General features: G+C 41.7%; 4 protein-coding genes across 5 annotated transcripts; all 4 read right to left on the reverse strand.

Annotated features, from left to right (window-relative positions):
* Nucleotides 1-67,544: 67,544 nt before the first annotated feature.
* On the reverse strand, nt 67,545-177,849 carry kiaa1549la (KIAA1549-like a). Its single transcript, XM_041939241.1, has 24 exons — nt 177,603-177,849; nt 137,828-138,568; nt 135,064-135,885; nt 134,249-134,364; nt 129,386-129,608; nt 127,358-127,491; nt 126,254-126,422; nt 117,963-118,022; nt 116,823-116,983; nt 114,643-114,814; nt 110,673-110,833; nt 108,113-108,148; nt 101,788-101,981; nt 87,628-87,773; nt 81,374-81,498; nt 79,915-80,135; nt 78,315-78,461; nt 76,604-76,846; nt 76,151-76,319; nt 74,299-74,396; nt 72,440-72,585; nt 72,201-72,355; nt 72,016-72,088; nt 67,545-71,043 (listed from the first exon to the last, which is right to left on the reverse strand). Exons 1-23 carry the CDS (start codon nt 177,847-177,849, stop codon nt 72,059-72,061), a joined length of 4,716 nt encoding a protein of 1,571 aa, XP_041795175.1. The 3' UTR covers nt 67,545-71,043; nt 72,016-72,058.
* A 4,334-nt stretch (nt 177,850-182,183) lies between these two features.
* LOC121607605 (homeodomain-interacting protein kinase 3-like) lies at nt 182,184-214,685 on the reverse strand. 2 transcript variants are annotated; one of them, XM_041938510.1, is made up of 18 exons: nt 214,343-214,685; nt 209,528-210,564; nt 209,030-209,221; nt 208,707-208,888; nt 199,411-199,534; nt 194,919-195,038; nt 194,231-194,317; nt 193,804-193,988; nt 193,439-193,604; nt 192,685-192,808; nt 192,340-192,434; nt 192,010-192,161; nt 191,414-191,575; nt 190,956-191,327; nt 190,499-190,660; nt 190,129-190,400; nt 187,560-187,714; nt 182,184-186,848 (listed from the first exon to the last, which is right to left on the reverse strand). In XM_041938510.1, exons 2-18 carry the CDS (start codon nt 210,560-210,562, stop codon nt 186,285-186,287), a joined length of 4,149 nt encoding a protein of 1,382 aa, XP_041794444.1. In that variant the 5' UTR covers nt 210,563-210,564; nt 214,343-214,685; the 3' UTR covers nt 182,184-186,284. The 2 variants fall into 2 exon arrangements, with proteins under 2 accessions (XP_041794444.1, XP_041794443.1); XM_041938509.1 differs by having other exon boundaries at nt 192,010-192,164.
* Nucleotides 214,686-220,121: 5,436 nt separating this feature from the next.
* Nucleotides 220,122-227,495, reverse strand: tcp11l1 (t-complex 11, testis-specific-like 1). The gene is made up of 10 exons (XM_041939093.1): nt 227,231-227,495; nt 226,704-226,853; nt 225,049-225,163; nt 224,824-224,944; nt 224,363-224,583; nt 223,915-224,051; nt 223,162-223,340; nt 222,776-222,957; nt 222,065-222,237; nt 220,122-221,958 (listed from the first exon to the last, which is right to left on the reverse strand). The coding sequence occupies exons 2-10, from the start codon at nt 226,843-226,845 to the stop codon at nt 221,747-221,749; spliced, it is 1,482 nt and encodes a 493-aa protein (XP_041795027.1). The 5' UTR covers nt 226,846-226,853; nt 227,231-227,495; the 3' UTR covers nt 220,122-221,746.
* A 13,115-nt stretch (nt 227,496-240,610) lies between these two features.
* LOC121607380 (keratin, type I cytoskeletal 13-like) lies at nt 240,611-244,596 on the reverse strand. Its single transcript, XM_041938125.1, has 7 exons — nt 244,171-244,596; nt 242,465-242,547; nt 242,165-242,321; nt 241,931-242,092; nt 241,462-241,587; nt 241,065-241,285; nt 240,611-240,701 (listed from the first exon to the last, which is right to left on the reverse strand). Exons 1-7 carry the CDS (start codon nt 244,579-244,581, stop codon nt 240,611-240,613), a joined length of 1,251 nt encoding a protein of 416 aa, XP_041794059.1. The 5' UTR covers nt 244,582-244,596.
* Between the last annotated feature and the right edge of the window lie 2,515 nt (nt 244,597-247,111).

Below are 247,111 nucleotides of genomic sequence, written 5' to 3' on the forward strand. Positions count from 1 at the left end.
TTGTTGAACAGTGAAATAAGAAACTTGAAGGATTTAATGGTCTCTGTTATGGTCTCAGGATTTGTTTCTGTATGTCGATAAACTCCTCTAAAATCCCACAATACTGCCTAAAAAAGGCACCGTCACAAAGCCTATGAGAGTCATTTTTCTTATTTGATGGCATGCTATTTGAACATGAGTTTTGCAATGACGTTCCTCACTGTAATATAGGATTTCTGTGTTATTCATTTAACAGTGGACGGCTCAGAGCCACGTGGCCATCTGAGATAAATGAGATCTATATATCAAATTAAAGCACTTGATGAAATCCACTGTATCTAATACTGAAAGCACTTTGGCTAAAGTTGAATTAAGTGGAAACACAGTGAAAGCAGAGGAAGGTGTAAGTAAATTGGCTCTCTTGTATAAAGTTAGTTGAAATGACATTTGTAAACTTTTGGCCTCGAGGCCGAGCACCAAACTCTGTTATCTCTGTTTCGTTGAGGAGGCATCCATCAGTCGTGTCATCGTGTTTCTTGTTAAAGACGAGCACGCTGAGGAGCACGGGCACGCTCGCTCGCATGCACACACATTCACGTGCACGTTATGGCCACACACACCAACGACATGCTGCCAGACAATCGCTGATTGTATCACTGAACAGATAAGGGAACATCAAGCAGGTGCAATCAGCCCTGATCACCAAATATGATTACAACAGATTGTGTGTGTGTGTGTGATGAACATGTGTCTGTTTGTATTTGCACATGCATGAGTGCGTCATTATTCAGCACTTTGTAGTCATATTGCAGTTTTGTTGCAAACAATCTAAACATCTCATGACAAACAACTTAAAGCTGCACTGATCAGTATATTTGGAACATCAGTGGATCAAGAAACAGCGTATGTGCAAAGTGAAAGATGTCATTCGTAGAAATGAATCCACAAAGAATTGTCATTCAGTTCATTAGATTTTCCCCTCACCATTTTAATTTTACTGTTTTGCTGTTTTGGATCAGTCTCGCCACTTTCATCAACCTGCTTTTTAGCCAGAGCAGCATCAGGCAGCTGCATTCAGCAAAAAATGCTGATGTACCCACCATACACAACCGCAGCAGCACCAAACATCAGACTGACAGGGTCAGTGTCGAGCTGGCTAACATGGTGGAGCATTTAGCCGCTAAAGAGCCAGATATTTCCCTCAGGAGTTGGTGGAGACAAAAACAGAGCAACAAGAAGAATGAATATTGGACTTGCATCCATCGAAACACCTAACTACTGTAAGTAGGCAACTGCTTCTCGCAGTCCTAATAAATAAATTGTGTCTGTGTGACGCTTTAAGCCCACTGATCTCATTGTCTCTGCACTGTGGCATTCAGATGGTTAAGGTGCATTACATGTATCTTCAACATCCATTGCAGATCTCTGTTGCATGTCATACACCCCTCTCATCCATTCTTTCCTGTCAGTTTTTCAATAAAGGCCAAAAAATAATGATTTTTTTTCTGCATTTTTAAAAAAATGATAACTTTGAACTCTTGTGTAATTACTGTTACACCTAACATGACCAATCATGCAACCCAGTATTCACAAACTAACTGTGACAGTTATAAGGTATATGTAAATGACAAAAACTGATTATTGGCATGCAACCTAATCTGACCCACTGTTAAAGCAAGGTGTGCACTGTTTTACTGCATAATTCGAGGAGCTGTACAGACTGTGGTGACTGATGGTTTCATGAATGAGCTTTGAGTTAAATGAGATGGAAAAGATTTGGAGTTGGCCGCGCGCGAGCAAAATCGAATTCTTGTGGAACTGTGGAAGATGATGACATGCCAATGACATAGCGGTCTGCCCCACTGAAAAGACGTGACGCACACAGTCCCACATCACGGTCAGCTTCTTTCCTCCCCGCTGTCTCCTCTAAACGGGGTGCGGCCCTGTCCGCTGGAAGTCACCGGCCCGAAACGGCTGATGGCCATGCAACAGTGTGTCTGCCAACAAATTATAGGAAGTGAACGCCTATTATAAAGTGTCAGTCTGCTGCGTTTATTCTAAATTATTTTAAAGCATGAAGCATAATTTCCAGGCGCTCGTACCTCCTGAAGCTAAATGAATCATTCATGACAAATTGGTGGAGATGTAACAGTGTGAAAGCATGTATATGGATATTTCTTTCATGCAGTCCCCATGCATGGACATCTCTGTTCCGTTTCCAAATCCTCACTGCACTGACACTCACCACAAATTTCTGCTTCTGTCAATCAAATTTAACAAGCTATAGAGTGGGTGAGGTGGTGTTGCGGGGGGGAGTTGGGGGAGGCTGTGTTAGTGGCAGCCCTCAGAATGAGACAGGAAAAAGAGTGGAAGTCAAGAGATTCAGATTCAGTGGAGTGACAGAGAACTGAATTAAAGTAACTGCAGGTAGAGCAGCGGATAATGACACCAGGCTGTGTTCTCCGTGTATTTACGGAGCCAAAGGACTCACTTCATGTTGTTCACGTCTTCTGATCGCCAATTAAGGGCTGCCAGGAGCGAAACGCAACACGATTGAGTCGCTTTATGGTATTGGAATAAATATTAAGTGGGCATGGGGAAAATAATCACCCAGCTCACAGTTCTAATGAGAAGAAAGAGCAATGTTTCAGATGGAGTTCAACCTCATCAAATCTTGAAGCAGCATCAGCCGTGTCTGTCGCCCCACAGAACAAAATAATTGAGCTGACATTTGGAGAGGGAGCAGGCCATCAGCTTCTCTGTGTTCCTCCCGCCGTCCTTTCACCTCCAACTACTCTACGGGTCTATTAATTCTATTCTGACTGCATGTTAATTTCTTCCACTTTCCCATCCTCTTCCTCGTTTCGTCTCACTCTTCTGCTACATGCTCCTATCAGCACCCATCATATGGATGTTTGTCGGCGGTTCCATCTGTCCACCACTTTGGTCCACACTGACGTATCTAAACTATACTGCAGTGCTTTGTTTTGTAACTAAATACCTAATGGTGTCCCCATCAGCTCCAGCCGCGGGCTACATGTTAGCTGGCGAACATGCTTAATTAAGATGATCAACATTGTAAACTTTGTATCTGCTAAACGTCAGTATTTCAGCATTGTCTTTGTGAGCATGTTAGCATGTAGCTCACTCGTAGCACCACCGTGCCTCAGTACAGCTCTTTTGGAACAGATTTTATGGCAATCTGTCCAGTAGTTAATGAGACATTTCACTCAAAACCACAAATGTAATCTTCATGCTGGTGCTAGAGAAAAAGTTTCATGGCAATACAGTCCAAAAAATGTTGAGATATTTTGATTTGGACCAAAGTAGTGGACAGACTGACTGACCAGCAATGACCACCACCTTTCTATCCGCTGCACTGTTAGCATGGTTTAAAAGAGAAGCAGAACAATATGATAAATGTTTTTTTAAACATTTAAAGCTAAACCTGCCCTGTCAACTGCTCTTTGGCTGTGGTAAGTCCTGCCTAAAGCCTCATGAGCACAAAAACTGTCGGCTCGGCTGACTGGCACATGTGCTGTGTCTCAGCAAAAATTGCATCACCTCATTGACAAATGTCATTATCGTCAGCTTCTTCACTGTGTTTCTTCAGGACTGAGTATCACCGGACTGGCTGTTGCTCAACTCTGAATACAGCACAGCCGTGTCTGGAGCATTGCTTTGACTGGCTCTGGTCAGACTTTGCATGATAACAGAAATACTGTTGAATTAATCAGACTCCATGAAAGTATTTCTTTGCTTACTTTGATCCTGTTTTCTTCCGTATTCTCCTTTTTTCTTTCTTTCCCCTCTTTCAGAGCCTCTCATTCCCACTTTTCTCTCCACTCTTAAAGTTTCAGGGCACGATAAAGGTTAAAAGCCATGTTTTTCATCTGGTTACAGATTTAATGAGATCTTCCAAAATCTATTCAATGCTGTATATTAACAAAAATATACTGCATGCATCTAGTCAGTCTGAACAACAAAGTAGTGAAAGGCATCAGTCTGAATAAAATGCTGAAATGCAGTGATTTGCCACTTTGGAGAAATGAATTTAGATGTTTGGTGTAATCATGAGAAGGAAGAGCACAGAAAGTCATGAAGCAAAACATGCTTTTTCAAGTGGAAGCAGGTTTAATGAATAAATGAATACTTTTGAAGGAAAACATTCAGAGTAAATTCATGTTGTTTCAAAGAGTAGGTTAATCAAAATGACAAACAAAAACATTTTATACAACATGATATATAAATAATAGAACTGACAAAGAAATTCAACAGGAAAAAAAGTGTCCTCGCTGGTCTGACATAAGCTGGATCATCTGCAACAGGCCATCTGGTTGGTCCTCAAGTATCCACAAAAACTGGTAAATCTGCCTTTAGCTTTAATGTCTAAAGATGCTGGAACATCCCACCTGATCATGTTAGGTGTGCTCCAATGCTGTCATCTCTCAAATCTTCTGACAAATCTTCTTCACTTGTTTTTCACTTGTTTTATTGGTTTTTATTTATACTTCACGCTTCATGTTTTTCTGGTGACTTAATACGTTTTGTGATTACATTTGATTTTACTATTACTATGATGACTTCTTGTGTGCTTGTACTTTTGTATTATTTGTATAACATTCTGCCATGAACTGGCTGTTGGACCATTGGATGTTGGTCACTGTCTCAAATCCTCATTGGATACTATGCAGAGACTCATAAACTGTCCTTGTGTCCATGATGTCAGTGCAGTAAGAGACACTCATCAAGAAATAAGAGATCCTATAGACCCTTTTACATATTGAAATCATAGTCTTCGAAAATTCATTTGAAAAAAAGCTTCTAATCTAAAACACACTCAACAAAATTTAATTCAGTTTTAAAGGTCCGGTGTGTAGGATGTAGTTGCATCCAGCAGCGGGGTTGTAGATTTCAACCAACAATACCCCTCGCCTCTCCCCTCCCCTTCCAAGCTGCCATTCTCTGGATTGTCCACTCAGGGCTCCTGTAGAAACATGCAACGTTGTGGATTTCATGGAAGCGGACCTTCTCCCTCTGTGCATAGAAAGAGCTGCAGTTAACCAAAACGTGAGTCTTAGTCGCAAGTGATTAAACACTAATGAAACTTCTGATTATTCTCTATTATATTCAATATCTGCCGATAGGTATCTGCACGCTGGACCTTTAATAAATGCACGGCTGACCTGCAAATCACCAGAACCACGCTGCGTGGTCTGTGCTGTAATCAGCTGCAACAACAAACAAAAAGAAACAGAGAGCAAAGTCCACAAGCCTCCGCTCATGGAATTAATGTCACTTTAATTCATCTCCATTTTAGTTGCCCTGCAGAGTTTCCTTGCAAACAAACAAAAGTTGTGTTTATATTCAGTGGGACTCACCCAATCTCAGTGTGTACCCTTGAGGTCTTACAAATGCGTTGAGTGTCTTTCCTTCCTCAAAACACATTTGCAAAACTGATCGTCTATCCTAAAGTTTGAAGCCTGTATTGATTACATCTGTGTTGACTCGTCGGTGCGTTTCTTTAAGCATTCCCACCACCTGTCGATCAGTGGAATAGTGTGAAATAGTGAATCATCCACGCAAGTGAGCATGGACCCAGGCAAAAAAAAAAAAAAAAAAAAAAAATGCTCCCCAGAGCTACAGGAGGTCAGAAACTGCATTTTAACCAGGGACCAGAACAGACCAGAAAGCATGCCCTGATCTCAGGCCAGCTGGGCTACTCTGCATGATTCCTGACTGGAATCCACTTTCATGTGTTTCATGTGAATACACTGCAAGAATTCATGGGCTGCAATTATGTTACTTTATAATCAAAGACTAGCAACTGATGCCAGTTAGGGTCTAAGTACTAAGCGGAGCTTTTGCTTGCTTCATCTCTTGGAGGGAGTGATTTCCAGCTGCGATCAACCCAAGCACTTCTGCTGTCAATGTCATGTGAAAATGTGCTCAGCAGCACCACACATAAACGAGCAGTAAGTCGGCGTGGTGGAGCTGTGGCAGCCACATGAGTGTATGTCATGTCTCGCCGTGTCTGTTGACGTGTCTGTTCACAGTGTCATGTCTTGTTATGCACTTCCTGTTGTATTGTGAAACCCTAACTCTCCTCTCGTTTCAGACCCTTGACTTCCTGGTGTTCTTCCCGCCTGTCTGATTGTCTGCCCCGCCCTGATTGTCTCCACCTGTTCATTGTTACCTCGTGTATATATAGCCTGCGTCTCCCTTAGTCCTGTGCCAGATCGTCTTGTGCGTTATGTGCCCTTTGTGATCGTCAGTCCCAGTCATAGCTAAACCCAGAGTCTTGTCTTGTCCTTTTGTATTTTGAACCTCAGCGCCTTTTGTTATTTGCCTTTTTGCCTTAGTCGCCTTTTGTTGCCTGTTTTTGGAAATAACTATTTTTCTTAATAAACCAACCTGTTGAGCTCTCCTTTCGTTTCATCTGTGTTCTGCCTGTGAGTCCTGAAGCCCTGACAGCCCTACGGGCTTATCAGTGTACCTGAAGAGAAGGTTGTGTACACCTAGATGAATATAAGTGGACGTTACTTGTCACCTGACAGCAGATTTCTCAGTATCTGTCATTTTTTTATTCACAACTACTTGTTGAGAACTTTTTGGTATTTTTGATGATTTTTGACTGACCACTAAAAGAAAGTCACAGTGAAATAAAAGCAAATCTTTCTGACATTAACATTCACGCTCTTGTTGCAGCTCACGGCCAAGCTGACATCCTTAGAATGTCACCACAGTACTTCCTGATGTCGGATGAACTTTTGATCTTTGCACCACTTGAAATAATAGCATGAATTATTGAAAACAGTCAGTGGTAAAATGGAGCTGTTCAACTGGTGGGTCGGTGTCTCTGGAGTTCGTTTGGCTGCAGGTTTGTCTACGTAGAAAAGTGCCGCTGAGTTCGTCCAGGTGGAACTGACAAGAATATATAAATGGAAAAGTTCGTGACACCACATTCTAAAAAGCTGTGTGTACTTCATCAGCATAACTATAGCTGACACACACAGAGCCGGACATTTGGACACATACACATGTGTAGCACCTTTTCTGTCTTTCTCTAACATACAAGCACCCACACAATTAGATGTACAACTGCGGCTCCACATCTCACCTAAAAATAATCTATATTTTCTGCTAGAATGCATGTAAAGATTTTGCCACAGCAAAGGCTAACAGCATGTAATTGGTTTATGGGATGCAAGGCAACGTCTGTCGCAGTTCATTTAAAGGTTTCACAATCCATTGTTGCAGGGAAAGCAGAAATTTCCTCAGTGTGGCTGGGATCATTGCATGATGAATGGATGGAGAAATTACCTCAAGCAAAAACAAGAAAGTAGGCTTAAACAGAAGCAGAGACTTCAAAAGAAAACATTGTAGGGGTGTCTCTGACGAACATGTTGCAAATACGCTGCAGTTGTATTTCATAATGAAACCGAGTCATGTGCCAATATTAAAATGTGATTTTGTTTCTTAATTTGCAATGATGTTTCAGGCCAGAGTCCATGAGAGGCACTGCATGCTATAAAACAACTAACTTTGCTCGTCTCATTGTGGATTGTTGTGTTATCGACAAAACTCAGCTCCTACGCATGTCTCCTCTAATATTTCTTGATTTGGAAGCCAGGCTGAGTCTCTTTATCAGACAAATGTTGCAGCAGCATCATCCCGAGGGGGACAGATTCTGGAGAGCGATGCTTGAAAATAATTTGAAAAAGGACTGGGTCAGCAATCTGTGTAAGAGGAAGGAAACTTTCCTCAAGTTGGCTTTTTCTCCCTCACGCCCTGTTAGAGAAAAACACTGACTGGAAAGTAGCTGTAAGAGCTAACTGGCAGCTGCTTTGAGGCACTGCAGAGGTACAGTCAGGTCAGTGGGTCAGCAAATGCCCTCTATTTCACATCAATTACATCTGTGCACAAAACTGGCTAAATCTTTATATTTGGATGACATAGACTGGCCTTTACAGTCAGTTGTGTCATTAGTATCACTGTGTATGTACAGGGCAGTATCGGCCATGTTAGTTAGTGCTTTCAGCCTCTTACCCGCTGTCATTTCATTTTTGTTCACCTGGCTAGCCACGCCCACCTGTCCACTCACCTGATCCTTATTCCCAATCAGCCCAGTATTTAAGCTGATCTCCCACACTCACTCATGGCCTGATTGTTCTTTGCATCAATGCAAGACTCTCCAGCTTTCGCTGTTGGTCTGACCTCTTGTTACTGAACCTGCCTGACTTTGACTATGCCTGATCTCCAGTTCCCCGGTAAAGACATGATTCTTCTGTCTCTGACCGCGAGTTTTGCCCCGAACTTCCTGGTTTTTCATCTGCCTGTGCTTGTTTGCCGTGTGCTTCACCAAAGACTTAAAGGGACTCTGAAATTTTGTGTTTTGCAGCATCAAGCATATAGAAAGACATTACATCCAAACGATACTTTATACTGTGTTGAGATTAAAATCTGTAAGAGCAATCTCTGTGTATTGGTTGTACTGCATTTGGGTCCTAAACTCACCTGTTACAACATTTTGTTATCACAATTAGAAAACAGCCGGAAAAGATGATGATGATGATGATGCTTGTGTAAGAAATACTGAAGTAAAGCTTCATGGGCTTTTCAAGAGTTTTTCCAACTATTACTTTCAGTCTGACAAGCACCTTCTGGACATGGATATCCCTAGCATAGTATCCCAAGGACTTTTCTCCTTTATTGGATATACGTAACAAGGAGGAAAGAAAAATGAGGGTGGATGGCATGCAGTCTGAGACCTGAGTTCCCATCCTGTCAATTAACATTAGCCTTTTTGTTAACCGTGAACACAATCTTTCCCTAATCCCAACCACGTTGTCGGCGCCATGCGCAGATATTGCAGAAGGCAACATTTAGTGTATTCTGATGTTCTGCAGAATTGTCCACCTGAATTGTCCACATTTTTGTTTGCAGATTTGAAATCCCATGATGCAAGAGAGACTAAATTTCTAAATGTATTCAAAATGGATGTTTGTGGAGCTATAAACTGAGTAGATCTCACAGAAATATTGTAGTTGAAATGTGTAATAGTTCAAACTGATCCTCTGCAGGTATGTATTTTTAAAAAATATATAAAAGACTATTCTTTGAATTTGTATCTGGTATTGTTTTATACAAAAAGAAGTTCAATAACCCAGTCAAAAATTTGTAGAATTACTCCTCCTCATTCTCCCTCACTGTGGAAATCCAACTTTGTGTTGTTTGAAAGTGTTTGAAAAGACTAACTGCTGCACAGACTGCTCAACAGTCTCCTTCTTGACTGAAAAGTCCATTATTTGTGTATGTGCTGTTTCACATCTCCTCATCACGCCTGTGGAAGTTGCATATTTGACCATCATCGCCTTCCAAACTAGCTGTGATGTCGCAAAACCTGCAAGTTCACACCTGTCTGATTTAAGGTGAGCGCAGAGAGCAGATGAATGTGAAAAGTGTCTAGTGTCAAACTCTGCACATCCGTCATTCTGTGCAGTGAGGCTCAAACAGTGAAGTGAAGTAGCAATGAGGAAAACACATTTCGCATGGAGGGAGACTTTAAACTTTGGATTTGACATTTTGCAAAATATGTGAATCATACGAACCAATTCAGTGGAGATCCTCCTTGCCTATGGGCAAAAACTTCACCACTCAAAGTGACAGGTGAGGACATGGATCTCTGTGATAGCGAGTTCTTACAGGATTGAAACTGCTTTTACTGTTTGAGAATAAGGTGAAAATATTCTCTCTTTCTATTTGGGTGAAGAGTTGTCGCATTGTTGTATTCCTCTTGATAATTGAGTGGAAAAGAGAAACAGCTATCAAACTGAGGTGTACAAGATGTTATGCCTTAAAGAATAGATCATTGCATTAGTCGACAGCATACTAAAAGACCTGTCTGAGTTATAAGATTATAGACCTATTCCTGGTATTTACCACAATATTTATCCTACATGACAAGGTCATGGTATTATTTTATTCATTTTAATGGCACGTTTTATCTGTGGGTCAAAACTGCACAGATTTGAGTCCATCAAGGACTATTGAGAGGCTGTAGTTGGGATTTTGGAAATACTGAAATAATTGTCAGTCTGTGCCTGCCCTGGATATTCATGGTGCCCAGAGGATGATATCTGATGAGCTGACCTTTCATCATCAGGTCTAAATTTCCCCCTCACCGGGGGGGATGTGTTTTAGGTGACTACATGACCTTTCCTATAGTGTCACCATCAGCTTTTTACTTGAACCCAAGAAATATCTAATAAATGTCAAACGAGCAGATGAACCCTTTGCATTTTTGACACTGTAAACAGTCACTACCACCGGGCCAAAAAGGCCAGCTTTGCATTCAGGATCTCTTACAATCAAATAAGTGGATTACTATGAAATTTACACTCATGTTCCCATCAGAATAAACGATCATGGTTTTAATGATCATAATACTCCATCATGGCCACCATGAGAAGGAGAAAAATTCTCGGTGTGTTGTTTGTTCACATTCATATTGTTCTCTATAATGAACACTGGGGCTTGTAGGAGGTGCTAGCAGGGTTGTAGCCTTGTCTCACTGCTACACCAGCTGTTGCCCCTCTTGCTGTTGGCCATTATAGTCTCACAAGGCCATTAATTGGCAGTCCTTCACCGTGATTAAAGGACAATTGTTCGCCAGTGGCAGCCCAGCATTGCCTACAGGTGATGTGCTTGTAGTGGCAGCAGATGGTGGCATGTGTTGGCTTTGCTCCTGCTGTTGTCTTGGCTAATGAATAGAGTGTGTCAGCTTATTATAGAGGGAAACCAAACCTGCACTATTGTATGACTCAACCTCACCAGACGCCCAGAAATACACAGAAAAATCAACTTTGTTTTGCTAACAAAATCCTGAAAGATCAATCAACTGCGTAATGACAGAACAATCTAATTACCAGTTTTTCCATGGCATGACAACATGAGAATATTGCTTAATTTTGATTATTTGCTTATTATTTTTCTTTCTTTTTAACCAATTTCAGCCCCATTTTGACGAGTGGCTCTGGAGAATGCGATGTCTTTTGGTCAGCCACAACTCTGGACCAGAGTGAACACTGTTTGATGATAAGTGGTTCCCACAGAATGAATTGTAATGACTCTGAGCATCCTCCTCCTCCATCCTTTTTGTGTTGCATCACCATTACTTTGACATTTGGGAATTTAAGTGAAATGTCAAAAACTACTGGATGCTTTGGAGTAATATGTGGTACAGACACTCATTCTGCCCTCAGGATGAATTTCTAATAACTTTGGTGATCCCCCAATCATCTAGTGCCATCTCCAGGCCAGACACTTCCATTTGTCCAATACTTTATGACCAAATACCTGCAAAAACAATGACATTCTCGTTCGCCTCAGACGTACTTTGTGTTTAGTACTAGTGCACCGCTGTGCCTTGACGGAGCCTCACAGAGGTGCCATAATGTACACTCATGTTGAATGTAACCTTCTCCACCTACCTCTGCTTTCATTCATACCATCACTATCCATGCAGTATTATACATATTTTAAGGGCCTTTAGACTTGAACTGGTTTCATGCTTGTTTAATTTTTAACCAATTTCCTAATGCTTGTAAACATTTATCAAGGGAGCACAGCCTTTTAGCATAACCCTTTAAAAAAGTACACGTCCTCCGATTGCCTTCTGCACTTTTTTGCTAAATCGTTTATCAGCTTGCAATGAACCTGAGGAATGCCACAGATACGATGTTCCATTTGTAAGATGATTTTTTTTTAGACCCCAAGGTGTACGTTGCAGCGTGGCAGCCAGATACTAATGTTTTTAAAGGTTTGTGGGAACATTAAAGTCCTTGAAGATCCCATTTAAAGTCCCCGCATGTGTGTGTATGTGAGTGTGTTTAGACGCTGAAGTATTTGCAGCCTTTCCTGAAGCACATACTGGCTGTCCTTTATTACCTCTGTAAGGGGCCTAAGGCCTTCCAGGCTTACAGCATTTACAATAGCTGTGCAGCACTAAATTGCCTGGCGTCGTCCCTAAGCAAACTCATCCCTTTTGCTGCATGCATTATCATATTTCTAAATCCACCTGATACACTTTGGGAACTAATTGACCACTTTCTGTGGAAATGAAGCAACAAGGACAAACAGGGACCCCCTCATCTAATTTCCGTCAACACTTTCGTTACGGCCTCAAGAATGCATACACACATGCTCGTCCACGCGCACACACGGAGCTGCCAAAGCCGCATAGAGTTTAAAACTCAAATTGTCTAAATTCCCTGGTGAGCAGACTCCCCTCATATGTATGTTAATGAATCACTGTCTCAGCAAAACATACCCTCAGCGGCAGGAGAGTTTAAAGACCAGAGGCTCTGAATGAACCTCACCGTCCCGAGAGATTCCTCTTTCTGTGCCGTCCTGATGTCTTTTTAACACAGGTTTTTTTCATTCCTCAAGTCACTATTTGCAACAACAAGCTTTGTGCACACTAACTGCCTCAGGCATTGCTTATATACATATGTTTGTTGGTGTGTGAGCTTTGTCTTCAATGTGACTGACACCTGACACTGTAAGCGGCAGATTTTGCATAACGCTGGCTAAGCACATTGTGATCTTATCATTTGTTGAAGAAAGTTTTGGGCAGACTTGTTATCAACAGGAATAAAGCGCCTGCTTTGTTATTTCACACATTCAAATGGATGCAGACAGGAAAGCATAATGTGACACTTCCTAATAGTGTCCTCAGGCGACCAGCGGAGCCTACCTGCCCGTCGCCCTGGCCTGGCTCAGACACAAGTTTCATGAAGTGACTCAAACTTCTCTCCTGTTCAGTTTACTGTGGATTCAAATCAATTCAAGGCTCTGGTGCAATGCTCTAAACAGAATATGGTCCCTACATAAGTAAAAAACTATACTTGACAATTCAAGTCTCTCTTAGTCTCACATTCAGATTGGAGTATGGCCTCAAACAAAGCTTTTTTCATGCTGATAGGATTCCAGCTTAGACTTGGATATGTCACATGTGCACATTAAAGCTGCACTAATCAATATCTTATGAAAGCAATGCATCAAATGACTGTGTAAGTGTAAATGGTTGCTGGTAGTAACAAACCCACAGAGAATTATCACTCAGCCTTTGTAGTGTAATCCCCTTGGCTCTATTGAGCTTTTAACTTTTTCCCTCTAATAAATGAAATATTGAACCCCCCCCCACACACACACACACAAACACTTCTTTCACGTACATTACAAGGAACAGTGCAGAGGGTGTGCATGCAGCTCGTGGGTTTTGGGTCCTTTCCGAGAAAACCAAGAGAAATGGTAGGAAATACCCAGACAAACACAATATCAAGGTTTAAATAAGCTGTGTAAGCCGGCGTGGTCATTTGACTGCTCGTGTTTCTGCTGCACGTCACCATGGTTCCACAGGCCAAACAACAACAACAACAACAAGTCATCCTTTAATATCGTGACTGGAATATTTGATCACACAGCAATCCCTTTAAGGTATGGGACGAAGTTTGTGGATTTTACTTTTAAATGCATGAGCTTCATGCAAGTGATTTATTTTTAATTAGTGACAAACACAGCAGGAAAAATAAGGGGGAAAAAAGGAGAGGGCAAGAAAAAAGAAGCATCAGACAGGAAATTAATTCAGCTTGATTAAGTGATTGTTTATGAGCGACGAGAACCATTAAGTAGAATATTGTTTTCCCCACAATTCCTTTTAAACAGCCCTTGTCTTTACACATTGCTTCATATCCTGCTGCACAGCTGTTGTTTGTCACAACGCTTCAAAAGCTTCAGATTAAGCAAGTGTGTGTTTGACTAAGACTTTGGGTATCCATTGCTACAGATGGATCTCTTTAGATGTGCACTTCCTCTATACCAAGACAAAAGACTTGATTTCCATCTTGCTTCGTTAAAATGCTTGTTGTTTGTCTTGTCTGTGGATGATTGCGCAGCACACTCATCCTCATATAGAGAGGATCAGTATCAAGACTGGTTTGTTACTGGTGATGAAGGCCTATCTGACACCGGAGTATTTCCTGGTCTTTCTGTTCCATCACTGTCCACCATAATACAGTCAGGGATAATTGATGGCTCTGCTTCAGTCTGTTCTTCAGAAGGCTGCTGGATACTCTCTCTGTGGCAAAACTGAGGAATTAAGAATTACATCTTTGAACTTCAAATTGTGTCCCCTTTTCCCTAAAACACAGAATAACAATCCCAACTTAATACATTTGTAGGTGTCACTTCTGCAAATGTGATTTGAGTAACTAAGAAGCTCAAGAGCTTATCTTATCGTTTCATGCTCCATATTGTGGTCTGTCGGCTGGCTGCTGGGAGACAACATTGCTTGGGAGCTTCATTACAGTAAAACTGCATTGTGCAATGTTTACTGTCCTTACAGTAAGCAGGAAATGGCCGTGCCTCATTATCACTTTGGTCATTACATTTGTATTTTAAAAGCAAAGAAACTTGAAAATGAGAGGTGTTGAAATTGTATGTGCTGTAGAGCGTATCATCAATCTATTATTATCTGCTTTAGATTTCTCACATTTGGGTAAGCTTATCTGCACTCTCGCCTCTCTTGAAAAAGTTGAGAAAGAGAAAGGCAGTCAGAGACAGTAAAAACCAGTAAAATGAAGGAGGGTGGTTACAGTATGATGGCACAGAGAACAGGGTCACATGGGGTCTGCTAAAGCCCTGAGGTGGAGATAAACCTGCCCTGTCAGGAATGAACATCCCCTCAGCGTTCTGAGATGAAAGTGATGGATGGTACTTGAGCCAATACCGTGACTCTTGTCTGTAAACATCTGCAGGGCAACACTAAGGCTCTACTAATCAATATTTTTATGTTAAGGATGGATCAAATGACTATGTGCAGCGTGAAAGGGTCGCTTGCAGTGATGAAGAGTTATTACCCAATCTATGGTCCCCTTCAGCAATACTGAACTTTTTAGCTTCTTTTACCTCTTTATTTTGGCTGTACCGGCCAGCACATATGCTGCCATCAATCTTGTTTCCACACATAAAATAGGCAATATTTACATGAACAACATTCTGTATGGTGTTAAATATGCAGCTACAGCTCAAGATTGATGGATGTCAAAGTAACACAACACGCCATCTGGCATGCTTTTCATGTGCAACCATCCCACTGTCAGGGAAGAAAGTGTAATAGTCACAAAATTTAATCTTTATCATGTATACGGAAATGAAGGTTGCATTTTTTTTCATAACACTCAGCATAACTTTCAAACTAATAAGGATGAATGAAGTGTAAAGATCATCATAGTGCATGTAGAGAGGTGGCCAGGATGGATGAAACACAGGAGTTTCACACAGGAGACTGGGGTTTGATTCCTGTATGAAACCTGTGTGTGAATAATCTTTTCCAAAACCTGACCAAGTGGTTATGGTGCCTAATGCAAACCTGATGAAACTGCAACTGTTACCTAAAATGTTTCTCAGTAAGCTTTATTTTGAAAGTCTAAATGGACATGTCATACTTCTTATTGTAAACTTGACTGTGGAATGAACGCGGCAGTGAGCATGGCGCAGGCACCCAAGATACTTCCAACTTCCAAATTCATTAATCCTATAGATTAAATTTGGTGGCTATTTTATGAACTGCTGTGAGCAAGAAAAAGCTAGTGCCGGAGATTTATCATGGTGCATAAAGCTCGAGGAAATGCAGATTCAGCTCAGCCCAGCTCAGCAAACTTGAGCTGGCCAAAAGAAAAATATCTGGATGTACAGTGAAAGCTACTTGGCTTACAGCTTTTCTTGGATAGGGGCAGCTAGCTGTCATATGCTGGAATGCCTTGGGCAAGTTACTTTGAAAATTTAATATATTAAATACACATAGTTACATCCATTTGACAGTAATAAGTTACTTTACAAGATTACTGTCTCACACAAACAATACTGTCTCATTTCAATATAAGGAACCACATGAAGTCAGGAAGAAGTTGGCCATCATTTTACAACCTTTACCCAGCCATTAACCAATTAACAACCATTGCTGTGGTAACAAAAGTAAAAGGCCTAGTAATGAAGGTGAAGGAGCAAAATCCAGATGCTAATTTAAGTGACTGTATCTTAAGTCAAATATTTATCTGCAGAAAAACTGCTGACTTCTTGCATTACTTCTACATAATTTCAATGATCATAAATGTCATTTCATTTATTTTATTTATTTTGTTAGATTGTTTAAATCAATTCGTATCGCATCATCGATAATTTTGTCGTTTTTTAGTTGACAGGGTGGAGGTGTATGAATGCTTTGAGAGTGGGCATAGTAGGGTGCCTTGAAAAAAAAATGTTTGTGAAGGGACGACTTGGCACAAAAACATTTGGAAACCACTTATGCTAGTGTATTATCCTTCCTGAAAAACAACCAAAAAAAATCTACCAACACATATTTTGTATAATTACAGCTGCAGAAATAAGAAATTCAAGAGAAGATGATTAAAGTAAAAACAAAACAATTAACACCAACCGGCATGAAAAATTGCCTGCAAAACTACAGCAGTGAGTCACGCCGAACTCCCTCCGGCATTCAGGAATCGTGTCCACAGGCTAACAGGCACTGAGTCCGCTGTCTTAGTCTAGTACATGAACGACTCTGACGAGCCCTGAAGCCCTCAAGCAGTCTCTTTGGTATTTCTCTGCTTGTACAGGAAGTGTGGGAGGCAGTGAATACGTGTGAGCGCTGGTATGAGGAGCAGCCGAGCCCAGTAGGGTCGAGCACAGTCGAGTTTAAACAATCTCAGCAGCGGGTGCGAACAGCTATGGTAAGCCCCAAGAGAAAAACTTGTCAGTCAGTAACCACCCACACTGCTTAAAGCACACAGGTTGTGTGCTCCCATGATCGCTGGCAAGTAATTTGAGAATACATGAAGTCCCAGCAGGTGGGACAGAGCCAGAGACTTTTACTTTTTACTTTGAGTGTGTACTGCAGCTGCTTCTGCAAAGTACATACTGTTGCACACCGTATGCATCCTGTATGTACACTGTATGTATACAGTTGCGTATAATATGCATAGAGTATGCATACAATGATTTTGTATGAACCCCTCTGTCAATGGCTCTGTCAATATGATGATCCTCTGCGCAGAAGATTGCGGGTCAGACCGGATGCTGTAGGACATGTTGGTATTGTTGGCATGCCACATTTGACATAGGCCACTACATACTGGAACATGTTAAATCTTTTTCTGGCCTACTAAATAGTGTGATAGTAAGGCTACTGGAATGCAGGATCGTCTGTATCGGCCTCAGAGCAGGAGGTTGTGTCTATTTCCTGAAAGCAGTACTGTACGATGCAGACCAAGCACATATCAAACTGGATAAAGCTTCAGTAGAAAAGATTTATTCATTGATTTTTTGTTAGCAGTAGCTGTAGCTGTAAAGCGTTTAAAAGCCAGCGATGTGCAGCCCACTTAGCACCACAACAGTAACCAGATAAAACAGCAACTAATGTGTGTGGCTTTGTGTCTGGACACGTGTGTTTGAATGAGTAAATCAAGTGACTCACTTGCCCCAGAATCACAATTCTACAACGTATAAGGAATCACAATGACAGTACACCTATGCTAATGTTTTCTTCTTCTCCAGAGAGCACATTGCGGAGGGTGATTGCATAAAAGAACACAATGTGCAGCAGATAACCTTAAAAAAAACATGAAATAAATAAACAACCCCTGAGACAAGCATTTATTAGAAAAGCTTTAGTGGTGTAATATTCCACATTCAGGACCTGACAAAAATATTAAAGAAAGTACTTTGGCATCACTGTGGACAACAAAAACACTGTTTGTCTTTGTCTCATACTTGAACCACATTGACCATGTATTCCTGACGAAGTAAACCAAAAACCAATTACAGCTCCAATTATTTTTGTTCTCATAAAAGCAACAATAAACACACACACATACACACACAGACGCACAGGAAACTAATATAAACCCAATCCCCTGTCAGTGGAATAATGAGACACTGACACACAGTACACTTGTCGACACCTCCCATCCAGTGTTATTTTTGTCATTCTTTAATGATGCTTCTTACGGTGCAGTTGAAACACAATGTGCCGGCTGCGAGTAATTTAGCCTGGTTTGTTAATCCAGATTAATTCTATTAGGAAGAGGAAGTGTTTTCCTGTCTTGTTTCAAAACAGGCCTGAAGTATATTTCCCGTATAGCCTCAGTTCAGAAATGAGATTCTGTCTTCCTACAGTATGAAGGCTCCTGTATTGTTTTTTTTTTTTAGAGAGAGGAGGGTCTCTGTGGCAGTGGGCTTTGTAAGTGAAGCTGATGTCAAACCAGCCCCTCACTTCCTGAATACTTGATGAAATGTCAGCGTAGCGTGAATGTCTTTTTTGAATGTGTGATAATGTCGGCTATCATCCAACTGTTCTCCGTTTTCGTCTTATTCAAGCTCTCTCTGAACGCTCTTGCAAAAACTCAAATGGGTATTTGGCAAAGTGTCAAAGCCCTCAACAATTCTCACTGTCCGACATTCGATCAAGCGAGGTGTTGCTAGGTTACGGCGCTGAGATGCTGAGAGTAAAGTGGACATCCAGCGGTCACCTCTTATAAAGGACCTGTCACATCGAAATTCTATAATTGTGGAAATATGCAAATAGGACTTAAACGTATGTGGGAAAAGAGCTCCAGTGCATCCATATGTTTGTAGCCCCTGTAGGTCAAAATAGGAAATCAATCATCATTACAGAAAACTTGGCAATAGCTGTCAATGAGCGTGGATTTGCACATTCAATATTGTATCAAGCCAGCTGCCAAAGGTTTTTCTCTCAACCTTTCTTTCTATTTCTTATTTTCTTTTTTCCTCTCCTCTCATTTGGTTTGTTTCCTGCTGAGTTTACGTGACCTTGACATGATGAACCTCAGCGTGAGGCCTCGGTCGGCACAGGTTGTTGCAAACCAGCAGCTCTCCTGCTGTTGAGCGGTGAGCAACAGACGAACTGATTCTGTCATTCTGACAAAGAATAAAGTGACAAGATAATTAGTGCCATAAATACTGGATGAGATCTGCACATTTCAGACGGCGGCAGTGCAAATATCAAATCAGATCAAATGACGTTTGACAGACATAGACATGCGAGTGGAAGTTATTTGCATTACTTGTGTATTCCCTCCTTAATCCCTGTGTAAAATTGAAAAAAAAAAATCCATCAAATTTCAAAAAGTAAAACTGAAGAACAGTTAAAAGTTCATCAACATGCACCACGAAAAACTGAAACAAACACAGTGTCATATATTCTGATCCAGTGGTTATATATAAGCTAAACATCAGCTATGATTCATTTTTGCTAAACTTCATTCACCTCCTCCTTTACTCCTCATCCGTTCTCTATTCAGACCACTAACATTTTAAGAATGTTGCATCTAATGGTTGTTAGACTTGCATTTGTTCATGTAAAAATAGCCTTTAACTGGATAATGTTAAAAACTAATGTCTTCTTCTGCCCCACACTTCTGTCAGACTCCTCAGTCAGAGGGTGTATAGGACCTCTTATTGCATCAGCACTCATACACTTTCATTTGGTAGAACAGGCTCTGCTCCTTCAGGTGCTTCAGTGAATCCAAGCTGCACGTTGACCACAGCGAGCCCCTCCAGGGCTGAGCAGAGACAAACCGACAAATATCACTCAGATGTAGGACACGCAAAATGCACAAAGCGAGAGATGCCATCACTAAACATGACAGTAAGAAATGAGAGCAGGAGGAGCGTGGTTGGTGGACAGAGACATCAATCGCAGCAACCAGAGCAGCAGCTGCAAGCAGTATTTTAAATCTATTTTTCAACACAGTTCAGGCTTGGTCATTTTTTATCACACTTTTATCAAGTAGATAAATTAAAATGAATGTAATTCAAGCTTTACAATTGGAACTATCATGTACAGTAGTATATAACATTAGCACTTATTAGTAAAAAAGTACAAAAGTCATTGAAGATACCACAAACAAACCTCTGGACAACCACAAAATGGGCAAGGTATAATACACTGTTGGTAACCATAGCAACCATACCTTGGCTCCATGCTGCATTATCAGTCAGCTCTACACTACCTGCCTGACACCGACAACAACCCCAACAAACAAATGCAGCAATCTGCTGGAAGACACAGTGGAGTATTTAGCCACTAAAGGAACAGATATTTCCAGCTAATGGAGCCCAAAACAAACTGAAAGGAGAGCGAACATTGGACTTAATGTTTGTCATGTGGGCGGACACACAACTTCAAATGAATGCTAATGTTGCTCCATGTCTGCTGGATATTTATGCAGGTGATTGTTTGTTAGCCATAACAACTTTACTATGGTGATAATACCCTATGTTAGTCTGTTAACAGCCTGTTTACACTGTCATGGACTGTTAATGAGGTGCTATACTGACTGAACACACACTTAAAGAATGGGATCATTTGGACAAAGCTAACACAGTAAGTGCTTACTGTATAAGTGCAATAATGCAATTGGAATATAAGATGCAAAAATAAGTGGCAAGGAGTGTGCACATACTGACAATAAGCTGGTAAAGCATACATAAGCAGTAGTGCATCAGTGCACTGATTTGTGATTCTTTGTCTGCTTTCAACAAGTAATCAGAACCCTAAATCTGACAAAAAAAAGCCTTTTTGAAAGTGTTTTATTTCATATCCGCTCAACAATTTACAAACGTCATGCCAAGTTACAGCCTCCGTTAACAAGTCTTCTTACTTCGTCTCCGTCTCCACACTCTTCCAGGCCTCATGTGGTCTTTCTGTTCCTCTTCGTCCACGTTAATGAGCTCCTCGTGCTGTGCGCTCTGATTTACACACCGCGTTGCTTAGGGCTGAGGCAGCACAATTCTTGCCCATCTCCACCGTTTCTGCTCAATAAAACAAGAATAACACTACAAATATTCATCCCAACATTTTAGCCATTATGGAAAAAGAGCGAGGGAGGGAGGAAGAAAGACAGAAGATGGGAGAGGGACAGTGAAAGAGAGATAAATGGGAGAGTTCATTATCCATTATGAATGACTACCTCGGTGCTTCCCTCTATTCAAAATGATTTTTATAGCATCACAGAGTGCTGACGCCGTAAAAATGTGTTGTGTGTCTTGAATGTGCAGGGCCAGTTTTTGAGGTGGTGATGTCCTTTGTGTTCGCTCAGTGAGCCCACCGAGCAGGCGTTTCCCATAGGCGCTGCCGGGCAAAACAGCAGCGCCAGAGCCCGAAAAACAAAGCAGGCCGCTTGTTTTTGCCCGCTGAACACAGGTTGAATTGAAATGTGTAATGGATCATGTTAATATTACAAAGCGGGTCTTCAAACGCTGGCACATAAACACTTGTGTTAACATGTACACTCATCTGCTGAGGGTGGCAGCCTGTGCAGTAACCACATGGAGAGGAATGATGATCCTTCAAGATAATGAGCCATTGATGACAGGAGCCAGAGGCTTCACTAGGAACACTGTCACTGTGTGTGTGTGTGTGTGTAGAGGTCTTTCCTCCTTCCTATCTTCCCTGTTCACACAGACGATCATGAGCTTGAGGGCAGTGACAGCGAGTTTCACCTTTCTACAGCCAACACACATTGTTGGTATGGATTATGTCTTCAACAATGACAGATTTGTATTTTCTATTCACTGATGGTACGGACTACATTTTGCAATGTGTAGGGTGGAGTAGGCTGAATCACATGTAGCCATACAGATGTGTTTCTTATGGAGAAGCAGGAAATGTGATTACCATCTCTGTTTTCTAATAAAAGGCAACTGTTCCACACAGAATGACAGAAGAATGGAGTACGTCTCCAGCCATGCTCGCAGCTGAATGATTCGGTATGGTGCTGTGAGCTAAATGCTAAAGTCAGCATGCTGACGCTAAGCAGATATAATGCTTAGCATGTTACCGTGATAGAATTTTCTGTTGCTCGGCTGTCTCCTAGTGGGGACCTCAGGGTCGCGGTCAGGTAAAGGGGTCGTCTTCAGGCCGGCTCGGAATCCAGGTGAAGGGAGAGGTCTGTTTTGCTCTGCTGGAGTACAATGCAGCTGTTGGGTTGTTTGGGGAGACCGGCGTCCTTCGGATAGGGAGAGAAGCCCTGTTGCTGAGGCGACCAAGGGCATAGTGTGCTGTCCTCCAGACATTGCGGGGTAGACTGTCAGGTTCGAGTGTGTTGATGGAGAGGTGGTGGTGCTTGCAACGTGAGATTGGGAGCGTGGACGAGCGTAGCTTCTTGTTTAACGTATGGAGAGCCAATCAATTGATTGCACATAATCTTAGAGCCTGAAGAATGACCGTAATTGGGCATGAACCAGATCTCACACTTCCAGCTAGGATAAAGGACTGATCACGGGAAGCGTCCCTCAGAATTGAGGTGGCAACAGTGTTCACACTGGCAGCTTTTGGTTCAGTCTCACAGCTCACATTGTGATGGCTTTCAGGTGCAGCAGGCAGCTGTTTTCAGTGATAAAGTTCAGATAAACCAACTGTACACTTCTTGCTCAGCGCCAAACAGCAGACAGACAAAGTTAGCAACCAGCTGGAGAACATAACGGAGCATTTAACAGCGAAAGAGGCAGATATTTCCCTCTGGAGTTGGTGGAGAACAATATGAATGTTGGAGATTCATCAGGAGTCCAGAAACATGACACTAAACTAACGATAATGTTACTCCACATCTGCTGGATGTCTCAATAGGCAACTATTTACTCGGAAGTCTGCCATACGAACTTAAAAGAAGATTAATGTCTCTGTTGTGTTCACAGCTTTTCTGCATTTAATTGCAAGTCTTTAAAGTTATAAAGAACTAGGAAGCTTTGAATGGCAGTTATCGGCTTACCATCTTGAAATGAGTAATTAAAGATAAATTATTCATTTAAGTAAACATATTTCCCATTAGGTTTTCATCAAATCATGTCCTGGTTGCCAAAACCCAGATAAGGCCTGATGCTATCTGGAATAACTCCAGTGTGGGAGACTGACAGCATGTGCAAGTCTTATCCAGGTTTGGTTTTTTTGTTTTTTCATCACTCACAGGTGGGCAAGTGAGTAAAACGAAAAATATAATGATAAATAATGCAATGATAATCAAGCTAAATTGAAAGTGAATAAGGGAAAGCCAAACAGACCATCTAATGAACTAAAGCGGATTCATCCTCAGCTGGACACGCGCAAATTAAAACAATGTGTCCCCACGATTAGAAAGCTAGAGACTAAAAATGATTTTTGCTCTCTGAGATATAAATAACCTTTAATGTTGCATGTAGACATCATATCCAGATGTTAAAAATCATGTTAAAAAAAAGCTTAAAACTGGAATACTGGTATCGAAAGATGCATTTTTAAAAGTAATTTGTTGATTTAAGTGAAACACTGCTGTTAAATGAATGAAGCAATCAATCCCTCCAGCCGAACCCCCACTGTTATTATTCTGTAAGACTGAGAGCTTTTGCTTTTCATCCAAGCATGAGGCGAGAAAGCTTTCTTTCTGCTGAGAACAGGTGGTGAGGTGATGATTCGATCAATTTTCAGTGTGTTCACTCAGTTAGCATACTGCAATATGGAGGCGCATAAATGTTAATTAGCTAAAAATTGTTGGCAACGATGCAAACACCCTACGCAGGTGCTGTCGTTGTAAGAGAGAAGGCAGGTGTTAGCTGAGCTCAGGCTCACTTATTTTCTGCTTGATCGACAAATGTCTGTGAGGAGCTTATCATCAGGGTAGATGGAGTTCAGCGCAGTAAATGACCGGTTTCTGCAGAAGCCGGGATGTCTTCTTTTCGCTGTAAGCATTTGGTTTCAGTTATCTTGTTTTTCGCGGCTTTGAAGCCAGGGGCAATAGGCTTTTGTTCACTGTACAGAATGCCAAATGAGTTCAAATGTACTGAGGAAAAATCACCAGCAGCAGCACATTTCTTGTTTTCTGGTTCACACTGGAGCTACTGGTTCCAGCTGCCTCTGATAAAACATGACACCTGTTTTAATCCACGTGTTAACAATTGATTTATCATAGATAGATAGATAGATAGATAGATAGATAGATATACTTTATTTATCCCAAGCTGGGAAATTGCAGTGCAGCAGCAGCATTACACACAGTGAAATAAGTGAAAAAAGACTATAAAGAACAAACTATACATAATAAAAATATAAAAATAGCGAGCAGTAAAAAGATTATATACATAACAAAATAATAAAATAGCCAAATAGTAAACAGTAGTAAAAAGTATTGCACAAAAGGAATATCAAATGCAAATGGCAGCGAAAATTAAGTGTACCGCGACTGTAAGAACAAACTATATATAATAAAATATCGAAATAGCAAGCAGTAAAAAATTATATACATAATAATAAAATATCGAAAGCAAACAGTAGTGGTAAGAAGTATTGTATTATTATTATTATTATTATTATTATTTTCAGCTGTTTTTGTACAGTGTAATAGCATGTGGAAGGAAAGATTTCCTGTATCTGTCCCTTCGACAGCGGAGCTGTAGCAGCCTGTGGGAGAAGGTGCTCCGCTGTCTGTCCACTGTGTGATGGAGAGGGTGCTGATCATTGTCCATGATGGATAGCAGTTTATTCAGCGTCCTCCTCTCCACCACAGTCTCAAAAGACTCAAGTCTGAGTCCGAGTACAGAGCCAGCCTTCTTGATGATCTTATCAAGTCTGTTGGTGTCGCTGGCTCTGATGCTGCTGCCCCAACAAACAACAGCAAAGAAGATGGCGCTGGCAACAACAGACTGGTAGAAGATCTCCAACATTTTGCTGCACACGTTGAAGGATCTCAGTTTCCTCAGGAAGTAGAGTCTGCTCATCCCCTTCTTGTACACAGTCTCTGTGTTGGATTTCCAGTCAAGTCTGTTGTCGATCACCACACCAAGGTATTTGTAGTCCTCCACCTCCTCCACAACCTCCCCTTTGATCCGTAGTGGCTGTGAAGGCGTCTTCTTCCTCCTGAAGTCGATCACCATCTCTCTGGTCTTGCTGATGTTCAGCCTCAGGTGGTTCTGTTCGGACCACTCGACAAAGTTGTCTATCAGTGTCCTGTACTCCCCTTCCTCTCCCTCTCTTATACACCCGACAACAGCTGAGTCATCAGAGAACTTCTGCAGGTGACATGACTCAGAGTTGTACTTAAAGTCAGTGGTGTATAAGGTGAAGAGGAAGGGAGAAAGCACAGTCCCCTGCGGAGCTCCTGTATCACTGACCACCACATCAGACAGCCCGCTGCCCAGACGGACAAACTGTGGCCGGCCTGTCAAGTAGTCATTAATCCAGGAGATCACTGCGTCGTTAACACCCATCCCCCGCAGCTTCTCACCCAATAGCAGAGGTTGAATGGTGTTGAAGGCACTGGAGTTGAAGTTCGGCCATCAGGTGTTGTATTAGAATGACAGCAGTAATTTTTGCCTTACTATAGTAGTAATAGTAGTGGTCATACATGTTAGGTGACAGACTTTCAAAGAATTGTTCTGAATCAAAACAAAAAGTTTAATGTTCTCAAACCTAACAGAGATAATTCTTAATAATTGCAGCCATGATTGATTGCATTAATTAAAATCACAGTTGCCTCTTTTTAACACACCAGAAGATGAGTGTGAGGTTTTTTCAGTCGACAATAAGAGACATCTAAAAAAAATTTAAAAGATTTTGACTCACGACAGTTTAACGATGATTACAGTGATTATATTTCTCAGGGACTTCACTACTTTCTCTGCAATTACCAGAAAAGGCTGTTCAGTCTGCAGGCTTTAGCATGAACACTGTTAAATACAAATGATTTGTGCTTCAAAGCTTTATTTTCACGAAAACATGCACATGGAGGACGTTGTCATGGCCTCGCGGTGTTGTATGAGTTTCCATTATGTGTCTCAACAATCCCAGACAGCAGGTCTCTTAAGCTCAGAAACCAATAGGCCAATTAAACTCTTTTTTTTAACCAAGGCTTTTTTCTGAGCCGAGGCTCCATGACATGAAAATTCCCCGGGTTCAAAGCAAGTCAAAGCCTAAATGTTTAACCAAATCCCCCCTGCTGTGTGTGTGTGTGCCACAGGATTTGTTTAAACATGCACACAATCTGAATTCAGTAACTCCTAAAAACAAGGGCTGAGCCTAAACTGATAATGAACATTTGGAAGCAGAGTGGGGTTGTTGACAGAACATGTCTTGGTCCTAATCCATCAATCAGCCGTCTCCTTCTGATTTCCCCACAGAGCAGATACTGATTGAGTTAAATCTCTCACAGTCCATCTCCTCTCCTCCTCCTCTTCCTCCCTTTACTCTGACTGTCCACAGACGTGCACTCACTACATCTGTAAATGAATCTGATGCAACAATATGATCCCAGGTAGGGAGCAGCTCTTACTCCTCTCCTTAATGCCACATAAAGGTCTCGGCTGATGTACGACGCTCCCTTAAAAGCCTCGTCAGCTCTGGAAGCAGAAGACCAAAGAACATCCCTCTGTGCTAAATGTGAAAGATGTTAACTTTTTTCTGAATAGTTAGAGGCTCTTTAAGTAACTTTTAGTCTTTTTTTTTTTTTTTAAAGACAGGGAAATAAAAAAAAGCCTGTCTTGGTAGAAAATGTGATCAAAACAAATGAGAGACGAGAGCATGGGCTTTGATCTGCTAAGGTATTAGAGCTCACAAAACAGATCTCAGCACTTTATCTGTCAGGCGCAGGGAAAATGTGGTGGTGCAGTGCTTAGAGCACAAGTACAGTGTGAGGTCTCGGTTTTACTGTTTGATTCAGCAGCAAAAAAGCTCTGATAAAGCTGCGGCAGGCGACCAGCTCAGCACCAGACAGCAGACAGACACAGTTAGCAGCCAGCTGGTGAACATGGTGGAGCATGTAGCAGTGAAAGAGCGCAATGCTTTTCTCAGGAGGCCACAGCAGCCTGAAATAAGAAAATGTTAGACTGGCATTCGTAAGGTTGCCAGAAACATGACTCAGATACATGCTAATGTGGTTCATTGTGCTGGCTGTGTAAACAGGCAACGCATTTGTCATAGAGGGCTGAAATCCTGACATCGCCTCTGGGGTGACCTTTGTTCCACTAGGTAATATCCAGTTAGCATATCGGTCATTGTTTTTTCCTTTCCTTTACTAACAGTATTGAAAGATAAATGAGTTGATCTCATTCCAGGGTCAGACTACATGAACCTAGCTCAATTTTGAGACCATTTTGTTGTGGCCCACGAATTACCGGCATGATGGCCGACTACGAACGACAACACGTCTTTACCCATGTAGTGTGACAGGCTAAACAACCGTCATGCAGCATCTCGGACGCCCCACAAAAAGTCCAGCATGTCAGAATTTTTTGTCTTGGCACGCCGAGTGTGGCATCTCCCACGACATGTTCCTGAGCATTTACCAATCAGGTGCTCTCGCCAAGGCGCAGTCAGGTAACCATGGCGAGGAGGAGGGATGCTGAGGTTGCTGCTGGCAGGTGGGACAACGAAAAAGAGAGGGGAAAGGTTTGTTGCCCACACCTTCCTCTCTGTGCCACCCAGGACCGGATCCACAGTTTTTTGGTTTGGTTTCGGGGGTTTTTTTGCCAGCAGCACACACAGTTGCTTAACCCACCTCCCTGATGACATCTGAACTCTATGGCACTCGTTAGATCTGAAACGATGACGATCGTCAAGGGCGTTAGTAAAACAATTATTCATTTGTAATAATAATTGTTAGTACAAAAACAATAACATCTCCCATTAAAAATTCCACTGTGGCACTGCAGGTACTTGTGTCATCAATACTAAGTAAAGCTGCATGGCTTTCATATCTATGCTAGTAACTAAGAGGCTGCAGCTTTTAGCTTTTAGCTGTTATCTCTGCTGTCTAGAAAAACACTGACACAGTTTGGTCCTCTCTGCCCTGCTGTTATTAGAGACACGCCTGAATTCGACGTGCCCAACTTGCCCAAGAACTCACTTTTTGTGTTGAATTGGTGGCTTTAACTTGCTAATGGGAAATGGTGCACTTTTGCCTCATAGGGAAATGGTGAAATCGTGAACACTGCTAAAACAGAGGTACTAGAGACCAGCTTGACAGCAGCGTGTTTTAATAGAACAGCTCCCAGAGCTCCGTTCAAAATGACACACGTGTCGACCGCTGGGGCACCAAATTTATCTTGAGAGGCTGCTCTGTCAGAAACGCAACAGAGGAAGAGTAACGTGTGAATCCTTTTACTCTCCAGCCAAACAAACGCCGGGCTAAAGCATTTTGTCACATAGCTTTGATGATAAAAACTTCTGGTATTGGCTGACACAGCAAACCTGACCTCATGATCAAATGTTGAAATTTGTAAACTCTGTCCTTTGTCTGTCTGGTTGAGGAATAGAAGTTAGATGATGGAGCAAACCACAATCAGCAAAGTAAACTTATTTAAAGTATAAGGGATCTAATATCAATACACAACGCACTCCGTTTTAATCCAGTTCTCCACTTTGCTGCAAACTGCTGTGGGAAAAGCAATTTTGAGCAGAGCATGCATAACCGCGTTGCAGCAGATCAATACAAATTATGGAGCAGGGCATTGCCTTCTAATAGTTCTTTTTTTTTAATGACCTAATTAATTGGGTACAGTGCTGTGAGGAGTTTACAGAAAGCAGTCAGCACATTGTTACTGGGTTGATTTCTTGCTCAGCATCCACGTACGACATTAGTTTTCCATTCCAACCTGTTACACATGTCATTACCCGACTGCTCTAGTGTGGCTGGATTTATTGTTGGATGTGTGTAATACACACATGTGCATGCACGTGAATACTTTGATACACACAGACTCCAAGCACTTACGCATTCACACACTCCAGGGTCGATTTATAATCTCCAAGATGACTTTCCTATAGTCCAGTGCTCTGGTTATTGCCCGTCCATGTAATTTGATTTCAGGGAAATTAAAAACTGATTGCACTGGGTTTTGCTCCAGCCTACACACACACAAGAACACACTCACTCAGAAATGCACACACACACAAATGTGATCAGTTCACTAGATGACATGACGGTATATTTATGTTCCCATGTTCTATATAAAACTGTCTAGTAAAAAAGCACTTATAGAAATTCCTTAGTGTCATACGTCTATTGAAACGTATACGAATATTGAAAACATATGGGGCTGCAACTAACAATTATTTTCACAGTTATTCAATTCAATTCAGATTTTTGTCCAACCAACAGTTACTATCATACATGTTAAATTACAGTTAAGAAGCTGGAACCAGCAAATGTTTGACATTTTTGCTTCAAAAATGACTGAAACAATTAATTGATTGATTTTTGTAATTTTTATCTTTTTGATGAACTAAATGATTCTTGAACTAATCGTTGCAGCTTTAATAACTGTTAAGTACTTTGCATCATTTCACAGAGAAATGTGAAGGAAGACCAATTCTTAACGTAAGCTGATCAGCTGCGGTAGTTGAACCTTTTGACAGACAATGATGAATTATCATAAGAGCATGAGCTAGTTGATGCTAGTATAACCTGAATAATTCACCTGTGCAATCACACAATCGCACCTTCAAACACAAAAAGAAGCTGTGTACTGACATTTGTTCGAATGCTCGTTTTTTCCTCTTTTCTTCCTTCTCAGCAGAGAGCTGCTGATTTCAAAAGCCGCTTGATTTGAAACAAAGTGTGTGTGTGAAAGTGTGTGTGTGTGTGTTCTGGTACTGCATGAATGTGTGCACTAGATTTAACATTCAAACATAAATAAATTATTAATCTAGCAAAGAACTGTAGGTGTAGAGGGTGGCTGGACATTATGTGTCAAGACAATTAATGCTCATCTGTCGTTCTGAGTTTTATAATAAATAAAGTGATTAATCTCAGAGGTATTTTGAGAAAATCTACTAAATGGAAATGATGTTCATTTTCTTTAAAAGTGGTCATCAGATGTTGTAATGATAGCAGGTAATGCTGCAAAACATAATAAATGCTTCATTTTGACCAAAGTGACTGAGTTAATGTTCAGTCTGACTCCGCTGTCACAGTACGACACTGACATGTGGTGATTGAACTTTAAACCCCTTTGGCTTGTGTGACAGGTATTGTGTCACTTTTGTATTGTTTTATTTATAAAACAATTACTCCACAGCCACTTGGCATATTGAGCTGAATCAAGTTTTGAGCGTATCAGTCAAGGCCTTCTAGCTGTGCAGTCAATCTTTGTTTGCAGCTTGACTGAAAAATCAGATTTTTCAATGTTCTGCTGGAGAGGGATTTACTATCCACGCAAACTTTTTATTGAATGTCAAAGTGAATGTTGACTAATGCACATCTGGTAGTACCGAGATGCTATGCTCATCTCATTTTATGTACTGTATGTATAAAAAAGTCAAAATCCCGAAGGCCTTGGGTTTGTTTTGTGTATGTGTGTGTGTGTGGTCATGTATTCCTGATGTTGTGGGGACGTAAATCTGTTTACACTGTCACATTGTGGGGACTCACCTTCCTTATGGGGACAAAACGCAAGTCCTCATAATGTAAATCATTTGATTTTAGGAAGAAGATTTGAGTTAAGGTAAGGCTTGGGTTAGGGTTAGGCATGTAGTGGTTCTGGTTACGGTTAGTCTCCAGGAAATGAATGTACAACTATGTAATGTCCCCAGAAATATCAGGGATTCAAATATGTTATTGAAACAAGGCAGTGATACACAGTACAAGTAGAAAACAGCCAGTATGTTTATTTTCAGCCCATACCAACTTTGCTCAGTCCAATTCCATTCTTCCCACAGCTCCCGTTCAGAGAGTAGCCAGAGGGATAAAATTAAAGATTGAATGAAATAATAACAGGAGTGTGAGTAAAATGCATACATACAACTAATGGAAAAAAGATCTCAGGGGGTAAAGCTAGTAGTCACAGCATGCACACAGATGCACACGTGCGTGTCTTCGTATACATATATAATCTGAGGAATCTTATACCGGGGCTGGATGTGTGTGTGTGTGCGGTGGACAGGCAGCGAGGCACATGCCTGCACTTCACTGGGGGGAAGCCGATCAGCATATCAACGGCTCATATGGGAGTAAAATCAGAAGAACCTGCAAGTGTGGGCCTCATTTTTTCCAGTTTAAGGAAACCCAGAGTATCAGACAGCCAAGCTTTAAATAAGGGTGGCAAGGGGGATTTCTACAGAAGAGGAATTTTCCTATGGGTAATTAGGGAGGCGACGGCGATAACATTAATTTGCATCGCTGTTGTTGAGACTTTCCATCAAATATAACTACATGAGAGGATCATTTCTAAAATGTCAGGTCATCTTATCAAAAAATGATTTTTAGAAGATCGACAATTTGGGGCATGACCGGAACATGTAGGTCAGATGGCAGGGGACTTGGGAGCGTCTGTTACATCTAACCAATCTGGGTAAAGTCTGCCATTGTTATGTTGAGTCTATGAAGTACTTTGCGCTGTATAAAGTTAGACGACTAGCACAGCTGGAGGGTGAGCTGACAGCTCCCAGGGCCATGCCCACAAGTCACCAGAGAAGGTCATCTGCAGTTCATTCTCCAATCTGGCTCTGATCTTATTAATGACAGGCTCATCAGCTGGAGATAAGAGGGCATCAAAGTAAAAGACATGACCCTTGGTTAAGGTTCTTGCTTCAATTACAAGATCGATGCTGCTGGCAGTTGGGGTTTGGGGAAACAAGTGGGAGCGGGTCCCAGCAAAGTCACATAATATCAAACAAAATATCAACAAAAAAAATCTGAATAAGACATGCGTTGTTCTTCTGACTGAGAAGGTCGCTAACTGAAAAGGCAGTGCTGGAAAGATATTAGTGTCTTGCTCAAAGGCACTTCAACTGGCTGCATGGTAAAGCATGATAAAAGTATGTTCACAGCTGATGCAAAGTCTATCTGACTGAGAGTCTTCCCATTTCATTCTCTATCTCCTCACACAAACTTTCATTACCTCTGAGTCGGCCCGGCTCTGACCTTTTTGACTGGTTTCTGTCATGAAAGCTTGGCTGTGGTATCTGACTGAATGTCAGCATCAGATGAAATCAGTCTGATGCTCCGGTGAAGACAGTGATAATGATAAAATGTCAGTGGTTTCTGATCATTTTTTGTTTGTTTGTTTGTTTACCCACCCACCCTCACAGCACTTAATGCTGGTGAATCTTATCTTTCCGTTGCAGCATGAGGAGAAAGTTTATCAAATAATGGAGAGATCACATCAGGGGGTGACATTTGGGGCGACTGTGGCTCAGGAGGTAGAGCGGTCGTCCACTTATCAGAAGGGCTGTGGTCCGATCCCTGGCCTCAGCAGCCTACATGTTGAAGTATTCTTGGCCAAGGTACTGAACCCCAAACTGCTCCCTGTGCTGTGTTAATGCTCGTAATAAGCAGGTGGACGAGCTACCACTGGGTGAATGAAGGCTTGTGTTGTAAAAGCACTTTTGGACTGAAAAAGCGCTATATAAATTCAAAAAGTCAGTTTATCAGTGAGTTTGGAAAAATAAAACTTCATACCTTTGTATTGTTTATCTTTATGTACTGTATAAGTGCACAATAATGAGTACATGGGGACCAGAGTAGAAGTACAAGTACCCCAGATGTTTTCTAGAGTTAATCGTCAGATGGAACTGTAGCGTTAACACAGGTTAGGGACTCCATTAGTTTTAAAATTTAACACCTTAACCACGTAGTTGGTGTAAATTCAGCCATATTGTGTAGTCAACAAAATGTAGCAGCAATGTTAAATGAGAACAGGTAGGCAGTTTTACCTTCAATGCAGTCTTGAGGGTTGTTCCTTTGTGTGCCCACCACCACTAACAGTGTAATTACATCCACCACCGCTACTATTCCCTCAGTAAGAAGGCCGGGTCAAAATAGCTGGACTATCCAAGGGTGCCAGCAGTGAATTACAGTGATCCCTTCAAATGCAACTGTGATGCTGTTTCTTCCATCTTTTCTGTTACATTTTTTACTGATGCTTTGATTTAAACATTTTTTCAGATAATGTCAAGACCCTGTGTGTCTGATCTTGAAGCTGGTGATCTAATTGGCACAGTATGCTACAAGATCTTTACAAGGCATTTAACATGAGACAGGTGCAGTGCTCGTTCAAAGTGTATCTGTTCAAAATGGGCCCATTGCTTAAACTGTGGTTTTCCTGCTTGCAGCCTTTTCAGTATCGCGGACTCGCACGGGCAGAGAGGCCCTGTCGATCTTGATAGAGCAGTTCTAGACCCTCAGTTTTAGACGTACACATGTACACCCAGTTTTTTTATTATTATTATTTTACACTTTATTAACAACACAGTGAAATAACAATACAAACCCATAGCTCTGGAACACATGTAGTACACAGCAGTACAACTGTCGAGCTGTTGTACTGCTGTGACAAGCAGTTTCTAATTTACTAGCTTACAGAGTACAACATTGTCATGTCTCTGTCTGAAATACTCACACATTTTACATGATCGTGGGTGAGATTTTTGAGCTGCATGCTTTGACTGGACATCACCAGGTCATCTTTTCAGTTGCTACAGAAGGTGTCCCATTTGTAATCAAATGCTTGTATTTATTTATTATTTATTTGTTTATCTAGCCTAAGCTAGAAGTCCCCCAGTTTGCTGGACAAGCAACAGACTGTTCATGAACACGTAAGGATCCTTCGAGAGATCACCATGCCTTTACACGTATCCACACATACCTTAAATTCACACACGCACAGAGTGGTAGCATAACTCAGCTTTGTTCCAGGCGTTTCTTGTTGTCAGAGATGAGTAAATCACATTCGCCCATCTTGCTTCTCATTTCTCTGTTTAATAATGATTCGCCTGCCATCTTGAATCGTGTACCAAAACCCTGCATGCACAGCTCCAAAACGGGCCCCCTTCCTGAAACACTTGGACAAAGCCTGCTCACACAGAGCCCAACCAATTCTGACGATTCTATATGGAGTTTGGAGGTCTGAGCCACACAACTGAAAGAAACAGTTTGACACTTTTTTCTCTTGAGCTATTGAACTTCCCAATCAGATCATCTACATCCCAATACAGTGCAGGTTATTAGAATTTTACTTGCAGTGCTCGTGGCATTGAAAAACTACACTAAAAAATTCAACAGCAACATCTCCCTTCAGAAACAGTGTCCCCGTTTAATCCACAGACTTCACTGAGAACATCTTTCACTTGAGACTCTTCTTTTCACTACAAAGTAGTTCCAAAGAAAGCTGACAGTCATGTGTGCAGCTTATCCCCCATTATCTGGAACACTGTTTTTGGAAGGAGATGTTGCTGTTTTTTTAACTTAAGATGTTATTGTTTCGAGCACTCTTCACAAATTCAATTAAGATAGATTAATGAAGAATAAGACAGAAAACAATGGAAGAACAATTACCCCTCTCATAATAGCGTAAAAGTAATTAAAAATGACATGCTAGGAGATGCACAACGCCTTCACATCAGTGTTGTCTGATGCAAATTGTGTGTGTGTGTGTTTGTGTAAACGTTTAACTTAAGCTCCATTCCCTCATAAAGGTAAGTTTGAGTTTGAAATGGTTCAGCAGGTCAAACAACAGGACTCAGAGCTGATTCTCAGGCCGTGAGCCACTCTGGAGGGCCACAGTGATATACACAAAGCTGGGGGTGAGAGAGGAAGGAAGAAAGAGACAGGAGGGGGCGAGGCTTTGCTCATACAGGTAAGTTATCTTTTCAAAAATTGGCAACTGGGTGAGAGCATGAGCAAAAGCAAGGCACCATACCAGTGTGGCAGCAGTGGGATCCCATCTTCAGAAAGCCACGGCCAAGTCGACCCAGACATGTGGGACATCAGATTGTTAGGACCTTTTGTAACTTGAAGTCTCTGTGAAATACGCCGTTTGAGTGCATTTGGATGGCTGCATCCACCATCTGCCTTAGAATGCCTCAGTAGGACAGTGTGTAACAGATGAGTGTGATTGATTGGATTATGACTGAAATTCATATGCGTGTGCTTGTAAAAAAGTTGCTGCTAGAAGGGACAACCTACATTTTTGGTTGTTGAACAGAACTCTTCATTAACGCAGTTAATTTGAGAGAATAATGCATTATCAACTATGTCTCGACAGACCGTGCTGTATTTATTTTGTGTGGAAGTTCATACTCTGGTTAGTTTAAAACTGGATAGTGCAACACAGCTGATATGACAGCTTCCTACCATTCTTGGTAGTGTTTGTACTAACATAGCTTCATATTGAAAGGACACATACTTGAGCTTTCGAAGTGCTGATAGGTGCACTTAGTGACTTCAGATAGATCCAGGCTAGATTTTTCTACTTCTGCTGCCTGAACAGAGCCATTGAAGGGCCTGATCTATCCATAACTGAGGTCTTCCTCCAGATCAAAACAGTCCAGAGTGAAAATGGTTGCAGAGCTCCCAGGCGATTCTGCAGAGGCACTCTTCTGGTGTGTGCACTGCAAGCTGCATTAACATGCTAACTAAGCTAACCGCTGGCAGCCACTCGTCCAACAGAAAACAGACCAACTCCACGTCACTCTTCATCCCCATCCTCTCCCTCAGTGCTTGCCAGTGGGTGAAAGCCAGCCCCAGACTGACTCGCACTTTCGAACAAGCTTTGTCCACTTGGTGTTTCGCCTCACTGTAATCCAATATGTTCTGTGCCGAGTTTTCATAGCTTCTTCTTAAATGTGGGCTGCTTGTAAATGGTCTGGCACCTGGTTGCTACCTTTTTATAAAGTCCTGACCTTACCTGCACTCTGTTATTGGCCGGGGGCTACACACCCACCGCCCAAAGGTGGCGCCCTCTAGAGCCAGTGTTTGATTTGTCTGTTTTGAGCTACAGTAGAAACATGGTGGTGCAACATGGTGGACTTGTGGAAGAGGACCTGCTGCCTCTGTATATATAAAGGGATCGTTTCAAGGTAACAGAAACAAGAATTTTTATGTTCAGGTGATTATAAGGTAAAAAAAAATATAACAATGAATATTGTGTTCCATTTCTGCCACTAGATCCCACTTAATCCTACACTTGACCTTTAAAAATGTGCAGTTTGAGCTAGTTAAGTCTAAACTGAAAGTCAGGACATGTGGTTGTATGTGACTGAAGAATGAACATCCTTGTACTACGTATTTGTGTGTGCACAACATTAAATTATTGATACCAGCACTGGTGATATGACACCACATGTGTACAAAATCCCTTTAATATGTCTTTTCAATCTTTTTGGAAAACATGAATGGATAAAATGTAAGCTTACATTAATACATTTTATACAAGACACCACAACACAGTCTCTGCCGTGCTTTTTTAGCAGGCCAAGTCGGTCTTAAGACATCTCCAGCTGGGAAATTACAATGCTCTGTCCAGCTGGAATTAATTGGTTTCACATCACATTGGTTTGCCCACGCAAGTATAACAGACCTTTCTCACGGTGGATGTTTTGACATGTCATGGCAGGGAGAGCGCTGACGGTGATGATGGTTTTGTTCCATTTAGGTGTGCCAGTAAGCCATGCCAGTGACCCAGCGTGCATGATAGCAGGACGCTGGCACCAAGCGCTTAAATGTAATTTGTTTTAATTAATGTGATTAGTTACACCTGTGTCGAACAAAGGTCTGCAACTTAGCAATGTTTGACACATAATGTACATGCCTGCAAAGCCCACTATCAGATATACAAACTGTGCTAATGTGCATGTTGGCTCAGTGCATATGACATATATGAGCATACAAAAAAAACACGGCACAGCTGTCGCAACATCTGGGGTATGAAACAAATGAGACTCATGAGTCTGATAGAGATGTAGGATGGGCTTTCAGGTGCATAGGAGATGATACTAAGAGTCTCTTCAGTCTCTTCCAGTATAATAAACATTAATTTCCACATATCATATGTAGGACAGTAATGAAGTCACTTCCCTGTCATACATATGGTGCTGTTTGTAACCTTTGCTGTGTAATGTAGTGGAAAGCATTATTCTTTAGCAAACAGGTGAGAGCAAGAGACTCATATTCTGCATCTTGGAATCGGGCCAAGCTACACCAAATCCAGCATTTCAGTGCAATGAACACCTTTTGTTTCTATCCAGCTGCCTTTTCTCCGTGTTGATTTGTTTAATTTAGCATCATTTAATTGATTGTAAATTGGATGTTTGACCAGTCAGCGAACAAAAAAATGTCCATTCATCTTTTTAAGTATTGCTGCTCTCTTGCCATTTTTCTCTATCTCCTCTGTAACACAGTCACAAAACATAATTTGCTTGTTACATAAAGCTGCTCGTAAGAGGAAAAACTTTCTGGGTGCAAGCAAAGAGAGAGAGAGAGAAATGCTTCCCAAGGCCATTTGTGGAAAAGGCAGAACATAACAAAAAGCAGTCTGCCACAGTGTGAATCATTGCACATAAATATAACACATCTATCTGAAAGTTTGAGTCTGTCATGGTGGTAGGTTTCGTGGGCTTTTGGGAGACATTGGAATCTCTCCAAACAGCAGCCAGGGTGCAGATATCTGAATCGTGAGGCATAAAATATAACCTGTGAGCATTAATATAACCTGCAAAGAGAGGAGAGCGGGGCAGGAGTGGTGGAGAGAAACACATGGAGGAATAGAGGAGGAGGGAGGTGTGAGATGGGAAGAGAAACTTGATGACTGCAGAGATTATGGGATGTCCACAGTGTGTGTTTACAGCTGTCTCTGAAAAGGAGCAGGCTTTTGTTCAGAGCAGCGGCGTGTACAAGTTGGATTTATTTGGCATTAGGTCCATGCTGCCTTTCTCGTAATAGCGTGGACCATTTCCTCGCAGGGATGAATCACATGTTTTGTCAGTTCCAGAGAGTTCTTTAATTTCATTTTTTAAGATATTTGTCTTCCATTTCAAAACCTCGAGAGATTCAAAAGCTTTTTAACGGCTGGACTTTACTGACATTCTGGCATCTGACAGAAGAAATGTCGCGTAGGAAGTCACAATTCTTTTTTATTAAAACTGTGGATGTTTTGATGGCACAGTAATTGATTGTGTAAACAAATGATGCAGTCTTTGGTGAGCATTATGCAGATGCATGTTTGTGTTTGTTTAAAGGATTTATCATCTGAATGTAATGCTGGGAAAAATATTTCCACAATAAATTCCCGCTGTGCCAAGAACATTGGCAATCACATCACGTCACAAATGACTCCACTTAAGTGCTGCTTATTATTTTGTGCCAGCCTCAGTTTAAAGACTTAAAGAAAAACTACCGTTAACCAGCTGGCTAAAAGTAGGTCAAAGGATGAGAGAAAACAAGCAGTCAGATGATCAGTTGTAAACAGGCCCACATATGAGCTGGATCCTCTAAACCAGGGGTTCCCACGCTGGTGTGCCGCGATGAGGTCCAGTCCAAGTGTGCCGAGGGTGCGCCAACCGTACATTTTTATTGCAATATATAACTTGTGCTAAAATAGAAGACTTGGCTCTGGGGTCTGGAGAGTAGTTGCTGGTCTTGGTGGAGTTTTGTGCGGTTCAGCGGTAAAACTAGAAGACTTTTAAGTTGTCTTTCTTTTTGGAGCTGTGAACTGGATTGGAGCTGAGCTGTCTTGGGGGTTGAGGGGGAAACAAAACAGACTTTTTACCAAGTGGATTGAACCCTGGGACAGTGGGATAAGTCCCCCCCACACACACATACACACACACACACACTTTTCTGTCTCTCCCACTTTTCAGTTCCATCACCTCATTATTAATTTTGTAACCTGTCTGGTTTAAATGCACGTGTTGCTGCTTTGATGTCGGTTTAATTCCAAAATGAATTCTTAAATTACTTTGTCAATAACTATTTAATGACTAATATAGTTGTTTGGCAAATTCCATTTGGCATTAGTGAATAAAAACATTAACAGAATGATGAGAGGAAACCAGGAAGTTGGTCTCTTAAGGGTGCCCCTGGTTCAGTTTCTCTGTAGACAATGTGGCAGTGTGTTACACGTGTGAAAACATCACTAACATATCACATACAACACTATGAGGCACAAAGGAGCCGATTTCTTTGATTTTAGGTAGAGTTCTGAAAAATGTGGCTTCCTATCGTCACAATATTGTTGGGATTTATGTAAAGCATCTATTTCACCATTTTTTGGTCAGATTACTGCAATCCCGTCTCGTGATCTGCTCTGGTGCCATTTTATAATCAAGTGGCTCATACAGTCTGTCGAGAGAGAGCAGACTGGGAGAGTAGAGAGGGAGACAGAGGAGAGAGAGTCCTGGACAGAAGAGCAGCTCACATATTGAGATGCAGGAGATTTAACTACTCGACTATCTCTGGACATAAAAACACATCAGTATTTAATCAGTATGTCAGCCCACCACTACGCCAACTTTGAATATCTCATCTTGGATCTTAATCTTATCTGTGCTTGGGACAAAAATTGATTGTCTTTCTCTTCCAGTGAGGGCTGCCCTTTTTAAACTTTCGATCCGCACTGATTCAGATCAGGGCAGCTCGGTGGGAGAATGTTATCATCTCTTGACATATTGGATGCTGGAAAAAGCAGACTGATCAAACATGGTCTGAATCAGCATTGGCACTTTGGGACAAACATGATGATTAAAATGTCCTGGCATCAACACATGAAAGACCGCACACGGACGCGCGGCCCTACATATAAACTGGAGGTATCACACTAATGCCGCCTTCTTCACTGTCACTGTACGATTGATCTAACCTTTAAAAGACCTGTCTGGAAATTCAATTTGATACTCCCAGTGCGGGAGGCAATGGCAATGTTGTAACACTGTTACTCCCATGTTATTTGATACAGATATTTGTGATCCTCTAGCGCCACCAAGGTTTATATTTCCACTTGTTAAACACTTCACTTTAAGAAAAAGTTGAATAACCGAATTCCTGTCTGTCTCAGCTCGTTTCAGAATAAGAGAATGTAAAAAGTGTAAGAAACATGTAAAAATCTGTGCACTATACATCAATATAATCCAACCATAATAAGTAAACAATATGAAATAGGTAAATGTGTAAACTAGGTCTAATATGCAACAATAAACAGCAGACGTCCATACATCAACAGTAGATAAGAATAACAGAATTACAGAATAGCAGTATACTACTACTGCTAATACTAATTATATAATAATACCCATAATAACAATACCAGCAATAATAATATATAGAATTATAGCTATATATGCTACTATATAGCAATATAGTAGCATATATAGCTATAATAGTATATAGTAATATAAAGTTATGTATAGTTAAAATAATCATTATTATTAAGTAGAACAGTGCAGTATAAAATTATGTAGAAAAAATATATACATTGACTGATTCTAACTGTGAGGCAGTGCAGGGGTGAAATAATAAGTCCAGTAAGTCCAGGAGTGACTGAGTGTCAAACCTAAAAAAGTTTGATGGCCACCGGCAGGAATGACTTCCTGTGGCGTTCTCTGGTGCATCCGCAGGGGATGAGTCAAGCCTCTGCTTGTCCAGAAAGTCATGGAGTGGGTGGGAAACATTGTCCAGAATGACACTTAACTTCCATCAACATCAACTTCCTCTCCGTCACTGCCTCCAGAGAGTCCAGCTCCACCCCCACAACAATAAGTTTGTTGAGTCAGTCAATAATATTGATCATTTTAACATACTATAATTTTTCATGCGTCTTTTTGGCCAGTGCTTGATTAGAAGGCGACATACGCACAGTGTTTATATATAACACCACTGAATGAACAACATATTGACTGGAATTGATTGTTGCAAGAGCCGAAAGCCTGGTGCTCCCTGACACACACTGCATCATATTAACATTACACACTCAACGATCCATGAAGAACTCGCAGGGACAATTTTGCTGCCAAAAAAAATGACATAGACCAAACCCAGCATGGGAAAGCATACGCCACCATGAGTAGTTTGTTACTTAAAAACGGTGATTATAGCATACTCATACAGCTTGTTTTGACACTTTAACCATGGTTTTTACTTCTGATAAAGCATCACCAAAGGAAGCAGATTGTAATTGGTTGTTGTTAGCTGTCACGGTTCCAGAAATTATAAACAGCGCTTTGGTGTTTTGGTTTTTTTGACCCTTTGATATGGGAATGATTCAGCTGAACCTCTGCCAGCGACTGAAATTACAGAAGGGATTTTACCAGGTCACAAGACCATATGTCACAGAAACCTTCATACATGTATGTGGATTTGCATATTACATTTAGTTGCTAATATGAATGGAAATTTTGCAAATCAGCTTTGTTTATAGAGGCATTTTTAAAGCCGGTGCAGCATTCTTCATTATGTGGTTATTGCCTCTATATGCATGCAGGCAGTAGAAGTTATTTAGGCAGTAAAAACAATTTATCAAACTCGCATTAAACGTCAACATCCAAACATTTGTTTGCATCTACATGAGGCCAATATGACTTAAGAGTAGATGGTTCTTCATATCGTCAGTGATTGCTGCATTAAAAAACATTTAACAAACAAAGATTTTCAATCACTTGAGAAAATATGGAAAAAGTGCAGTCAGACAGAGCAGTAACTATTTTCAATCACTCTTTGACTACACACAACATTTCCAGTCACTGCGAATTCAGATCATCCTGCTTTGTGATCTACAAACTGTGACAGCTCAGTTAAAACATTTCTCCCTCTCGGCAACTATCTCCTTTGAGTTGACTCTGCAAAGAAGAGGCAGACGGCAAATAGACTCCCCGTTCTGATGAAGAGCGCACAGCCACTGCATTTATCAGCGCGCTGCAGAGAAGAGTTTTTGCCCCGGCGTGTTCACACACATCTATTGCACCTCGGTGCACACACACAGCATACGACATCCAGAGCACACATACACATGGTTGCCTGGTGAGCCATTAAAGTGCAGTGGATCATATCAGTCATATTATTTAACATTTCTCCCCTCTGGCTCTGTGTCTGCGGGCCTCTGTGTGTCTGCATAGCTGCCTCCGAGTTGTTGCCTGCACATGTTAAATCGTCCATTAACACAGGCTGTCACAATGCTTCTCATGCAGTTTGGGACTCGCAGGAGGCCTTTGTGTTATTTTGAGTTATTAGTTCAAAATTAAGTACTGCAATCTGCATCTGATGGTCAAATCTAGTAAATTGCACATTTCACATTAAACCCTGCAGTCACATATATTTACCACTGAGATCAATTTTGTGCTTAGACATCTCAGTATCTCAATACAATAATACACTACAATGATTGCTCAATTATATGTAGAGTTCATAACATCTTTCTCATTTCTGTTCTGAATACCTGATTATTGTTGAAGACATATTATGGAATAATAAATTTGATGTGCATTATCTAATATAAATGAGAAGAAGAAGAAGAAGAAACTTTATTACATTAGTACCATTAGTTTACAGTCTTATTCAGTTCAATGTTCACTCTCCATTTAGCCCTGGTTTCATCTTTGCCACCCCCGAGGTAATATATCTGGTTTGATAATGCTAAATGCTATGCTTACAAATGGCTAGCTGTATTTGCTGCTGGGCAAGTAGTGAACAGTGGGTTCATCAGAGCTTTCTTGCTGAAATAAGGTTAATGAGAGTGGTGAGTACCAATAAAGAGCAGAGAGATGACGGAAAAACGGCAAAGCTGCTTAATCTCAGTTTGTCTGGTGTAATTGCTGTTGATTTTTAATGAAATTGCACTGGACCTAATGGCATTTGACAAGATTGACGGTAAACAGATCATCTGAACATCCGTTCTGACACATTTCACTTTAAGTTTGTGCCAGCTGCTAAGTGTTTGTTGATCATCTTTCCAAACAGGGGCCTGAGCTGCACAGCTACCTCCACCTTTGCACTTCGTCATACCTTTTTATGCAGGAATCATCTTCATGTACTGGACTTTTGTTTTGTTTTGTTTGTTCGTGTTTTGATTCCAATCATTACCAAAGTATGCCCTCACAGAAATATCTTTCCTGCCCAAGAAAATGTCTCCATCTTGTTATTCTCGAACAGAAGTGTCATTCTGATGCACAGCCCAACCCCAAGCTAAACTCTAAATGACATGACCAAATGAAATTGTATTGAACCAGCCCTGTGGGCGTTAAGGACCTGTAAAAGCTGCTTATTTCTGAGATGATAAAAAAGCCCACACACAAAAGTAATAGTCAAGCTCACATAGTGAGGCAAATGGGTAAACACATCAGCACCTGCCTCGGGGGTTAGAAGATTGGTTCTTCGCCTTCTGCGAGTTTCCTCTGTAGCTTTAAAAAAACCTGTCGCTGGATTGTAATTGTTCACATGAAATCTATGATGAAACTGTGATCCTCACCACATACAAGGAGTGTCTGATGTTTAAGCATTTAAAAATGGGTCTGAGTGTTGGGGCAAAGAGCTAGCCTTTACATTTCCTTCCGCTGGACGCCTTGTATATACCGCTGAACTCCCAGCAACACAAGCAGAGTAAATTATGCATGATTGCTTCACTGGATGTTGGTTTCGAGCATTTTTTAAAACTCCCTCAGCCTGCTCTCTATCATTATGGAAAGTATGAACACTTTGCCGCAGTCACTGAACAATTCTAATAATTATCGTGGTTGTTATGGAGGCTCCAGCAGCTTGCCAGGTCCCTTTTCACTTGAAACTGCTGAAACACTACTGAGCGAGTAAAGCCAGCCAGAGACCAAATCGGTAGAACCAGCCAGCATTACTAATAGCGCTGTGTTACTGTGTGAGAGTGAGCCCACTGAGATAAGGCTGTGCAGACGCAGTGGATGGATGCTCTGAACACTCACAGCCACTCTGACAAGGCTCAGATATGATTGATATCACAGCTGTTGTCAAATTAGGCAACTTCAGTGAAAGAAGAGGCATTTTGCTCTGTTGTTGTCAGCAATGTTATGGTGAGTCCAGTTGATCTGTTGATCAATCAACCCTGTGATTGATCAACAGATTAGATCATATAACAACTTAAACTAGCCAGATTTTGTATTTAAGATTATAATGTGTTTGAGATTTTTAGTGATTTTGGTGACACACTGACCTTTTTGTTAAAGCCAGTTTTAAAGTAAAGGAAAGCAAAGTAAAGGAAGGTTTCTCTATAGTGTGTCATGGTCTCCTGAGAATGAACCCTTATGTTTTTGGTAACCAAGGAAATTCACAAATACAAAAAGCATTTTTTTTTCAGTGATAAAGAAAATAACATTAAATTGTATACTGACACATTCCTTTGAGTGGTCCCTGAAAGCAACACACACTTTCCAAGAGAAACGGACAAATTATTATGTTTTTGTTGAAGTGAAAGGCAAACAAGTGTCTCTAAGTTAGTTTGTTGGAAGGAGCTCGCAGCAATAAAAAAAAGGCTAATCTACAGCTACAAACTGGATGAACTACAAGGACAAATGTGGCTGGATAAAGTTAACGTTATTCAGCAGAGTTTGGGTGCCCAACAAGCCTTGTTGCTGCTATGGAGCTGCTAGCAGTAGATGAAGGGTCAGTTTGTCTGGAATATTTCACAGAAGTGAAGGAAAACCTGTCGTGGAAACTCAGCGACAGCAAGTGTCTGTGTGATCTGACCTTCATGGAGGACATTAACAAAAACCTCTCAGAGCTAAACCTCCAGCTCCAGCAGCTTCTCAGCTCTCTGCTTTCAAATGTGAAATCATTGGAAGTGAAATCAAAGCTGGAGTGAGGAAACACTGCATCTCCCTACTCTGCAAGAACAAAAGCCTGTTATGACTTCTGAACCTGCTGCTGAGTGTGAAAACTCCTTCACGCGTTTGGTGAGAGGCTTCAGGACATGAACAGTAAACAAAAGGAAGTGAACATATTTACTCTGCTGTTTAATGAGGAACCAGCTGATGTATCTGACAACCTACGACATGAAATCACTGAGCTGCAAAGCAACGACCTACTAACAGGTCTTTTCAAAAGTGACTGCAAAGACTCAGTTCCACTAAAGTCTGACCCAAATCCGGAAAACCAGCTGTGAGCAGCATCGTCTTTATCATCATCACCACTCTGACATCAGATGCCTCGCCAAAGAGAAGCAGTTGCAGCCATCGCAGAGGTTAGTGTGATACATGTGCTGAATAATTTCATATGGCCCTCGAAGGATGTTAGAAAAATTGAAATGGCCCTTGACAGGAGAAAGGTTCCCCACGCCTGCTCTAATGCCATCATCAGCCCAAAATCTCCACATTATCCAAGACATATCTCAAGTTATTCTGCAGTTTGAGCAGGTAACATGCACTCTTATTTTTCTTTGGTTTTGACATAGTTTAGCTCAGTCCACATTGTTCAGTTTTATCTTGAGCCCTGACATTGCTGGATGGATTTCAGATTTCCTGGTAGACCCAGTGTGTAAGGGCAAATGGCACAATGTCTGATACGGGTTGCTCCTCCACTGGTTTGCTGCAGGGCTGTGTCCTGTCACCTATTTTCTACACGCTGTAGTCTAAAGGACTGCAGGAGTTCCCATCCTGGTAGACACACTCTGAGGTTTGCAGATTACTCGGTCACAGTGAGTCTGTTGCAGGGGAGCGATTCTGCTCTTTGCCCAGTGGTTGACGACTTTGTTCAGTGGTATGATAACTGTTTAAAACTGAATGTCTTGCACACCCATTCAGAGTCATTAAGGGGCAGATCACTGAACAGGTTCAGCGTTGCAAATATCTGTCTAACTGATAGATAGCTGACATTCAATGACAATACAGTGGCAATTTGAAAATAAGCCTAGCAATGGTCGACAGTAGGTGACAAGAACAGGTTGCAACATATAGTTAGAGCGGACAGGAAGATCATTGGTGTTAAACTGCCTGATCGGCCTCACATCCTCCAAAAAAACTTCTGAATCTCACCCATGCACTCACTCAAAGACCATGACTCATGATGGATTAGTTTCCAATTTAACTACTGAGAGCTGATGATGGTCTTAATGAGGACTAAACATACTTTAAGTTCCCAGTTGTCCCTTGACGTATTCATCTATTCATGTACTTTATCATGTTTTTTCTTTTTTCAAATTTTGTCCTGTACCTTGATTTATGACCAAATATTTGCGAAACTAGTGGCATCCCCATCAGTGTCAGCAGTTCTTTGTGTTCACTGCTAATTAGCATATTTTGAAAATTTTCAAAAACATAGTGAACATGGTAAACATAACCTTATAACACCAGCATGTTAGCATTGTCATTTTTAGCATGTTGCATGTAGCATGCTAAAAGCACAGCCTCATGTAGTCAGGTGAGAGTGCGTGAGTTGTGAAATTAACTCAGATATTCAATAAGAAGCTTAAATAATATATCAAATTACTCTCCACAGAGTGTAATATGCAATTTAAATGAATAAATGCTAACATGACCTATGTAATGTATTAGCTTGCTGAATGAACTGGCTGTAATGAAATTCATTGTGTCCGAGCACTGGAGAGTATCTGCCATCATCCATCATCCTCTCTGACAAGCACAATTATATCCTGAACTATGCAGACAGCAGGTTCTTACAGAAACATGACAGCGGGCCACTGATAATTGCAAACCTCGCTCATCGTCATGTCTTGCTCTCCTTTGATCACATGGTCGTGGTTCCCCGTCTCCTCCACAATACTCCAAGTGGTATTTGATCTGCACTGCATTTGGAAAATGAAAAACAACACCAAGAAAGTGAGATAATCCATCACAAACATGAAAGCTTTGCTTCGTTTTGACATGGTATAAATGTGCTGGATTCTACCGTTTTTATGTCAGTGCTAAATCACATTACGCTACGCTCACTGTCAGTCACCTGACAGCAAGAAGAAGTCGTCAAAGTGTCTGACAGGAATCCCTCAAAAATACAACAATGTGGAAACCTTGTTGCCATGGGTGTTTGTATGTGTGCTATGTTGAGCTTGGGGGCAGCAGGTTGTAAAAGAGTTTGACAGCCTAAGGGATGAGCTGTTGCTGTGTCTGGAGGGTCTTGCCCTGATGCTCCAGTACTTTTAAGAGACAGCAGCAGGGTAAAGAGTCTGTGGGAAGGGTGGGAGGGGGCTTTTATGATCCTTGAGGCCCTGCTTATGCATCGTTTGATGTAAATGTCATGGATGGAGAGGAAAGAGGTCCCAATGATGGATTCTGCTGACCTCAATATCCTCTGTAGGGACTTGCGGACTGAATTGTTCCAGTTCCCATACCAGACAGTGATGCAGATGGTTACTCTTAAGAGAGGTCCACCTCGCTTCTGTATGCTGTCTCTTCATCATTGCTAATGAGGCCCACCAGCGTTGTGTCCTCTTGTCATGTGTCATATTTGATGGAGCAGCCATTGGTCATTAGTGTGAGCAGCAGTGAGCTGAGCACACGGCCCTGGGTGGCAGTGGTGCAGAGTGTGACGGCCGTGGAGGTGATGATCCCGATGCACACTGACTGTGGTCTGCGCTCTGGCCCAGGGGCCCGACTTCCAGATTACGGGGAATGATTGTGTTGAATGCTGAACTGAAATCGATGAACAGCATTGTCATGTGGGTGTACTTTGTACACTCTGATTGGACCAGACCCGTCAACCCTCCCATTTGTCCAAGGATTCTCCCATGTTTTACCCTTGAGAAATATCCCATATTTTTAACATTTCTACACAAATAAAAAAGTGCAACACTGATGGGAAGAATAACTGGCCGGCCTATTTAATGTGTTTGCTACATTCAGTACCGGCAGCGCAGGCGGCACAATAAAACAACAAGATGAAGAAGAAGAAGATGGATGAACGTGAGAGGGATGGAGTACCCTCCAACAGCCTCAAGGTTTTTGAACGTATCTCATCAAATGGGAGGAGGCTTACCCACAGATACTGATGAGCGCTGTCGGTCACAGTCATGCTTTTTGTAAAATGTGCCACAGCCTATCAGTGTGTTTTAGTAAGTAACTCCTTGTTATCACATGCAGGGAAAAGCGATGTGAGCCAAAATGACAAATCTGACAACCATAAGCTCACCCAAGAGGCACAGACACATGCTCCACCTGTGACCTCCTGAGTGAGGTGTCCAGATTTTCTGCTTCTAACATGTGCAAGCAGTCAAATGTTTCTTTTTTTGTCTGTTGATGTTGTAATACATTTGGGAGTCTGCGCAGGGCGTTTTATTTTGAAAACTGCCTGGATTTACTGCAGCACTCCTGCGTCTGACCTGTGTCTGTCTGCTCGATCTGCTCTGCAGCGGAGAGCCGCTTCTGGGACGCTTCTAAAATGCGCTGCGCTGTGTCTGGTGGCATCGTAAGTGTCCTCTTGACTGGCCAAGATCAGCTTCGGCTGCCATGTCGCAGCCAGAACGCAGTGGAATTAAGCTGTTGGTACTTGTTCTGTTCATTTATGGGGGACAACTGAATGGCAGGAGATGAAAGTCAAGACAAGTCAATGGTGTTGATGTTCTTGACAAATTCTCATTCAGGTATTCCTAAAGTTATTTTGTTTTATTTTACCCATTTTGCCTTCCTTTAACCTACTTCAACACTACTTTAGTTTCAATCCTAATGTTTTTAACAAATTTCAAATGTTTTGCTGTTGTTGTTGATGGCGCTGTTTTGTCCACTGGCGCACAAAAACCTGGGAGGGAGTGCTTAAACATTTGAAATAAAAGGAAATATTGCAAAACACTTTTACATTTGTCTGAGATGGAAAAAAATGGCATATCAAAAGTGAAAAGATGTGATGAAGGCTGATGGAAATAGATTTCTCACATTTCAACAGCCACAAAGCTTATTCGTCTTACTGCCACTCTTGACTCCACCTCCTGATGGCCTGTGTGTGTGTGTGTGTGAGATAGAGAGAGAGAGAGAGAGACAGATAAGTAGTGGTTGAATACTGTAATGTTGTCACATTGTCTTAAATACATTTGTATGAAGCAAACAACCAGTGATTAATATTTCATTTCAAAAAGCGGATCACGACTTCCTACATTTCCCACAATGCCTTTTAGCAACCTGTAATTAGTCTTCATTCAGGGTTCATATAAGCCAGCTTGATTGCGAACACTGCTGTAATATGTACAGCCAACTGAAAACCAGGATAACAGATAAGTTTGCATTGCACTGTGAGGGCTCAGGCTGCTGCTGGAGAAATCCTTATTTTCCTCTCTTCTGTGATGGATTTCTCCCTGGTGAGACTATAAAGAAACTGCTACTCTTTGATTGTGAGCGACTGACACCAAAACCTGACATTTACATCAGTATTTGATGTTTGTTCACTGCCTGTGGCTGTTAAACATTATTAAAGAGTTTTAGGGGATTTTTCTTTAGGAATTATCAACAAGCAATCTCTGAGCAAGACGACACTTCCCACATGTCAGCACAGAAAACTTTATTTGACTTTATACACACGCACGCACGCACACACACACGCTCACACACACGCTCACACACACATGCATGCACGCGCACAGACCAAAAAGGAAGGGCCCAAGTGGAAAAGCCAAGGCTATGCACAGTGATTTATTCATTCAATAACCAGCAAGACGACCATTTTTCTCAATTTGACTGCGCTGGCCATTATAGAAAAACTGCTCAAAATACCAGTAAATAAGAAATAGTGAATGGAGAAAAAAGGAGTAGAGCTACATTATGGAGTCTGACCTTCAACCAGCTGATGACATGATTGCCTGATGGTAAAATCTGCAGTGCGCATAAATCCTGCCTGATGAAAAAACGCACTGGGCTACAGAAACGAGGCATGAGAGAGGTTTTCATGAAAACTGCTGAGTGAATGCATGTCACCTTTTTATATCCAATTTCTTTCCTTCCCTCTCTCCTCCATCCTTTCCCTTCCCATTTGTTCGTCCTCTCTTTTGTTCTCCTGTCTTCACTGTTCCTCCAGCCTTACCTTTGATCCATCTTGCCTACCTCTCTTTTTCAGACCTCTGAGAGGGAAAAATGTGGCTCGTCGTATTTTTCTTGCCTGGAGGAAGCCCCGTGAATACTTTGTTCTGGCTTGTATGTGCTTGTGAAATACATAACTGTCGGAGGTTTCCAGGTCATATGATGCAGTGAAGGGGAATGCAGGGGGTGGCGTCAGAGTCAACCTGACTCTGTATAGCCTGCGATCCAAAAACTGATTAGAACAGGCTTAAACACTTTGAAAAAAAGTCGTGAATTGCAAAGGTCAGATAGTCAGGAATGGCAGTGAAGGTGATTTTTAATGTCTTAGTGTCTTGGTTCTTCAGTAAAGATGGGCAAATTCAGGCTGAATTCAGTTTTCAGATCAATCTTGCAAGAATATTATTGGGTAGAACAAGATTGTTGTTTCCTGGTGGATTTGGTTCAAAAGCAGCAATGTGACTGAAAGTAGTAGTAAAGTATTGCTGCCAAACGTCCTCCAAAATACAGGACAAAACACATTACTTGTCATTTCCTTCCAAAACAACACGTATTTTCTGATGTGGTGCCCCTATCAGCAGGACAACTTTGATTGGTTTAGAGTCACAATTGTGCAAACAGGATACAGGAAAATCCTTGGACGTGGAATCAGACAGTAAGTTAGCCTGCTCAGGCGCTAGCAGGTCACTGGCTTCCCGACTTAAACGCTGGAAATGGCAGGAGGCTGGCAGGCTGATGGCTAACATGTCCTGTCTACACAGGCGGCGTTCTAATAATAAATAATAAATAATAATAAAATAATCTAAATCTATATACGAAAACGCAAAAACACAATTGAAGCACTTTCAAGAGGATGGCCAAACAACAGCCAGAGATGTAACCCTAACCCTAAAGCCATGTTGGCCAATCAGAGGCATGAAAAAAGCTTTTTACTGGTCGGCTACATGCAACTAGAGCTCCTGTGCCGTTGCCATAGTAAACAAGGGAGATAACGGGAGTGTAACGGCGCACACTCCATCATCACAAGAAACTCAGTTTTCCTCGTCTACACATCAACGGAGTTTCTAAATACCTTCGGAAGAAGTTTTCCAAAAGCTGTTCAGTGACCTAAAACTTGTGCATGTACGAAAGGGCAAAAACTATATAGAATAAGATAGTATATGGGAAAAGCTAAGTTTTGAAAAAAATTGGTGAACGTGTGGACCAAACACCAACCTCTGAGGCGGAAGCCAAAAACTGCATTTCCTGAAATGGCCACACTGGTTTTAATGATTAAGGCTTAAAGTTATGCAGTATTATAGGCATCGCTCGGAGTGACACGGAGGTTTCAGCAAGCAGGCTTCACTTGGCCCCTCTCAGCTCCATCTCTTTGCCCATTGCTGGATTAGCCGGGAGTTTGGTGGAGTCAGGTACTGCCAAGGTGGCAGAGGCCGGAGCTGCTGTTAGTGAGCTTCATGAAACCTGTGGGTGACAACACAGAGACTATGGTTTATACTGGTTTATACAGTTGATGATTCAGACTACGGCAGTCAATGATTATTGTTAATTCAAATATATGATCAAATTGTAAAAAATCCAGACATCCGACTGTGAAAATTTACATTTAATTGTGGAAAAAAGCAGCACTGCTGCGAATGCTCTGCATGATGGACAGGAGTCTCCATTATCCAGATAAATCTGTCCAACATGTTTAAACCTCTGCGGTCACAATGCAAATATAATTCCAGAGTTAGATGTGACAAACATGGGAAAATCAGGTCCCTAATCATGACATTGAAATCTTCCAGGAAACGTGAACGGCATGTGAACGGAAACTCTGCACACAACCTCACTTTCACTGATTGAAAATGAAATATGGAAGCTGAAACGAGCGAATAGTTCAACAACACAGTATAGGACGTAAGTAGTTTCTTTTGTAATGTATACATATATAGATTTTGCAGAAGACATGTTTATGTTGAAATAATATAAAGCAGTTTGTTTTTGTAGTGGTTCTCCCTGCGTGGACATAATGTACAAAAACTGATATTAGAATGGTTCGAGCCCATGTCTTTTTTAAGGAGGAATAATCAAATGTCATTTCTGGCCAGTTTTGACAGTCCTAGTCTGGACTGGGCATAACTTACTCGTGTATCAAACTTTCTGTCATATATTCATACTCATCTATTCTGTCTGTGGATGCAAATATTCTGTGGACTAGTTTATTCATAACAACAGTGATATTAAAACCCAGAGTATGAAATGTGCATGGCCCCTGCAGAGCATCTCTCTGTTTCCTGTTGTCAACAGCGGCAAAAATGGCAGCATGAATAAGCTTTTCAAAAAGCAAAGAGGGAAATGAATCCAAGACACTCAACTCTTCAACTCTTCAAAAATTAAAAAGCCAGATTCTGCTCTCAACAGCCTGTCCTCTGCAGCCTTTCTCTGCTAAACTTCTTTAGTTTCTTTTTTTACAAACCATCACTGTGTTGGAATGGAAAGGGGGCAGTAGTGGAAGTTAATTCGAGGACTACTTCTCTCACTGCTGCCACCCTCTCATTTTTCTCTGAGTCTATTATCTGTCAACACTGCACATTCATGAGTTGCAGGAAATCAGCTCATCGTAAGGTTCTTCAATGTGAGACATTTCATAACTCTGTTCTGAAGCTACCACAGATTCGGTTGCAAACGGCTGCAGTTCCTAATGCTGACAGGCACAAGACAGATTTACTCAGGGGGTTTAATGGATGATTGATTATTAAGGGTTAGAAATCAGATGTGACCCCCTCAAGTCATGATCATTTTTTAGTTTTTGATCTTTCAGCTCGGCCTCAGGAAACACAAGACCTCCACCGCTTGGCAACACGACGATGTGCAACATTCGTCAGAAACATGACGCCACGTTGCAGCTTGAGACTCAACTATGAGACAACAGATGCACTTTAAAGCAAGCAGGAGACACTTAGGAGCGTTCTGATACGAGCAATCCAGATTGATTCTTCAACATCAACAAGGAGGATAAATGGTCTCTTCCACTGCCTTTGAGCAGAGCAGCATGTGAGAGGGATCCTCACAGCTCACATGATAAAACCCAAGTCAAGATCTCGTCTGTCACAGACTCGTCTCTCAGCCCTGATGCACATTCACCCGTCAAAGACGAGCACAGAGACATCTGACCCAAAGCCGGCTGCTGACCGGAAGACAGCTGATCTGAGAGTCTGCCAGGGACGGAGAGGAGCATCTTCATCATCAACCATGCAGGAAGCTGAAGCAGAGGACAGTGAGGGAGACACTGAGGAGGACAGAGAGGAAGATTGCATTTATTAAGACCATGCTATTCCTGGGGTGAGTACCAAACCACATCTTCTGGTACCTGATGAAAAAGGTAATGAACACCCCTAGCTATATTTATCCCCGACATACAGTCAACTCTGTCTTCTTTAATTTATGCTGGTGAGCAACTGTCAGCAGGAAACTGCATGAAGAAACAACACTCAGGTGATGTGCTGCTACTTTTTTTTACAAATTATTTCACTAAATTCTAATTAAAGTAACTAAGTAAAAAATGGTTAAATATGGTAAGTAGGCACAGAAGTTAGTGGGTGTGTGAGGCAGCAAGTTAGCAGAAAGTCAGAAAGTGACTGAGAAGTCGTGAGAACTATGGGAGGAAGTGAACTGTGGAGGGATTTTGAGTGTGAGCATGTGGATAAGTAGACAAGCAGCTCATAAAATAACTGAGACTCTCAGTAAGGACATGAAAACATGAATAAGGATGTAAATGAAATTTGCATGAATTAGCAAGCAGCTACATTAGTGAGAAAGAGCACAAAAGTATAAATAAATACATAAGTGTTCTGGTATATTACATTGGTATGAATAGGTGAAAAAAATGCAAATCAGGCCTCTTAGGGTCATTATGGCAAACTCAAGTCTTAACTAAGACATTTTAGGGTTGGACATTTGGACTAATAGATCGGGAAACGGCTGAGTTCGTCAGCAGCGTTTGATTTTTGTCACTTTACTTTGGTAGCTGAACTTTCTGCGTCTGAAGAACGAGTGAGGGCTGCGGTGCACCGACAGACTCCGTTAAGCGAGCTAACCCGAAGCACAAAGAGGCCGGCAGCGGCACAGAGAGGCGGCATGTAGAGCCAGAATGTTTTCACATCAACTCAGCAAAATAAGAGTTTATTTCCACCAAACCAGCGCTGGTGACGGAACAGTGGAAAGACAAACCTCGATGGTTCGGGTGAAGGCAGTTAGACTCGTCATAGTTCAGTGAAGGAGAGGATCTTGACTTCACAACATGTGCAGTTGCATTTTTCTGCAGTTTGAAGCATGACATCGCCAAGCACACGACAGATTAACTCTTTCCATTTCTGCACCTTTGTGTTATGTGTAGCTGCTTAGCAGCTGGAGGTTCGACTCACGCAGAACATTTCACTAACAGGCAGCTCAATGAGACAGCGTCAGTGACATTTTGTGAGTTTATTTATTTATTGCGTTTAGACTAATAAATAAACATAGCAAACTTGTCACCCACGCACATCTCTCAGCTGAAACTACAGGCTAGACAACGTCCTCGTGAGTGGAGAATGTTTGAACTTTTCTGCACACATCCCAAGGCTGCACGACTGAGCAAAGAAGAGGATTAAAATGAAGGAAAAGACACGAGAGATCAGTCAGAATGTGAGCTGTCACATAAACACGACAGGTGTACACATCAGCTAGTTAGCTGCAGCTAATATCCAACCCAGCTTGTCTAAGAATGAAATCTAAATATGAGAATACGAGTGTAGAAAGTACAGCAGCAGGACGTTTATGGAGCAAGGTTGAAGTTAAGGATGTGGACGCTGGGCTGGCAGACGGGAGTCAAGCCTATGATTTTTGCTTTCTAGCATCAGCCTGTTTACTTGCCATAAACACAATCTTTCCTTCAGTCTGCAGTGTTGCAATGTTAATGTTGTCATTTGATTTTGTTTACTGTATGAAGTGTGGGTACAGCGTTGACTCTGCATTTGATTTGAAGATGGACGGTCGGGACGGTTACTGTGAATACGGCTGAAAAAGAACTCTGGCAATCATATTCACAGAAAGGACGAGTTCCCGCTCAGTCTGAACGCAGAGAGGTTGCATCAAAAAAAAAGAAAAAAAAGCGTGGGACATAATGTTTCCTGCTAGCAGTCGCTGCTGTGCAGTGCTGATCTTTCCAAAACCTCCACCAATTAGTTCTTAGCTTTTCCAAACCACACAGCCTTTGTGCCCGACCGAACCTGACGGAGGTGATGGAAATTACAGAAGACGTGTTTTGTCACATGGTTTGGAGGACTCGCATCTGTTCCCCACGAGAATGTTTCATTAAAAACTTTTGATTGACAGCTATGGGTGCTTTGTTTTGCATTTCTAATGATTCTGTAAATCACGTGATCGTGCCTCTCTTCCTTTTTATTGTAATCGCCGTCGTCCCTTGATGCAGTCTTTACTGTTTTTTTCTTTGTTTACTGCATTATGAGCACTAATTACTGTTGATATGACATCTCTCAGTCGCTGCCTCGCTCTCACTATGTGCTGCTGTCCCACATTTTGTTCTGCCTCCTGGAACAACCAGCGACCGACGTGATAACGTCACTGATATTGATGCGCTCTCACCGGGAGAGCTGATTAGATTAGATGGACAGAGAGGAAGGAGAAATGACAGGAAAAGAGGTGTAGATTGAGCTGGAAAGTGAATTACCAGCAGCCTCCCAGAACCAGAGAGAAAGAGAAAAGAGCAGAAACACCAGGGGGGACAGAGACAGCGAGGGGGGGACAGACTCAGAGTTCATGTGGTTCAGAGGGGAGCTGCAGCACTTGGATGTAATTCACTTTGGTCTCTCCAGAGGAATCCATTTACCCTCTTCCTGCAATTATGCGGCCTTGTTTCCTCTCTTAATCCATCTGAATGTTTGTTTGTGTTTGTTTCTGGAGCACATGCATTTAGATGTACACACACACTCACTCACACACACACACACACTCACACACCACAAAGCCACTCTCCTCTGTAATAAATCCCTCATTACTGGCAGTAGTTGTTTTTCTTTTTCCTCTCTGCTGTGTTCTGGCCGTTGGAGCTGTTTCCCCTCGCTCTGCATTATTAGCTTTGTGCTGTTGAAACACAACATGGGCCTTCTTCACCCCATAATACTGGAACACAGGGAGTGAGGGACAGAGGGAATATAGACACTAATTAGGAACACAATGAGACTATGCACACAATAATTCAGTATGCAATAATCACAACAACTGTTATTAGCTGAGGATTTTTCCTGTCATACTGTGTTATCGGTGATTTTATTTTACACAGCAAGGTCCTGCTGGGATTTATTGGACTTTTACAGACCACAGAGCACCAGATGGCACATCCACCACTAAATAGTGCTCAAGCTATCTAGTATTGTGCATTCAGTGAGACAGACTTAGAAAGAAAGTCTTTGATCAAAGCAGCAGAAGCTGGAATATCCTGACCTGTAGTCCCTGGTCTGAGTCAAGCTCCACAACGGATTCCTACGTTTCCCACAATGCAGCCAATAGCATATTGATGGCAGCCCTACCTATAACACTCACGGTCCCTGGAAGGTCTACTTGGCATTTAACCAAAGAAGAAGGCCCGCTCACAGTGCTGTTCTGAACATATCAGCATACGTACCACCACACAACTCTTGTACTCTGATGTATCACGATGTTTGCACTAACACCTTCAAGTCATTAGTCTGGAAAGCAGGCTGTCTGTTACATATCTGACGTCTCTAAACCCAAGCTGTGACAGCCAGCACGTCCTCATACCTAAAAGACTGAATAGGTCAATTGCCAGTGATTTCCAATATGACCACTGAAGAGATCCAGCATCCAGACCGGACCTTTGTGGGACGGACCGTCATCGTCACATGGTTAACAGTGTGAAGCAGTCACAGCTTCCTTAGGTTTAGGCTACTGTGTTTGTTTGACCCATCCATCCATCCCGCCTCCTCCGTATGCAGACTTTCTTGCTCTTTATAATACTTTTATTGTGTTATAGTCAAAAATGTAAATGTTACTTTGTTACACAAGTGTTTGTTCAATAGCTACTATGTGTGTTCAGAACATGGTGGTTTATGTTGGTAATTGTGATTTTTCCGCTGGTTTGTGCTTTAACTGTCTTTAGCCGTTGTGAGGTGAGGTGGCTGTCACCTTTTTTGACACCAGAATACATCGATGCTTTTCAGTTCTTGTCTCCTGTTGTGCTGAATGTCAAAAAAGGTTAACATCTCTGATAGCTGCTAAATGCTAGTAGCACGCTAGTAGGCTGTAAGGTGGTCAGTGACATAATATTACCAAATTAGTTACGTGTTATATTACTTTGTTACTGAAAAAAGTCAATGCAATGATTCTGATTTGATAATCTCACCGTCCTTCTGGTGGCTGCACCGTGTGTTGTCAATACACAATCTACACACGTAATGCAAGTGATTGCTAATCAGTTGTTAACATGACTGGAATAAGTTATGTGATTAAGAATGATATTGACTCCCATCCTGCAGGAATCCTGCAGCAGTTCCATGATCCACGATGTCTGCCTCTTCTGTCTGGGTATCTGTAACCTTATAGGTCAGCTCTCTCAAGACAGTGTGGTTTGGTTTGACAGCATCAGAAATGTGCACAGGTTATTGGGGTGGAGGCAGAAATGTCAGAACCAGATGTCCAAATGTGACAGAATATGTTTTTTGTGACTCGGGTGAACCATCTCTAGTCAACTGCATTGTCCTTGTAGTACAAACCAGAGCAAAATGTTGTCAAGAGCACTCAGTAATTAAGGTTCGGGCTCACACGGGTTGCAGTTCAGGCTGAGATCGTTGAACCGGTAATGTTCAGGTCATAAGTTTAGCTCATCTCTCTCTCACACATGCACACACACACACACACACACACATTTAAACCTCCAGACCGTCATTTTCCTGAAGTGAGATCAGTTGAATGTCACGGCTGAGCTCAGAGCAGCAGGCCTGTTGGCAGATGTGGAGCTATTGGTAGAAACACCTCGTCAGAGGACAACGTTCAGTGTGGTCACATAGCGGTAAGAGATGTTTAGGTATCACGGCTGAGTTCTGTCTTTTTCCATGGGGTCATAGGACTGGAGCTGCTGAAGCAATCTGCTCCTTCTAAGATGGTAATGATACAAAGCTGACATGCTGTGCAGGTTCCCATTGAAACACATCCAGAGTGGCAGATGTTGTAAGGTTGTTTTGACTCTTCTAATACAACAGTAACATTTTCAGGTTGCACAAATGAAAATGAGGCAGATGAATCGGGATCTATGTGCTGCTACAGCAGGTTCTGCTCAGATCAAGGACAGCAGACTTCAGCAGGGGGGAGAAAAGACTTGAGCACACTGACACTTTGACTCTGTGTGGTAGTTTGTCTAAATCACAGCACAGAAAACAGAGTTTGTTGTAAAAAAAAAAAAAAACTGAAAAAACCTAAAATGAAAAAACATCACTTTGGCATAACTCCAAAAGGGGCAGATCACAGAGTCACACATTGACCACTTTGTTTCTGTTTCAGTCTTTAGGGACCCAGAGTCTTATCTAACATACCAAAGTATAATCTGCAGCTGCTCAGCCGACGATGAACATGAGACTGTGTCAACTTAAACTTTGCATGAACTTTATGGGAACTATCAGCAGGGCTGGAAGGATGTTTGACCACACAGAATACTTGGCTGACAGCGTGACAAAATTTATTATCAGGTTTTCTTCATGACAATATGTTTTCAATGCTGACGGCACAATTTGGTTGCTGACTATGTATTCAATCGGTGATAAAATCTTTAATATAAATGATTTAGACTGTGGCACTGTAGCTTGTGGTTTCTGCCATCAATGATGGAAGTAACTCAAGTACATTACTTTCTGAGGTACTTAATTTTTTGTATACATTACAGATTGATAGATTATGCATTTTAATGAACTACCCAAAACACAAGTGCTGTCATGCTCCACAAGCATGAAAATGCAGGTTAAAGGACAATTCCAGTTTTCAGCCCAGGTCTTATTCACGTAAATGTGTCGTGTTAACGTTACCGTCACGACCTCCATTATAGAGATTCCGTCAACGCAACTCTGGAAAAAAACACCATGCAGAGCTGAGCAGGTTGTCACGTCAAACGCTGCAGGCGAGCAGGTAGTTTGACAGCTGGCTAACCGAACAGCTAACTTTGTTCACTAGCAGGTTTTGCAGTTAGCTGCAATAAGCAGTCCGGGAGCTGATTTCTCTGTTCACCTTTTTATTTGTTTTTATTTAGAAAGATGGGTTTAAAATGATTTATGTGTAGCGTAAGTGGAAAGGCATTTCACATTTTCACAGTCACATTGCTAAATTAGCAATGTGCTTAATAAACAGTATAGGTGTGTATGTTCAGTTCTTCAGCGGTGACAGATAAGCACGCTGTGTCACTGCTCATGGAAATCACCCGTCAGTCTTCTGCTGTTCACTCCGGGCGAGCTGCTGTTGTTGTGGCATGAAACTGAACAAATGACCCCCTTGGGTGCCACAACACCTCTTCCATCAGCGCTGTGGTTTATGTTATACAGATGTGGTGAAAACTTCTGATCGTCTCCCTGAATTCTTGGGTTTGCTCATGTTTCCTCCCGATAAGATAGATCTTATTTGTCTTTCCAGTTTCTTTGTGTGTGCGTGGGGTTGACACAGTCGATCTTTTTCTTCCCACGATTCAAACACATGCAGGTCAGGTGGATTAATATGAGTGCGAGTGAATGTCTGTGTGTGAGCTCCCCGGTGCCTCTCCGAAAGAACGCCTGCTGGAATAAACTCCATGACCCTGAAAATGATTAAGTGGGTAATGAAAATGAATGCTTGCTTTCGGGTGGTATTAAATGGTTATATAATTTGGTTGATTTTTCTTTTAATTGACCACACACTAAATGTTACACAAGGTTACCACCTTTGATCTACAGTAAATACAATTATTGGACGAAAGCAACTATTGTGTGTATGTGAGAGAGAGAGGGGGGATTCGTGTGAAGACATGTCCAGGCAGGAAATGAAAGGTAATGAACTGGCACCAATTAACATGATCACACCCCACATCGTTGTCAGAGCAGCAGCCAGCCTCCAGCTGAGGACACAGCTACAGAAATAGAGTCCTCCACTGATAGATTGATAGCTGGAGGAAAGTGAAGGAACGGAAGAATGACAAATGTAAAGTTAATGTGTGTGTGTGGTTGGAGGACAGGGTTCCTCTGGGAGATCATGGGAAAAAAGGCATTTGCCGGTTCCTGGTGCTGTCACGGGAATGGATAGACTGACTGTAACATGCTGTCAGTCAGGAGGTGTCAGCTGATGGCGAGGAAGGAAATGACTGCTTTCCTGCACAACTCGCACAGAATTCAGAGTGCTAAAGAGGCTAAAGTTCATCATCTGAGCTGCAAAGCGCCATCTGACTTCATCAAATCATCCCCTTATGTCTTATATTAAGTCCGTGGATGGATGCATGTATTATCGAAAGCTCTTCCTGTCTCGATTGAACCATTTTGGGGTTCGATGTACGTGATAGCTGTCAGTGTCTGGAGCCACTTATCCAGCTCCGGGGGATTTTACACCCACTCAGAATCATTGGATAATGACACATGATGACAAGACATCTTCCCATGAAATAGACCTTTTGGAGCCACACGTCTCTGGTGCTGTGTAACATGTGGACCATATTTGTTGTTTTTTAACAGAAATATGTGAATTTGAAGAAAGAGACAAGAGGCAATAAAGACGTCTGATATAATCTCATTTCCTGTAAAACGCCGCAAGTATTGTATGACAGTGTAAACACTAGTTTGGGGTTTTGGATCGCTTTTCTCAGCGGTGTAGATGGAGGTGGTGCAGGGGATTTGTGATTTCTCCAAGTGCATCACACAGTGCCATCTGCTGGTGAGCTACTGTATCTGTGACAACAGCTCGCAGGGCAAATGAAGCGGATACCCTGAGGAGCCTGAAAGCCACAGCTTGTATGGAGGTACAATTACGATCAGAAATTAGCTATCAAAATGAAAAACGACCTCAGGGCCAGAATCAAACATGGGACCGTTTCCAGTAACATGGTCCATGGTCGAGTCGATAGAAACATCTAACATTTGGTGATAATATATGTAATATTATTTTAAAAGGTATTATTATAATCAGCTGTAATGGGGTGGTCATTTCACATGTCTATAAAGTGGGGCCATTAAGTGCTCATTATACCTTTGTGAGGTGCATCCTACTACATGTCCCAATGTCATGCTAACCTATGTGGCCTTTTTTGCACTTTCAGTCTGGCCTGGGCACTTCCATCAAGTTTAAAGAAGATTTTATCAAAGAATGGTAAACATTGAAGCAGTAGAGGGGGCAAGATATCCTGACCTTTAGTTCCCATAATGCATCTTGAGTGTCTCATGCCATTCAGTGTTCTGCTGGGAAACCTCAGGTCCTGGCATTCATGTGGGTAAATCTGTGGCCTTCAAGATGAGATAAGACAAATGGCATCACTGTGAAAAAGACTGTCTTCACAGGCCGAGAGGTGCCGACATGTCGAGGAGCTGTGCAGTGTGGAGTGGACCTTTAACGCCTCAGCATACAATAATATTTCAGACGGTGTGCTTTCAGCTTTGTGGCGACAGTTTGGGGAATTCCCAACGCCCCAGCGCACAGAGCCAGGTCCATAAAGAAACGGTTCTCTAGGTTTGGTGAGGAAGAACTTGACGTCAACCCCGTTCCATATTGGAACACAGACTACGAGCCAGACCTCGCTGCCCAAAATCACTGGCTGACTTCTCTGAATGGGAATAAAATCCTGCAGTCAGGTTCCAGAATCTGCAGAGGGGAGGCTGTTAGACGTACACCCATGGCTCTGCAATAACGTGTGCAACGGTCACATATGGGTGGAGTGTTTGGTTGTTTGGTAACCCTAACCCTATGTGTAGCATGTGAGGTACTTTTACACTAAGTACTAATACTGACAGTGCACTGCATTTTGGTAGTAGTGCAAATTGTACCTTAAATGCATGTTATCATGATGTGCTGTTATTGTCTGGTTTCTGTGGTTTTCGCTCCTGCCAACGTATGGTGATTGATTTGTGGATTAACAGGTGTGGGGGTTGGCCGATGGAACAGTGGAGGCATTACAGGAAGGTGAGGAGAGTGTGTGAGATGCCATGAAGCCGTGGTGGAGCGAGGCCTGAAACAGTCCACCTGTGCCTCCACCCAGGCGCCTCACACAGCCTGCTGCTGCTGTCTGAGTGGGACACAAGAGTTGAGCTGATGGGGGTGACAGTTAGAAGAGGTGGTAGTTGTGAATAGGCAGTCTTTACTTGCCTGAGAAGTAACAGAGGAACACCCAGAATCTGTACTTCAGGAAAAGTACAAATACCACATTGTGAAAATCATCAACTACAAGTAAAAGCCCTTTTTTTAAAATGTTACTTAAATAAGGTATGTAAATATCATCAACAAAATGTACTTGTAATGTAAGTAAAAGTACTCATTATACAGTAAAATGGTCCCAGTGTTTAACTATTTTATATGATGCTTTTGGAATGATATTAATGCTGCATTAATATGTATGTTGCATTTTACTGCTGTAGATGATTAAGGCTGAGCTCATTTAAACTACTTTATATACCGCTGGCTCGTTTCATCTACAGTAATTCATCATATTCTATAAGATCATCATATGTTTGTAGCACTGTTGTCCTGTGAGAGCCACTTATCTCTAAAAAGATGTTTTTCATGAGCTCAGAAAAGCAGCCATCGAAGAGGCTTTTTTAAAAATAGTTTATGTAGCTTAAGAAGGAGGAGAATGTCCTCAGCCCATACGGGAACACTTAAACCTCCAGCTTAGCACAAACCTTCAAATTCAAAATCATCAGATTTTGAAATACATAGTTTTTTATTGGACAGGAAGAGTATGAAAAACAGTTATCTGAAAAGTAACTAGTAACTAAAGGTGTGGAGTAAAAAGTACAGTTTTTGCCTCTAAGATGTAGTGGAGTAGAAGTATATAGTTGCATATATTGGAAATACTCAAATAAAGTACAACTTCTTCCTTAAGTGCAGTACTGAAGTGCACTACTTGAGTAAAAGCACTTAGTTACTCTCCTCCATTGGAAATGCCTTCCCACTCTGTCTGCGCCACTGCTGGACCTGAGACTGACCACGGGGGAAGGAGGAAGCACAGCGGCTGCCGTGTATCCACCAGGGCAGGTCACATACCGGGCTGCTCGGCTGGAAAGGATGTGTCTTTGCAGCCACGTCAGGTGGTGCTGGTGGGACCTGTGGAGCAGGGCAGTTGCAGGGCCTGACAGAGAGGCCAGTGGCAAAAACAGACATGCCTGGCCTTCGTGGTTGGGTCATCGTAACATTTTAAACCTCGTGGCTAGCCTCTGCAGGACAGCAGTGTTTAGCTGAAGCAGGAGCGTTGGATTGTGTGTGTCTGCCTCCCTCAGGGCACCAGAGTGCTGCTGGGAGACTCTGTGGCCATCAGACTGTTGCCAGAACAGCCTACACATGCCCAGAGTGAAGAGGAGTGAGGGTGTTTGCAGCTGGGCAGACATGGAGGATTACAGGAATATGAGGGAAGCATCAGTTTTATTTCTGCTGAACTATGCATTCATCTTGTGCACTGCACATTTACGCAGTGCATTCTCCACCTGCATGAAGTCCGCCTTTCAATCTGTATTATTTTGGATGGTATCACATTTTTTGAAAGATTAATTTGGGATATTTAGCCTTTGTTTGACAGGAAAAGATTGAGAGGGAGAAAACGTGACTAAAACAGAATCATTTGCTAATCCCTTTTAACATCATTAATGTTTGACCTCATCAACTTCACTGATTTTTGTAAATATCTGCTTATTCTGGATTTGATGCAGGAACATGTTTCAGACAAGTTGGGACAGGAGAAACAAAAGGTGATTAATGAACACGTTATATCTCGTTTATTTATCGTGCACAGAAACCAAAGTGTAAAGATGTCAGCTTGTGGGTTTCCAGGAGGTTATGAGCAGGAGGCCTGGCCAGCTTTCCTCCGCTCATGTTTTCATGCTAAGCTCCTAGCTCTGGATTCGTTCACAGAGTGATATCAGTCTTCTCATCTTAACCCACAAAAACCTGCAGAATAAAAATACTGCAACAGAAAGATAAATTACATTTCACTTTTAAGCTGCTATGAAGTTTCTCCCTTTTATCTCAAAAGGGTAAACAAAGAAAAGAAAGCTGAGCTGTTGTTTTTCATGGCTCTGTCATTTCTGAATCACTTCTTGAGAGCTTCAAAGAAGTTACTTGGAAGGGACTTTGTAATTTGGGACTAATTATAGAGGAAATACAGACAGTGTTCAGTTCATACAAATCCAATTAGCTGCTATGGCGCAACCAAGAGAATCTTTTAGTTGTTGAACAGAAGGTCAGCTAAACATTGAAGTTTGTTTGCAGGCAAGCAAACGATTCAACATAGAAAGAGAAAATCTTTTTCAATAATAAATACATGAAGGATGAATATTTACTGGGCTTTAAAATGAGCTTTTGTTTGAAGGACATTCCTATTTGCCCTATAACACACATCTTTCTATGAAAGTTCCTGAGAAACGATTAGACTGTCGAAACTATTCTTATTATTATTATTATTTATTATTAATTATTTAGCCATTCAACAGGGTACACTCCATGCTGCAAAGGGGAAACCTTTGAGAATAAGTGGCACAACACTGTTCCATGTTCCACCTGACAGCTTACAAGTGCCACAAGATTGCAAGTGCATGAAAAAGGTGCAAAGCAAATTATGTTTTCCCTGAGAAAGAGAGAGAGAGAGAGAGGGAGCACATATTGTGTAAGTACTCTTGAAAGAATTATTCAGGAGTTGCAGACAAGTAAAATGAAGCATTAGCAAAGCATACTTTTTATTTGTGTGTGTTGGGGTGGAGGCAATAATCTCAGAGACAGATTTTGCAAAGCCTGTGAAAATAAAACCAAAAGTGTTTGCAAGCTAAATGCCACTAGAGGTACAATAAGTGAGAAATCGTGTATTTTTGCAATTTAAGTGAAGCAACCCCTTAACCTACAGACAAGGAAACTGCACTTAAGGTACCAATTTATGTGATCTGCTGCGGATAAACTGCTGATTTTTGGTGTTGCACTGATCCACCCCAGCATTATTTATAGCTGTAAAACCACAGTCCATCCTGGCTGCAGACTCATCGCTAAAGAAGGACGACTCAACAGCTGGAAACAAAGCAGATAGTGTAAATGAGTAATATTTCCCTCCTGTCTGCACTTTCTTTCCCTCCTCTCGTCTCCCCTCCTGTACTCTATATAGAACTGTAATTACAGTGTCTTCTTTTTCTTATTAGCAGATAAGACTTTCATAATGGATCCCTGGAGAGCCTGTCCAAACTTAATTAACACTGGCTAAACAGTCCCCTCTCTCCTTCTCCCTCTCTCTCTCGACCCTCCTCCTCACCCCCCCTCTCTCTCCCTCTCTCTATTTGTCTCTCTTCGTCGTATTAGACGATGGGAGAGAATGGCAGCTGCAGGAAGAAGGAGCCCAGCCGTCATTGATAAGTGCAAGAAAGCCCTGCACAGGAAAAGGAAAGCTGAACTTGACACAGGCTTGACTCAGACAACACTGAACAACAACTGGAGGGTTATTGCTGTGGCTGTTGTGTGTGCTAATTTACTCGTTGAACTGTGTGTGTGTGTGTGTCTGCGTGTGTGTGTGTGTGCGAGGATCTAATTCCTCTGAGTGGTGTAAGCCCTGAAATCGTGCTCTGATCTTTCGGCTGAGTAGCCCGCTCTTTTTATTCCCATTTGTTTGACTAAGAGAGATTAGCCATTAATTACTGGCTAGAGAAATTAAGCACGCGCAGACACAAACACATGCACACACACAACCACACACAGAGCACGGTGCAGCGCTGTTAAATGGTGCTCATTACATGGGCCCTACCGCACAGGCCAAAGGCGCATAGAGCTGAAGCAGCATTGTCTAACAGGGCTCTCACACACACACAGCTGCTGGGGAAACTGCTGGCCAAAAGATGCTGTTCTTGGGGAAATCTGGCAGGTTTCAGCTGAATATAACATCAACCTCCCGCATGAGAGCGCAGGGGATTAGCACCACAGAGACAAGCTGACCAAAGCCAAGACAGGATGAAGAATATCACAAACACAAGGCACCTGAGCAAGCACAAAAGCAGGCTGTTCAGTGTTTGCACAGAGCCCACCAAAGCCTTCCAAAATCCTTTACACCATGTGTAGCTTCTTTTCAAATCGTACAAATGAGTCCTTTGACCCCTTGAGAACAAAACAGAGGAGAACAGGACTCCGACACGCTGACAAACATGAATTTAAAGCTGCACGAATTAACTTTTACTTAACAATTCATCAAATTACAATGTGTGATGCAAAAGCTTTAGCATCTTTCAGCCCATTGCTGTGGATCTCTGCCTCACAAACTCATCAAGTTAATTTCCAGCCACAGCTGTCTTCAAAAGCAGAGCTGATAAACTGCATGTTTGCTACCTGCTCATCGGCGAACGCTTGCAACTAGCTACAGAGCCACGTATGTTTCCTCAGGAGCTGGTGGAGACCAAAGCAGAGCATGTGAATATTAGGGTTAAATGTGACACCAAATGAAAGGTATTTGTTTATTATTGTTTGTTCGTTTAATGATATGTCAGTGTTGATTTCAGCTTGTCGCTCTGCCCCCAAGTGGCAGAAAAGTGTTTAAAGCAGCACTAGTCAATAGCTTTATATTAACAACACATGACCATGTGTAATATGAAAGGAGCTGCTTATAGTGACTAACCCACAGAGAATTATCAGCATTTAGTGGCTAAATAGCCAGATATTTCCCTCATGAGCTGATGGAGCCCAAAACAGCAGAAAGTATGTAGAACAGTCTATGTAAGATTAACATAAACTGTCCTACATAAAGATTGTAAAGATCCCCTCCAGACAAGTTTTAAGACATCTAAAAATACTCCATAAAAAAGTTCAGTTAGCTTGTTAGCAGTTCTTAAATTTACATTCACTACTGACTACTGGGCACAAGATGCTTCACTCCAGAGTCCATTTTCAGTCTCTGCACTGGAGGCCTCGAGTGTCTGGATTATCAAGTATGACTGAATTACATTACACAAAATAAAACAGTATGTCTCAAACATGCCTGTAAGGGTGAAGTGAGCGACTCTGGAGGAAGAAAGAGAAAGAAAAAGATATGGCACGCATATAAAGCAGGTTTATCTATGCTGTGATTCACACCTGTGTCTGCTGCAATTTAAAAGAATCAGTCCTCCCCGCCGCCACTTTTCCTCCTGTTGACTAACAGTTTGCGGGCGTTTGAAGAGTCAAGGTTGCTGACAGAGAGCTGGTACAGCAGCTCGGCTTTCATCTCAGGGGCAGAAATGATTCTCCAAACATGTTTTATTCAATGTGCTAGAAGAAATTTCACAAGGTGGAGAACAGTGACCGAAGCAGCACTTGAAGGAGAGCGGAACAGAAGGCCTGAACTGTAGGTATCTGCCTCCCTCTAGTGGTCTTAAGACAAGGATCGCCTGTGCACGTACACAGACGTTCATTTGTTAACAGTGAGGATCACATATCAACAATCTGTTGTAGCACAAATTAGACCAACACAAAGAAAACCGCAAGAGAGCAGAGAATTGTAATTTGTCTTTATTGTTTAAATTCACCAAAAAGTTTTATGCATAACTACATCCAACAGCATTCATTGTTGTCGTCACTGACCTCATCAACACCCGAGTGACGACAGCGTGACATCATCAGTGCCACCACGGCGTCACGTCATAATGACATGGCTCAAACGGCAGAAAAAAACTACTCACAGTCAGTCCATCCCAGAGTCCGTCGTCAATAAAAGCATCTCGCCGCTACCCGTGTAAAGCACAAACATTGCACATCAACTTACAGCATAGCATCAAGTCTCCTCAAAGTTACTGCTGAGAAACCAAAACCCACCCACCCCTCTCTTTAACATGGAGTACAATAAAATGGAAATAACATGAGTGGAAGTGTCTTCTCTTCAACCTTGTGTTGGTTTGTACACTGAGTATGAATTCAAATATGAAGGTTGCTGCAGATCTCTGGTGATGAGAATGATCCAAAACACCAATAGCACCGAGTGCACTCATAATGCTCCAGTACTGTCATCTCATACCTTTGCTTTCGTTTCCCTAAATACCCACATCTAATATTAATGATGTGCAGGCCTAGATTTAGACAGGGGAGGAATTCTGAACAATATCTGAGCTGAAAAAGATAACTTCTTGTCTGTGCTACATTCTACATACGCGCTTGTTTTTGACAGATTGCGGATGTTAATGTACGTACTTATGTTTTCAGTGCATATAGATATATTCCATACATTGATATATCCTTTGGAATTGAAAGTTGACGTCATAAATGTAGAGGCAGGGCCGTAAGTGAGAATTTAAGAAATTCGGTCCAGAGTACAAAGTCCCCCAATGCAACCCCAACCCGCATAAGAAATTTCTGACGAGCCACCACAACAGTCCACATTTCCTGTAGAAATTTAACTGCCAAAATAGATTTTCTGTAAATTTTACTGTCTAAGTGACCTAATGCTGTTTCAAAGCTGGCATAGTTATGTTTTTGGCCATAAACTTTAAGGGTTTTGACTCTTAAAAAATATAAATAGAATCTGACTTCATTGTGCACAGCCCGTGTAGTCAATGCTAGCTACAGCCTCGTCTAAAGGTCCAGAAGTAGTTGATAATAATTTAGGTGAAAAATGATTATTCAACACTTTTTTACTTGGATTATGCATTTACAGTTTCAGGCTTGGTTGAACGGATTTCTAAAATGTTTTGTAGATTTATATAATCTGTTTTATGATATACCACAAAATGTTTGCATTGATTCTGCTCTTTCCCATTTAGGCTATTTATAAAAGTGCTCATTTCAAGTTAAACGATACATCCTGTCCTCTTTTTACATTTCTATCTATACTATCCCTCTATCCCCTGCCTCTTCTATACCTAACTAATATACTCTCATTTGGTATCATCTGCCACTTTGAACGTAACACTGTATATCTTAGCTGTTTTATGTCTACTTGGTGAAGTTAATATATGGCTATAATCTCCTTTAGTACCATCTAAATGATGAGGAGCCTTACATACAGTGTGCTCACAGATTCCTAGTTCTCCTCAGAAAAAATGAGGGTAAATATAATTTAGACTATGACATTCTTTGTACTAAAAAATTGCATTATTTTGACTATTATGGCTATATTAGCTTTGTTCAGACATAAAGAATACTGTAAATGCAGGGTAAGATCTGCTCAACGAGTGCCACTCTAAAAACTCCATCTGTCTCTTTTGTAAAATGCAATCTGTTATATTTTCTCTTCTGTGTTATTAATACGATGAAAAGAGACGATCTAGGTGATGATGAAATGTGTGCATCGTTCAGAAAGTCAACGAGATTCCGAAACAGTCTGACTGTCCGTCATCATAAACGCAGTGGAACTAAAAGGAAGAAACATGGCGTCAGAACAATGTCAAGCAAACTATCCCTCCCACAGTACTTGCATAAATCTCTTCATTAAATCATCTGCTATGTACAATAATACGTTTAATCGTTACATATATGGCTCATCTGAGCCGGGCAAGTCTCTTGAACAGTACTACACCATAGTCCAATGACCAAATATTCATCCCTCTCCATCAAGACTAAAAGAACCAAAAGTCAAATTTCCTTATACAGTAGAATACAGTAGACACCTTTCAAGTAAAAGAACTGTTTTTCTAAGAATACTGGTGTGTTCACATAACTGCAGCAGACCCGAGTCAAACCAGCATTGAAATCAGTTTAAATCCAAGTCATCATTTGGTCAATGTTTTTACCTTTTGTGAAGAGGCAAACTAACCCTGCAGCGGCTGCGAAGCTACAAAGCAGAGCTGCATGTGAGGAGGATTTCAATTGGCTTTATTTGACCCAGGTCTGCCGAATGGTCAGCAGACAGAAACTTCAGAATCAGATGATGGACAGAACATAGTGACTAATTCTTGTTTTCATTGCTGAATCTGATGAAGGAAAAAAGTAAATGAAGTAATTCTTTTTAAAAGTACAGAAATGCCATCATAACCACAGACAACAAAGCCGCCGATTTCAGTTTTGAAGAATGTAATTTTTTTTTTTTGCCTTGAAATAAGGTGAGCGAAAGGTAAACACTCACTGTCTTTTTTGTACAGTAATCCATTGATAATTAATCAATGCACAAAAAGAAAAGACAAAAGCACACAATTATCCAAAAACTGAAATTGAGACAGCTCAAGACAAGAGTTTTTTTTTTTTCCTTAGATTTTTTTTCCTCACTTAAGTTTAAAATACACATATTAACCAGCTGTAGAAGGTTTACATAGGAATTTGGATTCATCAAAAAAGCACAGTTTTAAGTCAGTCCAGCTTTCCTGGCTTCATGGTGGACCTTAGGGGCAAGTCCAGGATGGTCCAGATCAGTCCAGTCCAGCTCAGAGGAGGAGCAGACCACTGGCCATGGCTGGGGCACTACTGTCATGGTAACGCAGCGCTGTGTGCCATCGTGTGCTGGGCAGATGGCAGTTACTGTACGATGATTGCTGGGGCAGAGAACGAGTTGGAAGGTCACCCCTGTCTTACTGTACTGTACTCACCCTGTTCATCCACACTGAGCGTGTGTTATCAGGCAGGGCAGCACAGTACAGCTTCACGCAGCTCGGCTCAGCTCAGCTCAGCTCAGCTCAGCTCAGTTCAGTTCAGCAGTGTGAGGGGCCTCTGGCTGTACAGTGGTGGTCCCCACAGAAGAGGCAGAGATAGTGACGAAGGGCCCAGAGGGGCCGGTGAGGGCCAGTGAGGCCGGGGGCTCAGGGAGCAGAGAGAATACAGAAAGAGAGAGAATCATGACTGAACATTTGCATTGGTGAGGAGGCTGAAGCAGAGCTTTGACCAGGTGGAGGGGCTTATGGGGCAGAGGAGTTCTACAGGATGAGAAACGCTTTGAGCTGCAGATGAAGTGGGCTGAGAGGGAGGACAGGTGGAGGCCAGGCCGGTGGAGAGGGGGGGAGGGAGCTGGGGATAAGGTGTGGGCAGAGGGGGGTCCACTGGTAATGAACGAATCAGAGAGGAGGGAGGCCGGGCGGAAGTGAAGGAGGGGGTGCTAAAGCTCCAGAGAGTTTTCAGTGAGAGGGAGATCCTCTGCCCATCCAAAGAGACACCTGGAGGAAACACAGTGAAGCACATGTGACCGACCGTCCACTACACTCCATCACACATTCAGGCTGAGTTTTCACTCTTTCATTTAGTTAGTTAGTTATTCCTCTTTTCATTTTCTGCCTCTGCATCAGTGCAGATACAGACACTTGATCCAGCCTTTCGCCCGAAGGCTGGTCTGCAAGACTGGACTCCAAAAGAGGTAATGTTTTTGCTGTCTGGATGGAATAACTTGCCAAAGGCTTTCAGACCAGGAAAACAAAAAGTCAAACAAAATGATCATCAACAAAAGAAAGCATGTTTACAGGCTGATCTGAAATAATGTGTTAAAAGATTAATGAGGTTTTGGATTTTTAAAGGTGCCTCGTGGAGTTTACTTGTTCACATTCAGCGATACTCACCAAAAGGCATTACATGTATCTTTGAGGCCTAACAACATAGTGAGTGCATGTCCTCCATCATAAATTGTGCAAGTCACTGTTGGCTACTACATTACCCCCACCTGTACATCAGTGCATGTGTGCTTGTGCACATGAGAGAGAGCTGAGAGCAAACAAAGCAGGGTCCCACTCAAAAACATTGCTCTGAAGTGCAGATTGTGATGAAAAGCTTCACAGAGTACTTTGAATTAATTATATGGATTCAACATTTGTGACCTATTTAGCCTGATGCTGAAAAAACACTTAAAAACTGTGTAATTAAGCTGAGCTGAGGAGCTACTGTGCTATCATACTGTGATGACAACATGGACATGTTGTCTGCAGACATTAATCACACTGTTAAACTTGATTGTAGTGGAGGTGATGTAGGTTGTATTCCTGTATCTACACTGTGCACGCAAAATCTACACAATCTACGCAGCCTGTGGCATCGAACCCAGGGACACACTCCGCAGTAACTTTCTAGACAGACACAGTGAGAGGACACTCGACAAGCACGACAACATAACACAGCAGTGCTGGGATGATCTGACCCACCAAGCTACTGGCTGTTCGCACTCAGTGTCGCAGGCAGACAACTTCAGCAGATGGTTTCCAGATGACGTGAGTTCTGCAGGGAGAAGAGAAGAACTGCTTCACACACTGGCGACATACTGTCACAGACAGAGTTTGCAGCTTATTATGCATTAAACCACATTGTACAGGAGCTGTGTGTCTCTCACCGGTGTGTCGTTCCACTGCCGCGGCAGGTCCTCTGGCTCGGGTGGGTAGGACATCCAGGACGGGCTACGGTACGAGGACGGCGGTGACATGACAAAGTAGTCTGAGTAGCCCGGACGGTTGGCTGATATAGCGTAGACTGCTGTTATTGGGTTTCCTGTGAGATGTAAAGATGGATTTAGCCAATGACTGAACGCCACCAATCATAGCTGCTGTTCAGCACTCCGCCACTGTGTCATACCTGAGTAGGTGGTGATGGACTGGTCGACAGTGACAGCAGGGAAGGGGGTCCTGGACAGCGGCAGGTACGGGGCGCCATTGTGCTGCTGAGCCTGCAGGTCTGAGGCCTCCGACACACGAGGCTTCAGACTAACATCGGGGGTGGAGCTGTCATTTAGAGAGCAAGAAATAAGAGCAGCTGAAGTCTCACTTTAAGTTGAGGAGTCGGAGATGTGAAGGTGAAGTGTGTCAGATGTTAACAGCTGAAGTGTCAGTTAGTATGGAAGCTGTGACAGACTCTGAACTGTCAGCTGAAGTATCTGACCTGTCAGTTAGAGAGCCAAAATTAGGTCAGTTGATGTGTTTACATTCAAAACAAGCAAGCACGAAATAGAATATTGCAGTATTACTGTAGATGACACATTTTGTCCACAGGCAGAGAAAGACGAGACAGGGATGTACATTTATTTTTGTCATATGACAAAAAAACGGTCAGGGCAAAACACACACATAATGTATTATGACACAACCTCAAGTATATTTTAATCTGCCCTTAAAAAAAGAACAGATTTAGCACTTGTCCATCCTTTATGAAGTTTACATTCTTCAGGTCCAAGAGAAAATATAACTGAATAGTTGACTCTATAAATACAAAACCAAGCTTCTTCAACTCATGACCTCACCTTCTGAAAAACAGCTGTGTGCGAGTTCGAGAGACTTCCTCTGTGTGTAGACAATTCTCTATTTTCAATGTGCCAGGTTTTGTCATTATCCTTCTCCAGCTCTTCTACACTGCAGCATCCTCCTCTGCACCGTACAGACACTAACTACTGTACATGTGACACGACAGTAGGAGACTGGAGGATAGATGATGTCACTGCCAGGGCTCAGGACCATAATGCACCCTGCACACTAATGTCTCACAGCGCATACTAAAGAGTCATTAAAAGGCTGTGCTCTTCCTCCCTGAGGGTACAGAGGAGCTGATGTATGACGAGCTGACTGATTAACTACTAAAACATTTCTGTATCTGGTTTTAAAGCAAGAATAATTTTCAAAATCATAGATTCAAAATTAAATTACCTGTAATCAGAGCTGTTTCTGTCAAACAAACAATCAAAATCCTCTATAATATCTAAGTGATTGTCTAAATAACAAATGCTATTTATGATCAATCAATTATATTCTATGTATTGAGTTTGTTCCTATCAGTCTGCTGTACATCGCAGCTGGAATGTGTTTACTTGTAGGTGCTATTTTCGCTGTTCTCCACTAGATGGCGAACATGCCCGTCCACAGGCCGCACAGCAGCTGAACAGTCAATCACTCTCTGCAGTGCTAAAGTGCCCAGCAACACGCTGCACACAGCAACAGCATTTAAATGAAGGGGCTGCTCAGTTCAAATGATGCAGACTAACATATGGGCCTGCGAGAGGGAAGTGAGAGGCACAGATCGAGAGAGGATGTGGAGGCCAGTGAGTTCAAATGATGCTCATTAATATTCTGGAGCTTTTCTACGCTCTGTTCTGCTCTGTGTTCTCCACCAACAAATCACATATTTTTTTCTGGTACAGTGATTAGCCCCAGCGCTGCATTTTGATTGGTTGAGAATCCATCCAGGAATGCTTTTAAATGCCATATGTGAACATTTGCTTTGAATATGATCTTTGAATATTATTGAGGTCCACATGCTCAACACACTGGATGTTCCACTGCCTTAGTTAGAACATTAACTTCAGTCTATATCTTGTCTTTCACACAGGGTACAGAGTCCTCCTTGTTTAATTAGCTTTATTCATTTAGATTTTTTCTTTTTTTATGATATCTTATACATTTTCTCATTCAAGTGCCTACAGTTGTCTGCACATGCATGAGCGTTACCGTCGTAGTGAGGTCCCAGGTGGTGGTCCTGGTCTTGAGGGGATCAGTGGTGGTGGAGAGCCAATGCCCATATCAGGAAGCTGGGTGAACCGGAAACCCTGCAGAAGCCACAAATGTAATTTAGAAATACTGTATATTTAAGTAGCATCTGGATTAGTACAAAATACACCAACACAACAAGCCAAAGCCAAATTCCAAAAAGTGCACAACAAAGGAACAACACACCAATATTGAGAAATAAAGGGGGCTAGAAAATCAGCTGGATGTGTGATCAGAGCAAAACAGAAGATACAGATTCAAGCTGTGCGAGGCAATTATATTTATTGGGATGTGTTCAACGCTCAGTCGCTTTAATCTCTGCAAAGCGTCTCCCGTGCTGATCAGCTGTTGGCACGTACACACTGACACCACTAACAGCAGCTTTTCTGGATGTCCAGCCTCTGGACCCCCTCCTGCAATGTAAGTGCTGTAATAACATAAGGATGTTGATCTTCCTGTTTGCATGACCCTATAAACAGATAATAAATCAATGTGTGTTAAAATGTATAAAACCTGAATATGCATGAGGACCTGAATTTGCATGACCTTGACATTTAAAAGAGGCTTTATTTGTTTACCAGCACTACTAGGCCACTTTCGACTTGCTCTGCATGGTTTTTACAAGCATAACATCATGCCTTTGTCAAGGGGGGGGGCTAAAATAAGCTGTGACATAAAACAAGCTATAGCGCTGATTTTCAGTGTAAAGTAATTAAGTACATTAACTCAAGCACTAAAACTTACTTTAAGCACAATTTTAAAGTACTTCTACTCCACATTAATTTCATTTCATAAGATTGTTTCAAAACCCAATTACAGCAACTTGGTGGCTATAAATTCAAATTATTTTACATGCAAAAAACCTGTGATATTCACATGAAACGTATTTGTTGTCACAGACAAAACCAAGCAGCAGTGGTAGTTAGCATGTAGCTTGACACGGACCTGCTACTCAACTAATGAATTATTTTACATCCTAAACTCATAATAGTATAATTGTGATAAATTAAAGCTGCTATAACATTCTTGGTTATATAAACACTTGATTAAATGACTATGTGCAATGTAAAATAACATAAAAGGTGTTGGTGGGATGTGAATACACTGAGAATCATATCCAACTGAAGTTCCCATCAGACTATTTTAGTGGCTTTTTGTTAATGGTTTTGGTTTAACAGCCCACATCTTTACTGTTTTGGTTCAGTCTCAACACTCTCATCTACCTCATTTCCAACAGCAGCAGGCAGCTGTTTTTAGCCAGCTCTAATAAACCCACTGTACGCTATCCAACACAGCAAAGAGAGTTAGTGACTTTCTGGTGAACACAGTGGACCAGTTAGTTGCTAAAGAGCTCAATATGTTTCTCAGGAGTTGGTGGAGACCAAGACTAGCTCAAAGGAGAGTAAATATTGGAAGCACACAAACACGAACACTAATGTTAGTCTGCTTCAACTGGATTTGTAGGGACCTGTTTGCTAACACTTTGGCCACAAACACTGTATATAGTTTAGAATTATAGAATTCCTGTATATTTAGTATTTTCAGTGACATGTTTACAACTTGATGGCTGCACCAACTTGGCCTGAAAATCAGTTAATGTGGATTAGTTAGTGGCTGTGGCTCAGGAAGTAGAGCGGCCGTCCACTAATCAGTCGCTGTTTCGATCCCTGGCTCCTGCAGTCTACGTGCTGAAGTATCCTTGGTTAGATACTGAGCCCAGAGGCTGTGCCATCGCTGTGTTGAAAAGTAATTTTCAATGCTGTGAGCAAAGACCAATGAAACCATGCATGCATAGGCTCCTCCTATTGCTTACCGGTTTGGGCAGGCTGCACTGGTGCATGTCCTCATAGCCTGCGCTCCTCTGCCTGCCTCCACAGGGGTGGTTCATGGTCCCCGGGGCGCTGGTCACCCCATCACTGTAGTGGCTGGTGTGGGATGGGTTGTAGGCTCTGTGGGCATGGTGGTGGTGATGGCGGTGGCTGCTAATGAGAGAGAGGAACATTAACAAAGAAGAAAAAGTTGAGTCAATAGATACACACCTACTCTCTTCAGTTTGCCTGCTTTTTCTCCAGTATACATAATCAAGCAGACATGTTCAGAAATCTACTCTACTTTGTGAAAAACAGCTTGGAGTGGGATGCATGCTCTCAAACACTGGGATTTCAAATTCTGTATCAGCGCCCCTCTCGCTTTTCTTTCCTACGCAATACTGGAAATCATGCAGATGTGCGAAGAAATAAATAATATGTGAAAAACATAAGTTTACTTGGTTGGAGGAGAAGGAGGGTCGTGGTCCGGAGGTGCCAGGCTGAAGGCGTTGCCTAGCAACATATGCATCTGCGTGCGGACCTCGTCAATGGACGGCTGGGAGCTAAGTGTGGAGGAGTCGGAGCCACGGTGAGCTTTCACCCCCAAGCTGCCGTTCCCGGTGCCAGTAGATCCACCTCCGTAGCCGAGAGAGCTCATCAGACGGTCCACGTTGGTCTCCTCAAATGGTTCTGGTTCGCCCTGCAGAGTGCACACACACACACACACACACTCTGTCAGGACTGTGAAGAGGACGTGGACACTGAAGTCACTGTGTTCATCACTGTATAAACTTCCGGTTTCCTACGAATCAAATGCTGTAGAGAAGCTGAAAAACAGTCAGAACTCACAGAAGATTGTCAGAGAAAATGCATCACAGGTCTGCAGTGTCCCAGTACGTGTTATGTAAGCTAAACCATTTTTTAACTTTTTCTTCTATAATCATCAGGTAGAATCGTCAGACCTATACCTTCTATGGAGCAGGTACTACATCAGTATTTCATTTACAATTACATGTAGTATGCACTCAGCTGCCAGTTTATTTGGTGCTGATTCAACTGTGTGATCATTTGCTGTTGAACTGTACTTGATCACTCAGTGAGATGTGTCAGTTATTCAGCGTTCTCTCATTGACATAAATGGATGATAGAAACACACGTGAATACAACACAATACAGTTCAACAGCACCTTAAACTACTGCCTCCAAAAATGATCACAGAGTTGAATCAACACCTGTAGAAATGCTTTCTTGGATTTTCAGTAAACCTACTGTATGAATACACGCAAATATGCACGCTCCTGCACGAACAGACTCGGTTCTCCTTGTGCCATTTCAAACAGTTTGGTGCATCCAAGGCTATTAACTGCTATCGCGCCTCCCATCTGAATCCATGAATAGGCTATAATCATATTCAGAATCATTGACATTCAGCTAGGTAGCACGGTCGCTGCTGTTACTGTGATGCAGCAGAGAAGCAGCATAAAGAGATTTCACTCACACTCACTTTATCGCTCCCTATTTTATCTCCTTCTCTCTCAGTCTTTCTCCCCTTCTCCATCTTTTGCTGGCATAAAAATGAAAGACTCACTTTTTCTCTAATCTTTTTGTCATTTCCTCCCTCTTACCTCCCCGTCTTTATCTTTCTGTTTGGTGCAGCTTTATAAGGTTCATCTAAAGGTGATTTGTTAATCCTCTAGGTGTGAGCTCAGAGCATCAGAATGCGGGTGAAGGAGGGAATGGAAGGATTAACGTTATAAACGCTCTCAGAAGATTATTTTATGTGTTTGACAAAGTGGCAGAGCTTTACATTGCCACAACCATCATGTGACCTACGGTATTTGGAGGAAGAAGGATTCAGACACCGTTTCATCATCGCTCTGTATGACTCGCCTGGTCAGAGGTCGGACCTGAGCTGCTATTTTACAGTTTGTTACAGGATCCAACTCCAAAATTCTTCAAAGCTTTGCATGGTCTTGCCGCCGGGTATGTTTCTGAATACCTCCTCCAGTAAATCCCTCACATCCTCTACTCACGCCTTGGTTCAGACTTACGGGTTAAAGCAGCCTTTGCTTCACAATCATTTTTAAAACTCATCTTATAACCAGTTGGATTCACTGTACTCTCCCTGCAGCTGACATCTTCTGAATGTATTCTGAAAGTCCATGACTTGTCCAGTCACTCACATCGTAGCCGTTGTTTCGGATGCCCCTCCTGGATCTTTCTCTCAGCACCAGCAGGTCCATCTCCGTCTCCACTGGGCTCGGGCTGCTCAGAGACTGCCGGCTCCAATAGGTGGGCTCCCGTGGGTGGGAGTACCTGATGGACAGGTAAATAATACTGTAAGCACTTGTGATGGCATGTCATGTCTGAATTTATGCGGGAGGAAGATCGAGGAGAGTTTTCATGTAACAAACACACTCGCTAGTTACACATGGTGGGATTCAGTTAACTGAACTGACTTGAAAACAGCAACTTAAATTATGTGTGGTAATAAATAAATAATTTGAGGGAGGTGGGCTTGGGAGCAGATGTACAGAAGACTAGTTGAAACAATAATGAAATGCATTTTATAAGTCACATTTCCACGGTGGATCGTCATGTGAATCTTAGGAAAGTTAAAACCTTCATTCATGGGAGCATTTGTCTTCTTGGTCTTGCCCATATATGAGACAGCTGCTGGATGAACTGTCATGATTTATTGCTTTTTACATAACACTCAATTTACTTTCTGTTTAAGTTTAGTTTGGATTCGCTGAATATGTGAGGAATTGTTGCTCTACCTTTTTAATCAGTCATTATTTTTACAATAAAGAGTCAAACTGGGCTAATCTGAGCTGATGATCTGTGTCAAACTATACATTTCATCTACAGTATAACTGAATATAGAACCAGTATAGAACTTTCCTTAATGAACCTGACCTCTATTGGTTAATTACTTTCTGTATACTTTGTTATATTAGCACCAAAGCTTAAAAATAAGCAGGAATTTATTCAGCCAAGTTTGGATTTTTACATGAACACCCTGGTGCTGCTCAATGTCGTGGCATTTCTGCACTTTGAATCTCACACATTCTGCGCTCTGCCGATGAGTTTCTGTTGATCCAGTTTAAGTTTCAGGCAGACGGATTCTTTTCAGAACAACTATCAAATCATGTGTGAAATGTGAAAAGATTGATTGTGTAAAATCAGCTGGTGACAGAAGCAAAACTCGTCTGTATGAAGTGGAAAATATTAATGTGCTGACCACAAAACCCCACTACTCACTCACTCCTTAAGTGTTGCTTAGCAACTACACTCTACAGTCACACATCTACAGTCGATCTATAATATGTACAATTTATTTAGCATTCAATTACTACTGATTAAACAAAAACAAATTCATAAAACTATTTCATAAAAGTAAGATTCATTCTGCCAAACTATACCAGCCAGCAGTAAAGCACCTAGTTTATAGTTTACTGCTTAAATGATGATGAAATCAAATGGCACAAAAATAGATTAATTTCATACGCTTCAATAATGAAATAAGGCTCAGCTTTGATAGTGAAGTCTAATCCTCTAATTTTAGGATTGTCAAACATTTTTATTTTACTGCCATAACATTTGGTGGGCTTCTGTCCATGGCAGCTCATATCAGAACATGTTTGTTTGATTCTTTTGATTTTACCATCTGCTGTGCAGTTAATGCCAATGACGACCTTGATTAACGGTACAGACATACTCAGACGAAATAGCTGCCATATTTGTGGTATCTCTGTCTCCTCCATACCTCTTGTGACATCCTGCAAAGGAGGCCCTCTTCTCCTCAGCGGTCATCGGCTCCTTGACGCCATTGTCGTGCCGATTGTGCCTGGTGTCGCGGTGACTGTAACCATGGCTGCCACTCTCAGACAGAGAGAACTCTCCGTACCCCTTCCTCCGAGCCTTCTGACGCAGCTTGTTCCTGTAGTGCTCAATGTCTGACTTCTGCTTCAACCCCCCATGGTTTGCCTGCAAACAATCCATTCAAGTATTGAACTCAAGTAATCATATTTTCCTGGCTCCATTCGCCTAGAGGCAGCCAGTTGAGTGCTGTTTTAATTTTCTGTAATGAACTGTGTATCGCTGCCTCAGCTGCAGAGGGACTGAGGTGGAATAAGGAAGGGGAGGAAAAGTGTGAGAGGTGACAGGCTCAGTCAGAGAAGAGTGATAAGAGGGGTGAGAGATCAGGGGAGAGGTGTTTGACACAACAACAGCTAAGTTCAGTATCAGTATTCAGTCTTTCTTTGCTAACACCTCACACGTAGAAGTCTTTGCACTGATGCCAGGTACCACGACTGTCCGATATTTCATGCAGAATTAGTTTTATCTAGCTATTTTAACACCCATTACAACCCATTACAATGAGCTATCTATCAAACATTAATCCATTTGTTTCTGCTAACTATTTCTTCCCTTTGTCCAGTGCTTTTAGCTGCTTTAGCCACACATCCATTATGTTTACTATAATTAGCATTACTACAAATGTATAATAAACTCAAGCGAAAGAATCAAACATGCAACAAACTGAACATTAATAGCTTAAAGTTTTCTGCAGAACCCAGATTACATTCAGTCACATGTGAACATAATTAATAAGACTTATTGATCCAGCCTGTTACAGACACTGCCTTCATAAACAATAAAAGCTGTATTTTTGTGGCCATTTTAATCTGTAATAGATGCATAATTGTAGAACACCGAACGGTTTTGGGATTCTGGAAAGATCTGTGTGTGTCTGTCAACTAAAGCGACACAAACTGCGACTTTTACACTCTGCTGAATGTATCATGGACCGATGTTGGTGCTGAAATGTGGAGAACAGCATGGCCCTCTGCTTGTTATATGAAGAGGGAGCCCAACATTCACAGTATTTCTCATCCAAGAGTGGCTCTGCCTTCCTTTTATTTTGCATGAAATTTGTTTGGACATTTTGAGAGTTGGCAACCTTTATTTATCCAATACTATGATCATTAGCTAACTAAACGATATGATGGAAGAATATCTGCACACTACACTACGGTACTACCAAATGCTGCCGTACTGAATGTCTGAATCCTGACGAGGATGCTCTAGTTTTTGCTCTGTCCTACACTGTCAATGCTGCAGACCTCACAGCCGAGCACGATAAAGCCTCGACGGTGTGTGTACGTTACGTATGTGTGTGTGCATGTGTGTGTGTGTTTGTGTGTGTGTGTGTGCAGGCTCACCTCCCCGTTGAGGACCACAGAGTCTTGGCTGTGGGATGAGGAGGACGGGTAGGAGTAGGTTGGCTGGGCCGTCATGGGTTTGATGGTGATGAGACGCAGAGAGCCTGAATGGTCTTCATACGGGTCTGAGAGGAGGAGGAAGACAAATGGGTGAGCAACAGCCAGAGACAGAGAGAGAGAGCTTCCAGGAAGCTGTGATGTCGCAATGCAATGCAAAGTATGCCTCCTCTCACATTATTTACGGAGCAAGTTCATTTAATCCTCTTAGTCAAAGAATGAGTGTCTTGCCCTCTGTCTGAATGCATTTAAGGCTGTGTTTTATGCTTGCTAGAGTTTGGTGCACTGCCCTGCCCCCTCTTGGTCATTCTGCAGTGCAGGGATGTGGTGAAACATGTTTGTTTACTTCCTACCTGAGAGTTAGATGAGAAGACTGATGGCACTCTCATGTCTGTGTGGCAAACATAAAGCTAGAGTCAGATTAGATGATGCTTATTTTAGCATGACGACTGAAAAACAGAGGAAACAGCTATCCTGGATCTGTAAAGGTAACAGTATTTCATCTACCAGCACCTCTAGAGAACATTTTATCTTTAGTCCATACAAAACCACAGGGTTTACATGGGGTTATGTGCAGAACCAGGCCAGCTGTCAGCTCTTGTTTCCAGTCTTTATGCTAAGCTAAGATGACTGTAGCCTTATATTGAATGGACAATACGAGAGTGGTATTGAGCCTCACATCTAACTTTCAGCAAGAAACCGAATAAGCTTATTTCACAAAATGTCAATGATGGCAAAGAGAAGGGTGTAACTGCTACTCCTGCTGCAGCGTATCTTCCTCTGTTGCTTCCTTGGACACTTTTTCCATGAGTATTTCATTTTGTCAAATTTTACACGTACTGAATAAAGTGTTCTGACAGTCTGCTTTTCGGCTTTGTTCCAGGTGTTGCATCTTGTTTCCATGCTTACATTGGCCTTGCTATGCTGTTGCACACTCCAAAATAATGACATTTTGTCTAATTTGTCTCTAATTTAAGATGTATTTATTGTCACGGCAACTCTACAAATTTAGAGCACAATCCACTACAAATTGTGTTTAGGCTCCAACAAACACTCTGTGCCGTTCTATGTTGTTTTCCTTGATGAGGAAGCAGCTGTATGGGATGTCATCTGCCTCTTACAGTATGTGGGGCTTGCTGTATTTATGTGTGCATGTTATTGCAGGGAGCAGCAGATGGATAGTGCTGTGTTGCACTGGGTCCACTGTGACTCACTGCCTGACTGACATCATATGGCAGACTCCTTCACTGTCGGGCTACAACAGTCTGTCATTAGCTCGTCTCCAAACCCACACTGTCACCATTCATCCTGGCTGCAGCTCAGCCTGCTTTATTTGTTGCTGTTCCTGAACCGACTATCAGAGTGTGACAGGTAAGGTCGGGGCGGGTGGCATCCCGAGCAGCAGAGGCTGCGAACCAGATTGCAAAAGACGATACAGCATGTAAATAATGTGCACTCTGAACACCGGTGGCTGCCGTGAGAACATTTCAACTACCGTCCCAACAGATTGGCCTGTTTAATCGAACTTGTAAAGCATTTTCCTGAGATGGCTGAGTGCTGTTGGAATTGAGTACAGCGATCATGTAGCTTCATCTGGCTGCTACAGAATACATGTTGGCATTACAGGAATAAAATAACTTTTGCAGCAGCTGTTACTAAGGGCAATTTTTTATGAATGTTTTCTGCACTGGAGGAGATAAACACTGTGATTCAATTGACAATCTGCTTGTTGACGAGTGCTTTGCTTTGACTGTTTATTGCTTTATGTCTGCAGCGATCTACTTATTGCTTTCAAGCATAGAGATGAGTTTTTTTTATCCAAACATGCAGTGTGGCTATAGAGATGGAAAAGTTGGTTTGTTTGTGGGTCATAAAAACATTTTTCATTTGCATCGAACACATTACAGAAAGACCAGTGTCATTAACATTTAGCTGTACAGAAAAAGGCCAAGAACTGACCTGAGGAAGATCGATTAAGGGTCAATTTGATCTATAGCACCACCTTTGTTTCATGTCATCATCCTTTCCTCTCACCTTTATCATTTCTCGACACGCTCAATCAATTGCTCTGAAAGTCATGGAATGTAAAATGTAGCTGTAATGAAAAATAAATCCCATAACAGGTGTTGAACCAACTGTAACCTCCTGTCGAGTAAGCTGAGAACAGAGACTAATCTGTCTGATAAAGAGACTCACAGCAGGGAGAGATGTTCTTATACACCACGAGCGCGACCAGCTGTGTCCATAGTTTTCGACTTGCTGATTTTCCTGCAGCATCTGTGACCGACTAATGAGACGTAACTGCTGCACTCTCATCGTCTGCGATCATTAATACACAAACCACAGTGATCATGAGTAATCTCACAAATAATGTGGAGGTGGGAAATGACAAACACTAAATTAAGATGTCCTTAAACAGTTAAACGTGTCTTTGTAGTTAATATAAAGAAATGAAACATGAAGCTGAAAACATCATTAAGCTGAACTGAGAGCACAGTGGAAGCACAGCTGTGATTACAGACAGTCCCAGAGTATCAAAGAAGCAAGCTAAAATAGATACGATTCTTTACGCACACACACACACACACACCACTGCTATACACCTTCATTAATTTTAACCTACTCCCATACTGGTGTGTTACCATCAGTGATATTTGTGAACTGTTTGCTCCATAGCCCTTCTTAAATAACAGATGCTGGCGTAATTAAAGATGTCAATACAAAGAATAATGGACACCACTCTCATGTCTGTCCACTCATTATGGAAAAAGCCAGGAGCTGGTTAGCTTTACATCAGGATACTGGTTGCCAAGAAAAAATAAATTGTCCTTTTTACATTTCTGTTTGTGTACAGGTTAAAACAAGATACAGATGTCCTGCTAGGTGTATTTTTACACTGTGGAGAGGGCCAGGTGAGCTGTTTCCCCCTGCTCGCAGTCTAAGCTAACTGGCTCCTGGTTCCTACCTTCATAATTAGTGTGTAAACATGCGAGTCTTCTCATTTAACTCTCTGCAGGAAAGCGATTAAGCGTAGTTCTCAAAATGTCACCCTATTCCTCAGACCTGGGAATAAAATCACTGTGACCACATTACTCCAAATCACATAACAGCTCTCAGAAAAGCTGAAAAAGTCAGACAAGACTTTACAAATCAAAAGAGTGAGCTGAGCGCCAAACACATGCAGGTGAGAAGAAGCAGGAAACACACTTGTGCATTATATTTCTTCACTTCCTCTATTTATCTTTACTCTATTTTACTTTGCTTCATGTGATTTTGTATGCAATCCGTCTTTCTCTGTGACTCGCACATCTGAGCTTCTAGTTAACTGGATTTACACTTTTATTAATCTTTCATTTTCTGGAACAGAGCTCCAGTGTGCGCCAATCTGTTTTTCTGCCGTCTCTTTTTTTTTTTTTTTTGAAAACAGCACTGTACTACTGTCCATCTCCGGCTGTCTGTGAACAGTTGTGAGAAAATGAAACAATTACTCATCCTCTCCTCCTCTCCTCCGGGTATTCCTTCATTCGCTTGCATAAACACTATAAATCACACAAATTACTGTGAACATTGGTTTGCTGATGCAAAATAGATTGAAAGTCACAGCGTCCTAGAATGTCACTGAACAGAAACAGCTATGCAGCGTTATCAGTGATCACAACAATGTTTATGCAACCAATTCTGCGTCTGCAGAGCTGGAAAAGGATCTGCCGGGTAATCTGTTGGACAACTCATAACGAAGATGCAGTACATTTACTGCCATCGCTGATAGCTACAGATAAAAGCATATTATAATCCTGTGTCTGAAAAGAAATCTTTCTCAAAGTATGAGCAGAATTATTAAGTTTATTCACTGGACATTGAAGAGGGAGCTGTGGATAATACTCCAAGCAACAGCAAAAGCAATTATTTTAATCAACTTATTAAACTTATCCGACCTTTCAAGAAGAGCATTATCACACATGCACGTTTTGCAGCAATGCATTGTCCAAACACATATAATTCATTTTTAATTCTCAGTCAAGCTCCCAAAAATAAGTATGTCAGAATGATATCATCAAGCTGTATGCAAAGTGTGGAGTTCGCAAAAAATTGATGAACTTGATGATGCATCGAGCATGCAAGAAATGTTTTAAAGAGTAAGTAAGCATCCGGCTGAAAAGCAGCATGTCACTGCTCTTCCTGGTTAAAGTCTGCTGCGTGTCTGACTACACCAAGCATCACTGATGGGTGTGGCTGGGTGTGGTCAGAGCACACTCTCCACTCTGTGCTCTGTTGCTCCTGTAACCACACCCTGCAGTGTACTGACACCCCCTGGATGATTTTCAGTTGCTGACGATACTGTTTAAATCTTTCAGTCATGATCCACAACAGGGGAAGCTTCTCCAGCTCGCTTCATAACCTGATAATCAGACTAAACTGACATTTCCTTCTGCTTACTTTACTCAGCCTGACTTCTGGTTGGGAGGAGGGGGAGTTTGTTTTCTCAGTCAACACAGAAGCAAAGGGGTTTGTTGCTAGATGTAGCTAGCTCACAGATCTTTTGATTTTTCGAATTCAATCTAAGACATAATTTTGATTAAGCTGAGTGTTACTTCTGTATGTCTACTTACAACAAAAACATGCTTGTTCTCATTTATGTGGGTATTTTCTGGGAGAAACAGCCATCAATGATCTTAATACTGGACCTTTTAGATTTAATAAATAAATCAATGTATGTGTGTGTGTGTGTGTGTGTGTGTGTGTGTGTGTGTGTGTGTGATTCAGAACACTGGAAACCAGCAACACAGAATTCTGATCGGATGTTCTCCGCTTTGTAGGAAATGAATGGGTTTTAGCTCAAGTGACATACCTGTTATATAAGTATGACCTCAGTGGTGGTGAAGAAACAATTTCCTAATGCTTTCTCATGACCTACTTGCCAACATTTTGTCATTAGAATAAATGGGTGTGCTATCTAAAAAGACAGAGCAAGTGTCTAAAGGAGGATAATGATCAGCTGAAACACAAAACCTGGCTGCCCACATTTTGCTCTCATCAATAAACATCAGTAACAGGCATCAGCAAATGTAGTTGCTTTATAAAGTGTGTTTTATTAAAAAGTGATACCCCATACTATAACTAACTGTGTCATCTTGATTGTAGTTTTGTATTTAAGGAGGAAAGAAGTGTCATATCTGCTGCATTTTTGTGTGGTTGGTTGGTTGGGAGGAAAAATGTGTTTCTGTATGTATCTCTGACTGGATAGACATGATTGCTTATGCACCCAAAACTTCATAAGAAAGGGGGGTTCATTCTTCTAAAGCACAAACACTATGCTGTGGGTTGTATGGATTTCAATAACACTAATATGACAGTATACTGTCACAACTCTTTCCACCCACCTTTCCTCTGTGATTCCACTCAAAAGTAACTCGATGCAGTGCTTAAGGCACATGCACTGACATCCGCCGGCTTTTATCTCTACACAGCATTTTCAGCTTTGCATCCGGAATTGAGGTTAACTCATGAAAACACCCGAAATGCTGCAATCCAAGCACATGAAATGGCTCTTCTGTACACTTTTTGTGTGTATCAGAGTGTGTGAGGAGTATAAATACATGTGAGAGTGTGTGACATGAGTATATGTGTCATCGCTGAGTTACGTGACGCAACATCAGACTGAGTCACTGTTTGTATGACTGTGCTCACTCTTCCTGGTCATGCGTACTTCATTAGCTCATATTAATTGTCCTATCATCATATGAAAATGAGCGTGTGTGTGTGTGTGTGTGTGTGTGTGTGTGTGTGTGTGTGTGTCCAGTTGAGGACAAAAGCCATGTCCCCAGTTGGGAAAAGGCTGATTTTGGAGTCAGTGGTTATGTGTAGGGTTTGGATAAATCTCCAGGAAATGAATGTAAGTCTATATAAATGGGTGCTTGTTTTGTGTGTTGTGTGTTGAGTTCATTAAGTGTATGTGTGTTTCTTGTTTAGTCATCAGCACGTATTTCTTACCGATGACAGACTTTGTGATGTGCACAGACATAAGGAGAGACAGCCTTTCTCTCTGTCAGTGAGTCTCTCTTTTAGTATCTGTTCTTCACTTAATCCTTTCTCTCTTCTGTTCCTCATTTACTCCTTTTCTGTATCACCTTTCCTCACTCTTCCTCTCTCTTAACCTTCCCTCCATATTTCCACCCTGACCCCCTCTTCCTCCTCACCGTTCGTGCTTCTCTTGTGCAGCTCCTCCTTGCCGTTTTTGCTGCTGCTGCCGGTCGCTGTCCTTCTGGCCGAGGAGCTCTTGCTAGTGTTCAGCTTCCCGGAGCCGTTACTCGACATCGAGCCGTCCTCCTCGCTTGGCAACCGCCTGTAGTATCCATGGCAACAGAGAGAGGCAAGGGAGTAAGGAGAGGGGAGGGCTCGCGAGTACACCAACAGGGCATCACCTCACAGTTAATACTGGTGACACACTGTCAGTCTACTTTAAATATAAGCTAAAAAACAAATATTAATAGAGCATTTAAAAACCCAAAGACATGTTGTGTGTTGTGGCAAAAATTACAGACGTTAATTTCTTACATTAATAAAAAATAATAAAAAATGTGGGATCGCAAACCAAAAATAACTGCAACCCACAATTATTAAAAGCTCATTAAGAGCTGATGTGAAACACAAAGCAATGTGATATATTGGATATTTTGACAAATGTTGTCAGATATTATTGAGTAGAACCCCAACACTTTTTAACGTGCCAAAAAGTTTAACCCCCCCTCCAGAACAAGGGTGTTAGTTCCTGTCTTACAGCCGTAGAAGACCATGTGGCCCGCTCTGACCAGGTACCAAAACAAGACAGACAGGACTGATTAGCTCTTAGTGGCCCTGTTTAATGTTACACAGGACGACCTCCCGTGCCCAACACTTAACCAAGAATTTCTCAAACAGAACAATGAAAGATTTTAAAAAGAAGAAATACTCCATCACTGCTGGAACGGACCCAAAACTGGGGACTCTTCCCTCAAAGACTTGATCTGATAATAAACAAAGGACCCCATGCTACAAGGCTATCACTCTAAGCCTTTTCTGAGTATTTAAATGCATACCTTTGTATTCTTGACCATTTTAAACCATTTATCCCCTGTACTTTGTATTGTACTGTGCACTGTAGCTCTCTGTCATATTTTGAAATCATCATAATTTTGGGTGGCAGTTATTGTGAGATGGTTTGCAATCCCACATTTCTTTGCCTTTTTATTAGCAGAATTAATATGATACACACAATAATACTAATAAAAAAACATGTTATATTAAAGGATAGAAAATGTTGGTGAACAGAGCACAAATGTAAAGGACAAGTAGAGCAGCAACAATCCTAATTTTGTTGGGCAGGTTGTTCAACAGCCAAGAGCCTTGATGGAAATAGCTTAGTATATATGTATGTCAAGCATACACACACTCACACACTACACACACTCGACTCTATGACATGTATGAAGACATATACAGCCCCTCTTCGCTTTGCTCCTGCCTCACACACACTATAAACCAGGTATAGGTCACAGCCACACACACAGAAGTACACGCAAACACACACACACACCTACACACACACACACAGCCTTGAGGCATGTAAGTCGCAACAGCTACACAGCGTGTGACAGGCCCGTCTACAGGTGGTGTGAGATGCACAGATCAGCAAGACCGGACATTACAGAGCCGCAGGCGAGGCAAACACCCTGTCTGTGTGAACACACTGGCACACACACACACACACACACACACGCACACACACACACACACAGTGCAGCCTGAGCAGCGGTCAATGGCTGGCCGAGTCCCAGTAAAAGTCGTGGTATGAAGAAAAGAGCTGGAGGCGTGGAGGAAGAAGTACAGTGTGTATTCCATGTAAATCTGTGTGGGGAGGCCAGAAAGAAGAACACCACAATCGATAATCACACTGCTGAAAAGTAATGTTTGACTCCCTGCTTCTCTTTTTTCTTTGTGCTTCATACACTGCAGCTCTCTGGAGGATGCACAGTGCAGAATAAATGCTCTCTGTATGAAACTGTCCTTCCACTTTTCCCCATGGTTAGCATTCCGCCTGCACCTTCCTCTTTCCTCAGACAAGTGAACGATCTGCAGCTGAAGTAATTGCTGTTGTCTCTAACAGTTTCACTTCTTTCAGGTTTTCAGCAAGCATCTCGAATGCTGCAGGTTGGGGGCAGAAAGTGCAGATCACCTTAAGTGCCGGGACAATAGCACAGTCTTCAGAACCGTTCTTAAGAAAAATACAAGACTAAATTAAAGGTGGTGTGAGTCATTGTGTAGTAAGACTGCTGATACTGACTGCATTTGGAATTCAGCAAATCTGCTCACGGTCTCAGCAATCTCACGAATCAGATTACTGTTTTACTGTTTTATCATGGGGGCCTTAATTCCCCCCAAGCATACAAGCAGTCTGGGAGAATATTCATTTTACATTTATACAGGAGTCACATTATCTTAGGGCTGATGTACAAAGATTTCAGAATAAATATTAACATGTGATTGCTTCATATTTGTCATACACTGTTATACCCAAAAGAGCAAAGGTGTATTTTCTGGTTTATAAAGACTAATTTCTACTAATTTGGGAACAAAAATATCTTAAAAATAGCTTAAAATCACTTTGATATTCATCTATTCTCCAAATTCTTATGACCAGATTGATTGATTGATCATTGATTTCAATGCTGTATGGCTTCGTGATATTGCTTGAACAGGAAATAGAGAGCTAATATCAACGGCTGTCATCCAATGCACTACAGAAATTACCTAATGATTACCAAATAATTGACATTTGGCGCAAGATGAATCCTTCTACTTGGGAATTTTCCATTTTTTCTGCCTGACATAAGACCTAAGAATTGATTATATTTCACTACCTGATCATAGGACTGTCTTGTGTACCTTCTCATTAAAAGCTGGTCAACCTAGGGCTGACTACGTTAACATGCACAAAATATTCTATTTTTACCCCTATAGGAAAATATTTCATGTCCATAAACTTCATAATGTTTAAAAGCCATGCAAACTGATGGCTAGTTGGCTCGTTTCCAATGAACTGACCGTAAACAGGTAAAAGGCTGTGTTTCACTAACTATGGTAAAAACTCAAATTTAGATGCATTTTCCAAATTTACTGCGTACATGTCCAAAGAATGCTCCTACAACCTGAATAATATTGCCTTATCCTACATGTCTTAATCGAAGATGCTCCATTCAGAATAAAGCTTAATTCAGAAAATCCAGCAGGAATATGCTGTTTACATGACCTATATCAAATGCAGAATATTGTCATGGGTAATTCACGATAATAGTGGAATATTAGCGTGCATGTAAACATAGTCACTTTCAAACAAGGACTTGAGGCTGAACTAAATGCATTTATTAACATAAATAGTGTGTCAGTTGAAATGAATGACTCACTCAGCCTCAAGATCAGAAAACCACAGCGCCATTCTTAAGTTACTGAGAAGGTATCTGACCAGCTGGATTGACACAATCTATGGTCTTTGCTCAGCAACAGGGACTTTATTTCTGTGATCAAGTTGTTGTATGCTAATCCTTCTGCAGTAGTGATAACAGGCAGTATTTGCTCATCTAGTTTCTCAGTTCCCAGATGCTCCCATCAGAGCCAATCACCATACATGACACACCGCATCACATTTCTTTCTATACAGACGATATTCAGATTTTTACCAAAAATCCCTCTAGATGACTTATAAAATCGTTGAGATTAAAGAGATTTTGAGATTCAATGTGTGGTATTAATTCCAACAGTTTGCCACAATATGCAACAAATTCTTTGGCCGATGTCCACTTTTCCATAATTATTCTCTTTTGATTGACGGGAAGACAATTTTCTTTCCATAGTGGGGTGACACAGATGTCCATACTCTCTAAGACATGTCACAGCAACGAGGTCTCCATGAATTCCAAGATTTACAAATGATCAATAACCACCTGGACACTTCTTCTTCTTTTCTAATCTACAGTTGTGTACAGTGATGCAAGCTAATGGTGTCCCATTGGGCTCTAATTTAGAAGGCACAAAAGGTAGAAACAATGGTGCTCACTCTGACCTCTCTAAATTTATAACTGAGGCCTCATATAAGCCTTTGCCACACAACAGACTCTGGAAGAGAGACATTGAGACGTTCACAGATCCAGAAATCCAACCATCAAATGATACTAGACTATAGATGTATTCACAGGTCTTATCTCACACCTTGTACATTACAACAACTGAAACTCATCCATATTGTGACTTTAGTCCAGACAATAACATTAGTACCTTTCTTCACATGGGTTGGTTTTGCCTGGAGGTTGATAAATATTGGGAAAATGCCCTTAAGGATTATGCCTAATATAACTGGGAGAGCCATCCCTCCCTCACAGAGTCTGCTATTACTTAATAACACCTGTTTTTTTGGAGCTATTACAAATGATAGGCGCCTCTTGTCAGCTGGTCTTTCTCAAAAGAATAGTAACAAGTGGCTGGAAACCACCACATGTTCAGTCAGTGAGGGATTTTGCACACCTGGAGCTTTCTACAGCAGGATTATACAATACCAAAAGCACAAAATATTATGTGCTGGTCAAAGCTACTAGAAAAAAAGTTGGGTTTTATTATACATAACTGTCTTTTTCAGCTATGTTTTCATGTATTTGCTTGCTTGCTTACTTGTTAATATTTTATACATATTTACTATATATACGTACATTCTTTGGCTACTTCATATATACATATAATTCATGCATACTCTTGCCTATTTCTGTGGATATCATGATGGATGATGGAGGAAATTAAAATTGTGTCTTAATGTAATGTAATGGTCATGGGATTCCTCGGTAGCAGAGGGATGGGTTATATATTTATATCTGAGTTACTATATGAAGGTGTGGGAGACACTTATAAAGGAACACATTTAATTAAAAACATTTGTGTGTACATACTATGTTATTGCAGATGCATATTTCAGTACATGAAGTCAAATGAACCTATACAGGGAATTTATTCAGATGTTTAAAAAGTAGTAATTTATGTGTTTTATTAAGTTTAATAAATTGAATTTACCGTAATGAGAAGCCTAACATTCATGTTTAGTGGACTGCCATTGGTTATGTATACGTGTGTTTTGCCGTGTTTCACTTCCTGCTTACTAAATCATGCACTATACTGTATCTCCTGTCAGCGATTTTATTTGAGTGCTTGAATTCTGGGTGTGGAATTAATGTAAGATATAATGCCATCAAACAGATTCCATAGTGGAGGAAATCAGAAAGTAGTTTCTGCAAAACTACTTTTTGATACCAACAGTACAAAAGAAATTTTATAGATGTGAAAACACCTCTACACCTGCCTGTGATGAGCCTTCTACTCTCTTTACTCCTCATTATAGAGTAACCTACCGAGTGTCCAGGGATGGTCAGTGAGTAAATGCGGTCAGACACAGACTTGGTTTTGTTTTCTTCTCTCATCGCCCTTCTGCTTTAGCACAGCAAGCCTGTTTGTGCATCTGAAGACAGACAACACTTAATTGTATCCTTTGTTGTTATTTTTGGTGTGAAATTTCCCCTCTTATCCCATTGCACTCCATACTGCGCTGGTTAGCGGATGAGATACTGCCTCATTTTCTAATTAGCGTACACCCAGGTGGTAGAATAACCTACGATACCTTCTTTGAAAGATTGCTCCCCATAAGATATATGTGTGCGTATATGGAGGTCGCTAAAGCTGATTATTGCAGTGTGCCGGCTCTTCCAGCATTTTACGCTGTCATCATTGTTTCACTGAATGGCTCCCTCTGGCATGGCTACAGCTGGGTTATAAATATACATGTGCTTATCATCCTTGAGAAGCAAAGCACAACTAATCCCACCTCCATTCATTTTCGTTTAGTGGAGTGTAAAGGCACTGTCTTGTGTGCGTGTTTCTGAATTTGCATTTCTGTGAGAGGAGGCATGATGCATCTCATTTCTGACTGACTAAAGGAAACATGTCACCATGGATTGTGGGTGGGTGTGTGGCCGTATCTTGTAGTGGAGACCGTCTGGGGATGGAAAAGTTGAAAAATGTGTTTTCATCATTCTTTTCTAAATGTTTTCTATGATCACGCACAGAACAGATTAGAACTCATAATCCCAGTGAGATCTATTGGGAATAAGTATGTTTGGCATATTTTGGTAAATGCATTTAAAACTGCAATTCTGACGGATGCTTACAAATCATTTTCATTGGTCATGCATAAAAAGAAGACAATAGCAAAGAAGATTAGCACAGAAAACACTGTGCTGTATGAAAAGACAGATAAAATATATAGAAATGCTAAATTCTGACAAACAACAAAGAATGAAGATTATAAGTACAGGAAAATGCACCCTAAATTTTGAAATATCCATCATCCAATTTTGTAATCTTATATTATGACAGATATACAATTAAGCATCCAGCAAACCAGCCTCATCCACAACAGTGTCTCAGTGCCTGTAAGGACTAATGACAGCCTGTTTAGCAAAAAGTTCAGGTCATCACAAGGATTTGATTCACTTTTTTTTGGAAAATCAGAACAGAGGTTTGTAGCTGATGACTGACTGGAGTCCTGGAATTGTGTCTCATCCCATAAGCGTGTGTTCCCCAAAACACGCACTTGGAAAGAGGACGGTACGCCTTCTGACACAGAGCTCCTTAGTAAGGTACCAACACTGGCTCAAAGGGATACATATCAGACTTATTTCATCTGAAATCAAAGACAAATTATTTTTGCATACATCTTCTTTTAGGTATTTATTTGCACTCAACCTAATGGTCTTTTTTTCCTGAAAGTAAGTCAGGGATGCTGAATTTGGCAGCGAGAAACCATCCACTTCCAAGTCATCCACATATTTAAAAATGTGTGGGCTAGGGTAGAGGCTTGACATTCATCAGTGTGCATAAAATCCAGTGCTGGTAACTCTTGCTAATGAAAGGAGAGTTTCTTTTATGACTGAAAATGATGAGAAAATCATTTGTCCAAAAATGTTATTTAACCACAGAATCACCTGGGCTTAAAGGACCAGTGTGTAGGATTTAGTGGGATCTACTGGCGGAAGTATGTTTTCATTAGTGTAGAAACGCCTGAAAATATGAATCATTGTGTTGTTGTTCCATTAGAATGAGCTCTTCGTGGCTACAGAGGGAGCGGGTCCTCTTCTGCCATGTTGCACTGCCATGTTTCTACAGTAACCCAGAACAGACAAACCAAACACTGGCTCCAGTTTAGGCCTTTTCGCATTTCACAACTTTCCCAGTCTTTTGTTGCTCCTGTCCCAAATTGTATGAGAAAAGAAGTATATATGTACAAAAATCAATGAAGCTGATGACGTAAAACATTAAATACATCTGTTTTACAGAGTCCCTATTTTTTTGGACTGGGGCTGTCCTCAGTAGATAATCATGAGTTGCCAGTGACTGAGATACAATATAATGAAAACTCAGGTGATCAGTGCATATATGTCAGTCGCTGAACACTTTTACACTCCTTGTGAGTCATTCCTGTTCAACTCTGAGCCAGTGGCTGAATGGCACAAGCCAGTGGCAGCTCATTAGTTACTAATTAGCATACTCAATCTAATCCTAATTACTTATTCTGTTTGTGCCTCTCAAGTTAAGTGATATATCATATTTTTCTTATATTTTGTGCATCCTCAAGTACAGTGATACATCATAGGAAGAAGTCTGCCATTGCTTCATGATTGTGACTGTGTAATGTGCTTAATTAGTGTCAAAAGACGGAGGAGGCACCGTAAACAAAAGCGGGGCAAGAGAGCCGGCGTGCGTGCTAGGCTACAAGCTAACCCTCACAGACCGGCTCTCCCCAGTCTCTTCCTCACCAACGCCAGGTCTCTCACCAACAAAATCGACGAGGTCCGTCTAAGGATAGTCTCTCGCCGGATGGACAGCTGTGTTACCGTTGTCACAGAGACCTGGCTGGACGACAACATCCCGGACGCAGCGGTGGAGATAGCGGGGCGCTCTCTGTTCCGGGCGGACAGGACTGCAGCTTCAGGTAAGAGCAGAGGCGGAGGCTTGGCGCTGTATGTACACAATGCCTGGTGTACAGCCACACGCACCGTCAGCACGTTCTGCTCTCCTGATTTGGAATACCTGGTGGTGAAATGCCGACCGTTCAAGCTGGTTAGAGAACTCTCGTCTATTGTTATTGTGGCCGCTTACATCCCACCGCGGGCTAATGCTAAGTTAGCATTAGAGGAGCTGTACTGCCTGATCAGCGGGCAGATGAACGACAACCCGGAGGCGGCCGTGATTGTGGCGGGGGACTTTAATCACGTTGAACTGAAGGCGGTGTTTCCCAAATTACAGTACATAAAGTTTCCTACCAGAGACAGCAACATTTTGGATCAAGTTTACTGCAACATCCCTGCTGCTTACAAGGCTGTAGCAGCTCCACACCTGGGCATGTCAGACCACATCTCCGTGAAACTCATTCCTGCCTACAAGCCTCTGGCCTGCAGAACAAAGCCGACCACCAGGACAGTACAGATATGGACTGAGGAGGCCTCCTCTGCACTTCAGGACTGCTTCGAACTGACAGACTGGACTGTGTTCAGAGAAGAGGCAGACCTTGAGGAGTACACATCATCTGTATTGTCTTATGTTCAGTTCTGCACTGATGCTGTCCTCCCTGTTAAGACCATCACAGGAGGATCAACACCCGCAGAGCTGCAGGACCGGATAAGGTGTCAGGCAAGACTTTGAGGACATGCGCTGACCAGCTAGCAGGAGTGTTCCTGGACATTTTCAACCTGTCCCTGCAGCTGTCCACGGTTCCTGAGTGCCTCAAGTCCTCCACCATCATTCCGGTACCGAAGAAGACATCCATCACCTGCCTGAATGACTACCGGCCTGTTGCACTGACCCCGGTAATCATGAAGTGCTTTGAGCGGATTATTCTCAGGTACATCAGAGACTTCATCCCCTCGGACCTAGACAGCCTTCAGTTTGCTTACAGAGGGAATCGGTCCACAGAGGATGCTGTCTCCATCACCCTGCACACAGCCCTGACCCACCTGCAGCAGCCCAACACCTACGTCAGGATGCTATTTGTAGACTTTAGCTCAGCTTTTAACACCGTCATCCCAGACAAGCTGGCGCTGAAGCTACACACGGTGGGTCTGCCTGCGTCTCTGTGCCACTGGATCAGAGACTTTCTCACCAACAAGCCTCAGGTGGTGAGAATAGGGAACATCACATCATCCCCTCTGGTCCTCAGCACGGGCACGCCACAGGGTTGTGTGCTCAGCCCAGCCCTCTTCACCCTGTTTACTCACGACTGTGCTGCCATCCACCCCACCAACACAGTCGTGAAGTTTGCGGACGACACTACAGTAGTGGGTCTCATCTCAGATAACAACGAGACCCACTACAGAGAGGAGATACGCCAGCTCACCCAGTGGTGTTCAGCCAACAACCTGGTGCTGAGCACAGGGAAAACCAAGGAGGTCATTGTGGACTTCAGGAGGTCCAGGAAGAGGGATCACGCCCCCCTCCTCATGGACGGAGAAGTGGTGGAGCGTGTGGACGACATCAGGTTCCTGGGCCTCCACATCACATCTGACCTCTCCTGGTCCATGAACACCTCCCGCCTGGTGAAGAAGGCACAACAAAGGCTCTTCTTCCTCAGGAAGCTGAAACGGGCTGGACTCTCCTCTCGGTTGCTCGTTAACTTCTACAGGGCCACAATTGAAAGCATCCTCTGCCTCAGTGTGACAGTGTGGTATGGCAGCTGCACGGCACAGGAGAGGAAACAACTGGCACGGGTGGTTAAAACTGCACAGGGCATCGTGGGCCGCCCCCTTCCTGACCTAGACTCTATATATGAAGGACAGGAAGGTCAGAAAGAGGGCGAGATCCATCGCCACGGACCCCAGCCACCCGGGCCACAGACTGTTTATACCGCTTCCATCAGGAAAGCGGTACAGGAACATCCGCACCACCACTAACAGACTGAGGGACAGCTTCTTCCCCAGAGCTGTTAGAGCTATCACCCCCAGCAGCCCCTCACTGCAGTGAGAGACTGTGTGAACTGTGAACACTGCACACCGCACTTTACACCTACACCTACACCTCTACCTCCACCTGCACCTTCTGTGTACTTGACTTTTATGTACACACATATACTATAATTATATACATTTTAGTATATCAGCACATTTCAGTTTCATTGGCATATTTTATTCTGTCGGTACATTTCACTGTGTATATTTTATATTTTATTCTGCTTGTATATTTTATTCTGTTTGCACATTTCACTTCCATATTTTATTGTTTATTGTTTAGTATATTTTATTGCCTAAGTATATTTTCATTCTGTTATATTTTTAATTGCTTCACGAATATTTTTTTTTATTGCATGTTGGTTTATTTTATTTTATTGTAGTTATCTTAATTTTATTCACTCTTTCTAGTCTTATCTTTCTTACCATCTAACATGGGGGTTGCAATGAAAATTTCATTGACATGTGCAATGACAATAAAGACTCTTGAATCTTGAATCTTGAAAAGCCGTCACTAGTTTGTGCCATTCAGCAGCTGGTTCACCGTAAATCAGGAATGAAGAAAGTGTTCAGTGTGTCAATTCACAGACATTTATCAACGAATCATTACCTAATGATTCATAATACTGTAATCTCAGAGTCTGTTCTCTAGTAACTCATCATTATCTACTATATAGGACTCCATTAGGACGTCATTAATTATCAGGTCATTCCTGATTCGTTCCTTAGAAACTACCATATTTTTGTGTACTGTACTGTAAGGTGTTACTGGTGAGGAAGTTGTTGGAAACAATCTTAGTTGCTTTGGAGTGTAGCTGCTCTCAAAATATACAACATAACATTTATAACATGATATTTTAACTATGTTTTAACTACTATATTTGAATACCAGCTTAAAAAAAAGCTTAAAGTCTAAAGCTATAAGCTGTGTAACTGGTCTGGGTGAAAATGAATAATGGAAATTGCTCTGGTCCATACTGCATGATTTAAAACTGCTGGTCGTGTACAAGAGGAGGATCAGATAAAGGTCTGGAGGTCTATCGAAACAAAATGAGAAACCTACTGACAAGATAAATGTGCCACAATCACTTGGTCATATTGCCTTTTTTTAATTGAGGGTATGCGTGCAGGAGGAGGAGGTCCCGGCAAAAATGCAGTTGGTTTGAAATGTGGACTAAAAAAAAAAAAGAAAGCGCTTGACAAAAATCTGAGATCTCTTGGCCATTTTGCATTCGCCGTTAAAACGAGCCCTGACTGCAGCTTGGCAGTTTCCTCTCAACTGTTAAATTGGGCGAGGTGCCCGGGTCTGACATTATGATCAGGGTCCAGAATTAGCACCCGCCACTCATCAAATGCTAGTAAAAATCTACATTAGCAAATAAAATAAATGAGGTCAGCTGCCACTGGAAACAGGCCTACTTTGCTACAAACTCTCGTCACGACAGCTCATTCGACTGACTGATTGACCACATTTGTTTTCCATTGATTCTGCATACTTGCGGTGGCATGAAGTGTTATGACTGTCAATAATTGTCGATCAGAGCAGACTGACCTAAAAGGAGGAATGAAATGCTTAAAGTATGGAGGTGTTTACTTGGATTCTGTTCAATGTTTCACACAGCATCGCAACTTTTTAGTGATCAGGGTTGATCATTTAAAAGAAAGTTTACGGAGAACTGCCACTTCACAGATCAGGGGGCCAGGAGAGATTGGCTTTTATATGAAAGCAAGGCCAATAAAGTGAGTAGCAGTGTTTACTGCAGCTCATTTGAATTCTAAAGTTTTTTTAATGTTTTTTCTTTGGACCCTGGTTATGATGTAAAAATAACACTTGTGCAACATCAGTCAAGCTTTATTCTGTACTGTGCAAGAAGGTTACTGAGGCAAAACTTGCTGAATGTCTGCACCTGAACATTTTGGGAAATCTTAATCATAGAAAATCATCAGGTCTTGTTCGTACTGTACAGACAACAATCTTGATTAGCTGGATTACTTTGATGTTGAAAGCAATTAATGTGATCACTGTGAGACAAGATCAGAAGTTATGAGGAGCGCCTGTCCTATATGATTCTAAACCGATTTATGGGTTTATGTTTAATGGACCCCACTGTAAAGAGCTGTTTCTGCAGATTGTAGCAATTTGCGCCTGATATCTGCGTGTTTTGCTTACACTGATCTTTAAAGAGAAGTGATGTTTTACAAGACAATTACAGCAAAAATTCAGATGCTGCTTGCATCTCTTCATCTCTTATTTATTAATATCTGATCATTCCTTTTCCATTTTGGACACAATGAAGCAGCTTTTCCATAGCAGCTATTGTGAGTGAGGCTGTGTACATGGATACTGGAACAGTAACTAGACAGTGTAATATTTGTAAATAGAGGAGACTGTCCTGTGTCCAGTCTGTTTTCACGTGAGATCATACAGCTCGCTCCATCACCTCCAGCACAGCTCTCATGAGGCTTGGATCATTAAAACTGGTGATGCGCATCATACACAGTCACAACAGGATCTTAGATACAAAATGTGTTGATAATTTCTGTCGGATTTTATCTAAAATCTCTGGTGTCAAACCCACCTTAAAATCTGTTTGAAATGTTGATTCCATCCTGAAGGAAAGACACCGTCATTTACATTTATATCCTGCCATAATTCACACCATCTATTTGCTCATAGGAAACATTTCCAGCCCACTATGATGTATGTGTCAGACTATGGCTCAGATAGGTGTCAGGCTGTTAACAAAATCAAAATGCTTCATGTGGCCCCTGCACTTTTTCTTTGCTCTTGCAACAGCTCACAGCATCAGTTTCATGTATCCGTTTCAGCACTGTTAGAATCTTCTTTGTCTCCAAACAGCTCCTCATTAACATTGGACTTATCTTCAGATCATGTCAATCTGTCAGAGTCTGTACTGCTTACTGTTGGCTTCTCTCTGGCTTAACGCTGGAATGCACAAACAAACACTGATGTGTGGTCCTGCTGAAAAGCTCTGGGTTTTGTTGCTGGCTTGTTCACTGACTGAAACAGCTGCTCAAGAACTTTGTGGTTCCCCTTCACAAAGCTTCCAGCTGGCAACAGTATGTCTGATCAGCTCGTGCAGTTATTTTAACTCTGTACCTGTGCAGAATCACAGGATATAGGGATGACTTGAATTAGCAGACTTTGCCAAAAAATCCACATTTGTATTGAATTATATATAATGACGTCAGCCGTGTGATGGAAGTGATCTAATCCATTTGGCCCACTCTCTGACTGGCAACTATCACAGTGGTATATGACAGACGGTTTGTTGTGACACCCAACAGCAAACTGTAGGCTCCAAATTCTCTCCCTGCAAACTGCTGTTTGTTCTGAAACCTATACTAACAAATTAGTGCTCTGCCATGTTTCCAAACCAAATTGTGGCAAACAATGTTTGGGTTTCAAAGCCAATAACAATGTTTTGGGTTTTAAAGCTGCACTAATGATTATTCTTATGTGAATAATGAGTCAAATGATTATGTCTAACATGAAAGTCATCATATGTCATAGCGAGGAGCGCATAGAGAATTAACACCTGACCCTGCAGTTCCTCTCAACTGTGCAGAGCATTTTAGCATCTTTTAGCAAACTGTTTTTACTCTTCTGTCTCAACTCAAAAGCTTTGGTTCAGTCTCAGGGCACTCATCAAACCTGTTTCCAGCAGCAGAGGAAAAAAAAAAGCCCTGAAAGCTACACTACCTGCTCATCACTGAACAGCACACAGAAAAAGCTAATGGCAAGCTGTGAACATAGTGGACACAGATATTTTTCTCAGGAGGAGACCAAAACAGAGCTAAAATTAGCATGAATATTTGCCTCAGCATTGATCAGGTTGCCATAACCATGACTGTAAATAGGCAATTGTTCGTTCACATTTTAGACACATAGACTGTATATAGTCTATGTTTAGCCATAACACATTCTTAATGGTACAATATGTCATGTGTGATGAAAATATTAATGCTGCTTAAACATGGAAAAAATCCACCCAATATTAAAGGATTCACTAATTTCCATAGCTTCCACTTCTACTACACCAGCACCACACCCAAATGAATTCAGGTAAAGGGCTTCTTAGAGTACTGATCTACAAAAAATAACCAATAAACAAATTTCAGCTGAAAAGTGAAGAAGGCACAATGATGATTATTTTTACATAAGATCAAGGTCTTTACCAAACTACTATACTGATCCAAAACAAACAAATAAGAGCACATTAAAGCAAACATGCAAGCGAACAAATGAGTCAGTAACTGTCTTACCCTCCTTTGTGTATGTCAGCAGATGGAGGCCTCTTGCCGGTGCTCCCATCCTGGTGGACTTTCTTGTCCAATGACAGTGACAGTGGAGCATCTCGTACAGGCAGCCCCAGCACCAGTGTCTCCTTGGTAACTGAGACTGCCTCATCACCCGTTCGACCCATGTGCTTCTTCGCGTAGTCAAAGCCCTGGACAGGCTGGCAGGGAAAAGATTACAAATCAGAGGTTAAAAAAAACCCCTTAATTTTGACTTCAAGGTTAAAGACACTGCAGCTCGTAGATCAATCCATTCAGGACATTTTCAAACTGATTACATCAGAAGATGCTTCAGTGTTTATATTCCTTATTTATTGCAGAACAACTGAGAACAGGTGTTCCTTGTGTTTACAAAATGGTCTTTGCTTTCAGTTTGCCTGTTGGATTGATGGACCCGCAACTCCATTCATTAAAACAAGCAGCAGTTTCCAGGACATAAAGCACATGCAAGGACAACAAAAAGGCAACACAAGATACAGTAGAATTCCACAGTGCAGTACAGTTTCTCTTCTTATACATATCACAGGCTGGCCAATGTAATCTATAACCCACAATAATGAGCAATGAGTGATAAAGCAGCCACAAAATAAATAGCACTTACACCATGATGCATGATTCAGAGTGACAGTACAGCAAACTGTAGCAAACGTTGAGGGAGAGTCTCAATGGTATGAGGTCACAAGATTAAGTTAACAGTCAAAGCACACAACAGCAGACAGGTGCACACAGCGTGGATGTTGTTTCCCACGACATTTGGAGAAATCTCTAAATTGCAATTTCTCCTGAAAATCTTCATGTTTGTCAGAATTAAAGATGCATCAGACATAATTTTACATGAAAACAACCCCATTTAATCAGCCTAAATCACAAAGTGGTGATGCAGCTTGACAAATGTGTCCCATTTCCCCAAAATAAAATCCTGTAGACAATATTTGCCCCAACTCTGGTGAAAGGTAGAGCCCAAAGAGACAAAGTAAACGTTTTAGTGCTGTAGCTTAGAAGCCACAAGCAGACAAGTGTTTTGGTAGCAGTGGTATTGAAGAGTAAGAATACAAACTGAACAAAATGACACTTGCAGCTACATTTTTCTAATTATTCTCCCGCTGACTAGTTTTCTACACAGAAATACTGGGATACAGGCCCACTGTGTATTGTATAAAAAAGTTTTCATACACCCCTCAAATCCTGAAGGGCACGCAACCCCCTTTGAAGCTTTGTCGAGTGGGAGTCAGGAACCCCAGGTTCGAAACCAGAGACCTAACTATCACCATCTAACTGCAACCCTGACCAGGCAATCAACACTGGAGACCAGAGGGACACTGGGCGCGTTTTTCGGACATTTCTTGTACGATTGGGGTTTCAGAATAATGGGAACAATGGGAAGCCCCAGATTTTTAGCACAGCAGAGGCCCTGGACAGTCCCACGTGGCTGAACAGATGTCAGAGTGTCTTACAGCCAACATGACATGGTCTCCAGATTATTAAAGAAAAATCTCCAGAGAAGCGTTGCTTCCATTTCAGATATAGGTAATTGGATGGACCTCCCCCCCTGAACAAGTTTTTATCTGTCTCCAAACACCATGGCTGGCGTAATGAAAAAGTTGAAAAATAAATATATAATAAAGATTAACAGCACCTTTGAAGTCAGGGATTTTGGAATAAAGAGAAAGGCAGCAGAAGGCGTGTTCTGCTAAGCCTCCGAGGCCTGGACACATACTTTGTAAAACTTAATTCCTTTCAATTTACGGGATAGAGAACGAGAGGAAAAAAAAGGAGGGAAAGACCCTTTTTAGGTTACACAACAAAGCAGACGAAACTCTGATTTTTTGCCTCCCCTTTTCTATTTTGAGCGGCTCTAAAATGGGACGCCTAATGCATTTGATGATGCATGCTAAATCCTGAGTGCATGTGAGGTTAGTCAGCGTGGGCATCCGGCTGACGGCATTGTTAATAATTCATCACACCACATACGCACATGTGACATCGGCTAGCTCCAACACACGTGGCGGCAGCGGTGGACGAGCGTCAGGAAATTGATACATGTTCATACAGTACACACGCACACATTAGAAAGAGCGGGGATGGACCCCCCTCACCGTGGCATGAATGTATAGACTGAGTGTGCGTGTGTCTGCACACATCCTCTACCCGCTGAAGTGATGTACGGTGACAGTCGTGACTCCATTGAGTGAAAGATGTATGGAAAGTGCAAACATTCATTTGCCTATGGCCTCTTGCTGTTCACCGGTTGAGGAGAAGTCTAGCTGTGTGTGAGTGTGTGTGCAATAAAGGGCAGTAGCCAAGGGAGGAGGGGGGTAGAGAATTAAATGTGCTGCTCCAAACATATCCCTCCACCAGTATGATTCATGCGTATGGATTATTGAGGAGCAAACATTAGATATGGTGTGTGAACTGACGCGCAGTGCACATGAACGGTGAAAGCTGTGTCACTGAGCGGCTGACTGCTAATGGCTGTCATGCATGGAGACAGTATGGATTCTCAGAAATGACAGAGCCAAGGGGTGTAACCTTGAAAAGTGCGCCTGACATTTCACGACTCGTGTTTTACTGCACTGGCTCAAGGTCTTTCTCTTTCTCTGTCTGTTCTTTTCACACTCACATTTCCTTTGTCTTATTTATCTCTGCCTGTTCTTCCTTTCTAATCCCCCTTCTGTTTTCCCTGTCTCCACCGCTGTCTCTCCCCTCTTCCACTGTCCCCTGACAGCATGTTGACTTAACAAATGGCCATCTTTCATCTTGCGGCTCAGTTTAATGAAGACTTCGGCTGCAGACAGGGCTCTGCCTCTGATCAGGCTGTCAGAGATGGATGGTGGTTTATATACAGTATCCATTTACAGTGACGGAGGAAAAGAGTATGAGCGAGTGGAAAGAAAGGCGGCGACACGGGGTCCGACCGTCTCTTTTACTGAAAGATATCATGTGAAGTGACTGTGAGCACGACCCCGCTGCACCACCAAATTATCCACTCTTATTTTCCTTGCCTGCAAACAGAAGCTTCTCCTCATGTCTAATTTTAACTCAGAGCAACAGCAGCTTGATGAGGTACAGCAGATGGATGAGATATGCTCTCTTCCCCCTGCGGCCGTATTGATTTAAATTCAGCTCTAGCGGGGCGAATGGTGGAAGCGCACCACAGAGCTGCATGGAAAAAAAAAATACATCCCATAGAGTGAGTACATCTAAGATATAAAATAAGACACACGGCGAAGTAGACTGAGGTGCACATCAGCAGTGATTTCTACTGGTAAGATAAACTCCTCCTGTGGCAGGTTGAGGCATGATGCAGCAAAATGCAAAACACCTTGAGTCCTTTAAATGGCAGCCGCTGCATTGTGCTTTCACTGAACACCTTAAATGTAAAATGGGTTGCTTCTACTTTTGCTGAATCCACCTCTATTGTTATCCACACACAAGCCGGCTATCTGAGGCTTTCATGCCTATGCAAGAAAGCACAGAGGGAGTAAAAGCCATTTTGAAGAATGTTCCGGCTGCACAGAAGACGTGCAGAGTAATGAAGTGAGTCGGACTCTGCAGAATCTCTCTTTAATGCTTAAACACACATGCAGACCTAGTCTAAACCGCAATATTGATTAGCAGCTTTAGCCTGTCCAGCATGGTGACTGATAGCTGAGTGGGGTGGGAGCACACACAGTAGATCAACTTGATGGAGTCTATTATTCTGCGTACGTCTGGTTAGTATTTATATGACTAACAGAACACATACACATGCGTGGTGGGCTCTGACATAGACCCCTTTTACACCATTACCATGTGACCTGGATTTGGATATTTCACCTGGATAAGGAAATACACATACTAACACAAAGTTCAAATAAATGTAGAATGCATTGTGAGCCAATTGGATTGGATCATCAAGACCACATCTGGAGGTTTTCTGGCTCACATTGTGATCAGTTCTCAGTCAAGTATAATCTGTTCAGGGTGACCATATTCTAAAGAGAATAACCCACCCTCCATGTTTAAAGGTCACCTAACTGTGCCACTTGCTGTTAGCTTACAGCAAACTTCGCAAAAGCTACAAGCCGTAGCAGTAGTTAGCAAGTCTTCTCGTCAAAATGGCACTGATCTGGGACACACTGTTCACAAGTCCCCGGATTTGCATACTAAAATCTGAATTCAATGCAAAAGGCAAAGAGAACACACAGTTACAGGTGTAAATTTCATGATGTAAATTATGTATCCAGACACAGGTTACATGTTAATATCAGGTGCAAATGGGGCCACAGAGATTCTATGATTTTTTTTTTCACATCTGAAACTTGACCAGGAAGTAAGAAAAGCACTGTTTCACTGTCCTAAATGCATTTTTTTGCACTCGTAACAATAGGCACCAAATGTATTATATCCTGGCTGTAGAACATTCTGTACAAAACTGCAGTCTAAAACTGGCCAAAGCCAAAACAAACTGCTAAAGCCGAGGGACTCAAATCAAGTGTATTACAGTCTTTACAGCATGGATTCTTTTAGTATCCCTCCACTGCACCTCAGCAAGGAAACACTGACGAGCGAAACCCAAGGAGAGAATTGTGTAGTCAAATGACCAAAACTTTGGAAAATACGTGTAGCACAGAATGAGGGCTGCAGATTTTGCCCCCATCTTTACACTGGAATCACCTTTAGGAAGGGATCACTTTACGTGTCAACGTCCTCAGTTTGGGTACAGCCTTTGTCCCATGTCGTCCCTTCTTTCACTTAATTTCCTGTCACGTCTGTCAGTGTTTACTATCTTTAAAAAGTTGACGGCCAGTATGGACAGCAGGGCCATGACAACGACAAGTAACACTTTCAACATACATGTGGGCACGTGAGTCTCGAATTAAAATAGACTTAATTAAAACTAAATTTAACATATGCCTCAAAAAAATCGATCTGTTTATCTCCATTTTGCTGCATTGCCACAAGCTCTTCCCACACTAAATCCCTGTGTGAAATATTTATCTCATTTGCTCATGCATGCCACTGCTTGGGATTGGACGAGGGTAAATACCGCTGTGGATAAGGACAGTGATTGCAGCCTCACGGCACCACTTATGAGATCTCATTTCGGGATGCTTTAATATTTGATGCACTCTCTCGTAAAACACAACATAAGTAATATTAAATGTTTACAAATGATTGTGAAAACAAACAAAACTTTGCAGCTCATATATTAAAATGTTAATGCAAGACCACGGCATAAGGAGATACAAGCGGGGACAACACACACACACACACACACACACACACACACACACACACACACACACACACACACACACACACCATGTTTCATGTTTGGGGTGTTAAACCAGCTCCATCACCCCCTAAAAATGTCCTGTTTAGCCCATCCATCCCCCCCATCCTTCACTCCCCTCACTTTGCCTCTCAAGGGATGAGGTACATAAAAATAACCCACAAATCAGCTCCACCAAAAGCCTCAGTAACCACAGGGATGGCCTCTGCATGGTTCTTTGTAATTTAAAGCATTTTAGCATTTTCTAGCCATCGTCTGTGGCCATTGCTGCTCTTTTTTGGGTCTAGCCATGAAAAAGTGGCGACCATAATCCAGTGGAGAGCCTCATAAAAAAAAGAATTGGGTTGGGGTCTGTGTAGGGTTCCTGCTTAGCCACTGAGGGATGAGAGTGGCTTCATCTGAGAGGATAAAACGACTGGCTTGAAAGGGAAAGGAACTGGCAGAGAGGCAGTCTAGGCTGATGACACAAGCTTGAGTCACTTTTTATGGATGCTAGAAAATAAAAATAGATTGGTTTGGTTCGCAGGTGTTGAACTTCCTTTCTGCTATTCATGTTTATGAGCCCTGGTTAAAAATGGCTTGTTCTGGCCAGTCGAATCGAGCTCATTTGCCTGCTTTTACGACCTAGCCTCTCCTTGTTAATTCAGCCCATCGACTCAAACCAAAACAATTTAAATCTTAAGGAACGTGCTTGTGAATTTAACACTGCTTTTATAGTTTTTTCACCTTTCCTCACTTCCCCCTACTCCCTCCTCCTATTGATCTCCCATAGCCAATGAAGATGGTGGAATAAGTCATGTCCACAGCACAGTGGCTACAGTACATGCAGGAATTTACCCAGCAACAGCGACAGGCAGTGCATACAGAAATAAGCAGCCAACAAGGCAGTTGAACACGAGCTGAATAACACAGTCTGTTCAAATCAGCACACAAAGCAGTTACTCATTCATTCATTTATACATGAATCGATTCAGTCGGTCAGTCACTAATCCACCCAACCAGTGTCTTAGTGAATACCTGGTGGTGGTAACTGCCCTCTCTTCGATATGACGTCTAAACAGGGAGAGAGTCAAAGGGACAAGGTAAGGGAGGGGTTAGTATTATAAAAGAATAGATAAGATTAGAATGGGAAATGACAGGATAGGATAGGACAGGTAGGATAGGACAGGATAGGAGAGGGTAGGATGTGTCTAATATTCATAGTTTGTCCATGACTGCTAGCCGTGTTAATAACACTGTACTCACCATATTAACTAGAAAGATAATGATGCTGCAAAGTGCAGTGTGCACAAGCACAAGCAGGATAAGGCTGAAGTATTTTTTTTTTACTGTCAACAAATCCCACAAACAACCTGTGTCTCAGTGATTTTTTACTTCCCTCCTCTGTTTACGGCAATCAGGCCCAAACCCATTGGTTCCTGCTAAAGACGCTATAAATTAGTTAGATAGATATACAATTAGATATAAATTAGTTTCTGTATATCACAGACTTATTATCACAGAATCTTAATGTGGATCTGTCAGACACCCAAAAACTTCCACCAGCTCTGTTCAGAATATCTGAGACAAATGTCTGATAATGAAGAGCCTCAATGTCACTCTTGTACAAAGACAACAAATGTTGAAATCAGTTCTGTGTGAAATTTATCCAATTATCTAACATGTACATTAAACATGCTAAGAGATTAGCTCTGTAGTAGCAGCACTAGCTCGGCTAACCCCCACAGTCACATTTTCATTGCCTTTCAGGTCACAGAGGCCTGTTGAGATTCTCCCCACAGTTTACAGACTTTCTTGTTTAACTTACGATGCTTAACATTACTGTGATTCTTACTGTAATTGCACATAAACACAATTAACAACAATACCATTGTACCACACTCACTTTTGGCTTTACCTAAAAACAAGGTAGTGTAGACAATCCAACTAAACTTCTGTTGCTTGTTTGAAACTTTTCTTACCCTGTGAGCCAGATTTCAGCAGCTTGGTGAGTACAGTGTTACAGTATCATAACTGACAAATGATGGTCAAAACTACGAAATAAGATCCAATATATCATACATCTGTTGCCCACTATAATCCACAAGGCAAATTAACTGTGTTTAATGGTTAGATTTTGAATAAAGCATGAATAAATTCCAAAGCTTTGCCAATGATGCAAGTAACTTTATTTTGGGTTGACCAACCTTAACATAGTCAGGTTTGATCAAATTCAAAGCATCAGGAAGCAGGTTGCTATGGCCAGTTCACAGCTCCCCACACAACATCAGCTGCAGTGCTATCAAAACATCTTACTGCTTCACTCTTGGGTTCTCTTATGCAGAACAGTATAATGGGTACATTTCGATGTCAGCCAGACTACAAGTGTAATTGCTTGCTCCACCAGGATATTTGTCAGGATTTGTGTATTTGTGGAGATATTTTTTTCTACTACTACTCAGGCGAGAAGGGAATATTTTAGTGATGGTCAAAGCTTTTAAGAAGTCTTTGATCTGGAGACATAAATATTCTGTGTATTGGTTTATTCATAGCATTAGGGAGATTCCTTTGCTGGGTATCAAACATTTGTGTGAACAGCCTAACCTGAATAAGACCTTAACCAGAGCATGGTCAAAGGATGTATAGTGGACGTCTAATCATGATATCAAATGAGAAACACACTTCATGATGATGGCGTCCTGAACAAAGTGAGTCTCTTCAGAACAAATGAGGCTGGCTACCAGATTACTTGTTTACCACTTGACTGTCTGCTGTGACACAAACAGCTGTTGTTCTGGCGTCACGCACTGCACTGTGTCCAAGAAAACAATCTAACCTGATCGAACCAGCTGCTAGCAATCTATTATACACATGCTCTTTTTTAATGACTGATTTTTATTTAACCTCAAATGAGCTGATGTTGGGTGAGCACTATTATTGTGAAAGGGCCTAAAAATATCAGTAAAAGTCATTCCAGTCGCTCATTTTACACAAACTTCCTGCAGTCACTGGGTTCAAGATTCAAGTTAATTGTACCATTCATTAAATATCCATACAATATGTCACTTAAGCGGGGATCGATTTACTCAACGATAGAAAAAGGGTTCCTTCAGGAAAAAGGTTGGGGCCCGCTGAAGGTTCACTTCCAGTACACAAAGCCCTGCTCATTTCTTTTTGGCCGATTAGTCTTTGCAGCATGCATGATTAGCAATGACCGAGGGCTATTGGGCAGCGAGAAAACAAATGAGTGAGGCTTGCACATATGTGATTAAATTTTTCTGACCCGAAGGAATAACTTAACACAATCGGCTTGCTGTGCGATGTGTCACTCATTCAGAACAGGGTTATGTAATCTTTGATGAAATTTTACCATATGTTGGTTTCTGGGACATGATAAGGTGAAGCAGTGATGTTTGAACATTTTGGTTTGACACTTAACTCCCCCAAGAGTGAGGCAACAGCTGATTTGTATTTATAGCAGAAGCAGAAAGAAGAACAGAGAGGAGAAAGAGAAAAAGAAGATGTAACGAACATACAAGGCAGGAAACAGAAACAGGAGAAATGGATAAATTGGAATAACTAAGTTTAACAGTCTTACCTTGGAGCGGGTTTTGAAGGTCCTGAAGGCGCCTGTTTTGAAGATGACCCTGTTCCTCTGGCAAAGAATGAAGGCAACCATGCCGATCACCACCATCAACAGGAAGAGAGGCGTCAGAACAGCCATGATCCACAGGTTGCCAGGCGGTATCTTTACCACAGCTATGAACATACAATATTATTCATCAGCATTTGATTTTGCATCCCATCATTCATGAGCTTTTAGCCACTACATGACCCTCAACTGAATTACAGACAAGCAGGAATAAATACACTACAACACTTTTTTCAGATTGGGCTGTAAATGTTCAGTACTTGTACAAATTTGAAAGACTGGTTTGACAAATATGTGTAACTTGTTTATTTGCTTTCTTGTCAGAGGTGTTAGATGTGAAGATGGATACCACTCTCATGTTTGTGTGCTGTGGATGAAGCAAGTGCCAGCTTAGCTTAGCATAAAGTCTGGCAGCAGGGGAAAACAGCTAGCCTGGCTTTGTCTAACAGTGAATAAAGATCCATCTTCTTTCCCCTCTGAAGCTCCCTAATTAACTTTTTATATCTTGTTTTCTTGTTTGTTTAATCTGTACAAATGAGGGCATCATTTTCACTGGGGATGGGGGGCATGGCTCCCTCACTTTTACAGTTTCAGTTAAGTACAGAGTGCAGACTTAAATCTCTCTAAACAATACCTTCGTAATGTGCATCTGTCAGAATCCAGATGAGCGAAAAGAGAAGCTGATGAAACTGTTGATACACTCATCTGAGTTGCCTCCAGTTATTACCACGTGCTCATAGCAATGAGCTTCCAGCATGGTACCAACGCCAAAGTCTCCACAACCCAGGGACCTCAAAACCTGCTGGCCTGTGGCACTGACATCACACCTGATGAAGACCCCCTAGTGAGAGCATCAATGGACCCGCTACAGTTAGCCTCAACACAGGGAAAACCATAAAGCTGGTGATGGACATCAGCAGGTGCAAATACTCTCCTCCTACACCAATGGTGGACCTGATGATGGACCTTTTTTGACTCTGTGGGGCAGCAGCATCTTGACTGCTAACAGGAAGAGACTTAACAGACTGATAAGAAGGTCAGCTCTGTCTTGTGATGTCTCCTTGACCCGGTGGAGGTGGTGGGAGAAAGGAGTTTACGATCGACACTGCTCCCAGCAGACCACACACACTGAAGAACAAATTCACTGATGCAATCTTAGTGCATGCTAAACTGTGCAATATCAATATTCCCTATGTGCAATAATGTGAATTCAACCATCGTCTGTTTCACTTATTGTATTGTTTACTTATTTATCATATCTTGTTTTTTTTTTAACTGGTGCTTCTTGGTATTTCACTATCCCCTTTGCTGCTGTAACCCTGCAAGTTTCCCCACGGTGGGATTAATAAAGGATTACCTTATCTTACCTTAAGAGCAGCACAGAGCAATTTCTAGACTTTGTTTTGCCCTGGGTTTCACCTTTCAGGCAACACTCTACCACTTACTGAATCTCAAGCTGGTTGCACCTGAAGCCAGAGAGGTATTTGGATCATTGGTACAGAGAAAACAAACTAGGTTTAGCATGTACTGTAATCAATGGATTTTAGAGGTGCTGGTAGGTGGATTTTGTTGCGATTGGACAGAGCCTGGCCAACTGTTTCCTTATGCTAAGCTAGGCTTTGTTTTGAATTTTGAGTTGCTTTGTCTGTTTTCTATTTATTTTGAAGGTTCCTCTCCTTATGTGATGTTTTGTATCCCGTCTTTGTGTGTTTTCCCTTTTGTGATTGTTTTCTTTGTGGTGGTTTTACCTGTCCCTCATTAGCCTTCCCTTCCAAGTGTATTTAAGTCTGAGTTTTTACCTCACTCCTGGCCATTTCGTCGTAGTACCCTGTGTGTCTTTGTTTTGTTTCACTGAGCTTTGTCTGGTTCTGTTGGACTGATTGACTGATTGATTCTTCCCTGCGCTTTGATGGGTTTGTTTTGTCCTGTACATTGTATGAACAAGTGTGACAGGCTACCGTCTTCTGGCTATAGCTTCATATTTAGCACACAGACATGAGCGTGGTATCATTCTTCTCATCTAACACTCAGCAAGAAAGCAAATAAGTGTATTGCCAAAATCTTGAACTACTAATTTAAATAGTCCAAAAATGCATTATAAAGACAGAAATCTAATAAAAGAAAACACCTTTGTTGAAATCCACATTCAGAAATGTGCATTAAAGTACAACATAAAAAACTTGCATGTTTTTCACTTTAATACCTTCATGAGAACATACGTCAGTTTGCTAAGTGTCATTTGATGGTCTAATGCAGTTTGTTTCCACTGAGCCTCTTCCAGCAAACTAAACAAATTTTCTGTGAACACTATGTTCAATTTCCTGCTTGAGCACCCTTAGGAGGAGCTGTGAATGGCGTTGATGGTTGTTGGTATCACTCCAGTTTGTTAATTATAGATTCTGAAATGGGAGGGAGACAAGGTGATAGGGAACACTTTGTCCTCTCCAGCAGCTACAATATGAACATCCCACTGAACGGGTGAATATTCTCTGAAAGCCATGACAGCAAGTATTAATGACAAATATACAATGCACCACTGTAATTTTCTGAACTCAAAGTCATTTAAAGGTGGCGACTCAATCTCTGATCTTGAATTTGTGAGTCTGAATTTGTATTAAGCTTTATTTGATGTACAGGAAATTGATGGAAAAACCAAATGCTGCACAATGTCACGGCAAGCCAAGACTGTCATGCTTTGAGTTCAGCAGATGAACCAGAAAAGAGCAGTTAAACTGGGAATGTGGCGTCTCTACAATGGCTGCTGAATGAGAAATGCACTCTGTGTGCATCTATAACATCATGTACACATAGGTGCTCCGAGCTTAATTTAAAAAAGCATGGAAAAAATATGCATGTAAATATGCAAAAGAAAAACAGCACTGTTCCTCTTTTAATGCTAATTATGTCTACAGCTAGAGTAAATTAGCAAGTACATGAACCTATAACCTGTAAAAACATAACTAAAAACTGAATGCAATGATTTGTAAATCCTGTTTAACCTACATTCAGTTGAAGACAGTACAAAGACATATATTTCTAACTGATCCACTTTGATTTTTGTAAATATCTGCTTCTTCTGAATTTGATGCAGCAACACGTTTCAAACAACAGACTGGGAAAGTTGTGGAACGCTCCAAAAACACCTGTTTGGATCATTCCACAGGTAAACAGGTTGATTGGTAACAGGTGATAGTATCATGATTGGGTATGAAAGGAGCATCCTGGAAAGGCTCAGTGGTTAACAACCGAGGCTGGAGCGAGGTTCACCACTTTGTGAACACATGATTGTATAAACATTAGAATAATGAAATAAGGCTCCTGTCATTGGTCTGAAAGGAACAGTTCAACATTTTTGCAAAAACCAGCCACCAGCCAGTCAGTTTATCTTAAGATAAAAACTAGAACCAAGAGGAAACAGCTTAGCCTGGCACTGTCTGAAGCTAATAAAATCCACCTACTAGCACCTTTTAAAGCACACTAATTAAATGTGCTTTAAAAGGTGTCTATGTCTTGTTTGTTTAATCCGTACAAAAAACAAATTGTGAAAATGACAATTGGCCATTTTAAATGGGAACCTGCTGAACGTTTTCTTGGCCAAGAAACAGTATTGCGTGCGTCTCTGAGCAAGAAAGGAAATAACCATATTTCCCAAAGTGTATTCCTTTACAGTTAATTCGACAGTAATACTCAGATGTTTCTCAGCTCTTCAAGAAAGGTTTAATGTTTCATGCTTTGTCTCTTAATCTTTGACTTTTTGTGTTAAGTGTGCTCGTGTTGTTACTCAGTTCTTTTGGATATTTGGGTAAATAATGCCCTTAATTTGCATTATGTCTCTTGTGCCGGACTTGCTCGGTCCCTCACAAATATGTCACACACACATATTACATAACTCTTGACAGCCACATAACAAGCTTACGTTCAGCCTGCACTTGTACAAAGTATCCCAGTGTCAGAGCCATGGTCTGGGAGTCCAGACTGCTGAGGGTCTTGGCAGCGCTGGTTCCAGTGATGGGTGCTCCGTTCAGCTGAACGTAGTATGTCATCTCTGCTGGGTTCTTGGGGCCAGGCAGTCGGCGCATGCTCACCATCTGGAGAAGACAAATGAAGTGTCCAATATCTCAAGCTGATAATGGCATTTTATAAAAAAAAGTGCTGACATTTGATCAGACTACATATACTTTCAAACACATAACCATGACATAGACTCACTTGTTCAGAAGACTAGTTTATTTTAAAGAGACAATTACCAACAACTCACCATCTATAGCCAGATTTAATACAAAATCCTTTATCTCCGATCCACACCAACAGATTAAAAGTCTCTGCTATAACTACAGTGGCCCAATCAAAATTCTGAATCCTCTCTGGTGCTTTGATCACGACAAGCCATTTGCTGCAAGATAACTGCACTGGGTGAAGACACTCGAGGATAACTGAGTCACTCGAAATCTCAATTTCCTTTCATCATACATCAAACACCTTTTTTTTTAATTTGATGAGCACATCACAAGGTTTAATCAAGTCTGGTAATTTGATTTTTTCATAAAAAGTAGAGATGTGTGGTGTTAAAAGGCTGGGTGATTTCACCCCTCACTACCCCCCCCGCTGCCCCCCTCACTGGAAGCCTCTCCCTCCTCCATTTCCGCAGCTATAAAACTGGTCATCTGTGACTTGCCATAAAACCATGCGGGTGTGTAAGGCTCAATGCCCAGGAGGAGTCGATCGTTGTCTTAATTTGCACAATATGGAACACCAGGCAGGGAGGTGACACATACAGACAATAACACGCAAACATTTGTAGTTCTGTACTCATGAGTACACTCAAATCCTGTACAACTACCTCAATCTGATACTAATACTGCCAAACAAACATGACCATACTCTTAGAACAATGCAACCGAATCATAAACATGTCATTTTCCAAACCATACTGTGCCAGAGTTTTTTCCATGGTTTTCACTGGCAGCCAATTGTTTCATTTCAGTGCACAATCATAATCCTTCATTCAAATGCCTATTTATTTCTAAGCTTTGACATTCTGTTGCCAAGCGATGACATTTTGGAGAACCCTCCTTTTGGTGCATTCAAAGATACGTGATGAGACTTGGAGTCAGTTCCCATACAGCAGCCTATTTAATGCAAAAAGTTAATATATTTGCAAGACCGCTGCAACTAAAAAAACAGTTAATCAAATCTGCTGAATACTTTCTCAATTAACGTTACAAAAAGGGAAAAATGTACATGACAATTTCTAAAGCGCAAGTTGATGCCATCAAAAATCGACCAAGAGTCCAAAGCTAAAAAAGATATTCAGTTTACTAGCAAATAGGATGAAGAAAAGAAACAAATTCACAAAATTAAGAAGCTGGAACTTGTGAATGATGAGCATTTTTAGCTTAAAAACAGCTCTGTCTCTTTCTTGAAAACACCAACAAGAAGAGGGTGCTATCCAGGGAACTTCTTTGATGTTCACTGGCACTAATGACCAATAGTTTACCTTCAGATCATGCTTGTCCAGCATTTAGTTCCAGACTGAAATATCTCTGAAAGTCTATATCTTTATAAACAGATAGATACATAGAGATGTATACACATATATATCCAGCTGTCTCCAAAGCTAATGAAATTCCCAGGAGCAGCAGTTTGTACTTTCAACTACACTTTCATGTGTTAGCGTGCTTACACGCTAAACTTGACTGATGACCATAAACATTGCACCTGCTTCAACATGAGCATGTTGACATCATCATCGTGACCATGCTGCCATGCTGCCATTAGCACTGGCATGTTTTCTGTAGTAGTACAGCCTCACATAGCTATTAGGATGGCTGTAGACTCTCATTTGTTTGTATTTTTGCATCTGCTAAATGAACTTGAGTTCTCTACAGAGGCAAAGAACTATTTAACTACACGCCACAAAATTAACATAACTTTATCAGAAACACGCAGATTAAATGTTCACTTATTCACTTGATTGATTGACAGGTTGATGTCATCACTTGAAAAGGTTCAAAACTGGTTGTTATAAACACAATCATGGCATCAACACAACTGACAGCACACACAAAGACACAGAAAAATCCCATTTCCACCTACCTGTACAGTGTAGCCCCCCACGGTGGTGGCCCGCCGAGATCGCGCCATCCGAGAGCCCTGCCTGCCCGCCACCAGGAAGAGCTCAGCCAGCCGCTGCTCCATCAAGCTGGCAAAACTCTGGTAGTTGGCCTCCAGGGAGGAGCTGTCCACATCCTGGATCACTGTGAGGAGAGACGAGAGGGGACAGAGCAGGGATTTAGGGGGTAAAGAGGCGTTCAGACAGGCAAGGAGGGGCGGAGGAGGGGATGGAGGATGGAGTGGGAATGACAGGAGAAAAGCAGAGGGAGGGAAGGAGACAATGGGTGAGAGGAATGGATGAGTGACGGAAGGAGAGTGTGAAGATGGAGCAGGTTAGAAAATATCAGGGAGAGCATTTGACGACAGCATTGATATTGATGAGAACATGGGGGGAGAGAAGGAAAAAAAGACAACAGACAGGAGATGAGTAGGACTTTAGAGGAGACTTCCATTTACTAAAAGCTGCTCATCCAGAAACTTCTATTACAGCTGCAGTGACACACACTGTGTGTCTCCATCAGAAATAAACAACAAACACACATCAGGTGCGCACACAGACACACACACGCACACACACACACACACACACACACACACACACACACACACACACACACACACACACACACACACAGGAACATGCATCAATCTTGCTGCCGACTGCGTCTCTTAGTAGTGGCTATAAGTGAGATAGCTCAGTGGACCGACTTCACACACAAACACACACACACTTAAACACACACTTCAGCATCATTCACACCCGGCCGAGATGTGATCTCTCCCAGTGCTCCAGTCAGGAAGCTGTGAATTATACATCAATAGGTTTTCCCAGGAACAGAGCAGCTAAAGACGCTCAGAGAGAGCGGGAGGGTGAGGGAGTGAGCAGGTGTGGGGAGGAGGGGGTGGGATGGAGGGAGGGATGGAGGGAGGGAGGAAAGGAGAATGTACAGAGCCAATACTATATTGCTGAATTGCACAACAGCGAGCACCAGGGCATTTAACTAACTGCTGTTTTGTCCAATCGATGCGGCTCTTGATTACTGCTGATTACCCAGTCGCACTTTTATCCGTGTGTGTGTGTGTGTGTGTGTGTCTGTGTATGTGTGTGTGTGTGTAAATTACCTGTTATCACCCAATAGTTCTTGGTTGCCGTCGATGTGTTGAGATTATGGTATTCAAGGGCTGAAGCGAGAAAGAGAGAGAGGGGAAGTTATAGGCAACTGCAACTTTTAGAAAGCCAGATTTAAGACTTCTGTAACACCACCTGGATTTGTATGTATGTATGTCAAAGTATGTAAGTTATATCTCACTTCATTTTATTTTGGGTACAAACTTTGTTAAAATTTCAGATTGTTGGGTGACACTGTGGCTGGACTGATGTGACTGAAGTTATGAGGAACTTATCTTCAAATGTTCACAAACAGCTTATTTCATTGGCTTCCCTGTAACATTTACTCCTGCACTAAAATATCTTTTACATTTTATCTTTTATATCTTATTGTTAAAAATAACCCCAACCACACGTGGACTCAGGATGCAAACCCCAGTCTCCGCTGTCAAAGTGTTGTGTTTTCCATCCACCACTCTATAACTTCATTCAATAAAAATGTTGCTACTAAACATAAATCCATTGAGCAACTACACTTCCCTCAGTGAAAGACTACACATGGCAGTCATTACATACCCAGACACCCAGAAACCATCCAGTTCTACTGTGCTAGAATAATAGCTCGCTCCAGGTTTTTAGTGTGTTAGGGCTGCCCTCTAAACGTCAATCATTCAAGAAGCCCCTGAGTCGAATTCTTAAATCTGTGTCATTATACACAGAACAGTGCAGGATAACCAGCAGAGTCTTTACTCGAAACTGTTAATCTAACAGGAATAGAAACAAAGAAGCGTGATTAAAACAGAGGATAATACGACTCGCTTCTGCTTGCTGTTCCAACGCTCTCAGTTCTGGTGCTTAACTGAGTCGGCTTAACCACTGGTGGACTGTGACTGGGCAGAGGAGTGAATCATATATATCTCATAATTATAGGTGTGGGGTATTGAAGAAAAACAGCAGTAATAGTACATAAATGAAAAAGTGTGTATGGATAAGAAAAGGCAGGGCCCCCAAGCACACCAAAACACAAAACAGACACAATCTGATCATTTTGCCATCAGTTATTAGAGATACTTAAATACTGAATTAGTAACACAGAAGGCGCCATGTAGTCAGACTGCTCATCAGGTGACCCGTCTCAGTTTGCAAGCTTGCTTTCATATTTGGTGACACATATCAATGATTTCAGGGAAAACAATGTTGTTACGGCTTTAACCACAAAGATGCTAAACATGTTAATAAAAGCACAGGTGTTGCTAATAACATGAACAGCAGCTCTGTTCTACTCACGTGTCATTGTTGCCATGACAGCATGACAGAGAGCCAGCATGAACAACACCAGGACCCTGAAGCTGAAGCAGCTCAGTGGGATTCAGCCATTATTCATTTTATTATTCACACCTGTGCTTCTCCTACTGTGACATGTCAACATATCTTTAGAGAAAAAGCCCTTTTATCAGACCAAGCATCCACTGTGAACCTGGGACTGTTGGGGCCCCTGGAGGGCTGAGCTCCAGGTCATTTGTCCCATTCCCCAGCAATCTCCTCAGGTAGTATTTTCAGTTGGAAATGGTGGTTGTGGATAGACGGTCTGTTTCGTGCAGGCTTTTAGGATGTGACAGAGTTACTTCCAAGTTAGACAGAGGAATTTCTGACATGTGCTAAAAAATATATTAGCTTCATCAGCTTCAGCAGTACTTAATTATATTTTAATAACATGGGTGTTGGTGATGGGATGATGATGACCATGTAGTGAGTATTATCATCACTTCCTGACGTGTTAACTTTATCATCATTGTTGCTGTTATTGTTGTTATTATTGCTATTATGATTATTAGTAGTAGTACCAGTAGTAGTAGTAGTAGGAGCCCATTATTATGAGTATTATAATTTACTTAGCATCATGACAATAACTATTTATTCATCTATTATTGATTTGTTTAATTATTTATTTTTTTCATGATGGTAGTATATTGTTCATCAATACTATGATGATAATGATGGTTCTGCTTATTATTATAGTCATCATTGCCATTTATGTATTTACTCATTTACTGTTTCGTCTGCATACTGATTTATCTATCTTCTCGTATGAGTCCGGCCTGAGAAGCTGTCCCCTCCTTACTCTCTCTTCCTCCCTGTATCCTTACACACACACACACACACACACACACACACACACACGCACACACACACACACACATTGTAATCTTTACAATGAAAAAAAATCTAAATGTGACACCTCAAATTTACTCGGGATAACTAGATTATATTAGCTTATCTGCATTTGTACCCTTTTCATTTCTTTGGTTGTTGTCATTTCTCTGTTACCTTGTAATGTCTCATATGAAAATAAATCTACGAAGGAGGAGATGTTTGGTGTTGGCCCTTGGCACGGATGATAAAATCCGATTAAACACTCTTGTCAGGTGTCGTTATCAACCTATACTTTCTTATCTCTCACTGTCTTCCTTCCTCTAGCCGTCTACACCAGCTCTCAGCCTTTCTTTCTGCCTGCGTGCCTCCGTACCCACCTTATTCTCTACCTGTTTACCTGTCAGCCTATTCATTTCCTAAAACGCCTGTTCCTTTCCGTCCAGCCGACTGTCTCCTTTTGTCTTTATCTGCCCATCATCGCTCTCTCAGTCCGTCGACCTCTTTCTGTGTCCTATTCATCCGTCAACCTAGCTTTCCTTATTTCCCATCTGCCTGTTTCACCATCTGTCTCCACCTAACTCCTCTGAGCTGGCTGTCTGCCGAGAGTAGTGTTTAGCTCGAGTCAATGGCTTTGCACCAGCGGTAGCTGTTAATACCAGCGAGTGCTTCTGCTCAGCACTCTGTCTGCCTGTCTGCCGCCGCCTCTCCGATGCCTCTGTATGTGAGCACGCTCACAGTCGCTGAGCTCTTCTGCAACTTAAACAAGCTCACATAAACACTTACGACAAACAGCACTGGGGTGTTACAGTTCAGACACATTCAGAGCCCTTTCGAGAATCAGTTCAACGGGCCAACAAATCCATTTTGCTGCATAATTCCAAGAAAGAGAGGTTCTGTAGGTTTAAAGGATAAGGTTGATGTCAGTCTATATCTGTCCAACTGTCAACAAATCCAGTGAAAAGACCAAAACCAACAATGAACATTAATACTCTCTGGCTTCCCTTCCCTGTTTGTGGCTCTCAGCCATAACATCATTAATTCTTATGGAGGAATTTACAGAATGTCCTAAACAAGCGGGACACTGTAGTTTTTAGAAAGTATCACTCAAACAGGAGTCAAGACTGTGTTTGTCAGTCATATTTGGTGTTCTAGTGATGTTAACAGATAGCAAGATCATTATTCAGGCTTTGATCACAAGAGAATTTGTCATCCATGTGTGCTCTCAGTATAACCACAATCATTGTGTCTGTACCAATACATGTCTGAACTATTCACAGTAATCAGTGAAGTGTCTATAACTATAAAAGCCATTCTTCAACCAATCATTAATCTACTGCAGCATTCTATGATTCTATAATCTTTCGCACATTGTTTCAGCATTAGTAAGAGTCTATTTTTAAGGGAACGGACAGGGTTTCCGTGGTGATGCCAAGTTGGTTTGGATATGATCATGTGAAGTGTGATGTTTTAGCCCTTTGGGTGCTGAGAGCACGCACAAATAGATACTAATCTAATCGCACCAGGCTAAAATTAGCTCATTCGGGGGGCATGGACAACAGATTGCCTATGGCATGATTCAGATGATAGGAGCTGTACAGCTGTTTGCCCTTTTAAAATCTCACAGATGGCATTAGAGGCTGGAGTGGAATACAAACAGAGCTCAAGTGGCTCATCTATGAGGTCTATGGTCTTTTCATTGCTCATGAGGCAGACAATAACAATACTAAAGAATAAAAATGAACTTGCTGAACCTCACTTGCCCTATACCTACTGTAGGTAATCCTAATAGCGCGCTACCTCAAAACCATTCTAAATTTTCCCATTATAAAGCATTCATATACTGTACACTTTATGTGCATTACCAAATCTGTTTGTAATGCTGCCCTGGTTACATTTGCTTATTGACATAAATGGGGTTTTTTTTTTTTTTTTAACATATCAAAGAATTCGCTGCCTCAAAAGTTAATTACATTCTTAGCATGTCACAGATAAACATGATGATGTCATTAAAGCATATACAAGAGAATCTTTAGACTCCTGAGGAAAATATCTGACTCTTTAGCTGCCGAATGCTCCAATGTGTTCACTAACTAATTGCCAACTTTGTCTGTCATTTGGTGCTGGGCAGGTAGAGTACAGTGGGTTTATTAGAGCTCGCTAAAAACAACTGTCTACTGCTGCTGGAAACAAGGTAAGAGCATTAGAGCCGTGAAACCGAATAAAAATGATAAAGCTGCATTCTGGGAAACATGAAAGCTCTGACAGACGCTAAAAAGCTGCGTAGATCTGAGGAGAACTGCAGAGTCAGGTGATAATTCTCTGTGGATTCATGACCGTGTGTGCCCTGTTACACATTAGAGTAATATCAGCCCTTGTTAATATAAAAAATGATTAGTGCAGCTGTAACCGAGAGCATATCTCTTCCCTTTAACTTCTAGGATGCAAATGGGTGTCACACTTCATGCACTAGGAAAAAAAAGGTTGCCAGTGAAGATAATCCAGGCCACAACCACATTTCCTTCCAAATGTATTTGGAAAAGCGAATTAGTAGAATATAAAGGTGTTTTGTAGGAGACATGGTTGAAATCTGAGACTTTTTCTATGCTGGAGACATTGCATAGTCTGACATTCTTCTGAACTACACAATATAGAGTAATCCTGAATTCCCCCTTGAGAAGCAGGTCAAACATACGCACAGTCATAAATCATGCACTGCCCTGCAATGGACTCAATGGTTTTCAGTTGTCAGTGTTGTTGAAGGCACCATACATATGGCTGTGTAAGTCTGTCTCAACCCAGCAGCACACTGCTAGATGCGAGATGGACACTTGTTTTCTGTGATGGCTATAAAAGTAGCACAAAGAGAGCAGACTCTTCCTCATGTCTAGTTCTGTGGCTAGAACAAACCAAGTCCAACCAAGACTCCCTGGGTCTATATTGTAATCCCTCACTGTTGGCAGGCCTCTGTCCTACCTCCAGCCTCCGTCTGTCTGGTGAGCATTTCAAGCAGAGCCAGCCCACGCATAAGCCTACTTAGTGACTGGTTAGGACCCCGGGGGCTACCAGAGGGCCCCCAAGTGCACTTGAAATGGCACTTAAAAGAAATGAAATGACCCACAACAGAGTTTTACAAAAATGCAATAGTATGTGAACAGGATGGCTAGCTAATACTACTGGTCTAATCAACTGTGACTGCCACATTCATGCACACTGTGATGGAAGTTAACTGCATTTTGATCCAAGCGGAGTCAGTCAGACTAACTTTAGGTTACACTGATAGATCATATCAAGCCAACTCATATCTCTCTAACCCAGGAGGCCCCAATGTCAGTGAACAGATCATGTCAGCGGATGGATTTGATTGGCACAGGTGATGCAGCAGCAATCAATCATTGTGCTGCTGAAGTAAAATATGATGATTAAAAAAGAGAGAGAGAGAGAGTGAAAAGAGACAAAGACAGAGAGCACAAGTTGGGATGTTTTTTACACAAACAAAAGAACTTAATGTAGTACTTTCTCAAAGACACAAGAGGGGACAAATGATGAAGAATTTGACATGGCTTGTCAGACAGCGTTTCACAAAGTTTATGAAGATTCCCCTAACTCAACAACTCACAAAATTGGACAATTTTTTAAGGGAGTCTGGTACTTTCTCTGCAGGTGATAAAGGAGCATATTGTGATGACTGTACTCTTTAGATCTTGGCCCTGTTGGCTGTTAGAGCCATTAAAACAATATACAGTGATACAGCTGCTTTTATATTGTATTGTTAGTATGTCTTGAATGAAGGCATGTTTATTACAAATGTGTGTTTTGTGTATTATATTAATTCCTTGCAATAGTACTATATGCAAGGATTATGCCCACTTTATAGTTTGCAGGAATGTTCTTGCCACATTGGTGGCAAATAATAGTTTTATATATACAGGATAGTTATAGTGTATAGTTTGTTGTTATACTCCATAGTTCTTGGCTCCAGGAAAAGTAAGGAGTAAGTAAGTTGTCTAGAGCCTGGCCTGCTTTCAAGACTAAAATAAAGCCCTGAATGCAAAAATCTTTTTTAGGATTCAAGCTCAGCTCTGTACACTTGTTCCCTTCCCGCTGCTGAAAAGCTCATAAACACATGGAGCAAGGAGGGATGTGGGCACAGTTTCTATCCTTGTTGTGTTTTCAAGACATCCTTCACAGCCTGAGGGTAACACTACAGCTAGTTAGACAGAAATATGGCTCCCTCACACTTTCTTGGCACATTAGTGGTTTAAGATTTTATGCTGTAACAATATCTTGATGCAAGATGTACATTAGCAGTCCATGTCTGTAAGTGCAGTCTTTACCTTGGAGAAATATGCAAAAGATGCAAAAAATGAAGCAATAGAGGAAGAAAATGAGCTCATAAAAGTCAGAGAGATGATGAAAATTAAAACAAAGATTTCTAAGTTTAAAATGTCACCTTTTCAACCAAAAATGAACAATGGCTGTAATGGAGGGCACATCTTTCCAGAGTGTGTGAGACTGAGCTAAAATAGCACCCATTAGGACGACATGATGTCAACACCACTCCTCTTTTGCATCGTACTTCAGCTCTCTAAAACGTCAGTTTGGATGAATCTAATAAAATGGCAGCTGTACATGATGCTGTTTTTGTTATTATAGAGCTAAGCTCTGGCATAAACTCATTGACTCAAAAAGTGTTAATATAGCATTTAGCCAAACATTACAGATTGAATATCTGTTAAACATCGGAGCCACGTGCTTCGACTACAGATAAATTGCTCATTTTCATTTTCACTTTCTGCCCTCTGCGAATGAGTGCAAATGCATCATAATTGTCCAGCAGTGCCTCTGAGAAGATGGCTCGGGGGTACATCAAATGAATGAGTGCTAAGCACCCTGACTGGACTCTAATTTGTACACCATTAATTCTGGGTTAGGCAATGCTATCCAAGTCTGTATGTGTCGCCATAAGAGCAAAGCAACTCTTTGTTGCTGTGATTGCTGAGAAATTAGCAGCGAGTGAGGGATGAAGTGTCCTCGAGCGATGGTGCCAGCTCATGTAGCTGCTGGCTGCTCAAAATGTCCAGTCAGAGAAGTTGCCAGATGACCTCACTTGTTTGTCTCACTTCGCATGTGAATATGTGACCTTTCATTGTGTGGAAATCCTGCTTGGATTTAACACAGAATTGAACACTGCAGATGTATGTTCAGTGGGATAAACCATACTAATCTGCTATCAAGTGATTCTGAGTTCTAAAATTTAAAGGGTCAATTCACCCATTTCAAAAAGCATATCTTAACTTCCCTGTAGTGGTATTTGGCCATGCAGAAAGTTTGGTTTTGTCTGTTTACGTACCAATTTAATGGAAGTGAATGGTATTTTATTTGTGGTGAAACCCAAAAGTATCTGCATGGTTAGATGCCACAAGAGGTAAGGGGAAATACTTTTCAGTCAGTGAAACCACATGGAATGGATTATTATGTGAGTGTGGAATATGTACAGCATTGAGACTTGGTGTCTTGGCTCTGACCTGGGCACTGCCCACAGGGAAATGCCAAGTTCAGCACATCAGGCAGTGGAAAGTGACAATAGCTTAGTAGTGGGCAGTGACACCATAGCTTTCAGATGAGCCGTGTGGCAACAGGCATGGCAGCGAAAGACTGTGCAGAGTGCTGGCAGCAAGTCCAGAGTAAGCCATGTTAGTGTAGTGGCAGACTCGAGTTGACTGCCTGAACTAACTCACAGGTTTAGCTTCATATTTCGTTGGCTGGAGACCAGTGATCGAAAGCTGCCACTTGACAATTGTAGCTCAGGATTAGAAAACCTCCTAACTGAATGATAATAATCACTGTGTATGAACTAACTACATTCTTTATGGACGACATACATACATATATACTAAACCCTGATTCCAAAAAAGGTGAATAAAACCAGAATGTTTACAAATGAACTGTGTTTAATGAGTGTTCCTAAGGCCATGTAGTAAAATCATTATCATGTGTTGGGTGGGGTGTGCTGATCAGCAGCTCAAGAATGATGGAGGAGATGAAGGCAGACGATTACCCAGAGAGCTGAGACCACGCTCAAATATACTGACGATTAATTAGATCTATGTGTCATCCTTATGGCCTTAAGGTGCATTGTGGGTTTACTTACGCTCAGCTATGACCAGGGGTGGGTAGAACAGGAAGTAGCCCACAAGCTCTGCAGTCAGCTGGTTGAGGAGGCCACTGGAAATCGTCCCGTTTAGAATCACATCCTGGTTCTTCACCACATACACCAGAGAGACTGATGGAGAGCCTGGCTCCTGGTACACACTCTGGATCTGAAGATAAACACACAAACGAATCTTTTTAATCTTTCATTTGAATCAGCGAAGTTCCTATGTGACCCAAAGGTGTAATATTATAATGATCTTTCAATTCTCTATTTATAGCAAACACATAAATAGGCAGAAGTGGGCACATGTATAATTCAAACCTTCATACAGAAATATCTAATGGTATCATACCAAATGTCTAAGATGCCCATAAAGAATGCATAACCAAGCTCCAGACACAGTATGACACTTTGAATGAACAATGTTTTCATTCTTTAATAAGACCTGCGTTGTACTCTGAAAATAATGTGACAGAGTCACCATAGGAAAGTGGATGATGATGCGAGATACCAGGAATTTCCATCACATTTCTCCATGAGTGTTAATATTTCAGAGGATGAATTATGAATGGACTCCATATCTGCCTCTGCTTGCTGAGACCTACTTTATGATTATGATGGTGTGTGCATGTATATCCTGCAGTCATGAGAGGACCTTGATAGCCGGAGAGAAAGAGATAAAAATGAGAACGAGAGAAAGAAGTAGAGAACAAAAGGAGGAAAAATTAACTGAAATGGTTTAACCTGTAGCAGCTCTGTAGAAGAATGAGCTTTGAGTGTCTCTCCAGAAAATTAAGCATTATAGGCCACTACAGTCATTCCCTCCTTGAAGTGTGGAATGCAAACAAATCTGTCTGACTTCTGAGACCTTTTATTGAAAAATTACAGAGCAATTCTCTGAAAGTTATATATCAATTTGCAGTAAAACACTTGTACTGTGGAACAGTGTGGCCACAATATAGCGGCCACCTAAAAGATGGCATGGTTGTGTCCAGAATTTTATCTGGAGCTTTGTTATTCACATTAGCCTGATTAGCATGCTACCTGCAAATACAACATATTTGGCTGTCTAAAAATAGCCTCCATGAACCCATGCAGTACCTCCACAGTGAGCCTGCTGTAGGTCTCCAGCACTTTGTCTTGAGCCTCGTCGAAGGCGTTTTCCAGCCTCTGCTCCAACATCTGGACGAAACTGCAAGAGTAGATGTTATCTGTCGGGCCGACGAACCTCAACACTGGAGGGGGAAAGAGAGAAAATTATATTTAATTGATATCAAAAATAAATTTCTTTTTAGACAGAAATGGCAATTACTCCCTACAAATACTCAAATGTTTTTGACAAATGATTTGTACTGTTTTAAAATCTTCTAAGTCTCAATATATTAATCATTAACAAATTTAATTAACTGTGGGTTTGTTGGTTCTTGATAAGCAGAATTGTTTACAATTCTTATAACCCCTCTAATGCCATATCTTTCTCATTTCTCTGCACTCAGCCATGGGCAGTAGTATCAAATGCTTTTTTGAGATCAAGTAATTCCCGAATATATCCATTATTTTCTGTTGTTCTGCTGTGGTTCAGATTTCCTCCATTGATGTTAGTGAAGGGGTTCTACAGACTGAAGCAAGAGGAAAGAGAAATTACTTTCCTCTACGACAATCTATTTCATCAGGCTGTATGTGGAATCTGTATCGGGGCTCTGTTTTTGGTATTAATAGAAGTAGCACTCTTGATAGATGTTGTTTGTGTGACCGATAAACCTCAGCGGTGAGACAGAGAAAGAGGATTATCGCCACTAGAATGAGAACAATGAAAAGAGTAGTTGTCTATCAGCGCCACGCAGCTCCGCACCGGGAAGGAACAAGGGAAGGGTAAACAATATTGAGTCCATCGGCAGATTATGGAGGATGTTATTAAAGTTGTCTCAGTCCTTTTACCGCAGTCACTCTCCATTCTCTCCCTGCACTCGTCCTCTACTCTTTTAAAAAACCTCTAAAAGGACTGGCATCTGAGAGGTGGAACAATATTCTGACCTAAATTTAAACACTGTAGTGCTTATGAGTGCAGGCTACATCTCCAAAAAAAAAGGCAAAAAAGACTCCATCCTTCACTGGTCTCATAGTCTGCTACACATTGCAGGCACAAACAGTGTTGACCCAGTTGGTAATCTTATGCAAATTGTGCGCTGAGTGGTAAATTGGAATATACCAAGTATTTATGGTTCATGAGCTGAACAAGCCTGAAATGGATTTTTGTTCTTGCCTCAAGTGCCTACTTCATACACAGCTGCACACAAACATGGGAAGTCTTTACCGCGGTATACATCACGCTACAAGCAATAAAATACGTCATTTGAGGGCTCAGTACATTTAGTTGTTGATTCGATTTGGTGATTAAAGCCTCTGCGTTTAGGATTTGAAAATTTCCCATTATGACGCCATCTACTGGCATTGTAAAAAAATCACTACAATTACCATGAGTGATCCCTTTTACAGTACTTTACTGTAGTAAGTCGACCCATTGTTAATATAAAGATATTTATTAGTGCAGCTTTTAGAAATAAAAATAATTTACTCAAAAAAACACCACTGCAAAATTGAACACTGGAACAACACTTTAAAAAACAAAGTAATAGGTTTCCAATCTGCACACGTATCTTTTAAATAACAATTTGTTAATTGCACTGATTTTCCTTCCCTTTTTCCAACAACACTCGATTTAGACGTGTGTGTGTGTGTGTGTGTGCGCTGAAATGTGTTTTTTAAAGAGGCTTAAGAGGCTGACTAAATGAATGGACCAATTTGCCTTTGCTCTGCAATCATGGGAGTTTGTATGGGATTTAGGGTATCAGAGAAGAGTAAAGGAGAGCAGACATGTAATCAGAATTTTCTAATTTTGTCTCTGCTCTACTCTTCCCCTGTGTCTCCCTCTCTGTACTCCCGTTGCATTTTCTATCTCTCTGCTCCCCCTCGGCTCATACATGTATTCTCTCCCTCCTCCTCTCTGCGTATCTCTAACCTCTGCTATTCTGTATCCTTATCCACTCCACCTCCAGACTCAACATCATCAGACCGTTTTTGTTAGACTGTTACGTAAAGGCTGATCCATCTTATCTTATTTTCCGTCACCTGTTTTCAGCTGCAGGTGGATGCTTGGAGTGGGCATCCAGGTTGCCACAGGAACCAGAACTGCCTTGACCAGCGGGGTGTGTTGCCTGATGTCCGACAGCAGCTTGTCAAAACCGTAAACATTCAGAGCCTCAACCACCAAGGAGGAAATGTAGACAGTTTTGCCGCTGGTCACGTAGTAACCCAGCGTCACGTTGTGAGGGCTGCAGTCATCTCGTTCAACCTGTGACAGAGAGCAAGAGAGAGCAAGCGATAGAGGGATAGAGACAGAGAGAGAGGAAAAATTCAAGTAGTTACTACACTTACATATGTATTTCAAGAGAGGCTGTGTCCTAAAAACATGGTGCTGCTAGTATGTCTAGATGATTTGTGTTCTTATTTCAAAGCACATACTGCAAAGAAGAACCAGACAAACAGTATCAGAGAAGAAATCAGTGCTGCCAGATGAAACTCCACTGGAGACGAGGTGTAAAGCCCTTATTTCTAACAAATGTTGTGCTTGAGCTATAGGTTTAGAATACAAATGCACAGGACTGAGAATATTTATAATTCTTCTTTTTTTTTTTTTAAGCCAAATCTGCCTTGAGGGAGTTTTTTAGTTTGTGCCTTCAACAGTCATAAATCTGACTAAGTGTGTCCTGGAAAAACACACATAGACAACAATCGGTGGTGAGTCAAGGCTCGTATTTCTGGAGCTATACACCGCCCACCTCCCTCTACCCTCCACCTTCATCCACGCTGAGCAGCTGTGGCTGTTGTTACTATGGCTCTCTCCTCTTTGCGTTTCCTCTCCTCTCCTCTGTAAGCTGGCTGCCCCGAGCTAGTCTCTTTCTCGAAAAAACACACGCCTCTTAGTGAAACTGTATCTCATTACCTCTCCCCTTCATCTCGTCTCGTCTCGTCTCCTCTTCGTATTAACAGAAATAAAACAAAACCCAAACAATACCTAACTGCCATTTTATTCAAGCCACTTACTGTTGCAAGCACCTGCCAAAGCTGAAGCCCCAGTTTATCAAGCAGCCCTTTATTTGTAATTATACTCAGCGACACATTCTTTCATTCCAACAACCCACCTTTGGGTTCTGCATTTCATTGGAAAAAACAAACAGAGAACTTTGGATCTTTCATTTTAAGTCTGAACTCAGAAGGAGGAAGGAATTCAAATAATTTCCTTTTTTTCGGTGACTGTAAGGGATGTCCTCATGTCCAACACCTGTAAGGGGCCATTTACAAAATAAAGTCACTGATTCCATATTTTGTTGAAAAATGTTCATTTTATGATTCTCAAACCATTAAAAATGTTGTTGTTAGCTGAGTTGCCATTTTGGGTAACACTTTATTTTAACCCCCTAATTAGCATTACAATCAAAACTATTAATAATTTGTTTATAACACATTATAATGTAGTTCTAAGTAGATATGAGGATTTCATATGAGGACATGAGAAGTGTTTATTATTGCCTTGTTAACAACAATAACTCATTCTATGATGTATCCATAACTAGTGCATTAACTGTTAATGAGAAATAATAACACAGGTGAACAGCTATATCAATCATATTTAATTTTTATGGGAGTTTTAAACGTTCATAAACCTGCCTTGGAGGGATTTGTCTATGTGTATAAACAGTTAATCAATGTGTTAAATAATGAGTCCATATATAAATATTATATAATTGGTTATTCTTAACCTTTTTAAAGCAGGCTTTAATTAAGGCTTCTTCTTCTTTCAGGCTAATAAATAGTAAACAAGTATGTTAACATGTAATAACATGAGTATTAGTTAACAAGTGACTTGCGTCAGGACATGTTTCCATCATAATGTATAAAGTTGCTTTTATTGCTGTATAAAGTGCAGTGTCCTATCACACACTCCTGAGAAGCTATCTGTAATTAAAACACACATTCTGCACGTCTTTACAAACAGTTAATAAATCCTCTATAGCATATGATTATATACACATTCTGAGGAATATATGAGGATAAATAAATCTCTATGATTTTTAACTGTACTGTGTTATCAAGCACATAACTGTTAACAAATTAATTATTAACACTAAAGCATTTTCTATACCTCTTTGCAGTTACACTATAATGTGTTCTAGTGTGTTCTAAACCATTTATCAATTGTTCATATATCACTTACAAATGCTAAACTGGGGGGTTAGAATAAACCGTAGCCCATTTTGAATTCCTAATGTACCCTGCAGAAGCCGCAAGGGTTTCACTTCTGTTTTGCATAATTGTAAAGCAGTGTTGTACCTAATAAAGCCGACCAGACACTGCCCTTGCCCTCTGCTGTCACGTCTTTCTCCCTGCCAACGTTTTAAAGCCGTAAAACTGGCAGATTTTGCAAGCAATTATGGTTAACCACATTGTTCAATGATGCAACACATTAAATACTGCTGCATGCTAATTTCATGCTGTTTGACAATCACTGTCTCTGCTAATGCCAATATTTGTCCATTAACAATGCTTCAAAATGCTGCCTACATATCATGGCTTTTAAAGCTCTGGCCAATTTTATACCTTGTTGGGGCTGCTATCTCTCAATAGACTCATCCAGATTGCCAAATAGTTATCTGATGGAGAGGACGAAAACTGAGGAGTGTGTTTGTGTGTGTGTGTGTGTGTGTGGCAGGGGGTAGATGAAAGTGGACTGGAGCTCAGAGACACTGAGTCACTCCCTGTGCAGGCTCACAAACAACTGGATAAAAATAGAAAAAGCAGGCAGATGAAGACAGAAGACAGACAGACAGCAAGATGAAGGGAGGCAGGTGGACGGACGGAGAGGCAGGCAGGCACAACAGGCAGACCAACAGACAGGCGAGACGGACAGGTTGGCAGAAAATCAATCGACTTAAACCGAGGGAGCAATCAGATAGGGGAGATGGTGGAAGGGAGCAATACGAGAAATGTAAATACTGAGAAACACGCAGGAAGATGGCAAGAGAGTGATCGTTTCAGAGAGAAGAGAGACAGAGAAGATCACGAGGAAGTACAAATAGGCTCGGTTGAAAAAAAACAGAAGAGAGGCTGGACAAATCAAAACAGAGACAAAAACGATCCACATAGAGCAGCCAAATAGAAAGATCACTTGACTGCACTGCTACAATGCAGGAAAAAGAAAAGAATCATTTATTATGGATTTATTTCCCGTTAATGTGTGTGTGTGTGTGTGAGACAGAGAGAGAGAGAGAGAGAGAGAGAGAGAGAGTACAAGGGTGTGTGTAATCACCTCTCTAAGCAAACACTGCTTGACTATTCAGCAGGTTATTTCTATTCAGACTCGAACGCCGTCTGCATTAGTCACCTCTCTGTTTTTCTCGAGAACCATTCATATGAGTCCTTGTGAGGTGAATGAGCAGGTCGAGAAAATGATGCATACTGCAGAATATTGTAAAATGATGACAGACTCAAGAATACAATATCTGCACAGATGAAGAGCCGACGCGGGGGCAAAAATTAAAATGTAAAAATCAGACTGTTTTATCAGCGTCAGATAGAAAAGTATTTTTACTCAGTGTAATGAAGCAGATAGGTACTGGTGGTCAATCATCAAGAGTGTATAAACCTGTTGGAGTTAGTAGTGACTATATTGAAAGCAAAGGTGAAGTTGGTATTTTCTCAGCTAAAGCTTTGAAAACCATTTATCATCTGCAAATGTTCCTAAGAGCCCCCTATTTATGAGCCACTGGTATGTGTTTACTAGCCCGTTACCTTTATTTAAGAGACACTGAACCATGTTTACTAGCCACTGACTTGTGTTTACTAGCCTGTGACCTTTAGGCGTCCACAAAAAGAACATTTTCTTCTGTGTCTTGGACTCTTGTTCACAGCATTTTGGGTCACTGACACTGAGATTTTTAAAAAAATTCCCTCGAAAGGGCAGAATTAAAACAGACCATAAAGATGACATTAACTCAATTTGCGCATACCTATTGTTGTTGTTGTTATGTGTAGTGAGCACATGCTAGAAATAGCAGTGGGCAACTGGTTTGTTTGTTATTTGTTTGTTAGCACTGCTTAGCCTTATTACAAGATTACAACTTAACTTGGCAGTTTTCTACAGTTTTGTACCATTTTATTTAAACAGAATAAGCTCAGTACCCATGCTCAGAACGTTCCTCTCTGGTTACTTTTTTGCGTTTTGTAATTGTAATTTCAACTTCTTTGCGAGACACACAACCTCCCATCGTCTCACCAAAAATGTCACACTCTTTTTATTGTGCCTTACATCTGAACTACATGAGACACACAACTTCCCTTCTGTCTCTTCATCAATATTCAAATCATTTTGTCAACCGCTTGAGACTTCCAACTTCCCTTTTGCTCCTTCAGCAATATCCTTTTGTATTTTAAACTGTGATGTCTAGCCGGTTCAACTCGCACCTCAGGGGGTCGGTACAGATAACCGCAAGAGACAAAGGTACGAATACACACCTTTGGGTAAGTGGCCGACCCTGCAGCAAACAAAGGATGGAAAACACACCCCAGGGGTAGGTTTCTCCACAAGTATAAAATGTTCAGTTTTCCCCATGCTCGGGGTCTTTCTTCATCCTGACCGCTCACATGTTGGTTGACCTTTTCTTTGCAAAGAAAATAAAAACTTGTCCGCTGGCAGAAGTCTCTATTTCATTGTTCACCAGCAGAAGCAGCAACAGAGAATTTCCACCACAGTTCTCATGTTTATGCAGGTATTATGTAAAACAAAGGTTTTGTCGCTAACACATAGATAGACATACGGTTAGTTACTTCTAAATGTTAAATGTAGTTACTACTAAAATGTTTTTATTTCCTGCTAACCGGCTTACTAGCCACTAACCTGTGGTTACTATAGCTGAACCTGTCAGAGGCACTGACCTGTGCGTAGGCTGTGGAGTCATTCAGAGCTCTCTGCAGGGCATGGCTCAGTCCTTTAGAGAGGTTCTGCTTCAGGATCAGGTCCAAGCAGTTCCTACGCAGCTCAATGGACAGAACTGTGAAGGAAAAATGAGAAAATTCATTAACTGTGAGATTGTTCATACTTAGCTTGTTATAACTCTGCCACAAATCTCACTTTTACCACAACACACTTGTTGCCTTAAATAATAATAAAATGCCATACTTTACTGATGCCCCCCAGCATAGAGCTGGTAGGGAGTCAATATCTTGCCTAAGGACGCTGAAGAACACAGGAGCTTGGCTGCTGGTTTAATGTCTCCTTGGTCACTTTGCAAAGCAGTTGCCAACCCAAGTAAAGAGTGTGGTAAATGTAATCAAAGGTTACAGTCTCCAGCGCCTTATTAATGTCAGTGTTTACGCTTGAGGAAAATCTGTCCTTGCTTTAGTGCAAGTTTTAATTAATATGTGTGCATGTAATTACATCTTGGACACATAATAGGTACATTGTGCCTGAGCTTCTGAAATGGAGTTTCATGAGTATTCATCATTACCTTGCAATCATTTTTCCAGAACACTGGCCAAAGCCTGCCTGTACACAATGTCAAGTGTGTTGTAGGTAATTTGATAAGAGACATGCAGGACCTGAAGTTACACTGAAGTGTTGTTTTGGAGAGTTCCATGGTGATTTAGCCATCTGACAGCCATCTTGCTCTTTCCACTCTACAGTATGTTCTTTATCTTCCACACGTGTTTAAAATGACTGAGAGATTCATCATTATCTTTTTTTCTCATACCTGTTCTGACCCAGTACTTCTCGGTCACGTTGCATGGTAGAGGACCTTCCTCGGCGCTGGTACTGGATGGAGGGTCTGTGGTCATGGTGGGAGGCGGCATGGTTTGGGCTGGGATGAACACAGTGGTGGCAGGAGCCTTTGTAGTTGTGGTTGTAGTGGTAGTAGTGGTGGTGGTGGTGGCAGTAGTAGTCGTAGGTGCAGGTGTAGTTGTTGTAGTAGTGGTTGGATGGGCAGTGGTGGTGGTGGTGGTGGTTGGGGGGAGAGTAGGAGTGGTGGTAGTCGTGGCAGGTGTGGTCGTAGTGGTGGTTGTTGGCTGGGTTGTAGCCGCTGTGGTCAGATTGAGGCTCGTTGTTTGCTGCATGGTTGTAGTTGTGGTGGTATTTGGTGTTACTGTTACACCGCTCCCAGTGGTCACCGCCTTTGTCATCACCTCAGCAGCTGTCACAGTAAGAGTGGTTGTTGAGGGTGTCGTCGTGGTTACTGTCGTCAGCTGAAGGCTGTCATTGGTCACAGTGTCCTGGCTTGTGGTGTGAGAAACGGTGGTGGATCCTGATGATGTTTGTGCTCGTGCCGTGGTGGATAATGGTAAAGTTGTGGTGGTGGTGGTGGTGGGTGACAGAGATGTGTTTATGGTGGTGGTTGATGTGGTTGTGTGCCGTGAAGTGTTTCTGGTGCGCGCAGGCACGGTGGTGTTCCATTGGTGGGTTGAGAAAGGGCTGGTGACGTTGGCAGGGAGTGTGACATCGTGGTCGCCTACTGTGGACAGGAGTGACTCCGGGACAGTGGGGAGATCCCAGGCTGGCAAGCTGCTCACTGACTCCTCTGCAGGGAGGAAAACATTTGGAAGTTCAGTTGTATTAAAAGATGTCTAATAATATTCTTGTCAACTAATCCTTTGAAGAGGTCTAAGATCAACAATGACTATTGACACACACTGTCTGTAAAGCCTGATACTGGTATTCCTCTGTGTCATAGAGCTCCATTGTTATTCATAGCTATAAAAAATACATTATTGAGCCACACTGTTGCACTGGCTGACATGTTTCTGCATTACCATGAACACACACAGTCGTTATTTAGAGTCAATCCCAAAACACCATCTTGTTGTTGTTAATACTCACTAAAGAAAATGTGTATTCATCAATGGCTGCATGTACTGTATGTAGTATTTACTCCAGTTTGAGTAACGTTTGCCACACACTACAGTGTTCTGCTGTTTTAGGAAAATCTTCATCCTTTTTTGGAAAATGAAACTAAATCTCTTCTCTTCGTCAGTCTAACACATTGTTGTCCTTGGTCTTTTCATGACATTTGTTGACAATAACAAAATTGTAGAATATTGAAAGCCTATGACATATATAATACACGACTACATGATAGTGTCATATGGATAAAAAAGCACCCAAGATGCATGCAAAGAGCTATTCACCTAGTTAATTTCCACATGGACACTGACATTTTGTCTCTTTATAACAAAATGTGAAGCAATGCACCTTAAATACACTTAGAGCAACAATGCAAAGGGAACTAGGAAGATGAGGAGGTTATTGCCAATTTGAAAATAAGATGAAGTGCGCAGGAAATAAAAATCCAATTTCCAAAGACACGTTTCAGTGTCAGGGTTTTATTTAATCTACCTAAATCATCTCTAGACAACATAGTGAAATCAGATATATGTCGATGAGAGGAGTAAAGAGGTGGGAGTGAACAAGAGGGAAGCAATCAATCCTTCCAGACTGAGAGATCCCGATTCCCTCTTATCCTCCTCACATCGCCACATGAGGATGTGCCGTATTGTGACTGTGATGTGAATCAATGTGAGAGGAAATACTGGGCAAAGGGATTTCAGCTCTTGTTCTGTCTCGTGTCAGAAGCTGAAATATAAGAGGAGGAAATACCTTGTTGATGATGTCACTGTTATTGTGATGAAGGCAAGACAGAAAGCAGGGAGACATGGAGATAGTGGAATGGGACAGGACATGGTGGTGAGGATGATGACAAAGATGAGGACGATCATGATGATAACGATGATGATGATGATGATGATGACGATGAGGATGATGACGAGGGCAATGCGATAAAGGTGATGACAATGATGATGCTGGAGGTGTAATGATGAAGATGATGGTTGTTTAGGTGGCTATGATAAAAGCAATGCTGAAAATTATACTGTGATGACAATGATTACTAACGATGAAGACTGATGAAGAACACTAATATCACTGTGTGAATAAAAGACTGAATAAAACAACTGACACTTTGCTATTCCTCCCCTCACTTACTGGTTTTCCATTCTCATGTGGAATACAGTATATTGTTTTAAATATACAAATTTTTATCCGTAATGTCTTTGGATGCTCTCTAAATAAACATTACTGGGTAAATGACAGAAAGGTCAGATTTATGCTGTTACTTTACTGTTTCAAAATGTTTTAAGATAAAAGCCTTTTAAGTTGTGGACACTACTTTGTAATCCCACGAGATAATGTTATGCTAATGATATGCTCCTTGGCATTGGAAGTATTGCGATTAGACACTACCCTCCAAACTTTTTAAATGCTAAGTATAGCTTTTCTTAAAGCCCCATGCATATTGTTTCTGTGTGTGGCATCAAAGCTTGACAGGCGTGCTGTGCCTAGTTATGGATGCTAAGCTATTTTTGGCCAATTGCTGTTCGGGGGAAGGGTTTAGTGAGCAATCTATTACACTGTAAAAAATCCAAAACTGAAATATGTTTAACTGAGAGAACAGCCCTGCACCGTACCCAAACTGGAGCTGCTGCTGCTGCTGTTGGAAGAGTTGCTGCTGACAACAACCTGAGAGACGTTTTCTAATGCTGCTGTCTGATTCTCTCTGTTGCTGGCTGGAGAGGAGGAGGAAGAGGAGAAGGAAGATGAGGAGGAAGGCAAAGAGGCAGCTTTTGTTGCAGAGGAGGAGGCAGAAGAGGAGGAGGCCTTGGATGACGATGAAGAGGAGCTTCTGGTCCAAGCAGCTTTAGACAGCAGTCCTAAAGGTTTTCCGAACGCTGGTGCCTGCAGCTCCACTGTCTCTGCCAACGTTGTGGGGTCTGATGAGAAGGCTTTCTGCTCTCTTTGGCCCACTCCACCCATCTGCAGCCTCCGCTGGTCCAGCCAGGCAGCCGGGTCCCTGGGCATGCTTGGCAGGTCGACTCCCTCCGTTTGCCCCGGTCTCCATTCAGCCCCGACTTCAGCCCAGGTGCCGGTTCCCGTCATAATCCCAGTCTCGGCAAAGACTTTGCCACCTGCCCCGGCACGAAGTCCTGCTTCTGTTTCAGTCCAAACCACTGCTCTGGCCCCGGCAAACACTTTGCCCTCTGGCCAAGCTCCAGGTCCAGCTCCAGTATTGCCGTCAGCCCCATCCATCGCATCTTTGTCTTTAGCCCAAGCCCTGTCTGCAATCCCAGGGGTGGCTGAGAGGTTGGAGGGCACAGCAGGGTCCAGAGGCAAGGCAGCCCGTCTCATTGACTCATGGTGACTTCCCTCAGCTGTAGGAAACATGAGGGAGAGGAAGATGGAGGAAGGGGTGGGTGAAAGAAAAAGCAGAGATAGTGTTTAGTTTTACGAGTTCTGGGCAGCAGAAATGTTGTGAGCAGTCTTTGACTCATCCATCCCACGGGCTGGACAACGACTTCACTTTCAGTTCTCATCTGACATGTGCCTTTCCAGACACACAAACACACACACACACACACACACACACACACACACACACACACACATACACACAGCTGGAGTCCTAAAAACATTATTCCTCATAATGCCACTGCAACTGTCCAACTGCCAGGAGATTTAAATCTGCTCTGCTCACACTCATAATGAGAGCACACACACTTCTCTTCTTCTCTTGGGCAAATATACACATATGCACATTCTCCACTCTGTCTCACACACACTTATCTGAAGGGATTAAAAAACTCTACATTGTGATTGTGGGACATTAGTAATAATGTCTAAAGTAGGTCACTTACTGTATGTTTTAGAGGATAAAGCATAGGGAATTAATTTAGATGTTCCAGAGTGCATAAATTAGGACACACACACACACACACACACACACAAACACATATCCACATACACACATCCTATTCAGCTGTGATTTCACAGATACTAATCTGATCTGTTAGGTTAGCCAGGCTAGCCCGTGGATTTGTCATTCCTAGAACATACACAACCACTCAGGCTCAGCTCGCAGCTCAGAACAATACTGATGACACTGAAATATAGTTTCTATGCAAAGACTGGCGCGTTATTTGTAACCAATGGCTGTATTGTGGAGTCATTTTTCATGTTTTAAATTTGACACCAAATGAGTCCGATTATGGAAATGGAGCAGCAAAGATAGCATCCAGTCAAAGCATTTAGCTTTGGCCTTTATCTCCATTCTGTGAACTGTCTTCATCTTCTCTGCAGCCTCAACAAAGCCTGAAGGTTTGGCAGACTGAGGCGATTATCCTGCCTAATGCATTCAGTCTCAAAGGCACCTTGCTTTAGTGGGATTGAAAGATGAGAAATAACAAGGCTGGCCGTCTGACTGGCTTGCTGGCTGCCTCACTGGGTGACACAGTTTACTGCATCTGCTCATTTGTTATGAAGTAGAAAGGTTTGGCTCTGGCATCACTCCAGGCTGACGTTTCTACTGTTCTCGACGTAAAATATCATAAGAGGGAAGCGAGAGCCAGGCAGCGTTTTTTAAATTTAGTTTTTTTAATCCAAGCGCACACTCATTGCAAATGTGTTAAGCGTGCATGTGTGTCATACACTTCCCACGCTCCCCATGTCTCTGCGGAGGATTGGTTAATTAAAAGACAGTGATTGTGAGCAAGAGAGGCTTTACAGAACCAGCTCCAGGCTTAGCTGCTGTATATCCTCTGGACACCTGCTATAAAGCATTTCAACTACCACCACTGAGCAATCTGTTCCTTGTTATTGGATGTCATAACATAAATGTCATTGAAAGAGGAAATTAATCTGTTGACAGTTTATACTTGAGCTTCTTCAAGTCTGTGTTGTGTGTCAGCATCCAGAGCTCCATTAGTCAGTTTGAGAGAGGAGAAAAGCTATAAATGGCAGGGACAATTACTTGGGCACCACATGGCGAGTGAAGGAATATGCTCGTTAAACTTAAGTGAAATGTTACTGTACATTTCTTTTTGCAGCAATTCATCTCATCGAGAAGCACTACAGCTTTTCAGCATGTAGTGTTTCTTTGCTGGCTCTGAACAGATGGTGTTGTGAAAGGGAATAAATGCTGAACGCAAAGACTCCTGCTAACACCTTGTTAAAAGAAGGACTGTTTGATATGCTGCAGGAGTATCTTCCGGACATATTGTGGACCTCTCAACCACAGATGAAGACACCTGCTCAGGCAGTTAACATCATATAGCCTAACTTCAAAACACCTCAATTAAAGCTGCACTGAACTGCACTGTACATAGTAATTACCTAACAATGCAGATTTCTGTACACCAATGGGATATTAAAGCTGCACTAATCAATATTTGAACAGCTGATCAAAGGACTACATGTTATGTGAAAGGAGTCACCTGACAAACCTACCGCGAACTGTCACGTGATACTGTGTTCCCCTCAATGATACAGAGTATTTTAGCATCTTTTAGCTAATTGCTTTGGTTGCACAAATTCTGCTCCGATCAACCTGGTGATAAACAAATTGTGCAGTAGCCTGTCCAGCACCAAAGGGCACACAACTAAGGTTAGTGAGTAGCGGGTGAACATGGTGGAGCATTTAGCAGCTAAAGAGTCAGGTATTTCCCTCAGGACTTGGTGGGGACCAAAACAAAGCTACAACACAGTGAATATTGGATTAACATTTGTCAGGTAGACAGAAACATTACTGTGAATGCTAATGTTGTTTAGTGACTGCTAAATGTGTAAATAGGCCATTGTTTGAGAGGATTCACCATAGCAACTAAATGATGATAACATGTCAGTGTTATGTTTACAGCTTTTTCTGCTGCTAATGCTTCTTTGCATTCAGAGTATTGTTTTCTATAGAGACAAAAGCTGATTGTTCTCTTGGTGTTGCCTGATCTGATTTAGGTATACATTTATTCAATGTTTTCTGCTCTTTCACTAAAAAAAACTGTCTGATTTTTTATATGTACACACAATATATTTGTACTTACAATGTCTCAGTGTTTCTAGCCCTCAGTGTTTATCTTCATGTTTATGGTTCAGTTGTTCTAGTACTGTTACAAATCCAATCCTATTAATATGTGCCATTAGTAATTTAACTGGGTTGATCAAACAAATTTGGATTGTTGGAGTGGAGTAAAGGGAGGATGAATGGTCTGGATAGATGGAGGGATGAATGAATGGATTGATGGATGGTGGGATGGATGGAAGGACTGTACCATATGCATAACTGTTAGCAGTGTTTTGAGTGTTTTCTCCTCCAACAGCTTGCCACCTGCTCTGGCTGAGAGCAACATATGTGACTCTAGCATCAGACCTCTGACAAAACGCTAGGAAAGAAGAAGCTCCACTGAGAACAAATATGGACAGGATGGATGGTGGATGGTTGGTAGAACAGAAAGTGTGGATTAAAGATGGATAAATGTGGATCAGAGCAGAACTGACCCGCTTTATCTATTTGGACAAAACACACAGGACAGTTTTTTGCCTATTTCTGTATGAGGACATTCAGCTTAGCATAGCAGATTATGAGAATCATCACATGGAAATGGTGCACAAAGGGCTACTGGCCATTTACAAGGCTTTAGACTAGTGTTATATTATGTATTGACCACAGTGCCTTGCCAGCTGGCATTGTGTCCACTGATGCCCTGCTGAATCTCTGTAGATGCCAACACAACCCTGTAAAGCCTTGCCAGGTCACTACAAGCTTTCTGACCATTCATAGCCGTTTCCAGGTGCCTGTGATAATATAATGGTAAATGTCTACGCTCTATGGGCATGGCTTTGCCCTCCTCAGTCCTGTGTAGTTTATTTGGAGATGTGGGCTGAGTAGTGTCCATGCTGCCACCCTCACTGTGAGCAGGACAGGTGGTTAGGAAGTGTGTGAATGGTACTGAGCCAACTGGTCCTCAGCTCTGTGAGGCTCAGGGAGAAAAGTGAGGGGGGAGTCTGGTTAGCTGAATCTGCCAACTAATGGCAAGTTTTTATTATAGTTATCATTAAATAGGACAGATGAAAAATAATACGTCTTAATCTCCGTGGAAAAGCTGTACTGGGCATGATTTTTCTATAAAACTACACCAGACTTTGTAGTCTAATTCATAAGACTGGGCTGCAGTACAGAGCTACATGATCCACTATAATGAACACACACACACACACACACACACACACACACACACACACTGTAGTTCCACTTAATTAGTCCAAGCAAAATAATGGTGTTAGTTACGGTCACTGGCAGAAAATCATGCAGCCTCAGAAAGTGATGAAACAAAAGAAGACAATGAGCAGAGAGCCGGGCGAACTAACAATGTCATCAGCATCTCCATTCACATACTGTACGTGGCTGAGAAGACTATAAAATGTGTGTACAGATTGTTGGCATCATATTCCAAGATTTAGGGGCAGTAAAAGTGTGTTTCTCTCATTTCAGCAGCAATGTATTGTTTGAGTAAGTAAACGGAGTGAGTAGTGAACTGCACACAGCATTACTAACCTGCTGCGTACTGCTGTGTAGGATAATTTCATGTCTGTCTCACTGTTAAATTTGTCACATCTTGTAGGAAATGTGACCACACCCAACACCAAAATGTCAGCTATTTGCGAGATCTTTAGCCACACAAGCGGCTGCCTCTGTGGATAGCAATGTTGGTCGGTTGGTCCATACTAAGATATCTAAACAAATGTTGGATTTAACAGTATGTAGTATATGACAAAACACTAAGCTGCCAAACTAATGGCATTAAGTCATGCTCAGGAGTATTAGCAAATGTTAGCATGTTAACGTTGGCCTTGGTATAACTGTCAAATATCAGCTTGTTAGCACTGACATTGTTAGCATGTTAGCATGCTGACATGACTAACAATTAGCCTAAAGTGAGCACAGCCTCACAGAGCTGCTAGCATGGCTCTTGACTCCTACTATGGCTGACCACGACTGTAGGTGGCAAAGACAAAGAAGAAACAGAAAAACACACACAGAGAGACAGTCTGACGTCCCGCTAGCTTACACAGCCGCTATGGCTAACCTGTTCACAAACAACTGCCTACTTACGTGTCCTGCAGACACAGAGCAACATGGCCGTCCCATAAGAGTCGTGTTTCAAACAAGTCCAATGTTAACTCACTGCTTAACCTTGGTTCGTTGAACCAACAGCTTTTGTTACCATCCACAGTTACAGTGCTTCAGTCTCTCTGGGCAGACGGGGTACAGTCGTCTCAGCTTGTTTGCTGGCTGCCTACATGGTTTAATATGGGACACTTATGGGAGCAGCTCAGACTGAAACATACTGTAATATGTAAAAAGAAAACAACAAAAGTAAAGTCAGGTACTATTTGCGCATGAGCCCTGCTCTACTAAATAAATTTAGTTTTTAGTCAATTGACTCATTGATGTTAAAAAAAATTGGGCAAGTATATTTTTGCATACAATTCTTGCCTACATGTTGTTGGTGAGCTTTGAGTTGAGGTGATTTCTGAAAGATGAGGCAAATAAAGGATATACTTTAATCCACATGTGTAAGGGCCCTGAAGAGAAGAGGCTGAGAATGAATGAGTCTGTTTTTCAGCGCCAGTGTGTTTAAATGACTGACCGATTTTCCCTTCAAAAATGAAGCCTTCGTAGTTAGAGTGGGTGTGACGCTTGCAAGTCGAAGCCCAGATACACTCGATGTGGTACGAGACTCAGTGGGAGTAAGGATGGTCCCAAGCCAGTAGGTTGTGTCCAACAGAAGGAGGCCGTCCAACAGGATGGACATGTAACCATTTCCTGGAACTATTCAGGGCATCCATCTGTCTGTGTGGAGGCGAGGACAGGAAACAATTTGGATGTACTGTCGAACGGATGGACAGTCAGGTAAACAGATCAATGGATGACGAACGGAGAATCGCTAATCAATGTCATGGCTCTGCTGAAAAACACAGAGATGTTGTTAATATTTTTGGTGGGGTTTAGTCTTTCATCAGGCATTTGTGAGTTTCTAGATTTGCCAACAGATTAGTGTGACCAGGACTGTCACTTTGACAGGATGTGACAGCACCAAAGTCATCCACAGCGACCATCTGTTTGTGTGAGATGAAGCACAAAGTATCAGTCGGGATGGCAGGGTGGATGGCTGATAACATGGCAAGGAAAGGTGTGACATCATACCATTATTAGGATACCTGGGTAACTGTATCTCTCCTAATGTCTCTCACTGCATGTGGAGAAGATTTGCATTATCTGAAAGGGTGATAGTGAGTTAAGTTAAGGGAATGTGTGCCATCTTTTCTCAGTAATACTCAGATTGCTGCCAAAGTGTGAGAAAAACTGCCTGGCAACAACAGCTACCCAATGTGTGAACAGCCTGAACGGAACAACGTATCAACTAAACAGTGATGATAAAAGGGAAGCACATTTTTAGGTTAGTAGTTATATCAAATCAGAAAATAGATCAGTTGAAGATTATTGTAATTACATTTTTGCTATTTTAGCTGAGGTGCAGTAACTGCCATACGTTGTTACAGCTAATATATCCAGCTACACACAGTGGATGGACAAATAGATGGATGGAACAGCTAATGGATAATGGTGAAGCACCTCGGTTTCTGTAAGTTGCATCACCGGCTGAATCATCTGAAATGGACACACAAACAGAAACTCACACACTCTGTAGATACCTGTACACTGTCACCAGCCATGTTTCTGCAGAAACAACTACTGTCTTTCAACAGGTGCGGTACAGGTGTATAGCACACATGCATACTCAGTCGACAATTACTATATTATTAGAAAATACTTTTTCCTGCTTACGGTTTTGGATTTTTTATCTCTTTTTTTTTCTGCATTAACATTCAGCCAAGTTCACCTGATGCCATACTGACGTTGAAATATCCTACTCCTGTCTAAGTTCTACTGCGTGTGTGTGTGTGTGTGTGTGTGTGTGTGTGTGCGTGTAGTCTTTGGACTGCTGTGGGCGTGGGGGAGCACAAAAAGTCACAAAATGTCAAGCTGAAATGCCATTTTTCACAGCTGCTTAAATCGAACATTGTGGATGTTTGGGTCAGTTCACTCCCTAACATAAAAGAATTGCTGTGTCAAGAGCTGTGGATGCAGTTTGCATTGACACCTTACAGTCACCTAATGCACCTTACATACATTAGAAACACTTACTTGAGTTGCTTTCAGTACAAGGTGTCAACTTTTTATATCACAACAACGAATGAATGTCATCCAAATGCCAGGCTAATTATTAGATGAAAAGAAACAATGCAGAGACTGAACCTATTTGAGGTAACAGTAAATCAACAGCCCCATTCAGCCTGACAGCAGGGCTGCTTCTGCTGCTGGGTCTCTACAGCAACCGCAGGGATGCTGTCACCAGGGTAACCATTACCATAGATAAAGAAGGAAACAGAGTGTTCTGTGCTTATGTGACGTCTGTCCTGTCTGTTATGTATCACCGTGAAATACAGCTGTAACGACACAGAGCGGTAATAAGGCGCTGTGATGTTATCAAAACAAATGCAATGTCAATTTCACGCAACAACATTTATCTTTGCAAGTGAGCAGAGCACAAAATGAATTCATGTTTAATAAATACTGAGAAAATTACACCGACAAGGACTTTATTGACCGAAAATATCTGCTGATAAAAGGAAGGAAATAGCAAACAAAGACGTTTTATAGCAGTCTTTGGCTTCCAGTCAGAGAAAACCATATGATCACAATCACCGTCAAAATCAGATAAACACCAACCTATAGTCGCATCAGTGCCCTGCATTTATACAGCTTATGATAAGAGGCAGCATTAGACATTATTTTTAATGGCAGGATGAAAGCACATATGAGGGCTTAACACACTGTGGCAACAGTTCAAAGCCAAATGATAAACTGACCCATAAATTGTTTATCTGTCATAATAAAATTATCATCACTGGGAAATTACGAGGATTAGTTGCCAGTATGAACACAGACGCAGCAGACAGAAAAGGCAAACAAAAATGTCTGCTTTCATTTGAACTGGTTCCCTTAAATCAAATACATTATTAAAAGGCTGTATTGCAGTTATAGAGGACAAATGTGTTATTAGGAAGGGTCAGTGGTGATGAAGAGTCAGCTGTGGATTACACTGAGACCTCAGGCTGTATGGCCTTCTGTTTGATGTCAGAGGCCAGTGGGCTCAGTAGGTGTGCCCCCTACTGACCGACCTACATCAAAATACCCAACCCTCCACAATATGAAATTACACATGGATTATTTACTGCCCCTGAGGTTTAGCAAACTGATTGAAAATGATTTATTAATGTGAAAAATGTATTAACATTAATAGTAAGACTTTCTGCTGCCCTGAGATGTGGACATTTAAGCTGATTCTTGATTGGACAAAATGCTTTGCTGCAGTGACGAGGATCAACAATATAACCAAACACAACAGACTGATGACATCACATTATTTCATTGCAAATTGGGCTAAAAAGTTCTAAGCACTGCAGAGATTCGGGTTGGGCGGTGTGACGGTATTTACTGTGCAACAGTTGAAATGTGTCCACCGGTAGAGAACTGACAACACTGTTTCCACTGTGGGAGCTATCCCTTAAGCCATATTCACACACTGTCTTTCACAGTGTCTGCACTGCTACCCTGCTGCACAGCGAGCGAGTGGCTGTGTTGATGACATCACAGAGTGCAGCTGCTTCGTACTCTTTTCTGCTTGCCTGTATATTGCTTTCTACTCTCTTGTTGATATTGCAGATATGTCCACATAGATGTAGTATTGATGTCATCTTAAAAACAGGAATCATAACAGATGAGTCCTCCTCCTTCCTCCTGCATGCTCCACCCACACACCACCCCTCAGCTAAACCAAACAGAGCATTTCCAGTAAGCGAGAACGCGTAGCACACATACGTATTACATGTGCGAAAGGGCAACTCAGGACAATGTCTGGACCTGATTCTGTGACACTGTCCGGAGAAAACAGCTTTCTGTCTCCACTATATATTCATGGCAAGTTGGCATGCAGGGCAGCACCATGTAGCTATCCAGCTGCCTCGCAAGGACCACAGATGATTCAGGCCACTGAAGAGTCATTTCCTGTATCTGTGTCAGGTGGGTGTCACCCTTTAGGAGACTTAAAGCAGGTCCTGAATCTATTGATTTCAATGGGGGAGGTGAATGTGAGCACAGATTATGACAGATTATTTTGCCCCATACTGAAACAAGTACTGGAGCCATTTTTCACAAGCCGCATTCACACACTCAGATGGCAGACAGACAAATCAGGAGAAAATCAACAGTTTGAGACCTGTCTCTGTCTCAGCAACACATTTTCCTGAGGCCTGGAGATCTGGAGCCAGCATGATAAGATAGCAGAGAAAAACAAGGAGCAAAATAAGGTGCAAACATTCAATTTGTATCTAGTGTTGGCATCAAGTTTTGGCATGGACAAGCAATAGTCCATAAGTAATGCATGTTAAAAACACCCAATGGGGATGATGGGGGAGGCAACCGCACCCACTTAGGACACAGGAAGTGTATACCATATTCAAACCATTTGCGCAGCTTGAAATGGGTGATCTTGTTTTTCCAGAACATCTTTGTTACCACCAGCATTGTTTAAAAAGTCTTCACTACACTGCCTACAACTTCTCATGTGACGTGGTACTGACTGCATTTATCATGTCACATGTTAACTCCTGTTTTGAGGCACCCCCGACTCTGGAAAACCCATCTGACCCTGCATCAAACACCATGTCTTATTGAAGTAGCCATGATTTAGGAGAGAAGCAGGGTCATACTGATGTTACACGTGGTGGGTGTTGGGTGTTGGAAAGGGAAAGATTTAACACAAGCCTATTATTTAGCAATCAGGATGGCCGAGCGGTCTAAGGTGCTGCGTTCAGGTCGCAGTCTCCTCTGGAGGTGTGGGATCGAATCCCACTTCTGTGATCAGAAGGTTGCCGGTTTAATTCTCTTACTGGACTGGCAGACAATCTTTTGGTGTGGTGGAGTATCCTCTCCCCCTCCATTAGCCAGCTGATACCCCCAATATGCCCCCTATATGCTCCCCGGGCGCTTGAATGCAGCCCACTGCTCCTGTGTGTTTCACTGCATGTTGCATGTGTGTGTTTCAGTAAACCAGTGATGGGTTAAATGCAGAGAGTAATTTCCCAGTTTGGGATTATTACAGAAAAAAAATGAAATTATTATTATTATAATCATTATAAAAACAGGCTAATTTTGGTGATCTTATAATAAACTAATATGATGACTTAGTCTGTGTTCCTGGTTGGTGTTAATCCCTCTTGCCAGATGAGCAGGTATAACAAGGCTGGTGTCAGACAGAATGACACCTGTGAGCATGAGGATGTTAGGATGTTACATCATGAGAAGTTCAATAGAGAAAAGTGAAAAACATGCTATTGACGAAAAAATGCACCACAGAAGCTCAACAATAGCCAACCTGCCGTTCATGCGATCAAGGTCTATTTAAGGGGGAACAGCACTGTTGGTGGTCAAAATAAATGCAGGTGTCAAACAGCTAGTGGCAGATTATTGTTACACTGATTTCCAGTAATGTCAGAAAGTTGGCAGCACAGTTATAATCATATCACCTTGTAGGATGCTGGAAACTGCCAGGTGCCAAACAGGAAGCAAACTAATACAGGGCAGTCTGTAGGGACATTTATTATTGTTTGGTTGGTATCAAGCTGCCTGGCAGACTGCTTTGCTTATCAGGCATCTGGCACTGTCTGGCATTTTTTAGGCTGCCTGACTGCTGCCTACTCCTGCTTGGCTTCGACGTGTCTTGCTGCTGTCTCTTAGATTGATAGTATTGTTAGGTAACTTGTAGCTGCTCAGATAGTTAGATGCCTCGCAGAGGGCACCAACCCTCATGGTGTTGTGTGTTGATCACCAGTGGCTGGCTCACTGCAGAAGGGGACATGTCCAGGAATCAACATCTGTGTAGGAGGCTGCTGTCTGACAGGCAACAGCCGATTGGATGGACAAGTGCTTGTTGCTGTTCATGCACATGTCATTTTTGTACGTTTTTCCGGAACAGTCAATATGATTAAGGATGTTTTTTTTTATTATCCTCAACAATTAGAGCATAATGCAGACGTCAGTGGCTTTTTTATATATTTTGAAAATAAATCAAAATGCATTGTTCCAAATGATCATGGAAAATATACAGTTTTTTTTTTCTGTTCAATATCCCGAGGTTTTAATGAAACAGAAATATGCTGTATGTGTTGCATGAACAGATCATATTTCAAAACACAAATGCAATCTAAATAAAAAAAAATAGATTTACAGATGACGTCACATATTACCATGTGAGCCCTTCTTTGAGAAAATGCTGATCTCTGGCATGATAAAACACAGTCAGTGGTTTTACCCAGTAATGTCAGTTACACAGCAATATCTCAATATAGTCATATCTATTAGTTGGTTGACATTATACCATTAGTTATTGGTAAGACCAGATCAAGAAAGACTGCATCAGCAAAACCCAGGAGTGTATTGAATTAAGCAATGTTGTGTGGTGTGTTTTATTGCTAATGAGTCTCCAATGTGTTATTTTTGTGCACTTCAGCACAGTGAGCACACAAATTTTATATCCTGAAAACAGCCTCCCTTACATGAATTGTTATTGGTGACCAATTGTGTGTTTTAAGGAAGTATAAAAAATAAGAGACATTTATTGCACCATCATGAGAAACAACAACCTCAGACTGAGTGGCATGCAATTAGACAGGTCTAAAGCAGGGGTGGGGAACATTAAGCCTCCAGGCCATATGCCAGACAAAAAAAGCAACTCAGATGTACAAAAAGTCCTCTCGACAGCAATCACTTTTTCTGCCATAAAAGAAAATCACATATAATATAAGAAACATGTCCTTCCAGGTTGTCTGTGAGGACACACAGACTGGTAACATGATGTATGATTGTGACGTGCATCATGGCAACTGTCAAGAAAAGGAAGGTCGACGCAAAGTGCTGCGCTTTCCAAGACAAATGAACAAACTTTTTGTTGTTGTTGTTGATGTGAAAGACCAGCCAGTGTGTCTACATTAGTTTGTGGCGACAAGCTCACAGTGATGAAGAAGGCTAATCTCCAGCATTATTACTGCTTGAAACATGCAAACACGCTTGGATGAAGTTAACTCTCTTTGGTGGAGTCTAGATGCCCAACAAGCAGCTTTCAGACCACAAGAGAAGAAGAGAAAAAAAGAACTGAAGCTGCTGCAACACCTGAATCTGCTGCTGAGTGTGAGTACTCCTTCAGGCGTTTGGTGAGAGGCTTCAGGACATGAACAGTAAACAAGAAGAACTGAACATATTTGCTCTGCTGTTTAATGTGGAGCCAGCTGATTACAACCTACAACATGAAACCACTGAGCTGCAAAGCAACAATGAGCTCAAAGCTACAGCAGTTACACTGTATGTAGTGTAGGCAAACATCAGTGCATGTCTCCTCCATTCGGTGGAGACATGCACTGACATTTGCATCTGTTTGGGACAATGTAACACCATGAGAACTTCTTTTCAAAACTGACACTTGCAAAGTCTCGGTCCGCTCAAGACTGACTGACTCAAACGTGGAAAACGAGCTGTGAGCAGCATCATCATCGTCTCTACTATCTGACATCAGACGTTTCGCTAAAGCGAAGCAGTTTCGGCCATGGCAGAGGTTAGTGTCTTATACATGTTCAGTGATATAGTATGGCCCTCGAAGGATGTTATAGAAACTGAAATAGGAAAATTGAAAAAGGTCTAAAGGCTGCTACACCACTCCATACCCTGTTAACATGCTTTCAGCCCAGTGAATGATGAGAAAGGGTACACACCAGTACGCACAAACGAAACCAGAGTAGCTGTGAGCAGCATGAATGTCGAAGATGAGTTTACCTTTAGAATTCAGTTTGATGATTGTGTAAGCACACACACTCTCTGCACACTTTCACCAACAGAGCCTGATCTGAGAAGTTCAGCGAGCGGAGGAGCCCCATCGCTGCACAGACGCACGTAAGGACAAAATCAGTAAGGCAGTAAGTATGCAGTCATGCAATAATTAAGACAAACACACACAGGCAGGCAGAAGGCAGCATGGCGTCTCATCTGTGCTGCTCTGTCGCAGGGTCCCATGTGACTGGTTAACACAGTCATGTGACAGCTCTGGGGCATTCGGTAGGTCAGTCAGTCTAGCATAAACAGAACTGGGGAGACATCCTGGGCTGCTGTGGTGTGCACACACACACACACACACACACACACACACACAAGAACACACAGACCTTAATTGACACATGCACACCCATCGCACACACACAAACACGCACAAGCCAGTAGACATTTATTCTGAGGCGAAGAAGAAGACTCCAGCGTAGGAACAGTCGGGCACTCACAAACACTCAGACACACTCACATTTTCAGTGGCAAAAATAGACTTCTACTGGCACACACACTCAATCTCGACAATCTCTCTTCATACACAGATATAATCAGGCACGTACACAAAAGACCACTCTATCTCCACTTATTCCTCTGTCACTCTGTCTGTCTCACACACACACACACATCATACAATACACACACCAGTGCCATCATGGCCACAGCAACACAAATTGTGCAAAAACTCCGAAATACTTGTGAAAAAATAGTTTGGATTAAGGTAAAAGCTTTCAGGAGACCAGAGAGATGAAATGCAGAGAAAATAGGGCGTGTGGCAAAGATCATGAGGCAAATCTCGGCATTGATGAATAGGCGGCTGACAAAAACTCCAGGAAACTACCGCAAAAAACACGAAAGTCAGGAAGCTCGACTTGAACATATTTGACAGCAACAACTCCAATCTCCAGCAGGGTCGGAGATTAGCTGTAGCTGTGTACAGACGAGCTCAGGCTGAGCCGGGGCTGTGAAGCAGAGAGGCGACAGATTCTGCATCCATTCCTAAACACTTCTCAACACCCTCCCAGCAGGCTGAAGCTAACGCTGTAGCTGTGTGCAGCAACTGCCCGTCTGGCCGGTGTTGTTGCTGCTGTGGGTGTGAGGTGGCCTACTGTCTGGAGACCACCTGAAACGCTGCTCCACGCTGAAGTGACAGCGTGTCACAGGCAGCACAGAGGATATTCACCATCGCAGCCGATTGCTTGTTTGTCCTGTTTCTTGGCAGCTTTTCAGCTATTTTGTGTCTCATTGTTGATATCCGCCACGCAGGTCCAACAGCATTAAAAGCACCACAGATGGACACGTTTAATGGGCCATACACACCACGCAGTCTGTTGTAGGCTGTACATTCAAATATGTGGTCATGAAGAAAATAAAAGGGACCTTTTCCTCTTACATATAAGCTTACAGTTTTCTTGAGCAAAAAAAAGCAAGACGATATAACTTGGAAAAGAAGATAATCTTCCTCTTACAACACAGTAGTTCAGTTAATAAGCAATTAAACACATTCTTGCTCAATTCAACACACTCAGCAGTTTCGCTGCTGTAACCTCATTTGACCGTGACCAGTAGCTTATGGCGGCTAATTTTAACTAATGCTAGCCATTTTTACTCAGATATTGCTGTGTACCTGAAATTACTGAGTCTTTGCTGACTTGATGAAACTTTTTACTTGTGCTGTTATACCATGTTTTAGCACTTACTAACATCCCATTATGGTCCCTTGTAGGTCGACGGCGTTCAGAAAAAGTTAGGCTCGCTTCACTGAAATGGGGTGTACGCTATTGTCACCCCCTTCCTTTCACAAAGCACTGATGTACTTGCTTTTAACTACATGTTCACATGATAACTACCCCACATATCCTGCATCCTGTAAAGCTTGTGTGTGTGCATCTACAACAGCTATGCCGGCCACAGTATTGCAGCAGAAATCACAGCAACAATGGTTCGTCTCTGATGCCTTTTTTTTTTTTTTTGGCTTCAGCCCTGATCTGACTCACTTACAGATATATTGTTTAATCATCCAGGTACACAGGAAAGCGTGGAAAAAATGCCACTTCTGTTGAAACTGCTTGTCTACGTGTGCCAGTTTGTCAGTAAAAAGCAAGAACTGTATATCCACAATAAAACATGAGTTCAGTTCAAATCACTGTCAGACACACAGACCTGCCTCCAGCCTAAGACTAAGATAAAAAGTTTGCAGGAATGCTGAATTCATGCTTTGTACACATTGAAACTGAATATTCTATTATACAGCTACCATGTACTTTTTCATCCTTGTATCTCAAAAGACTCAAAAAAAAAAAAAAAAAAAAAACTATCAACCTGCGCAGATAGAAACAACCATAATTCATGCAGCCATGCTTGTTGCAATTCACTGGTTTTGGGAGACATCTCAAACACACACAGACACACACACACACACAGATGAGGAGGCTGACAAACTGCTGGCTGCCAGTGTGATCGTCTATAATCCTGGACACTGTGGGGGCCTTCACACTGCCTGCCCTGAGCATATTCCCCCAGTGGGAGGGCCTGGATAGTATTGAAAGCATCTGGAGGAAGCAAAAACAATTCTTGTGTCTTATTCAAATGGCGGCATGGCCCATGGAGCAGGGAGATTATGGGCTGTCACCATAGACACAAACCTGCAGGCAAACTGCAGGAGGTCAGAGGAGACTCAAGAGAAGGATAAGTTCATCCGAGACAAGTCTGTGTGATGGTACCATTGCTGGTCTAGGATCACAGGACACCGCTGCTGGGACTATACCTAATGTTTTCCTTCCATTCCTCTCAAGACACTGAGCCTTGTGCAAGAGTTTTTTCATGTTATATCCTAAACCTAAACTTTCTTTCCGCGAGGCTTGCTCACACAAGTGTTCCCTGTTCAGTTCACCAAAATAACTACGCAAACTTGTTATTAATGGCTTGTTTCAACTTGATGAATGCCACCTGTTCAAGAAATTTGCTCATAGCAAACTGCAACCTAAGGTTCTGTTTGCGGGTAAGTTTTAGTCACAACACTATTGCTACTACGCTGTGAATGAAATCAAGAGGGAGCTGTTTGACATGAAGTTACATGCTAAAAAACTCCTGGCTAAAGCAAAGTGATCCATGACGTAGCTGGAAGGCAGAGAGGTGACAGCAAAGGAGATGGATGAGGAAATATATTCCATTACAAAGAAGATGATGTTACATTGACAGCAGAGGACGTTCACCTGGACAGCAACCTAAGTAGGACTTAAAAGAAGTACGGCTGATTCGATGGGATGGTCATTAGTTTCGCAAGTACCTGGTCATAAAAAACAATATTGAACCAGCTGAAATGTCGACGTGACGATGGCAACAGATGAAAAGTTAACAGATCACAAAAATGATTGCAATTCATCCTGGACATTTCACTCAAAACCACAAATGTAAATGTCATGGTGAAGCTAGAGTCTGATTATTACTGATTTCCCAAAGTCACTGGGATTCATCCTCTTGCACAAAATTTAATGGCAATCCATTTCATAGTTGTAAAGATATTTCACTCTTGACTGAAGTGGTGCACCAACTGAACGACATTGCTATATCTAGATCCACATGTAGCGTGTTAACACTGTTGAACCTCTCAGCAAACCTGCAAACCACGAGGATGATGCAATATTATTAACATTGGAATTCTTAAGTCAAACAAGTGTTATTGTCTGCAGTAGAGAAAGAATAAGTATAAATAACTTCTACGACCTGGACAGGGTCCACTTGAGATTTGATTTGTAAAGAGAATATTTATAGTACGAGAAAATAGTGAACATCCCTCACCAGGCACTGATTTCACCTCTAGAAACTCATCTCGAGTCAAAATTACATGTTTAGAAGATTTTAGTATGCAAAAAATCCCTTCATGCCTTACATTGGATTAGATGTAACTCTACACCTTTGTCTTCATGTAGTGCGTGGCATCTCCGCCTCTATCTCCACCCAACGCTCTGCTGCTCGCCTGCAGCTTCGACTTTTGCTCGTCAAACACACAAACCTCACCAGCAGCTCAGCTTTCTGACAAACTGTATGTCAAACAGCATCGTTTGCCATCCTCATCAACACCTTCAAACCATAAGACGCCCTGTCAGCGTTTGACAAGGATCACCGTGTAACTTGGCAGGCTAATGTTGGCTAACATCATCCAGCACACTGCAGATTTGTTGGACACAGCCAACAGATAAAACATGAGAAACAGAAACTTACCGTTGACCAACATGTTGGCTTACACTCACTATGTCCTCAGGATAAATGGATGGAACAGAGTGGCGCTTCAATATTAAGTTTTGTGGTATAACGGTGCTCTGGAAGAAGGCCTCATGGTTAACAAGGTTAAAAAGTTGATTTTCATTGGACAGGGTCTTTGAATCACTGGTACCACGTGAGAACAAATCTGTTTGGATGAGAGGTTCTTGAATGAAGCCCACCGCAGGATCTTGATATTTCGGATATAAGCACAAGATGGGAAAAAACAGGTCGTCTGTCAATGAGGAGAAATAACTGAACTTGTTTTCTTGGCAGATCAACTTATTTATGAGTCAACACACAAGCACACAGAGACACAAAGAGCAGAAGGCTGGCTCGCTTGCGTCATAAGCCTTCACTTTCATCATTTCATTATTAATTTACTATGTGAGGCACATCCATTTTGAATTTAATTCTCTCAAACCGCTGCTTAAAAGCCCTCGTCATTTACAATACCCTACTGTGGCGTCATCCTCTCTTCGTCATGGAAACACTGTTACTCAAATTGCCGTAGAAAATGGGAGCAACAAAGGTCAATTGATTCACTCTGTTATCTAATGTGTTCTAATCCGCCTCATAAACTTGTCTTTCTGCACGACATGCGGAGACACTGCACTGTAGCACAGTTTGCAGCAAGCAGAAAGAATGACAAAGAAACAGAAAAATGTATTTCGCTGTATTTTCATAAACAGCTTCACACATCTCTTTCGTCCTTTCAGCTCACATTGTGCAAGATCATCAAGCACTGCAGCTCCGCGGCTGCAGAGCAGCAGGCCATTAAAATACTGAGAGGCCTGGTGAAGGTTGAGGATGAAGGATTTCACCTCTTCTCTCCAAAGCAATAAATGATGTCAGCCTCAATTGTGCTATTTTACATTTTATTTATTGGCGGTAATGATTGTTAACATACACACCACTTCCTCTGAAATAGTCTAAACCATAAGACAATCCATCTTCAGTTTCAGGTGCAGCTTTCTTCTGTCTTTCTTTTCTTTTCCCTTTGAGTTCACTCACACACACACACTCTTTCTAAGAATAAATAAGAATAAAGTTACATCATTCTACATTGATGATGAAATTCAGTATTTTAGTCCTGCACTTTAAACAATTACAGATTATGGCTTTGCTAAGCTGAGTACCTTCCTGTCCTTTTTTAACAAGATGCATCAAGTGAAATTGCCCAACGCAGACACACACACACACACACACACACACACACACACACACAAACACACACACTGTACATAAGTGCGTGTGTGTGCCACACAGTGAACTCCAGAGCCTTTAGCTCATGTGGAGTGACACACAAGGGGACAAAAACTATTACATCATCTGCCTAAATCCATTTACTCCGGCACACGAACACACACACACACATACACACACACACACACACACACACACACACACACACACACAGAACTACACACACAGTGACAGGGACAATAACACATCCAGACATGTACACACACACAGAAGCCCAGACGTCCACGCACACAAACACACAAGCAAGCAGAGCTGAGAAAGAGAGACACGCACGCAGACACAAAGATGGAAGATGGAGGACCACTCCCACAGGAGCACAGACAGACTTACAGAAGAAGACACCGAACAGGAAACCCATCTGAATTTAAGAAACACACACACGCATAAACACGCGCACACATACGCCAGCTCAGGTCCCATCTCTCGCCTCATTTCCCACAGCCAACCTGCTGCTGCCGAGACCTTGCTTGCGTGACAGCATCTCTGTGATAACAGATGATGACAGATCACTGTGGAAGTGTTCGTGTGAGTATATGTTTGTGTGTGTGTGTGTGTGTGTGTGTGTGAGTGTGTGTGAGTGTGTACGGATGTGGGTACAGTATAAGGTGAATGGATGGGTGTTGCTGAGGCCTTGTTTCTTTCTCTGATGTTTTCAAAAGCTTGATGATAGGACACAGAATAGAATAAAACGTGTGTGTGAGATAGGAGGAAAACGTAACTGTTGAAGTGTTGATAAAGCTACAGCCTGCAGAGAATTTTAAATCTAGTTCAGGACAAACAGGAAGCCCACATAAAAATACCAGGAAAGATACGAGACACACATTTGGATTCAGCCAAACAATCTCGCAGCAGAACTGTGGGCTATGTGAAGCCAATTTAGTGCTGTGTAGCAATAAATCTATCAAGCAACCTGGCAGACAACACTTATTACAACCCCAGCAGGTTTGGATAAAAAAAGGATTCAGAAAACTGTATCTTAACAACCAAAAGTGAAAACAGGGTATAATCACGGCAGAAGGCAAGCGTTACTTGAGAAAGGCTGAGAAATATAACTTGCTGTCGAGCAGAGGGAAGACTTTTAATGAACTGGCTGCGAAAAAAAGCAAAGCAGTTTTGAGATAAAAGAGAAGCGGATGGAGAAAATGGAGCAGTTTCTGAAGCAGAACAGAGAAGTTGGTAGTGCTAACTAAGAAGGAAAAGAGGAGCCCGGTGCATCATGGGTCAGTGCTGCTCATCCTCTGAAACTGTATTTTCCAGCACCAGCACCAATCCCTGAGGCTCCACGAAGCAACTGCAGGCCTGGAGAAGCAGAGGAGTGAAATATCACCAAGATGTATCTCAAAGTTTGAGCCAATCCCAGGAGATTCAGAACTCGTGTCAACAGCATTCACATGCACGAAACATCCAAAAAGTTCAATTCAAACAGTCAGAAAGGATGTTTCCAAAGTTTCATCAGTGACCTAAGACCTTCCTGTGGCACTGGTCAGTTGGCAGATCACATTTCTGTGGGAAAAATCAAAAGCTGGAACGCCTCCAACTGAATGTGAAGCCATGAATACTGTATATCCTGGCAGCAGTATTGATTGCCAGAGTATTATTTGCAGCTGCAAATTTGCATTTGATATGATTCTGGGGAGAGGAGTTTGTATATTTGTCAAAAGGTTAAGTTCCCCATGCAAAGCCAAGTTTTGGGATGAGTGGTTGAAACTGTTTTACTGCATCTTCTATTTGAAGATCGCTTCTGCAGAAGGTTCGAAGGAATTAAAGCAACAATAATCTACATCTTTATATCAACAATGCATCAAATGACAATGTGTAAAGGGCTCACTCCCAGTGACAAATCCAATTCTGCAGTTCCTCTCAGCTCTAAGGAGCGTTTTAGCATCTTTCAGCTCATTGTTTTGCTTTTTCAACCCTCAACTTCACATCTTTCTTTACTCTTACAACTCTGATCAGCTTTGTTTTCGGATGCAGCTGTTTTCAGGGCACTACCTGCTCAGCTCAGGTGAACAGAAACATGTCTCAACCCATGCTAAGGTAGCTCAGTATCTGCTGGATATGGGAATAGGCAACTGTCAACGATAAATTTAGTTTTAAGGGTGATGATATGTCAGTGTTGTGTTTACAGCTTTTTTAGGCTAGGCAACAGGAAAAAAAGCAAATGCAGGTTTAACAAGACACTGGGATGATTTTCCAAGTTGGGAACCATCCGCGCCTATCAGAAAGCCTGTGGTGTTGGCCTGTTAGCTGGGTATGGTCACTGGTGGGAAATCTTCTCCACCCACACAAAGTGACAAGTCCAATCTGTCTGCACAGACAAAACTGGGCCTCTTTTTAGTCCCCTCTGGTATACACTGCTTACATCCCACAGGAAGACAGCTTAAAGTCACAAATGATTCACAAAGTAATGCCACAATGATGTCAAGTAAATCATCATAGACCAGCTATGTGGGTGAACGTGAGCATACTGGATGCAACTGACTGACACCTTACAGGATTTCTGGGTATTAAGTTCAGAACTATCAAACAGTGATTGCAGTTGAGGCGGAGATGCAAAGTTGATGAACGAAGCTTCAGACCAAACAATTCTGCTTGTTAAAGAGGCTCTCAAGTCAAATTCCTGAAAAAATGGAAGTGAGGATTTACAAGCTGCACATCTCCAAACTGCAACTGATGGTTCTGACTAACTTTGACGAGTTCAGGACAACAGCGGGAGATGATTCCCAATACCTTGCACGGGTCATCGGACACCCCAGAATACCTCTTAGTGGCTTTTAGTTGTGCTCTGCATCCACACAACAGCACACAGCAAAGTTTGTTTTATTTTTAGATTTCAATTTTCAACCGTGGTAAAGGTAAAAGGGAGAGCCAGAGTCTGTTAGATCACGTCATGTCTGTTTTGGAGGAGAGATCTGTCACTGGGGGGAAATTCAGCCGAGTTTTATTGAATCTGGACAGCAATGTCAGAGACACAGTAATAAAACACTTTGAAAGTCTCAGTTTCACCTCACCGATGGAAGGCACTTTAATGTTGTCTCATAAAAACAAACAGAGGCTCAAGGTTGCATAAAAAAGTTGTACCTGTAAAAAGGATTATTGCTTGACATGCAGGTGACTTCAGAAGACAGCAAATTCTGAAATCCATTGAAAATGTATTTGTTTTTATGTGGAGTTTTTGCAACGGTGTAAATAGAAAAACTATTGAATTTTAAAGAATATGTGAAACTGAATACGGTTCATAGTAGTGATCTGAAGAGAGCAACAAAAAGAAAATTTGAATATAAGAACAAAACTGACATGTGGGAATAAGCATTAAGGTCTTTTAGTTATGTAAAAATACCCATACTTTAATGAAAAGATACCTCAAAACAAGTAAAGTCCTGAATCCATAATTTTATTTGTGCTGAAGTATTAAAAACAAAATGCTAATTGTTTTGGGGGGTTTTTTTGGGTCACTTTGGGGCAGCACACCAAGCTGTAAAAACAGCTGCCTATTTCCACATCCAGCACTAACATCTGCATCCATTTGGAGTCGTGATTCTGTCCATCTGAAGAATGTAAGTCCCAATACTGACTCTCCTTTTAGCTTTGTTTCAGTCTCCAACAATCACTGAGCAAAATTTCTGGCTCTCTACTGACTAAATGCTGCATTTTCTTCACCAGTTAGTCGCTAACTTTGCCTGTCAGTGGTTTGGTGCTGGGCAGGTTGCATAAAGTGGGCTTTATCTGAGCTTTTTCAGCTCTAAACAGCGGCCTGATGCGGCTGGAAGTGGGTTGACTAGAGCAGTGGGGGACATAAATGCATAAAATCACTCCTTAGGGCCTGGGAGAACTGCAGAACCTGGTGATGAATCTCTGTGGATTTGTCACTGCGAGTGAAGCTCTCACACATATCCATTTAATTCTTTGTTAATATAAAAATATTAATTATTACATCTTTCAGTATCTAATAGACCATTCCCCTTCTGTTCACTCTGCTTTTATAGTCTTATAATCTTGGATTATTATTATTAGTGCCACCCATACTATTTTAATGGTGGTGTAGCAGCTGTACTTATGTAAATAAACACTACTTTCCATCTCTGAAAACTGAAATATGAATCGAACGATAATTCAATAACATCAGAATTTAATAACATCAGAATGGGGTCACATAACCACATGGCAGCAGTAGTATAATAGTTTAATAGCATCCATAAGTATAAGCAGATTACCATCTTAAACTCAACAATGAATGACATGAGTCTGCTTGCATTTTCATTTCAAAGTCTCCTATTGTAGGTGCCATCAAGATAAGTTTTCTGAGTTTGGACACAGTCCAGACTGTAATTCTTTGTGTGGATCTCACTGATATAACTGGAATGCACAACAGGACAAATGATTCCTGTAATTTCCCTCCTGTTGTGTGAGGCAGAAAAGCTACACATTAACATGAAGAGCATCTACTGCATTTTTTAATTCACTTTACAACCCAGTCACATCAGGTTGTGTTTTCACACAGCTGTCATGTGTTTGTCAGCCGGAAAGTGCTGCTTTTCTAAAAACATGTGAAAACTGTCAAATTATTAAAGACAACCGTGTCCTCAGAGGAGGACAGAAAGGAGGACAGGCCTCTTTGTACTGCGACATCACAAACACACACACACACACACGGCTGCTGTACTGTACACATTAAACACACAGGAGGGGAAGTTCAAAGCGCTAATTTGCTTATGAATTCCTATTAAATCAAGTACGCCCTCAAAACAGAACACATCACACACTCATGTCGTCACACAAGTGAACACTCATACACACTCAGACACTCACTCAGACACACACACGCTTGTGCGAAAGCAGTAATCATAGTGGGTTGTTCTGGCACTTTGACTGATGATTTTTAAACATTGTGTGTGTGTGTGTGTGTGTGTGAGAGAGAGAGAGAGAGAGAGAGAGAGAGAGAGAGAGAGAGAGAGAGAGAGAGAGAGAGAGAGAGAGAGAGAGAGAGAGAGAGAGAGAGAGAGAGAGAGTCTGTATACAGTATTTGTGGATGTGTGTAAAGCAGTATTGATTTTCCAGTAAAACACATGCCAAAAGTGCTGCAGGATGCACCATGTGACGCCGCACAAACCAATAAGTGAGCTGAGTGAATTTGATTGGCCCTGAGTGCCTGATGTGCGTTTGCCCTTACTGTGTCCCCTGTGGTGGCATGCTGTGTGTGTATTAGTGTGTGTGTTTCATAGGACATGTATGGTGTGAGTACAGAGTGCCATTTCATTACTGACTGTAGACATTAATCTGACTAAGCGTAGTCATCATTATCCTTATTCTGACTCATACGGTAGCATTCGCTGCCTCCACCCAGCGATGGTGTTGAGTTGATGAAAATGGCAGTGTTGATGAAAATAAAGTCTCTGCACTTCTTTAAACTACGGTAAAGAGAATAAAGTCTACACTAATTAGGCTCTACCCGTTATGTAACCGTCTGAAGCATAAACTCATGCACGTACACACAGTGTGCGACACAGTTCAACATCCTCACTGACAGTTTATGCCAGCTAAGAAGGCATCACGGGCTTCTAAGGTCTAAAAAAAAGCGATTTTATCACAGAACTCAGCAACGGCTCTTTACTTCAATCCTAAAATATAAAAAAATACAAAGGTACTGTTCTCCACTCTTTCCACCTTTCATCTTGCGGCTCTCGGTGCTTAAACTCAGGCCCTGGCTTCATAATGCCTCTGCAGCTAACTGCCTCTGATCTTCACACTGAATTTCATATAGCCGTCTGAACCGACGGGTACGCTGGGTTTTCAACACTCCCTCTCACAAACCCACAATCTAATCTCGGTTGTCGAGTGCATGGGCCTCTTACAGCTTCTTAACACCTAAACTAGGTCTTGAACAGCGTGTATGATTATGCAAAGTTATGAATATTCCATGAAGATTTTTTTTTCTCAGGGCTGGTACATAGACAGCAGAGTGTGTGGGGAGGTCAGAGCCGTGCGGGTTGACTTTGATTTACCCAGAGGGAATCATTACCTTCCTCATCGAAAGCAATTGTTCCGTTTAAACAGCGACGTAACCTCAGTCCAGCTGACAGACATAATGAGGAAAATAAGCTGCCATGTGGAAATGAATTCAATTAATTGGCACTGATTGTAGACTTGGTTATAACTGCAAATGAAACAGCTTGAAATGTATTATAATTTTTAAATGATTTGACTGTCATTCAAGCTCAGTATAATTTATGAATATACAGCTGTCCAAACATTTTGTGGCCTGAAGTAACCCAGTGTTGAAGGCAATTAGGTTTAGCTGCTATTTACATGCACCAAGTGTGCAGGATAAATGCCAAAACCCTGGCTAAGGTCAAATTCAGGATAAGATGTTTCTATGCATCTTCAATATCCCATCACAGATGAGCAAAGATAATATTTCAAACATCACCAAGGAAACAGACGAGGCATACTGCAATAAACAAGCTTATCTAATGAAAAATAAATTTTAGGCTAATATCACTATACTGCAGCTGTTACATCATCATTCTCAGATGGGTCTCTGGAGCTGAAATATGGTGTTTTCATTTACCAAACAGAAACCTATAAACCTATGGCACAAATACAGCAGTGCCAGTCCGTCCTTCATTACCACAGAGGTGCTCTTGAGCAAGGCCCTTAACCCACAACTGCACCAGTGGAGCTGCTCACTGATCATCAGATCAGACTGTGTACTGTACCGGTTTACTGGGCAGCTTCCAGATGTGAATGTGTGCAAGTGTGATCCTTGAGTACAAAAAAAAAACATTGTTATTGAATGTAACCAGACGCAGAGTCATCCAATATCAGCATTATATCTGCCGATGTGTTTGTGCCGGGATCAGACTACACGATACTTTTGTCTTTGAGGATGGTCACCATGTCAGATCTAATGATCACAGCACCATAAACTCTACAAGACTATACACGTATGACCCCAACCAATCACAGCACCTCTTATTTCACGATCACGCAGCAGTTCAGATGTCATCGTGGAGGTGGGTGAAGCAACTGTCAATCAAACTGATGGAAGCATCGTGTGTGATGCTGGGGGTCGTGTGTGCCAAAAAAACACTCACTCCTCCTCCACCTCTTCACCATGTTCACCTGACTGCGCCCTGGAGAGAGCACCTGATTGGTAAATGCTCAGGAACATGTCATGTGAGATATTATTGCAGTAGTAGTAGGAACAACAGCCAAAACTACAAAATAAACCCCGAGTCATGTTCCTGTGAGGCCACTGTGGCTCAGGCAACAGCTGCAGAGACTGAAGCTCACTGCCGAATAGCTTAGAAAGGAGAAAAAAATGTGGCTGTTCAACACACAACTGTGACTTCAAGGTCACATGACACATCAGAAACACGGGTGGAGAGACACCCGGACAGACGGGTGCACACCGTGATGGAGTGAAGGGGGGAGGTGAGCAGCTGCAGTGCTACGTGGTGGAGGCCAAGCAGCTATAAATCCTTCTCGCTCACAGTCAGCCCTTAAGAAGCAAGGGCTGATTAAATTTTCATTCTGTCTCTCGCGTTCCTTCCCTCTCCTCCTCCTTTCTCTTTAAGATGCTATGGTAGAAATAAATCCCTGCCGCCTGCCTGTTGGCCTGTTTCGAGGCTGCAACAACCTCCTGTGGGTACAAGGAACTCTTCAATGTGTAGCTAAAAAAAGCCTCTACCCAACAAGACTCATCTGAACAAATTGATTTTTCTGATTCTGAATTGAATAGTGGAACAACTGGAGACTGGGCTTAAATGAATGATACAAAGACAGCTTGACCTTTGAGGGCTCACTCCATAATCGGTCTGATTGTATAAAAGCTTTGCAAGGACAGCGGAGAGTTCACGCAGAGACACCGTACCTTGTTTTTATTTCATTCTATTTCAGTGACAGAAGAAAAATCAATCTCCTCGTTCAAGGCTCCCGAGGCTGGAGGCAAGAGTGTGGAGAAATCACTCAAGCATCCTCACTTTCAGAGAAGAGTCTGCTCCTGAGGCCACATTGTGCGAAAAGCAAACTCAAGACTCCGAAGGGTGAAGACGGACTGAGCCTTTCTACACCTTCTATCTGTTGCACATGAAATTTTTGGTTTTCATTTCCTTGAACAGATACAGCAATTACAGAGCTGATGATAACAGCGCTGCTAGTGATGGCGACGATGGCGCAGCTGTTATCGAGTGTCATGCTTTTGTTAATTTTTTTCATCAGCTGAGTCAGGAAGACAGCTTCTTTCACTCCCTTTTCTGTTTTTTTTTTCTCACGCTGTCAGTCTTTTCCATATTTGACATTTCCTGTCTCTTCACTTCAAATTTAACCAATCAGGAAATGAAACGCTTCACACGTCCGCCCCTACTGCTCCGGAGGGATATTTCCAATTCCAGAGTTGACGCTTCATCTCTAGAGTTGTTATTATCAGGGACAGTGCATGCTCTCCATCATACTCCATCTATTATTTGTTGCCTCCACAGGGGGGTTCACCACCTCATGAAAATCATTTCATGATGGGGGTCATGCCAAAATCTTTTTTTTTTTTTGTCAATTCAATCGCGCAGCTAGACAGAACTCCTAAAAGCACAAACCTCCACCAGCCCTGAGCAATTCTCTCAACTTGTTGTCACAAAATTCGATTTTCTGACCTTGAAGAATTACTAATCGTGTCCAAACTCCCATCAGTTCCATTTCAGCTGTGAAATAATGACTGACATTTCACATTGGCATCATCGGCTAAATTTACTCAATTGTTCCTTCTGTCCATCAAATTTCCTGGGAATTTGTTTATGTTTGTGAGGTGCTGCTGACAGACTGAATCAAAGGAACAGGACTGTAAGGATGGAAAAATAAAGCACCAATGATGTGGTGACCGTACACTCAGCCCATAGAGTAAACTTTTGAGTGTCTGTTGTCATCATGTCAGCATTTCATCAGGCCAATGAAAAGGTATGAGTCAGTGCTTTAACATATCATGAACATATCAGTTCACAAGGCTAATGTGTGAAAAACAAGCATGACTTTGGACACTCAATGATAATAGTAGCAATAATAAAATAATAGGAATCAATCTCTGTATGGGAGGACAGGATGTAAAGCACCGGCAACAACGTTAATTAAGAAAAAAAGACTAGTACAAAAAGGAATGGAAAGATATTGTCTTTTAAAACATACCTATCTTTACGTTAAAGTGGCCAGATTAACTGATGAGAATCACATTCTCCTTCCTACAGGTTCAGAAAATTCTCCAACTCTTCATCATTTTAAAAGATGCATCGTCTTAAAGGCTCAACACAGGCGTTGTAATTTATTCTGCATGACTGGACCTCTGCTCATGAGGTGACCTCACTCTGTGTGCTAATAGCTGTTACTTTATTACAGCAGACACAGTATGAAAAGTGTTGCTCTGCAGCAGGTGAATGAAGTGTTACAGAGAGCCAGCATGCACAATACCAGGGCCCTGAAACTGAGGAAGATGAAGAACGAAATGTCTGTTTTGTCCTGCCCAAAAAACTGCGAGGCTAACAGGAGAGTGAGGGTGATGTCAATCAGTTCTGCCATAATAAGTCTATTAATTCTTGAGTTATGGCCAAAAACAATTTTATAAGATCACAGTGACAAAATCCAATCAGTTCATCCTAAGTCCAAGTGAACCATGAAGTGAAATCCCCTCCAGATGTTCTTGAGATACTGTTTTAATGGAATTATTTTCTGCTAACAATCCCACAATGCTATGCAGCCCCTTTTTATAGATGCAAAAAGTATATATAGTTTATAGATGCAGTCATGCAACTACAGCTACATCTGTCAGTGATGACATAAAATGACAATATGCTCACTATCGATGTGAATTATTGAGCGTGTGTGCTGTAAACTGTGTAGCGCAAGAGTGGACTAGAGCTTGTACTCATGCATATATACACAGTATATATATACAGTATTTACAATATGTTGCCAAAAGTATTGGCTCACCTGCCTTGACTCGCATATCAACTTAAGTGACATCCCATTCTTCATCCACAGGGTTTAATATGACGTCGGTCCACCCTTTGCTGCTTCAACTCTTCTGGGAAGGCTTTCCATAAGGTTTAGGAGTGTGTTTATGGGAATGTTTGACCATTCTTCCAGAAGTGCATTTGTGAGGTCAGAGTAGGCCTGGCTGTCAGTCTCCCACACCCAAAGGTGTTCTATCGGGTCGAGGTCAAGACGTGCAGGCCAGTCGAGTTCATCCACTCCAAACTCTCTCATCCATGTCTTTATGGACCTTGCTTTGTGCACTGGTGCACAGTCGTGCACAGTGTTGGAACAGGAAGGGGCCATCCCCAAACTGTTCCCGCAAAGTTGGGAGCATGGAATTGTCCAAAATCTCTTGGTATGCCGAGTTCCTTTCACTGGAACTAAGGGGCCAAGCCCAGCTCCTGAAAGACAACCCCACACCATAATCCACTCTCCAATAAACTTTACACTTGGCAAAATGCAGTCAGACAAGTACTGTTCTCCTGGAAACTGAGAAACCCAGACTCGTCAATCAGATCACCAGATGTTGAAGCGTGAATCGTCACTCCAGAGAACGCGTCTCCACTGCTCTAGAGTCCAGTGGCGGCATGCTTTACACCACTGCATCCGACACTTTGCATTGCACTTAGTGACGTTTGGCTTGGATGCAGCTGCTCGGCCATGGAAACCCATTCCATGAAGCTCTCTACGTGCTGTTCTTGAGCTAATCTGAAGGCCTGAAGTTTGGAAGTCTAAAGCGATTGATTCTGCAGGAAGTTGGCGACCTCTGCGCACTATGCGCCTCAGCATCCACTGATCCCACTGCGTCATTTTACGTGGCCTACCACTTCGTGGCTTAGTTGCTGTCGTTCCCAATCACTTCCACTTTGCTATAATGCCACTGACCGTTGACCGTGGAATATTTAGGAGCGAGGAGATTTCACGACTGGACTTGTTGCACAAGTGGCATCCTATCACAGTACCACGCTGGAATTCACTGAGCTCCTAGTGACCCATGCTTTCACAAATGTTTGTAGAAACAGTCTGCATGCCTTGGTGCTGGATTTTATACACCTGTGGCCATGGAAGTGATAGGAACACTTGATTTGAATTATTTGGATGGGTGAGCAAATACTTTTGGCAATATAGCGTATATATACATACACATTTGCACAAGCTTGCAGTGATATCCATCTTACCAGTGGTGATCAAATTTGTCATCACCCTTTAATTTAGTCTCTGGAATTAGCCTACAGGTCATGAGTAAAATACAGACACAGTGCTCGAGGTGCGAAACTTGCTGTTTTGAGGTGTAGTTTAACATTCAGTTTGAAACTGTAGGGTGAAGAGTAGAACATCATCCTCAGACCTGCATTATCACCTCACTGTATCTTCTCTTTAGCACATAAGATACCTAAAAGAGTTGGGTATCCAAAACCTCAGCAAATAAACCCAAAACTCCCAGTGCTACTGGATATTAATCAAATGAGAAATTATACGTGTGTGTGTGTGTGTGTGTGTGTGTGTGTGTGTGTGTAATTGGGGTCAATTTACCCCTTAAGAAATATCAATTTTCCTCTTTTCCCTTATTACAAGTAATGCAGAGGCTCACTGGTCAACACAGAGCGAGTTGAGTTTCTCGCATTACACAACATCTGGAGGGAAGCATGCACACACAGATGTTTACTGCAAGAAGCTGCATACCTGCACACATCTACATGTAGGACTCCATGCTGTGAATTCGTACATTAAGATGTACACACTTTACAAACATCGCATGACTCCATATTGAGCACCATGTGCACACACGAATGAGCTCTGAGCATGAGAAGTGTTCTCATGACACTTTGTACATCAAAGCGCTTCTCGTGTGAGACTGCCGGAAAATAATTAACCTTCCTGAAACACACCGGCAAGGAAACACGCAACCTCTCACAGCCCCCACAGATTAGAAAAATACAAAGTGTGGCTAATTGGGATTATAAAAATCTATTTATCCAGAAGAGCTTCTGCCTACCCGTATGATTTGTAACAGGGCCCTGCCATGCATAATGTATTAAATGTACGAGCTGGGGAAATATTTATGATCTGCATATGAAACCTCTCTGACTTCCAGTCTCTCAATATTCCTCACTCAAACACACACACACTCACACATATTTGAGAAATGATAAACTCCAGAATGCAGCAGAGAAGAGCTGTCTGTTACACTGATGGAAGGGAGTGAAGCATTGAGTGTTTGTATGCGTTTCATGCATTATGTGTGTGATAAAGCTGCTGAGGTGCATAACAGCTCAGATAAGGACTCTGTCGGAGATGTTTAGTCTGGTTAGCTCAGTTAGCGTCACAAAAACAACCAGCCGTAGCTAAGACAGAGGAGTGTCAGTCATATCATTAGAGTTTGTCTTCCTTGCATAATAAAGCTGTTTCTGTGTTTCTGCCTGGCAACAGTGTGAGCAATGACAGTCTGCCAGCGGAGACATTTAACATGACAGCAGGCATCATTGCACAGTCTACCTGCAGTGAAGAGTCTCTGAGGTAAAAATGCATCAGAAACAACAAATATTGCAAAGATGAATGACAACACTATGAGAAATAAGGTGTTTGGCAAAAAAAACAATGAGCATTTCATTATGAAACACAACATTAAAGCTGATCATTTAAGGTCACTGCCTTCCAGCATCAGAGTACTCTCATAGTTCTGGTTTGTATGTAACAGTGTGGTATGTAATAAGCAAAGCTTCCATCTGATTTCTTTTTCTTTTCCCCTGTCAGTGTGAAAAGCTCCAGCAGTGCATAATCACAGCGGCACAGAGAAGTACAGAGCAGAGTGCAGCCAAGCGGAGTGATGCAAAACGAGCCACTGCTGCTTTAATGCCGAGAACATGTGCGGGGATGATGCAGTGCTGCCCCCCCCAACCCCGCTAACCTTGGATCAATTCCAGCCAGAGTCCTCCTCCTGCTACACCTCTGATCACCTGAGCGCTTCAGACAAAAGCAGAAAATGGAGCAGTATGATGGCGCAAAGAAGGACAGCTGAGGTCTGAGGATGAGAAGCTGGCATGAATTAAAGCTGCAGCCAGGGCCGGGTACGAAATTTGACACTTTTATGGCGCCAACGTTAATGCTTCAATATTATGAGTATCAAAAAACACCTTGTCACTCGGTACTAAGAAGGAGATCTCACTGGCGTCAGTGAGCCAATGAGCATGCTTGTACTCAGATCTAATATGCTGCTGACTGGCTGGCTAACATTACAAATTTCACAAACATCACGTTGGATTAGGCAGAGGACATATTCCATCACTGTCTTCATTTTAGTGCAGTTATCCAGGTGGAGTAAAGCAAAAACAGCTTCTCCAGCTGCTCCCAGACCTCTGAGCAGCTTCCTCCTTTGAAGTGAGAAATTATACGATCATGTGTGATGTAATTTCATTTTGCTAAAATGGATTTTTTAAAAATGGTCAGATTCAGAGATCGGTATCAAAGTCAAGGTATCGGCAATATCAGCAATCGATACCGGTATCGAAAATCTTCGAACAGCCGTAGCTATAGCAACATGAAACTTTTATCCAGTAACAGTACTGATGGTGCTGTTCTGCTCCACCTCTGGTCACTTATCTTGATGAAAGGGGTGCCAGCATCCAGCACGAGGCTGAGGTAACCAGTGCTGTAGCCAAAAGCGATACTGACAATGTTTTGAGACATTTAGCCTTGCTCCACTTTTCTCCTCTCTGCTTTCTTCATGCACAAATGGAATTGTACATGAACTGCTAATGGAGTGGCTAATAATGGAGACTACAATAAAAATAGTGTAACGGAGATTCTGGTCACTGTGAATCAGTGCTCATGGTCATTTTGGTAGGTTGTGGCTTATTCTTGATACAGCATTTCTTAAGAGTGAAAACTTGAAGCCATGTTCTTTGGATTAATGACACGTTACAGATTATTTGAAAGTAGACTTACTACTTATGGCTGGCTGATTAAAATCCATTATTGTACATTGGGACAGTTTCACTCCACTAACACAGTCTAGTGTGTCTATGGTATATGCACACAATGCCTTGAAAAAAAGTGCAGGAACACTTGTACTATTCTTTTTAAGAAGTTATTGCTTACATTATTACCTACGCTTCATGAGTGTTCCCATCATCAGGGGCTGAAACCATCACTTTGCTTTTACCAAACCTGCAGTAGCACTGTGTGATTTTCTTACGTGTGGAGACATATCCCTCTTAATACATTTAAGGGTCATGTTTTGACACAAACTAAATTGAGCAGAAGTGAACTGTGGCTTTGGGAACCTTTTGGAATGAATCTCGGAAAAGTTATTTACTGCAGAGGACGCGGCGGAGCGCGCTGCCGTTCATTCAATTTGTCAGAGTTTGGAAACTGATGAGCTGAGCAATGGTGTGCGAGCAAGAGTCCTTATGACACCAAGCAGCTGATATCAAATAAAGCAGGTTGTAGCACAGCAAGCGTTCTCATCTGTCAACCGTCATCAAAGTTTCCACAGGTATTACATCTGACTGCCGCCATGCATTAAACATGAGCTCTGTGCTTAAGTGCTCCATGAGCCTTGTGGAATTCAACACAATTACGAGTCAAATCTACTAAAAATTGCCGTATGCAGGATACACAGTGCAGTCATTCTCCTGTCACATGTAATAAAGCTCTGCAAGGATAAATATTCAGTACACATTTTATTGTTTTGATCATTCAATGCAACCCCAGATTTGGAATATGTCGCTGTGACAACGTTTTGCCTCCAAATCAGCTGTAAGACATCAGGTTTGCTGCATGTGATTGTATGGATGTGGAGCAGCAGCATGCCAGAACACCATCTCACCACCAATCCCTCCTTTGAGCTGAAACTGCATCGGCCCTGCAATCACATTTATATTCAACCTCAGTAAGAGTCTAAATGTGACTGATTACCTGCTCTCCGTCTTCCACCCTCGTATATGCAGGTAACACGAGCGAGCAGCAACATTGCTTTTCTTCTGACTCGGTGCATCACGAGAAACTTTCCTGTCTGGGGACGGACGCTAAACTTTTAATCAGATTGGGAGAGTGCAGCCTCTCAGAGCTCTGATCCTCAGCCAACTCCTCCACTCTCAGAGGCCACAGGAGACAGACAGGAGGCAGGCCATACTGTAGCTAATCAGCACAATCAATCACTCGAATCGATTAAGGCAGATAAATGATAATCAGCGGAAGATTTATCAATGCGGCCAGCCATTCCATTCCTCGATGTCCAGCTCGGGTTATTAGACTCCAGGGGTCTGATTCCTCCGTTTAAAGCCAAGAAAATATGCTAACAGGTCGTCTTATGCTCATCGACGATTCCTCATCCCTCCAAATGTCAAAAAAAAATGAAGTGGGGCATCATTTATAGGATTTCTGTTTTTTAAAAATTTCAAACTGATCTTCAATTACAGCACCTGTATCAGAGCAGCCAGTGGGTATTTTTTGCATCATCACTTCAGGTTTCTCCAAAATCAGACTGGTGTTCACTATTCTGATACTGACTGAAATGTGTCCGTAGAGTAGTAGGTGTAGAAAACTGCTACTATAACTGTCACGTACCAAAATCTGGTTTATCCAGACATATCAGATGCAAAACAAGTTATCACTTTGCAAGTCTTTTAATGTTCGCTTTCGATGACTGCAAGGAAACAACTGCAGGATTGACTCGACAAAGTAATCTAACAGGAATGTGCACTTGCATGTATATGATCAGCCAACACAGTCCCTTGTAGGATGTTCAGCCCATTGTGTTGTGGCAAAGGTTGAGTCAGGTTAAACCTCTTTGCTTGATGACCTGTGTTTTGCCATTTTATGCTCATTAAAACAAACGGGGGGGGGGGGGGGGGGGTTGCCTGAACACAGTCTTACTTTGGATAATGCAAGGGAAAAAAAAGTTTGCTGACCTTCATTTATCAGGCCGGCACACATCTCGAGTCAAATCCTAAAAAACCCCTAAATGTCTGCATGCAATCACCATCAGCATGCAATGAGGGGCTCTGATGAAATGCGAACTCCATGGTAACAAATGAGTTTGGACATTTATTTCCTACATTTTATACTTTTTAGTGATTTTTACTCAGTTTATTCTTTGATCTGATAATTCCTGATTTAAACTTCCTGTACATCTGTTTGTATTTAGATGCATTACACATTTTTTTTAGCTTTTTGCTAAATGAAAGTGGTTTGTAGAGAGGCACAAAAAGGTTTTGAAAAAAAGGGTTGTTTTGGTATCCATACCAACACTCAGGTATCATATTGGCTGTACTGAACATTTCTGAATGACAACCAGCCTCACCATCACTACAGTGATGCTTTGTTTGATGCATGTCTTTATAATGTATGTCCTTCTATTTTTATGTTGTCTTTAGCAACCATCACACTATTTAGAAACACAGAGATTAGCTATGGGAGCCGCCTCACTTGTTGTTCCTTTTGGTTACAGATTTATGGGAGGAAATATATGAAAAGAAAAGATTATCATATGCTATCTTGGCACATGCTCGTGTTAATTAGTTACTGGCTGCAGCCCAGTAATTTTCCTTTATTCCCCAGAGACCTCTGGACACTACTGGTGCATCTAAATTGTGGCAAAAAAGGCCATCATGCTACAATTTGTAAAAGAGTATAGAACGATGACAGAAAAGGGTCATAAACGCAGACGATGTTTAATTCGTAGCAACAGCACTATGGGCTGAGTGACTCAGAGATGTTTAGCAGCTGGAAGGGTTTGAGTTCAAACCCCACAAATCTCTCTGTGCTTCACGGACCTTTTTATCTCCACTGGTGTGTCACTGCACGCTGATTATTAGGCAACAGACTTGACACTTACTCAGATGTTATTTCAATGCCTGACTGACAAACACAGACACACAGTGAGAAAAGTACTAACTGCTGATATGTTCCCATGGTAACACGGACCAATAGATCTCAGCTATTGACTGAGGATGGAGATCTCTGTAGACCTGTTAAAGAAAACACCTACACGCAAACACACAGTCTGTGCGTGCCCACAGACGCAAATGGTCACACACACGCACATATTGTACATAAATCACACACACGCCAGTTAGGCATCAGCCTCCAAAACATCTTTCTTGTTATAAATGGAGATGGAGAATACAAAAATACAATGAGAAGACCTGAAACAGCTGAATGCTTGAGCAACCAGGTAAGAGAGAGACAGGCAAATCTCCCCAAGCCATGCTGTGGAAAAGCTCACTCTTAAGTGGCACAGCAGCATGATATAAAAGAGGATATGTTGAGAGTGAGTGGGCGATTTGCTCTGATTTAACTGGGGAGGCTGGGCAGATAAACTGTCTTTTTCCAAATACTTTGGCAAGCTTCTCCATATTCTGTCGCTCTGCTTTCATTCTCAAATCTGCGCTTAACAAGAGGATATGCATTTAATACATTTGTGCTAATCGCAGGAACGCAGACGTTCTTTGTTACCCTCAAATGACACCCTGAGTAGTAGCGGCATGTTTTCCACAGACAGCCAGTGTTTTAATTTTTTTCTAATTTGAGGGTTAACAAGAGAGAATGCTACGGTGGTAATGAGAGAGAGTGTTCTTCTGACTTTCTCTCAGTGTGCAAGCTGAGCCTGTCAATCACTGACAGCAACATTACGTAATCATTTTACATTAAACTAACTGCTTCAAAATCACTCTGATGGTACACTGGCTTGTAACCTCTTTCATTCCCACTCTGGGCCCTGAACGCCTCTTCTTGCACTATGTAACTTGGGCTGAGCTGGTATGATCTGCTGCGAGAAGCGTGTAACACTTTACGACACTACGCCACACACCACCAACTATGCCGCTGATTTGGGTGAAACTGGATCATCTTATGAGGAAAATGTTTTGTGATTTCCCCTCGGATGTCCTGCGGCTGCTCTGCAGCCTCCACAAACATCATCACAGAGGCAAAGAGGCCGAGGAGGTTGTTGACGGAGGAAGCTAAGAAGGAAAAAGAGAGAGCAAGTGAGCAAGAGACCGGACAAGAGTAAATCTCAAACTGGCTTTTAGGGGTTGACGAGAGCTTTGTGAAATAAAAGGCTGCAGACACACCCCGAGCTGGCCTTCTTGCTGTTGGACTAGTCAGTAATATTAGCTGTCTTGCTAAGTCAGCTCTCTAGTTCTTGATCCTAAGTAGTGTAATTATAATGAACACAGCTGTCCATATTTATGACAGTAGTGTATCAGTGAATTGCACTAAGAAACTGTCGGGGCACCAAGTCACACAAAAGACAAATTCTTGCATTATGTTGCTCTATATACTTATCAAAATATAAAATACAGTTTACTGTCCATCAGAGCTGCCAGTAAACCATCCAACAGTTCATTCAGAGCTATGATGTGACCTTTAGAAAAGTAAGGACGATGACGTTGAGGTCTTACTACTTTAAAAAGTTATAAAGTACTAGTGTGTACTAATTATTTAAATAGATAAAAGAGCCGTCACCGTCTGTTAATCAGTGCTACAATGAGAGTTACAAATATCTTCCAACGAACAGACAAGATGCAACATTTAGGAAAGAGAATGATTTTATGGAGACCGGAGAAGTTTCACTTAATTGCCACCACATATTGCAAACACCCAACAATTTCTTTGAGGCCAGATTAAATAGAATTATTAGCAAACATGACAAGAAGCATTTAAACTCTGCCTGAACTGTGACGCTGAGCTAATGTAAGGTAGCGTATCTAAAGCAGAGTCTGGCTGGGGGCTGACTTAGCTTCTTTGTGTATTGTGTATAGTGACAGCTAAGGTACATACAACTTTTTGTGTTGTTTGGGTTAAATTGGACTGTTATAACTGAGAAAAATTAATGGAGAGACTTTCAAAACCCTGCACAGCTGTCTGTGGAACATCCTGAGTAAAACTGAGTCATTATTCCTGGAAAGAGACAAGACATTTGACATTTAGGCTTTTCAAATGTCACCTTCAGTGCAGCCAACACCAAAGCTGAAATACCAATCACACACAGTGGGAAATGGCATCAGAAGAGTTGCCAGTATCTCCAAATATGTCAACTTTAAACTACACATGGCTAGTCACTAACAGGGTTAGGTGGAAAAATCCTTCAATAGCCAGTTGCGTCTCTAAGCCCCTCTGAACTTGGCTTTGCTTATTTCTTGATGCATTTAAGATTTGATATTCATTTGTTTTCAAGAATTTGCCAAAAGTACCAACGCAAACTTGACTACATCCAGTCAAGGCCTCTAATGCTCTGGGCCAAGATGAAATGGTGGTATGTCAGTATGAAACGCTGTATGCTGCTGGATCAGTGTATAATGACATAATCGGTGTCCTGGAAGAAACATAAGTGTAAGGATAAAATTGAGAAACAAATTTCTGAACAGGATTCAGGCTGTAAGTGTTGACAGCTCCAGGTTTAGCTGCTGTTAAATGCTGTGAATGAAAACAAGTTACCAAATGTGTGACTTATATAGTGGTGCCTCCTGCCAGGTGAAATCAATACATTTACTATATCATGTGTGATCAATACAGACACACTTCATGTCAGTCATTTCAGACTATCCAAAGCTTGTGCCACAACAATAGCAACCAGTTATTCATTCAAAGTATCAGTAATGAATAATAAATAATAAGCCTGCTTAATATTCTGCCACATTGAGTTGTATATGTGTGATGTGTTCTATTGATAAATTATGGCAAAAATAATACAACTATAATTGGCTGGTTGACTCAACATTTCTGCCATCTATCAGTCACACTGGCCACTGCGGCTAGGCTAACAGTAGCCATGTTAGCTGAGGCTAGCTCTAATATTAGACGGACATAGATATGAAATGGCTTTACTGTCATGTCCAAAGAATCGCTCATACGCATCCTGTCCCTGAACACATCCCAACAACAGAGCCACACAGAGTTTTACATTCCTTTACTTACGGCTCCATGTTGCGCTAACATTGTCAGCAAAGACAGAATAAAATATACAACTACGGATCTCTTATCGAAAAACTAGTTCACTGGAATTGCATTATTTATATATTACATATTATTATGATGGGGGCGGCAATGCTGTGACACTTTGAAGCGGAACCTGCCGTCAGGAGGCGGTATGCGCCGCTGGAACGCGAGCGGAATGCCGCGCTGTGAGTCGGTATCTGCCGCTGAGCCGCTGGTGGCAAAGCGTCAGCCACATCTCGCGCTTACTCTATTTTTGTTTTCCTCGGATGGCCTCGAAGACACGGAGGTCGTGAATTAGTTATGTGCGCCGACTGTGAAACGTCCCCCATGGATCTTGTTCGAGGTTGGCGACCTCGGGGCTCAAAGCTCCATGAATGAATAAAAAGTTTCCTCCTTGATGCAAAGAAACGGCCGCGGTGAGTGTGTTGCGGCGGCGCGGCGCAGCGCTGCGGTCCGCCGTGCGCTCCGGCTCCGTGTTTTGGGGACGTGACATCGTTTAGGGCCCGTGTGCGACCACAGCGATGTTTTAAATGCATAGCAAACATATTAACAAGCCGATCGGAGCAATAAATCACATAAGTGTAAATATCTAGGCAATGAAAATAACAGCTCAGCCCTCAGAGATCACTAAAACAGCTGCAGGCGCATCAAAATGACTGCCATATCTTATACAACCCAGCTGTTGTTTTTAGTGGCTTTCACTTATATCTAACAGTCTGATGATATCTTCCACTCACAGATCTCTTGTTTAATACATAACTACATTAATAACATGATATAATGACAACAAGCCATCTTGAGACTGGAATGGGAGTCAGAGCATTGAGCGCCAGTCAGCCTGCTGAGCATGTGGTGTTTAAGGTTTATTTCTATGATTATGAGGAATAAAGGACCACTCTAACAGGTCGGGAGAAAACACAGCATCAGTGTCTTACCTTCAGCGGCCAAGGAGCTCTGTATCATCAGCATCAGCACCGCGCCGACGGCCACAACCCGCCGGGCCAGCGTCCCATCCAGCGCCCGCATCCTCTTCCCGTTCCTCGGCGAACAGACGGCCACCATCCCCGCATTCAGGAACCATGCCGTCGGAGAGGAAAAGCGGGGGTCTCCTGTATTATTTACCCCTCCAACCCCGGGGCCACCGCTACAGCTGCTGGAGAGGAGCGCATGTTTGGGAGCCATTGGTCAACCAATTAATCCCGAATGGAAAGCATCTAACGGCGCTGCTGTGGCGAAAGGCATCCGATCAACGTGCCCCCGGTGCGGACAAGCAGGGCTCCGCTCTCCATGAGCCTGCTGGAGGCTGTGGAGATGGATAAAGAAGCAATGAGTCTGTTGTGTTCCTTTGACGCGTCTCTGTTTCTGTGTGTACGCGCGCTGTGTGAAGTCTGATGTCCCTACTGCGACCGCCAGGCGCTCTCCATCTCCGCTGGCAGCCGCATCAATGCGCTCACAAAACACCGGAAAACATCTTATTCTGCCTTCAAAATAAACCGCTTCAGCTGGTCGGGGAGCGCATTTGATAAGGAGCGGTGAAAAGGCACTTAACGCGCTGACAGCGCGCGGTGAAGTCTGTTCAGGATATGTTTGGTATGTACAGTTGTATAGTTTAGAGACATTACAGTTAAAAAAAATAAAGCTGTGACAAACTGGGCTGTGGAGTTCAAAAGACGTGGGAGTTTTCCAGGTGAAGCAAAGCTGCATTATGGGAAAAGTAGGATCCAGCATTTTTGGCAAAAGTCACAATATCTCAGTCTCTGCTGATTCCATTTTGATCACTCTGGTTTTAATCTGTCTCTTGTTACTACTCCAGCTTCATGGACACCTCACACTAAATTGCTGGAGTTCACCTCCAAAGGCTTCGTGGGCAGAATCAATATAACCTGGAACAACAGCCTAAACTTCAGTGTGAGGGGACAAGGGCTGGAAGTAACAAATGACATTTACTTTTGTTATTGTAACAGTCCGTGTGTGTGTGTGTACTTATCTTATATGACTGGGTACATTCAACGGCCCAGTGTCAGGGAGAGCAGTGCAAAAACACACAATAAATAAAGGATGATGTTAATCATGATGGCTAAAGGTTAGCATCACTAACCTCAGTATAGTTAAAAAGAGGTTACATCTTCTTTAATCAATCACTGCAGCACCTAATGCAGCACCTGGTGAGCACACTGAGCGACTCAAATAAAACACACCAAAGATGTTGAGCTAAATGCTAAAATGCTCTTGGTGGATCCTCCACAGTGACTTATATGTTTACTACATTGCTTCCTTCAGTGAGGTGTGTGAAGGCTTTCTGCTGTTTCTGTCACAGTCTGGACTGCAGAGCCTCATTCACTTCATTCATTTACAGTGGGACAGAGGGGCTGAGAGGACTGGTTACAGTGGGACAGAGGGGCTGAGTGGACTGGTTACAGTGGGACAGAGGGGCTGAGAGGACTGGTTACAGTGGGACAGAGGGGCTCAGAGGACTGGTTATAATATAAACTGAGAAACTGAGGTCAAGCGAAGAAGCTGAACCTCGAGCAGATTGTTGAGGACTTTGTGGCGCACAGTCTCACAGATTGATGTTCAGACAGGTGAGCGGCCTACAACAGCTACAGAGACATTTGACATTTAATGCAGATTTGTGTGGGTGTGTGGTTGGGTGTGTGTACACATAAATATATTGTTTTCCTGTAAATAGTTAGGTGAGTAGAAGATTAATTGATCTACAAAAGGTATAAAGTTAAAGATGAAACATTCTTTTCAATATTTATAGCAAGATCAGTGATTTTGCTTTTTTTTTTGTTTTCTACAATTTTAGAATGAAAATGGGAAAAGTCCAGTCAAGGCAAGAGATTTGAGCTCTCAGGTAACTTTTAACAGCTGTCAGACCTAAATGAGCTTGTTAGGGCTTTGGCTTGTTCACATCATCGTTCGGGAAGGCAGGTGGTGCAGAATAATGTCAGGATGTGTTTCCCGTGGACCCTGCAGGTAATGATGACCATGTTTTCATCAGCTGACTGCAGACACAAGTCTTCTGAACTAAACTCAGGCTTAAATCAAGACTTCCTTGTAAAATACAAAAACATAATGTCTGAGCCTGGTGTTTAGACCAGTATAAATAGACTGGAGCACTAACTTTACACTCAAGAAACGTTTGCATTTTACGTCTCAACACAAATTCAGCTGCACTTCTCTTTCTTGCTAACAGGAGCTCATTTTCTGCAGCAACATTTGGTCTTTATCATCCATTTGGCAGCTACAGCGTCACTCTTCGTGTTTTCACTGAGTGTTCAACCACATATTTTGTACTGTAAATAGTTATTCGTTATTTTATGGCGAGATAAATCGATTTAATGGGTAAACTGCCCAACTTCCGGTCTGGTTTTAGCTAGCACGGTGGCTAGCTTGACGCAGCCTCTCGCAGGTAGAAACAGCCTGCGTGTTTGGTGTCATTATGATAAAAATGACGGGAGCAGGCTAGTCTTAACGGTCTGACTAATTACTCCACCTACTAAAACCGGAGACGACAGACAAGACAACTCACTTGAGTCTTTGTTTCCTCCGCGGTGGAGCGAACATGAAGCCCGCCGCATCATTAAAACAGCAAACATGACGACAGCGCCGCTCTGCTGTCCGCTGGCTCTCCGGCAGGTCTGAGCGCAGCAGGAGGCAGCGACCCCTGGTGGCAGCTGAGGGCAGAGCCGCGCTGCCTGCTGACAGTCAGAGCAGGATGACAGCCTCGCTAAAAGAAAGCACTCATCATTAGTCCTGTTCCCATTGTGGCCATTTTACTGTAAAAGAAATAATGGTGCAATTATTACTTAGCCGCTGGAACAGCTTGTGGGAGTCTGAATTTGTAAACACTCTTATGTCATCAAATCCATTAGTCTAAACCTGAAGGGTTTCAAATAAGTCACTTCAATATGAACAGATGATTAAACAGATAGCTGGTGTATGCCCAGTCACTGGTTAACACTAACCAGGTAACAGGAGTTGTGAAGCTCTGGGCAAGAACAAATGTAAAAGCTGAGAGTGTGTTCTGTGTAGTTCTGGTGGGTGCACGTGTCTGTGCCTACCTCTGGTGAGTTCACAGTCTTTATCTGAACATGTGGTCAAACGGAGGCCTGCGGGTCACATCCGGCCTGCAGACTGGATTTAGAAAATGTGCACATCCAACGATGCACACCAGTAGAAGAGGTCCAGTCCGTCCTGAGGGTGATGGCTGATTAGCTTGTCAACCTCTGGCCTGTCTACACAAACTCCCAGAGAATCAATGAACTTGTCGTCACTTGGGTTTGTTTTTGTTGGCCAGCTGTTGTATTTAGTCTCAAACCGAGTGCTTTTGTTTCCTGGGTTTGTCGTTGAGATGAGGACTCACTCGGTCGGTGGGCTGTGGGGTTTGTATTGAGCACTGACTGTCTCCTTCATGGAGCTCTGAGAGCGTTTTCTAGTAAAGCATTTTGATATTTCCATTTTTGGAAAATTAATGATGCAGATTCATAAAAATAACATTGAGTTAGTAAGAAAGTGAAAATATTAAACAATAATGGGCTAATTGGGCCTAAATAAATACACCTTTTTATTTGAAAGTCTGGCCACAGTGTCCGCTGAGAAAAATTCTGGCCCTTGGACAAATGGAGTTGAGGTTTTCAATCGGCTACAATACACTTTGACATGTAATGTTTTCCATTTTGAAATACATTTTCTTTTCATCAGTACATACACAGTGCATCTGGAGATCATTCACAGTGATCCTGTCCCCAGATGAATGCCGTTTTAATGTGGATTGTTTCCCTATCATTGACATCATTGTCATGGCAACTGTTGGAAAGTGTTGTGTGTTGTTGCTGCAGATTTCGCACGTCAACGTTACACCAGAGAAAGTGCTATCAGCTCCTAAATCACACGTACACAATGTGCCTTCTTTTCTCTTGTACAGTTTTCTATGTAGTGTAAATGTAGTTAGTTAGTAGTAAGAATGTCTGAGTCAGATATAAACATGGACTAACTGTCTGAGCCTCATCTACCTCAGTTTCACGCTTGTTATCTCCAACATTCTGCACCTCTGACCTTGAATAAAAATCAAATGTGAACCTTTGAGCGCTATGTTTGAGAACCCCTGAAAGTATCCAAATATCAGCTTGCACTTTGCTTTTCACATGAAAAAAACAGAGCAACATATTCGTTCACCATCATAATGACTCAGATCCCATATTTTCAGCTGCGAGATGTCTCACTAATTGGTCACAATTCTTTAAAAATACATTTAAAATGTTTCTGGAGGTTTTTTTGTTGAAAAAAACGGAATGAAAGAAGAAAGAAGACAGGGACAGAATAATGCTAGTATAATTAGATATGGCTCATGTGTAGACCTCTATGTTTTACTAACCGTACTTAACATTAGATTTTTTCTTATAGGTACCTTTCAATATCATATTATTGACACTGATATAAAGCAGCACACTGGTCTGTTGAGCCTCTGGCCCAGCAGTAATACCCGTACATGACAAGACAGCAGTGACTGAAGCAAAAGATCTTTGTTTAATTCAAAGTGAATCTTGACATAGTACACCATCAATTCATAATTTGACACTCACCAATAAGAGTCACCAAGGAACCCGCTTTTTGTGACAAAGTACATAAGGCTTGGTCACACTGAAACTCACTGAGAACTGGGGGGAGGGGGGAGAAAATGACCGCAAACTGGTAAGACACACATAATTACATCCAAACAATAATCATTTCCCAGTCCTCATATTGTTGTATATTGCACAGTGCAGTTGCTACATGTCAAACTAGTGTAGCATTTAAGAAAAAATAAAATCAAAAAATAAAATCATAAAGCCACACAGATCTACACATATTTAGAACAGTAACAGTTTCAATTTAGCAATCATGTCTACATATTTGTGTCTAAATACAATAAATGTCAACCCAATAATTAGATAATTGTGGTACAAAATCCACCTAAAACGTGTCTTAGGAGTCAAATCGCACTATTTATTTCTCAGCCCAGTACCCAAATGAGATGCTCAGACCCATGTTTGTTGAGCTGGTAGTTTTGTCATGTGAGATCCCAGTAAAAGCAGGCCTACATGGACCAAAGCCTTATTTTCTGAAAGCAGACTACAGTGGAATATGTGAAATATTTATGAGCAAAGACTGGATTCAGTCCTTGTTTACTGTCACATCCCTGCTAACAGAGACACTAAGATCAATTCTCCTCTAATGTTTTGGAAGTCCTCGGGCCTGCTTCGTTACTTAAGGCTGCTGGGCTCCATGTCTTTCTTGAGCTTCGGATCTGGGACTGTGTGACCCTACGGTGACTTTGATGATGCAACTGCCAGCGTAAGGCTGCAGGGAGGCAGGATTATCCATCCTAAGCAATCAACCCAAAGTGGTGGGGGATTACGGTGTGGGACATCATTGAGGTGGGACCTGTGTTCATCTCATCGCTGGTGCTGGGCTGACAGAAAGAACAGAGGCGTACAGGAATCGACGAGAGAAGCTGCACGGCACAGGGTGAAGAAAGAAAAAAAACAGATTTTCCTTGACGTAAAGTACAGATCACTGTGCCATGACACACACCTATCTGTTATAGTTCTGGGCTGCACTCCAAGCTGACCAGTGCTTCCTCTTGTCTGTCTAAGAATCGTCAACACAGTAGCATATTAAACAAGTACACAAAATACACCCACCATTACAAGCAACATAGCAAAACCATTACAATGTAATACATTTAAGTAGGTGTGTATGGCAGCATTACTGCTGCCACCATGACAAAAACAAATACTTGGTTTCTTGTTGTAACAACAAACTTTTCTGGTCTTAATACTCCAACAATTTTAATTTTTCAGGCTATGACTGATTTTCTCCTCATTACTAGATTCCAAACTATTTTACCCAAAGGGTTTCCTGTTGGTTCTTAAAAAAACGAGAAAAGTTTCTCATAACAAGAAACTAAGCATATCTTTTTTTCACAGTGGCAACAATATGCTTCCATAGATAAGGGTGGGACAGCTTTGGACCTAAACTTTGAGTATGATTGATGGATAAAGCATTTTGAAACCCCCTGACTGAAACAAATGACATCTACCTATGGTAATAGCTGCATATAAGAACTATCAACATCCCAATCACAAAATGAGAGAAAACGCTGTGTAGCCATCAGAAATGCAACAAATAACTCATTTGCCAACCAGAAACAGTCTCAAGTTCCACAAATACATTCACGGTGTGAGAATAAAGCTTTGCATTTGTGTATATTCAGGCCCTATGTTTTTGAGTACTGCACGGTGTTCTCGGTGAGCACAAAAAAAGCATTCCCTGACGTGTACTTTCTTAGGATTCTGTAAAAATTAAGATTGTTTTCTGACCTCATCTTACTCGAACAGAGAAACAAACACCTTTGGGGTTTCGTGATGTGAAAATAGGAGCTGATCCTCTTAGAAGGAACGAGTCTACAAATTTTCCGACTGCTTTGAAATCGATTCAAGACGTCATCTGACAGCCACTTGTTTGAAGAAAGGCACTAGTTATACAGTACGAAGAGTTGCGAATACAGTCCAATAAAAGGAAATAAAAACCATGTCATCAGAATAAAACTTGAAAAACGATAATACATCAACGACACACCGGTTACAGAATCCAAGAGTGAACCCAGCCTACGTCTGAAATACTGATGCTAAATGCACAAACACAAACACAAACACACACACGCACGCGCACACACACACAGCAAAAAGCAACAGAATTTAAAAAAAAAACAAAACAAAAAAACCTCAAAACTTCCATTACAGCAGTTTACAATCACTTCAAAACAACAAAGCCAATATACAGAGGCACTAGCATATAGGAATAGCATTCAGTATACTTAAAATAAAACCCACTTCTATTGTATCTAGTCATCAGAACTACAATACAAAGGAGAGAATGCAGGCTAGAATGAGATTAATCCTCTAAATTCACAGCTACGAAGTGGCAGATAATCAGTACATAGCAGCTTATTATCTATACATTCCAAATACAATTTGCCAAACATAGCTCAGAAAAATAAAACCTCAACCTCATTTTGAAAATAGAGCTCTCACAATATATTCTAATGTTGATAATTGCAACAGTATGCTGGAGGTGAAAGGAGAAATAGTATCGACCATGCTTCAGAAATGATTAATGAACAGTCTTTGGTGCTGATTGGAGTAAAATACCAGCTGATATGACAGGTAAAGACGCAGCTCTACTACACACTGGAAATTAAACGAAACCAAAAAACTAAACAATCAAGGCTATGCATCCACCCTGAAGGAATGTATCAAAACTGAGAAACAGGCTTCAATACATGGACAAAAGGTTCACACAAATATTTGAAACAATTACCGATACACCTCTAACACTCAATAGCCCAGCAATGATACTGTAAGTTCATAGGTTATTTCAAACACTGAGAAGCATTTAGAAGTAAAAACATAAAACAATCTTCGTTTTTTTTTAGTCTATGCCACTCCCAAAAACTAAAACATAAAATGCATTAATGCAAGTCTAGCTAAATGCAACATAACAAAAACACAGCAACCCAGAGGCTATCTAGATTGTATTGCAGTTACAGTAAACAGTGACAATACTGTTATGAATTAAGTACTATAGTGAATAGAAATCGATTATCAAAATATCAAATCACTCTTTATGTACATAAAAAGCTCATTCAGTCGAAGCCCTAAATGTGCAGCCACTAGCTAAAGTAAATCCATACTCTGAGTTAGAAAGAAAACTGAAGTCCAACCTTTGCCAATATTAAAAAACAAGCATTATCCTCATGTCTATCTAATAAGCCCATCATATTCAGAGTCTGAGGGTTAAGTGCTGCACGCCCATTTAAATTTACAATCTATAAACTCCTGAAGTAACGTCATAGACTCTGGTTTTAAGGCACTAGGAGGCGGCAGCAGTAAAGTCTGCCTCGAACAAAGACAGGAGCGTTCAATCCTGGTTAATACAGACTGGGATGGCTTAACAAACACATCTGACTGGCTAGCACATGCTACAAGGCAACAAAGATAAAGGGAAGGGGAGGCTGAGCACCCTGACAGCAACAACAACAAATGATTTCCAGCCTCTAATTCGATTATATTCTGTGAACACTACTCGAACAACAAATGACAGGAGGTAATGTGCAAAGGACACATTCTTAATTAAAATTTCCTTATCGCCATCATTTGTGAATTAGTTCACTTTTGTGGTGTTCTCATATAAAGCTTTGCCGTTTTCGTCATTCGCCGTTTGCTCCGTCGGCTGACATGATTGAGCCAGAGGTCCTTCAGAGTGGAAGTTGCTCTGACAATCACACATCATCGCTGAATTTTGACGAGAACCTCCAGATTACAGAGGCTGTGTGTCCCCATAAAACATTATCTTCAGCATTGTTACTTCTGCTTTTCTTTCTCAATCCTCGTTGATACATTGTTATCCATCCTCCTCTTGTTGACCACATATTCCTCTTCCTCATCTTCCTCATCACAAGTGTCCGTTTTGTGCTCTGCTGCTAGCTCTACCTGCCCAGGTTGCAGCCCCAGTCCATTTCCCGATGCCCTTCCTCACAAGAAGGTACTGCTGCGGCCCCGTCCTGCTCCTCAGATGTAAGAGAACTGGGGGTGGTGGCTGAGCTTGGTGGGGCTCAGAGGGAAGCCTGTGTAGGCGGCCGGGGAGGCCATGTAAGGGTGAGGAGGAGGGAAGGGAGGCTTGAACTGGTGGGGGTGGTGGGCATAGCCGGGTTGCTGATGTGGGTGGATGGTTGGGGAGGGGAGGAGCCTGTGGGGGTGGGGAGCAGGGGGTCCAGGGTGGTGGGGGTGGGTGCTGATGCCCAGGGTCACCTGGTGAACTATAGCGCCTCCTTGGGGGTGGGAGAGACTGTAGCTGTGCTGAAGGAGAGGGGGGGGAGGAGGGCGAGATGGCAGGATGGGGTGGGGGTGGTGAGCAGCGGTGAGGGGGCCACTGGGAGGGTAGGACAGCAGTGTGTGCGCAGGCAGGCCTTGGGTATGTGTGTGCGGGGCGTTCGCAGTGTGCGTGGGGCTGCTGTGTGGCAGGTGTGTGAAGGTGTGTGTGTGGACAGTAGGGGGGATGTAGGCGTGGGGTCGCAGAGGCCCATAGTTGCCGTTCCATTCTTTGTTGCTGAGGTTTGAACCGTACGGCTGCACCTGAGAGAACAGACAAGCACAATGACAGTCTGTGAACACCCAGACTCCACACAGTCCTGCTGAGAGAATATCTTGGACATTCTGGGAAATACACTTTCACTTTCCTGCAGAGAGATGGATGAAAAGATTGATACCACTCTCTTGTGTGTCCATGCTAGCAGCTGGTTTGCGTAGCTGAAGTGTAAAAACAACATGTTGTGCTGGACAACTGCCAGAAGCAGTACTGTCCTGAAACCACTGAAAACCACAAGTTGTTGTTTTTTATCCAGATCAAACAAGATGCAACATGTTCAAGCATTTGTTAGTGAGCTTTAGAGACGCATATCTCCAAAGGTACATGTCTAACAAAGTGCCAGAATACATGTTGGGAGTTTCACATCTGTCTGCTTCCAGCATCTTCCACAATATAGCCCTTGAGTTTAACTTTTCATAGAAATACTGCTTCTTGCTTCCCACAACTGATTTGCAGGTTGTTATGTAAGCTTAGTAAAATACCTGTTCTTATTCCACTAAGCAACAAAAGCCCATTACTCTGAAATCAACAGTATTTAAAAAAAATAAAACTTGAACAGTTTGGGGCACCAGTTTCATCTTCCTGCTGCTCTGACAAAAATGTCAATCCTATTAATATTCACCAACACAGTTTGAAGTGTTCAGGCCCTGCATAAAGCCCCATATATTAGAAAAAGAAAGACAAAGAAACCAACTGACCTGTCCAAAGCCCAGAGGGTGCTGCTGCTGCTGCCCAGTCACCTTTTGCTGTCGGGACAGAGGGGGGGCCGATGGGAGGAGGGGGACGGAGGAAGGAGTGCTTTGATGTCCTATGAGGCTGGAGCGCCCTTTGGACCGGGACCAGGACTCTGAGACTGGAACAGGGACAAGACACACGTGAGTCAGGCAATGATGTATATACTGTAAAAATGGAAGGCAGGTTTAGTCCACATGACCTGCAAGACTCAAGACATTGAAGCAGACCAACGACTAAAAAAGATTTCAAGCAGCATACAAGCATGCATACCAGAGAAAACAGATTCAGATATGAAAGAACTTAAATCCAGGTTTCACGTCGGAAAATTTCTGACACAACCAAGAGCTCGACAGCTGATTACCACCACCACCACTAATATGTTGTTTGAAGTAACAAGCCTGGTTGATTTGGCGACACCTGCAGTAACTGGTGGCAACAGCAAGTATAGTTTAATGCTACACATCACATAAGTCTGTGAGCTACGGTCACTACGGTCAACACAAACGGCTTCACAATGCCAAAGATTAGTTTAAGTTCAACACTTGCGTGGCTGTGGTGGCCTTTATGAGCTATTGCAAAACGAAATCCTCATATGTGTGCAGAGTAGCTTTACCAGGTAGAAAAAGGCTAAATCGACAGGCTAAAGAGCAGCATGTCATATGACTGGTTCTAGTTGGTCCCAAAAGTTTAAGCACATCAAACTTGATAATGCAAAAATGAATTTGGAAGAATTTAGCAAAGATGACAAATTGTTCTCCTCAGCGTTGATGAGATACAATCAATGTAGCAGCACTAACTGCAGCTGTGCAATGCACAGTGGAATAATTTTCACAAATAAAATTAAAAATTAAAGCAAAAGCAAGCAAAACTGATGGGAAAACAACATATGCAGACCAGAATTTCAAAATAATCTTTGAGACACAGCAACAACAGCCTACTTATTTTAAGTACAATCAAAGAATATCTGGAATCTAAATTTAACAGGTATAATCTGAGAGTTTATACAATAAGGTGGTTGCATCAGAAGTTATACACTGAAGGTTAATGCAACAATACACAAAACCAAACAAACAAATACAGTGGTGGGCATGTTCAGGCGTAGACATTTGACCCATTTCTAGAAACTGGATCGACTACATGCTGCCTGAAGAGAAGTACCACTCAGTAGTGCAGAAGCATACCACTCCATCTGGGTTACAGTTGGTGTGGAAGAGGTTTTGTATTTTAGGAGAGCAGCGACCTTAATGACCACAAGAAAATGACCTGCTTCAGATTAAATGTCTGAGTTTGTGGTGTAGAGGAATGACAATTCTTTTAACAGTTGGGAATCTTCCCATAAAACACAGCACCATAAAACTAGACAATGAAATTTAGTGGATTGAGGAAGTGGAAAGAGACTGTTGGCACTCAGAAAAGGCACTTGAGGAGCAAAGTTGATCCTTAGAATCTGATCTGAATCAGTTTTAAATTCACTTCACCATTAATAAAAAAAATGCCATCTAATAAAACAGAATGGTGAAATTGATTTCAGATCAGTGCCTTGGGGCAACATTTGCTGAATGGCAAGAACCAGCAGAGGAAACATGGGCTCTGACTCAATATCATATGAAATGCATCCACCTTTCCCTCCACTCCTAGGAACCAACAGACTTCAGTTCAGAAAATACACTTGCTGTAGTCCAATTGAAGTACGGTCTCCCTCCTTTTCTACTATAAAAAAAATTCTACATCACTGACGCAGGCAGAGCCTGTTGCCTGACAAGGAGTGGTTTGTTTTAGATACTTAAGCTGCAGTTAAGATATTCGTTTCGAGGTTTGGTCAGCATTACTTATGGGATTAACAGGAAAAATACCTCCACCATGAGCCAAAGTGGCAGCACATAAAATGAGTAAAACTTGCTTTGCCTTGGGATATCTGGTTCACTGAAGCTTACACTAGATGTTGACAAATTTCAAATAGTGTACACTTCCATTTGTAAAAGGTGAAGAGTGAATACACCAGCTCTGCATTAAGAAGATTTTTCTCTTTCTTCATTGGACACATTACTTGAAGAAAACTGCTATTTTGATGGAGGGAAAGCCAAAAAAGACGACTCTCGGGCAATGTTAGCACTGCCTCCAATGGATGCATCTCTAAGGTAAAGGTACAATATGGCCAGTTCTCTGCTGGTGTCTCTTGATCACCTGTTAAAGCCTCTATGACCCACTAGGGGGTGGTAAGCCCCTACTGCTTCCATATGACCTGCAAAGCAGACACCGCCAAAGCACAGGTGACAGACCACATGAGAGGTGGCAAGATGACACATTTATGGAGAAAAAAGAAAACTTTTCTGGGTGTTAGTACACAAATGATATTTTCATGCAGGGACCAGTGTCTCTTAGCTTGTAAGGAAAAAATTAGTTAAAACCTGCCTCACTCTTTTTTTTACCCATAAAATCCATCATATGTATAATCATAAGAAATTATAATGTAAATGGACAGACAAACAGAAACATCTGTTCCCTGTTGGATAAGAACACAGCTCCACTGACCCGTTCTCTGGACACGCTCCTCTGTCCCTTGAGTGTTGTTGTTCTGCACTCTCATTGGTGGAACCACCATTGTCCTGATACCACGGGGACTCCTGCCCTGCACTGCAGGGGAAGGCAGTGGTGCTACCATGGCAGCCAAAGGTGGGTAGTTGTGGTTGCTGTTGTCAAGGTAACGGTAGGTTCTGTTGCTATGCGGGGAGGTTGATGTGTCTGACGTGGGGGAGCCTTCCACTGTGTCACAGCCACTCTCGTGGCCGTCGTCCTCAGACATGCTGAGCACAGAGGAGAAATAACACGATAAAATGACCGGACCTAAGAGTGGATTTCTCCTTGCAGAACATAACAAGGGCACACATTCACAAACGACTACCTGTTAGGTCTCTTGCACGGTGAGACAGAGGGGCTGGATTGGAGCGAGTTGGAGGCAAAAGAACTGGTGCTCAGGCTGCTGTCGGGGCTGCTGAGGGAACACACTCTCTCCATAGACACACTGGTGTTTCTGCACGCCTCACACACACACTCCTCTTTACACCTATGGACAGAAAAATGCAACAAAGATTAAATCTCATGTTAGTACAATGAACTTATATGGATCGCAAGGAAGTTTTAGATTTCCAATCTGTACTCCCAATTTCATCAATGCAGACATTGTTACAGAGGCTCATCCAGCTACTGAAATCAGGTGCTCTGACTATTAACTAACACTCTGTGCAATAGCAGGTGAAGGTCACTACTCTCTGTTCAGCATTAGAGTGCCTTTGTCCATATATCTTTCTTTGGGACTTGATTTTGAAAATCCAATTTCCATTATGTTTGATGTTACTCACTCGCTCAAACGACACCTCTGAGGGTCTTCATCGTCCTCCTCATCCTCTCCATCGGTCAATTCGCTGTGGATGCTGATCACACTGGGAGCGGGGCTTGGTGTGTCACCCATCAGAACCGCCACATCTCGCTGTTGTTGACTGGACAGCTCCAACTGGCTGTTACCATTTGGTGCCACCCCTTTGAAGCAGCTCAGCTCCTCTTCTACATCATCTTCCTCTTCATCTGTGTTTTGAACTTCCGGTTTCCTGGTTTCCACCAGAGGCACCTCCCTCTGAGGCTGCTCCCTTTGTGCCACTGCCTGTCCAACAACATCTGCTATCTTGGGGGTCCGACATGCTGATATGTGGATGTTGTTGAGGTGGGACAGGTTCCTTTTAACAGAACATTTCATATGTTAGCTATAAATAAAATGGCAAAACAGTTTATCTTTAAAGATAGTATGAAGGAGCAAAATTACCTGTTGTGACTGTGTCTGTTCCTTTTATTAGCTGGCTGTGGCCACACAACATGAGCTATGCCAATGTTGATTGGATGATGGGCAGAGAGGGCTGACATCTGATTTGTCAGGAGAGGCTGTTGCATCACTGAACTATAGTGGCTGCTGTGGGGACGTACCTTCCTGTTAAAAGGTAATGAAAGACAGAACTAATAAGAGATGCAATAGAAACATAATGCAGACTTATACTTTGGATAAAAATCAGAACAGATTACATGCTATGATCTGATGAAAGCAAATAAAGCTTTAAAAACACATAAGAATCTTGAAATATTACAGAACTTCCTATGTGATTAGCTGCTTCTCAATGCTGAGTCGTCATCAACCCTGTGATAATCCTTAGTTCCAAAATTCCAAAATAGTGTTTCTCATGCAGCAGTCGGGCTGTGTTCAACATTTTTTGTGTTGGCATAACAATGTAAGAAATCATGTTAAAACAGGGGACTGACAGTCACCTGACTACTTGACTGCATGTACACATCTGAGTGCAACAACCCTTTTTGGTCAGTGGAAGTCTTAAAACAGGGAATTTCCCAGACTCGGCTTGGGTGACTCACCCCCAGTCGCCGATCCTCTGTGGGCCGGCTGTGGTGTCGTTGGTAAGGGAGGATGGAGGTGGTGGAGGGGGGTGAGAGGGAGGAGGACCCACTGGAGTCATCTGTTGCCAGGCTGCCGGGACGAGGAGCTGCTGCCCCCGGCTGGACCAGGCCTGCTACGGGTACAGGGAAATCAGGGGTGTTATTGCTTCCCATAGCTATGATCTGCATCAACTCCCCCACTCCTTGGAACAATGCTAGGGTCAGAGATTATGTTATGGACTCAGGGGAGTGGTCTATTCCAACAACCTACACACCTATGGAGAATCCACGACTGGGTCTGTGTCTTACCTGAGCAATTACACCAGGCCTCACTGGCAAGGGCTGTATGGGAGGGGCCTGAGTTACCATGGGAACAGAATACCCTGCTGGTTGGTTAAGGTTACCTTTAAGAAAAAAAAGCACTTGTCAGCACCTCAGAAGGTTTTGATTAAACGCAATGGCATCTCAGTGAAGCTATGGTGCCACTCATTTACAGTAAGGCACTTTATATTGGAACAGACTGTTGAAAAAAGACTCTTCCACTTTTTTGAATGCAATGGGATGCAATCTTTGTATTGAAATTACTTAAAGTACTAAAAGAAAACAAGAAAAGAACCTTATGTAACCATTGTAAGTCGTATGCAGCCTACATACCTGGCATATTGGGAGGACAAAGCAGAAGGGCAGGTGGAAATGAGTCACTGCACCCAAACTGACCATTCCCAGTTGCTAGAGCTATCCCAGGATGCAACACTGAGGGAGCTGACTGGGTTATAGTCTGCATTAGAAGAGAGTACAAAGAGGGAGCGGCAGAGAACATGGTAGAATGAAAGAAACAGAGACAGAGTGGAAGGCGGAGAAGAGAATATAGAGGAGAAAAGGGAAATTAAATGACAAAAATATAACAAAATCAAAGTACAGGCATGGCAAAAAGATTAGCAATAACTCTTGAGCACAATGATTGAAAGTGTCACATGTAACAGACACAAAGACCAGTATTCTGAGGCGATGTTATAGAACCATCTCTCCTGAAGAGGGCAACGTTAGGTCGACAGTACCAACACAAAGCACAGGAATATTACATAACCAAAGCTTAGACATGTTTACAGGCGTTTGTGTTCTGTCTGGAAAAAATTGGGTGTCACCAAGAGACAATGTGTAGAGGCTTAATTTTCAACTGAAATGATCTAGTCACTGGCATGCTGAATGGCACGGACTTAACAGGCATTGGCATTGTTTGAAGTTCAAAATGACCTGACTGTGCAATCTGTAAATCAAGATCTTTGTCACACTTATATAAGTGATGACTGATGTGATGAAAAATACATTACGGAGGTAAAACATGCCCTGATCCAGTAAAACAGAAAATGTTCCAGTAGCAAACACACACATGGCTACAGTATCTCACCTGAGTGTGGACTGGTATGTTGCTGTAGCCCAGAGGTAGGCCAGAGGAGGCAGTGGGGGCTACAGGAGGTCTTGAGAAATGAATGGTGTTCTGATTCAGAGCATCAAAAACTGCACCGGTGGGCCGACTGTGGCACATGTCCATGATGCGGAAAGATGACTGCACACTGGAGGGGATTAGAGGAGTTGTAGGGGGTGAGGAGGAACATTTTAATGACTTGAGTTCACAGTATATCCAACAATTACGTGTTGGTGTGTGTCTTTGCACTCTGCTTGTTACTACAGAGAAGAAAAACAAAAACAGAAAACAAACAAGACTATGTGAGCCAACACATTTTGTGTCAATGGCAGTTGTAGCAGCCTTACTGGTTACTGTGTGGGTAGTCCAGCAGATGAGTCATGGTGAGGAAAGGGTGATTGAGGACGCTGGAGGGAACAGTCCTGTCCTCAGCAGTGATCAGCAGCATGCACTTCAGCAAAGACACAAACTCCCTCCTGTCAGCCTTCTCTGCTTGCATGTCACTGTTATCTGGACTCAGCACCAAGTTCACCTGATAGATGGAGGCAGTGAGGGAAAACACGGCTTATGAGAACCACACAGGGCAACGGTTCATGTCACAATTAATCAAGAAACAGAGGAACCTGGTCAGCTGATATTATTTTATAGCAGTGCAACTAGGTTCACTGTGTTTTGACACGGGATCATGAAGTTAAACATGTCTAAAAGAGATTTGTCCTATTTGTTTAGCATGGTTTGAATGTGATCAAAATCATTTGGGCTGGTAGGACTCACGTGTGCTATGTCATCCAGACAGCTGAAGATGTACTTTCTGGCCTCTTTGGATTTAAGTCCCGTCTCTTTCTCGTGCTCTTCTGTTGTCTGGCGGAACACAAATATTAAGATTAAAAAAATCTGTATGTAGGCATGTGTTAAAATTTTAGTATGAACACATTTTACATCTCTGTGTTGATAGCTACTGCTGGATTTGTCATGTTTCAATAATAAATGAAAGGGGTCAAAGTACAGAAACAATACATAGGCAGTGGGAACAAACTACGCATTTCCATGTAAACCCATGTGGCCAAAGTACCGGGAAGCACATGGACGGATAAATATTAGGCTCAAATTCATTTCAAATTATTTTGAGTCCGCTTAGCAGGTAGTCTAAACAGAGTTTCATGTTTTCTCGAGCTTTCCTCAGGGTGTGCTGGCTTTGTCCTGTTTTGAAAAGTTTATGCAGTTATTTCCTATATTGAATGTACTTCATTCTTTCCTTGCTGCAAGGACTTTCTCTTGAGTTTCCAATTAATAGCTCCTGCTTTTTCATTTCAAATCTCACCCTCCCACTTAATCTGTGTGTGTGTGTCCACCACCATGGTGACTGCTGATGATGTGTGACTGACAGGAGCATTTGAACTTTGCATGTCTTAAAACATGCATGTTATAAGCATGTGTATTTGTGTGGTTTGCGCATGTGTACTTTTAGTCTCCAGGAGGCGTAGGGAGAGTCAGACTCTTTGGAGAAGAAACGAGAGGTCTTGGTCCCCTTGTTGAGCAGCTGCTCGGCTGGCAGGCCCTGAGTCTGGGAGATGTACCGGATCTGTGCAGAGAGAAATAGATGAGATGGGGAGAGGAAAGGGAAGAAAGGGGAATATTAACAGGAAATTCAAGGATGGTGAAACAACAGAGGAAAGAAGTGAAAGAAGACATGGGAAAAGGTGGAAAAAGAGAAATGACAGAAAAAGGAGAGGTGGCAAGAGAACAGACAGAAAATGGTTATATCACAAGAACTTGGTTGAAAATATGATTTTTAATTTAATTCATTTTACCCAGTTACTGAAAATACCAAGTTCAGAAAATCTAACCACATGCAATTTTGAACATTAAATCAGAAGCTTATTAGTGTGTAGGTGCATTTAGGTGCCTTTTTCACAAGTGCTGCACTCATACCATGAAGAAGGTAAAGAAAATAAATGTGTTTTTTGTGAAGAGAGAACTCCTCCAGGGTGGTAGTGAGTGACATGAACTGGCTGAAATTTGAAAGATCACTGGTGTAATGAATGAATAAGACGTTTTTGAAAAACAACATGAGGTTTATGCTTTACTCTGCAACTTGGATTCCATCCACAAGCTGATCTGTAAATTGCTTGTTATCTAATACAGCGTGTTAAAATCCATGCACTTCAACCTTTCCTGCTCTGCCAAACTGACATAGACGGAGCGCTTCATGGGCCCACGGTGGATGCAGCAAACAAGCCACACACACACAGAAAGGGGGGGTCAGAGGCCACTGACATAGCAAAATTTAGCACAAATAAACTATTTCATGCACTGAAGATTCAGTTTATGATAGAAGGGCCTTTAAAACCTGCTTTACTTAAAAAAATGTAGTCCTACATACATAGTTCTTTCCCACTGTTTTATCATGGGGTTGCCTAACTTCAGTACATTCAATACTAATCAAATGTATGATGAGCGGAGATCATATTGTTTTTAACATGTGATACTGGAAAATCCATTTTTCATTCTACTGCCCAGTTAATGTTAGCTCAGCTCACGCACCACACACTAAACTCCACACACTACACATAATATATTAATATACAACTTAACCTTTAAATATTTTTTTAAATCCAAATTGAAAAAAATAGATTTCAAACTGTGTTGTGCATAATAAATTTGAAACAATGTATTTTGAGTTCTTTTATAAACTGTTATCTATCATAAACTGTTATCAGTAGTTTTGTTTGAAATAACATCCACATTATAATATAATTGAGGATAAAAAACATCCTTACTCATAATGACTGTCTAGGAAAAAACAAAAATGGCATGTGCATAACTTGGAATGTCGTGTTTTACCTCCAAGACTCAGATTTTAATGCCTTTGTTCATCATTTGTGATGTGTGAACACCAGATTTTCACATCATAGTTTAGATATAAAACGCAATTGCACCACAGAGCCAGTGCTGTCAGAACACTCACTCACACTGGATAGCAATAGAGGAGGCTGTACCAGCGTCAAAAGTAGTTTAGCTGACTTCATTTACAGTCTGTACTGGAGCAGACAGACACGAGTTGCACTGCCTGGCCTCACACTGCCCTCTGTTGCCTTTACCCTTCTCTACTTCCATCACAATTCATTTCGTAGTTAGGTCATTTTGAGACTCAGGTTGTGAAGTTTACAGTCTGCCATGCTCTGATTGTGCATTGCTCTGTGGCAGCTAAAATGTGAATGATTAGGGGACAGCCCGAGGTCACAGTTACCCCGTCCCTCACACTCAAAACTGGAAACTTCCTCATCTGACAGTTTATTGTATTTACCTAAGAAGTCATGCAAATTGATTACGTGTTTCACTGGAAGTTCCAACATGGCTCCAATGTAAAAGTACATGACATGTGTGTGATTAAGTTGGACTGTTTCACTGATAATAAAAAATTACTTCTACTGATTTAATGTGTTTCTTTTGTTTCGTCATTTTGTTTGGTTCTTTGGCTCAGTGGTTCCAGCATGATTTGACCTGCAAGTTGTAAAATATATTCTGGTATACATCTATAAATTTCCCAGATATGTGCTGACTTTTTCCCAAGAGTTCATTGAACTCTCTGGCCAGCGCTGTCTTGATTATTCCGCTAAAAATTCCAAGATACTTCAGAAATCCTATGACCAATGGATCCTACAGTGATACATTTCCAGCCTGTATGTGTGCGTGCATGAGTGCACGTGCACATGTCTACGGCCCAGAACAAACACACTGACTGGCCAGAGGGCACTGGACTGAGAACCTGCTGATGGTGCACTGAACGCTCACCACAGTGTGTGTGTGTGTGTGTGTGTGTGTGTGTGTGTGTGTGTGTGTGTGTGTGTGTGTGTGTGTGTGTGTACATGTCTACCATCAGGCTTATGTTTATAAATACATTTTGCTGTGTAGAGTGGAACTGCAGTGAGCCTTGGCATAGCACAGCATACTTTGGGGGGCTCAATGTGCACACGTGAGGGTGCGTGTGTGTGTCCTGGCATGGCCCAGCGGTACAACAGATTTGGGGTTGACCAATTTGTTTGTTTTTTTTGTTTTTTTTTTTTTCCAGGGCTGGAAAAAACAGTTATCGAGAATCAGGAATCAATAATTGATTTTTGGTACTTATATATAAAAGCATACTTTATATTTGTCCTAAAAATAAATATCTTAGTCTAAAAATTTTAATAACCAGCAGTGGAATGTTACTACATACATGTACTCAAGTACTGTACTTTAATACAAATTTGAGGCGCTTGTACTGTGAGTGTTTCCATTTTGTGTTACTTTTTACTTTTTACTACTCCATTACATTTTGGAGGCAAATGTTTTACTTTTTACTCCATTACATTTCTCTGATAAATTAAATTACAAGTTACTTTGCAGATTGAGATCATTAATACAAAATCTAAATAAACAAATATATTATTCAGATTATTATATATTAAGATACCCAGCATTATATCAAGAAAATGAGCTCCACCTTTACAACCTGCAACATTAAAGTAATGAATACATTAATGCATCAATAATTATAATCCAGTGATATAATCCACATTATTCTCAAATGGGTCATTCTGCACTTTTTGCCCTTCGAATATATTTTGATGTTGAAACATTTGTACTTTAACCTAAGTAAGATTTTTAATGCAGGATTTACTTGTAACAGAGTATATTTATACTGTGGTATTACTACTTAAGTGCTTTTATGTTTAATTAAATGCTGAAAAAAGAGACACAGTAGCCTTGAGTGTTGATAGGCTATTACCTGTAAAATGTAACCAATGAGATAGTGCTGTGGGTGGGACATTGACCGAGACAAGTGACGACTACCGGCAGAGAGAAGCAGGTGCATCAGAGCCGTATTTTTTAAATTCACTTGTTTTTATCGGCTAAAGGATTATAAATAAATAAAACAATTTTGATTATTGTAAAAATGCTGAATATCAGATCCAATAATCAGACAAGCTGAAAATCAGTGAACCCCTACAACAGAGCTGTGCTGCACAGCGGAGCTCTATCAGCCAATAGCTCTGATGATTGTCCAAACCCCTCAAAAAATAATCATGAATGAAACAGGGTCTCACCAAACAAGCTGTCCATTCTTTAAAAAAAATGTTAACGAGCAAAAATGTTTGGGACTGGCATGTACTACGGATGTCCAACCAATTTTAAATATTTGGTTTGGCAAAATAGGAAGAATAAGTTGAGCGCTTTGGAGAATTCTGTAGATGCCCATAAAAGGTCACATTTTCTCCCAACATCATAAATGCCAAAACACGACAATACCAAGGTGTCTTATCTTTGCCCCCCCAAAAGTCTAAACTCATACACTGAAAACATGACAGGCTTAATTCTGGTCTTCACAGAGTTGCCTACAGTCAAACACAGAGTAATCCTGTACTGGTCTGTGAATGTGGAGTGGGTCTTTTCCCATGCTCCCTCTCCCTCGCTGGGGGACTCCATTTAAAGTCCCAGTTGTGTAGTTTAGACCGCACAACGCTGTGGGAAGATAATCACACTTATTGCCAAGAACAATTTCCTGATTCACTCAGCTCAGATTAGTATTAGGTGGATTTCATGCTGGATTTGTTGGACTTCGGTCATATGGCGAGAGAGAGATCAGGGAGCAACAACAAATAAAGGTTTAACTATATAATGAACGTACTGCTGAGGTACCGGGAAAGCAGAAACCTAAGAATTATAAGCATTAAAAATGTGTTCTGTGAAAACCTTAATTTCTTTCTGTTTATTTTGTCCTCTTCGCTCCCTCTTACATCTTTAGGGTCTCTGCTTCCCCACTTTGGAGTGTGTGTAGCTCTTGTCTGCTTGCCTGGTGTGTGCATGTGTGTGTGTGTGTGTGTGTGTGTGTGTGTGTGTGTGTGTGTGTGTGTGTGTGTGTGTGTGTGTGTGTGTGTGTGCGTGCGTGTGTGTGTGTGCATGAGGAATGTTACCTGGTCGTACTCCAGCGCTCCAGGGTAGAGGGGCCAGCCCAAGAAGAGCTCAGCTATCACACAGCCCAGTGACCACATGTCTATGGCCTCAGAAAATGGCAGGCCCAAAATAATCTCGGGAGCCCTACAGAGAGAGAAAAGAGAGGCAGAAAAGGTTATGTCTGGGAGTTGGTCACCATGTAAAATAACAAAAACTATTCAAACTGTCACAGCCCACAGGACTGTGATATTCCTTTATGGTACTTCAGCGTACATTTTAACCACCATATTGAAAACAGATCTGTTGTGGGTGGGGTGTGGTGTACCAGATGAAATTATCTCTAAAAATTCTTTGTGATACACATAATTGTGTGGTTGACTTGTAACCCTGAGAAACCTTTTTTTATTTTAAATTAAAGCATGTTTTATGAACAAACTGTCTTTTTTATTGTGAAGGTTATAAGGTTGTAGGTCATATACAGTATATGACCAATAAAAGAAAGGCAGATGGGATCTTTACTCTGGAACTGGCATGCATAATTAAATCATTGTTTAAGTACCACCTTTGCCTCATTTTGAAAACTTGAGACCAATAAATGCCACACATTTCCACTCTTCATCATTTTAAGGTTTTTCACATTGTGAGAAAACCATTTTACCTCCTGAGTTTATTTCAATTTTAAGGAAACTGAGTTTAAAGAGAAAGAGAAAAGAAAAGGAGAAATTTGGTCAGGCTTAAAAATACCACAAAGCATAGCATGCAACTGTCACTGTGCAAGAAATCAAGCTCTCATCATGGTTTTTCTGTACCATACCAGTTGCTCAGCAATCTCAAATTGAACATTACACTCATAATGTGCATGCAGTGTTACTGTAACAAAGCACTAAATCTCTTGACGAATGGACTTTGTCACTTACACAATTCACATGACACTTATCTTGCAGCAGTAGTGTAAGGCAGCACAGGAAAACAATGGGCTATTAGAGTTGGACACAGCAGCTGAGCAACAGCACTGCAAATAGCAACCACTGCTGTGACGACCACAGGGGAAATGACTGTTGCCAAGCAACAACCGGACACAAGACCATAATGTAACAGTATTACAGGATGATAAATAGGGCCATCACTCATCGTTGTACGTACATATGGCTGTGAGCGTGTGTGTGTTTCTATGTGTGCGTATGTGTGTACACACACAACTGCAGATGTCACGTCTATCATATTTACAGCACTACTCAAGCCTGAAGAGGAAATTACACTTTACCATTTCCTATTGCTCTTTCAAGAGGAAGATGTCCAGTTATGCAATTCCATAAAGAGCCTTGGGGTAGACTGCCTCAAACATTTTAGAGAACAATCATGTGAAGCAGGGACTAGGACATCGATTGTGGCTTTCCTAGTTTTAAGTGCTGTGCTGTGCTACAGAGGTGTATTTGCCCAGAGACAATGACATCAGAACACAAAAAAAACTTTGCCTGGACACAAAAACAGTTACAACAGTGGAAAGTCTTAAGCGAGGATGTACACAAACACACACACACACACACATATATATATATATATACACACATATATACATACATACATATATATATACATATACATATATACACACATATATATACATATATACACACACATATATATATATGAATCCATACTCATATAAATAGCAAAGTAATATAAGAGTATAGGTTGACAAACTACAATAATACAATACAAAATAATCAGTCATTACAAAATTAGGACTAACTGCACAGACTTGATATCGCTTTTCTTTAACAGCTTTCAGTTCTGCTTCACTCACGCTGCACAAACTTAAGATCAAGTAAGGCCAAATTAGGCAACTGCTTAAGATTACAAAAACATCAAGTCAATGTAAACAGATGAGGAAACAGGACATTGTGGTTTTAACAGCACTTTTGGTATATCCATGGCTGCTGTTTAATGTTTGAGGTATAGATGAAAACAGACAGTAGGGTTCAGTTTCACTGAGGTTTGTTAGTTGCGTTGTTGCCATCAAGCCTGGAGATTAAAAAAATTATCTTCACAATACTCATCAGTATTTTGACTTCATACTGATGTTGGCTTGGCCTGTCTCTCCAAGAGATGAGTGCTAACTGCAGGAGATGAACAAATATTCTCCACGGTGTGCACCAACACAGACTCAGGGTATACAGGTAGCTGTTCAACACAGGCCTATTACAAAAATAAACATACAGAGTGGGGGGGAAAGGGGATCAAAGAAGACATGCAAAAATAAACGCAGGTAGGTGTTGTTGCTCTCAACTATACTCCCAGACTGTTAAAAGCTGCAGCTATGGCCCCAGCTTTCCAGAGCTGTAACAGCTCATCACATAACACACGTTCAACACACCCACACACACACCCACAGGTGTTTGGCAGCCAGACCAGGTTCCAGAACTAACTAGTCACACTAGAGAGCAGCAGTTATGACAAGAACAAACACTGCAGACTGTATAGCAACACACCGCAGCTGTGTACAGAGGACTGGGATAATGGATATACACTTCAGGCACATACATTATCTATGAGTATGAAATGGGATGAAATGGGACAGTGCAGGATACAGATGCATCAATCTGACTTTCTAATTCCAATACCTGGGCTTTGGGTATCAACCCATACAAAGTACTGATCCAATATCATTGATTCATTAATAAGCTGTATGCTTCAAAGTGTGGAAGAAGCTAGGGCTGTCAAAAATTGGCGTTTAAAGACTCCTTCTAAAAAAATACATGGTTTAGAACCATCTGAATATTTGTTTTTGTGTATTAAGGGAAAATCAATACAATGGGAAACGTACTACTCATATATCATTTCAATTTAAACATGTCGTTTGAAGGATCAACAAATCTACACACTACAAAATAAACAATATCTTGTACTCTGTTGCTTCTTATTATATTTGCTTGTGTCAGCTTGACCTACATTTCATTTTCATCCAATGACAGTGAGGCTGTAATACTGCTCTCACCAAAGCCACCACACTCAGAAAACAGTAATTTTATCAGCGGAAAATACACTTCATTCAAACATGACAAACACAAAATAAAACTCACAAAAACATTCTTGGTTCATCTTTTCACTGTTCACTCTGGATTGGTTGAAATAAAATTGATATTAACCATATCGGGAGAGGAGGCAGACATAAGAGAAGCAGCAAAATTGACATGTAGAGCCAGAATATTTTTAATCTAACCTGGTAATGATTTTTACCTGACAGTATGACTGGAGCTACCAACTTTGTCAGATTATGCAGATTTTCCCAATTAAAAAAATAAAGAAATAAATAACAAACGTGGATTACTGAACAACAGGTTGAGTGACTCTTGGCTGTCACGCAGTGCATTCAGTGCAGCTGCCACAATGGTGCTGTTTTCTGTTTTCCACAATCAAATAATTTTCATAAACAGATGTATGGATTTATCACAATTCAAAAAATAAATCTGAATTTAGAATACTTGGTGACAGGCCTCAAAGAGACCGGGATCATTCTTTTATATGTAAGGCAAAATCAGGCTTGACTTAAAGATTACTTTCCTTACTTTGTAACAACAAAACACACAACAAAACAACTGTATTAATAAATATGAATATTCTTAATTGTTATTTATTAAAATAAAGTTATCTGATGCCACATCGGCCCACTGTCTGTGGATCAATACCCGATCTAGCTATTTCAATCAGTATCGGACCAATATTCAATATCAGTATTAGTGCCTCTCAAGTACAAGACATATGAACCTGTAGACAAAGCTGATCCATGATGCTTATATTTCAAAAAGGCCTAAGTGCATTACTAAGACTTAATGTGTGGGACAGCAGATTAAGTTACATCAGAGTGAACATGTATGTGCAACAACCAGAGAAATACAGACTGAAAGCAAACAGCGCCTGAAAAACACCACTAGAATATCAAACACAAGCCGGATGACATTACTTTCTGTTGCGTTTTCGAAATGCTTGCACAAAGTCCTTTTTTGGTAATGTCCATGGAATACTTGCAATGAAAAGGCTGCTGTGACCCAGGAAAAAAATGGGTGGAGGACTTGGCCACATGGTCACGGAGGCAAGAAAGCAACAAATACATAAATCAATAAATGAATGAACAGAATAAAAGCCACAAGACCATAATAAAAATTCAACTATGAATACAAGGAAACTTCACCAGTCTTAATGGCAATTAGGCTCAAACAAAGAAAATTATCACAATTTGCAATAAATGCAATACACCATCTTAAATTAGAGGAAAAGTAAAAACAGACAACAAACAACAACATGTCTAAAATGCTTATTAGAACTTAAGAGGACAGAGAATGGGTGTTAAGCTGTGTTTCCGCATTTTAAACTGGTTCTGGCTCTGGACAACGTACCCACTGGTTTATATCACAGTAGCAACTACTCTTTCTAGGGTCTACATCAAGACCATAATAAAGCAGACGAGATACATGCATGGGTAGGAACACATGCACAAATGAAGCAGGAAAGGCAGTGACATTTTAGAAAAAGAGAAAAACACAAAGGCTAAGCACGGACAAAAATAACAACACATGCACTAATTTCTTTAATGAGAAAAAAAAAAAGCCAGCAGGTAAGAAAACAGTAATTTAGACACTAGTTTACAAAGGACACCACTTACTGGGAGTGATTATATATTATTCATGATGCTCTATATAAGAGGCCTTGCAGCAGGTGGGATCCACCGCCATTGGTGGCTTCTTTACTGACCATCAGAACAGGGAGAGACAACATTAACTCTCAAACACTGCTACATGTCTTGTGTTGTTTTACTTCCCAAACCAGTAAAAAGGCCCCAGTTGTGTCAGAACCACTGTTCTTCCTTGCCTTGTGTTTCAAACTGTGGAGTGAAACTGACAGTCTGAGCCAGTCAGCAAAACTCACCTCAGCATACGCTTTTCAGAAAGAGGGCCCAAGGCTACCTATCAGGGCCTACTGGGATTCAACTTTCCTGCTCCTTCCAAAGAGAATTTAGCAAACCCAAAACATCTGACTATCTACGTGAAATAGCTAACAACAAGTAAGACTGCAATGCAACTAGCTGCTAATGTAAAACAACACCTGTGTGACAAAGAAATCACACCTGAAGGAAGCTGAACACAACCTGCCCAAATCTGTAAGCATGCTAAGATGATAGCCCGCTTTCCTTCCACCTGATCTGCTAAGATGAATTATTCACATAGCCCAGTGCTCTATTTTCACAGTAGGAGGTGGTTTTATGTCACCAGCACCCACAGGACAGAACAGTCACATCACCAGGACCTGCTGTGTCACGCTACCATGGTAACAAACCATTAGAGCATCACAAGCATTGAAAAGCCTCTGTCAGCGACTTCTATCAGCAGAGTTGTGCACATAAAATCAACAAGTTCAAGTTCATATTACTAACTGGTCATATTTTCCATTTAAATACAAAAACTATCCAGATGAGAAGAGTATAAAACCAGACTAACTTGCATAAGCATTCACTTGAGGACAAACAGGAGGATCCAGGGATCAAAACACCACCCTGCAATTACTGGACATGCTACCGCCTGAGCCACAGTCACTCCAGTGAGTCAGAGATATCAATACAAATCCAAACCAAAATCTGTGAACTGCTCAAAATCTAATACGGTTGCCAAAGAATAATTCTTTCATTGAATAACATCCTGAAATCTTGGCAATGAAAGAGCATGTGTATAAAACATGCATAGCAAATCTAAAATATACCACACCAACCACCAACTGCTCACTTAAGATGGTAGCATGCTACAGAATAATAATGGATGGGAATGTACCTCCTGGAGGTATCAACCTGAGACATGTAGCACCAGTAGAACTGCACACTGGCTCCAAACTCCTACAGATCAAACGCAATAACTGACAACATAAGCTGTTTTATATAGAAATGCATGAGTCCATTTACTGTTGTTGAAAATTTACATTGACAAGTGATCAGTGGGACCTGCGTACCTTTCATTAGCATTCATATTAATCACAACAATGTTTGCAACACATGTCCCATCAAGTACTGTTATGTGCTCATGGATAAAGGTCCTATCTGTTTTGTGAGTATTGGGTACTTCGCATTTCGAGCAGGACTCAACTGATCTTCATTTAAAATATGGCCATGTTTTACTCTATAAGATACCCATTCTTGCAAACAAATCGTTGACAGCATGAGAAAGCATCAACATGCAAACATGTATTTGTAATTTAGTTTATATTTTGATCTCAGAAAGTGCCTGTAATGAGACTGTTTCGACAACCTCAATTTTACAGCCCCATAGGGTTTTCTTTGTGTCTTTAAAAACTGACTTTTGCATCAAAGCCACACTGCTGGCAATGCTACTACCTATGGTTCTGGAAAATCCAGGGAAAACCCCAGAGCTGTTTAAAAAAAAAAAAAAAAAAACTCTCCTCCTACCCACTGTGGTGACTCCCATTTCTTAACAGCCTCACTGTGGTAACAATCCAGTGCAGCCATTATGCAATATAAGCACTGGAGATGAGGAGACACTGCGTCCTGCTGATAACCTGATGTACAAACAAAATCACACACCTCTCTGATTCTGAGACTCAAATGACATAATCACAGACATGATAAATAGTACAGAGCAGTGCAGAACAGTGTGCTGACGTCCCCCTTTGAACACAGATATTTGCCAAACAAAACATACAGCCCCACATACACACTAAGTGAACTACAAATGCGTGTATACGTCCAGCTGCTGTCATGGCTAAGTCAATTCCCACACACTCAAACACACAGTGGAAGAGAGGTAGTATGGGAGGCAAATAAAGAGAAAAGGCAGAGGAATGGAGGTGCTAGTGTACCATTATAAAGCAAAAAGTTACTGTGATGTACTCTCTAAATAACCTTTCAACCCAACGACCAGCTATTTTTTTGGCAAAATGCACAAAAATAGATGTGCTAAAAATGGGAAAAATAATCAAAAGAATTGACTAAAACTGTTGCACACTGCTGGTGGCTACAGCAAATATAGCCAGATGTTACACTTCACAAGCTTTCAGGTCAATGTAGCTTTGTGGCTCCAGCAGGTAACAATCTTGACGCACCAAATTTCCATCCTCCGAGACCTTCTTCATCGTTTATTATTGTGAAGTACGTTAGGGTACATTGTGTAACCTACATCACGTACCCAGCGCTGATGCTGTTGCATGGACCGGGGGCACACATATGAGCACACCCAGAAACACACAGGAATGTCTGAATGGTTTTTTCATGGATCTAAATGTGGGATTTTACATACCACATTCTTCCCTGGCCCGCCGTGTCCTGGGTGACCTCCCTAAAATTCAGTGCCAGCCCATTTCAACTGCACTATGATCTTAGCCACTGCTCAAAGACAAACCGCACACATGAACGCACACTCATACGCACTTAACCAGGTCAACTACAGAGAAAAGCCCTTATGTTATGTAACAGCTATGGCTCCACGCTCCTCCTCCTCTGAGAGGGGGGCCTAAAAAGTGGCTTGCTTTAGCAAAAACAGTGAAATTGCAGGGTTAATGCTGGTATTCTGGTGCTCTGAGGCTTGTCTTTTTACATTTGGTCTAAAGAAGTTTGCTTCAGGACAGGAGGCCCACACTTATGTGTCCCGATTTACGGCATACACCATTAGCATATATTAGAGCTGAAATAACTGAGAAACTGAGAAATCGTGCTCCTTACACGACAACACAACCAGGAATGCACAAAGTGGAAAGGTGGGTGTGTACCGTGCATTAGCTGCAGACATACCCAGTCTCTCAAGAGCATTTGTCATAGATTGCACAACGTTTGCAATAGTTTACCCAACCTGATAAAACTTGCTGAAACTTGCTTGTAAGAGCGTTGGTGAATGTAACTGCCAGCCAAGAACTTGTCCAGTGGTAAATGACAAGGAAAGATTTCGCCTTGGAAACAAGTGTGGACATCATTAAATGTGTCACCTGCCACAAACTGACACACGCCAAATCCAAAATGAGTCATCAACAATTTACAGTGTATTTCAAATGAATGAACAGGTTTTGATGATGGATATTCTACTTTGTACAATCTGTAATTCTGTTTGTAACAGCAGCAGGTCCCTTAATGTACCATGTGGCATAATGTGAGGTAACAGCTTGATTACTTAATGAAGTTCATTTGCACAACAATGTGTATTTCAAGTTCACAATCATGCCTGCATTTCATGAGTACTTTCTCCTTTCACCATAGCTTACAATACATGCCAAATATTTCATGATGCCGTTCCTCATATAAACATCTCAGTTCCTCTACATATTATGCAAGAACAGCAGAGTTTAGGGCGTGACGCACTGAGCACAGATCAGACATACATGCATGCTGGCATGGGTCCAAGAATGCCTGAGTGCAGGAAAGAGTGAGGGGGCAGGGCAAAGAGAAAGGCAGCAGGCGAAGACGACAAAAGGTGAAAGGCAGAAACACAGAAAGGGGGGAAAAGGCTGTGTATGTCATGGAGCTCCCAGTGAGAGAGTGCAGGTTAATGCAGAGCATTTCACATTACGTAAGAAGAAAGGAGGCCTAAACACACAAAGCTGGGGCAAGACTTTGCTAAGCCCTGTGGGAACAAACAGAGACACACACATAAACAAGCATTACCCCTGGGACTAAGTCAGATAACTTATGTTGACACATCATGATGAAAAAATGACATGACATATGACTTTACGTGTCTGATCTTCCTAAAGATACCCTACACTGTGGATCTCATTTCTGAACATTTTGTACTATTTGAAAGAGGCTGACATTCTAATTTGAATTTTTTTGGTAACTCTCATAACAAACCAGATTATAAGTAAAAATGTGTCAGTGGTGGAGTGACCTTTGGCTTCAGACCAAAGTTTCAGAATAGCATTTGGCCCAAAACACTGCGTTCCCCTGGGTATAACTCAGCAAAGCAATTCCTCATTATAAACATGGCATCTGGGCTGTGAAAAAATATCACCGGCCAATAAATCTATTGTCATTTGTACACTGACAAAAGCCAGTCTAATGAATGTTCCTGATCACAGCAAATTATTTTTGTGGGGTGTAAAAACAGCTTTGACAAGTAACAGAGGAATGGTAACGAAACAAGAGTTAAAAAGTATCAATAAGTATTTCAGTCAACTCAAGTCTCGCCCAATGCAGAATGACTGTCTTGCAGTGCTTTCAAGGTGTATGAGCAAAGAAAATACCCAGAAACACGGATGGTTCTGTCAGTTCTTGAACTTGGTGAATGATGGCTTACACAGAGATCTGACTAAATGTGGAGGTACTCACCTGTAGTATCTGGACTGCAGGTAAGTGGAGCAGACAGCCTTGGACACATGGCTGGCTGAGCCAAAATCGATGACCTTGACTCTGTAGGGCTGTCTGGTGGGGTCCACCAACATGATATTCTCTGGCTTCAGGTCAGCATGGATCAAACCCAGAGACTTCAGTTTCTTTAAGGCTGTTGCAACCTGCAAAGATTTACACAAATAAAGATGCATGATTAAGTTTGAGCCTCAATAAAACATTATCTTCTATGAGCGTGTGACTACTGTATCTGCATGTATGGGTTATACTTCATCTGTGCATGCTTGCAACAGATGTCATTTTACCTGCAGCAGAATAGGCCTGATGATTTTGAGTGGCAATGGACTGAACTTGTTCTGTTTGAGGAAATCATAGAGGTTTTGCTCCAGCATCTCAAACACCAAGCAGGTGTGGCTGCGGTGCTGAAAGCACTCCAGAGCACGCACCACATTGTGCTCATCTGCATTCTCACTGCTTAACCGCGCCAGGATCTCCACCTAAGAGTTCAGGAACAAGGAATAACACAGGTTCAGTTTAGAAAAAACAAAGCCATAAGAAAACTTCTGCATACAGACCACTTTTTAGCATCTTGAATGGTCAAATGTAGCATCTGTTGCAATTAAAAATGACAATAGAAGCCATGTTTCTGTTGTCAGGTGCTGGTGTGACACCCCAACAAAATAGCAATTTTAAGCCACAGGGTGATCGTACCAACAGATTTTCAGTTAATCCACAATTTCAACTAAAACACAGGCAACAATACATTTTCTCCAGTTGCACAACAAAGGCACACAAATCCTCACCTCAATCTGTCCCTGACGTGCATAGGATGGGTGGTTCTTCAGTATTTTAACAGCCACCACTTCATTGGTTCCCCTCTTCCAGCACTTCACCACCTGACCAAAGGTGCCACGACCCAGAAACTCCAAGACCTCGTAGCTGTTCTTCAAAGAGCACAGAACCTCATGCTGAACCAACTGATAGTCACCATCTCCTGATCCACTTCTGGTCACTGTCGCCCCTGCCACTGCCTCAGTGCTGCCATTAGGCCCAATTTCGGTCCCATCCGCCCTGACTCCCATGCTGGTAACCACGTCAACCCTGTTGTGTTGAGTAGGCAATATCCCTCCACCCCCTACTCTGAGTGTGTCTGCATTGTTTCCTTTGCTGGTTTGTAACATAGCCACAGAGGGAGGAAGCGAAGGTAGAGAAGATACCTCCTCCACTATCTGCATGGTTGCGATGCAGCCGTTCTCCCGCAGATGTTCTCCACCTTCACCTGCCTTCTGTTCACATCTCTGGGTGGCACCTGTGTCTAGAAGGTTGACGTATCCTCCTCTTGCTTGTGCTTTTCTGTTTCTGCCCTCTTCTTCCTCTGCTTTGATACAGGCCCTCCTCAGTATCCCGCAGTCCAGGCCTCCTCCTGATGGACTTCCACCACTGTCTCTGCGAAGCCTCACTTCCTGTGGGCCTCTGCTCTGGCTAAGAGACTCCTCGATCCCTGCTGGACCTCCTCCTTGTCTCTCCCAGCTCTCCTCTCTCTGTAATCCTGCAGTCTGTAATGCCCACTCCTCCCTCTCTCCAAGCTGTAGTCCCCTGTGCAGTCTTCCTGTATCAGCACCGGTTGAGGATGGGATAACGTTATTGGGATATGCGATACCGTAGTTGACTCCAATCACATACGTCTTCAGCGGGGGTCGGTGCTGAAAGGCTCTGCTGGTGTTATTACTGCGGTGAGCTTCGTCTTTGTGTCTACTGGTACCACTGCTGCTGGTTCCTAAGGCACTTGTTTGAGCTGAGTGCAGGTGTGATGGGTAGACCAAGACTTGTGAGGCCATACCTTAAGAACAGAGATAAAACACAATCAGTCAAGGGTATAGGAAAGATATTTTTATATATATTTTAAATAAGTTTAAAGACATTAGATTTAGGATTTGTCAACATGATTGTTTAACATGCTGAGATATGCCAGTGGTTCTCAAACTGAGGAGCATGGAGCCACTGCAGGGGGGGGGCATGGTTGACTAAGGAGGGAAAATATGGCGTGAAACTAAAGTTGAAAGATTATGATTTATGTAAGAAAACTAAACAAAAAAGACCTTGCTGATGCCACTGTGTTGAACTTTCACTTAAACTGGACTTGGATCATTTTTTATTCGTTGCTTCCCGTATCAAAGTTAATGACTGATAAAAACTGCAGGGTGGGGGCCATGAAAGTTTTCAGTTTCTGAAGGGGAATATTCAAGAAAAGGTTTGAGAACCACTGGCCTATGCCAACTTGGAAGTAACTTTAAGAAAAACCGAGATTCTGTGTATAGAGAACCGAACTGGTTTTTAACAAAATAACACCTTTCTATCAACAGCCTCCGAAGAAAGGCTGCAGTCTACATAAAGCTGTCACAAAAGCTGCCAAAGTGCATACACATCTAAGCCACCATGTCATCCTTACTGGAAAGGGGAACTAACCTACTGTAATGGGAGATGGGGGAAGCCCGTTGCATTTCTGGTCTGTCCCTGCACACTACACTGGAGGGTCAGTTTCACAGAAAGTAGAACCGCAAAGCAAGCAGTACCCCAGGGATAAATGATACATCATGAAGCATGATGAGTGTCTTGCAACTCGGTGACACTTTTCAATTACACCTATAAACTTGATCTTATCTTATCCTAAACCTTCGTCTGGAATGCTATGGAAACATTGTTGCTGCCAAAGATGCTAATGTTAGCAAGCCAGCCACAAAGAAGCCACCAGGACTAACACACATCGGCGAGGCTCAAATAGGTTTGTTTTATAGCTTTAAGAAAATGTTTGAGAGGCTTGCAAATATTTATTCATTGGAAAAAATAAATATCTCTTCTCTTAAAGAGTCAAAACTGTTTTTGGTTTTGTTTATAGTATTGATGTCATGATCTTAGGTATATGTGTGTGTTAACGGTTATCGGTATCAGTTTTAAAAAACATTTTACGTGCATCCCTCGTTACAAGCAACATCTCCAGATTTGATCTGCTTTAAAACCAAAATTTGAGTTTATCAAGTGCTGAAGCAAATTCAACCAAGGGGGCCCAGTTTAGAAATGTGCTGGCATCCCTTTTAGTTTATTGCCTGTGCACTACTACAGTACAGGTGATGATTAAATTTACATTTAAAAGAACCAATAGAATGGAACTGTTGAGGCACTTTTTTGTTTGGACAAAAATTCCAAAAAAAGTAGAAAATAATCAAATGTGATAAAAATACAGTATGTTATGGTTATGCTAAACCATTTCTTATTAAATTCACAGAACAATTACTATGATATATAGCGTTTCGGTGACATAAAACTGACCCATAATATTATATAATACTGTAATGATGATAGAGTGTTAGCTCAAAGTGATGTTGTTGTTTTTAATACTTTAAGGGTCAATGTAGCTGAAGTTGATAATATCAATAATAATACGAATAACTGTGTAATAGTGATATTTTCTGATACTTAGAACCATGAAAATCTCTTATCGTTGCAATCCTAAAGACAAATTTCTGCCTACATTCAAACTTTTCAACCATATCATTACCACTTTTGAGTGACTCATATCTGACATCTGAGTTTACGCTCCAAACAACCCACAAGCATACATGAGTAATGTTCAGATGTCTGCCTATCGTTTGAGCACAGTCCAGTCATTATCTGCATGGACAAATGAGACAGAATTATCCATTCTTTGAGCCCTGTTTAAGGCTCTAGTAATATTACTCCCCTTCTCTAGTAGCTGGACACACAAAAAAAGGGGGGGGGGGGAAGGCACTGCAACTGATTGTAATGACCAGAAAACTCAAGTTGCTTTGGCAAATATCTGATTTGTGATGAATTTAACACCATCTGTCCTATAAAAGTTTCCCTAACCTGAGCTAAAAATAATAACCAAGCCCGTGTGTTTATTCAACTGCTAGCCCTTTCAATACTATCTGTGTCACATGCCTGCATGTCTACAAAAACAAGCATATTTTAACTCTTAATAGTAAATGAAGTATGACATGACAGTTGACCAAACTATTTTCCAATTTGAAACAGTATTTTACATTTTCTTTTGAGCCTTCAAATGAACATTCCTCTCATTGCAGCAAGTCATGACACCACAATAACAGGCAGGGGCCAGGCCTCTCAGACTCAGATGATTCAAGTTTTAAGGCTACAGTTACACAAACACACTCATGAAGCTGGCTGTCTTACGTACAAAGATTTGTCAACAAGAAAGGCCTGCTGAGGGCCAATGGCCTTCCTAACTACTGAAGCTGTCAGACACAGGCTCAGACATGAAAGGGGTGTGCCTTTATGACAACATGATAATACACATGACATCTCACATCTTTGTACCACGTACCCTGCTGATGGAAATTAACAACCATTGTTTTGACCCGTTACTTTCAACAAAAGACAAACATATGGACTTGACTGCGGTCAGAACAACATTACTGATTCTCAAAGTGCAAAGCTGAGCTGATGACTACTGTATTGGTGAATACATGAGTTCTTTTTGTCAGGACTTCCAAACAGCAAATTGGGGGTTGTCATTAAAACTGCTTCAGCAGAAAAAAAGGTTTCCAGAAAGATAGCAGTACTGTGCCATTGTTATGTAGAGATGTAAATTGCATGCATGGTAGAAAACTACTTTCTTCATTCACCACCCACAAAGTCGGGCACATACTGATAACCTGTTGATGCAAATGACAAAAGTTAGCAAAAGGAGTACACCATATGGCTGGTGTGGTGCAAATGGCACACCCTGCGTACGCTTGCCAGGGTGCCATACCCATCAGTCTCTGAGAGACACTGGCACAGACACAGCTGTGATGCCTCCTGCCCTGTCCTCTCTCTGCCAAACTAAGTAGCCTGATATCCCACAGGGTGACAAGATCTGAGCCTGAAAATGGAGAGCCATGACGGAGAGGTGTGTGCGCATGTGTGTGTGTGTGTGTTAGTGGTGTGTTTCACCATTGTAAAAGAATACCAGCTGCACACGCAGTTTGTTACTGATCAATCTAGGAGACAGTTACCATGTAGGAGGGGTGGTGTGTGTGTGTGTGTGTGTGTGTGTGTGTGTCAGTTTGGGGGAAGGGCAACACCATCCTAGACACCTGTTGAAACTTATGTTGTAACGTTATGTGACAGGCAGTTGAATAATGGGTGCGTTACACTATGCGGGATTGGTGATGGTTTACTCAAATTTAGCTTAACTAATCAAACTGTCCAACATAAACGTGCTGTAAGGAAAGAGTTGCATGTTTTATTATCTTTTTTTACCGACAAAATTCTGCTCCCATATCGTCTTTTAATATCTCTTCAAGGTAGCGTCAACGTCTTGCAAAAAACACAACTCAAAAATCAAAACACAAACGAGGGCATGTTCGCAGCAGACCCTTAATAACTACTATTCGTTGGTCGTTTGCAACTAATTAGCATTCGCTGCTAGCGTCAACGCTGTGTGCCAAAGGGAACTAACTCAAGTTGGCTAGCTTAACAGTTAGCAAACAAGCTAGCGATGAGATCTTTGAACGTTAAAATTGTAAGAGAGACGAGCACGGCCGCCACACCGAAAATGGAGTTGACAGCCAGCTTAGTCGGAAAAGGCGACATACCTTCAGCAAGACCTGTGAATCATATCACCCAGAGCGTGAAGGAACAGGCTAGCAACGAGGACCCGCACCACAGTCAAATCCTGCAACGATGCTGCTGCTGCTGCCATCTTGTTCAACGACGAGGAGAGGAGAGACGGAGCGACTTTTCACACATTTGAAGCTTGAAGTAACGCAAATAACTAGCTTTCACGAACGCCAGCCATGACGATGGTTTCCACAGCCGCCTCGGGTTCCGCAGAGCGTTGCTCTTGTCTCTACTCAGGACGAGGATTTCTGTTTCTAAACTTTTGCATGTTAATACGCCGCGTCCCCGACGGAGCTAGCTGCTGGCTGCTAGCTGTTGCTGCTGGTTCGGTAGCTTGTTGCTTCTCCGCATGTGTGGAATGTTAGGGAGGGGAGGGGAGGGGAGGGGGGAGGAGAGAGAGAGAGTTCACATACTGTGTCTATATATGTCTCTCTGTGACAGCTGAGTAACAACATTTGACTTCCGTGATATTTTACTCCTTCAGATACACTTAGATGTTATGCTGGACTTTATTCACATCTATTTGCTATGAGTCTGTCTACATATATCCAGTAGTTAAACTAGAAAGCACCTTGTCACACACATGGCTGAAATGTAGTATAAACACAATATAATACAAAGTCCCATGTCCACTGCATGTCAGTTGGCTGTGTTAATTTGATTATTGCTAATTCATAAGGAAATAATACAACATCAACTGAACAGGGTCCTGCAGTGTTGCCTAATGTTGCAGCTTTGTCTTTTAGAGGGGCTGTTATCAACTCCGTAGGACCCAAACCCAAGACACGGGCAGAGTGACGTTGGTAAGAAAGAGGTTTATTGCAGCAGAGTTTACACTTCTGATAAGCAGGGAATGGGATCCTGCGGCGCGGCTGGCAGGGGTAAGCTTGGAAACTAGGAAGCGGCCGGCAGGTAGGCAGGACAACAGGCAGGTGGGAAGATGATACACTGAGGCTTAGACAATGATCTGGCAACAAGCGGGACTAGAGCTGGGGTAGATATACAGATGATCTGATGGGAGGCAGGTGTGCAGGATGAGCAGAGCCAGCAGCCAGGAGAGTGAGAAAGGTAGACCATGCACACACCAACATACACCAACAGAGCGGGGAGACAGGTGGGACCACTGGAAACACAGGGAAGGGGAAACACATGAAAACACTGGGGGATCTGTTGGCATATGGCCACAGCTGTAAGACCTTTATTTTAGTTTATACTATGCTTGCATGGTGCATAATACTGAATGAAGTGTTTTTATCAAGAAACTTGCACAAAGAAAACCTGGTGCCTGGCAATATTACACCAGCACAGGGGACCTGGTTCTTTCTGGGTCTGTGGTCTCTAATAAAGCTGCCATGTATCGCCTGTTGTGTTGACTGTATTTAATGGGAACATGGAAGGCAAGGGAATGTATGTTACAGGTTTTTTTCAATTGCTTAGACACTAAAATTATAAATAACACACAGTCAATGAAACCTGACACTCAAGGAGCAAAACCTCAGCCCAGATCTGCACAACTATAAGCATATTCTCAGCCTCACACTTTGCAAAACACTACACACACTTCTCTACATTCGACACTGAAATCTAACACGATGTCGCTTCCTTGCAATACCACACCTATGAACCAGTCGATCAAACACAGCTGTCAGGTGTACACAGAGACACAGAGGTGCCTGGTTGGTGTAAACACACCAACCAGGCATAAGCACTGTCTAAAGGTAACAGGTGAGTGTACCTGTCTTCAACGAAAACGGAAGGCAGCATTGCAGTAAGAGGGAGAGGGAGAGACATCATTGGCCACAGAGCTATTTTGAATGTCCGGGGTCAGCATGGTCGTAACATCACAATGTGTGCTGCAGTCATGCTGAATGGGGTCCTCCACTGCCATGACAACTTAGGTCCCTACAACACAGCCTACCTACTCACATTTATAAACAGACTACACACTGTCACAGCAGAAGGCCAAATGCAGATGAGATACATTGTCATCCTGGACAATATTTCTTTCCACCGATCTGCTCTGGTCCAAAACCGGTTTCATCAGCATCCACAACTTTCACTCCAATACCTCCAACCATATTCTCCCTCCCTTAGCTCCACTGCAGAGTTGTTTTTTCAGCATGGCGGCGGAAGGTTTATGATCTTCAGCACTGTGTCAGGATGCCCCTCATTCAAGCCATGGAGGAGGCCTGTGACCAAAGTGATGGAGGGTCTGTGCAAGGTTGGATTTGCCATTGAAGAAGATTCTTCCCTCGCTGTCTTGCGAGAGAGGACACAGCCTGTGATGTGGACGACGTGCTATGGCCAGACCCAGCTGGGCCAAGAGATGATGCTCAGGGTTTCTTTTCTTTCTCATTTTGTCTCCACAAATGTTTTTGCTGTGTTTGTGCACTATATTCTACTGTATTTAGAATATGTTCTGCTCTGATTTTGAGTGCAAAATGCAGCCTTTGGAAATGCATGGATGTACTGACTGATTTTAAAATGTGGAGAAACATAAACATTATCATCAGTTTGCAGAACTGGACTTGTGTGTTGTGTTTGGTCAATATATTCATGTACTTTCCTCTGAATGTATCTCTGAAAAAACTCAAACCCAGACTATACGATTAGAAAAAAAGAAATGTTCAAAGTGTTCTAGACTGAGCACAGCAGTGTATAACCGGTTCAAACAGAGTCAGATCATATGAACCACGTGTGTTCCATATGGTGACAAAATTGTGTTTCTATAAATTATTGTATAGTTTTGAATGAAGTGTTTTATTTTGCAAAAGACCTGAGGTGATCTGCTACTTGTGTGTGTAGCTGTGTGAATTGTGTGTCGTGTTTTGGCAAAATGAGCCCTGCTTTCAAAATCGTGCTTAAGCAATCATAAAAAACTAATTAACCCATAATCATATTTTCGTTTGTTTGTTTGCAAAGTTCGGTATTTCTCTCATCACCTTCCCTCTACTACTTCTTATATTCTTGCTTTGAAAATTTGAGTTAGAGAGAAAGAAATAAGAGGAAATAGTTTGATAATATCACATGAGTCAATGAAACTGACATTTGAGAGACAATGTGGGGGATATACCTTTTAAAATGTCACACATGCAACAATCAGTACCACTGTCAATAATTCAGTTTTTAAATTGGGTTTCACAAAAGATCATTAAAATTCAATTACACTTAAAAACAGGTAACCCACTCCACCTCCTGAGCAAGCAAGCGTTCCCTCCCCCTCCATTAGCCGGCTGATGTGCCCTTGAGCAAGGCACTTAACCCCCCCAATATGCTCCCCGGGCGCTTGATTGCAGCCCACTGCGCCTGTGTGTGTTTCACTGCATGATGCTTGTTGCATGTGTGTGTGTTTCCTCAGTGATGGGTTAAAAGCAGAGAATAATTTCCCAGTCTTGGGATCAATAAAGTAAATAAACTTAAACTTAAAAAACTAAGAGGAGAGAGTTGCCACTGTCAGCTGGTCTCTAAGGTCACACATATCTCACCCCAACTATTGTTATAATCAAAGACAAAAACTCCATTTAATTACACACACATCTCAGACTCAAGCAAACATTACAGTTATCAGCACTAAACATGTCAGCAGAACAAGACTGTATTTAAGTGTAAGAATGGATTTCATTCTCATTCGCTGTCTGTTTTCGTCATCCTGTCCCATCTTCTTGTTGCACTCACTCAAAGTGTAATGTGTTCAAACACATAAGGAATCAAACTGTACAGTCAAGCCCTCATATATGCCATGGGAAATAAAACTGAGCAACTGAAACATTTGGAAGTAGCAACACTTTAAAGGCTGCTGTGCACTTGTATATTCTGCTTCTGCTTATTCTGTTGGCACATTTCACTGGTATATTTTTATTGCCTTAGTATATTTCCATTCTGGTATATTTTTAATAGCATTTAGGAATATTTTTATTGCATGTTGGTTTATTTTATTGTTGTTATCTTAATTTTATTCTTTCTAATCTTTCTTATCTTTTTTATTATCTTGTTTCTAAAATGGGGGTTGCAATGCAAATTTCATTGACATGTCATGCTCAATGACAATAAAGAATCTTGAATCTTCTATGAAGTCTCCCGTATCAGATTGTAAATCAGAGTTCTGGTGCCACCTAGTGTCTCATATGTAAAGTATACATAACAGTTTGGTGAGAGTAATGATGACAGGTGCTCTCAGTTTTCAGGATATTCAGATCGTGCTTTGGACTGAAACTAGTCAGAGAACCAGCCAGTCAAGATGGAGTGCAATGTCAGGCCGACGGCTTGTCAACAATCAATGAATGCTCATTAACATAAAACGATTGTCTTTTTTTTTTTTTCAAACCAACAAGATGTAGAGGGATGATAACTGACTCTGCTCTGTGGGACAAACAATGCTTTATTGGCATGTTGGATGAACATTTAACGACAAATATCACTGTAATTGTGTTATTCATTCTCGGAACAGGCGACGTCATTCTGTGAGTGCCTGCGAGGAGTACAAGAAATATTCCAACCACAGCAAATATTCTGTGGTAAGTTGAGTGTGTAAAATATGTCGGCAAAGCAAAGTAAATATTTGAAATATCTTATAAATTAGAAATGTTTTAAAGTCAAAGTTATTCGAAACAACAAATAACAGAAGAGCAACAGTTCAAGTTGGTCCATAACACCAGTCTGGCTTCCCTTCAGGTCACATCAGTTTTTCAGGTAATTTTCCGTTTATGTAATACACTGTAATATATATGACAAGAACAGTCATTTGTGCACATACAGTGGATACAAAAAGTCTACATACCCTTCACTTTCATATTGTTGTGCAGTTAAAATGTATGTAAGAAGTAATTCACAGATTCCTGTTTTAAGAGGACGCTACTTGTTGCCTGTTCATTTTCAGAATGGATGTTGTGATTTTGGTCACATTTAGATTTCAGATCTTTGAATTCCCCTTGAGCCCCTTTCAAAATTTAAAGCCCACCCTTTGGAGCTATGGCTTATTAAACCAATGGGCAATTTATGACACACTGCAAGGAAAGAGTGCCATAATGTTTCTACTGTTAAGTAAAAGCCTGAATAAGAATGATTTGATTCCAAGCCTACCGTAAAAGAAAAATTCACAAGGTGTACAGGCGTAAAGCTTCTTTGTATCCACCGTATTTCCTTAGAATTGCAGTGTAAAAGACAGCATGCAGTCATGCTTTGCTTAACCGCTTTGAGTGGTTAATTAAACAGAGTCAGCAGCACTGAGTTTGAAAACTGTCAAGTACTGAAAGCTTTTGCTGAATACTTATACAAGGTACAAGGTTTGTATTTATCAAATGTCAGAGTGTAGGGAATCAGACCCAGCCAAAAATTGTGTTGCATATTTGGTCCTAGAGGAAAAGCATTTTATCAACATTCTCGAATTTTCTCAGTTGGGGATAATTAAAGGATAACTTTTTTTACAACCTGGATTTTATTTGTAGCATTACATACGACCATTTAGACACCCAGACAACTTTGGTGGCATTTGGATGTGTTTTGAAGAAATTAGCCCCAGAAGAGCGGCGCGTATATCCATATAATGCGAGTAATTGGGGCACCCGTGCGTAGCCTATATAAACGCATAATCTGCGAGGAAACTCGTTCATATTCCAATATTTTGTTATGATATGCTGGCGCTATTCCCCTCTGAGCCCGTGGTGGCATGTTATCAACATCCAGTGTCTCTAGGCAACTACTTCTGACGTGATGACGTCATTTTCGAGCGCCGCGCGCTGCGAGCAACCAGCCACTACACGGCTAACTCTGCGGCGGTCGGCTACTTTAGCTGTAGTTTGCGACTGTTATTTTTCACAAATTGCTACAAATAAAGTCCAGGTTGTAAAAAACGAAAGTTATCCTTTAAGGTCTTATCTTAACTTGGCAAATAACTCCTATGTCTGCCATATTCAGGAGAGCTCCACAGGTGTTTGACAGATGTCGGTCAGGCAGAGACACACACGTTCTGTTGGAGAACACTTGACTAAGGGTGGTGACTTGAGGTGTTTTTCAGGCTTGTAGTTTGTTTGCTTTGTTCCGATTCAGGTACTAATAAGATACAATTGTTGCATTTGCCCCTTGGTTTGTTTGTGTTCACACTGCATCATATAAGAGCAGTCCAAAAGTTGAAACCAAATGCCATGTGCAAGCCAGCTGTTCTCTCACTGGTCAGAAATATTGTCAGGAAGATTATCCATAAAATGCGTCCTCCTCTTCCTTGTGTTTCTTCTTTATTAGGGAACACCAGCAGGGTGTATTAGTAAATGCTGTCATGGTGTTTAAGTGGTTAATATACTGGACCATTTTCATTAAATGAACAAAATATCCAGTTCCAGAGGGCATCTAGACAACGACTACAAAATAATGTTCTGCTCTTATGGAGTAAGCATAAGAAGTGTGATAAAACACACTACAGTAACAACAACTAACTGCAGAATGTCACATTTAAATTTACTCAGAGCACCACCTGCTGTTGTGGAGGGCAAATTATTCAGACATTTCTGAGAAAGGAAGCCTAAAGTCAAGTGAAATCCTTGTCTTTGCAGACAAAGCAAATTAGCTGCTGCCATGCTCAGTATAACCAGCACCATTCACAGAGAGGGTTAACCTTGATCTTCTCTCTAAAAGGCGCTGGGTATAACATAGTCACTGACTGTCGTTTAAACTCAGGCATGCGTACATGTTAAACTGTGGGTCTGAAACTGCTGTGTCTAGAAGTGTGCGGGCTCTCTGGCTCTGCAGGGCGACATGATTGGATGGATGGCTGTCAAGAAAATTAAAGGAGAGTCAAACATAGATGTTCCTTCCACTTTAGTAAGATGAGGACTGACTTCCTACTCTGAGACATTTGATAAAGGCTGTGATCCTTTGTATTGTCGACTTGTTGTTGAATTGTTGATCTTTAATCGTATATTTTAGAGTCATAGTTGTTATTTTCTAATGTACCTAACCACAGTTTTTTTGTAGAAAGAAATGTGTTTATACTCTGCAAATAATGGTAATCGTACACAAGTCCAACTATTGTTCTAGTATGGGTTCTAAAACACAAGTATTGTTTTGGATCAGATATCCAACAATACCCAAGCCTGCTAGTAATACTGAAAATAACTCAATGTGAGATGGCTATTGTAAGGACACAATTATGAGGCCTGAGGTTTTATCAAATAAGCAACACTGTGAGTTGATACAGCATGGATGGTAGCCAATGCTTTTGATTAGGTTGGCATAAGGTGCACTCTCTGTGGGAGCTGGCTTTATCTGCTGAATGCAGATCACCTTGCTCAACTCCATTCTCTAAATCATCCATTACTAGTGAGGGGAAATGGTAAAACTACAGTACAGAGCACTCTTCACATGGCTCCTACTCCATATTTCAGTGTTTAGGGACTTCCCCCTCCTGACAGTATTTTATCGAGAACCTTTTGGTAGAACGGGGAGAAGACAAGCTTGTTGTAGTTGACAAGGCGGCTGAAGCGCACAGCAAGCTCCTTCAGCTCCCTGCCTACTGGAACAAGACCCCCTGGGAGAGGAGGAGGGGTCTTATGTTGACTGAACTCCAGGGCAGCCAGGAGGTAGCTCTGAACCCGAGAGCCTGAGAGAAGAGGAGCAGAAATCTGTCACTGCCAAATAAATGTGTCCATAAAATGCACAGCCTGTCGCTGTTGCCTGAAACTCATCATACGTGCCGCTATTCTTACCCATCAGCTTGCGGACCGCGTTGTCCGGCTGGATGGTGGCTGAGATTTGTCCCATCAGAGAGCTCTTTCGGTCAGCTGAAAATGGAGAGTAGCCATGTTGGCTTAAACACTGACTCAGCTCAAAACACAGTTTCTCCCCGATGGTCGTTAAGGCCTCCTGTTCACTAAAAGACCTTGGGACAGGCAAAAAGGAAGTATTTACATATAGCAACACAACTTGGCTATAAGCTGTAAAACTGCTGCTAGTATTAAAAAGATGCAAGTGCAACACACACTGTAGCTGCATTTATTGATTTTGGATTTTTTCACTTAATGAAATTTATATGGCAAACATGTTAGCAAACAGGTTGTAAATTTACACATGCGCAGACATGGGACATTATTAGTTCAATATACACTCTTTCTAGTCACTTGTCACTTGCTCTGTTCTTAGTCTCTACCAACCCCTGAGAAATATCTGACTCTTCAGATGCCAAATTCTCATTCTTACTAAACTATGTTCACCTGCACATTTCCTGGTAAAATGTTAGCTACCTAGAAAATAGCTGATCCTTGGTTCAATCACATTCAGGCCACTAGAACCTCTTCACCCTAATCAGTCACTCTAGCCAGTCAGTGCGAGTCAAAGTGGTCTGAAACAAAACAAACTGATTACTCATTAACCTGCAAAGTTGTCCACTGTAATCTGACAATTAATGTACTGGTACTCACGGTGTGTGCATGTCTGCAAGCATGACATTGACAGTGTTTTTAAGAGTCTCCATCAGGCCTGGCAGGCCTGAGATAGCCTCCCCTGTGGTAGTGTAGACAACGAGGAGCACAGAGGAGAGCAGAACTAACTGCTCAACCTCCTGCTGCATCTCCTGGAACCGAGCCTGATCCATCAACACTGTCTTTGGAGAGGGGAATACGAGGAATGTGGTTTATGCTTACAGACACAAACACGAGAGAATCACAAGGGACAGAATTCATTCACCATTCATCACCAAACATCCCCAGCTGGGGATTAATAAAGTTGATCTTATCTTATCTTAAACAACAAAATATACAACTAACAGAGAGACACAATGACAAGGTTCAGGATTGACGGCGTTTACCTCTGGGAAGAGGTCTGAGTCGTGGTCCCACCTCAGTAGGCGTAAATAAGCTTGATTATGGACATTAAGGGGGATGAGTGAGGGAGGGTCAGATGAGGCAGCACTAGAACCATCCGCTGCAGCCTCTCTCAGGCATCTCACTGTGTCCTCAAGCCACTTCTCAGTGTAGTCTAAGGCATCTGAAGAAGAACAGATCATTTCGCTGGATACAGCAGATCCTTGTTTTCCCAGTCACTTGGCATGACACATCAAGATGTGTAACATCCATCCATTCTCCTGTTTTTTTGAAGAACCAGGCCACATTCACAAAAACACTAATAACAGCTTCTTCAAGGAGGACATTTCACAATTATGCACCCCAGAAGTCATCAGAAGATATTTTCTGATAAGAAGCACATGAACACAGAAATCTATGATGTTCAATTAGAGGAGAGAATAGCAAATGTAGCTAGAGGAAGTGGTAGACGATTATGAATGTCGTTACTTTGCCTCACCCTTTGTGCTGAAACTGAGCCAATTAAAGCTTTCAACTGTGAATGAATTACATAAACAACTTCAGGCTTTGTTTCAGGGTGTGCCATAACTGACTAATTGCGTCACTGCAATGCTGCAATCAAGATCAAATGGGATACAGTTCTAATTTTTCAGTCTGCATGAAGTTTTAGATTTACCTGTATATACAAGTCCAATATTTAATGTTTCAGCACGAATAATATATGATATGACTGATTTAATGGAAGAATGATTCCTTACTTGGTTGTTTCTCCAGAAACTCCTGGAACTTGCTCCTTTCATACTCAACTGACTGCTGCATCAGATGAGGCCTGATGCTGCTGATGGCAAAGTTAAGCATGTCCACCTTCATCAGGTCCAGCACAGAGAGTATCGCCCTAAGAGGGAAGACAGAGACAGACAAAGACAGAAACAGGGGCTTACATGTCATGAAATTCTATCCACTCAAAATATGCTGTAGAGGTTTGAAATCCAAGTCCAACTGAGCTGAGGTTTAACTTGTTATTCACTTCCATTAAGTCTGGGTAACTGCTAGCTCTTCTCTTATCATCCACTATGATAACGTCACTTTAGAGCAAGCTGTCTTCTGCACTGTTATGCTCTGTAATGAAATTACACAATCTAAAAATAAACCATGACCAGGAACATGCAGAACTAATAATAGTCTCTCTCCCGTCTCTTGGCTTACTTGAGCAGAGGCACAATATCGGTGATCTCCTTTAGTTTATTCACGTCCTCATCTCTACAGGGGGCGCAGAGGGAGCCCATCATCCCAACGATAAACTGGGACAATCGACTTAGGTCAAGTGCTCCATTCTCAGTCTGCTGCTGAATTAGAGGTAAGTCCAGAACCTCCTCAATATGGAAGCGCAGACGACTGTGGCCTGGCAGCAAGAAAGACAGCAGTGTCTGGAGGAAACGGAGGATGAAAAAATGCAGGTGGGAATGGAAAGACAGAAAACAGAGAGAACATAGAGACAGATGTATTGTAAGTCCAGCCATGCAGCCATGACCTTCTTAAAATACAAACAACTGTACGATCATATCTGAAGAGAGAAGGTGGCAGCTAAAATAAGACCTCACACTTGAAAAATTTCTGAGTCATCATGGCTGGTTTATTTCCTGAATAAAATAAAAACTTCTGCTCACCTCTCTGATCTCAGCCAGCAGTTTAATGGCATGTCCATACGTAGGTGGATCCTCCTTCAACTGAGCTTCCAAGCAATCCCAGTATGCTTTGTGCACGATCTCCTTCACTCTGCGCTCCAAACTGTACAGAGGTACAGGAGGTACTTTAAAATTGTACAACAACAGATAACTTCTCTCAAAGACAAGGACTCAAAGGCCAGTTACTGTAGCCAATCAAACTCTCACCTCCCCTCAGGAAGCTCTGCTGGTTTGACTTGAAAAGCATGGTTAACCATTATTTCATGGGCCAAAGCCATGTTGGTGACTCCTCTAGCCGTCTCCATCAGCTCCTCAACAGAGACTGCAAGGGAAGAAAATAAATGATTAAAATGATTTATGCCTACAGAATTACACATCAGAGTAATCGAGTAATCCTGCTGTCAGTGTTTCCAAAGCACTCTGTCCAGCATACCTGCCTTAAAACAAAGTTTCTATTCCTGCCTCTACAGGATCACCCAATTTGTAACTATGAGTATGAACAAGGACTCACAAAATTCCCAAACACATTTGTCGTGTCGTCAATCGTCAAGTGTAGCACTACGCAACTGGAAAACACAATAAAGCGTGTTGCGGAAACAACCAGATAATGTAGCATTTTAGTAAATCAGATTTCTAATCTTTTGGGTAGAATTAAAAATCAGTGTCCAAAAAGTGTCATTGTGTATGGCACGGCTGCCAACTAAGTCACACTCGTCTTGTTTACAAGCTTTGTGGGACAGCTAATATATTAATATGCTATATTCAAGGGGTCAGCAACCTTAGCCACATGTGCCAAAATTGGCAGTGAAACATGATCCTAACTGAGGCCAAAAGAGATAAAGCTGATGTCATACTAGACCTTGTGAGATTCATTTTTTACAGGATGTGCCACAGAACATGTTACATGCCAAGCATCCCATCTAAAGTCCATTAAATGTGGTGTGTCCACAATCCAGCGACTACTCTTAAAGCCAAATAATGACAAAACTAATAAGCGCTTTACTGTTAACTGCAAAAGGCCATTTGCTAAAACGTAGTATGTTAAGGAAACAGCTGGTCACTAATATTGCAAACTGCTTTACTGATCGTCTTTAGTTGTACATATTTCCTAGACATCACACCTGACCTCAGTAGCTGTCAGGTTGATGTGGACCATGCAGAAGTGATGACGAGATGAGAATTAGAGGAGCATTAGAGGAGCTGTGTTGTTGAGTTAAGACAGGAGAGCAATACAGCCAGGAAGAATTTATTTGCCAACCCCTGAAGGAACATACTTCTGAGGCCTCACATGAATGTCTTTTTATCTCCGTATTTGAAAGGAGGATTGTTTGTGTCCACATCTAAGTCAACAAGTTTGTGCTAAAAAAAGAACTGCTGAGAGGAGACTGAGGAACTGAGCAGGACATTACAGTATTTGATAGGAAGTAGACCAGGTCCCAACTAAAGCCAAACACTTGAAAGCTTTGCACAGCATGTCCAGGTCTGAAATACACAGAGACCACTAGACAACAGTAGCTTGGACATCCTGGACCACAGCTGTCCAATATAAGAGCTGCTCTGTTTATCCAGGATCCTGGCTGCCTTGACAACATATGGGTAGACGTTCATTCAGCAGGTGTTCGAGGTTTATGTGTGTCAAAAATAGAGCTCAGCAGAGGAAAGAAGCACCACAGATCACACTGACCAAAAGCAATCTAATAAATGGTTCTCCCACCTCAGACCTTGTGTAAACTGGCAATCAAAGTTTGCTGATTCCTGTCCCAATCCATGGAAACCCAAATAATTTTCTTAATCTGGGCAGACTTTCTTCCTAAGTGTTTCATCCTCTACTCCAATGAAACTGAAATGAACCTGTTTCTCACCTTGAGGAGTGTTCCCTCTATGTGGACTTGGAGTATTTGCCCGGACCCGCTTCCTCACTGTCTCTTCAGAAGCATCCTGCGTCCTCTCCTCCTTTGACTCCTTGTCTCCTCCACCCTCAAGGTGGTCTGCCTCCTTTGGCATGCTCAGGTCTACAAGACATCATATGGTGTCTATCAAGTTGTCATCTGCAGTTATTTCAAAGTCAGTGAAATTCCCACTGATGACACTGCACGACATATATTACATGTCGCTGTCAGTGATTTTTTTGATAAACGTGTTCCGCCATCACTAAACAGTGTTTGTAAAGTGACTGGATTTCATGTTACAGTGCAAGGAGAAGGAGATATGCAGGTTTGTTGTTGTGATCTGTTGTGATGATGACATCACCTACATCAGTCGGGGAGGGGGAGAGGAGTCGGTGCGATGCTAAGCTGTCTGAGGTGGTGACCACGACAGAAGTAAACAGAACAAAGCCTCATGGTACCGCGGCTGTAACAACAGTCTAGTCTGCGGTAACGTTACTAACCTTGTAGTCGGCAGCACCGAGGAGAGAGATGGGCTAGCTGTGAAGCTGAACTTATCAAACGTTAGCTTTAGTCAGCGTGAACACGACTCGCTGTAAACAAAAACCTTATGACACAGCTACTCCTTCAAAACCCACCATCGTAATTATCACTATTACAAATGCATTCACAACTTCACCGCTGCCAGAAACCGTCTTCAACAGAGTGAAGGCTTTGTTTCATCCCAGAAAACTCGAGCTTTTTAACGTCGTAGCCTCCTCTGACGGGTCGCCGCTAACCAAGCGCCTCTTCCTGTATTGGGTGGGGCTAAAATGACGCAGCAGTCGAGCCCTCTCCGCCTGGGCGCGCGCAGACACATTATCGACAAAATGGATGGAGATCTCTGTTGGCCCACGAGACCGTTCGATCTGGCGCACGAGAAAATACAGTAATTCAGAAAAGCAACTCAGAAGTACAAAAGAAATCTCTAGAGATCAATTGCTTTTTTCAGCAATAAAAGAAATCATGTCATGTCAATGCTTTTCAAGATATACAGACAAAGCATTATCAAAGAAAAGGCCAAGCAAATGTGCCGATTTTATTTTATGGAGACGATCTAGCAGTGATGAAAACAGGAAATCTCGAGCATCATCACAGCTCCAGACATTACGAAATGGATGAGCTGCAAGGACAAATGCGCTTGGATTAAGTTGTTACTCTTTGGCAGAGTTTGGTTCACTCCACAATCAGCTCAAAGCGCTTAACAACACAGAAATCACATGCACCAAGTGCGTCACATAATTAACACAAAAACTGAACAGAAAAACTAGGATAGAAAATTTGACAGCCTGAGAAAGGCAAAAGATTAAAATAGAATAAAGAGAATGCACAACACAAGATGGAAAAAAAATCCACCGAATTCATAGTAATAAGATAAAGTCCTAGAAATTAGAGAACATAGAATGCATTTAATCAAGTAATACACAACAATTTAAAAGGAGTACAGCAGTGAATAAGTAGGTTATTTTAATTCAATGTTACACTGCTCTTCATGTTATTTTAATCCAATGTTACACTGCTCTTCATGTTATTTTAATCCAATGTTACACTGCTCTTCATGTTATTTTAATTTAATGTTACACTGCTCTTCATGTTATTTTAATTCAATGTTACACTGCTCTTCATGTTATTTTAATGCAGCGTCTTAAGTTATTAGTAAAGCCTGTCATAGAGGATGTTGTTATTATGTACAGTTTCTTCCAAATAGGTAATGAAATACTTTTTCTTTTTGCAATACAAATGTTGTAAATGTTATTAGTATTACAAAGTCTGCTGGGGGTTTGTATTAAAGTACAGCAATGTTGTGGAATATATATTCTCTTGTGTTTTATACTTGGGGATCTCAAACTTGCTACTTAAAGGTCTGATCTGATTTTTTTTTCAAGGTCAGAGTTCAGGAATGATTGACAGTGACATTTATTCAACATGAAATCACACTTATTGACAAGCCCGGAGGCACGAGGTTTCTGCACTCAAATGCAGAACTCAGACACCACAGCAAGGTTTCAAAATCATTGAGGAATTTATTTAACAAAAGGCGCTCAGGATAATAACAGCTCATACAAGGTATGGCAGAAAAGTTCAACAAAAGACGCTAAGGAATAATTTGGAAGAATAATGTTAACACAAAAAGGGCTCAATCGGCTAGAATAAAGTATTAAATGAAAATCAAGAACAAAGCTAGAAAAATACTATAACTAAACTAGAACTTTCTTTCAAAACAGACTAAGCACAACAAGGAGACAAGGATCAAGGAATGCTGGATAAATCACGGCTTGGCACAAGGACATGGCACGAGACAATTTGGCACAGGACAAAGGGAGACACGGACTATATATACACGAGACGCTCGTGAACAAAAACACTTAACAGATCTGATGAGACATGACACTTATGATTATTCTGTTATTATACCATAACACAGTTATATATATTATATTATATTATATATTATACTGTCATGTACTACAGTGGTGCCCAACCTCTTTATCACGCTTGACAATTTTACCGCGGCCCGGGAGGGGAGGGGGTGTCTGTGATTGTTTATATTATATATATAATATATATAAAATAATAAAATAAACTGGTTGAAGTCTGAAGCAATGCCCCTATCAAGAATTTGTCCACCTAGTATCAGGCAGGGATGGCCATTTTCATGGCAGCCAGCTGGCCTGACATATTTGGGTATAAAGATTACTCCACGGCTGGATAGTATTATGGCAATCAACCTTCTTCCTCTAATTCATAAAATTGAGCTTATATTACAAAATTGGACAAAATTAGGATTGTCACTTATAGGTAAAATTAATATTTTAAAGATGGTAATAGTCCCCAAAATTAATTACATAAGTAATATGCTACCACTAAGCTTGCCACATAATGCATTAGTGTAATATAATGAAGCTGTATACAACTTTTTTTGGGCAGGTAAAAAACCATATATAAATGGAGGACGGAGGTCTGGGCCTCCCTCATATAGTGTGGTATCATTATGCTTTCTGTCTCAAACAACTGTCGAAATTATATATGTCAGCTGACCAAGCTCCTATGTGGGTGTCTATAGAGGAGGAACTTACATACCCCTGCCCGACTCAGGCTTTTATTACTCAAACTAATGATATGATCCCCTATGATAACCCAATCCTTGCCTTCTCACAGGAGGCATGGCAAACCTCGCACAAAATCATGGGCTTAAATCCTAATTTTACCAAAAAACTTCCTTGTGGTACAATAAAAGCCTTAAGATAGGTAGAAAAATATTTTCATGGGCTGGTTGGGTTAAGTTGGGCATTGTTTATATTGGGGATTTATTTGATGGAGACCAGTTTCTTTCTTTTGAACAACTAAGGGGAAAGTACAAACTCCCAAACAAGGATTTTTGGAAGTATTTCCAGTTACGGAGCTGTATCTTGTCACATCTTAAAAAATTTCCATTTACATCTAGAAATGAAATACAAACCAGACTGGTACAGGATGGGCACTTCAAAAGGAAATCAGCATGCTTTTACAACCTAATGAGGGGGTCTCAGTTACCCAGTTATGAAGGCCTTAAGAGATGCTGGGAGAGGGACGTAGAGGAAGAGATATCTGGTGAAACATGGGCGCAAATTATTGAATCATGGTTTAAAGTATCAAGGGAAATGCAGACCCGTTTGATTAATTATAAAATTATTAATAGAACTTATTGGACCCCATGTAAAATGGCACGATTGGGACTTAGAAATTCTGACTTGTGTTGGAGATGTGATGTACAATGGTCTAAGATTATCTCCTTTATTAACACTGTGATGTCCTCTACTCTGGTACAACAACCGCTGCTCTGTTTACTGGGGGTGCTGCCAAGGGGAAGTGGTCTAACTGTCCACCAGACGATATGGTGTAGAACAGCACTTATTACTGGTTGCAGGATAGTACTGCGACACTGGAAAACAAAAGAAGTTTTGCAGGTGAAGGAATGGTTTGATGAGATGGCCAAGATTGCTTCCTATGAGCGTCTTAGTTACAGGCTGCAAGAAAAAGAAAATTTATATATGAAAATATGGGGCCCTTATACCGCAGCGTCTTGATACAACTGTGGGTTGCACCCTTAAGCTAACCTCTGTCACCAGTCATCATTTGTATTCATATATTCATATTGGTGTTGGTCTATTGTCTCTGTCGGACTCCCTCCGTGTGTTTGTATTTTTTATATTTTTACTTTTTATTTTTATTTTTACTTTACTTTTTGTGAGAGGCTCTATTTGAGCTTTGTTCGACCTGTGTATGGTTGGTATGTATGTATGTTTTTTCCTTGTTGAAAATTAATAAAAAGTGAATTACAAAAAAATTATATATATAAAATATAATATAATAATAAACGTAATTCTGTTGTGGACTCGTATGCAGCTTTATTAGCAGCTCCCTCGTAACATTGCGCCAACAACATTGTCTTTTAATTCAGGCTGCTTGGTCTCCAGGTGAAGCAGTTTTGAGGCTTCATCACCTCATTAAAGAGCCGGTCGCCGCATATGATGCAGAGCGGGCTCGGTGTGTGGGAATCACCTGTCGACAAATCCAGATTTCCAGCAGGACTGCTGCTGTTGTCTGTTAAAAGCTTTCTTTTTCTTGGAAGTCGTCGGCTCTTCTTCTGTCTCTTCACTGGGCCTTTTCCCCTTCGCAAACAAACTTTCCAAACACGTCTGTCCATCTTGTGGGTTAAATTTGAGCGCTCAGGTGACCGAGATGTAACCGAGAGAATCCGGTCATTTTTCAAAGTAAAACATTTTTCAAAAATAAAAGTCGTTCACACTCTGATAATAAATAAAACGGAAATAATTAATTATTTCTTGTCTGGTACCAATTGATCAACGGACTGGTGCCGGCCGAAATACAGTAGTATACTGTTAAAATAAACAGTAGATGTGCTGTAAAATTACCACACCACCCACTGTTATCCTATGGTAATATACTGTAATTCAAAATACAGTACTATACTGTTAAATTTCTTTACAGTGTGTATTTTCTGTTCTTACTTTTTTGTCAGTGTTTTGTCTTTTGGTTTTGATAAAGTTTTATTTATAAAAAAAAAGAAAAAAGAAAAAAAAGAAAAAAGTGAACATCAAAGATCAAGGGACATCTCAGCCAATAGGGTGGCCCCATTGTGCTGTGATGTCATGACATCAAGAGCTGTGATGTCATGACATCACGTGCTGTGATGGCAGTGACATGATAACACCAGTCAATGTATCTCAGAACCAGGAACATTGACATCAGTGTATCGTGAACCACAGTCAAGTAGGATCCAGTAGGAGACGATCTTCCACAGATAACTGCAGTCTACTAAAGACAAGTACAGTCCACAACAGACAAGTACAGTCCACTACAGACAAGTACAGTCTACTACAGACAGTGCAATGGCCCAAACAAACAACCCGACAAACAGTGGTCACCTTGACGCTGACCACCATTGGAAGACAGCTAGTGATTGGGTTCTTGAAAGACAGAAGTTCTGCCACATAGTGCACAACCTAAAACTGAGAGTACGCAGACTGGAGGGGCTTCTCGAGATCAGGGAGAGGGAGTTCAGTGCTGAACACAAGAGGGCCTATGAGACCATCAAAGAGTACGAGTCTCAGATCTCGTCCCTCAAGAAAAGTCTGCAATCCCAGACAGAGGCGGCAGAGAACATCCAAGAGCAAAGCAATGAGATGTTCAAGTTGATGTTGGAGAACCAGAAGAGTGCCCTGCTGCAGAATGAATTGCAGATGACAGTGAACCGGGTGGAGCACCAGCTCTACCAGAGAGACAAGGAAATCCTGGTTCTCAAGACGGAGAAAGACTCTCTCTCTCTCAAGCTCAAAGAGACCACAGACAACCTGTCCAGCAACAGAGCTCAATCTACCCACAGCGACAAAGCCTGGCAGACCAAATTCACTGATCTGCAGGAGAAGTTCACAGAGGAGCTGGCCGAGAAAGAACAGAGCTGGGAGACCAGAGTGAAAGAGCTGGAAGAAGAAAAGAACAAACTGGTCGAGAAAGAACAGAGCTGGGAGACCAGAGTGAAAGAGCTGGAAGAAGAAAAGAACAAACTGGCCGAGAAAGAACAGAGCTGGGAGACCAGAGTCAAACAGCTGGAAGAAGAAAAGAACAAACTGGCAGAGAAAGAACAGAGCTGGGAGGCCAGAGTCAAACAGCTGGAAGAAGAAAAGAACAAACTGGCAGAGAAAGAACAGAGCTGGGAGACCAGAGTCAAACAGCTGGAAGAAGAAAAGAACAAACTGGCAGAGAAAGAACAGAGCTGGGAGACCAGAGTCAAACAGCTGGAGGATGAGAAAAAGGCTCTGCAAGACCTCTGCCTGAAGGAGAAGGAGAAGAAGAAGAAGACAGGCAACAGGTTTCTCAAGTTCTTCAAGATTGGACGGAAACAAGGGAAAAACAAAATGGAAGGAGACAAAGAGGAAAAGAAGAAGGAAAAGGAGGAGAAGAAGAAGGCCTCTAAGCTGGTGGTAGAGGAAGAAGTCGTGTGACAGCGACAGTGAGGTGGAGGAGGCTGCTTGTTGCAGCAGCTCCCTCTTCATCCCCCGGTCACCTCTCCACCCTCCCTCCACCTTTCTTCCACCCTCCCCGCTATCTTCATCGCGGCTTCCCTCTTCCTCCCTCCACCTCTCCTCCATGTTCCTCACCCATTCCTCTCTCCCCTCACCCCTTCCTCCTTTCACCCCTCCTCCCTCACCCCTCTCCCTCACTTTCTCTTTCCCCCCTTTAATCTATCCCTCTTTCAGGACAGCACATTGGTTCAGTAGCAACACTGCTTCCTCACAGAAACACCTTCACCTTGTTTCTGTGTGTGCTGTGTGGGTTTTCTCCTGGTGCTCAGGTTTCCTCCCACAATAAATCAATTTGGCTTTCAAAAAAATCAATTAATCAAATTTTTGTAAACATTTTAAAAAATCAATAAACAACAAATTAAATAGAAATGCACGTATCTGCCTCTATGAATACAAATATACAGATGAAAAACAACTGTAAGACAGGATGGTGGCTATAAAGTTGTTCATGACTTACTGTTAAACAACACTAAAGTCTCATCTCATTAAACATGTCATTCCTAATGGTAAATTACAGGAGCTGGTTAGCAGTGCAATGTAACTAAGTACATTTACAAAGTACTGCAGTTTAGTACAAGTTTGAGGTACTTGTACTTTACTAGAGTCATTTCTCAAACAACACCTGTTTGGATCATTTCACAGGTAAACAGGTTCATTGGTAGCAGGAGATCGTTTCATGATTGGGCATGAAAGGGACATCCTCCAGAGGCTTAGTCCTTCACCACTTTGTGAACACATGATTGGTTAAAGGATATTAGTACATGGGCTCAGGAACACTTTGTCAAACTGTTGATTGAATTCTGGTTTTATTTACGTTCTTCAGTACAGTACAGTATAGTTACACAGTCCAGACTTTGTTGGAATCAGGGCTGCACCTTACAAATCAAGATTTAACACTGAAAACATGATACATTTGTAAAATACAAGTCATTGAAAAAAAATCAGTGTGATCGTGTCTCCTCATTGTGCACTGTGAATAGCACATCATCATTACTTCAAAAAAGCATGCAAACCGGTTGCACTTAAAAAAAAAGTAAGGAGAACTAGGTGTTTTAAGTTGAACTAACCCTTCCTTTGTTCACTTATAAATTAGTGTAAGCAACTACAACAATCACGTAGAGTGTTCAAGTGAATTACTATTTTAATCTACTAAATCATTGCATGTGCAATATACTCTGTGTTTGGTCCCACATATAACACACTTATCTAAGTTGGACTAACTTAGCATTTCTAAGTTATATTTACTTGAAGAGCAGTTTGACCTACTTGCTAAAACCATGCAAACCAATTGCCTTGAAAAAAGCAAGCAAGTGTTACTTCAGCAATCTAAGTGGCTCAAATATATACCGTATAGAAATGAAAAACAGGTTCCAATCTCCTAAAATAATCTGAATTACAATTAAACATAATAAATCAAGGTAATAACACAGTTGAAAGTTCAGCTACCTTTTATTTTTCTTTCAGCAATGCATCTGACATGTGTGACGTAACTTGCTGAGCCAGGGGCTGACAATTTGAGTCCAGTCTTACAGTTTTCACAGAAACTAAATTTAGTGACTTCTTATGACCTGATTAAACAATAATGCTTCACTTGAACCATCCTTCATTTTTCACGGGGGGGCTGGAGCCTATCCCAGCCGTCTCTCAGGCGAAGGCAGGGGACACCCTGGGCAGGTTGCCAGCCCTACCACAGGGCTACACATATAGACAGACAACCATGCACACCACTCACCCACACACCTACGGACAATTTCAGCATGTTTTTGGACTGTGGGAGGAAGCTGGAGAACCCGGTGAAAACCCATGCTGCACAAGGAGAACATGCAAACTCCACACAGAAAGATCCCAGGTGTCCTTACCGGGACACGAACCGGGGATCTTCTTCTAGCTGTGAGGCGACGCTGCTAACCACCGAGCCACTGTGCAGTCCCTTAATGAAACTATGTATAACCAAACTGTATTTCTCCAATTTTATATGACTTGCATTTGGCACTTGTATTGCCCATTTTATAAACTCTATACAAAAAGACACTTGGCCAACAGATTACTCTACATTTATTTATTAATCTTTCACACATGAGCCATATGAAACACATTTAACATCTGGCAACATATGAACCAAACAGCATGAGGAAACATAAAATGACAGGCTGCAGTCTTTGCATTTCTACATCCGATAACTGTGAAAACAAAGGAATTAATAGTGAATTCCCTTACAGATGACACACTGATCTGTGTTGGTTCCATCAACAGAACTAAAAAAATACAGTCGTCCATCTGCTGCTATGAAAATGTATAGATGAGTGAGGGTCTAGTATTTAGGGTGATTTGAGAAATGGTTAAAAAGGCGATGTGCAGTGTAGATGCAAGATATTACCTGTTCAGGTTGAATGAAGCTACAGAGAGCGATCTTGTGGTTCTGAAAGAATACAAAATAAAATGAACTATTACTACTCTCTGAAGATCACATAATGCAGAAATGCAGATAACACTGTAACTGCAAAATATGGTTAAAATATCAAATTAAATATGAGATTTGACATGTACAAAGAATAAGGTAATATAAAGTAACAAAACAGCCACATAATCTACCTACAACTACTTATGCTGGATGACAGGATAACTTTAAAGTCTTTCTCTCTCCCTCTCTCTCAGCAGCAGTACCGCAAAGAAAAAGAAATACAGTCCGAGTGAAGCGCTGGAGCCGCGGACGGACGCTAGCTAACTTAAGCCTCGAGTGGTAACAAGTATGAGAGCCGTTGTGGAGAGCTAACTCCATGCTAACTGCAGCTAGCGTTAGTGGTTAGCATCCGCAGCTAACACCCGCTCCCCAGCTCACAACAGCTCTCCTGCTCTGTAACTTACAAAACACTGGAGGCTCTCGTTGTTATCGTCCCACGGCTTCAACACTTCATGTGGGCTGTATTTCCTTTCCTTTGCGGTTTTGACACCTGCTGCTGTAAGGGGGAAGGTTTTTAGCTCTCAAAGCACTGCTGGAGCTCCACGGGGAAACAGCTTCCTATATTTTTTCAAAACAATGAATGTCTGCAGTAAATGCAGGCAAAACCAAATACATTCATCTCCAAAAAAAGCTTAAAAATCCTCAGAATTTCTAATCTGCCACAATCCACATGTCAGGAACCCGCAACATGCAAAAGATGGTATTTTATATATATTTAGAAATATGTCTCTATGCTATTAGCTTTGAGCACCATTTGAATGCTCTCACTCCGAGCGTGCCTCAAAGCTAACAGCATACAGACGGATTTAGCCTGTAAACATATATAAAATGCCATCTTTTGCACATAAATTTGCATGTCACTGGTTCTGGACTTCTGGATTATGGCTCACAAGATGTTTGGAGGATTTTTTAAACTCACCTCCAATGCACTGGGCCCACATTGACAAAGGAGCAAAAGACAAAGAATTGTAGTTAAAAACAAAGTTCCACTGATACTGTGGTATGTGCATGCTTCACATAGGTCTTACATGAACATTTTTTAATAGTAAAAGACAATTTCAGGCGAATTCAACCTGAGGGTATAGTTTCCTTATAATTTTGGCCAAAATGAATTATCGATTTTTTTATTGGTCCTATTATGCAGTAGTTATCTCTGTCCTCGCACTGGCAAAGCTTAGAGTGAGAGCAGATGGAAAAATGTGAAATGCAACATTTTAATTTGATTGTAAATTATTGTAAATAATCAATCTTAATTTATATAGAACATTTCGAAACCTAATGTGCTGCCCATGATCATCTTCAAATCAAGAGAAGTTACAACATGAACAAAGGAACCCATAGAAGGATGGATAGCAGCATTTCCCAGCTGGTTAGCTTGCTTCCTGAGCAATTTAAGTCAAACAAGTTACCAACATCGGACACTGAAATGAATGTTCCTCCTCCTGGAGATCAACCCTTTAAACCTCTGGAAACATGGCTTAAAATAGCAAAAGATGCTTCTATTATATCAGAGTCAAGTGTCAAGCATCCACAAAAGTCTAAGTGAAAACAACTATTCACAGCTATTAGAAAACCTGCTTTAATAACAGCTCATTTTGCTGTTTAGGCCACTTGTCCCACCTGAGTGGGCGTGGCAGATGACGCTGGGATTGACAGTGAACCACGTCTTGATTGACATCTCTCTGGATCCCTCCCTGTCAAACAATCAAATAGCAACAACACGACAATGGTGACGGTAAATAAAATCAAGCCGTGTTTGAGCCCTCACGTGTAGAGAAAAGCTTGTTAGTTAGCTCGAGCAGTGTTTCTCACTAACTGAAGAGACGCCACAGTCTCGTTTGGGCCGCCATAGTCGCTGTTTCACTGTCTCTCATCCCCGTCAGTCAGCCCCTCATCACACACACACACACACACACACACACACACACACACAGGCGCATGGGCTAAATGTGCTAAACGTTAATTGTACCTTTTGTGTCTTTGTTTTGGGGGGCAACGCCATCGCTAACAGTTGTAATGGAAATTAAAACATATTAACAGAGAAACTTGGCTGATAACTTGCCTTCTTGTGGTTCTTCAGAACAGACAGTGGAAAAGTGAGTACAGCTCTGTACCGCCGTCAGGCCTGCGTGCTGGTCTGGTGTTGAACACCACCAGCTCACCCAGTGGTGTTCAGCCAACAACCTGGTGCTGAACACAGGGAAGACCAAGGAGGTCACTGTGGATTTCAGGAGGTCCAGGAAGACGGATCACACCCCCTCCTCATGGACGGAGAAGTATGACAGTGTGGTATGGCAGCTGCTTGGCACAGGAGAGGAAACAACTGGCATGATTGGTTAAAAACTGCACAGGGCATCGTGGGCTGCCCCCTTCCTGACCTAGACTCTATATATGAAGGCCAGGAAGGTCAGGAAGAGGGCGAGATCCATCGCCATGGACCCCAGCCTTCCGGGCCACAGACTGTTTGTACCGCTTCCATCAGGAAAGCGGTACAGGAACATCCGCACCACCACTAACAGACTGAGAGACAGCTTCTTCCCCAGAGCTGTCAGAGCTATCACCCCCAGCAGCCCCTCACTGCAGTGAGAGACTGTGAGGACTATGAGCCACTGCACACCGCACTTTACACCTTCACCTCCACCTTCACCTTCTGTGTACTTAACATTTACACACACACACACTTAACTAAATGGTCAGCCATTTGCACTCAGTATATACATTTTAGTATATTTCAGCTGCTGTTGGTACATTTCATTGGTCTATTTTATTGTTTATTGTTTAGTATATTCTGATTGCCTTAGTATATTTTCATTTCTGATAGATTTTACTGCATGTTAGTTTATTTTCTCAGAGTATCTTTATTTTATTTTATTATCTTTCTTATTATCTGTTTCTAACATGGGGGTTGCAATGCAAATTTCATTGACATGTCATGCTCAGTGACAATAAAGGCAATCTTGAATCTTGAAATCTTGAATGTTGAATCTTTGCTGAGCGGGAATGACTGAGTGCTGCAACTGCGCATGTGCAAACGTCTTCTTTGCGTGGGAGTGAGACTGTGTCGGCTACTTATTTTTGCAAGTGAGCTTAACTCGAAATAAAGTAATCTCCACTCTAAACCCTAAGTATTTTGCTTTTTTCACCATGCAAGTGACTGTTACTTCAAAAATGTTAGTCATACGTGCATATTTTTGACAACTTAGTAAGGTTAACTAATGAATGTATGTCAGTGACACTGTTGGATTTTACAGTGTGTTTGAGATGGTTTCATTTTAGCAGCTGTTCGAGGCCCAAGACATCAGATCAGATCATAAAATGCAATATTTTGTGGATCAGAAAGTTTTGGTGCTCTAACAGTCTACTAATGTCACATCAGATAGCAGTCACAGGAGACATTTTACTGCCCAATGAGTACTTTTACTACTGATACTTTGAGTACATTGTTTTGATAATACTTGTGTACTTTTATTTCAGCTTTTTATTAGAAAGAACCTCTGATATCTTAAACTGAACTTTTAAACCAGGCCTAAAATGGTCTTTGCCGGTCAAAAATACATGCCAATTAAACCGCTTCAGTAATACAACTGTAGAATTGTAAGGAATAAACAAACTGTCTAAATGTCAGTAAAATGTAAATATTCAACAAATATTTATTTCAAAAAGGAGCACATGTGATATTTACAAGAATCACATGCACCTCCATGTGAATTTATCACATGTGAAATGCTGCATCATGTGATATTCCTCCTGTATTATGCAAACTTGCAATCTGTAAGATGACTCTTATGTTCGATCTGACGTGTGAAACAGTCTTCATGTGAGATTTACTCTCAAAATATCTTAACATCACATTTGCTGACCGGCTGCGTCCTGTGGCAGGGACCTCCACAAAGCGAGGCTGAGGCTGCAAGTATGGGCTTGACCCCAGTCTCAGAATCAGGACCCAGAGGTGAGATATTTGGTCCCCAGGGACTTTGTTACTTAGCTGCTGCACATAGTTGTCATCTCCAAAAAAAGCTGTGCACAGTTTATCTGTTGGGATTTAAGCTGTGTTTGTGGCCTATGAAGAATAATTAAAGGAGGAACACGATGAAGAATATTAATATAAGCCACAATATAATAATAAGATATAATAAGCCATATAATACAAAAACAATAATCACACAAATGTGCCATTAATCAACTAAGGGTTAATGTAATAAGTGACATCACACAAAAAACTTACTTTTAATCCATCAACGCACATTATGAACCTTTGCTGCTATTGAATCGACATGAGTCATTCAGAAACAACTAAGGTAATTAAGTCGAGACATAGACAACACGGAAATGGAGATTCACATTCACATTTACTTAAACTACAAACCTAAACATGTGAACAGTTCACAGTAACTGACAGGCAGTGACGTTTACTGCAGTGGTTATATATTAAAGGAGTTGTGGAAAAGAAATGAGCAATGGTTTGTTTTCCCTCTGAGCAGTCAGGCTTTCTGGTCAGATCCTCTGAGTAACAGCGGAGTAAATGTTGTGCTGGTGACTCTGATCTCCACAGAGGCCTGTGATTGGTTTGTTATTCAGTTATGTCTATAAGAACTGATGCCTTAAGAGGGGACGGGGCCACACTGAGACTGCAGGGCCCCACATTGTCTCATCCAGGTCAGTCAGTGATGAGTCAGTGTGAAATAAAAGCACGTGAACGCAGAAGTGATGTTCGACTGGGTTTTTATTGAAGAACAGACTCAGGTTACACTTTACAGCATCTGATTGGTTGGAAGTGTTTCTGGTTTTACGCTGGTCTAATTGTCCTTACGGGTCACCACGTTTCCCAAGGCGTCCACCTCCTGCGTGATGGTCACCACCCGGGTGGTCTTGGTGGTGGTGATGGATCTATGGCAGAAACGCAGGACAGAGATGTTTATTTTGGCTTTATTATTTATTTCTTTGTCTGATGAGACTTAAATTGATGTTTTTTATTATGATTATTTTATTATTATTAAGATAAACAAGATGAGTAACATTCAAAAAAAGAGATAAAAGTACTTTCACATCATGAAATATTTAAGTTTCCTCTTAATGTAGCTCAAACTTATAGAGGCTGATCTCATGAGAAGTACATACTTTACAAACATGAAGGATGCTTTTTCTTCATTGTGACAAAATAATTTGATTAAACTGGGTCAGAGGTGATTTGTGTTCGTCCTTTTTAAACAATGTGCATGAAGGAGTCATGGACCTGTTTCCTCCACTCACCTATCTGCGTCTCCGTCCAGCAGCTTCCTGTACTCGGCGATCTCCAGCTCCAGTCTGGTCTTGATGTCCAGCAATTCGGCGAACTGGACCCTCTGGGCCTCCAGGTTGCTCCTCAGCTGGGCCAGCTGATCCTCCAGAGCCACCACCTGGCTCTGGTAACCTGCCAGCATGTTGGCATAGCGGCTGCTGGTCTCAGCCAGAGTCATCTCCAGAGCTCCTTTCTGTTCAGGAGGAAGAGGGAGGATGTGTTCAACAGTTAGTGTACAGTCAAACACTTTAATACAATAAAGAAAACAAAAACAAACATGTCATAGTCATATGGAAGCTCAATTCTGCCAGAAAAACAGAGAAATGGATGAATATGTATATGTATGTATTTACTGGAGAGTTTCGTCACCTTGCTGAGCTGAGCCTGCAGTTTGATCTCCAGAGTCTGAAGAGTTCGTCTGATCTCACTGATCTCAGAGCGAGACGTCTGCAGGGTCTCAGTGCTCACAGCGACGTCTTTGTTCAGCTCGGCCGTCTGTGGAGCGTAAGTATCAATAATGTTATTGATCAAATATCAGGACACCAGACAGCAGCCTGGTAGGTAGGTAGGTAGGTAGGTAGGTAGGTAGATAGATAGATAGATAGATAGATAGATAGATAGATAGATAGATAGATAGATAGATAGATAGATAGATAGATAGATAATCTAATTAATTTTGTAAAATGACTTTTTTTAACTAACAAAAAACCCCAAAAAACTGCTAAAAGTAAAAGCACCACAAAGCAGCTTTAGTGCAGCTGCAGTAGGAGCAGGTTTTGGACAGTAGGGGGCAGCAATCACCATGTTCAGAGCAGAAAACAGGACTTTGTGGTCTTACCTTAGCCTGGAACCACGCCTCCAGGTCTCTGCGGTTCTTTGTGGCCACAGTCTCGTAGTGTTCTCTGACTCCAGCCAGGATGGCGGACAGGTCCTGCTGAGGAGCAGCGTCCACCTCCACGTTCACCTGACCTCCCACCCGGGCCCTCAGAGCCAGCAGGTCCTGCGGGGAGAACCTGGTTACACTTCTGTCTTTTTATCATTTCTTCTTCTGTCTTGTTGTTGTTGGTCTCACCTCCTCATGGTTCCTCTTGAGCAGGATCAGCTCCTCCTTCAGACCCTCCAACTGGATCTCCAGGTCGGCCCGGTTCAGTGTCAGCTGGTCCATGACCCCCTTCAGCCCGGCGATGTCGGCCTCCACCGACTGACGCATGGCCTGCTCATTCTCAAACCTGAAAAACACCAAAATAAGTTCAGGAAATTGAGCTGAATTGAGGTGAAGTGGTTGAGAAGAACATGCTGACAGAAAGACAGATGTAATCAGATCATTTTGTGTCTTGTTTCGTCATTGAAGGACACAAAGTCTCACACTCACTTGAGTTTGAAGTCATCGGTGGCCAGCTTTGCGTTGTCAATGGCGAGGAAGAGGGCGCCGTTTCCACGAGCAGCGGCGGTGATCTGAGCAGGAAGGAAGAGAAAAACCGTGTGAACAACTGACAGATTAGCTGAAAGCTTCAAAAGATTGAGCTACGTTTCTTAAAAATGTCAAACAAAGACAGTGGAGCTCTGTGGCCACCAGGCGGCTTCAAAGCAGCACATTTAGTCCCATTTTTTAACGATTGAATGATTCCTTCATGTCTTCATTGTTCTGTTTTATATTCAGATTTGGATAATATCTGCCGTATTATCTGAATATGCTTCATCAGGTTGAACTACTATAGTTTAACTACTTTTTGAGTCATTAATAAATACATTTAGAAAATTTTGCCCTTAATTTACAGATGGCATCAAGTTTTTAAAACTGTCAACAAATTGTTAATTTATTTCCTCATAATTTCTATCTTATACCACAAAGCACAGTTTATATGCAGAGGTGGATCAGGGTACCTCCGGACATTAAACTACAAGACGAATTTTGAAAAACATAAAACTAAAGACCAAAGAACTAAAACTACTACAGCCTAAAAAAATCCTTAAAGTTATTAAACGTAAAACCTCACAAACAGCAAAACCTGAAAATGTATTCAATAAAAACAAATAAAATATCGTGAAAAAACACAGCATTTCTGAAAAAGTTAAAGGTGCAATATTTAAGGATATGAGGCAAAGTGCATGTGTAATCACTTTGTATTGCAAAAAGTTTTATAAATCTAAACCTTTGAAAACCTGAAAACAAAAAACCCTGAACTTTAGAAACTTAAAACATATGTGTTAAAATTAAAGCTGTTAAAGTTTTAAATCTTAAAATATTGAAAGCTTAAAAATGAAAACTTATAAGTCAGATAGCCTAAAAACTAAAATAAATCTACAGACTTAAAACTACATTTAAACTTACCTGACATTCTAAAATGTGGAATAATAAATAACTTTAAAAAAAAGTAAAAAAAAAAAAAAAAAAATTCAGAAACCCATGTTGAAATATGTTTTCAGTTCATGAAATCTTTACTACAAACAACACATATTTGCTGAAGATGTGAATATATTTCCATTTTAACAGTCGCCTGTTCCTCATTCAGCTGTCTGATGTTTCCTCATGTTCACCTGTTTATGCCTCCTGTTATCACCTCAATACATTTACTCGACCTTAATTAATGGTTTCATTTTCAATGTCCTTTTAATCAGTAATATTTCTCTATTACTGACCTCTAAAGTCTTTTTGCTCAGGTTTCTGCCAGTGTCCACCACGAATTCAACATTTTTTAGAAGAGTGACAGTGGTGTCCTCAAAGTTTGAAAAAGTATATTCAATTTTCACTTAATTTCTTCATCTCTTTAATGCTTGAAAAAGGATGGACTATATGTTAATATATGATGCATGATATAATTTTAGTTGTCTCTCCTTTTTGGGTCAGATGATTTGATGATTTTTATTTTTATTTTTCCAGTTTTTAAACCAAAGTCGAAATAACCCAGTTTCTTAGAAACACTAAGTTGTGACCCTGTCTCTAACTCTGTCCTCTGATCTTGGCTGGTGGAACATCCTGAGGCCTGCCACCTAAGCTGTGCTGCCTGAAAGACTAAATTCAGGGAGAAGTTATCTGCCTTGATCTTTTCTGCTCAAACTGCGGGTTTTCTGTCTCACCTGGTCCTGTATGTCTTTGATGCGGATGTTGAAGGCAGTGAAGTTGTGAGCCTCCGGAAGGGCCCTGCTCTCCAGGAACTGTCTGATCTTGAGCTCCAGGTCGCTGTTGGCCTTCTCCAGGCTGCGCACCTTGTCCAGGTAGGTGGCCAGGCGGTCGTTGAGGTTCTGCATGGTGATCTTCTCGCTGGCAGAGACGTCGATGGCGTCGGCCAGGTTGAAGCCGTCGGCGGCTCCGGCACTGGAGAAGGAGGCCTTGGAGACGCGGACTCCAGACCCTCCGGCTCCTCCGTACACACTGCCAGCACCCATGCTGCTGACTCGGCGGGAGGACGAGAACGTGGAGGGGCCCATCATGATGGAGCTCCTCATGGGGGAGGAGGTGTAGCTGCTGCGGCTGGAGAAGGAGGTCATTGCTGAGGGTCGGCTGGTCTTTAGCTCTGAGAGAAGACTGAAGAACTGCTGGGACGTCTCCTCCTTTTATACCTCAAAATGAAGCTGGGGGAGAGGAGGTGGTCATTCAGGTTGTGTCAGGTTGAGAGTCCCAGTATGGCCCTGGGGCCTGCTGAGCAGCTTGAGGTCCTGCAGGTCTGGTGGGTTTACAGCTGACAGAGAAAGTCTCAGCACTTTCTCCGGGGCCCCCAGGACACGTTTCAGAAGGGCCCGTAGGCAGTTTGTACAGCCTCTTTCACCTGATGGTCCGGTCCTGTCAGTCCCCACAGAGCCCCGAGGACCAGACATCCAGTCAGACCTGAAATGCCTCACAGCTCTCAGAGACATTCAAGGACATCAGGAATTTCAGGAGGTTTAAAAAGCTGAAGGATAAAATCTCTTCTTTTACAGGTTCTTAACATTCTGGTGCTTCAGCTGAAGAAGCTATTTCAAAACTAAAAACTCAGTGTCACAAAGCTGAAAACAAACAAAACACGACAAAAGTCCAACAAATTAAACAGTAGCAAAAACAAAAGGAGGAAAAAAGAAATCAGGGACAACATCTGAGTCTTGCATTCCTTTACAGTACAGCATCGCTAACACTTATATATGTTATAATCTGTGCAACACCACAGCAAATCAGTTATGTATTTCTACTCGTAATCCACCAGACCCTTCACTACAATGGCCGCCAGTCTTGTACCAATATGTTCTAAGAACGGGGACCAGATCTTATAAAATACACTTTTGAACATCATACACTTAGACCTGTATGTCAGATATTTTGTAGGTATTTTATCAAAAATAACCTTATGCCACCCAGCTATTGTTGGAGGTTTACAATCTATCCATTCCAGCAGTATATTTTTTCTCGTGCAGAAACTAAGGACACACAGAAGTCTCCTGGAATGTGTACTTTTTCAGTCGCGTGTCTGTCAGCCCAATCAGTAAACACACAGGATCCTTGTTCAGTTTAATGTTAAGAATTAGGCATAATCTATCCACCATGTTTCCCCAATAATCAGATATATATTTACAAGTCTAATCACAGTGAATAAAACCCCTAATCTCAACATTACATTTCATCGTTCAGATTTATTATGATCTATTTTATGTCTAATATGGGGAGTAATCTGCAGATGATGTAGTAGTCTAAACTGAGTTTCCTTCATCTTATTACAAACTGAAATGGTATTTGCCGATTTCCATATTAGTAAACAGGTTGCTTTATCAATGTCCATATTCGGGTCATTATTCCAATTAGTGGGCATGAATGCAGGTTTGCTTTTGTCATATTTAGAAAGTGCTCTATACCCAAGCCCTAAAATGCCTTTCTTCCTTCCAACAGAAACTATATTCTCCAGTGGAGAAAGCTTATGACAAAGGCCAGTGTCTTTTCGGCTATTTAAAAAACTTTGTATCTGGAGATTTCTAAAAAAGAAACAAGAAACAATAGTTTATAGCATGTAAGGAAATTTTATGAATCCTACCACCAGCTGAGATACCTGTCATAGAAGGGGTGTGTCTAATAGCCTCCGCCAAAGGCTCGATAGCAATTGCAAATAATAATGGGGACAAAGGGCACCCCTGTCTCGTACCCCAGCCCAGGTGAAAATATGATGATCTTTTGCCATTTGTTAACACAGCAAATAACGGATTATTATATAGTAGCTTCACAAGCCTCCCCTAAACCCAGTATCTCCAGAGTGGAGAAGAGATAGGGCCACTTGACCCCTTTTTAAGGATAAGGCTGATATTGGCCTCTGTTAATGATCTGGGAACGAAGCCATTCTTCAACGAGTCATGAAACACATTACGCAAAGGTTGTATTAGTAAGAATTCAAATTCATTATAAAATTCACAGCCCAGCCCATCTGGGTCTGGTGCTTTGCCGGAATGTAGGGAATTCCTGACTTCCTGCTCTGTCATCAGTTTGTCTCCCTCTGTAGAGCTGTAAATTTAGGATGACCCAGAAAAAAAGCTCAGAGAACCTCTGACTAGACAAGGGTTGTTCACTTTTGTATAACTGACTGTTGTGGTCTCGATTCTTGTGGTTATTTTGTGGTGTTTGTAGGTCTCTCGCCCTGCCTGTGCCCCTCCCCCTCCTCTGTTTTCTGTCTCTCTCTATTGCAGGCTGAGCAGAGGGAGGCGGGGCGATCTCCTAGGCAGCAGGCCTCATTAGTCTCACCTGTTTGTCATTCTGCAATCAGCCCGGCTTGTTAAGCCACCTCCAGACTCCCGCCTGTGCCAGATGATTCCTTTTGTCACTCGCGTGTTAACCTGCTCTCAAGTCTCTCGTTTCGTTTCCTCGTTGAAAATTGTTTGTGATCTTTTGTTACTTTGCCAGTTTGAATTTGCTCCTGGACAACTTTAGTTATTTCCTACTGAGTATTCCCTGCAAGGTAATTTTGTTTTTCTTTGTTGCTTTACCCTATATGGTGATTTTCAGTTTGTATTTTGTAAATTTAGTATTTTCTCCCCCCAAGGTGGTTGTTCATTGAGTTTTTTGTAA

The sequence above is a fragment of the Chelmon rostratus genome, chromosome 6, assembly GCF_017976325.1.
Source record: "Chelmon rostratus isolate fCheRos1 chromosome 6, fCheRos1.pri, whole genome shotgun sequence".
Classification (NCBI taxonomy): Eukaryota; Metazoa; Chordata; class Actinopteri; order Chaetodontiformes; family Chaetodontidae; genus Chelmon; species Chelmon rostratus.

Excerpts from the sequence above, each read along its gene's own strand:
- kiaa1549la (XM_041939241.1), bottom strand. The coding sequence starts at position 177,849 with ATGGCTCCCAAACATGCGCTCCTCTCCAGCAGCTGTAGCGGTGGCCCC. Across the intron at positions 108,149-110,672 it reads CCTTCAAAACCCGCTCCAAG|ACGTCATATCGAAGAGAGGG; the intron begins GTAAGACTGTTA and ends CTCCCTGTTTAG. Across the intron at positions 72,356-72,439 it reads GTCCATCACCACCTACTCAG|GAAACCCAATAACAGCAGTC; the intron begins GTATGACACAGT and ends TACATCTCACAG.
- LOC121607605 (XM_041938509.1), bottom strand. The coding sequence starts at position 210,562 with ATGGCCTCACAAGTCTTGGTCTACCCATCACACCTGCACTCAGCTCAA. Across the intron at positions 193,605-193,803 it reads GACTACCCACACAGTAACCA|TGTGCAGTCATCTTTCCGCA; the intron begins GTAAGGCTGCTA and ends AATCCCCTCCAG. Across the intron at positions 190,401-190,498 it reads CCGTGCAAGAGACCTAACAG|CATGTCTGAGGACGACGGCC; the intron begins GTAGTCGTTTGT and ends CTCTGTGCTCAG.
- tcp11l1 (XM_041939093.1), bottom strand. The coding sequence starts at position 226,845 with ATGCCAAAGGAGGCAGACCACCTTGAGGGTGGAGGAGACAAGGAGTCA. Across the intron at positions 225,164-226,703 it reads TAGAGGGAACACTCCTCAAG|TCTCTGTTGAGGAGCTGATG; the intron begins GTGAGAAACAGG and ends CTTCCCTTGCAG. Across the intron at positions 222,958-223,161 it reads ACTCAGACCTCTTCCCAGAG|ACAGTGTTGATGGATCAGGC; the intron begins GTAAACGCCGTC and ends CCCTCTCCAAAG.
- LOC121607380 (XM_041938125.1), bottom strand. The coding sequence starts at position 244,581 with ATGACCTCCTTCTCCAGCCGCAGCAGCTACACCTCCTCCCCCATGAGG. Across the intron at positions 242,322-242,464 it reads ACCGATGACTTCAAACTCAA|GTTTGAGAATGAGCAGGCCA; the intron begins GTGAGTGTGAGA and ends GGTGTTTTTCAG. Across the intron at positions 241,588-241,930 it reads AGGCGTGGTTCCAGGCTAAG|ACGGCCGAGCTGAACAAAGA; the intron begins GTAAGACCACAA and ends TACGCTCCACAG.